Genomic DNA, 251,841 nt, shown 5'->3' on the forward strand with positions numbered 1-251,841 from the left:
ACAAGGACCCTCTATGACTCGTTAGGACTAGTCGTCAACATCCTTATGAGCCGTAAGGTGACTCATAATTCCTCTTCATACTTGAGAAAATTCTTCCTCCTCAGTCCCAACACCACGAGTCCATCCCACGATCCGTATAATCTTTTACGAATCGTAGATTGACTCATAGCAACTGGTGCAGTCTACTTTTCTCAACTTTGCGCCAGGTTCTCAAATTTAGTCAAGAATAAAATAACACTGAGTGTTACACGTAGCCCGCTTAAAACTGGATTGAGCTGCTATTTTATAGACCCTGTAGTTAAAAGGGTCAGTCCGTCCTAACCCATTTAACTCGCTAGCCCTTCAGGATTGGGTTGGATTGGGCTAGCCCATTTTGATTGATCTAACTATAAGGTAGCAGATATGTCACTCTTGAAAGTGTAGTTTTATGACATGAAAACCATTGTCATATGAAGTACCATCAGTGTGGCGTTTGTACATACTTTATGGGTAAAGATTACGCTAATTTAGGTTACAATATCAACAGAGCAGGAGAGTTCATATAAATTTCTCATCAATACAAATTGATAGAAAGTCGTAGGTAATTTGACAAAGAAACTTCAAAAAGTACATTCATCTAGAATTTGGACAAGCCCATTGTAAGAAAAGTAACATATTGGAACTTGACAACTTAACTAGCAAGACAACAAGCTAATTTTCAACACATTATTGATTGTTCTCTTTCCAATTTAGAATCAAACGTGAAATTATTGGTCAGATTTTTCTATAACAATGGGGGTAGCCTGATGCACTAAAGCTCCCGCAATGCGCGGGGTCCGGAGAAGGGTCTGACCACAAGGGTCTATTGTACGCAGCCTTACCTTACATTTCTGCCAGAGACTGTTTTCAAGGCTTGATATTTCTCTATTATAATCATAGAAATTATAACATAGTTTTGTTACAGTAGTCAAAAAATGTCAAGCCAAACAATATTGTTAACAAAGAGGTTTGACTATAAATCAAAAAGGTCTACATCATCTTTGGGTCAAAGACTACCTTAATACTACTTGTCTTTCAAGGTGTAAAGAACACATTGTCATTTAGTACACCTGTTATTTGATAAATTTGTGTTGAGTAAGTCTCTTGAAAGTAAAACGTTTTCTATCAATCAAATATTTATTTTTAGAGCTCGAAATCTACCCTCGCCCCTTCAAATTTCATATCAAGTCAAACACAGTCCGACCACGAAATAGGTAATGTACAAATCCTTGCCTCCATTCCTCATTATCATTTGTAAATTGAATTCCTTTACTTTATAACCATTTTATGGTTCATAATGAGTTTCCCCTCACATTCATAACAAACCAATGTCACTATCCAAAGAATTTTCTTACCTGAATACTTGTCAAAATCCAAAATACACGTGTATCCTTTGAAATTTGAAATTTCTATTTCTCAAAAAAATCCCAACTTCCTCACAACTTCTAGTCATGATATATTTATCAATATAAACTCTAAATAATTTGCCCACAAATAAATTAACAAAAATTACCTAACTCTATCAACATGAAAGAATTAATTTTCATTCCTTTAGCAGGATTAGGCCACCTTGTATCAGCCATTGAATTTGCAAAACAAATTCTAAATAGAGATGAAAAATTTTCAATCTCTGTTCTTATAATGAAACTTCCCTTAGACTATGGTGTTCAAAATTTTATTCAATCACTCACTTCTCAACCTCGTTTGACATTCATCGATATCTCCCTAGACGAAAAAACGTCTTCTGGATTGCTCAATAACCACGAGACGTTTCTCTATGATTTCATCGATGGTCACAAATCAATCGTACGTGAATATGTTCACAACATTTGTAAAACAAGTTCGTGTTATGGTTTTATTCTTGACATGTTTTGTACCTCAATGATTGACATAGCCAACGAATTTCATGTCCCGAGTTACATTTACTTTGCTTCAAACACTGCTTTTCTTGGCTTATGTCTTCATTTCGAGACCTTAAGAAATGATCAACATTTAGACATGTCCAAATACATCAACTCTAACGAGGCATTATCTCTCCCAACTTTTAAAAATCTTTGTCCGGCTAAAGTTTTGCCTAAGCATTTGTTAGATTCAAGACTTGCATCAACGTTGTTTTTTGATGGAATTCGTCGATTTAAAGAGACTAAAGGGATTATTATTAATACTTTTTTCGAGCTTGAATCGTTTTCTCTTCAGGCTCTTTCGGATTCTAATAAGATGGTTCCAAAAATTTATCCGGTTGGTCCAGTGGTTAGTTTTGAAAGAAGTGGTCATTTTCGAAATAACCCATCGGAGATTGAAAGTACTATTAAGTGGTTAGATGATCAGCAGGATTCCTCTGTAGTGTTTTTGTGCTTTGGTAGTATGGGAAGTTTTGAAGCAGAACAGATCAATGAAATAGCAACTGCACTGGAGCATTGTGGTCACAGGTACTATTAGTTGTAATTTTTCTACTCCCCGTTTTTAAGATTTTACTTACCCACAGCGGGGCTCGAACTTGCATCCCTACAGTGGTAAACTGTAAACCTAACATTTAACTATTGGCACCACAAAATTCATTATTTCTAAGAGTGTCACGTTTAATATTTATACTTGTAAATATGTATACAAATATACATGTATATACAATTTTTCAACCGAGACCACGGGTGACATGGCACCCCTTCGAATGAACATAAATCCGCACATGTGTAGAATGTACCAAAATATTTTTTAATCTTATAATCTTCAACATGTCATTTGGAAGGTTGAAATTAAAGAGTTGCCAAAAGGAAAAACGAATTGAAATGGAGGACTAACATAGTGAACATACATATAATGCATGTGTACCACTTAAAAGGTGTGGTAAAATGATAAAGGTTGTTTTATTATTAATTAGAGGTGTCAAGTTCTCGCCTTGTGAATGAGTTCTCATAATTTACAACATTTATGATAATGAGGATTCATATAACACTCCAGCTAACTTTATTGATTGGGATTAAGGGTTGTTTTTCGTGATATAGGTTTTTGTATCTTGAAATGGCTTGTCAATAGATCTCTTTTAAGGAATGTTGCACTTATATTGCTTGAGCTTTTGATCAAACATGTCGTACTCGTGTGGATATTCCAAAATTACACTTTGTTTTGAATAATTCAATATGCACCTGGTGGTGGCATTTTAAAAAAGTCCGAGCAACACAGATTTCCATGCCTCAAAACCCTTTTTCTAATTGTGTGTTATTTTTCTAACAGGTTCTTGTGGTCTCTAAGAAAATATCCACCAAAGGGAAAAATAGATATACCAAAAAGTTACAACAACTATGAAGAAGTGTTGCCAAAAGGATTTTTGGAGAGAACAAAAGGATTTGGAAAAATAATAGGATGGGCACCACAAGTAACAATTTTATCTCATCCATCTATAGGAGGATTTGTGTCTCATTGTGGATGGAATTCAATACTAGAAAGTTTACATTTTGGTGTTCCAATTGCAACTTGGCCACTCTATGCTGAACAACAAATGAATGCATTTTTGTTGGTGAAAGAATTAGGACTTGGTGAGGAGATAAAAATGGACTATGTTGTTGATTTTGAGGGGAAAAATAATCAAGTTGATATAGTGAGTGCTCAAGAAATTGAAAGTGGTTTATTAAGGTTGATGGTGAAAAGTGAAGAGAATGAAGTGAGGAAAAAAGTGAAGGAAATGAAGGAGAAGAGTAGAGTAGCTATGGAGGATGGTGGATCATCTTATAACTCACTTGGACTTCTAATTAAGGATGTAATCACTAATATTTAATTTCTTATAATATGAAGAAGAAGAAAAAAAGAAAAGAAATGGTGTTTTAGGAGATATGTAGTATTATGGTTATTCTTAATATTTGTATACTTTTAATATTTCATCATTTTTTTTTATTTTGTATTTCTTTCAAATTATTTTCTTGAGTTGAAGTCTAGTGGAAATAATTTTCTTACCTCACAAAGAAGGTAGAGGTAAAATTTGCGTACAATCTCACCCTCCTCAGACTTCACTTATGAGACTATACTTAATATGTTATTGTTATAGTCGATTCAAATAGACTAAAAGGCACTAGGTATTTATATTTAACTAAATTATTAACTTTAAGAATCAACAAATTAAAGTGAATATACACATATTAAAATCGCATATAAATAACATGTATTTTAATACTCCTACCAAATTTAAATTTTTTGGTTCGAGGATTATTTTAATTTTTTTTTTTATTTTATAAAATCCCCCTCCCCCCCCTTCCCCCCCCCCCAAAAAAAAAAAAAAAAAACTCTCTCTCAAATGTACTCCTTTTTCAATTTTAATTCCAAATATTCTTTTTTCATCTAACTCTGACCAAATAGTCCAAACACCTACGAGTCAAACTTTGCTCACTGTTCAGTCGGAGATTTGCCGAACTAAATGGCAACGCCGGCGAGTGAGGTTCCGAGGGTCAAGTTAGGCTCACAAGGTCTAGAAGTTTCTAGAATCGGGCTGGGCTGTAGGGGCATGTCTCCCAATCACGGCCCGCCCAAGCCCGAACCCGAAATGATCAAGCTTATTCAACACGCCATTGATCGAGGCGTCACCTTCCTCGACACCTCCGATCAATATGGACCCCATATCAATGAACTTCTCATCGGCAAGGTAAAATAAAATGTAACAATTACTTCTTTAATATGTTGTACCTCCTTCTTTAATGTATTGTACCTTGCTGCTTTTTTAGTTATAGAAGTTTCTCTGTTTCAGTATATGCTAATTTGACCAATTTCTACTTACAAAATAATTACTCCCTCTATCCCAATTTATTGTGAAGGGTCAAGAATTAATTTTAACTGTGAATTGGGGTATAAATTCTTCGAAACAAAAATTTACATATATGAAAACGACTGCAAGTTAATATAGCTAATGATTCAATATTTAAGCAAGAACTATTTGACTCCGCAATATTAAAAGGAATACATTATTTTTCTTTTGCAATGTTGCAAGATTTAGTTCTGTCTTTGATAATGTTCCTTTATCTAAGTTTAATTAAAAATTCAGGTCAAGTGTCACTATGTAAATTGATTAATCTGACTAAAGTGAACTACGGGAGGAGAATTTTAGTAGCTTAGTTGGTTGACTACGTGAACTTTCACTTTGTTGCTAAGGGAGTAAATGGATTTTTTGAATCTTTCTTTTGTATTATTTTCAATAGTTATCAAATTAAATTGGTGAGGAAATGGATCTTTTTTTTTTTCTAGATATTAACAACATTTTCTAGAATTTGAAGTCCAATAACCATTTTATCCAATTTAAATTTCTAATTAGTTTGCATATTATCAAATTACTTAAATGAAGTTTCCAATAGCATATACACTAATAGAGGTAGTTAAATATGTGCATTCTAAATCTTATTCATTTAGGCAATCAAAGGAATGAGAGAAAAAGTACAAATCGCTTCCAAATTTGGCATAAGTTTCAAAGAAGGGAAAATGGACATTTGTGGTGAACCGGAGTATGTAAGAGCTTGTTGTGAAGCTAGCTTTAAGCGACTAGAAATCGGCTGCATCGATCTTTATTATGTTCATCGAATTGATACCCAAGTGCCTATTGAAATCACGGTTTGACATCTTACTTCCAGTTTTTTTTTTCCATTTATTATATTTGAGGATATCTAGCAAATTTTGTTGTAGTACTGTTTTGTGACTATCTGTTGTTTTTGTTACTATCTGTTATTTCTTGTACTTACATTACTTTTTTTTCTGGACTGCTTTGGACTATTTTTCCTTTGAGTCGAGAATCTATCAGAAACAACCTCTCTATCTTTGAGGTACGGGTAAGGTCTGCTTACACTTTACCCTTTCCAGACCCACTTGTGGGATTACACTAGGTATATTGTTGTTGTTGTTGATTTCTGGCAAATAGTTGGATTGTGTGGTTTGTGTAAAGAGACAACAGCAACCAGTTAATCACTTGGATAGGAGCAGATTTCACTTGGATATAACTTGGCTAGAAACTGCAAAAATCTTCTATTCCTTTAAGAAAAGAAGTGATTGAATCAACTGTGGGGGAAATGGTCCCGAGCTATTTTACTTGCATGCACTTTTTATATTGCCGAACTGACATATTCATGAAGATCTTCTGAATGCGCTATATTTCTTGGACTCTTCAAAAGTGTCATCGAAGACGGATGCAAGTTGGATCCTCCAAAAGCAGTATTTTGGGTGCTCTATTTCATCTCTAGGATGTGTTGTTTGCATTGCCAATCCATAAGATAAAGTCAGAGACGGACTTATGTTCTACTGACAGTACAGAAAAAGTGGTGTACAAAAAGGTTGAGTTGAATCTTATGTTATGTGAGAAATGTTATGTGTTCTTCTCAAATTCTCAGAGGATAGGCCAATGCCTTGAAATTTTTGTGATAATAAAGTTTACTTAGTGAAATAAACACTCATCTATGCTTACTATAATTTCGTAGTTACTCCAAATATGTGCCCGTTTGGATGGGCTTAAAAAAAGTAACTTTTATGTATGAAGTGCTTTTAGAACTTTGAAGTGCTGAAAGTTATTTTTATAAATAAGCAGTTGAGTGTTTGGATAAAAGTGCTTATGTTGAAAATAAGTGTTTGAATATTAGGGTTAAAAGAATAAAAAGGGTAGTTTGGGAATTTAGTTAAAATATAAGGGATATAAAAGTAATTTCCATGGTCAAACAAAATAGCTTTAAGCACTTAGAAAAAAAAAGTTAGAAATCCTAATTTTTCATTTTTGACTGACTTTAAGAACTTTATGGTTTAAAAAGTTAGCATTAGGCAAACACGTTCAAAAAGCTAAAAAGGGGTTTTAAGATGGTTTTGACCAACTTAAAGCCCATCCAAACGGGCTCTATGAAATAATTTCTCTTTATGTGACACTAACCCACTCTACACTGTGTCACCGGCAAAATGCTTTATGATGAAATCACAAACAAAGGTTTGCTAAGACCTGTAAATATGGAAATCACTGTGGAGATGAGGATTCTAAAAGTGGTTGAATCTTTTCGTATAGCACATGCAGTGTGAGATATTTGATAATTGATGTTTTAAGGAGAAGAAGCTGCATCATTGTTAGCTACTACTATCCTTTTTGAAAGCATCAGTGAGACAAAATTAGTTATCTTCTATTACAAACAATTGATGTAAAAGAGATAAAAGGACCAGTGGATAAAAGAGTATCAATAAAGATGATACTCCTATCAAATAGAAGAATCAACATTTCGACAATAGAGTATCTCGAGGCTTTTTGTAACAATATAGTCGGGCATTTTGTTTATTGTGCTTATTATTATTATTTTTTTGTCATGATATTGTGTGGCATAGTGTGTAGATGGGAGAACTGAAGAAACTGGTTGAAGAGGGTAAAATCAAATATATAGGTTTATCCGAGGTTTGTGCAGCAACAATCAGAAGGGCACACGCGGTGCATCCAATAACAGCTGTTCAGATGGAGTGGTCTTTGTGGACCAGCGATCTAGAGGAAGAAATAGTTCCTACTTGCAGGTAATGTGTCTCTTAGAGTTCATTCTTTCAGATAATATGAAGGTTCTTCTGAGTAAATGCCTTTTCCAGAGAATTAGGAATTGGAATTGTTCCGTATAGTCCTCTCGGATGAGGATTCTTCTCAGCAGGTCCAGAGTTGATTGAGAGTTTGGCTGAGGGCGACTTCCACAAGGTTGGTCTAGTTAATTGCACTGTCTTTGATCTTGAGTAATTTTCATTTGCATTTAGCCATTTACCTTAGCTGCATATCATATGCATCATTTTCCTTTTAAACCGAAATTCTGTAACATGTGTCATTGGCTTTTTGGGAAACTCTCCAAGCCGCTCCTTGGGAGAGCTCAACGTTAGCATCAATTTTGTGACTTTCCTCGCATTAAAGTTTATGAATGACTTTCCTACTCTTAATCAACTCCTTGCTGATTAACTGAGCTCGACCAATCTACCAGTACTGATCTTGATGAGATTTCTTCAGTAATATTGATGAATTAAGGTTCTGCAACACATGCTCCCTCCATTCAAAATTGAATAAGGCGATCTGAATACAAGGTCAATGAGTCCTGACTAAAAGTTCAAATTTGGACATTGAAAAATAACTCTTTTATATAAATTGACATGCTTAGAGAGTACAAAAAAGTATTCCTATCCCACTGATTGAAGAAATCACCTAGTGTTTGATTTGAACTTGAACCTCATGGTTCTCAATCCAGTATGCCAACTTATCCTTGTCGCTCAAAATCTATTCTGATACAGCATTTTTATAATTAACGAATAAAACAATACATACGATCAATGTGGCTGATGTGTGTTGCTTTTATCATTTGTTTTTTTCAAGAATATACCAAGATTCAGGCCGGAAAATTTTGAGCACAACAAGTAAATATTCGAGCAAGTCAAGGAAATAGCATCAAGAAAAGGATGCACCACATCACAATTTGCATTGGCTCGGGTTCTTCACAAAGGAGATGACATATGCCCCATACCCGGTACCACCAAGATTGACAACCTCAACGTAAATATCGAAGCCATAGCTGTAAAGCTGACAACTGATGAAATGATACACTTAGAGTCCTGTGCTGCTGAAGATATGGTGAAAGGCATGCATTCATGTGGGCGGCTTGGATAAATTCGGAGACTCCACCATTGTCTCCTGGATAGATGAATAACGGATACCATCTTGTCTTGCTTTGAAAGAAGCCCCGTTAAAGGCCAAGTCTAATTTGAAGTAAAGGCTGAACCCGGGCTAATGGCAATTCAACTGTTCTTTCTAGCAGGTGCAATAGCACACTAGGATTTCCAAATCAAAAATGTTCTGGACATATGTATACACAGAGTGTGCACACAATGTAGTTTGCTAGTAGTCTGAAGTTCTTTTGCTAGTGCATACCTTTATATCCAAGTCTACCTTGTATTTGTAATGAAAATTATTTGTTATCTCCGGCGCATATCTTTGATACTTCAAGAGAGATCCCTTCCACACGAGCCTCCTCAATTACTATGGCCAACTTTCATCTTTGTTCGGCTCAGTAGGTCTCATAATTGAACATGGTTATACCTCTACACTCACAAGCATATAATTGAAGAGGGTTCAACATCTATTATTTATATGTCCCATTTCTACCGATCCATGGATAAGCAGTGGCGGAGTCATGATTGTCAATAAGAGGTTTAAAATTTGAAGAAGTAGACATATGAACTAATTGAAGATGGTTCAACATCTACTATTTATATATAAAAAATTATTTCAATCATATATAAATAATATAATTTTTCGTCGAAGAGAATTCGAATTAACTAAGTTCAAGTCGGAAACATAGCGGGGTAGGATAATAGCTGAGCCACCTAACCTCCACATAAAACTTTGATTAATAGCTTTTCTAACTCTCTTTAAAAGAGACCATGTGGCTCCGCCCCTGTGGATAAGCAGTCTTGTGTCATAGAGCCAAGATTATCACCTCATCATAAAATAAACATGATGAGGGCAAAAATGCAAGGATAATTATTATGGCTAAAAATTCTCAAATTAGGCTACAGTGTATGCTTTATTAATTGGAGAAAAAAAAACAGAAAACACATAAACAGAACTTCAGGAACCTAACTGTAACTTCCCTGAAACTTTGTGAACTTGTAATGCAATTTAATTTCCCGTCAAACTTTTCTCTAGTTATATACATCACAGAAGTTGTAAGAGTTCAGTATTTCAGAAAATTCAGACCGCCGGAGAAAATGGAAGAAACGACGCCGTTAAATGTACCGAAGATAAAGCTAGGCTCACAAGGTCTAGAAGTTTCCAGGATCGGGCTGGGCTGTATGAGTATGTCCGGCAATTACGGCCCGCCCAAGCCCGAGCCCGAAATGATCAAGCTTCTTCATCACGCCATTGATACTGGAGTGGCCTTTCTCGATACTTCCGATGTCTATGGACCTCTCATTAATGAAATCCTCATTGGCAAGGTGAAGATTTTTTTGGTTTTTTTGTTAAGAGTAATTGCAATTGCTGCGTGAATTAGTTGTATTTCCTGCTTAATTTGTTGTACCTGTCTGATCTTGTGGTGTTTTATTTGTTCACTGAGCAAAGATGGAAGTTTATGATCAATTCTATGAGTTTTCAGTTTAATTGGGGTAAAAGTAGATATCTTTAGTTTTTTTAAAGTTCGAATGCAATCTGTTTAATGATCCTCTCGAAAAAGTATGGTCTAGTGTTCCATGAAGTGAATTGAGAACTATAGAGTTTCAGGTTCAAATTATAGTGGAGGCAAAAATTAGGTGATTTCTTCCTATTTGTCCAAGTGTTGGTAGACGGAGTTGTGGGTACCTAGGTTGCCGGTACTCCTTGGAATAGTTGAGCTACATGCAAGCTAGTCGGGACACTGCTGTTGTTTAAAGAAAGTATGGAACTTTTGTATCTAAATAATGAGGAGTATTTTTCCTTTCTAGATTTCCGTTTTAGATTTGAGTTCAAGATTAGCAGTTTTAGATATTTTTGGCTTTAGAGTCTGTAAAATATATTATTTTCTGCAATCTTGTATGTGTTAGAAATTAGGCATCATATACAAGCTATTAATAACATATAGGTTGCTCTTCCTGCACTTGCTTGTTGAAAGTAGTCATTTTTTCAATGTTATCATATGGGTTAGAACTGCTTATGCATAATTGAATTCAAGCTGTACTTTTTCACCATCTGATACCATGGAGGCTAAACACTCTATAAAGTAGAGCATCATACCCGGTTCTTCTCTGTACTTGATTTACATAAAACTTGGAGTATCTCAAACTAATAAATCCTCCAGATACTGTATCCTCATAAATCTATGCTTTTCATTTTCTACCTGAGTCTTATAGGTATGCAATATGTTCATGTTAAACTACCTGATTTTATGTAGGCTATTAAAGGAATAAGAGAGGAAGTACAAATAGCTACCAAGTTTGGTATACGTTTTGAAGATGGAAATAGGGGTATTTGTGGTGAACCTGCATATGTAAGGGCTTGTTGTGAGGCCAGCTTGAAGAGACTGGATATCGACTGCATTGATCTGTATTATGTTCATCGCATCGATACTCAGTTGCCAATTGAAGTCACGGTTCGACATCTTTGCTCTGAAATTTTATTTTTGTAGTGTACTTCATTACTTTTAAGTTTTAAGTAGTCGTGTTGTATGATTTGTGTGTCTAATTAGGTAAATCCTATTTCATTGATCGTAGCCTATAGAGTTAATTTTTCCCAAGTTTGTCATCCAAAGTACTACTCATACTTGGTTGGGAAAAAGGATGAATTTACCCCCGAATTATTGAAAATGGTACACAGATGCCCTCCGTCATACTTTTGGAACATTGGTGTCCCTTCTGTCCAAAAACTAGAGCATATATGCCCTACACTCTAACGAAAGACCCATGTGGGACACGTGTCATCATCCTATGGAAGGACCCGTTCCAATTTTAAAAAAACCCATACCCAAACAAAAGAACCCATTACCCACCCAACTAGACCCAAATAAAAACCTAATGGACCGACCCAAAAATCCCCATTAACTCTCACAACTCACTCGTTAATCTCACACAAACATTTTTTTGGTAAATTAAAAGGGAGTAATTGTGAAGCAATGACGGAAGAAACAACATAATTTGAATTGGCTACGGAATCATCAGACACCAGAACAGCTACATTCAACTTAAACTTCGCACCTTCCAAACTCAACTCAATCCCATCCAATTTTTCCACAAACCCTCTCCTCCATTCTAGAAACTTCTTATCAGCTCTCTCCACATCATCCTCAATTTCATCATTCACCTTCGAGAGAAACCCTAAGTCGTGAACAAAAAGGCGATCAGGAACAGTGATGGAAAATGAAGATTTTATGTAATCGATCTGTGATCGCTTGAACTTCCACTCGTCGATCGGATTGACGAACTTGTCAGCACGGTAGACTGTTAAGAGAAGCTTAATTCGTGGAACTAGAGAGAGTTCGCTTTCGAGTTCTAGGGATTCGATTGGCCGGAGAGAGTTTAACGGTCGAATACTCATCGTCTTCGGTCAGCTTAGTTCAGACTTGAATGACAGAAGAAGCAATATAATTTGAATTGGCTACGGAATTCAAGTTTACATGGAACAAGTCTAAAGCCTTGCTGCAATGTTGGTCAATGCTCTTCCAAATAAATAAAGAATTAAACATAGAGTCAATTAGTCTTTTCTAGATTTGTGAATACTTTGTTAGATGAACGAGTGAGTTGTGAGAGGAAATGGGGATTTTTGGGTCGGTCCATTAGGTTTTTATTTGGGTCTAGTTGGGTGAGTAATGGGTTCTTTTGTTTGGGTGTTTTTTTTTTTAAATTGAAACGGGTTCTTCCATAGGATGATGACACGTGTCCCACATGGGTCTTCCGTTAGAGTGAAGGGCATATATGCTCTAGTTTTTGGACGGAAGTGACATCAATGTCCCAAAACTATGATGGAGGACATTTGCGTACCATTTTCAATAGTTCGGGGGTAAATTCGTCCTTTTTCCCTACTTGGTTTGATTGGTGTATCAGTTAATGTTTTATGTGACACACCTTGTTAAGTCTATGCTACTCTTTCATTTTTGCTTCTCTTTGTTTTACGATTTTTTGGATGTGTCATTTTATGAACTCCTTCAGTTTATGATAAACACCTTCATAACAAGTTATTTCTGAAATACTTATATTGGAAATGAATTTCAAGACAACAGGTTGTCCCAACATTTGTGAAGTTCCTTACCTAGTTAATTAAGTTACGCGGTTTCATAAGATAGTTTCTTGCAATTAGGTTAGTGTCTTGTCATTCAGATCCTGTGATTTATTATCTGAAGATAGTTACAATATTATCTGTGTGACACTCAACTGCGGAATCTGCACTATCATTACTATACTATACCAAATTGTACTATTTATGTTCTCATACTGTTGGTGTACTTTTTCTAAGATGGGAGAACTGAAGAAACTCGTTGAAGAGGGTAAAATCAAATATATAGGTCTATCAGAGGCTTGTGCATCAACAATCAGAAGGGCCCATGCTGTTCATCCAATAACAGCTGTTCAGATGGAATGGTCTTTGTGGACTAGAGATCTGGAGGAAGAAGTAGTTCCTACTTGCAGGTGACACATCTCTTAGGTCAACCCCCTTGCATCGAATTACTAGCAAATGAGTGTTCGTTCTGATACTTGTCATTTTCAGAGAACTTGGCATAGGGATTGTCCCCTATAGTCCTCTCGGACGAGGATTCTTCTCAGCAGGGGCAAAGTTGATTGAAAGCTTGCCTGATGGTGACTTTCGCAAGGTCAGACCACATAAATCAAAACCGTTGTCTGCTTTTGTTTTTTCTGTTTTTTAGACATGTAAGCTACACATTTGCAGCGAGCATCAAACTGATGTTTTTAGTTGCATTTGAATTTAGTATCTTGTTATCTTTTTGTGCATTGATGTTTTACAAAGATTCTCAAAATGCTCTGTAAGGTAAAGCCTTTGCCAAATCATGCTCATAAAATGCCTTTTCCTCAGATCCCCTTTCAGCTATGGTGATAGATGATCATGCCCTGCGCTGGATACATAAAATGCAGAATAATAGGAAAATTTTCAAGTGCATTTTCTATTGACAGCTTCTCTAGGAATAGCTTAATGAATTACTATTGGTATATGGACATGCTGATGTCTTTAAATCAAACTTCCCAACACTAACTAAGCATGGAGTGATCTGGTTTTACCAAGCATGCAGTAATTTGACCAACTGCTAAGATGGATATGCGATAATATAATATTAAATAAAATTAAAAATGATCCATATTAGCTAGAAGTGCATTGAGGATGAAATGAGAGGAGTGCGCTTGAGACTGGTTTGTAGGTGTGATACTATGGCAAGTGGAGGTGTTGAAAAGGAGACGAGGTGAAATCTCGAAATGCTTACAAATTTCTTAGGAGAAATGCATACTTAGCAAACAAGTATGGCACATTGGAAGAAAATGAACCATATAGGTGATATCTAGCAGTGGAGAATAGGATTTAGTCTTTTTTCAGAACTTCTAATATTGTTATTATTATTGTTAATATTATTTGTATATATTTAGCATATTTTTTGCTTTTGTTTTTATCTGGTATGATAATGACGTGAGTTGAACTTAAGCGGAGAAGTCAAAGATTTCATAAAGTCGATTCCAACTTATTTGCGATTGAGGCATAGTTATAGCTGCAGTCTTTATTCCAGATTCAGGAATAGTTCTCCTTTAACTTCCAACTCGCCCTTGTGTTGAACATTTCTTGAGATGCATCTGGTGACTGATTTAACGCACAATCTATCAAGATAAACATTTTGGCACAACCACCCATTTTTTCTCCGTGAAATATATAGCCTAGTTTAATGGTTGCATGAATGAATCTTTCTATTTCAACTGCAACAGTAATTTATTATTTTGCTGGTTTGCTTTGTAGAGTTTCCCTAGGTTCAAGCCGGAGAACTTTGAGCATAACAAGCAAGTATTTGAGAAAATCAATCTAATGGCTGCAAGGAAAGGATGCACCCCTTCACAATTAGCATTGGCTTGGGTTCTTCACCAAGGAGATGATGTATGCCCTATACCAGGCACTACGAAGATTGAAAACTTCAACGAAAACGTAGGAGCCTTATCCGTAAAATTGTCATCAGAAGACATGAAAGAACTCGAATCGTATACCTCTGGTGATGTTGTCAAAGGTGAGAGACATGTATACATGTCATCAACTTGGATAAATTCAGAGACTCCGCCATTGTCCTCCCTAGAAAGCTGAATAGGGGTTTGACAAGTGATATCTATTTGGCTTCTTATGATGCTCAAACTCTTCTGAAGATCTTGTTGCATCCGGATTCTCCAAAAATGCACTATGAAAATACAATATACACTTTGCAACATTTTTGAAGAATCCAAACAACATAGATGACTTTTGTATATGTACTCATACTTATTAATGAAGCGAGACGTATGTTATGGATTGCTCCTAAATTATTTGGTACTAAGCTATCAAAACTCTTGAATCTACCTTTAAATCAGCTTTCATAAAGGAATACTCATGTTTGAATTCACCTTAGAATTCTATTGATTGATGATAGGGAGGTATACTTGTATTCAACCAGCTTTCAATTGTATCTTTAATTGAATTTTGCAGGTACTGCATATATAGAAGATATAAGATGAAGGGAAACAATGTTTTGACAGGCTATATCTTTATCTTACTGTGTTCATCAAGTTCGTCTCACGAGTCTGTAACTTAAGAAATTTGGCAAGAATAAATTATATTGAATAACTTTTTTTTAAAAAAAAATTATTTATGAGTAAAAAGTGTCATTACACGTTTATTTCAAAAGCATATGAAGAATTGAGACTAGAAGATATACCAAGTATATAATTGACATAAAACCATGTAATCTAAAAGCATAATTTGCGCATTTATTCCAATATCGGGTGTAAATCACCCCCCAAAATTGAAACGATACCATTGTTGTGGTTGCAGGCACATACTTGATTTACAGCCTTCCCCCCAAATCCTGTATTGAACATATTGTTTGCACATTAGATGCATATAGATACTCAAAAACATAACATATATAGGACATTGTTTCTACTTACTTAGATAGTGATTTGAATACGGTCGCATCCTTCAATCGCTTCGGCTTCTTCCTTAATTCTCACAGCGGAAGCCTTCAGAGATTCATTCTTGCAGTAAATCAACTTAATCTGTTTCAGTGTTGGAATATCTGCAAAGCTAAGGGGGATCTCCTCTAGATCTTCACAATATTTTATAACAAGTGTTTCAAGCAGGGGAAAGGATTCCTCCGAGGCATCCCACGTTGAGATTTCTAACTGCACCAGTTTCAACAACTTAAGTTTATGGAAAGTAATATCTCCAAGGCACCACTCTTTTAATTCAATAGAATGCACATATTCTAATTTGAGATACTCCAGGCTTGGTAGCTCCGCAATGAAGGGAATCACGCTTTCTATATAAGACTCGAATAGTACCAACTTCTTCAAAATTGAAGGCAACTGTAACCCGGATAAAACTATGGGACGCACAAAGGAAAGGCGAAGTGTTTGAAGCTGGGTAAGACTCTCCCATTTGAGACAAACAGGCTCGGCAGAATTGTTCCAAATATCAATGGCAAGTAGTTGAAGATTAGGACACCTCCTTAATAACACATCCACCCTATCAACTGGAACTCTAACCTTCCTTAATATCCTCAAATTTTCCAATTTAGAGGATCCTTCAAACATCCCATGCTTATCCTCTTCAAAATCAAATTCAGCATCCCTAATCTCAACATGCCTTAATTTTTCCATTTCCCAAAAAGACGCTGGTAATAGTACCATACTGTTATTCACCACAGTTAAAGTTTCTAGATGGGGCAGATGTGATTCTCGATGAAAATCGAATTGACCGGCCCAAACTGCCAGGTACTTCAGGAGAATTAGTGGTTTGAATGTAGCTGACGACAAAGTAGGCACCAAAATAGAACTTAAATCCAAGACCTTAAGAAGTCGCAATTTATTAATCAGACAGGGAATCCCATCATCATAGTGTCCTCGATTGGTCGTTATCAGTGACCTCAAGTGCTGGTGGAAAGGCTTCTCTGCTTTGGAGACTAGAGATGCAAACTTGGAATGCTCTTCACTGAAACTGAGGCTCACTCGACTTTCCTTTCGAGTCAAACGTCGAAACTGGCTAGCATGCCCCTTCACTGCCAGCATAAACTTTTCTACTCTACTCTTCTCCAAGCAAAAGTGAAGCACTACATCATGAACCTGACAGCATTTGACTTTACCATTATAACTTCTCCTTGAAACCATTACCACGTTACTGCTAATGAGATCCATCAAGTAATCTTCAGCAGATTCAATGTTCTCCACGAAGTCTTCCGCGATCCATAAACTAATCAATTTAGACACTGGAATACTTTCATCCTCCGGAAACATCCCCATATAAAGAAGACAAGGCTTTAAACAATTGGGTAAGTTATCAAAACTCAACTGCATAGTCACCCGACTATATTCTTCCGACTCACAATCAAGATAGTCAAATAAAGCATCTTTCACCTCATTCCACCAAGATTCTTCCATTTTCCTTTTTTTGATTATTCCAGCTACCAAGACAACCACTAGAGGCAACCCTTTGCATTTTTCTGCAACTGCGTGACTCACATCTTGTAGTTCAGGCGGGCAATCTTCCTTTTGAAACACTTTTTTCTGCAACAATTGGCAACTCTCTTCTGTTGTGAGGAATGGAAGAAAATAAGGATCAGTATGGTACTTGACTTGCTCACCCACTTTCTCAAGTCTAGTGGTTACGACTATTCTGCTTCTATTTCCAACATCTGGAAAATAAAGCCTTAAGTCATCCCATGCCATACAATCCCACATATCATCCAATACAATGAGATATCTCTTTCCCATTAGTCTTTTCCTCAACATGTCCGCAAGTTCTCCATCCTTATCTCCCATGTCTTGGGAACCGGTAACTTGACTAAAAATCTCTTGTAATAGCTTTCTCCGGGTATATGTTTGGGAAACAAGGCACCATGCTCGAACATCAAAACTAGAAACAATGTTGTCACTATTGTACACTTTTCTAGCAATTGTCGTTTTCCCCTGTCCCCCCATGCCTACAATTGGGATGACGTCTAGATCCCTTGTACCTCTAATCAGATACTGAATCATTTTTTCGATGTCATTCCCAAAACCCACTATCTCCTCATCATTCACTGGATTGCTATGTTGAGTTGGTAGATGTTTAGATGGCGCTACCACATAGTGAGGCTTAAGAGCAACATCCACCGACCACATCTCAGCCACCTCTGCATTAATTTGCTTGATCTCTTTTAAGATTGTAGGAAGTGAGCAAAATATATACAAAAAGGCATTATACTGAGCAAGAACAGAGTTAATGGCAACCTCAGCTTCATATGCCAAATTTATGGTACGTCTCTGAAGATCTTTAAGAATTTTATGTTCTTGATGCACCTTTGCAACATCTCTGAAAACGGATGATAAAGATGACAGCTCCTTCTCTAAAATGGATGTAAGAGATGATAGCTCTTTCTCCAAATTACCTAAAAGAGGTTTCATCAGGAAATCCAAACCAGATTTAGATTTCGACATCTTATTCAGTTTCCTTAAAAAAAAATCTAGAAAGCTCAATCCACCAACAGTGAGAAAGAACTGAGATGGAGTGAATTTTAAGGATTTGTAGTAAGTCTCCACTTGTGCCTTCAGATCTTTAGTTTTCTCCAATATTTGTATCGAGCAAAGACTTATTTTGCTAGTGTCATCTTTGTTTATAGAGGTAGGAAGAAGCTTTTGAATTACATATAGAACATCACCCACTATAGCTCCAACCTTCTCCATAACTTCATTCAACCAGTTACCATTAATAACATGATTTGACACATCAGCATCAAGGAAAACCAACAAGAACTGTATTGCCACATCAATATTTTGAGCAGAAATAATATTAGGAAAGTTCTTGAGCTTTTTGTTTTTGAGATACATCAGCAAACTGTGGAGATGATGAGAAAATCCTTTTGGTAATTTCTTGTCCTTGAAAGTTCTTGATTGACTAAACTTTGAAGCCTTTAGTTCACTGAGAAAAATCTTCTTCATTTCCAGCTCCACTAACACAATCAAGAATAATATATAGGGATGTTTATTCATGATATTATACTCATATGTGTCATCCTCATCCTTATCTACAAATAAAGGAACAAAGTAAACTGATAAAGCATAACAAAACTGTCCCACATTGTCAGCCATGAACTGAATTCGAGTCTCCAAACATTCCAGCTTCTCATCATCGACGTAACCTTTTATCTCTGTGGTATATAAGTATCTCAGAAATCTCATTTTCTTTTGAACAATTTTCAGTTGCTTTCTAAATCTGTGTTCTTCAAGGTCTCCTTCAGACCTATCCTCTTCCGGGTACATCACCAGTACATCATTTAGATTCTTTCCGAGGCAATCCATACATTCTGACAGATCAAAATCATTCAACTCATATTTGTAACTTAAACTGGTATTACCTTCAATGAATTCCAACAAATGTGATTCTAGCCTTTCCAGGATAAGGTTAGTTTTACATTCATCTGGGATCCCATAAAGTACCCAGTGAAGCATTTGCACAGTCCCTTTGGCATTCTTTGTGAGTTTGACTAAGTAATCAGGCAAAAGAACATGATGATACTTTATACAGGTTCTAAAATCTCTTAGCACCATTTCAAGTATGTTAATTTTTTCAATATGGCAGCTATCCAGATCACCTCCACTCTTGATCCTTCTCAGGTGATCTAACATTTCCTCAATTTCAGTTTCAGCCATTTTCTGTTGAAAAAATCCTGCAAGTTCACCAATTCTTGGAATTAGGTTCATTAAGAGCAATATTTTTATTCATCTAGTGTTTGAAGCAATGTTAATTCTTGTGAAAGATTATACATCTTATGTACCATTTTATCTTACAAATGACGCATACTTACTCTTTTTTTCAACAACAAAAAAAAAGACTTTATGAAATAATAACTATCATTTGACCGAATGTTTTACTTTTAAAGTTACAATTAGTGACTTCTCAAATACAAAAATGACCTTATTTACCTACATTTTTAATAGTTCAACAACCGTTTAAACAATGAGCATTTTATTCAGTTTAGCTATCTATGTAATGTATAGAGCTCAATCCATTTTGCTAATCTTTTGCAATGAAAGATTTGACTGATAGAACAAGTACAATAAAAAATAAAAAATAAAAAATAAAAAATAAAAAATTTAAAAGAGAAAAAGAAGATATATCATGTGAAGGAGAATTAAAGTTTAAAGATATTTTTTATGTAGTCAACTCATTAAACTAGTCGGTCAAGAATTAGGTCAGGGTTTTAATCGGATTTTGTATATATTTGGTAAAAACACTTGAGCCACTTTTTGAAAATTAAACCCAAAAATCTAGCTAAACTAAAGTAGGTAAATCACAATAAATTATGAAATCAATGAAACTCACCTCAATCTTAACTTATCAAATCTCCTGTTATTCCCCAATAGCCTAGTGATAAATCGATCTATTATTAACTGATTGGTCGTAGATCTGAATCCTATATGGCACAAGGTGTTGTCCAGAGAAATGGGTGAGGAGATCAAACAATAATTCGAGTTGGCAATGGCATAAACAGACTTGGAATGTGTATTGTATGAGTTCTGAATGATTGCATTATTAATCTATTAATTAATGGTAGGTAAGCAACAATCAGTGCTTTATTAATTACTGATAGTACTTCATTCCTATTGGTTGCTTTAATGAAACGACATCAACTTTATCCTAGTCTTTGTGAATAATGTTTTCATATTACATGGATATTATCTTATATTATTTGATCACTTATTAAATTAGAATAAAATTAATTAAATTTTTGTCATTTTAATTAATTTTGAGCTCGACAATGGCATATCCCCAAAGCTTGGCTCTGACAAAATAGTCATTATAATTATTTAGCCACCAACTAAACATATAGAAATGGTAAAATGAAGTATCAACTTAAAATCGCTTATTTATAGATCTCTAACGCATGTAATGTGTGTCTGGTACTCTCACGAAAGTCTGAGAATTTAAAACAATTTTCATTTAAAAGGGAAAATGATTCTCCTCTCTTACAAAAGGGATCGGAATTATTTTTTTTTTGGGATAATGTATAAGTACTCTTTAGACTATGATCGAAATCATAATGACACATTTTAACTTAATTAGGATTCTATTACTCCGAAGTCATTTTTTTTTTGCATTTTCATGCACCTTTTGTGCTGACGTGACACATTCAACCAAGTAAGTTGAATGTGTTTGTACACACTCACCTGTCATGTTAGTAAATATTTTTTAAAAAAAAATTAAATTTATTATTTTTTTTTTTAATCTTCTTATTTTCTTTATCTTGTATTTAAATTAAGTTAATACACATAAAAAAAAAACTTTTCAATTTTTTTTTTTACCTTCATTCATTGTCTTTTCTCTTTTATTTTTCTTTTGATTTAATTTAATCTTATTATTTTCTTTGTCTTTCCTTTTGATTTGATTTTAAATAATTTAATTTCAAATATCTTGTATTTTAAATAGTAATTTGGAATGTATATCAAAATAAGTGAAAAAATCAAATAAAATATAAAAATATTAAAACATTAAAATTAAAGGTAACTTTTAAATTATTTTTTTAAACTATCCACATAATTTTTTTAAAAATAATTAAAAGTGAAAAGATAAAAAGTTAATGAAAGAAAAAAAATAAAAAGTTTAAAGTGAGGAAAAAATTAAATAAATATTTTGCATAAAAAGAAATGAAAATAATTAAATATATATACATTTTAATATCAATAATTATTTAGTTCACAAAACTTGCTTTAACTAACACTTAGATTTTATAAGAAATGGAATAAAACAAATGTCCTATTTTTGCAATGATCACCTGCTCAACGGTGCTTTGACATTTTTTCTTGATTTCTTAGACTGAGCACGCAAATATAAAAGCCTTATCTCAAACAAAGGTTTGGTTATTTTTCGAATACTGAGTTGGACGTTCTTGAGGTGCCATGGTATTTATCACATAAAAATAACAAAACTTCTTAAAAGTAAACATATGGGGAAGAACAAAACAGAAAATATATATTCCCTCTGTTCCACTTTATATGACCAGATTTGGAGTACGAGGGTCAAAATTAACTAATTTTCAATGTACTGGGACATAGAATCTTCATTTTTTGAGACTAGAAGATATATATCAAGTATATGGAATTTCTCTTTCTTTGACATAAAAGCATGTAATCTAAAAGCATAATTTGCGCATTTATTCCAAATGACCCCCAAAAAATTATATTTAGAGGTAATGTAAATAGCCACTTAGCTAATATTTATTATCTCATAAAATCATTTTTCTTCTTGTTTTTTATTTTTTGGGATAATAATTATTAGTTAAGTGGATCATTATAGAAATCAACTCTCTAATTCATGAAGAAGATGACTTACAGGTAGTTAACAAGTGAAACCAACTTGTAATTTTGTCTTCTCTTACGCCTGTTTAGTATCTTCAATTTTCTGATTCAATCATAAAAAGGAGCAAAATAGATTATAAGTAAAATTGAAAGCAGGTTTCATCAAGAGAAAAAGCAAACATTATGGGGTAAAAAAGAGAGTAATACTTAGATTTGGATTCCAACAAAGATATGTTTTCGAGATCACGTAGCAAGTAAAATTAGAAAAAAGTTTATTGAAATGAAATGGAAGAAAATTTGAAGGTCAAGTAGATGGGCAAATAATTCTTATCCTCAACTTTCTTTAGGTGGCAGTGTTTTGAAAGTTGGCACTAGTGGATGATCCACTAGTCAACTTGCCTCTCAAATTGACAACTTTTGTGGCTATAAATATAGCCGAGTCATGAAATGCAATAGACGAACACATCTCTCTATTTTTTTTTTCTTTCTTATTACTCTCTATTTCTTATTTTGTTAAGTTAGTGTATTTTATAATATGTTATCAGCATGAAATTTTAATTTTTTTCCAGAAAATTTAACTTTTATATCATGTATATTTACTGAACAAATTTAATTTTATTTATCTTTATTATTTTTAAATTAATTTTCATCATGTTAAATTTGTCAAAATTAGAATTGGTAGAACTTAATATTTCTGGCAAAAATCTGAAATCCACCTTACCATGGCGGCTAAACACTCTATAAAGTAGAGCATCATAACCGGTTCTTCTCTCTACTTGATTTACATAAAACTTGGAGTATCTCAAACTAATAATTCCTCCAGAGACTGTATCCTCGTAAATCTATGCTTTTCATTTTCTACCTGAGTCTTATAGGTATGCAATATGTTCATGTTAAACTACCTGATTTTATGTAGGCTATTAAAGGAATAAGAGAGGAAGTACAAATAGCTACCAAGTTTGGTATAAGTTTCGAAGATGGAAATACGGGTATTTGTGGTGAACCTGCATATGTAAGGGCTTGTTGTGAGGCCAGCTTGAAGAGACCGGATATCGACTGCATTGATCTGTATTATGTTCATCGCATCGATACTCAGTTGCCAATTGAAGTCACGGTTCGACATCTTTGTTCTGAAATTTTATTTTTGTAGTGTACTTCATTACTTTTATTTAAGTAGTCGTGTTGTATGATTTGTGTGTCTAATCAGGTAAATCCTATTTCATTGATCGTAACCTATAGAGTTAATTTTTTCCAAGTTTGTCATCCAAAGTACTACTCATACTTGGTTGGGAAAAAGGATGAATTTACCCCCGAACTATTGAAAATGATACACAGATGCCCTCCGTCATACTTTTGGAACATTGGATTGACGAACTTGTCAGCACGGTAGACTGTTAAGAGAAGCCTAATTCGTGGAACTAGAGAGAGTCCGCTTTCGAGTTCTAGGGTTTCGATTGGCCGGAGAGAGTTTAACAGTCAATTACTCATCGTCTCCGTTCAGCTTAGTTCAGACTTGAATGACGGAAGAAACAATATAATTTGAATTGGCTACGGAATTCAAGTTTACATGGAACAAGTCTAAAGCCTTGCTGCAATGTTGGTCAATGCTCTTCCAAACAAATAAAGAATTAAACATAAGAGTCAATTAGTCTTTTCTAGATTTGTGAATACTTTGTGAGATGAACGAGTGAGTTGTGAGAGGAAATGGGGATTTTTGGGTCGATCCATTGGGTTTTTGTTTGGGTCCAGTTGGGTGAGTAACGGGTTCTTTTGTTTGGGTATGGTTTTTTTTTTAAAATTGGAATGGGTCCTTCCATAGGATGATGACACGTCTCCCACATGGGTCTTCCGTTAGAGTGAAGGGCATATATGCTCTAGTTTTTTGACGGAAGTGACATCAATGTCCCAAAAGTATGACGGAGGACTTCTGCGTACCATTTTCAATAGTTCAGGATAAATTCATCCTTTTTCCGTACTTGGTTTGATTGGTGTATCAGTTAATGTTTTATGTGACACACCTTGTTAAGTCTATGCTTACCTAGTTAATTAAGTGACGCGTTTTCATAAGATAGTTTCTTGCAATTGGGTTAGTGTCTTGTCATTCAGATCCTGTGATTTATTATCTGAAGATAGTTACAATATTATCTGTGTGACACTCAACTGCGGAATCTGCACTATCATTACTATACTATACCAAATTGTACTATTTATGTTCTCATACTGTTGGTGTACTTTTTCTAAGATGGGAGAACTGAAGAAACTCGTTGAAGAGGGTAAAATCAAATATATAGGTCTATCAGAGGCTTGTGCATCAACAATCAGAAGGGCCCATGCTGTTCATCCAATAACAGCTGTTCAGATGGAATGGTCTTTATGGACTAGAGATCTGGAGGAAGAAGTAGTTCCTACTTGCAGGTGACACATCTCTTAGGTCAACCCCCTTGCATCGAATTACTAGCAAATGAGTGTTCGTTCTGATACTTGTCATTTTCAGAGAACTTGGCATAGGGATTGTCCCCTATAGACCTCTCGGACGAGGATTGTCACGATCAAAAAACTGAGGTCATGATGGCACACATCTCAATATCCAATCTGATGTGTAACCCTAAAAATAAAACTCATACAAGACTCCCAAAGAGAAAAGTGATGCCACGATTTAAATAAAAAGAAAAAAAATAATAAAGAAATTATCCCAAAACCTGGTGTCATAAGTATAAAGAGCATCTAATACAAGGTTCGAATCTGAAGATACAACATAAGTCTCTGAATGATACAAAAGACTGAAAAATAAAGATAGACTAGTAACGATCCGAATTCTGGGACCTCACCACTAATCTGAGAATACACAATCCGCTAGAATATTAACTGCCACGTGGGGTACCCCGACTAGTATCTACATCAAAAAGGGACACAAAAGTAGGGGTGAGTACAATTCACATGTACTCAGTAGGTTTTAGCCGACTGAGTATAAGGAATTAATCAAACCTATGAAATAAACTAAGGAACGCTTCCACCTGCATACAGAAAAGTCCCACTTCGGCATCGGTGCCGCCAATTTATATATATATTGACGCGAGTAAAGTAAACCCATAATAACAACTCATAATCACAATTAACCAGATAATTCAAGCAGCACAAATATCAATGCAATACAATGCAATATGATGATGCAATGATGTGGTGGTACGGTGGAATCAAGACTGTCGCACAGACTGTCGTATACGCCTGCTGAGCTGTGCTACCAAGCAGGACCCATGGGGGTCTCGCAGACCATATACCTCAATCACAATATCTCATTATCCTTACCACCTCCTCGTGGTTAAGGGATCACAATGCATCCACTACCTTGCCGGAAAACCGCCTCGGTTAGGGACTCAAGATACAAAGGTTGAAATCACAATGCATCCACTACCCTGCTGGAAAACTTCCTCGGTCAGGAACTCAAGATACAAAGGTTTAAAGGTGTTTCATTTTCTTTCTCAAAAAGAATTTTCATATTTCTCAACTTCCCATGTTTCATGAGATGATGAATGAGGATGAATGCATCAAAACACATATGGCATGGAAGTAATATTCAACTCACATATGGTATAAGGTTCAAAGTTCTCAAAACTTAACCTACACATGATATTCACCCTCAATAAATAGTAACGGGAAGGAAACAATTTCTTTTAAATATTCACCCCTTTCTCAACAATATTTCAATACTCAAGTATGCTCAAAAAACCCAACTCAATCTCTCAGGCGGCATCACAAGTCAAATAATATACTCAAGCCTCTCTCTTAGGCAAATCACAAATCACATGCTCTCAAAGCAAATAAGACAACAAATAAGGCCCCCACACGGGCTATGTAATACGAATAAACCTCCACACGGCAACACATTAATAAATAAGCCCCCACACGGGCATCACAATATATATAACATTCTCAACTCATACTACAACCCCATCCCAAAGTCTATAACATATGAATGACTAATTACTCCATCTCAATCTCAAAGAAAGATAGCCAAACCTACCTCAATTGTCGAAACCGCACTCGAATACCTCCACCGGACAAGCAACTCTCGAATTCAGCGCCCGGAATGACAACCCACTATTAACAATGAAACATACACATCACAAGGAGTCCAATGACACCCATATTGATAGGTTTTGGAACCGGGGGTAAAATAGTCTAAAAATTAACTATTTTCGAAAAGGGTCAAATCTGGAAATTTATTGAACAATCCCATTCTATTGGTAATAAGAAACTCATGGTTGAAAAACCTATAAAAATAGAGCTCAAAACGAGTTGGAAATCACAATTTTCCTTAAATTCAGATTAGGGAAGAAACAAAGATTTTTGGGGTTTGAAACTAAAATTTAAGAGTTAAAATCGTCAAAAACTTAATGAAAAAGGAAGGTTTTAGCTCAAAAATCACTTACCCAACACTTTGCCTCGAAAATCAATTCTCAAATCACCTCAAGGAGTTCAAGAACTCAAACAAATGATGAAAAATATTGAAATGGGAAAAAAGGGGCATTTTTTTGCCCAAAAAGTTATTGTTCACGCGTGTTACTGTTCACGCATGTTTTGTACAAATTTTTGAAAATCACCCTCAAGGTCATCACAATATCCACCACTAAAAAGGATGTTCGTCCTCGAACATAAGATAAAATAAAGTACCTGGGGTCTCAAAAAGCTGAGGGTACCGAGCCTGCATATCAGACTCTAACTCCCAAGTCGCCTCCTCAGCAGGCCGATGCTGCCACTGCACCTTGACCGAAGCGACCTCCTTGGTCCTGAGTCTACGAAGCCGCCTATCTAGAATAACTATCGGCTCTTCCTCATAAGTCAAATCCGGACTCAACTCTACCGCATCATAAGAAATCACATGAGACTCATCCGGTATGTACTTGCGAAGCATAGAAACATGAAACACCGGATGGACAGCTGACAATTTAGGGGGTAAGGCCAACTTATACGCCACTCCACCTACTCTCCTCAGGATTTCAAACGGGCCAACAAACCTTGGGCTAAGCTTGCCTTTCTTTCCGAACCTCATCACACCCTTCATGGGCGATATTTTAAGCCACACACAATCACCCACCATAAACTCTAAGGGACGAACCTTCCTATCAGTATAACTCTTCTGACGACTCTGAGCTGTCAATAGTCGACCCTGAATCAAACGTACCCGCTCCACAGCATCCCTAAGTAAGTCAGTATCCAATGCATCAACCGCAACAGAATCAAACCATCCAATGGGTGATCAACACCTACGACCATACAATGCCTCAAATGGTGCCATTTGAATGCTGGAGTGATAATTGTTATTATAGGCAAACTCTGCTAAGGACAAGTGTTGGTCCCATCGGGCACCAAAATCAATCACACAGGCCCTAAGCATATCCTCCAACACCTGAATAGTCCGCTTGGACTGACCATCGGTTTGGGGATGAAATGTTGAACTCATCTCTAGCCGCGTACCCAAACCACGCTATAATGCCTTCCAAAAGTGAGAGGTGAACACTGAACCCCGATCCGATACAATAGAGATAAGCACCCATGCATCCTAACAATCTCACGAAGATAGATCCTAGCTAACTGATCCGCATTGTAGCTAGTCTTCACCGGAAGGAAATGGGCTGATTTGGTCAATCGATCCACAATCACCCAAACAGAGTCATACTTACCCAATGCCATAGGTAATCCAGACATGAAGTCCATAGTGATACGCTCCCATTTCCACTCAGGAATGCGCATCCTTTGCATAGGACCATCCGGTTTCTGATGCTCATACTTCACTTGTTGGCAATTTAGACACTTAGCCACAAAATCAATAATGTCTCTCTTTATGCCACACCACCAATAGTGTTGTTTCAAGTCATGAAACATTTTTGCTACTCCCGGGTGAATCGAATACTTGAAACAATGAGCCTCCTCTAATATCATACGTACCCATTCACTAACCTTGGGCACATAAATGCGACCATTAATCCTCAAAACTCCTTCCGGATCAAGAGAGGCTGATTTTGCTTCACCACTCAACACTTTGTCTCGAAGGGCCCTCAACTTTTCATCTTCAAACTGGTGTGTACGAATCTGGTCCATCAAAGTAGACATAGCCTCCACAAAGGCCAAAATACCATGATGTGTAGAAATATCAAGTCGGACCAACTATTTAGCCAATGACTGAACCTCCAACGCCAAAGGCCTCTCCACAGCCTTAAGAAAGGCCAAACTACCCATGCTAGATGCTTTGCGACTCAGGGCATCCGCTACCATATTAGCTTTGCCCGGATGATAAAGTATGGTAATGTCATAGTCTTTCAATAACTCTAACAACCTACGCTGACGCATGTTCAGATTCGGCCGAGAAAAGATATACTTAAGGCTACGGTGGTCAGTATAGACCTTGCAATGCACTCCATAGAGATAATGCCTCCACAACTTCAGAACAAACACCACCGCTGCTAACTCTAAGTCGTGGGTAGGATAGTTCTTCTCATGTACCTTCAACTGTCGAGAAGCATAAGCTATAACTCTACCTTTTTGCATCAATACACCACCCAAGCCGACTCCCGAAGCATCACAAAACACAATAAATGCCACGCCCTCCTCGGGTAAGGCTAGAATAGGTGCTGAAGTCAATAATTCCTTGAGCTTTTGAAAGCTCGCATTTATAGAGGTTTTACTGTACTCTTAATTATTCTAATCAAGAAGAATACAGAAAGATAAAAGCTATTTATCTATCCTTTTGAATTAAAAGAAATACTCCATCCGTTTCTTTTTACTTGTCAAATTTTGACTTGACACATCTATTAAGAAAATAATGATTGGTATAGTGAGTTTACCATTTTACCTCTATTAATTGATAGAGTTTTAAACATATTTACTCACTACATTTTTCAAAGATATTAACTCAATGTTAATAAATTGAGGGTTTAATAGGGAGCAATTTTTTATTCTTTCTTGATTTGTCAAAAGTAAAAAATAAAAATAAAAATCAAATTAGGAAATATTTGACAAGTAAATAGGAATGGAGAGAGTAAGAAACAAAGAATTAGTAGCTATTCAATAAGGTGATGGCTAGACTACCCAACTCATTTGTCCTTGTGTGATTTATTATAATTTAATGGTAATCTTTTATGAAATCTTTTTTACAATTTTGTATAACTTGAATATTGAAGAAATAGTTCATGACTAACCAGTAAAAATGTCCTTCAATTTATAATGGATATTTTGATAATTCAACTTTTCAAACTTAAAAGCATTTCTACTCTTTAAATAGTAATATAATATATGCAAGAGTTAAAAATTTAGAAATTGATATAACATAAATGAAAATTATCTTTTGGTGACTTAAGTATAATGATAAATAAACATTTGAAATTAACATAAATGAAAAAATTAATATCTATATTTATAGACTTTTGAAATGTAAAACAATTGATAAATAAAAAATGAGAAAAATAGACTTTTGAAATGTAAAACAATTGATAAATAAAAAATTAGAAAATTTCAACAATAAACAAATGCAAGAGTTGAATATGGAAGATAAACAAATCTCTCAATTCTGAAAAAAACTTAGGGGGGTTATCTCTTAGGAGGAAATAGTTAGAGTAAAAATCAATGTGGTAATTGAATTCCTAGAAAAGAGACAGCTCTTTATTAAAAGTAATGACTTTTGGCCTTTTTTGTTTTTTAAATAATTTTTTTTTTTTACATAAATTCAAATGAAGAGATTTTTTGAAAAAGGGCAAAATGATAACTTTGGAGGTTAGAGTTCCACTTTTAATAATATGATGATATGATATATATAATATTTTTTAAAAAACTTTATTTATAAATAAAAAGTGTCATTACACATTTATTTTAAAAGCATATGACTCAAAACATGGAAAGTCAAATGTGAAAAAAATAAATATATATATATATATATGATTATATGATATATATAATATTTTTTAAAAAACTTTATTTATAAATAAAAAGTGTCATTACACGTTTATTTTAAAAACAGACGTTGGAGTCTAAATGATTTAAATTGAGTAGGACCAAGACAGAATAGTTGGAGTGCAGTTTCAATGGTCTGCCGCGTGAGGCTGACGGGGAAGTGAGGCTTGGTACCTAAGCCATTCAAAAGAAAAAAAGCTTCAAGTATCTTGGGTCTATTATACAGGAAGATGGGGATATCGACGACGATGTTTCACATCGTATCGATGCAGGGTGGATGAAATAGAGGCTCGCCTCCGGAGTGCTGTGTGACAAGAAAGTGCCACCCAAACTCAAAGGCAAGTTCTACAAAGTGATGGTTAGACCGACTCTATTATACGGGGCAGAGTGTTGTCCAATCAAGAAACTTCATGTTCAGAAGATGAAAGTCGCGAAAATGCGAATGCTGCGGTGGATGTGTGGGCACACTAGGATGGATAGAATTAGGAATGAAGATATCCGAGACAAGGTGGGAGTGACATCGGTGGAGGACGAAATGCGGGAAGTGAGACTAAGATGGTTTGGGCATGTGAAGAGGAGAGACACAGATGCTCCAGTGCGGAGGTGCGAGAGGTTGGCTATGGACGGTTTCAGGAGGGGCAAAGGGAGGCCGAAGAAGTATTGGAAAGAGGTGATTAGACATGATATGACACAATTGCAGCTCACCGAGGACATGACCTTAGATAGGAGGCTGTGGAGGACTCAGACTAAGATAGTGGGCTAGGTGGCCTATCTTTTCTCCATAGTAGTCGTAGTTGCGCTCATTTGTTTATTAACATTTGATTTTTGCATGTGATTACTGCTTATATTTGTTGGCCTAGTTCACTTTGGGTATCCTACTTTATCGCTATCATTATTCATATTTTTATATTATTTTCTATATGCTTGGCTCTACTGATCTATGTTTTGTTTTTCTTGTTTTTCCTTGTTTCTCCTCCCTTGTTTTTGTCTCTTAAGCTGAGGGTCTTTCAGAAACAGCTGTCCTACCTTCCAAGGTGGGGTTAGGTCTGCGTACACTCTACCCTCCCCAAATCCACATGGTGGGACTATACTGGGTTTGTTGTTGTTGTTGTTGTTAGAGTGGTTTAAAATATTCATAAATTACAATAATAAATAAAACCCGGGTCATATGATAAACAATTGCAGATGAAATTTTCTGAAAATATCTTAGAACGGGAGAGAAAGGAGTTTGGTAAACAAAAACATCAATTATTGAAAAACTAGTGAAGCATTCAAAAACATTGAGCTGGTTTTAGATGGCGTCTAAGATATAAATTATTTATAATAATAATAATTGAAATATAATAAAGAGCAAGTGGGAATAATGGGTCAAGTAATACCCATGCACGTGATAACTGACCAGTCTTGGAATTTTAGGAGCTGTTTGTTGAATGCATCTTGACCTCAAAATAAGCAAAACTGGATTCAAATAATCTTACGTACAATCACCATCAATTAAATAAAGGAAAAAACACCTTCCCTTTCCCCTTTATTGATCATTATTTTATTGGCTAGTTGGTACTTTAGAATTTTATATAATGTCAACTTGCTATCTCACGGTTTGAACCCCACAAGCAAAATGCGGCGACAAAATATCAAGATCAATCCTTATAAAGATTATTTGTGAACTTAAACAGACAGAAATGTACTTCAATTATAGAGATAGTCAATTGGTATGTACTTATGGGTGGAAAAAAAGTTATAAGACTATCTTATCTTGCTTCTATTCAGTGGCCAAGGGTAGGGCTGTTCACAGTTTTGGTTAAAACCAAAACCAAATCGAAAATTTAACCAAACCGAAAAAAAAAAACCGACATTCAGTTTGGTTTGGTTTGGTTTGGTTTAATTTTAAATTTGAATAACCGATAATATTTGGTTTGGTTATGGTTATAGAAAAAAATAACCGAATAAATAACCGAACCAAACCGATAATTATATACTTAAAATTTATAATTATTTATATGTATAATATTAGTTTTTCATAAATAATTAAAGATATTTTATACGTTTTAATTATTAATTTAATATTAATATACTTATTTTTAAAGCTCAACAATCCAAACTCAACTCTCAAACCCAATTATAAATTCTAATAAACACTAAACAGCGGTTCGAGTCCAACAATCCAAGCCCATTAGCTCAATTCTCAAGCCCAATTCTAAATCCTAAATTCTAAATCCTAAATTTCTAATAAGCACTGAGCACTTGAGCAACATGCAGCAACATAAAGTAAAAGTTAAAACTTTAAAACCCTAGTATCTGTTTTCCTTTTACATTTTTGTTCCTCTCACGTTGGTTTCTCACAAAGTCACAGACTCACAGTCATAGACTAACAGTGAAGGCTCAAGAGCAAACTCAACTCCTCAACCCCAAGTATAAGATTGTCAAATTTTGAGAAGGTTTGTAAGGGGTTTTTCAAATTTTAAATTGATTTTAAGTTGTTTTCTTTTTTTTCCGAATGTTTAAGTTGTTTCATTTTCTGTTTTGAACCTCTGTGGTCGTGAGGAAAAAAGAGCTTCATAAGAATTTGAAGAATGTAGAGAGAGAATATTTGAATTATCTCGGCTAGTCATAAACCGAATAACCGAATCAAACCGAACCAAACCGACAATAACCAAACCCCGTGGTTATTATTTTACTTGGTTTGGTTATGGTTTTAGACATTTAATAACCGATTAAATTGGTTTGGTTATGGTTTTAATCAATAACCGACCCAAACCGAACCATGAACACCCCTAGCCGAGGGGTATGTTTATTGTGTATGTGCACTTAATTTGTCTTATGTGAAAACATAATAAAATGAATTACTTCATATAAAGCTGTAATTAAGTTAACATTAAGCCAATATGTATACTTTAGTATTAGGGAAGGATTATATATAGACTGCTAATCCTCTCCCCATAATTGTCACCAATCTTCTTATGCGCATTAGAGGCTTGGTCTATGTAAGTATACATAGAATGTATTACCTCTAATTTGTGTTCATTTGCAGTTTTGTTTTTCCATTTGAAGAAAGTGTCGATTTTATATTTTATTTTTTTACCCTTCCTTAGGAGCTCCGAGCTCCCACCTTTTTACTTCTTTGTTGACTCAAACTCACAACCTTCAGGCTGGAAGTAAGGGGTGCTTACCATCCGAGCAACTCCTCTGATACGAAAGTATTGTTAAATAGCAATAATATCCCTTTTGACATATTGTTTTCCTTTCAATTGTCGTAGCTTTTAAGTTTACAATACTTGCTTTAACTAACACTTATATTTTATAAAAATAACTTGTGTACCTGCATCCGTAATTGAATTGCAACTGCTGCATATAACGTATAAGATAAGGGAATATAGAAATCAATGGGGGAAAACAGTCACAAATTACAAAAACAAAAACGAAATGATGATCTGACAGTGATACAAAAGGCAACAGTAAAAGACCATCTGATATATATAAATTGGTCTCCAATCATACATAAAAAGAGTTTATCAATCAAAACAAACTTAGCAATCGGTACGCATGGGCGTTTCAGCAAGCCGCACGATAGACTGTCTGTGCTTTTGCTGCAGTTGTCAAATTCAAACAAATCCTCATGAGTTTGAGAGCTCAATTAACATAAAAACAATACCATTGTTGACAGGCACATACTTGATTCACAGCCGCCTTATATTCTCTCCATGAAAATCCTGCATTTTGAACATATAGTTTGCACATTAGATGAACGTTGATACTCAAAAACAGAACATATAGGAGTTTGTTTCTACTTACTTTGATAGTGATATCAATACGGTCGCATCCTTCAATCGCTTCGGCTTCTTCCTTAATTCTCACAGCTGAAGCCTTCAGAGATTTGTTGTTGGAGCAGTACATCAACTTAATCTGTTTCAGTGTTGGAATATCTGCAAAGCTAAGGGGGATCCCCTCAAGCTTGTCACACCAGTTTATAACAAGTGTTTCAAGCAGGGGAAAGGATTCCTCCGAGGCATCCCACCTTGAGATACTTAAGCCCACCAGTTTCAACATCTTAAGTTTATGGAACATGATATCTCCAAGGCACCACTCTTCTGATTGAGGAAAATCCGGAAACAATAATTGAAGATACTCCAGGCTTGGTAGCCCCGCAATGAAGGGAATCACGCTTTCTATATAAGACTCGAATAGTACCAACTTCTTTAAACTTGAAGGCAACTGTAACCCGGATAAAACTATGGGACAATCAAAGTAAAGGTGAAGTATTTGAAGCTGGGTAAGACTCTCCCATTTGAGACATAAAGGTTCTGCAGAATCTTTCCAAATATCAAGGTGAAGTTGTTGAAGATTAGGACACCTCCTTAATAACACATCCACCCTATCAACTTCCTCAATTGGAAATATAACCTTCCTTAATGTACTCAAATTTTCCAATTTAGAGGATCCTTCAAACATCCCATGCTTATCAAATTCAACTTCACCGATCTCAACATGCCTTAATTTTTCCATTTCCCAAAAAGACGCTGGTAACTGTACTACATAATCAAAATTCTTCACAATTAAAGTTTCTAGATAGGGCAGATGTGATTCTGGATGAAAATAGAATTTATCTGCCCAAACTGCAAGGTACTTCAGGTGATTTAGTGGATTGAATGTAGGTAACGACAAAAACTCCAGAGTGTAAGAACTCAAATCCAAGACCTTAAGAAGTCGCAATTCACTAATCTGACAGAAGGGAGTCACATCAATAGATTCTACTTGATTGGTCGTTATCAGTGACATCAAGTGTTGGTGGAAAGGCTTCTGTGTTTTGGAGACTAGAGATGCAAACTTGGAATGCTCTTCACTGAAACTGAAGCTCACTCGAGAGCTTCCCTTCCAATTCAAAGGTCGAAACTGGCTAGCATTCCCCTTCACTGCCAGAATAAACTTTTCTTCTCTACTCTTCTCCAAGCAAAAGTGAAGCACTACATCATGAACCTGACAGTATTTGACTTTACCATTATAACTTCTCCTTGAAACCATTACCACGTTACTGCTAATGAGATCCATCAAGTAATCTTCAGCAGATTCAATGTTCTCCACGAAGTCTTCCGCGATCCATAAACTAATCAATTTAGACACTGGAATACTTTCATCCTCCGGAAACATCCCCATATAAAGAAGACAAGGCTTTAAACAATTGGGTAAGTTATCAAAACTCAACTGCATAGTCGCCTGACTATATTCTTCCGACTCACGATCAAGATAGTCAAATAAAGCATCTTTCACCTCATTCCACCAAGATTCTTCCATTTTCCTTTTTTTGATTAATCCAGCTACCAAGACAACCACTAGAGGCAATCCCTTGCATTTTTCTGCAACTTCGTGACTCACATCTTGTAGATCAAGCGGGCAATCTTCCTTTTGAAACACTCTTTTCTGCAACAATTTGCAACTCTCTTCTGTTGTGAGGAATGGAAGAGAATAAGGATCAGTATGGTACTTGACTTGCACACCAACTTTCTCAAGTCGAGTTGTTACTACTATTCTGCTTCTATTTCCAACATCTGGAAAAGAAAGCCTTAAGTCATCCCATGCCATACAATCCCACATATCATCCAATACAATGAGATATCTCCTTCCAATTAGTCTTTTCCTCAACACGTCCGCAAGTTCGACATCCTTATCTACCATGTCCTGGGAAGTGGTAACTTGACTAAGAATCTCTTGTAATAGCTTTCTCCGGTTATATGTTTGGGAAATGATGCACCAGGCTCGAACATCAAAATGAGAAACAATGTTGTCGCTATTGTACACCTTTCTAGTAATTGTTGTTTTCCCTTGTCCCCCCATGCCTACAATTGGGACGACGTCTAGCTCATTTGTACCTCTAATCAGATACTGAATCATTTTTCCGGTTTCATTCTCAAAACCCACTATCTCCTCATCATTCACTATATTTCTATGTTGAGTTGGTAGATGTTTAGATGGCGCTACCACATAGTGAGGCTTAAGAGCAACGTCCACCGACCACATCTCAGCCACCTCCGCATTAATTTGCTTGATCTCTTTTAAGATTGTAGGAAGTGAGCAAAAAATATACCAAAAAGCATTATACTGAGCAAGAACAGAGTCAATGGCAACCTCAGCTTCATATGCCAAATTTATGGTACGTCTCTGAAGATCTTTAAGAACTTTATGTTCATGGTGCACCTTTGCAGCATCTCTGAAAACGGATGATAAAGATGACAGATCCTTCTCTAAAATGGATGTTAGAGATGATAGCTCTTTCTCCAAATTACCTAAAAGAGGTTTCATCAGGAAATCCAAACCAGATTTAGATTTCGACATCTTATTCAGTTTCCTTAAAAAAGAATCCAGAAAGCTCAATCCACCAAAGTTGGGGAACTGAGATGGAGTGAATTTTAAGGATTTGTAGTAAGTCTCCACTTGTGCCTTCAGATCTTTAGTTTTCTCCAATATCTGTATCGAGCAAAGATTTGTCTTGCTAGTGTCATCTTTGTTTATAGAGCTAGGAAGAAGCTTTTGAATTACATATAGAACATCACCCGCTATAGCTCCAACCTTTAGCAAGACCTCATTCAACCAGTTACCATTAACAACATGATTTGACACATCAACATCAAGGAAAACCAACAAGAACTCTATTGACACATCAATTTTTTGAGCAGATATATTATTAGGAAAGTTCTTGAGCTTTTTGTTTCTGAGATACATCAGCAAACTATGGAGATGATGAGAAAATCCTTTTGGTAATTTCTTGTCCTTGAAAGTTCTTGTTTGACTAAACTTTGAAGCCTTTAGTTCACTAAGAAAAATCTTCTTCATTTCCAGCTCCACTAACACAGTCAAGCATAATAGATAAGGAGGTTTATTCAAGCATAATAGATAAGGAGGTGTATTCACGATATCATACTCATATTTGTCATCCTCATCCATATCATCTACGAAATCAGAAAGAAGAAACACTGAAATAGCATGACAAAACTGTCCCACATTGTCAGTCATGAACTGAATTCGTGTCTCCAAACATTCCAGCTTCTCATCATCGACGTAACCTTTTATCTCTGTGGTATATAAGTATCTCAAAAATCTCATTTTCTTTTGAACAATTTTCAGTGGCTTTATATATTTGTGTACTGGAAGGTCTTCTTCAGGAGGGTCAGACCTTTCCAGTAATATCATCAGTAGATCATTTAGATTCTTTCCGAGGCAATCCATACATCCTAACAGACCAAAATCATTCAACTCATAATTGTAACTTAAAACGGTATCACATTCCAAGAATTCCAACAAATGTGATTCTATCCTTTCCAGATTATGGTTAGTTTTACATTCACCCCACAATACCTGTTGAAGCGCTTTTACAGTCAATTTGGCCTTCTTTGTGAGTTTGACTGGATCCGGCAAAAGAATATGATGATACTTTATAAAGGTTCTAAAAACTCTTAGCACGATTTCAAGTTTCTTAGTTTGATCAATCTTGGCTATACTCAGATTACCTCCATTCTTGATTCTACTCAGGTGACCTAACATTTCCTCAATTTCATTTTGAGCCATCTTCCGTAAAAAAATTCCTGCAAGTTCACCAACTCTTGGAATTAGTTTCATTAAGAGCAACATTCTTATTCATCTAGTGTTTGAAGCTATGTTTATGCTTGTGAAAGATTATACATCTTATGTACCATTTCATCTAACAAATTTTGCATATTTACCCTTTTCATATGGTAACTAAACTAATAATTATTTGCTCAAATATTCTTTCTTGATTCCAATTTTCTTCAACAAAGAAAGTGGCTTTCTAATATAATAACTATTAGTTGAGTGAACCATTTAAGAAATCAACTCCCTAATTTAGTATCAATAGGAAAATTGAAGATGACTTACAGTTAGTTAAATGGATGAAGGTTTGAATGTTTGAAGGAAGAAGGAAGAGTCTCTATACTAACAAGAGATGAACTGTAGTAGCAAGTTGCTGTAGGTGGTATCTGTAAATTGGCTCAGCTATATTATTTGTCTTTTTCTTTAGGAAAATACACTCATAAAATCCCCCAAAATTATATCCAATTTGGTACTTTCATACTTAATTATATACTTCTTTGACATTTGCTTAGCATATAAAGGGATTTTATGGTTGGGATTAGGGGTGTAAAAAATAAATTCCAAATATAGGTAATTCGTCCAAACTTTTATGGATTGAGTTTAAAATAATTTGTATTGGGTTCAATTACAACTTAACTCATTTCAGAAGAATCTTTAATTTAGTCTAACTTAATCTCTAATTTCAATCCGTTTTAAGACTCTTTATTTATATTGGTATAATATATATTCTCATATTAAATGTATGAATTATTATTTATTTTATTTCTTTAAGGATTAATCTATCTCTTTGTAAATTTTTATTTATATTTTCATGAGTTGAAATTCAAATTGTTGTTATAAAAGATAAATAATAATATGTTAAAACTATTGAAATCAAGCGGGTCATGACCCAATTCGATTTTTATTCCAATTGAGCCCAAAATACATTTGAATGGGTCATGACCCAACCCGATTTTTATTTCAACTCAACCCGCCATTTGACATTCCTAGATGAGGTATTGGGTCGGACAGGATGTTTTTGGTTAAAATGGAATATTTTCTATTTTATTTATTTTTTGTTTAAAAAATTAGATATCACGTCATTAAAAAGTGGACGGATGTATTTACTTTTAAACTGGAATGACCTTTTAAGTGAAATAACAAAAATTAGTGACATCTCAAATGACCTTATTCACCTATTTTTTCAATAGTTCAACAACCGTTTAAACAATGAACTTTTTATTCTAACCTAACTATTCATGTAATGTATAGAGGTCGATCCATTTTGTTAATCTTTCACAGGGATAGATTTGACTAAAAGAACACGTGCAATAAAAAATTTAAAAATTATAAATTTAGAGCTCGTTTGAATATGCGATATGAAATTATATTGTTATCAAAATTAAAGTTTTATATTTAATTTGTTACTTATATAAATTTTAGAAAGAACATAACCACAGTATAGTTCATGCCATACATGGGGAAAAGGGAAAAGATCGATTTTATGGCTCAGTACAAATGTCATTTTAGTTAAATGATTTTCTTTTGGAAAAATTAGAGTAGATGGTGATTCGGTTATTTTAATTATAAAAAAAAAAAAAATTATATGGTGTGTATTTGGTATACATTTTATAAATAGAGTGTATCATAATGTATATTCAGTGTATAATTCATATATAAGTAATTTATATTGTATGATCAGTATATACTTTTTATGACTTTTGATAAGTTATATTGTATAGTCACTGCATATTTTCTATAATTTTGATTATTTTTTATGTAAATAAAACATAGCTATATTTGTTGTAAACTAATTAGTTTATTGTATATATTTAAAATTGTCTCTTTTTTTCCACAAAAAATCAGTTCGATAAATAAAACACATGAAATCCTTATAGAGTAGGGTTATTGTTGCGAGTTGAGACTACAATCAAATAAGAATACTTTACTTTCTCTAACAACTTAAGCTTTTAGATAAAATAACCGGTCACACACTTCAACAATTATGTTTCTTCTTTTCAAATTTTAAATGGTTGTTTTCCAAGAACATAACAGAAAGCAAGAAAATGTCTAATTCACTCATGTTACATAAAAATGAAATAGAGAAAGTGGTTGTACAACATCATCCATTAGCTTTATGATCTTCAAGCAAAATAAACTCAAAACTAAATTAAAAATGTAAATGTTAGAGGGGAAAAAATTAGAAATAATCCAAAACAATCATATACGTGGTCTAACTGGGAAAAAGGGAAAAAAAAAAGAAAAAAAGAAGAGAGAGTTCACTTTTCAGCTTTAAAAAGCTAGTATGAAATTTACTTATGTACAAATTTGAGTTTCTAAGAAGCATAATAATGGTGAAAAGAATCCTTTTAAGTCAATCTTCAGCTAGAGTGCTTCCTCCCATTTTGTTATTGACTTGATTTCTTACATCCACATTTGCAGTTTTCAAGTTCTGTATTCAGATTCTGCATAAGAATAAGAAAATGTGAAAAATATATTTACTACTTCAGTCACAACTATAAAGGTGGGGCTAGAAAATTTATCATTTCCCCTCATCACTAATTTTCTGCAAAATATACTTGACATCCTCAATCCCAAAAAATTATTCACAATTTAATTTAACTTTAAGGTTAAAATGTTCGGTTTGGTGTAAACATCATGTGAGAATATAAGATATGTTGCTCGGACCAAAATTGTTGTACCAGTGTCTAATCCTCCAAAAATGCATAGCTTTTGGAGGATCTAATCTAACACACCTAACAGTATCTTTGAAGAATCCGAGCAACATAGAACATAAGTGTTTTAATTTCATAGCTAGGTGCATGCAACATGATAGATCAAGTAAAGCTGCAAAGTAGAAAAGGTTGATCAATTTATTCACCCACCTGAACCTGATCTTGAAGGGTTCGAATGTGCTGCACTGCTAGATCCAGCATGTCAGCGTAGCTCGTTTGCTGCGAAAACAAACAAGAAAATATTGTTAATATGGGAGTGTAGCTCGTTTGCCACAATAAAACTTGCAATTCAAGCATGTTCCAATAAGTGCCAACTGAGAAGATATTGTGAAGTGGAACATAAGAAAAGCAAGCGTACAATCAAGATTACTGAAAGACTAGTTTTTTCTTTATACAAAAAATCTGTACATATTCAATAAATTGATGGTTTAACAGCATTTTAGCACGCCAAGTAACAATTATCCAATTGAATAGAAATCTTGGAAGTACCATTAGCCACTTCCAATCGCTAGTTTTCTTTGTTTTATGCAAACATGATTACACAGTTATAAAGCATATGAAGCACTACATAAATAGCTATGCTTTATAGCAGAGATATAATGCAAACACTCCCTCCCCTTCCAACACCATAAAGACATTTCTCATGATACTTTTCTATCCGAAAGAAGTTAATGTGACATGAGCAAACTATACCTTGTCCATGTTTGGAACAAGATCTTGTAATTTCTTTAGCTTCCCACTAATTCTGGTTCTTCTCTCCTGCATAGAATAAGAAAAGAAAAGAAAAGAACGTTCATTATCACATATTAGCAAAAACAAAACATAGCTATGATGATCCAAATTTTGAGGGAAAGTCTTTCAAATGCCGCGATTACTACTATTGTTACATAATGGCAAAATTGGCATTTAAAATCAGTGGCTGGAAGAGTTTCATCAGCTTCAGATAGTATCTTGAACTTCATTCTCAATCAAAGCCATATAAAATGAAACGGAGCAAGGGAAAAATTTGATAAAGTTCAATTGGATTTTTATTTTTTTGTTCATTATAAGGGCCAAGTAAAGGAATGACTTGAGAAATTTGAAGATCACCCTTTCTGCAATGCTTCGAGGATGAGTAGCACAACCACGCTTGGCACGAATTTTGCAAGGAACCGAATCCTCAGGGATGTGAAGCAATCTATCCATAGATGCCATTTCTAGTGCTGTCTGAGACAAGCCAAACTGAAACTGAAAATAGTTCAAAAATCAGAAAACATTAGTTCATCCTCCTACAAGTAATGAAATTACAGTTTTCATCAATATTTGTGAGAGTTAGGCACGAAAAACATGATTGAGTATGCCAACATGGAGTATTTTGCCTGTTTTATTTTACACTCTTCTGCAGAAAGAAAACACACGTATATACAAAATGTAGTAGTAAGGTTGTTTAGGGGATAACTGTAAAGGAAGTATGTCTATCGCTGTTGACATGTTGAAATCATAAACAGTGAAGGTTTATGTGTTTTCTGATAGTGACTATCAAATTCATATTAGCAGGAAGAAAGAAGAAAGGTAGGGAATTAGGGATAAAAGAATGCCGAGAGAAAAACCAAATCGTCAACTTTTTGAAAGATTACAAGTAATAGCATGTTGAAGGAAAAAAAATCAGATTTTGAAACAGTTGTAAGGTCACCAAATCAAAGCACATGACATTTTTCCATCTAGAAGGCTAACATCATTAAAATGAGATCTCACTTTTTCACATAAATACTGTTAAATGTTAGGCTTATCACATGCACAACTCTCGAATTCAGGAAAGGAAACACGACCCTTAAACACTCACAACTAAAAATACAATTTCTCCAGAGAAACATACTTTCACAAAGTTTCAGTTATATTACCTGAGTTTCCCCGTCATCGAGCCCATTGACAATGTCATTGCTAATGTGCTTGGCTCGTTTGCTTGGTGTGACAGAGAACATTATAGAATTGTTATCTTCCCAAGAACCCATAGAGAAACTACTTGCACTGGCATAAGAATGTGTTGACTTTCTGTGGCCATTGTCTATACTGGTCCCTTCAATATCCTCATTTTCCTCTGCTATTTGAGAGAGAGCTTCTTGCCTAGTGAAGCTGAGCTGAGAGTTCAGCCTTGTTATTCCCCGGCCACTATCTCCACTGCCTTTCGAGTTATAGCTTCCTCTCCCCATTGAAACTGAAAACCCTAACATCAAGTCAAACTTGAATTATATTACGAATCACAACCATAACGAGTTCTTGTTTACCAAATTAAAATCACTACAAGATATGAATCTGTTCGTGAGTGACACCTCTAATTGCCACAAAAAGTAGCATTTTCGTGGCGACAAAAATGTCGCCACAAAAGCTGATAGTTCTAGTGAGACCCTTGTAGTCTCCATGGAAAGTAACATTTAATGGAGACTATACTTCGGTCACTACAAATATGTATCAAATATCCTGCTGAAAACAAACTTTAGCTGAAAAAGTATTTGGTTCATTTGACTCTGTATTGTAAGGTTTCTTTGACAAAATTGAAGTATATTACAGACAACATAAAGAGATTTTCTTTTCCACATTAAATTGTTCGCCTTTCATTGGGTATCTTAATTGAAGTCTTTGTTTGACTAGGTATGGATATTACTACTCAAACTAAAGTTAACAACAACGACAACAACACACCTAGTATAATCCCACAAGTGGATCTCAAGAGAATAAGATGTACGCAGACATTACTCCTACCTTTGTGGGATAGAGAGGTTATTTCCGGTAGATTCTCGATTCAAAAAAGATGATCTACTAAAGCTACATTAGATAAAATCTAGTTTGGTCAATTGAGTAGTAAACTTCCTCAAGGGTTATGGGAGTAATAATGGAATAAAAACTAACCTATGTTGCTTGGATCCTCATAAATGCCGCCGCTTGTGTGTGGATCCTACTAAAGTTATTGACGTTCTGACGATCCGTCATGGGTCTGGCAGCATTTTTTGAGGATTTGAGCAACATAGCGACTAACAAGAATCAGATTGAGCAAATCACACTAATTTTCCTTCTGTGTGGTGTTATGATGTGAGCTCTAAGGAATTAAAACTGTTTCTAACATTTGGCTACTATAAGAACAGCAAAAGATGATTAATCAGTCTGTCAAAGGATTAAGAAGAAGAATGTAGGTTAGCCAAAATTGAAACAGAAAGTTCTCAAAAATAATCTTAAACTTTGTTAGTTGCATTAGATTATTGTAGGAAGAATAAAACTACAATAAAATTATAAAAATACCTAAGTATTTCCAAAAGGTATCTTTTTAAGAGCTAATGAAATTCTTTGTGATTCCACATATCACAAGAATGACCAATGCACTGAACCTCTTTTAACAAAGGTTATTTTGCCAAACAAAAAGAATGATAATTTGTAGAAAACCATGTTTCAAATTAACATTTAGATTACATATAAGCAACTCTATAATTCCAAGGAATTGCAATGCAGTTGTAGGCTTGTAGCCATTTATATTGAGTATGTTGCTTCTTGGAGCTCAATTATTTCTAACCAAAGAAAAGAAGAAGCTGATTATTGTGTGCTGAGAATTTTAGACAGCCTTGTGTTCATTTTACTTGTGTTCATACTCTACTAATTCACCGATACCTGGTACCGTTTAACTTTACAAAATTTTAGATCACAATTGAGTCATTTCTCATAAAATTTCCAATTTGCTCACAGTGGTCTAAGAGATTAAAGATTCATAAATTGCAAGAGTAAATAAAAACAGGGTCATCTGCTAAACAGTTGCAGGTAAAATTTGCTGAAAGTGTCTTAGAAGGGGAGAAAAAAGGAGTTTGGTTTTAAAAAACATCAATTATTGAAAAACTAGTGAAGCATTCAAAAACATTGGGCTGGTTTTAAGTGGCGTCTAAGATATAAATTATTTATTTATAATAAAATAATGGATTATAATAAAGAGCAAGTGGGAATAACGGGTCAAGTAAATACCCATGCACGTGATAACAGACCAGTCATGGAATTTTAGGAGCTGTTTGGTGAATGCAACTTGACCTCAAAATAAGCAAAAATAGATTCAACGAATCTTAGGCACAATCACCATCAATTAAATAAGTACAGAGACAAAACCTTTTCCAATATTATTTTATTGGCTAGTTGGTACTTTGGAATTTTATATAATGTCAACTTGCTATCTAAAAGTGTTTACCCCACAAAAAACAAAGAAAAAAGCTCACTTCCTCCGATAAGGAGCTTCTTACTAAGATTATGATTAAGGAAACAAGACAATGATATTTTCTATATTGTTCATTGGGGCCCAACTGCCAATAAGAATAAAATAGAAAATTTAAAATTAAAGAGTTTTATTGTATCATTAATCTTACTAATAAATTTTTAAGTTGTGTGGACGTCGCACTTATATCGAATTCTCTAAAAATTTAATATATTTGGAGAATCCAATACACATCCATTGATATTTTAAAAAAATTTGAGCAATATAGATAAACTTTGCAAAAAAAATGGTGCTACATAAATGAAATAAAACGAGTAATATGTTTCCGAGTTACACTTGTTTAAATAATTTTATTCATTATTATTTTGTTGGATTAAAGAAAAGAGAACTACAGCATAACTAAATGGATAAGACTAGTCCTCAGAGAACCACATCAACCTCTTATGTATAGAATAAGGTGGGAAAAATAAAGTAACCCAAACACCACTTGATTGACCCATTCAAGTCTGTATGACATTAATGAACATGTTCAGTTCATACACACATAAACTTAAGAGACTAATACAACGATTAAAGGTCTAATAGTAGACCTAACCTAGAGTATATATGTATAATTTTCTTTAAAAAGTATTAATACAGATTAAGTTGCCTTGTTTCGTGGTCAAACCATACACACATTGTTGGCAAAAGATCATTGAAACCACCTTATTAGTTGAAAACAGACTCTATTATATATATACCAAAAAGATTGTAAAGCTTTTGACATTTGACAATAAAATAAGCATAGACTTATTAAGGATCTAGCAACCATAAACTAATCATACAAAGGTCAAGTGATTTTTTTAAAATCGAAAATCACGAAGATTAGAAGTGCATGATTCGAAATTTGATTGATAATAAATCCATCTTTCTAATCCTCTCCACTTGAATAGTAGATTTGTATATAAGGCATATTTTCGTGATATACTCTTAAAATATATCACACATTATGTTCTTACGACTAGACCAAACCCCTCGGACTGAAAAGATCAAAACTTGACTCTTATTTTAATTCAATATAGCTAGAATAGACACGAACTTGACTTCCAAATGCCACAAGTAGGATCCATATTTTTCCAATCTTCTTCCAAGCATTTGATTTTTTAAGAAGTAATAAATTTAATATGTGTTGTGGGAGGTACATTTCTTTCTTCAATATTTTTATCATAGCTTTTTACTTTTATTTTTTAAAAATCTTTTTCTGAATAATGATTACTTTGAATACAGGATTGTAAATAACATATTTACACCACAAGGGTAAGGATAAGGTCTACTACGTAAATCTCATCTTTTTCAGACTTCACTTGTGAAAATCTATTAGACATGTATGTTGTAGTATGTGTTGACACGAGGTAATAGATACTCTATGCAATTAATTAGATACGTACAAGCTAGTCCAAACAATAATGGTTATTAAAAAATCTAAGTGACAAAGTTTTTTGCTACATAAACTTAGAATGTACCGAGTCAAGGGTTTATCGAAAATAACATCTCTATCTGTACAAATAAAAATAAGTATTGTGTATATTCTATCCTCAAACCTCGCGAGTAGAATTATAGTGAATGTGTTGTTGTTACTTATAAGCTCAAGAGTGTCAAATTGCACGAGTTGCATCTAATTCTTCTCTAACCCCAGTCCACCTCAAACCAACCTCTAAAACTTTGAAAAAAATATTAACGAAAAAGGGCCTAAAATATTCTTGAACTATTGAAAATGGTACTAAACCACCCTCCATCCACCTATTAGCTCCAAAATACCCCCGACGTGTATCTTTAGGTCCTATATTGCCCTTATTTTTAACAGCCTCTAATTTAACCTCAATTAATAAATTCATTAATGATGTGGCACTCATCTATTGATTACCCTATAATTAACCTAAACTAATTAAAAACACACTCATTTCCAAATCAAATCAACCCACCCCAAATCAACTAGACCCGCCCCAAATTAATTTAACCCATCCCCCAAATAAAGCTAACTTACATATTCCCATCTCTTTCCTTGTTCTTCGTCTTTCATCATCGCTTCCTCTTTTTTCGGAGAAAATCAAATTATTAGTTTCCTTCTTTATTTCTCCTGCTCTATCATTTCATCTCTTTCTATTTCCTCTTCTCCAAAACCCGAATTTCATCTCTCTCTTGTTTATAACATCCGTCTAATTCTTCAAGCAGTTGATTTTTATTTTATTCCAAAAACAGCACATGTAGACTTCAATCTCATATGAATGTTTTTGTTTCTTCCATCAATTCTCACCTATTCACATATACTAATACAATCAATTAGTCAAATTATTTTTTACTCAAGATGGTACATTTATTCAGCACGTCTTCATCATTAGTTAGAGAATTCTTGAGTAATTTGTTGAAAAATAAAAATGAATCTGATATGGAGAGAACGCAAATTTGAACAAAATATGGAGAGAACACTGCGGAAGTTAACTATGCAAAGCTTACAGGATGAACAAATACATAAATTTTATTTAACTAACTCCAACTGATTGATAAACAACCAATGTGCCATCAGAAGTAATATGATCCTACATGTTGGGCGGATGGATTAAATAAACTTGGGGCAGGTCTCTTTGAGTTGGTGCGGGTATTTGAGAATGGGTGTGCTTTTAAATTAGTTTAGATTAATTATAAGGTGATCAATAGATGAGCGCCACATCATTAATGAATTTATTAACTGGGCATAAATTGAAAATCGTTAAAAATAAGGATAATATAGGACCTAAAGATAGACGTCGAGGGTATTTTAGAGCTAATAGGTGGATGGAGGGTAATTTTATACCATTTTGAATAGTTCAAATATATTTTAGACCCTTTTTTCAAAATATTAATTAGTGGTAGCTTATGAGATTCTATCTTAAAGAAGGATCCAGCATGATTAATGACTAAATTAATTAGTTAACTAATACCAGTGGTTTCATTAACAAAATGTTGTGGGCGATTGGAAACTTAGCAGACACACATGCATTCACCTTACCTAAATGTGGAACCCACCATTACATGTCACTAAGAGTTGAGATAGGATTAAGACCTACCAATTAGCTCCACGAATCTCCTAATTTGCCCTCAAATAGATATTTTTTCCGTTTCATTTTAGTTGTCATAGATTTTTTTTAGAGTCAAATTATATGAATTTTGACTAATATTTTAAAATATATTTTTTTATCATATTGATATGAAAAAAATTGTAACTTATAGTATTTTTCGTATAGTTTTTGAATATCTAATTTTTTACTTTATAATATTGAATTAAAATAATATAATTTAACTTTAAAAATTAATCAAATTAACTTTCAAAAAACACAACATAACAACTAAAATAGGACGAAGGGTGTAAGTTTTTTTAAAAAAGAGCAACAATAATTTGCGGCTGCTTACGTTATATAAATTCTAAATTAGGAAACTAATTCCGTTTACCTAGCTAACCTTAGATTGTTCCCCTCTACTTTTTATGAGGACTAAGATTTGAAGTGTACGGGATCATAGTAAATTTGACTATCTGAAATTTCACTTTATAGGTTAAAGGGTTCGATTCTCCATCTTGTAATTATTTTCTTTTCCATTTTTGCTTTCCTAAACAAAAAAAAATAAAAAATTCAAAGTATATGACTTCGTAATCTAAACCATTTAAGTTATTGAGTTCTAAAGTAAGAATTTATACACACTAAAAGCATTTCTAAAGATACATACACGATTTTAATCAAAGCTATCGAGTTCTTTATCATATGTTTCAAAAATAATGATGCATTTCAATATTTGAAAACAATTTAGCTTTAAATTTTATTTTACCTTTAATGAGAAACGTTTATGGTAATATTGTTGGGTATTTGTCCTGAGTTTCTTTTCATAATTGGATTTTCTTTTTCTAAAGGAAAACACAAAATTTCTATATTTGGCTAGTCTTTTTTTTTGTAGAAAAAGCTTAATAGCTCAATAAATAGAGGTTTATCTTTCTAACTTGATACCATTCTTGTGTAGGGGGAGAAATAGTGAAACACAAGTATTACATTAACACGTGTGTGAACCTCTTTGTATTTCGAATGAATTGTGTGAGGTTATATTGTGTACTCTCTTTTATATAGTAAATTGTTTATCTCCTCTTGTGAATGTAGGTCGATTGACCGAACCACGTTAAATGTTTGCGTCTCTTTTGATATATTTCTCGTTTCTCTTCTTTTTCATAGTCTATCGAAATTTTCTTTGCTAACTTTTGCATTAAACCTAATTATTTTCGATCCTAACAAGTGGTATCAGAGCGAGGTTAAAAACGGATGTTCATCTTGGCGGGTTTAGTTCTAGTCGCAACCTATTTGACAGTAGTAACGAATATTTTGGTTGAGAAATTTTGTCAAAGAGGTTCTTTGTGCAAGACAAAGATTTAATGGAGGAGATTTTGAAGAAAAGATGCAACCAACCTGTTGAAAATTATATGAAAAAGGTAGAATAAATTTATTTTGTCAGAAATTTAGGATAAGGGGGAGATTTGTTGGACATTTTCCCTGAGTTTCTTTCCGTAATTGGGTTTTCCTTTTCCTAAAAGGAAAACATAAGGTTTCATATTTGGTTAGTCTTTTTCTCTTGTAAGAAAAAGTTAATGACTCTATAAATGGAGGTTCATTCCTTCTAACATATAGCATTCACAAATGTAGTTTTAGGGGCTTTAAGAGTTTTGTGTAGGGGGGAATTTGTGAGACACAAGTGTTACGTAAACACTTATGTGAACCTCTTTGTATTCTAAGTGAATTTTTAAGGTTATATCTCTCGATATTGTATACTCTTTTTTATATAGTGGATTGCTTATCTCACTTTGAGGACGTAGGTCAATTGACCGGACCAAATTAAAGGTTCAAACCACCTGATTATTTCGGTCCTAACACATACATGTGTTATGGCATGTTTAAAATCACAAATTTCAAAAATCATAGAGTAAAACAAATTACAAAATAAAATTATGATACATAATTTGGAACGGGTAGCAAAATCACATCTTTTTTTTTCTAAATAAATAATGTTTTTAAAGAACTTCAACTTGCCAAACGATTGATAATTGGGACTAGAGGGAGTATAATCCTTGAATTGTAATGAGGATTCAATTTACAAACACGAACTACTAAAATCTAAAATCTGGTTTAACATAATTTCTGCATTTTTATTTACTTGTCAAATATTTTCTAATTTGATTTTTTTCATTTTACTTGTCAATTTTGACAAATCAAGAAAGGATAATTTTTTTTCTTCCTAATATACCTTCAATTTATTAATATTGAGTTAATATCTTTAAAAAATGTAGTAAGTAAATATGTTTAAAACTCTAAAGATTAATAGGAATAAAATAGTAAACTCACTACACCAATTATTGTTTTCTTAATAAGTGTGTCAAGTCAAAATTTAATAAGTAAGAAGGAACGGAGGGAGTATTTGTCAAGATTGAAAAGTATAATTGGAAATTGTAGAAGGTAGACAGATAAAAAGATCAAACTGTTTTTGAAATGTTTCATTTAAGCCAACGGTCTATTGATTGGAAATAATTTTTTTATCTTTATGAGATAAATATAATATTTGTGTACACTCTATCATTTTCAGACTTCACTTATAAAATTGTATTAAGTATGTTAATATTATTAAATTTACGTACACTCTATCATTTCTAAACTCCACTTATGAAATTGTATTAAGCATGTTAATGTTGTTGTTGTAAACGGATAAAAAGAATAGGCACAAAGATGGCACTCACCATAGGAAAACGTAATATTTTCGTTGTTCATTTTATGTGAGATTCAATATTTGATGAACATATAATCTTTAAGTTTTATAAAATAAATATTATATATTTAAAAATTACTTAAAATGTAGTATAAATTTAATAATTTATAATTCAAAATATTTAAAAAGTATATAAAAAAATTATGATAAAAAAATTCCTTTTAACTCACCAATATAGTAGCTACATCGTGGGGCAAATGAAGAACCTTTTTAGGTTTAAAAGTTAAAAGTACTAATCATATGGAAGGAAAGGAAAAAATGAATTTGCAAGTTGTAAGGAGGTAATAAAGATTCTTTTAGTACTAAGTATGTCCTTTGAACATATACATAACTCTCTTTATCTTTTGGTAGGTTTTTTTTTAAGCAACTTGTTAGATGTAATTAATAAGACAAACTCAATAACTCTAAGCATCTTTCCCCACTTACTCTTTATGTGTCCTTTTTTTTTGAGTAATTAATTATATGTGTAAGTGCTCAACTAGTTAGTTTATAGCGTCTAATTGTGACATAAGTAAATCTTACTTTTGTACTCTAATCTCATGACAATTCATTAAGAAGTTAATATAGTCCAATGGATGATCAATATAAGATCAAATGGCTTCATTAATTGGCTTTATCTACAAGAAACCTACCTTCTCATTTCATCTATAGCAAATTACAACTTTTTTTTTTCAAAAGGTCGCTAGATACACTAATTAAGCTTTTGCTATACCTGGAGTCTAGGAAAGTACCAAACTATAAGTATCTATTGTACATAGAATTTTATCATGCAAAAAAATTATTTCCACAATTTGAACACATGACCTCAATTCTAATTGACCCATCATCTAATTTTAATCATTTACTACACAACTAGCTTCTTAACTGAATTTGATAAGGTTTTAGTATAAAACTAAGACTCCGTCTTGTGCGACACTCTTTTATATTTAGTCTATTTTTGAATTTTCTGAACTTCAAACTTTTCATTTCACACTTAGTAACGGGACATGCTCGAATAACTATAGAATTGTCATAACATATTTAAGCACAGAAAAAAATTATTTCTTTCCTAAATTTTATGCGGAGACAAACTTGTCCTATGTTTATATGTAAACGAAAGGAATTTTTTTAAGTTTGTTAATTTATGCAAAGTTTGTTGGGATTAGTCAATTAGCAAAGCCAGCTCTGATTGGTTAAATAGTCACCAAAAGCTGAAGACTTTAGCAGCCAAAAAGAAAACAAATGGAAAGGGATCATATACAGGAAGGACAAATTCGTCATTTCAGATTTCAATTAGGAAAAAGGAAAGTTTTCTGAAAACTTACCAGTATCACCTGCAGCAGTAGCAAGTTGATTAAGAAACCTAGCCGGTGAACTACTATGTCGAACCAACGGCGTCGTTGAATTCGTCGGCAAAACTCCACCGCCCCCTCTGCCGGAACCAGCGCCGCCGATTGTTAATTCATTGAAACCAATTGACCTCTGTAAATTTGATTGTTCCTTCGCTTTGCTTGTAGATTCCAAATTTAACGAAGAAGATGCTAAATTGGACGGAAAATACAGTGAAGTACCAAGGTGTGAGTGATGAGATCCGTGAGAGGCGAACTCGTTATTACCATTAACGACGGATTCAACTGCTGTAGTTAAAAATGATCCCGGAGCTGAACCGTAACGGGTGAGACCACCTCCCCCTCCAGCGGTGGTGCTGCTGTGGCTCATTGAACCTTGAGATGAAGAAGATGATGATGATGGATACATTTGAGTAAACTCAATTTGAGAATTGTTTTGAATTGGATATGTTAGAGATTTGGAGCTTGAGAACTTAAAGAGAGAGAGGTGGGTGGGGGAGGGTGTAAGAGGGAAGAGCAAGTTGGGAATAAAAAAATGAACAAGTGCTATACTTGTTTGAGGAAAAGTCTTGAGCCAATGGGGTTTTGTTGTTTTTGTGATTTTGTCTCTACCTTTTTAATAGAAAAATAATATAAAAGGGGTTAATTTTAAAATAATTTTTAAGTGTTTTTTAATTGCTTATTTAGTTGAAATGGGTGGATAATTTATTTTAGGATTAACAATTAGTACTTGGATATTACTGAGCGTGGAATAGTAATCTCAGGATAACTTATTTAGAACAAAATATGTAAAATAACAAAAATATCCATCTTAAACTCTCTTTTGTACACCATTTTTTACATGCGTGTATATTAACATAAATTTTAATAACATTCACAACCTTAATTTATCGTTGTTTTTGTGATAATATATTTTTTAATTAAAAAAATTACATTTTATAAATACAATTTCTATTTATGAATATATTATAAGTTGAATTTATTTGTTTAATTCTTATGTTTATTTATATTTTGATTTCTCTTAAAATGTTCACTCCGCTACTAAATTATATATTTTTAATTAAATAATTTATTACACACTTAAAACTATGTTTCATATATCAATTAAAATGTAGATAACTTTAGAATGTTGATAATTTTAATAATAAAATTTCTTTTACTTTAATAAACTGAAAATGAAAGTTTTATTTTTAAGTTAAATAAGATGGAAATTTTATTTAGAGCTAAATAAGATGGAAGTTTTTTTTAAAAGCTAAATAAGATGAAAGTTTTATTTTTAAAACACACGGCACAATCATGAAAATGCATACACAAAAATATTTAAGTTAAATAAGATGGAAATTTTATTTTTAAGCATGAATAATTAAAGCTTGGAAAGAAAAAAAAAACTAAATAAGGTGAAGGTATTTTTGTAAACAAACAACTTATTTTTAAAAATTATGCAATGAATATAATTTTGAATATGACAAACCAACAAGCAATAAAAATTACTCTTAACATAACTAATCTCAGCATAACTTATCCCAACATAATTAATCACGTCATAACTTGTAACCAAATCAAATGACCCCAAAGTGTACTATATCTTATCCTACTAAATCATTATATCTATAATTCATCCGATTCAATTTTTTTGACACACTTTCATTTTCAAATCATTTTGTGAATTATTATTTTATCTAGAGTATAGTTCAATAACGTAACTCATGAGACGGAGGTAGATGTGAAGAATGATGCAAAAGTTATATCAAAGAGACGAAGTTTAAAGTATTTTGAATCCATAATTCAAGAAAACAAGAAGATTGATGATAATGTGGTACGTTGCATTAGTGTGGGGAACGGTGGGCGAAATTGAGGCTCACAACTGGAGTTTTCTACGATAAGAATGTATCGCCGAGGTAAGTTATAGAATAATAATTAGACCGACATTGTTGTATAGGGAAGAGGGTTGACTAGTTAAGAATGCACAGGTTGAGATCAAGAGTAGTCATGTAGGCATACTATGAGGGATATGATTAAGAATAAAGCTATACCAGTGCAAGATGTGTGTTGCTTCTGCGACGGACAAAATGAAGAAAGTGATATTGAGATGGCTTGAACATGTGAAAAGGAGTTACACAAATGTAAGATGTAAGAGCTTGACTATATCATGAGCTCAGGGGTGGCTCAACGTAATTGGAGGCCTAAAGCGAAATTTTAGTTAGAGGCCTAAAATCTAAATAAACTTTATACGTATTTATTTATTTTTCTAACTTTTTAGATGCATATTATTACTTAATTAATATATTTTTTATAAATGATTTCTTAGAATACCTTTTTATTAATTATTAGTTTTAGGTAAGATTTTATCATTCAACATTGAAAAACATTTTTTTTCTTGAGACAATTATTATATGAATTGTTAACATAATTCTATAAGTAATAAGTTGATAAACTTTAAATAAAGATAAGAGTTAGAACCATAGAATTTGATTCAAGAAGTTGATGACTTGGTATTCCTGCTCTAATATGTTTGTTGTAAATTGTAATACTTGAAAACCCAAGAAGAAATAAAAAGAGAATTTGTAATTCACTTTGTTCAGCACTTTTCGACTATTGAATCATATTTTTGACAGTGTATTACTCTAACTTATCAAAGATTCTCAAGATTTGAATAAAGAGAGTGAAAAATGAGTTAAAATAATAATAATAATAATAATAATGTGAGTGTTAACAAAGAGAATGTAAGAAGACAAAACAATATTTTCTTGTTTTCTTCTATTTGAATGAAGTTAAGGAGGGTAAAATAATATATATTTTTTTTACTTTTTATCATAAATAACAAATTTTTCTATATAAAAAAAATTAACACATAATTTATTATTGGTAAAATTTGAGGCGCTCAGACATATGCATTAAATTTTATAAGCAAGAACCGCCCCTGCATAAACTAGGGGATGTAAAATTAGGCTGAAAAGAACTAAAAGAAATATTATCAGAGTACGGTTAAAAAAGAAAAGGTATGATTATGAGAGTACTAGATTTGACAGAACTTCAACTTATTGAGTACATGAGCCAAGATATAGAAAGATTTGGAGATCGAGGATTAAGATACGTAGAAAGTTAGTAGGTAGCCGAGTGTTGTCTTATTATATGTAGGAGAGGTGGGGCACATTCTTCTCCACTTCTCTTGATTTGGCCTTTAGTAGTAGTATATAATAATTGTGTATTTTCTTATTCTTTTATGTGTATACTATCTCTTACTACATTTGCTTGTACCTTTCTATTTTATTGTCATGTTTTCTTAGCATCGTGCTTTGATAATATTCGTTTTGTGTTGAGGATCTATAAAAAAAAAATATCTCTACTATACAAATATATAAGGATAAGGTATAAGTACATATGTTCTACTTTTCCTGAACATGTATACCCTTGCCCCACCTCCTTCCTCTTCTACATTGATTGTTTCATCCTGTCGGGTCCGGCCGGGCCGATTCGAACAGGTGTAGGCTTGACCCGGCCTCAATCCAATCCTTATTGTTCAACTTGCTACATATCTGGTGTGCCAAAGCATCCTGTATAATGCATGTGAAGCAACACTATACTGGCAATTGCACTTACCATTGACATAGCCAAGGCACTAGAAGTTTGTCCATTCCACAAGGATTTATAGAGGATGATTAATTTATCTATTGAAGTTTTGATCTGATTTTGAATATTATATTTTTAAATACATATATAAAAAATAAATATTGAAAGATTATGTAAAAAGTACTATATACAAATCATAATAGTTGATACAATAATTTAAAATATTTATAAGAGATATAAAAAGACTACTTAAAAAATTGTTCAACATTTAAAATTTGAAAAATACCTTATAAATTGAGATGAAGAATGTATTATGTTGTTGATGTGTTGATATTGGTCGAGAAATCAATTGGTCACATTAATTATGTATATGTAGTTGCATAGAACATACAATTAGGTTAATATGTGTGGATGCATGTTAACTCAATTTTCATTATATTGCACCGTGGTCACTAAATTATACTCCCCTCGGTTGATGTTGCTTGTCATTTTATTAAAAATAAATGCTGTAAAATAATTATCATTTTAAATAATTTAAATATAATTAATTAATTATTTTCACTTTTAGTACTCTTAGTCATAGATATAAAAAAAATATTAATGTAATGCAAAAGAGAGAAGTATTAAATTGAGAGGAGTAATAAATAAAAATAATTTAGTCAAATTACCCTCTAGTTAAGTATTTCTTATGAGGCCGGCGTGTGCAAAACAAAATATGACAAGTAAAATGAATCGGAAAAAGTATATCTTTTGTAATTTTATTCAATTTAATATAAGTATTACAAAAGTCACTAAATTAATTTTTATAATTAAAAAATCACTCAACTTGTAAATTTTAGGATTCTGCTAATAATTATTTATTACTTCTTTGATAAATAATTAGAAAATTATCTTTTTACCTCTTCATATTGAATAATTCTTTCTTTTTTCATGCTTATATGCACTTTTCCTAGAACATAGTATTATGTCGTCTTTTTTATTTTATTTTTTATAAACATAGTATGTCTTGTAGTCCTGTATTATATTGTATTGACCATGTCAAGTATTTTTATTTTAGGTATTGACATTTCCTAGTGTAAACATCTTTTTTCTTTTCTGAAAAATATTTATTGGTTTTATCTCAGAGACTCCTATGCTTACCTTATTTGAACAGTAATATTAAAAAAACTTGCTTATCATAGAAACTTACTAATTCTAGCTTATATTATTGGTAAAAAGAATATCCTTCATTTAAATCTTCTCGTTAATTCAAAAACATAGAATATTCTATCTTACATTTGACACAGTTGATGACCTAATAAGTATGAACAATTCTCTATACATACCCCAATTCAATGAACAAAACGGTTTAAAATTTGAAAAATTAAATACGTTGTATTTTTATATATATATTATTTTTTTTCGAGTGTCAGACTGTTATCATAATTTTCTGACACATACCTCAATTGGATGACTATATTATACAATAAAAGGTTCTAAATTACACAAATTTCAACCCTTTTCCCCACCATTTTTTCTTAATAATAATTTATTTTAAATCTCACATCGATTCAACAACTACATGCATCTACATGACCTAAATTATATAGTGTACTAAAAATTGCACAAGTTGCACCCTTTTCCCTTAAGAATATGACTACTATAATTGGAAGGTTATAATATTTTAGATTTTTTATTCCCACCTCGAATGAATAGATGGATGATAGGCAAACTAGGGTTCAATATTATTAATTCACAAGTTGCATATAACTCTTCCTTCCTTTTTCCCACATAATCAAAAAAGAAAGAAATCTTATATATCAAAAGTTCATATTTTAAGATTATATTAGGTTAAAACAATGGATATTATATCTGCATAATTAATTAAAGCGTGTGGTTTTGATTAATCGCGATGTTATAGCGGCGAGCCATGATATTAATTTTCTTGGTTTTGAAGGAATAGATGCAAACTAAGAAGAATTTAGCATTCCTAAATAAAGGACTTCGATCAAATTATAGTAGTTGTGGTCTAAATCTAATATTTATATATATTTAATGATTTTTTCTTAACATAAATACATTATTTGAGCAAAACTATAGAGTTCAGTCAAACTCTTCTTCAAACTTCTATCTCCACCCCCACCCCGACCCCCTGCATGATGTATATAAGTTTGGGAGTAAAAAAATGAAGAAGTGCTACACGTGTTTGAGGAAAAGTCTTGTGAGAAAGAGAGTAGATCAGCCAATGGGGTTTTGTTGTTTTTGTGATTTTGTCTCTACCTTTTTAATAGAAAATTATATACAAAGTGTACTATATTCTATCCTACTAAATTATTATATCTATAATTCATCCGATTTAATTTTTTTGACACACTTTAATTTCATTTTCAAATCATTTTGTGAATTATTACTTTATCTAAAGTTACGTAACTCATGATTCGATGAAATATTTTGAATTTTATGTTGAATTGCGAGAGGGGTACCACCAAGCGAGATCGAGACCAGCACCTTGTATAGGTATAGGGTTCCAAACAGAGGTAAATGTGAAGAATGATGCAAAAGTTATATCAAAGAGAGGAAGTTTGAAGTATTTTGAATTCATAGTTTAAGATTACGAGGAGATTGATGATGACGTAGTACGTTGTGTTAGTGTGGGGTACGGTGGGCAAAATTGAGGCTCACAATTCGAGTTTTCTGCGATAAGAATGTATCGTCGAGATTTAAAGGTAGGTTATAGAATAATAGTTAGACCGGCATTGTTGTATAGGGAAGAGGGTTGACTCGTTAAGAATGCACAAGTTGAGATCAAGAGTGGTCGTGTGGGCATACTACGAGGAATATGATTAAGAATAGAGCTATACGGGTGCAAGATGTGTGTGGCTTCTGCGACGGACAAAATACCGAAAGCGAGATTGAGATGGTTTGGACATGTGAAAATGAGGTACGCAGATGTGAGATGTAAGAGCTTGACTATATCATGAGCTCAGGGGCGGCTCAACGTAATTGAAGGCCGAAAGTGAAATTTTAGTCAGAGGCCTAAAATCTAAATAAACATCATATGTATTTATTTATTTTTCTAACTTTTTAGATGCATATTATTACTTAATTAATATTTTTTTTATAAATGATTTCTTAGAATACCTTTTTTAAAAAAAATTATTAGTTTTAGGGGAGATTTTATCAATTCAACATTTAAAAACATCTTTTTTTTTCCTGGGGCAATTTATTATATGACTTGTTAACATAATTCTATTAGTAATAAGTTGATAAACTTTAAATAAAGATAAGAGTTAAAACCAGAAAATTTGATTCAAGAAGTTGATGACTTGGTATACCCTGCTCTATTGTTTGTTGTAAATTGTAATGCTTGAAAACCTAAGAAGAAATAAAAAGAGAATTTGTAATTCACTTTGTTTAATATTTTTCGACTAGTGAGTGTATTACTCTAACTTATCAAAGAGAATGTAAGAAGGCAAAACAATATTTTCTTGTTTTCTTCTATTTGAATGAAGTTAAGGAGAATAAAATAATATAATTTTTTTTTATAAAAAAATTAACACATAATTTATTATTGGTAAAATTTGAGGCCCCCGAGCATATGCTTTAAATTTTATAAGCAAGAACTGGCCATGCATGAGCTAGGGAGGTAAAAGTAGGCTAAAAAGAACTAAAAGGGATGTTATCAAAGTACGGTTGAAAAAGAAAAGGTACGGTTATGAGAGTAATAGATTTGGCAGAACTTCAAATTATTCACCCAAGATATAGGAAGGTTTGGAGATCGAGGAATAAGATACGTAGAAAGTTAGTAGAGAGCCGAGTGTTGTCGAATTATCCTCTTCTTTCCTTTATTATTAGTAGTATATAATAATTGTGTAGTTTCTTATTCTTTTGTGTGTATACTATCTCTTACTGCATTTGCTTGTATCTTCCTATTTGATTGTCATATTTTCTTAACATCGTGCTTTGATAGTATTCGTTTTGTATTGATGATCTATAAAAAGAAATCTCACTACTATACAAAAATATAAGAATAAGGTATAAGTACATACATTCTACTTTTTCGAACATGTGTACCCTTGCCCCGCCACCTTCCTCTTCTACATTGATTGTTTCATCCTGCCGGGTCCGGCCAGGCCGATTCGAACAGGTGCAGGCCTGACCCGGCCTCAACCCAATCCTTATTGTTCAACTTGCTACCTATCTGGTGTGCTAAAGCATCCAGTACAATGCATGTGAAGCAACACTGTACTGGCAATTGTACTTAACGTTGACATAGTTGAGGCACGAGAAGTTTGTCCATTCCACAAGGATTTATAGAGGACGATTAATTTATTATATATATATATATATATATATATATAAACAGCCTCTGGCAGAAATGCAAGGTAAGGCTGCGTACAATAGACCCTTGTGGTCGGGCCCTTCCCCGGACCCTGCGCATAGCGGGAGCTTAAGTGCACCGGGCTGCCCTTTTTTTTATATATATATATATATATATATATATATATATATATATATATATATATATATATTGGAAGATTATGTAAAAAGTATTATATACAAATCATAATAATTGATATAATAATTTAAAATATTTATAACACATAAAAATACTATTTAAAAAAATCATTTAACATTTGAAATTTAAAAATCTTATAAATTGAGATGAAGAAAGTATTATGTTGGCGATGTATTGATATTGATCAAGAAATGAATTGGTCGCATTAATTAAGTATATGTGGTTGCATATAATATACAAGCGTAGGTTAATAAGTATGCTTGCATGTTAACTCAATTTTCATCATGGTGCACCGTGGTCACAAAATTATACTCCCCCTGGTTCATGTTATTTGTCTTTTTTATTAAAAATAAATGGTGTAAAATAATTATTATTTTAAATAATAAAAATATAATTAATTATTTATTTTCACTTTTAGTACTCTTAGTAGATCGGAAAAAGTATATCTTTTGTAATTAAAAAAAATATTCAATTTAATATAAGTATTATAAAGTCAATAAACTATTTTTTATAATTAAAAAATCACTCAACTTTGCACTGTTTCATTTGTAAATTTTAGGATTCTGCTAATAATTATTTATTACAATTCTATTACTTCTTTGATTAATAATTAGAAGATTATCTTTTTATCTTTTCATATTGAATAATTCTTTCTTTTTTCATGTTTATATGCACTTTTCCTGGAACATAGTATTATGTCGTCTTCTTCTTCTTCTTCTTTTATTTTATTTTATTTTATTTTTTTTATTTTATAAACATAGTATGTCTTGTAGTCCTGTGTTATATTGTATTGACCATGTCAAGTATTTTTATTTTAGGTATTGACATTTCCCAGTGTAAACATCTTTTTTTTTCTGATTACCTTATTTGAACACAAATATTAAAAAAAAAACTTGCTTATCATAGAAACTTACTAATTCTAGCTTATATTATTGGTAAAAAGAATATCCTTCATTTAAATCTTCTTGTTAATTCAAAAACATAGAATATTCTATATTAGATTTGACACAGTTGATGACCTAATAAGTACAAACAATTCTCTATACATACCCCAATTCAATGAATAACGGTTTAAAAATTGAAAAATCAAGTCACCAAGTACATTGTACCCTTATATATATATATTTATTTATTTTCGAGCGTCAGACTGTTATCATAATTTTCTGACTCATACCTCGATTGAATAGCTATATTGTACAAAAAAATTGTCTAAATTACACAAATTTCAACCCTTTTCCCACCATTTTCTCTTAATAATAATTTATTTTAACTCTCACATCAATTCACCAACTAGATGCATGTACATGACCTAATATAGGCATAGTGTACGAAAAGTTGCACAAGTTGCACGCTTTTCACTTAAGAATATGACTACTATAATTGGAAGGTTATAATATTTTCAAATTTTTTATTCTCACCACAAATGAATAGATGGATGATAGGCAAACTAGGGTTCAACATTATTAATTCACAAGTTGCATATAACTCTTTTCCTCCCTTTTTCCCACATAATTAAAAAAGAAAGAAATCTTATATATCAAAAGTCCATGTTTAAGATTATAGTAGGTTAAAACAATGGATATTATATCTGCATAATAAAAGGTGAAAACTTTTTCAGGGAAAAAATGCAAACAAGGGAATGGAATCAAAGGCCAAACCACTTCTTTTATTCAGTGGGCAATAAACTGGACAGTTTTGACAATTTATGCCACTTGGGAGCGTGGAGGTGACAAATAATTACTTGCACTCGATATTTAAAAAATCAAATAATTTAACTATAAGAATTCATAAATTAATATGAGAATATATACCTATTACCTCACCTATGATTAGGAAATAAGATTTATTAATATTTATTTATTAATTTAATATAAATATTAATTGCGAATAATTTTTTATCGTTGGATGCTCGAGCATGACAAAGAAAAGAAATGCTTATGACTATAAAATGTCAAATTTTCGAACTATCGTACCTAGCTCCTCCAACTTGTACCAATTGATGTTGGGCTGGTACTTAATATAAGCATTTTTCCTTTTCGAAGGAAATACTTAATATGAATTTTATCTTGTTCGTAGATAATTTAAATATATATGAAGTAAAATATTAACAGATTTTGAAATAAGCTAAGAAAGTAACTCTACCTTATATTAAATAGGTTTATTATCTTCCTTCTATTTGCTTAGAAGAGTTATTATCTTCACTCAAATAGATCATACAACTAGAAAATCATATTTAAAAAAATAGAGAGGAATATATTATAAAAATAGTATCTAAGAACAAGATAAAATTCTAGTTGTATCTCTAGTAAGTTGTTTTTTTGTAGTACTGATCCAATTCTTCTTGAAGTTTCTCAATTTCCTTATCTTTCTCAACAACACTATCCATCAATCTTCTATTTTCTTCTTTTAATTCTTCAAATTGGCAAACAATTTCTTCAATTTGTGCTTCAATTGCCTCATCACTTAGTTCAAAAGCACTTTCAACAACTCTAACAACTCTCCATAAGCTTACAACAACAAGTAATCCTCCTCCATTTTTTTCCAAATAAGCTTCCAAGAATAATGCCACCATAACCACTATGCCATCTAACAAGTACCCCGGTCTTCGAAAAAACGCGCAACCTAGACCTACAACAAGGCCTACACTCTTCAAAACTAGCAATCCCAAGATCCCTATACCTGTTCGAAAAATAGAAAGACAGTATTAAAATAAAGCTTTGAAGCGTGAAAGAATAATATCCTTAAAAGAATATTGCATGTATCTATACAATTTAGGGGAGGGGAGTAATAGACAAGTTTCTTCAGGAAACAACAAAGCTACATTAATCACTACAAAAAAAAAACCATGAATTAGCTACAAAATTTGTTGTTAAATATTATATAGCCTCTAATTAACAAGAATTTTAATAATCGATCGTTAAATATATAATTGAACTAGCAACAAATTTTTTTCCTAATTAATGCACCTATATATACTATACAAATAGACTTTTCAACTTCTCAGGAGGCTATTGATAAATTTAAAAAATATTTTATATTTAGATTTAAATTAAAATCGAAATTCAAAGTCTTTAAAAATATAAAGCCTTTCAAACTCATTTTTCTCTTTCGATGTGAGAAAATTTTACTTCATATATATTACGAACTATCTAACAGTACCTGCCCAATGGTACCAAACCTCTTCCGTTTCTTGATTTTTGGTGGTCCGATTTTGTGGGCAGGAAATCAAAGAGGAAGAGAGCTCAAGACTTGTGAAAACAAGATCGATTATGAGTAACACAATAGTGAAAATTCGAAGAGGTGTGGATTCTAAAAACTTTGTCAAATTTGTTCTCCATTGTTGTTTTGTTGGGTGTTGTGAAGGATTCATGATAAAGAAATTCCATCTTTGCCTTTTATCCCAATTTTTTATGAGATTTTGTATGGATATCTCAACACTTTGGATTTGTGTAGAATTTGATTGTTGGATTTCTTGAGAGTTCATTGATGGTTATTTTTTCTTTTTTGAATAAAATATTTTTCTTTTTGTTGTGTGTATTTAATAGTCGAAAAAATTTCAATTTAATAATAAGAGTCGTTTAAGAGAGGCACGTGAAATGCAAGGCTTAGATTTTTCATGCAAGCTTTGCTTTGGAGTCACGTTATTAGTTTTATCTACTTCTTAGGGTATGTTTGGTTAAAGAAAAAATATTTTCTGTTTTTTAGTTTCCTGTGTTTTGTACTAAACAAAAACTATTGTTCTAAAAATATTTGTGTATAATTAATTTTGCCAAACGTACACTATCTGTTGATGGGTGGTAATGTGTGTCGTAGGGGCTATGGGGTGGGGTAGGTTGTGTTGAAAGGTAAGGAGGAGACAATCAATATAAAATGTCACTTATGAAATATATTTTCATTTTTTAATTAATGAAAGTTTTGCTTCAGAACCGTGAAAGCCACCTTAACGCTTGCATTAAAGTAGTTTGTCTAAGTCACATCCAACTCTTCCCCGGATCCTACGTGAATGTTGAATGTTTTGTACATCGAATTATTATTTTTATTTTATTGAAATTTTCCAAAATATTTTTAAAAAAAATCTTCCAAACCAAACACACCCTTGATTTGGTTTCTTTTTTTTCAGTTGGAAATGCGTTAAGGATCGTAAAGCTGCCAAAGTTGTTTCAGATTACATGGCTTAATGTAAGAAAAGTTAGTGCCAAAATAAAATGTGATGTCATTTGTAGGTTTTGGCATCGTACGTAACTGAAAATTCACTTTTAAAAACTATATCACCATTTACAAAATTAAATAACTCTGCATATGAAGAGTTCCCACATCGATGAGGAAGGTGAATATTGGGGTTCTGGCATCTCATAACTATTAAGGTTTGATCTAATAAAAATCTACGATGTACAGAGTTTATTAGGATGATTGCGATGGGGCGATATATTCATGTTCGTAGCAGTAGCAGCAGACTCATCTTATGCAAAACAGTGTCAATTGATAACCGTTCGTCGGGAAAAATAATATTTAGTTTAAAATTTTAATTTTATGTATAAATATTGACTATCCTTATTTATTTATTTTAACATGTATCTACTTTTTTTAATTTTTTTTTAATTTTTTTTATTTAAATCCCACAGTGATTCTTCTCGATTATACTTTATTCCTACTCTTTTAAAAATTATCCGAAATTCCTTTTTTTGGTCGCTTTTGATACATCACGTACATTTCGATATATCACGTAAAGTGATGTATTCGACCGATATATCATGTAAAGTGATGTTTCCGACGTTCTGTGATGTATCTGACCGATACATCGCGTAAAATGATGTATCTTACTTTCTGATACATCACGTAAAGTGATGTATCCGACCAATGATGTATCAGGGAATAGGAGAGAGTAGAGATTTTTATAACTTTTTCAAGTGATAGAAAATTTTAGAGAATATGATAAAATAAATTGTGTATCTGAGTAATTTTTCCTATTTTGTAGTACCTTCAGTAAAATTTGTGGCTGGGCCATGTCACATTAATTAGCTAGCTGGGCTCGTTTAGTCAGAATTGGACATTGGAATGTTGATGGGCTTGGCCCAGAAAGGATTTTGGCAATACCATCTATAGAGTAGAATGAAATTGACATGGCAAGTTGTCGTAAAACAATTCAACCCGAGATATATATAGAGGTGAATTCAAGATTTAAAATCTTATGAATTTTAGATATTTTAAACGGAAAAAGGCCAAAATTATCCCTGAACTTTGAAAAATAGTATATTTATGCCCTTCGTTATACTTTAGGTCCAATTATACCCTTACCGTTTTACTTTGGCCAAATATGCCCTTGAGTATAATGGAGTGCCACGTGTCGATCTCTCAGTGGCCAACTTATTTCCGTTTTTAAATCTTTTTTTAAAAATCTTTTTTTTTTAAATCTGTTTTTTTTAAAAAAAATTTATATGTTTTTTAAATCTATTTTTTTAAATTAAAGATTAAAAAAATAGATTTTAAAAATATATAATATTTTTTTTAAAAAAACAGATTTAAAAAAATATTTTTAAAGATTAAAAAAATAGATTTAAAAAGCATATAATTTTTTTTAAAAGAAAAACAGATTTTAAAAAAAAAAGATTTAAAAAAAGATTTTTAAAGATTAAAAAAAATAGATTTAAAAAACAAATAATTTTTTTTAAAAAAAACAGATTTTAAAAAAAAATTAAAAAAGATTTAAAAAATAGATAAAAAAAAAAAGATTTAAAAACGGAAATAAGTTGGTCACTGAAAGACCAACACGTGGCACTCCATTATACTCAAGGGCATATTTGGCCCAAAGTAAAACGGTAAGGGTATAATTGACCCTAAAGTATAACGAAGGGCATAAATAAACTATTTTTCAAAGTTCAAGAATAATTTTGACCCTTTTCCGTATTTTAAATAGTGATCTAAAGTTTTTTCATTCTCAACAAAAAGAATGAGATTTTTTTTTTTTAACAATTGAACTTTTTTTTGGAGGTATCCCATTTTTTCTGGTATAGATATCAATAACATTTACCTCATCTCATCAAACATATACACTAACTCCCTCAAATTATCTGTATATCTTTTTGAAATGTGAATAAAATACACAATTACTTAATATTAAAAGGAAAATTACAAGAATGATAAACATATCTCAGTCTCAATCGATAAATAACCAACAACATGTGATATTTAACGTGAATCATAGAATTTCATGGATTACTTAATAGTTGAATTTAAGTTACGTCCAAAATCATTAAATTAAAAGCACGTCTTCCCTGAACGTCATGCGTCACATCGAAAATACAGACTTGAAGTAGCTTTTGTCACATGAGTTATATAGTTGTAGACAAGGTAGAGAACAAGTGAGGAGTAGAAAGACGAGTCAGTTTTCGAATTATTCTAAACAGAAGACACCTGTACTGCCACGTTGCCAATTGCATGGCCACGTGTTTGTCTGCATGGTAGTCACATTCCTATCTATAAGCTAGCTGCCCCTTCTTCCAGGCCCCAAATAAATAAACAAAATATAGTTTACAACAGTTTTGAATTTTATTTGAGATTTTTAAGGAAAAGAATGGAAGGAATAAATGTATCGACTCATCCAGAAGTTCCAGGTGAACCTACGCAGACAGGAACGGCAATTGTCGAGACTGCAACAGCTACAATTCAAGGATTTGGACCTATCAACAAAATTCACCAGCATCTTTGCGCGTGAAGTTTCACTTTTATATCTTGTTTTCTGAAATTTATCGCATTTTGTTATTATTATAATTAAATTTATACGCATGTTGCTGGAGATTCAAAATTTTCAGCTAATAAAAATCTAGCTGGAGCTAGATTTGAAACACAAAAAATTAAGAGAATTCAATAAAAGGTATAGGTTTATTAAGGTGTTTTTATTTATTATTAGATTCTTTTTGAAAATTGATTCCTTAGTATAAGGTTAAGAGGGAAATAGTTATTACTATTTTTGTTTTGTTTTGAATTTTTAAGGCGATATTTATTTTAGGATTTTTTTAAAATTAAAGTGATAATTATTTTGAGACGGAGGGAGGGAGTAGCTTAAGAAAGTAGACTCTTGAAATTCGTGATCAGTGTATAGGTGTTAAAAGTTAGTAGTCAAGGTAAAATAAATAGTAAATAGACTATATTGATATGAGAAAAAAAATGTGATGTAGAGTACTTTTTGTATAATTAATTGTTCGAATTTCAAAATTTTATATTAAATTAATTTTATTTAATTTAGCTTTGAAAATTTGTTCCATGACTCTCAAAAAGCAAACAAAAGCTAAACGCAAAAACTACTTTGGAGCAGCGGGGGGTGGTGATCTTAGAATGAATTTGGAGTCGCACAAAATATAATATTGATAATTTAGCTCAAATGGTAGTTCAATGAAAATTTATATAGTCGGATCTCAATTTGTTTGAGATGGAGGCTTAGCAGTAGTTCTTCTCTGAATCGAAGAAATTTAGAATATTCTGAATTAATTGTGTGTTGAATTTCAATTGTGTTAGCTAATCTGTACTATAACGCTTCTAATTTCAGGTTCCATTTCTATGGACACGACATGACACGACAAGTGGAGGCACACCACTTCTGTGGACACCAAAATGAGGAATTTAGGCAGTGTCTCATTTACGACAGGCCAGATGCCGATGGACGTCTAATCGGGCTCGAGTACATTGTATCGGAGGAACTCTTCTTGACATTACCAGACGATGAAAAGAAATTCTGGCATTCCCATTTGTACGAGGTGAAAAGTGGTGTCCTCTTCATGCCCGGCATTCCAGGCCCGATTCAACGACAAGACCACGAAAAAGTTGCCAAAACTTACGGCAAAGTGATACATTTCTGGCAGGTTGATAGAGGTGATACACTTCCTTTGGGAATTCCTCAAGTTATGATGGCTCTTACTAGAGATGGTCAGCTAGATCAGAATCTTGCTCAAGGTACACAAAACTCATTAATTAATCTTATTTTGATCAATATATATATAATTAATTACTTTTTGAAGTGATATATTAATATTAATCTAGTTGTATAGAAATTGAACTTATTTATTATTGAGGTAGCTTGTATAAAACACACACAGCTCAAATTTTAATTTTTTGAATTTGTAGTCTGAAACAAGCCAGTCTTAGACGATGATTTAGTTATAAATCATCTGATGGAGTGTGATAAATCATCCTAGCATGCATTTGGTTGACTATCAATCTATCTTATTGGTGATAGTGTGATTTTTCACGTTGTAATCCCCTCCCATCTCCCTCTTCTGTCCTGATTTTGTTTTTGTTTTTTTCTAAAAAAAGACCTCTTTCGATAGATTTGAAAGGGAAAGCGTGTTACATGAATTTGATGTTTGAGTAGTTTGTGTTTGGGTGTTAGGATTATGTTTGAGTCTTTAGTAGTACCTTTATTTTAACTCTTTACGAGTTCTTTTTTTAATTTTATGTAGATGTGGAGAAACGTTTTGGAGTGTCATTTGATGAAGAAAGAGAGAAGAGGGCATACATGGAAGGTCCTGTCCATGGGATTCATCCACTTGCTAATGCTGGAGGCAAAGGCATTCACACTGTCCTTAGAGAAGTTAACTGCAAGCCTGTTGAATCTGTCCCAAGAGTTTTTGTTTAACCACCTTTCTCATCGGTTTGATGGTTTCATATGTCCATTTCAAGTTGGGATATCCTACGTCTAGTGTTATATATAGGAGCGTATGTGGATATACTATGTATGTAGATGAATGAATAATTAGTTTTTGTTATCAAATACTATAATATAGAGTATTATATATGTATATATATAAATATATTGTTTGGCTTACCTTGGTCTTTTACTCTATTCTGATTTTAGGTCAGTTTTATTCACGAAAGTCGAGTTTCCACTACACTTGAGGTCACCGATAGGGTGGATGTAACAAGGGTGCCCAGATATACTCAGAAATTAGAGACTTTTCCTTTATATTATATTTAATAGCAATAATCAACATGAGTATTTATTATCAATAGATATTAATTTATTTGTTGTTGAAGAAAAGTCTACAGCCATTAAATATCGTTCCAACTCCGTATACTTTAGCTATTGAAATATTCTTTTTTCACTACTGGCCCACGTTATCTTATCTTCTACATGTATTGTCCTTTTCTTCTTTCATTTACTTGACAGGTCAGTCACTACGGCATCCACATATGTTCCTTCGTACTTACTTTTGGGGTACCAGTAATCTTCCGGCATCTTTTTTTTTTCATTGTTCCCAGGGATTTTTTGGGAATCTGCTCCCATGCTGCTGTAATCAGTCAAATTTGAATTGAACAGTCTCAGTTCAATCCAATCAGTGGGAGTGCGAGCGGGAGGCATCTTACTTATATGAAAACACCTAGGCGTTTTAGCTTGTGTATGTGAGAAATTAACAAGAAAAAAATGAAATTTCAAAAAGAATTCAAATCAACAATTTTTCTGCACAAAATAGGGAAAGAGAATGAACGCAATCGAAGTGAGCCGAGGAGCCGAGTGACGTGCCAGCGCTACTAATTGAGTGCCAGCATCTAGCTGTGCTGTCAGTAAGAAGGTAGCCGGCGCCTTTCGAAGCACTTTCTATTTCTAGGATAGAGTATTAGAACGGAAAGATCCATTAGATAATGAGTTATTGGTTCTAAGCTAAATGATGATTCAAACGAGATTCGGCATTTTTGAACCAGGAAACGCTCGGTTTTCATTTCGGACGCTTAACCCCCGCCCCCAAAATTGAGTGCCAGCATCTAGCTGTGCTGTCAGTAAGAAGGTAGCCGGCGCCTTTCGAAGCACTTTCTATTTCTAGGATAGAGTATTAGAACGGAAAGATCCATTAGATAATGAATTATTGGTTCTAAGCCAAATGATGATTCAAACGAGATTCGGCATTTTTGAATCAGGAAACGCTCGGTTTTCATTTCGGACGCTTAACCCCCGCCCCCAACTACGGGGGAAGTCACACTTGAACTTCCTGCCTTGACCTAGGCCTCACATCGATCGTTCTGTCCACTGAACTCATCAATCAACCTTGGTGAGGACCGTTATCCGTTGTTACTGAACCTACTTGATTCGTTGTAGACTGCTTTCAAACCCCACTGAACTAAGAATTCGATCGTCGGTTGAACGTCAGTAGGGTCCGATATTCATTCCTTACTCAAATAGGAAGGTGGCAGTCTCAATCTAGCGGCGTGGTCTTCGGCCGAAGGGGTTTATTGCAAAAAAGGCTGGGGCGCAGGCTCTCGAAGAGAGAAGCCTGTCTGTATTGGAAAGTTGATGGAGTGTACCTTTTTCTTTAGCTGGAGGGGTTTATTGCAAAAAAGGCCGGGGCGCAGGCTCCCAAAGAGAGAAACCTGTCTGTATTGGAAAGTTGATGGAGTGTACCTTTTTCTTTAGCGTAAGAATATATTAAGTGTATTAAGTTTGTCAAAAAAGAAAGTTTTTATTAGTTGAAGGGAGGTATTTTTTTTTTGTGAAGCCTTAAATTCAACTCTTGTTAAGAGTTTGTTAAGTTACATTTTGTGATAAGACTGTTGTATCCTAGAGGGGATAAGTCAAGAGAACTACTGCTGGATCGGCGAAAAGATTTGCTGCAGTGGGCTTGAATCTCTTTAAAGAGAGTGAGATATCCGCGCCTCAGCCAAGGAGAAAATTTATTTTTTCATTTTATTTTTCAATTGTAATTTATAATCTTGTAATTTCATCAATAATTTTAAGGAGATTCAATATGGCTACAATTGAAAAATTCGCGGATATCAAGATGAAAAATCTTAACAAGCCATTTCGGTTCAATGATAATCATTTCAAGAGATGAAAGGGTAAAGTACCTTTCTACTTAAGTCTTCTCAATGTTTCATATGTCCTAACTAGGAAGAATCCTGATAAAATTGACATCCTCTTCATGGATAATGATGAACTCAAATCTCATCAAGAGAAAGTGAAAAAGTATAATGATAATTTCTACAAGTGTCGGTATTATATTCTTAATTGTCTATCTGATAATTTTTATGATTATTATGATAAAACTAATTTTAGTGCAAAGAAAATTTGAAAAGTATTGCAGAGTAAGTATGATACCGAAGAAGCTGAAGAGAAAAAATATGCCGCTGGCCGATTTTTTCTTTTCCAAATGTTGGATGACAAATTGGTGATATACCAAGCTTAAGACTCTATAATGATCATTGGAGAGCTCAAGTTCGAGGAAGTCAAAATTGGAGATAACCTTATTGTTTGTGGCATAATAGATAAACTTTCACATTCATGAAAGAAGTTTCAAAAAACTATGCGCTATAAATAAAAGGAATTTTTTTGAGACTTTGATAATGAAAATCTGCATAAAAAAGGAGGCAGGGGGACAAGGTGCACTTTTATAAAAAGAAGAGAGCAACATCACAACGAAGGTAAATTTAGTTACTTCAAATAATGCTACTCATGAATCTAACAAAATACCACTTTGAAGCCTAAGAAGAAAAAGTTCAAGAAAAATAATGGTAGACCTCCCAAGAAAAATAATGGTGAAAATAGCCAAGCACAAAATCAACAAGTTTATGATAAGGGACCGTGCTTTGTCTGTGGCAAAAGTGGGCATATTGCTTTATTTTGCAAATTTTGAAAATCTGGTCCTACACCTCAGACAAACATTACTGAAGAGCCTTTTGTGGCAATGATAACAGACATAAATATGATTGAAAATATTAATGGATGGTGGACTGATTCTAGTGCAAACCGTCATGTCTGTTATGACAAATATTGATTTAAAAATATATTTCTTTTGGAGAGCCCAAAACCATCATGCTTGGTGATTCACATACTACTCAAGTGCTTGGAACAAGAGATGTCGAATTGTGTTTTACCTCTGGAAGGGTGTTAACTTTGAAAGATGTACTTTATACTCCTTCCATGAGAAAAAAAACTTGATGTCTAGTTTTCTTCTTAATAAAGCAGGCTTTAAACAGATTATTGAATCTGATCAATATGTAATTGTGAAAAAGAGTATTTTTGTGGGAAAAGGATATGCTTGTGATGGAATATTTAAATTAAATATTGAAATTAATAAAGTTTCTACTTCTGTTTACATGTTTTCTTCTACTAATTTTTGGCATGCTCGTTTGTGTCATATTAATGATCGTTATGTTGGAATCATGAGTAGTTTAGGATTAATCTCAGTGATTAAAAAGAATTTTGAAAAGTATGAAGCTTGTAGTAAAGCCAAAATTATTAAAAGACCTCATTTTCAAGTTGAAAGAAAAACTGATTTATTAGAATTAGTTCACACTGATATTTGTGAACTTGGAGAAATTTTAACCCGTGGAGGAAATATATATTTTATCATTTTCATTGATGATTTTTCTAAGTTTACATATGTTTACTTGATGAAAAATAAAAGTGATGCTTTTGAAAATTTTAAATTTTTTCTCCATGAAGTTGAAAATCGGTTTGGAAAGGAAACAAAAAGAATTAGAAGTGATAGAGGTTGTGTATGAGTCAAATGAGTTTAATTATTTTGTTTGATCATTGAGAATAATTTATGATACTCCTCCTCCTTATTCTCCTTTTTCTAATGGTGTAGCGGAAAGGAAAAATAGAACTTTGGTTGAATTGACTAATGTTATTCTTATTGAGTCAAATGCACCTTTAAATTTTTGGGGTGAAGCTATTTTGACTGCGTGTTATGTGTTAAATCGAGTGTCTCATAAAAAGACTAAACAAGTACCTTTTGAGTTGTGGAAAGGTCACAAGCCAAGTTTGGGGTATCTAAGAATTTAGGGTTGTCTAGCCTTTGTGAGGCTAATGGATCCCAATGTTACAAAATTGGGTAAGAAAGTTACTACCTGTAGTTTTTTTGGTTATGCTTCAAATAGTACGGTCTATAGATTTTTTAATATTGAAAATAATATTATAATAAAATCAGGTGATGCTATTTTTTATGAAAATAAATTTTCTTTTCATTCTAAAAATAGTGGGGGTCAAAGGATTGAACAAAATATTTTATTACTACCTAGTTCTTCTTCTTCCACCGTAAAAAATAAAGAAATTGATGATTTTGAGTTAAGAAAAAGTAAAAGAGCTAGAATAGAAAAAGATTTTGGTCCTAATTTTTATGTTTTTAATGTTGGAAATGACTTTTTCACTTTACAAGAAGCTTTATCTTCACATGATTCTATTTTTTGTAAAGAGGTTGTAAGTGATGAAATGGAATCACTAATTTCTAATAAAATTTGAAAGTTAGTTGATTTACCACCAGGTTGTGAAACAATTGGTTACAAATGGGTCTTACGAAAAAAGTTAAAACCGGATGGATCTATCGATAAATATAAGGCTAGACTAGTTGCTAAAGGATTTAAGCAACTAGAAGGCTTAGAGTTTTTTGATACTTTTTTTTCGGTTACTAAAATTACATCCATTAGACTTTTAATTGCTATGACTGCAATTTTTGATTTGCATATTTATCAAATGGATGTAAAAACTGCTTTTTTAAATGGAGACCTTAATGAAGAAATTTATATGGAACAATCTGAGTTTTGTTGAAGCAGGCCAAGAAAGCAAAATACGTAAACTTATTAAATTCCTATATGACTTGAAACAGACACCAAAGTAATGGCATGATAAGTTAAATTCGTGCATGATTGAACATGATTTTAAAACAAATGAGCGTAATAAGTGCATATTGTTTTCTCAAACTGACGAGGATGTGTTTGAATTTGACAATTGCTTAGACAACTGCAACGAAAACACAAAACAGAGTGGGATGACAGTACTGAAGCATGCTCGTGTTGAAGTTTATTGATAAGTTTGTTTTGATTGATCAACTGGGACACATTCCTTCTTTTTCTTTATATATCAGATTGTGTAGTTATGCAACTTCATTATTTTCATACTATACAAGTATTGTTTGCTACTTTAAAATATTTGTACTGATTAGTATGGGACAAGCGTGTTTGATGACTAGTTAATGACACAAGCACAGATGAAAACTATGTTCGTGTGCTACTGAAGTTGAGTGCCTTAAACAACAGGTTTCACTAACAATTTATGACATTTTTTCAATAGAAACACATGTTTCCACTAAACTTAAGACTCATCTAAAATTATAATCCTCTTCTGTAAATAGAGTTACTTTTTAAAAAAATTATAATTGAGGGTAGAGGAAGTGGAAATAAGGGAGGAGAATCGAACTCTCAGATAGTTAACCAATTGAGCTACTAAAATTTCCTTAAACTGAGTTATTGGATAATTTCAAACCCGTCCTCTCCTTCCAAACATTTTGATTAATCATTGGGAAGGACAATTAATTAGTTTTCTCTTAGTACTAATAATCTATGTTGTTCGAACTGTTTAAAAAAGTCAACAAATGCGTGTTGGATTCCAAAAGTAGTGTATTTTGAACAATCTAATACGGGTGGGGTATCGAAAGTGAAGAATCTGTGCAACTTAGCTAATACTCCCTCTATTCCATCAATGCATACATATTAAGAAAAACATTAACGACATAATTTAACCATATTTTTTACTATTGTTTTTTGTAAAATCATAAATATAACTTTGCAAGTAGTGTAATTTATCTTCTAAAAATTATAAAATTTCAATAAATGAAAGGACAAATATGAAAAAAAATTTAAGCATCTATCTTGAACTTTAAATAATTTAATTATTTTAAACAATGAAAAATCCCTCAAAAATTCATGAAGTGGAGGGAGTAGAACCATTGACGTTTTGGTAGAATTTGGATCCAAAGCCTGTCCTTTAATTATACCATAATTATTCATCCACAAACATTTTCTCCTCCACCATTTTTTTGTTAGCTTTCTCCTACTGCAAATCTTTATCAGATATATATTTTTCAATACACGTTTTTCTAATCTCACTTTAGTGGAATTTTCTTTAAATATAGTTAGTTATCAACAAAACTTTTTCTTGGATTGGATCAGAACTTGGAGATACAAAAAGGCAAAAGTAGATCGATCGATCGACTACTCTTCACCATTGCAAATTGTAAGTATATATTAACTTCCTATTTGCTTTCCTTCTTTCCAAAATCTCTAAGTTCTTAAATTGATGCAACAGCTAAATTATTAGTCCATTTTGCTTTTACCTTAATGACAACTACTATTAATTGTTTTATTTTTCTTCTCAAGTTGTCAAACTAATTATTGTTCTATTATTTTTCGTCTGGTCAATACTTACTTTTCTTACTTGGATGATGATTTTATTTCTATGAATAAAAATATTGCTCTTAATGAACTTAACTCCAGCAGTTGATGAACTTGCAGGAATTTTTCAACAGAAAATGGCTGAAACTGAAATTGATGAAATGTTAGATCACCTGAGAAGGATCAAGAGTGGAGTGAATCTGAGTAGCTTCAAGATTGATCAACTTAAGAAACTTGAAATGGTGCTAAGAGTTTTTAAAACCTGTATAAAGTATCATCATGTTCTTTTGCTGGATCCCTTTCTGAAACTCACAAAGAAGACCTTCTTGACTATGGTAGTGCTTCACAGGGTATTTGATGGGATTCTAGATGAATGTAGAACTAACCTTAATCTGGAAAGGCTAGAATCACATTTGTTGGAATTCTTGGAGCGTGATACCATTTTAAGTTACAATTATGAGTTGAATGACTTTGATCTGTTAGAATATATGGATTGCCTAGGAAAGAATATAAATGATGTACTAATGATGTTACTGGAAAGGGTTAGGTCTGATCCTCCTGGAGAAAATCTTACAATACACAAATTTATAATGCAACTGAAAATTGTTCAAAAGAAAATGAGATTTTTGAGATACTTATATGCAACAGAGATAAAAGATTGCGTTGACAATGAGAAGCTGGAATGTTTGGAGACTCGAATTCAGTTCATGGCTGACAATGTGGGACAGCTTTGTCTTGCTATTTCAGTTTACGTTGTTGCTGATTTTGTAGATGATAAGGATGAGGATGACACATATGAATATAATATCGTGAATAAACCTCCCTATATATTATGCTTGATTGTGTTAGTGGAGCAGGAAATGAAGAAGATTTTTCTCAGTGAACTAAAGGCTTCAAAGTTTAGTCAATCAAGAACTTTCAAGGACAAGAAATTACCAAAAGGATTTTCACATCATCTCCACAGTTTGCTGATGTATCTCAACAACAAAAAGCTCAAGAACTTTCCTAATATTATCTTTGTTCAAAATATTGATGTGGCAATAGAGTTCTTGTTGGTTTTCCTTGATGCGGATGGGTCAAATCATGTTATTAACGGTAACTGGTTGAATGAGGTTATGGAAAAGGTTGGAGCTATAGCAGGTGATGTTCTATATGTAATTCAAAAGCTTCTTCCAGCTAGCTCTATAAACAAAGATAACACTAGCAAAATAAGTCTTTGCTCAATACAGATATTGGAGAAAACTAAAGATCTGAAGGCACAAGTGGAGACGTACTACAAATCCTTAAAATTTACTCCATCTCAGTTGCCTACCCTTGGCGGATTGAGCTTTCTGGATTCTCTTTTAAGGAAACTGAATGAGATGTCGAAATATAAATCTGGTTTGGATTTCCTAATGAAACCTCTTTTAGGTAATTTGGAGAAAGAGCTATCATCTCTTACATCCATTTTAGAGAAAGAACTATCATCTCTTACATCCATTTTCAGAGATGTCACAAAGGTTCACCCTGAACATAAAATTCTTAAAGTTCTTCAGAGACGTACCATCAATTTGGCATATGAAGCTGAGATTGCCATTGACTCTATTCTTTCTCAGTATAATGTTTTTTTGTATATTTTTTGCTCACTTCCTACAATCTTAAAAGAGATCAACCAAATTAATGCGGAGGTGACTGAGATGTGGTCGGTGGATGTTGCTCTTAAGCCTCACTATGTGGTAGCGCCATCTAAACATCTGCCAACTCGACATAGCAATCCAGTGACTGATGAGGATATAGTGGGTTTTGGGAATGACACAGAAAAAATGATTCAATATCTGATTAGAGGTACAAATGAGCTAGACGTCCTCCCAATTGTAGGCATGGGGGGACAAGGGAAAACGACAATTGCTAGAAAGGTGTACAATAGTCACGACATTGTTTCTCATTTTGATGTTCGAGCATGGTGCATCGTTTCGCAAACATATAATCGGAGAGAGCTATTACAAGATATTTTTAGTCAAGTTACCGGTTCCAACGACAATGGAGATAAGGATGACATTCTTGCCGACATGTTGAGGAAAGGACTAATGGGAAAGAGATATCTCATTGTATTGGATGATATGTGGGATGGTATGGCATGGGATGACTTAAGGCTTTCTTTTCCAGATGTTGGAAATAGAAGCAGAATAGTAGTAACAACTCGACTTGAGGAAGTGGGTAAGCAAGTCAAGTACCATACTGATCCTTATTCTCTTCCCTTCCTCACAACAGAAGAGAGTTGCAGATTGTTGAAGAAAAAAGTGTTTCAAAAGGAAGATTGCCCACCTGAACTACAAGATGTGAGTCGCGCAGTTGCAGAAAAATGCAAAGGATTGCCTCTAGTGGTTGTCTTGGTAGCTGGAATAATCAAAAAAAGGAAAATGGAAGAATCTTGGTGGAATGAGGTGAAAGATGCTTTATTTGACTATCTTGATCATGAGTCGGAAGAATATAGTCGGGCGACTATGCAGTTGAGTTTTGATAACTTACCCGATTGTTTAAAGCCTTGTCTTCTTTATATGGGGATGTTTCCGGAGGACGCAAGAATTCCAGTGTCTATATTGATAAGTCTATGGACTGCGGAAGACTTCGTGGAGAACATTGAATCTGCTGAAGGTTACTTGATGGATCTCATTAGCAGTAATGTGGTAATGGTTTCAAAGAGAGAATATGACGGAAAAGTCAAATACTGTCAGGTTCATGATGTAGTGCTTCATTTTTGCTTGGAGAAGAGTAGAGAAGAAAAGTTTATGCTGGCAGTGAAGGGGCATGATAGCCAGTTTCAACCTTTGGATTGGAAGGAAAGTCGAGTGAGTTTCAGTTACAGTGAAGAGCCTTCCAAGTTTGCATCTCTGGGCTCCATATCACGGAAGCCTTCCCACCAACACTTGAGGTCACTGATAATGACAAATGGAGGAAAATCTTTTGATGGGATTCACTTACGTCAGATTAGTGAATTGCGACTTCTTAAAGTCTTGGATTTGAGTTCCCATGAAGCTTGTTATTTATCGTCAGCTACATTCAAACCACTAAATCACCTGAAGTACCTCGCAGTTTGGGCAAATAAATTCTATTTTCATCCAGAATCACATCTGCCCCCTATAGAAACTTTAATTGTAAATAATAATCTTAATACAGTACTGTTACCAGCGTCATTTTGGGAAATGGAAAAATTAAGGTGTCTTAGTATCGTTGAAGCTGAATTTGATATGCATGGGATCTTTGAAGGATCCTCTAAGTTGGAAAATTTGAGGATATTAAGGAAAGTTAGAATTCCAATTGATGAAGCGGATAGGCTGGATGTGTTATTACAGAGGTGTCCTAATCTTCAACAACTTCACATCAACTTTGAGGATAGTTATTCTGTAGATTCTTTTTGGGACGATTATGCAGAGTCTTTTTGTCTCACATTGGAGAATTTTACCCAGCTTCAAATACTTCACCTTTCCTTTGAGAGTCCCATAGCTGTATCCGGGTTACAGTTGCCTTCAAATTTAAAGAAGTTGGTACTATTTGGGAGTGTAAGTATGATTTCATTCATTGCGGGACTACCAAGCCTGGAGTATCTCCACTTAAAACAGATACATTTTATAGAAGATGAATCAGAAGAGTGGTGCCTTGGAGATATCACTTTCCATAAACTTAAGTTGTTGAAACTGGTGGGATTAAGAATCTCAAGGTGGGATGCCTCGGAGGAATCCTTTCCCCTGCTTGAAACACTTGTTATAAAATCGTGTATAAAACTCATGGAGACCCCCCTTAGCTTTGCAGATATTCCAACACTGAAACAGATTAAGTTGATGAATTACGACAGCGAATCTCTGGAGGCTTCAGTTGTGAGAATTAAGGAAGAAGCCGAAGCGATTGAAGGATGCGACCGTATTCATATACTATCTAAGTAGAAACAAAGTCCTATGTTCTGTTTTTAAGTGCATCTAGTTTGATAAAAATATGTTTTAATACAGTGAGGGGAGCTATCACTAGCAGCTGTGAGTCAAACATGTGCCTGTAACCACAACAATGGTATTGTTTCAGTTTTTTCTTGTTTCTTTTGTTTAAATTTCTAACTCAATGCTGTTTTTGCTAAACTCCTTTTTATGTTTTCTCAAACTAACGAGGACGTGTTTGAATTTGACAATTGCTTAGACAACTGCAACAAAAACACAAAACAGAGTGGATGACAATACTGAAGCATGCTCGTGTTGAAGTTTATTGTGCGGCTAGCCGATTGATAAGTTTGTTTTGATTGATAAACTGGGACACATTCCTTCTTTTTCTTTATATATCAGATTGTGTAGTTATGCAACTTTAATATTTTAGAACCTGTCAAATCATTGTTTCTTTTTTGCTTTTATAGTTTGACTTATCTGCAGCACCTGCAAAATTTAATTAAGGATATTAAGGTGAATTAGTTTCTGGTTGAATACAAGAACATCTCCCTACCATTAATCAATAAATTTCAAAATTTAGCAGCATAGAATACTAAGGTGAATTGAAAGATGAGTATTCCTGTATGAAAACTGATTTGAAGGTAAAGTTTTGGTAGCTTAATGCCAAATAATTTAGGAGCAATCCATAATATACGTCTCGCTTCATATAAGTATGTATGAGTGCATGTACAAAATCCATAGCTTAATACCAGTAGTATTGCTGGAATACAAGAAGGTTTCCCCACACCCTCAGGACTTACTGCTGCATGAATTACGAGGGGCCAACATTGAGAAACGCAACAATAGGGAACGATGGGCCTTGTTCTGATACAGTGTGAAAATATGGTCCTTGGGACTACCACAACCTAAAAAAGCAAGCTCACCAGGGAGAATCACCCCGAGACCATATAGGGAGACTACAATCCATTCCCTCAAACATGTGAAAATACTTTCCTATACTATTATGTATGTTATGTATCCAGCGCAGGTCATAGTCATCTATCACCTTAATTAACTGAAAGGGGTCCGAGGAAATGGTATTTTATCGGCATAATTTTCCAAGGGCTTTACCTTACAGAGCATTCTGATAATCTCTCTGTAAGACCTTGTGAAAGTCACCATCAAGCAAGTTTTCAGTCAACTTTGCGCCTGCTGAGAAGAATCCTCATTCAAAGGAATATTGGGACAATCTCAATGCAAAGTTCTCTGAAAATGACAAGTATCAGATGGCTGGTTATAGTGTCTTTCTAGATACAAATTGGAAAAGCAGAGAGCGAAACATACAAAGTGAATGCACTTAACATTTCTACTTACAAGCTGTGAAAAAAAAAAACATGATGCGACGCAGACTTGGATCAGGAGTAAGTGAAAATACTTTGCATACACTGTTTAAAAGCTAAGCAACTTGTGGAACCAAATATTAAGGTCTGCAATACAGAACAACACAGCCACAACAATGTACAACCACAGAAAGGGCAAAAATTAAACTAATTATTTCCCACAACAATATGATTTCATAGTTCTGAAATCATCATAATTTCATACTATACAAGTATTATTTGTGCTACTTTAAAATATTTGTACTAACTAGTATGGGACACGCGTGTTTGATGACTAGTTAATGACACAAGCACAGATGAAAAATATGTTCGTATGCTACTGAAGTTGAGTGCCTTAAACAATAGATTTCCCTAACATTTTTCACTAGAAACTTATGCTTCCACTGAACTTACACTCATCTAAAGTTATCATACTCTTCTGTAAATAGAGTTACTTTTTAAACAAAATAATTGAGGGTAAGGGAAGGGGAAACATTTTCTCCTCCATTTTTTTGTTAGCTTTCTCCTACTGCAAATCTTTATCAGGTATATATTTTTCAATACACATTTTTCTAATCTCACTTTAGTGGAATTTTCTTTAAATATAGTTAGTTATCAACAAAACTTTTTCTTGGATTGGATCAGAACTTGGAGATACAAAAAGGCAAAGAAGATTGAAACCACTAATTCACCTGAAGTACCTCGCAGTTTCCACAAATGAATTCAATTTCCATCCAGAACCACATCTGCCCCATCTAGAAACTTTAATTGTGGAGGGTTTATTCAAGTTTATGGTGTTACTAGCGATTTTTTGGAAGATGGAAAAATTAAGGCATGTTGAGGTTGGTGAAGCTGAATTAGATTTGAAATGGGAAAACCATATGCAGGGGATGTTTGAAGAATCCTCTAAATTGAAAAATTTGAGGATATTAAGGCGAGTTATAATTCATGAAGGTGATAGGGCGGATGTGTTATTACGGAGGTGTCCGAATCTAATAACAACTTGACATCATTTTATCGGGTGATGCAGATTCTGCAGAGATTTGTCTAAAAATTGAGAGTCTTACCCAGCTTCAAATGCTTCGCCTTTCCTTACTTATGAGTACTCGTATAGAAAGCGTGATTCCCTTCATTGTAGGACTACCAAGCCTGGAGTATCTCCAATTAAGCATGACCATTCAGTGTCAGAGGCAATTTCGTCAATCAGAAGAGTGATGCCTCGGAGATATCACATTCCATAAACTAAAGTTCTTGAAACTGGTGTTCTTAGATATCTCAAGGTGAGATGCCTCGGAGGAATCCTTTCCCCTGCTCGAAACACTTGTTATATGCTGGTGTGACAAGCTCGAGGGGATCCCCTTAGCTTTGCAGATATTCCAACACTGAAACAGATTAAGTTGATTTGGTGCGACAACAAATCATTGGAGGCTTCAGCTGTGAGAATTAAGGAAGAAGCCAAAGATATTGAAGGATGCGACCGTATTGACCTCATATCAAAGTAAGTAGAAACACTCTTATGTGCTGTTTTTGAGTATCTATGTGCATCTAATTTGATAACAATACAGCGTTGGCGGTGAAATCCAAGGCAGATGTGAATCAAGCATGTTCCTGCAACCATTGGCAATTGCAGACAGAGTGGATGTTGCAGCCATGCTCATACTCAAGTAGCCCCACAGCCCATGCATCCTCTTATATTGACTAACTCTTTTTTTGTATGATACAAAGGTTTTGGTAGAAATCCATAACATGTGTGTGTGCAGTCTTAACCTTCATATGAAGTTGCAAAATCTCAATCAATATGACCTCACTGTCACAGAATTATATTCCTCCAAAAGGGGATCAAAACTTAGCAGCTGCAGGGCGAGCATTGACTGCTTCAGATTTCAATATATGTGCGTTTAAAAGGTTGCCATCTGGTTTCAAGGATATATATTGTTACTACATTAACATCTGCGCTACCTGAACCAATTTCATACTCAAAGCTTCATAGTCTATTGCTGAACCATGAGGTTTATTCATGGCTCATCCATGTCCTTCCTATAACATAAATAAATAAGTAAACCTGAAATATCCAAATTTACTCAGAAATCAGAAATAATACTGAAACAGACAAATTTTATGTCCTTATTCTCCTCTTCATCCATTGTATCACTAAGTGTTCTACCATTTGTTTCTGGAAAAACCACAATAAAACAACCGCATGTTGCTATTCTCACACCGAATACGTCAAAATAAAACCACTTGTTCCTACCAACTGCGATGAGCATCGGACTGAAAGCTCCTCCGAGAACCATAGCTTATCTCACCATTGCCACAGCAGAGTTCCTCACACAAGTTGGGAAAAGTTCCAACATGTAGATCAATAGAATGCTAAACACTGTATACGCACGGAAATATGAAATCAATTCGACCCTTATTTGAAATCCTATGAATTTTCCACCCTAACCTATAACACAACCTATGCTACAAATTCAACTTAGCAAGCAAATCCTAGTAGTGAACCTTTTCTACTAAGTTTCCCAATAAGGAAAAGAATCAAAACAGAAGAGGGCAATTCGGAGAATGCATTCAGTAAGTCATACCAATACCAAATCCGACACACATCAATGTTTCTAGTCGTGGAAAAGACCAATTTCTCTCCACTAATATCTTGATAGCTGAATAGAGATCAACCGTGCTGTTGTTGTTGGGTACTTCTTGATTTTCTAATTCGATGAACGATCTGAAAAAGCTTAAGGTCATACTACTACTCGTTGCTGGAGGTGCAATGTTTGGACAAATCCTTCTTTGTTCCCTTTGATATAAATTATCCGTTAAGGAGATTCACTAACAATGAAATAGACTATAAGAATGAGTATAAAATTGTAGGCAAACAAGACCAAAGGTAAAGAAGATCCTCTGTTTATAAAAGCCAAAGATAACCATCTTTTTATTTTTAAAAAATAATCCTTTTTAGAACATAATTCTCTTGTATGCGTAGTTAGTTTATGGTTCAAATATCATTTCATCACTTCCGAATAGAATGTCCGATAAATTGAAATTAAAACTCTCTATTAAGTTCACTTTTTTGAAGTGCAATTCCTGATACATTTTTTATATCGTTCTAGTGGCTAGTGCAAAGTTCTTTTTATTATTGTTTTTACGATTTTAAGGGACGTTCTTGATGTTTAATATTAAATCTTTTATTTTCATTATTTTTATTAAATTTATAAATATAAATACTTGACGGAGATTAAAATCTTAAACTTTTGGCAATTAATGCATACCTGAGGACTATTTTGAATCTTCCTCAAACATAAAGGACCACTTTTGTTATTTTAAAGCTTAAAATATTGTGTGTTTCGTTTATTCCTTTTTTGCAATGTTGTACTCTAGAAAATTGTTGAGAGAATTCATCAGAAAAGTCGATGTCGATTCTGTGGGAGAAGAGTGGAACATGGCGGTGGTTAGTGAGGAGAACGAAGGAATCGAAGCCTTTCTTCATCGGATTCGCCACTGTTTGCGGCGTCATTCCGGGGATTATTGGTTTCTGCGTTATGTCAGCCACCAATACTCGCAGTCCTGAACTTGAAGCCAAACTTCGTCAGAACGCTCGACCCGAAACGCTAGTATGTTCTCTTCCCTTTCGAATAATGATAATGTTAGTATCAGATCAGTTTGTGATTGAGTGTTTCATGTCTTTTGAAAGTTGTACCTTCTGCTATTTTGATAGTACGGGAAATTGCTTTGGATTATCAATGTGTATTAGACTTTTACGGCCTAGTAGTATTATAATTGCCAGATAAATATCTGATTCATATGTGTTGTAGCTTCTGCTCTGATGATTGTACGTGAAATTGCTTCCCCTAGTAGTATTTTTGTTATTATCGGATGAGTATCTGTAGGTAAATTGATTTTGCATTATCGGCTCTTATTGTGTGTTGTACTCCCTTTGGCATATGGTTTTGCCTAGTCTACTGTCATGTCCAGATGAGTATCTACTTTGTATGTGCTGTATATTGTGCTTTAATGATTGGATGGAAATTGTGGTGTCATTATCATTTCCTAATGTGTATTAGAGCCCCCTCGCCTAGTAATATTGTTATTACCTGATGAGTGTCTGATTCATATGTGTTGTAGTTCTGCAGTTATGGTTGTACGTAAATTGACTTGGTGTTGTCGGTTCTTAATTGTTTATTGTACTCCCTTTGGCCTTTGCCTAGCTAAGTGTTATTACAGGAGCTTCTTCCATCTGGTAGGATGAGTGTATCTGTTTCACATGTGTTGTAAATTCTGCTCTGATGATTGTACCGAGAATTGCCTTGTTATTTTCATTTCCTAATGTGTTTTACAGTCCCGTTCGCCTAGAAGTATTGTTTTTACCAGATGAGTATTGATTCATATGTGTTGTAGCTTCTGCAGTTTTGTGTTATCGGTTCTTGTTGTGTATTGTACTCCCTTTGGCCTTTGCCTAGCTAATTGTTATTACCAGGACATCTTTCATAACAGTTAGCTAGGCAAAGGCCTTTGAAAGATGCTCTGTTACTAGTAATGCTATATCTGGAGCAAACATTCATCTGGCGAGATCAGTATGCGCCTCATGTCTATTGTACATTCTGCTGTGATGATTATGCTTTTTGATCTGTCAAAATGAAAAGTAACCTGGCAATATCATTTGATAATGTTTCTTGTTGTTTGATGTACTTGTTCCTTTAAAAAGAAAATGATGTTTGGAGCTTTATTTTTAGTGTAGATAAAGTAATTGATATTTAACTTATAGAAAATAGCAATCAATAACCAGTCTTGGTAGATAGAGAATGAAGAGTGTAAAGGAATTGAATTACTTCTGAGCATTTGGTTGGAACACTTCCTCTATATTTATTTATTTATTGATAGGTTCCTCTGTATGTTTTATGAGACACCATATGACAGGTCAGGGAGTTTTAAGATATTAGATTGACAGGGTTATTTTCTAAGTAGTAGTCGAAACAAATATTAAAATGTTGAAATCCTGGGATTCCACAAGATTTGTTCAGAGAGACAAAAAAGTGGAGGCCTGGATGGTATGTTGAGGAACTGGGGAATACATTATAAGTGGAATGGAAGAGGACCGGGTTGAAAGAACTTTCATTGAGAAAAGGTATGGCTTGCTATCTAAGCAGTGCAGGAAACGAAGTCTCTGGATCTCAATAGTTTCACCAAGGGCTGTTTGTTGAATATGTTGACCTATCAATTTTTTCTTGATGAAGTAAGTAATATCATTAGAAAGCATAACGAAGATGCAAATAGAACATAGTAACAAAGATGGTGATTCACTAGCTCTATAAAAGGCATCAAGAAGATGTTGACCAATCATTAAGGAAGATTCGAAGACCATCTTCAAGTATTTCCTTAAGGTGGAGAAACTAGATAGAAGCCTAAATGCGATTTTTATTGCTATAATCCCTGAAGAGGAAAGGGGTGGTGATTAGAGTTTTTTGCCCTATAATTCTATTTGGAAATAGTTACAAGATTATTGCCAAAATCCTCAATGGAAGGTTGAGGGCAATAATAGACAAATTGGTATCTAAATCACAAATCCTTTTCTTTGTGGGAGTGCTAGTAGCTAATATGAGCTCGGAGTCCAAGATAAAGTCTATTGAGGCTGGGGTGATGTGCAAATTAGACTTCAAGGCATATGACCATGTTAGCTTGCCTTTCTTGCTAAAGCTGCTTGAGAGCACGGGTTAGATAGGTTGACTTGTGCATATTAAGCTGTAAACGACCAGGATGTTATACCTTTTAATGTACAGATTCTACCAGCATTTTGGACCGTCAGGTAGAAAAATCTCTCACTATCTACCTTGGCTTGCCTTTGGGTGCCATGGGCCATGCCAGGGTCAGTAAACGGAGCATCAGAATGTTGGCAAGAGCAGAGAATTGTTGCGAAGGCAAATAGACAGATATGGATAACGATTCCAGCTTGTTTGTTTGGAACTTGTAAATTGGAAAGGGAGGACAACTCCAAAGAACCTCTATTCAGTGAAGTGGCTCGACTGCTGAGCAATAAAGCTTAATTCCAAACCCTTTTCTTCCTATTACAATAGCCCCTTTTCTTTTCTAGTTTGGTTTTGAATGATATGTAGGTGAAGTCCCCAGACATTGAGATGAACACAGCATTTGAATATACCCATTTATGTCTTGTCTTCGTTGAAAATTAAAACCGAGTTGTGAGCACCTTCTCATAACTTTGGTTTACACCTTTGATGAAATCGGCCACCGCCGTCTATGGGAACTACAAATAGCTATAATGTTTACTTCTCTATCTTGTTCAGTCTTTTGCTGTTAGAAAGTATCGACTTTGGCTTTTTTTATGAAGAGAGTTTGGGAAGGGAGTGACAAGTTTATGTTTTCTTCTTGCACCAAATTGACCAACTGACTTAAACCTTTACAGTAGATAAAAAAATAATTGGCTCACAGTGGTTTCTTCTGGTCTCATTGGCTTGTTTTATATCTTAGTACTTTTGACTTATGGTGTTGAATTCCTAAACATATATTGTTTTGGTTTTCCTAACAGATGATGGGTAAAGTTAATAAAGAGAGGTTGGCTGAGTACCTCGGCGAACTGCAGAGAAAGGAGAACACAAATGACAGATATGTTGCAGCTCTAAAGGGTGAAACGTTGACAAGGAAACCTTACCAGAGAATTCAAACAGTCCCAAATCCAAGTGATATTGAAGCAAAGAAGGAACAAAAGTAAATTGCTGCTTAGCCGGGTTTGTTGCTTTAGTTTGGTACTGCTTTTCCCCGTGGATAAAGCTTTGGAATGGAGTCGTGGACACAACTGGAGTGAAATTTGAAGAATGTCGTTTGTCGAATGAGTGAAATCTGATTGAACTTTAAATAATCATATCTTAGTTCTAGCGGGAGTAACTTGTTTACATGCATTGCGATATTGTGTTAGGCGTGCAAAGATTTGTTGTACTTCAGTTATGAAATTGAGAACAATATCTCAACTTGAATTGAATATGTATTTTCCAAGTTGTGGTATGGAAGTGCTATTCAAGTGAATATTTTCCTATGTGTAAACCAAAATTTTAAAATTCTGTTCCCTAGTTTCACAAGGCAAAGGGTCAATTTTTTGAGGACATCATAAGAAATTCATACATTCAGGTGCGTTAAATTAATAACACATTCAGTATACAAAACAAGTTCTCCAGATTAGACTTTCCAAATTTCCAAAACAATACCCAAAACGCGGTTCTTTAATACCTTATTCTCTGGCCAATTTTTTTTTTTAATAAAAAAGGGAAAAAAAAGAGCCAAATAATACACATTCACATGATGGAGAATGGTTCTATAACACCAGACTTGAAGAGCTACAGCAACATTAGCACAAACAATCACACAAATAAACAAAAGGATGATGTTTTATAACACCTCGTTGACTTCACACTCGTTTTTTGACAGCTACTCGAGAAGGCACAGCAGAATCAACACACAAAAGAAGCATCAACGTGATGATCATCGCAGTAGAGGCCTGGACGTTGTGTGAAGCCTTGTTTCTGCATCTTTTTCCTAGCCTTGCTAACAAGTTCCTCATTGGTAACTGGACCATCTGTTTCAGTCAGGATTTCCTGAATTGCGTTGCTTAGAGCACCATAAGATTCTCCGCCTGCAGGGGTGGCATCCGCAGATGTTTCGTCCGTTTGACACCCACTGACGAGAATGCCACTGTCCGGAAGACCTCTACTACCTGAACCGGCATAAACCTCCTGCTTACCTTCAACGTGTGTATCCATAGCCGGTTTTGCATAGCTCTCATCATTTTCATCAAGTTTCTGTTTCAGAAACTCTTGAGCCAAGCTACCAACCATACCCATGAACCCACCGCCTTCACCATGCTCGTTATTCTTTTGTAGCTTGTTAAAAATGACTTTCATGAATTTCTTCACCTTAGGACTTGCATCTTCACCAAAAACGTCAAAGAGTGTTGGCCTAAGTTTCCCAACATCAATGTCATCCTTACCGGTTTTCTCCTTAAGTATCTCGATTAGAGTGGAAAGAGGCAAGGACTTGCTCTTCACACGGACTTGATTCCCGTCTTCCGTCTCAATCACACTAGTCTCAGCAAAATTCTCCTCTTCTTCCTCATGGCGATGGTGGCGACGTGGAAGGTGGATACCCCGGGATTCAAATGCATCTTCAACATTTCGACGTAAGAAATTCTTGAATCCAAAACCAGATCCATGGCCTTCATCGTCCTCGCCTTGCTTGTGGCTCTCCCCTATCTGCTCTTTAGCTTTGTCAATGAGGCCGCCACTGTGGCATGAGTCAGATACAATTGTGATCCGGCAACCTTCAGGAACTTTGTCCACGAGCTCTCTAAAATCATCATCTGATCAAGGATGAAAAAACACATCCAACAGTTTCAATATTAATCGCTTGGTACTTTTCCAATAATATTAAAACCAAGAGGCAATAAATTCTATAGCCATGTGTGTATCAGAAATCAAGGGTAAGGTTTGAGTACACTCCACCCTTTCTAGACCCCACTTGTGGGAACTGAGGAAGTTACTAGATTTTCCTGCACACTTCATTCACACTTTTTTCATTTTTTCGTCATTCCGAGATCCGAAGTTCTCAATTCTAATACTACTATTAACTTCCCAAGTTTGCTTTTTCACAATATCTATATCCACCTGAGTTGTTAACAAAAACAGATGAATTGCACTATCTGAATATCATACACAAATTTGTGGGGAATTTACATTCCTAGATATTCCTGCATTTTACCAGAACTTTGTAGTAAAGTTACAATTATTAGTTTTTAATCAAATCAATGGTAAAGTTACTAATTCGACATTCAAATAAGTAAAATACCAATCCCTCTACACACCAAGTATTCTCCTCTTTTTATGCCAACTTTTCCTCATCCCCATTCAAACAATTTCAATAACTCTAGACCCAAATTTTCTAATTTCCAAATCCTAGTTCCCCATTTCACAGATCTCCCTAAAACTCGGGAGCCATCTCAATAATCATCAAAACAGACCAACCTAGCGCTTTCAAGATCCTTCTTGTCAAATACCCTATGATGATCTCAATCTCAAATTATTCTACAAATCACACAAAAAAAAAACAAATTTGGGAACAAACACATGATTTTGATCAAAGAAATAGTTAAGTACTTGTAAATGAGATTCATATCACAATGAAGTAAACTTTACTCCATCTTTTTTCACCAACGTTTCCTCATCCCCATCCAACAGTTTCAATTACTCTAGAGATCCAAATTCTCATTCCTAAACTCCCATTTCCTCATTTCACAAATCTCCCTAATCTCCGATCCACCTGAATTATCACCAAAACAGATCAACTGAACCTTTCAAGATCATTTTTTCCAGATCTCAATCTCCTAGATTCCTACCACAGCGACTCCACCAACACCACCCCCACCCCAAACAAACAAAAAGCAAATTTTGGAGCAAACCAATGATTTAGATCAAAACAATACAAGTACCACCAATAAAATTCAATACACAACACAAAAAATCAAGTTTTGGAACAAACCCATGATTTAGATCAAAGCAATACACGTAACCCCCAACAAAATTCACCACACACAAAAAAAAGTAAAACCAATCTTGAAACAAACCCATGATTTAGATAAGTACAATCTCAGTAGCTCAGTTGATTAGCTATCCTAGCTTGTAATCCCCTCCTGCATTTCCCTACCCCAATCTTTAAACATAATGATTTAGATCAAAGCAATACAAGTAACCCCCAACAAAATTCAACACACACAAAAAAAACAATCTTGGAACAAACCCATAATTTAGATCAAGTACAATATTACTACCACCTGAGTGCTCGATTCCCCCACCTCATAATCCCCTACCCCCAATCTTCAAACATAATGATTTAGATCAAAGCAATACAAGTACCATCAATAAAATTCAACACACACACACCACAAAAAAACAAATTTTGGAACAAACCCATGATTTAGATCAAAGCAATACAACTAACCCCAACAAAATTCAACACACAAAAAAAAACCAATCTTGGAACAAACCCATGCTTTAGATTACTAGCTCAGTTGATGAACTACCTGACAGCTCAATTCCCCACCTCACAATCCCCTCCCCCATTTCCCTACCCCCAATCTTCAAACAAAAACAAAATACTTTAAATCAAAGAAATACTCAAGTACCTGTAATAAGATTCATATCACAAGGAACAATACACTCATCATAACCAGTATCATCTTCTTCACCCGTTTCAGCAGGTAACCTAGTTCCATGTCCGCTATAATGCACAAACAAACAATCCCCTGATTCAGCAGATCCAACAAGATCCAATAAAGCCTTACGTATGTTCCGACCAGTTGGTTGTATGTATGAATCATCAGTATCTATAAGAACAGTAATATCTTCCTCAGAAAATCCATAACGGTTCAATAAACAATTGTACATTCGATTGACATCGTTAATACAGCCTCTAAGTTCTGCTTTTGTTCCTGGATAGTTGATTCCGATTAACACTGCCTTTTTCGCCATTGAAATTTTGAAGATAAAAAAAAAATTGAATCTTTAGTTTACAAAATTTTGAGATTTTTGGGGATTGTTGATTGAATTATTTGAGGTTTTTGTGTTTTTTTTAAAGTCAAAGGTTGGCGGGACCCAAGTAATTAAAAGTTTTTAAAGTTGGGACCCACCATATGGACACGTGGATATTTTTATTTATATTTTAGTTTCTTTTTGGTATTGTAACTGTTTTGGGACATGACTGTTTTAGAGTTTGATCTATAAATGAGAATAATGACTTTTAAGATCGTTATTGTTAATAACGTTTTATATATAATTTTTACTTGTAAAAGAATGAAATACTTTCTATATATTACTAAAAAATATGTTTATATTAGGTTTGAAATTCTGGAGAAAAGAAATGTATTTTCTTTGGTTCAATTTAAATGATATTGTTTGATCGGATATAAAATTTAAGAAATAAAAGAGATTTTATTATGTTCATCAAAGCATTTTTATTAGGATCACTATCGTGTTTACTGTTAGTTGATTTTTATTTCATAATAAAATATTAAGTGAAATCTAATAAGGATAAACATGGATGATGTCATTAAATAGTTACTTCCTCCGCCCCTATTTACTTGTCAAATATTTCTTAATTTGATTTTTTTTTACTTGTCAATTTTGACAAATTAAGAAAGGATAATTTTTTCTTCTTATTATATCCTCAATTTATTAGCATTGAGTTAATGTCTTTGAAAATATAATGAGTAAATATGTTTAAAATTCTATCAATTAATAGGGGTAAAATGGTAAACTCACTATATTAATTATTATTTTCTTAATAGAGGTGTCAAGGCAAAATTTGATAAGTAAAAAGAAACGGAGAGAATATAAAATAAGAAAATGTGATATTCTATTTGGCACGAACTAAAAAAGAATAGGTGACACATGAATTGCGACAAAAAAATACTATTTTTTCGTAAATTAATTTAAATAGTGGATTATTTCAATCAAAAATTCTCTTTAAACACTAATATTTATTGCATCTTTATGTATGGGTAAAAATATTTTTTCTTTTTTACTACTAGTATTGTCTATTGATTAGGAGTTTAAAGCAATTTAGTAAACGTTAAGTTTTGTCTATAACACAAGAGTTATAGATCATGTTATAAATTAAAACTGTGACATGGTGTTCAATATATCTCATGGTGTATAAGTTGTTCTCAAATTTCTTATAAATTTTATCTATAAGATAAAAATTATAGAATATCTCATAAATCAGACACAATAAAGTAGAATAATGTGTTTTCCATAAAGCATATATTATGATTCTAAAAGTCTCTAAACTACTCCTTCTATTTTATATTAATTGAATTTCTAAGATAATGTACACATATTAAAAAAAGCATTAAAGGACAAAATTTGAATCATATTTTTTTTATTACCCTTTTGTTTAATCAACCTCATAAACAAGATTAAATCTGAAATTATAAATACAATGAGTCTTTTATTGGAGTATAACTTTGTAAGTATTGTAGTTTAACTTCTAGAAAAATTACAAAACTTCATTAATACAATGGGTAAATATGGAAAAAGTTTCAAACATTTCTCTTGAATTTTGAATAATTTAACTATTTTGAACAATAAAAAAAATTCTAAAAATTCAGTTAATCTGGAATAGAGAGAGTATGATTTTGCTTATAAGATTGAAATTGTGTTACCATAGGGAAAAAATTGTAATTATGAAGTCTATGAATTATGTTTTGTCTTTTACATAAGAGTTGTACAGTATCACACGAGTAAAGTCTCTGGGCTAAATTTTGTTGATGAATAGCAAAAACATACCACAATTACACACTTTCATATTATTAATTTTTTTTAAAAAAATAAAATAAATAAAGGCACTGCATATTTCCCAAAGGAGAAAAGTACTATTACTAGTTTTCCTCCAAGTGAATTTGTTTAAGAGAATTGTTGATTTTTTTTTTAATTTTTGCTTTTTATTTATATTTTTTAATTGATAATTTTAAGTGAGTTAATTGATTATATTTATGAATTTATTTTAAGTTATTTGTATTTTCAAAAATAGTTTGAGAATAACTAAAAGGGCAAAAAGTGAAAAGTGGTGTTCATCAATGTGGTGTTTTGAGATATTCTGATATCTTGTATTATAAACGATGAATTGCTCATTCGGTAAGTCATAAGAATTGGAGAAATTTTGATATAGTATTCACAATTTGTGAGTTTTCATGTTTATGAGAAAAAATATACCTAAAGAAATTTAAATTGCATGTCCGACCCAATACCCCAACAATAAAATCCCTTAATTATATGCTAAGCAAATATCAAAGAGGTACATAATTTAAGTATGAGACTAGCAAATCAGATATAATTTTGAGGGATTTTCCTAAAGAGTCATTTAGTATAAGGTATAAGGTATAATAATAATTTTGAAATAAACTATAGGATTATTTTATTTTGCGTTTGATTTGAAATATTAAATAGCCTTTGAATTATTTATTCTATTATTACAATAAAATATATTATTCCATATATTTTATGAAATAAGTTATCTCAAAATAATTATTTTTGAAATAATTTATTCTAAACCAAACGATTTAAAGGATAAGACAAGTTATATAGCTGTATTTATTGAGCCACTATACAGCTGCCACCTAAAGCAACTTGGTACTACAATTCATATTTTGTTAGGTATAAGAATTATTAGAGAGAGAAACTCTTCCTTCTTTCCTTCAAACTTTCAAATCTCATCCATTTCATTTCAATATAACTTTTTCAACAATATTAATTATCATCTGTTTTGCTCCGTTTTATGATTGGATCAGAAATTGTTAACTAACCGTAAGTTATCTTCTTCATGAATTACTTTTTTCCCATAGACACACAGTTAGAGAGTTGATTTCTTAAATAATCCATTCAACTAATAGTTAGTATGTAAGAAAATTGAAAACAAGAAGAAAAGCGATATTTTGAGATAATTACTATTAGTTAAGCCACAATATGAAAAGAGTAAATATAACTTTTCAGAAGCCTTAACATAGCTTCAAACACTAGATATTGAAAGACATGAACCTAATTCCAAGAGTTGGTGAACTTGCAGGAATTTTTCTACATAAGATGGCTGAAAATGAAATTGAGGAAACATTAGATCAGCTAAGAAGGATAAAGAGTGGAGGTAATATGGGTAGCTTCTACATTTGTGAAATTACGAAAATTGAAATGATGCTGAGAGTTTTTACAACCTGCATAAAGTATCATGTTCTTTTGCCTGATTCCTTAGTCAAACTCACAAAGAATGCCGAAGGGACTGTGCAAATGCTTCTCGAGGTATTTGATGGGATTCCAGATGAATGTAAAACTAACCTTAACCTGGAAAGGCTACAATCACATTTGTTGGAATTCTTTGAAGGTAATACTAGTTTAAGTTACAATTATGAGTTGAGTGATTTTGATCTGTCAGAATATATGGATTGCCTCGGAAAGAATCTAAATGATGTACTGATGATTTGCCTGGAAGAGCATAGGTTTGTAAGAGGCCTTGAAAGACACGGATTTGTAAAGAAACTGAAAATTATTCAAAAGAAAATGAGATTTTTGAGATACTTATATGCCACAGAGATAAATGGTTACGTCGACCATGAGAAGCTGGAATGTTTGGAGACTCGAATTAAGTTCATGGCTGACAATGTGGTACAGCTTTGCCTTGCTTATTTTGAACGGCATGAATATATGAATAAACCTCCATATCTATTATGCTTGATTAAGCTAGTGGAGCGGGAAATGGAGAAGATTTTTCTCACTGAACTAAAGGCTTCAAAATTTACTCAATCAAGAACTTTCAAGGACAAGAAATTACCAAAAGGATTTTCACATCATCTCCACAGTCTGCTGGTGTATCTCAGAAACAAAAAGCTCGAGAACTTTCCTAATAATGTCTCTGCTCAAAATATTGATGTGGCAATAGAGTTCTGGTTGGTTTTTCTTGATGCTGATGTGTCAAATCATGTTATTAATGGTAACTGGTTGAATGAAGTTATGGAAAAGGTTGGAGCTATAGCGGGTGATGTTCTATATGTAATTCAAAAGCTTCTTCCTAGCTCTATAAACAAAGATGACACTAGCAAAATAAGTCTTTGCTCGATACAGATATTGGAGAAAACTAAAGATCTGAAGGCACAAGTTGAGACTTACTACAAATCCTTAAAATTTACTCCATCTCAGTTCCCCACCTTTGGTGGATTGAGCTTTCTGGATTCTCTTTTAAGGAAATTGAATGAGATGTCAAAATCTAATTCTGGTTTAGATTTCCTGATGAAACCCCTTTTAGGGAATTTGAAGAAAGAGCTATCATCTCTTACATCCATTTTAGAGAAGGAGCTGTCATCTTTATCATCCATTTTCAGAGATGTCGCAAAGGTGCCCCATGAACATAAAATTCTTAAAAATCTTCAGAAACGTACCATCAATTTGGCATATGAAGCTGAGGTTGCCATTGACTCTATTCTTGCTCAGTATAATGCTTTTTTGCATATTTTTTGCTCACTTCCTACAATCTTAAAAGAGATCAACCAAATTAATGTGGAGGTGACTGAGATGTGGTCGGTGGATGTTGCTCTTAAGCCTCACTATGTGGTAGCGCCATTTAAACATCTGCCAACTCAACATAGCAATCCAGTGACTGATGAGGAGATAGTGGGTTTTGGGAATGACACAGAAAAAATGATTCAGTATCTGACTAGAGGTACAAATGAGCTAGACGTCGTCCCAATTGTAGGCATGGGGGGACAGGGGAAAACGACAATTGCTAGAAAGGTGTACAATAGTCACAACATTGTTTCTCATTTTGATGTTCGAGCATGGTGCACCGTTTCGCAATCATATAATCGGAGAGAGCTATTACAAAATATTTTTAGTCAAGTTACCGGTTCCAACTACAATGGAGATAAGGATGACATTCTTGCCGACATGTTGAGGAAAAGACTAATGGGAAAGAGATATCTCATTGTATTGGATGATATGTGGGATTGTATGGCATGGGATGACTTAAGGCTTTGTTTTCCGGATGTTGGAAATAGAAGCAGAATAGTAGTAACAACTCGACTTGAGGAAGTGGGTAAGCAAGTCAAGTACCATACTGATCTTTATTCTCTTCCATTCCTCACAACAGAAGAGAGTTGCAGATTGTTGCAGAAAAAAGTGTTTCAAAAGGAAGATTGCCCGCTGGAACTACAAGATGTGAGTCACGAAGTTGCAGAAAAATGCAAAGGATTGCCTCTAGTGGTCGTCTTGGTAGCTGGAATAATCAAAAAAAGGAAAATGGAAGAATCTTGGTGGAATGAGGTGAAAGATGCTTTATTTGACCATCTTGATCGTGAGTCGGAAGAATATAGTCGGGCGACTATGCAGTTGAGTTTTGATAACTTACCCGATTGTTTAAAGCCTTGTCTTCTTTATATGGGGATGTTTCCGGAGGATGCAAGAATTCCAGTGTCTAAATTGATAAGTCTATGGACTGCTGAAGGATTCGTGCAAAACATTGAATCTGCTGAAGATTACTTGATGGATCTCATCAGCAGTAACATGGTAATGGTTTCAAGGAGACGTTATAATGGTGAAGTCAAAGACTGTCAGGTTCATGATGTAGTGCTTCACTTTTGCTTGGAGAAGAGTAGAGAAGAAAAATTTATGGTAGCAGTGAAGGGGCATGCTAGCCAGTTTCAACCTTTGGATTGGAAGGAAAGTCGAGTGAGCTTCAGTTTCATTAAAGAGCTTTCCAAGTTTTCATATCTGGGCTCCAAAACACCAAAACCTTTCCACCAATCCTTAAGGTCACTGATAACGACCATACAAGGAGAATATTTTTATGGAGGATCTTTTTATGGGTTTCTCCTCTGTCAGATTAGTGAGTTGCGACTTCTTAAGGTCTTGGATTTGAGTTCTCATTTGGTGGATACTTTGTCGTCAGCTACATTCAAACCACTAATTCTCCTGAAGTACCTCGCAGTTTTTGTAAAGAAATTGTATTTTCATCCAGAATCACATCTGCCCCATCTAGAAACTTTAATTGTGGAGAATGAGGTTAAGGTACTATTACCAGCGTCTTTTTGGGAAATGGAAAAATTAAGGCATGTTGAGATTTATCATGCTGCTTTTGAGGATAAGCATGGGATGGTTGAAGGATCCACTAAATTGGAAAATTTGAGGATATTAAGGAAGGTTAGAGTTCCAGTTGATAGGGTGGATGTGTTATTAAGGAGGTGTCCTAATCTTCAAAAGCTTCGAATCAGGTTTGAGAACAATAAAGATTCTGCCGAGGCTTTTTGTCTTACATTGGAGAATCTTACCCAGCTTCAAATACTTCACCTTTCCTTTGAGCGTCCCATACTTCAAATACAGTTGCCGTCAAATTTAAAGAAGTTGGTACTATCAGGGCCTCATATAGAAAGTGCTATTTCCTTCATTGCGGGACTACCAAGCCTGGATTATCTCCAATTAAAATATATGGATTCAGAAGAGTGGTGCCTTGGAGATATTACTTTCCATAAACTTAAGTTGTTGAAACTGGTGCAGTTAGAAATCTCAAGGTGGGATGCCTCGGAGGAATCCTTTCCCCTGCTCGAAACACTTGTTATAAGCAGGTGTAACAAGCTCAAGGGGATCCCCCTTAGCTTTGCAGATATTCTAACACTGAAACAGATTAAGTTGATGTACTACCGCAACAACAAATCTCTGGAGGCTTCAGCTGTGAGAATTAAGGAAGAAGCCGAAGCGACTGAAGGAAATGACCGTATTGATATCACTATCGAAGTAAGTAGAAATGTACAAACTCGTATGTTCTGTTTTTGAGTATCAACGTTCATCTATTATGTTCAATGCAGGATTTCCGAGGACGGATAAGGCGGCTGTGAATCAATTTCAAACTCAAACTCATGAGGATTTGTTTGAATTTGACAACTGCAGCAAAAGCAGAGACAGTCTATCGTGCGGCTTGTTTGTAACATTAGTACCGATTGCTAAGTTTGTACTAGGAAATCTTTCGCTGACTTGAGGACTATTTTGTATCTTCCTCAAACATAAAGGACCATTTTTCATAAATGCTGTGTTACTAGCAATGGTATATCTGGAGGTGAGATGAGTATGCGCCTCATGTCTATTGTACATTCTGCTTTTTGATCTGTCAAAATGAACTGTCTATTGTATAACCTGTTTTCCATACAGCATATATTATGATTCTAAAAGTCTATAAACTACGATTGGGCAAAAATTCATATAACATTTTCCTACTTCTTTTTTTAAATCTTCTTATATTTATTCATGTTCATCAATTGCTAGATGTTTTTTGTTAAAATAAATAAACTTAGATTCAATTTCAAAAGTTAAATCAGGAGATCAGAGGAATTAGATATTAATAAGAGATTCAAAGTTGAACTTGAAAAGTTATATAAATTTTGAATTTTCTTGATATTAAAAGATACTCTCTGTCCCGTTTTATATTACATTTTTTCTTTTTTAATCGGTCCCAAAAAGAATGTCATCTTATCGTCATTAGAAATAATTTAACTTTAAAATTATCCTTTTATCGTTAATAAATTATTTACAACCACACAAATATTTAAAAATTATTTTAGACCACAAACTTCAAAAATCTTTTTTTTTCCTTAAACACCGTGTCAAGTCAAACCGTGTCAATACGACTATAGCAACAAAATGAGTGAAAAGATTATTTTACGTCAATATTTCAAATCATAAGTATGCCATTTTTAGTATTATTTTGAATTCCTTAATTATTCAAAGATCTCATTTATTCTTTTTACTTATTTTCCTTTTTTGTTAATCAATTCTACAATTCATGCAAGAGTAGATTTATCAGTTTTTAACCCAAAAAAATTATAATGAGAAGCCATCGTCATAATAACGTCAGCATGAAATCATCATAAATTAAAAAAATTAAGTAGGGCCTACTTGAAAATTCTATTTTACCCACGAAATAAAATGTAATATATTTGGTCATCAATATTCAATGCATATTCAATCCTTTAGGAAGAAATTGCCTATAAATAGGACATGAATCAAATCAAAAGAAAACACAACAAACAATAAATTCAATTGAAAGAAACATTAGAAAATCTTTAAATATTTATCATGTCTATGGCCTCTATTTTTAATAGACCAAGATTGGTTGTTAAGAAAGTTTTGGCTAGAGCTCAAAATGAAGGTGATGGTGCTGTTGTTAGGAGAAGCATTGGAAGGTAATAATTTATCGATACTCGTTTTTTTTTTTGATAATCGAGAAATTCTCGAAGACCATACACACGTAGTATGAAAGTACTGGTGAATAATAATCTCGTCCTTTTACTCTTCTCCAATTAAATATCATACTTTTGTCAGTTGCAAGAATTTGAGTACTGATTTTCTTTTTTATATATTTTTTTATTTTGGAATTTGATCAGGCCTGAATTGCAGAATCTTGATCCATTTCTCATGTTAGATGAATTTAATGGTAATGTCTATACCATAAATGATATTTTATGATTTTATTTATTTGATTTTTAAGTACTGATTGGTAACCTATATAATTCTTGAATTCTTGTAGTTTCACCACCTGCTGGATTTCCTGACCATCCACACAGAGGTTTTGAGACTGTCACTTACATGTTGCAGGTAAAAATTTCATTTACTTTTTTTTTTGGGTAGAAAGTTTAACTTTTGTACATCAAAAAAATAAATAAATTGTATATTATCAGGCATAGCGGATATATATAAGTTAAACTCTATGTTGATCTGGATTATGGTACCTCTAAGCCTTTTCATATTCTAGAATATATCGTGATGGAAACTTTAAGAGGTTTTAGAACTATATATATTTTGATCCAAACAATAGAGAAATTCTTGATTTTCAAAGATTAATGAAAATTCTAATGTGATTTTATGGTTTTTAATTTTAGGGAGCTTTTAATCATCAAGATTTTGCTGGTCACAAGGGTACAATCAAGACTGGAGATGTGCAGGTAATCAACACCATATATACCTCTTTTAAGTATTTAAGTTATGCACACTGACAGTGTGTAAAGATTTTTAATAGTATTAGTGTATAATGTAACATGTGATAGAAGGTTAGCTACTAATTTTACTAAGGTAAACAATTCATATTTCCCATCAAAAGTCATCATGGTGGAGCAGTAAGTATTCTTCCAGCCTTAATTAAAGGTGAATGTAATCGCATTTGAAAAAGAGTGTGTTACCTCCTAAAGTGGGACTTCATGATACGACCAGACATAGAATGGAAAAACAAAAAATATCAATTAATGTTTATTAAATTTAATTGCGTTTAAAATTTTCCATTCGGTTCAATGCAGTGGATGACAGCAGGAAGAGGTATAGTTCACTCAGAAATGCCTGCAGGACCAGGTACTCATAAGGGCTTGCAACTTTGGATAAATTTGTCTTCCAAGGACAAGATGTAAGTTACATTGATTTAATCTTGACTTTGGCTTAAATAAAATTTGGTGTTGAACAATCTATTTCATTTTAACATATTCCTGTTACATGTACTTTGATCAAAATTAATAAGATTGATGTAGAGTTTTAGGCGTTTAAGATTTAATATATATGGATAAAAAGTATGTTTTGACCTATATGCTTAATACAATAATTTCCGTACAAATGGTGTACAACTAACCACCCTTCACCGCCTGTGGCTATGCCATGCATTAGACTCAACAACTCATGATTCTTATTTTCCTGCTTGTTGTCTACTTCGAAAGCCTTCACTGCCTCGTTTTTGTAACTTCCCTCCTTTCGTTCCTTCACAATGCTGTAACAATGCAGAGTGAAATGTGCATTTACTTGATGATGATCTCTTCATTTTCTTGAAAATAAAAGAATGACCTTCTTGTCAATGTGCAGGATTGAGCCAAGGTATCAAGAATTGCAATACGAAAACATACCAAAGGCTGAAAAAGATGGTGTTTTGGTCACTATTTTAGCAGGGGAATCCATGGGCATAAAATCCCAAGTTTTCACGCGAACGCCTACAATGTACCTTGATTTCACCCTAAAATCAGGTTCTGAGCATCACCAACCGATCCCTGAGCCCTGGAATGCCTTCATCTACATAGTCGAAGGAGTAGGAGCTTTTGGTTCTTCGGATTCAACGACCACACCAGCTCACCATTGCTTGGTTTTAGGCCCTGGTGAAGGCCTAAGTGTGTGGAACAAATCTTCAAAGCCATTGAGATTTGTTCTGATAGGAGGTCAACCGATTAACGAGCCTGTCGTGCAGTATGGTCCATTTGTTATGAACACTAAGACTGAGATTATGCAGGCCTATCAAGATTATCAACTTGGAAAGAATGGATTTGAAAGGTCAAGGCAATGGTGTTCTAAATGAGTAAACAGAGTTACATCTTATAGTACAATATTTCATTAGTTTTCTTATAAATGTTATGATTTCAAGTTGTTATAGTCCTTTTGTTCATTTGAAATGTGAAGTTTGTTAACTGAAGTTTATTAGTGTTCATTTCCTTCATTTGTTCAAGATTGTATTGATAGTAATTTATGTTTGATTTCTTGAATTATATCTTGTCTCTTTCATTTGGATCAAGAATACTCAATGTTGCATGGCAGGACTCTCCAAAAATACTGTCGCATCCCGTATCACCTATTTAATAAATGTACGACTTTTGAAAGATTTGACACATATTTGTCGATATTTTTTAATATTTATAGCAACATAAGTTCTCTTATAGTCCTTTTTTTCCTTTCAAAATGTGTTGTGTGTTGAATGAGGATATTTGGCTAAAAACATTTCTTAACTATGGAACAAACTTAAGGTACATTCCTGTATTACAAAAGTGAACAAAAAAACATCCCTTATTTATGTCAAAAATTGCAATATTCATCCTTCCGTTAGTTTTTGTCAAGAAACTAACGGCTATGGTCAACATATGTGCCAAACATCCTTCTTCGAGGCAAGTGATTTCAGCCATTTCACTTTTGATACTAGACTGATGTAATTTCCTCTATTCAGAGTCGTGTTCTCCATGGCTTTGTTGAGGCAAACCAGTATTAGCTTCTGATTATTTACATGCATTTAATGTTGCTCTTTCATCCAGATCATCGCAGCAGGGATTTTCTAATAAAAGATTGAAAATCCCCTGTGATTTGTGAAGCCAATTGGGATCTATGTTGATTATTATAGAAGAAGGATGTTTGGCACATAGGTTGACCATAGCCGTCAGTTTCTTGACAAAAACTAACGGAAGAATGAATATTGCAATTTTTGGCATAGATAAGGAATGTTTTTTGTTTACTTTTATAACACAGGAATGTACCTTAAGTTTGTCTCATAATTAAAGAATGTTTTTAGCCAAAAACTTGTTGAATTGTAATTCTTGTAGCCATAGTGGAAAATATGTTCACTTTTTGAATAATATCTTTTTTTGTTTGTTTAGATCATTCATAGCAACTGTAATGACAATATTATCATAAAATAGTGAGTGAATTTCCAATGAAAACATGGTCCATATGATTTTTACAACCATTTCTCAATTATTGAGTAGATGTGGTTTTGTAATTGCAATGAAATTTCTTTGGCAATGGAAATTGGTATTACATATAGGTAGATGAAAGGTTCAAATCAAAGCCACCCCACGCCCCACACACAGATATATATAAACTACAACAAATATAAAGCTAGTCATTCATGAATTTTGAGTGTAAAAATTTAAAGACCGGCTCAAGAATGAATTTCGCACTCTTCATATCAACCCAAAATTTCTACAAAGAGAAATTGATGTTAAAATTCATATAAGAATTAAACAATTTACTGTTTAAATATCCAAGAAAAACAAATATCTAGTTTAGGATTATGTAATTAAAGTAATTTTCCCATTAGCCTTGCAAAAATATCCGATTTAAGACAAATACAATAGAACAAACTCCATTTATAAAATCATCCCAGAAAAGGAAGATTAATAAAATCCAGCAACACCACTTCTTAACAAATTATCTGTACCTATCTTTGCCAACTTTGTAATCACTTCTTGTACATCCCCCCCCCCCACCCCACACACAAAAAAAGTAGTCACTACTAACAATTTTGGTCTCCAAATTATTGGAATATTCGAATTTTAATTCTTGAGAGTTGTATATATGATTAAGCAAATTTAACTTTCAACTACTTGAAACATGTGATTTTTTATCTCCTTTCTTCATTCAAAATTTTAGAATCATTAATTGTCCTATCGTTTAATTTCCAGATTATTATATTTAGCTTGTGGTGTGATTTTGTTAACGTATGGTCATATATATATATATATATATATTGCTGAAACTTGATTATTAATTTTTTGAAATTATGTTGAAAAATAGATTTTGAAAGGCAAAGTTATATTTATACATGCATTTTGTAAGTGAAAGTAAAAATTCTAAAAAAAAATCATTTTTTCTTAAAAAATACACCCCCAAAATCTATAGCTAAACAAAAAATCTCATATTTGCTACTATGTGACCAGGAGGTCACGGGTTCAAGCCTAGGAAACAGCATCTAGCAGAAATTCAAGGTAAGACCGCGTACAATAGACCCTTGTGGTCGGGCCCTTCCCCGGACCCTACGCATAGCGGGAGCTTTCGTGCATCGAGCTGCCCTTTTATTCTTCTAAGAATAGCTCAAATATAACGTATTTTCTACATAAAAGATATTACAAATACATAATTTAAATATATTAAATCATATATCACAAGAATTAAAATTAAATTTTATCGATACTAAAAGAAAAGAACATTATTATAAAATAAAATAATAAAAAATAACACTATTGACTCCAACCGCCTGTTTTTTTATTCAAACAAAGGCTATTATTATATTCCTCTTATTTACCCAAAAAGGACACCCACTTATGAAAACAATTCAAAAAATAAAAATAAAATACCAATAAAAACAAAAAAAAATGGAATTGCCGAACCTAAAAATAGGCATCTCATCGAAACTGCTCGTACTTAACTTATACACCATCACGTTCCTCTTTGTTTTTTTTTCTTTTTCGGGGTGGGGTGGGTGGGGGGGGTGGGGTGCCGTTCTCACTACTTGTTATTTGATAAATAGGATGTCGTCCACCGTGTTAAAACATCAAAGTTCTCACTCAATTCTCTTTCCAGGTCGAAATCCATAACATCTCCCTGTGAGAGTGTTTGGATGTACTTGCTTTATCCATGAGAACTAGAAATGACAAACACCAACCAAAATCAATTAAATTTGTATTTCTAGAATATTTCTGTCACCAAAAAGGTTACAAGTGCTATGATCCAAAAACAAATAAATATTTTATCACTACAGATATAACCTTTTTTTGAAACATTTCCCTACTTTACACCAACCACTACAAGTAGAAATTTAATTCCTCAAATTCTGCCAGTACCTATACTTTTTTTACTGCAGGCCAGTCTTCCAGACAACCTTCAAACCACTCATCCTACTCTTCAAGTATACAACTGTCGTGCTCGTCTTTTTAACAATAACAATGATACTACTACTTTTAGTCCGGATACATTGGTAGCTCCCGATGACTCTTCTCTTACTCCTTCGTCACCTGCTCCAGTCATGCCTTCATCAGATGCTAGTTCCCCATTTCATAGATCCCCCTAAAACTCGGGATCCATCTCAATAATCTTCAAAACAGACCAACCTAGCGCTTTCAAGATCCTTCTTGTCATATACCCTATGATGATCTCAATCTCAAATTATTCTACAAATCACACACATAAAAAACAAATTTGGGAACAAACCCATGATTTTGATCAAAGAAATAGTTTACTTGTAAATGAGATTCATATCATAATGAAGTAAACTTTACTCCATCTTTTTTCCCCAACGTTTCCTCATCCCCATCCAACAATTTCAATTATTCTAGAGATCCAAATTCTCATTCCTAAACTCCCATTTACTTATTTCACAAATCTCCCTAATCTCCGATCCACCTGAATTATCACCAAAACAGATCAATTGAACCTTTCAAGATCATTTTTTCCAGATCTCAATCTCCTAGATTCCTACCACAGCAACTCCACCAACACCACCCCCACCCCAAACAAAAAAAAGCAAATTTTGGAGCAAACCAATGATTTAGATCAAAACAATACAAACACCATCAATAAAGTTCAACACACAACACACAAAAATAATTGAAACAAATCCATGATTTAGATCAAAGCAATACAAACACCATCAATAAAGTTCAACACACAACACAAAATTAAAAAAATAAAAATTGGAACAAACCCATGATTTAGATCAAAGCAATACAAGTAACCCCCAACAAAATTCACTACAAAAAAAAACCAATCATGAAACAAACCCATGATTTAGATCAAGTACAATCTATGTAGCTTAGTTGATTAGCTATCCTAACTTGTAATCCCCTCCTGCATTTCCCTACCTCAATCTTTAAACATAATGATTTAGATCAAAGCCAATACAAGTAACTCCCAACAAAATTCAACAAACACAAAAAAAACAATCTTGGAACAAACCCATAATTTAGATCAAGTACAATCTTACTACCACCTGAGTGCTCGATTCCCCACCTCATAATTCCCTACCCCCAATCTTCAAACATAATGGTTTAGATCAAAGCAATACAAGTACCATCAATAAAATTCAACACACACAGACCACAAAAAAACTAAATTTTGGAACAAACCCATAATTTAGATCAAGTACAATCTTACTACCACCTGAGTGCATTTCCCACCTCATAATTCCCTACCCCCAATCTTCAAACATAATGGTTTAGATCAAAGCAATACAAGTACCATCAATAAAATTCAACACACACACACCACAAAAAAACCAAATTTTGGAACAAACCCATGATTTAGATCAAAGCAATACAACTAACCCCCAACAAAATTCAACACACACAAAAAAACCAATCTTGGAACAAACCCATGCTTTAGATTACTAGCTCAGTTGATGAACTACCTGACAGCTCAATTCCCCACCTCATAGTCCCCTCCCCTATTTCCCTACCCCAATCTTCAAACAAAAAAAAATACTTTAAATCAAAGAAATGCTCAAGTACCTGTACTAAGATTCATATCACAAGGAACAATACACTTATCATAACGAGTATCATCTTCTTCACCCGTTTCAGCAGGTAACCTAGTTCCATGTCCACTATAATGCACAAACAAACAATCCTCTGATTCAGTAGATCCAATAAAGGAGATTTTATTATGTTCATCAAATCACCCTTATTATGATCACCATCGTGTTTACTATTAGTTGATTTTTATTTCGTAATAAAATATTAAGTGAAATCTAATAAGGTGTAACACCCCTCAAAATTTTCCCTAAGATTTGGGCCTTTGTTGTACACGTGTGGGGCCCATCGTATTTATTTCGAAGTATGTGCTTGAGTTAAGATGAGTCCCTGAGAAATTCAAGAGCGTTGGAAGTGATGAGGGGTCATTGAGGACCCCTAGGACTGAGCTAAGTCCAAAAGATCCATCGTGGCTAAGTTTAGGACGAGTTCATGTAAAGGTCGACTTTTAATGACCCTATCGTTTGAAAGACGTCAATTTGGGTGGACCACAACCTTTCAAATTAAAGTTTGTCGAGTCTTCTTTCCAACGCCACTAAGAACGTGAATTTTGGAGTTCGGAGTCAAAAGATATGACGATCCTAAGATGAGCTAGCACGACAAGAATTTCATTTTTGGCCTGGGTTGCAACTGCTGGGGAAATGGCCTTGGCGCTGTAAGGGCGCGACACGCCACTATCGCGCCAGAAACATGCCTCAGTAGTTTGGTCCTTAGCGCGACGCGCCACTAAAAGTTGTGTAGGGTTTTTCAGGCCAAATTCCCAGAATTCAGAACAATGGGCTTGGCGGTGTAAGGGCGCGACGCGCCACTATCGCGCCAGAAACATGCCTCAGTAGTTTGGTCCCTGGAGCGACGCGCCACTAAAAGTTATGCAGGTTATAGGCGTAATTGGCCTTGGCGCTGTAAGGGCGCGATGCGCCACTATCGCGCCAAGGGCATTTTGGCCTAATTTTTAGAATTTTGGAGGAAGGGCAATTTGGGAATTTTCCCAAATTATATATACACAAGCCTTGTGTATTTTGGGATCATTTTCTTCAGGCCCACTCTCTCTCTCTAAAAGCCCTAGCTCCTCTCTCTTCTCTTCTTCTCCATTTCCAACCAAAAAGGAGTCCAAGAACTTCAAGATTTGAGTCCTCCATTGAAGACCCAACATCAAGGTTTTCTCCAAGTCTTCACTAAGGTATGTAAGGCTATCCAAAACATGGGTTGAGTCCACCCATGTGCCCTATTCTTGTTTTGAGGTTAGATATTCATGGGAATGGAGTTTCTTGGTATGGTACATGTTTGAATGAGTTTTGTTCCCATCTTATTTGATTATTTATGTGTCAATGTTGTTGAGCTAAGAGGTTACTAAAATGAGCCCTTATGTGAGTATGAGATGATGAAGAAATGAGTTGCTAAATATGTTTTATTGATCTTCTAAATTATGTAGATTTGATAAAGGATATTATTTTCTTAAAAATGTTGTCTATTATAAAAATGTCGATTTGAAGTCTTGAAGATGTGATGAGTCACAAGGATTTTCTCAAATGGATGGAGGTAATGATTGATTATATCTAGATGATGTTATATATGTGCATTTAAAACCTCTTTTGAAGATATGATTGAGATTTGATTGTGATAGAGTTGATGAGTTAACGAGGTTGTAATGAGACTTGTTGATATGAGTTGATTAAGTTGATTGGATGGAGTTTTATGAGCATTGAGTCTTGGGAGGAGTATCGAGCATCGAATTGGGCCAGAGTATAGTCCATACTCGAACCCAATACCTATGTTGCCAAACGTAAGGGGGATTGAACTGTTAAAGTTGGATGCTTCCCCGAGAGATTTGTCCTGACATTATAGGACTTGGTTGGATTGGATCCATGAGTGTTCGATTCGTTCATACCCTGGCAAGGTATGAACGGGCGTGGCAACAACGTCGTTTTGTTGTACCTTCACTGGCTCATAAGTGTTGGTTGTCGGTTAAGAGAAACTCCCAAATAGGTTTTGATAGTACTCTGAGTCAGATTGAGTTGAATTGTATATGATTGGTCCAGTCTAAATCATATCCTTGTTTAGACTTAGGACATTTGATTGAGTTGTCATTCCTTTGAGTTGAGCTCCTGAGTTGATTGATTCTTCCTTGATGTTCGTTGTATTCGGCCATTTTACATACTCGTACATTCCATGTACTGACGCCATTTGGCCTGCATCATTTTATGATGCAGAGACAGGTACTAGAGATTATCAACCGACGCTCCGTTGAAGATCCACATACACTTCCAGCCAGTCGGTGAGTCCTCCTAGTTCCCAGTGGATATTGAGCCTTCTTGTATAGTTTTGCTGTCCTTTCTTTTATTTAGATTGTTGGTAGCCATGGGCTTGTCATTGGCACCTTTTAGACATGAATAGAGGCTTCATAGACTGGAGTGTGGGGAGGTCGAGCGGTCATCTTGAGGAGTCCTATTTTTATTGTCTTCTTTTGATTGTAAATATTTGGCCTTCGGCCCTTATATTATGAAAAGTATTTCATTAATTGAGTTTTCCGCTAAGAGAATGTTCTTGAATGAATGAGTGACTGTACCAGGTGGTTCGCTCGGAGGTCAGAAATGGCCTTCGGGTGCCGGTTACGTCTAGATGATGTCATTAAATAGTTACTCTGTAACACTCCAATTTTCTTTTTATGCTTTCTTCTAAAAGATTGTTATGTGATTCATTATATCTATGAAGTTCCATGTGAGTAGCGATGGTTGAAAATAGGTCTAGAGAGATTTGGAAGGAGTTGGAGGTCAAATAATGGGTCGTGGTAATCAACTTACTTGCGTAAGCTACCGATTTGGATGTCTTACATAACAAAGCTACTTGAGTACATGTCGAGCTTAAGTAGCAAGGATTTCATAGGTTCTTAAAGTGAGACGAGATTTCGAACTCACGAAATAGGAATAAGGAGATGACGCACCTACTTGGGTGGACCTCACCCCGCCACATGGAAGCCATGGGGTGGATGCATGGAATGAGGTGGCGGCCTAAGAGCTGGACACGTGTCATCCTTAGGGGCTGACACGTGTCACTCTTAAGGGAGAAGTATATAAGGAAACTAATGACTAAGGGTTCTTATTGTTCATCTTTTACACTTAGAAACTTAGAGGAAATTTGAGAGAAAGCAAGAACAAGAGGAGATTAATGTGCACACCACATATTTTAGCCAACTTGAGAGGCCCACTTGCTAAGGTAAGATTGAGGTTTTTTTTTGTTAGCAAACCCGTTTTTGAATGGAACTATCGTTAGTAATATTAGTATAACTCCTTGTGTAAAGCTTCGTTTTGAGTGATTCAAGATGTTTTGGAAATATATTTCATAGGTCTATAACTTTCATTTAGGATCTAAAACCCATTTTTCCTTTTATCTACTCTAAAAATGATGATGAAGTATAGGGAAGGTGTTGCCCAGATGTTATTTTGGAAATCCTACATGGACTGCTGTTGGTATTTTGGGCATATCGTTTTGTACAGAATTGTTGTAGGGGTGCTTCGAAATTGTATGCGACCATAAGACACATATATATAACTTTCATTGAGGCCAAAAAGCCTACATTCCCCATTTACCCATTCGGAACTGAGCAACAATATAAGACAGTAGGCTGTCCAAAACTCTTGTTTTGATAGTTTGGGCTGATTTTCATTAATTTCATGTTTAGTTTTGATATAATGAGACTGTTAAACTTAAGTAGGTATTTGATTGTCTATTTAAGGTGTATATGCTCTTATACAAGCTAAGGGGAATTGTTTGACGAAGTGGACTTTGGTTGGTCTATGGCGTAGATGAATTAAACTCTCCGAGTTATGGTAGAACTTGTTATGTGCTAAAACGTCAAGGTTTGTGTATAAATTTGAACTTGGAATATTTTATTTTTCTGAAATTTGAAATATTTTGATGGGTTATTTCCTTACTCCTTGTCTTGTATTATGGTATGACCATTATCTCAAGTATTGCAAAACTTTCGCTAAACCGCCCACTTGTACAAATTGCTGGATCATTTTGCATTCTTGTTGGGACTTTGTCCTTCTTGTTACGGTGACTTGTCCTCGATATTAGCATGCCTCTCGATTCTGATCTTGCCCATCTTGACTCTGGATTTACATTTTGTCTTGACGATAGATTTTCGTCCATTTTTAAGTACGAGGGGAAAGCCACTTTCAACATGGTTCTTGATTCTCTTAATATTAGGTGACAACCCTTCTTGATATAGGTTTCGGTCCTTCTTGATTTTGGGGATTCGGTCCGTCTTGGTACTGATTGTGCTTAGTGTGAAGAAATGACGTATATATTGGGCGAAATGGATCATTTGACAACTCTTTTGAATTGAATTGTAAGCTTTCTTGATACTTGAATCTTCGAATATTAATATTGATATTTTGAAACTCTTCAAGGTTTGTATTCAATATTTTTATATACTTGTTCACTTGGGCTTACTTTTACCTTATTGAGCCACCTGCGACGAATAAGGAAATTAAAGAGTTTAATGGCTCCAAGCCCAAAGTTTATACACCACTAAGCTTTATGCTTAGCGATAGTTGTTTTCTATCATAGGTAATGTGCGAGACGAGATGTGAAGATGACCATTTGGAGTAGACTTTTAGAGCCCTTGTGAAGGTCACATCTGCATATGCATCTAGTTTTGTAAATATTTTGGGGACTTGTACATAATACATGTGACACTTATGTATGAAATTTTTAAGGCTTGTGAAAACAAAACCAGATGCTTGTAACTTGAATAGGGTGACTAGTTTTGCTATTTTTGGAGTGTGCTTTTAACTCAAGTCATGCCATGTGGTGGGTTTATACTTTGACTTGTCATTATGCACAAAGGAAGATAACAGTTTTGTGATAATTACTAGTTTGAGTTTTGTGTATTTTATGGACTCACAATTGTGTTGAATTGGAAAAACAAGTTTTCTAAAGACTATTTGAGATTATAAAAAAAAACTATCTTTTGTTTCGTAAATGGCATCCTCTCAAAGGGGATGCTACATACTCCCTTCGCCCCTATTTATTTGTCAAATATTTTTTAATTTGATTTTTCTTCTTACTTGTCAATTTTGACAAATCAAGAAAAGATAATTTTTTCTTCCTATTATATCTTCAATTTATTAACATTGAGTTAATGTCTTTGAAAAATATAGTGAGTAAATAATGTTTAAAACTCTATCAATTAATAAGGGTAAAATGGTAAACTCACTATATTAATTATTGTTTTCTTAATAGGTGTGTCAAGACAAGGTAAGAAAGCGTACAATAGACCCTTGTGGTTGAGCCCTTCCCCGGACCCTGCGCATAGCGGGAGCTTTAGTGCACCGGACTGTCCTTTTTAATAGGTTTGTCAAGACAATATTTGATAAGTAAAAAGAAACGGAGGGAATATCAAATAAGAAAATGTGACATTCTATTTGGCACGAACTAAAAAAAATAGATGACACATGAATTGCGACAAAAAAGTACTATTTTTTCGTAAATTAATTTAAATAGTGGATTATTTCAATCAAAAATTCTCTTTAAACACTAATATTTATTGCATCTTTATGTATGGGTAAAGATATTTTTTCTTTTTTACTACTAGTATTGTCTATTGATTAGGAGTTTAAAGCAATTTAGTAAACGTTAAGTTTTGTCTATAACACAAGAGTTATAGATCATGTTATAAAGTAAAACTGTGACATGGTGTTTAATATATCTCATGGTGTATAAGTTGTTCTTAAATTTCTTATAAATTTTATCTATAAGATAAAAATTATAGAATATCTCATAAATCATACACAATAAAGTAGAATAATGTGTTTTCCATAAAGCATATACTATGATTCTAAAAGTTTCTAAACTACTCCTTCTATTCCATATTAATTGAATTTCTAAGATAATGTACACATATTAAGAAAAGCATTCAAGGACAAAATTTGAACCATATTTTCTTTTATTATCCTTTTGTTTAATCAATCTCATAAACAAGATTAAATGTGAAATTATAAATACAATGGGTCTTTTATTGGAGTATAACTTTGTAAGTATTGTAGTTTAACTCCTAGAAAATTATAAAACTTTATTAATGCAAAGGATAAACATGAAAAAAAAATTAAACCTTTCTCTTGAATTTTGAATAATTCAACTATATTGAATAATAATTTTTTTTTAAAAAAATCAGTTAATATGAAACAGTGGGGATATGATTTTGCCTATAAGATAGAAATTGTGTTACTCATAGTCATAGGGAAAAAATTATAATTATGAAGTCTATGAATTATGTTTTGTCTTTTCCATAAGAGTTGTAGTATCACATGAGTAAAGTCTCTGGGCCAAATTTATGCCACATTGCACGCTTTCATATTATTAGTTTTTTAAAAAAGTAAAAAAAATAAAGGCACTACATATTTCCCAACGGAGAAAAGTAGTACTACTAGTTTTTCTCCAAGTGAATTGTTTAAAAAAATTGTTGATTCTTTTTTTATTTTTTTATTTTTATTTATATTTTTAGGTGATAATTTTAAGTGGATTAATTGATTATATTTATAATTTTATTTTAAATTATTTATATTTTCAAGAATAGTTTGATAATAACTAAAATGATAAAAAGTAAAAAAGTGGTGTTTATTAATGTGGTGTTTTGAGATATTCTGATATCTTGTATTATAAACGATGAATTGCTCATTCGGTAAGTCTGAATTGGAGAAATTTTGATATAATATTTACAACTTATGAGTTTTCATGTTTATGAGAAAAAATATACTTAAAAAAATTTAAATTGCATGTCCGACACAATATCCCAACAATAAAATCTCTTAATTATATGCTAAGCAAATATCAAAGAAGTACATAATTTAAGTATAAGATTAGCAAATCAGATATAATTTTGGAGAATTTTCCCAAGAAGTCATTTAGTATAAGGTATAAAGTATAATAATAATTTTAAAATAAAATATAAAATTAGTTTATTTTAATTTTAAATATTAAATAATCTTTAAATTATTTATTTTATCATTATAATAAAATAAATTATTCCATATATTTTATAAAATAATTTATCCCAAAATAATTATTTTTAAAATAATTTATTCTCAACCAAATGCAAAGGATAAGCCATATTTATTGAACTACTATACAGCTGCCACCTAAAGTTACAATTCATATTTTGTTGGGTATAAGAATTATTAGAGAGAGAAACTGCTCCTTCTTTCTACAATATTAATTATCATCTGTTTTGCTCCTTTTTATGATTGGATCAGAAATTGTTAACTAACCGTAAGTTATCTTCTTCATGAATTACTTTTTTCCCATAGACACAGAGTTAGAGAGTTGATTTCTCAAATAATCCATTCAACTAATAGTTAGTATGTAAGAAAATTGAAAAGAGTAAATATAACTTTTCAGAAGCATTAACATAGCTTCAAACACTAGATATTGAAAAACATGAATCTAATTCCAAGAGTGGTGAACTTGCAGGAATTTTTCCACAGAAGATGGCTGAAAATGGAATTGAGGAAACATTAGATCAGCTAAGAAGGATAAAGAGTGGAGGTAATATGGATAGCTTCTACATTTGTTTAATTACGGAACTTGAAAAGGTGCTAAGAGTTTTTAGAACCTGTGTAAAGTATCATGTTCTTTTGCCTGATTCCTTAGTCAAACTCACAAAGAATGCCGAAGGGACTGCGCAAATGCTTCACGGTGTATTTGATAGGATTCCAGATAAATGTAAAACTAACCTTAACCTGGAAAGGCTAGAATCACATTTGTTGGAATTCTTTGAAGGTAATACTAGTTTAAGTTACAATTATGATTTTGATCTGTCAGAATATATGGATTGCCTCGGAAAGAATCTAAATGATGTACTGATGATGTGCCTGGAAGCAGTGGCGGATCCAGAAATTTTATGAAAGGGGTTCAAAAAAAATTAAACACGCTAATTATATCCATAAAAAAATAGGTCGGGTCAAATATACCTGTTTTACAAGAAGTATGGGGTCTTTCTACAAGTTGTTCAGTTTCTTTTGAATTCTCTTTAGCTCCTGAAAGTGCAAATGGAGAGCAAACATAAACTTTTACATTTAAAAAGACTTAAAATAAACACCAACTCAAAGTAAAAGCACTCTTCCTCCGGAAAAATAATTTGACATAAAATGGCTTCAAAACAATACAAAAACATCCTGAACAATAGAGTTATAGGCATTTTCTATCGAATTAGAAAGCATGTAATAATAAGCCTATCAAAACATTGTTTTACAATTGAAATTCAACTACATACACTACTACAAATCTACAATTGTACTCTACGAGGTTTCATATCTTGAAATGCCTTAATAATAGCATCATTAGAAATACTATCAAATACATCTTTTTCTAAATAAGGCACCAAACAACTACTAAAAAAACCATCACTCATTTTGCTCCGCAAGTCATTCTTGATATACTTCATTGCCGAAAAAGCTCTTTCAACGGAGGCAGTGACAACTAGTAGAAGTAGAGCAAGTTTCACTAAGCGGAATACCAAAGGATAAGTAGAATGTTTCTTTGTCTGAATTAATACTTTGGAAAGATCACAAAGCCCATTTAGATCGGAGAACCTTTCATCAACATCACGAACATCTACAACATAACTTGCAAGTTGATTCTCAAGAGCACTCATATTAGATTCATCAAAGTCATCCGGATATAATTTCGCCATTCTCATTACTTTTTTAATGTCAAAACTTGAAAATGAGTTAATTGGATTTAAGCAAGCAATTTCATGGAGCAAATCGGTAGTCACCTCATCAAAACGACCATTAAGTTCTTGAAGTTGCCAATCAATAATATTGCAAAAAACTTCAACACGATAATGATGTAAGATTGTATAGTTAGCAAGATTTCGTCGTGATCTTAAAGAGCTAACATATGGCTCCTCAAAGTTAGGTATCAAAACATCATGTTTGATACAAAATGTAGATACCTTAGCAATAAGAGAGTCCCATTCATCATCCCTTAAAACTTGCAACCTTCTCTTTGCTACTTCAACAAGTAGCATGGTATTTGCAATATCTTGCTCCTTTTTTTGTAAGCATTTATTAAGCTCATTTGTAATTGCTAAGACATCACTCATCAAATGCAACATGAATGCAACCTCATATGTTCGGCAAGCTTCGAGATGTCCCATTGCCTTAGCTCTTTCATCCATATTTCGTGCATCAAGAGCAAGTGATTCAAGAACATCAAGAATAGAGCCAAACATAATAATAAAATTATTAAAGAATTTATAATGAGATCCGCAACGAGTGTCACAAGCTCTTGAAAGACCAAGTTGTTGATTCAAGCCCCTACCGGTTGTAAGTTCACCCATATCTAATGCCTCTTTAATCGTTTTTTTTTTAGAATCACGTAATTCATCCATACGTTTGAAAGAAGATCCCAATACATTTAAAATATTTGAGACCAATACTACAAGTTTTCCCACTTCAACACACTTTTTAGAGACCCCAACAAGAGTTAGTTGAAGTTGATGAGCAAAACAATGGATGGAATGAGCCGATCTACTTTCTTGCCTAATCAACATTTTAAGGCAATTGATCTCACCTTGCATATTGCTTGCTCCATCATAACATTGTCCACACACACTTGATGGACTCAAAGAATGTTTAGCAAGTAAATTAACAATTGCCTCCTTTAGAGATGAAGCACTAGTATCTTGAACATGAACAATGTCAATAAGTCGCTCCATCACAAATCCCTTTCGATCAATATATCGAAATACAATAGCCATTTGCTCTTTGCGTGACACATCAAAGGATTCATCAACTAGCAAGGCAAAGTAATCACCATTTAATTCCCCAAGAATAGCTTTAACGGTCTCTATTTTGCATGCACTTACAATATCTTTTTGAATTATTGGAGAAATCATTTGATCATTTTTAGGAGCATGTTCTAGTACATAATCACATATTTTATCACATTTTTTTGCATACCATGAGAGAATTTCAAGAAAGTTACCCCTACTAAGTGATGATTTAGATTCATCATGACCTCGAAATGCAAATTCCTGAGTTATGAGAAGTCTTACTACATCAACCGAAGCACTTAAGCAAATCCAATATCCATACTTAAGTTGATTAGATTGCCTCTCAAATGCAAATTGAATAGACTGCCGTTGTCGTAATAAATCTTGACATTTCTTTTTTGATTGATTATGAATGCTATTTGGTAGACCAATATGTTTGTCAAGACTACTCTTTTTATTCCAACTCTTAAACCCAACATTTGAAAATACTTCACCTCCTTCTTGATGAATGTTATGGTCTTTAAATAGATAACAATACAAACAATAGACTGCATCTTTACTAACACTATACTCCAACCAATCATGATATACATCATCAAACCATTCATGATTAAAACGACGCATTGATCCAAAAATATTTGTTTGAGGATACTCATGCACCGCTAGACGAGGTTGACAAGGACCATTCAAAAGGTATGTTCTTCTAATAACATCACGATGATTTGGATGATAGTTCAATATTGAGATTCTTTCACCAGGATCAAACTTTAAAGAATCCAAATCAAATTCTTGAGAAGAGTGTAATGATACTTCCGAATGATTAGCATTTTCTTCTTGGTTAGATTGACTATGACTATGAGAGGCTAAACTTGATTTCGAAACTTTGGTGAAATACTTCTTCATAGAAGCTTGATAGTTGAGAGTAAACAGTAAAGAGCACATAAATAAGACAATAAATACCATTATACCAAAGCCAAAGGCATATATAATTCTAAAATTTTTTAGAACACACAAAAAAAGGAAGAAGAGCTAAGAACTTACAGTAGGTCAGCAACGAGCAATGAGCAGGGGCAGCGGGCAGCAGCAACGGGCAGCAACTGGCAGTGGCGAATGGACAGCAGCAACAAAGACCAAAGAGCAGCTAGGAGAAGAGAAGAGTTGAGGAGAAAAAGAGGGCTTTTTTATCCCTAGAAATTAGAAGAAGAGGGCTTTTTTATTTGTTAAGTTTTCAATTAAAGATTTAAAATTAAAAAAAATTAAAATGTTAAGAAGTCATTTTTTAATTTAAAAAATGCCAAAAAAAATAAATCTAAAAACGCACCTAAAAACAGAAGAAAAAAAAAGTGTGGCTATTTTTGGATTCAAACCCGCGACGCAAGGGGCATGCAAGCGAAATATTGAACCCTCTTTGCCACTGAGCTAGTCCTTTGGCTTATGCTCAGGGTGTTCAACATTAAATATATACACATAAATTAAAAAAAATATTTTATATATACAGTATAATTTTTTAACGAAGGGGGAACGTAGATCCGCCCATGCCTGGAAGAGGATAGGCCTGAAGGAGTCCTTCAAAGTCATGGATTTATAAAGAAACTGAAAATTGTTCAAAAGAAAATGAGATTTTTGAGATACTTATATGCCACAGAGATAAATGGTTACGTCGACCATGAGAAGCTGAAATGTTTGGAGACTCGAATTCAATTCATGGCTGACAATGTGGGACAACTTTGTCTTACTATATCAGTTTACGTTGTTGATGTTAAGGCCAAGCATGACTTAAGTTAGTGTGATAACTTGAATAAACCTCCATATCTATTATGCTTGATTAAACTAGTGGAGCTGGAAATGAAGAAGATTTTTCTCACTGAACTAAAGGCTTCAAAATTTACTCAATCAAGAACTTTCAAGCACAAGAAATTACCAAAAAAATTTTCACATCATCTCCACAGTCTGCTGGTGTATCTCAGAAACAAAAAGCTCGAGAACTTTCCTAATAATATCTCTACTCAAAATATTGATGTGGCAATAGAGTTCTTGTTGGTTTTCCTTGATGCTGATGTGTCAAATCATGTTATTAATGGTAACTGGTTGAATGAAGTTATGGAAAAGGTTGGAGCTATAGCGGGTGATGTTCTATATGTAATTCAAAAGCTTCTTCCTAGCTCTATAAACAAAGATGACACTAGCAAAATAAGTCTTTGCTCGATACAGATATTGAAGAAAACTAAAGATCTGAAGGCACAAGTTGAGACTTACTACAAATCCTTCAAATTTACTCCATCTCAGTTCCCCACCTTTGGTGGATTGAGCTTTCTGGATTCTCTTTTAAGGAAACTGAATGAGATGTCAAAATCTAAATCTGGTTTGGATTTCCCGATGAAACCTCTTTTAGGTGATTTGGAGAAAGAGCTATCATCTCTTACATCCATTTTAGAGAAAGAGCTATCATCTCTTACATCTATTTTCAGAGATGTCGCAAAGGTGCACCATGAACATAAAATTCATAACGATCTTCAGAGACGTACCATCAATTTGGCATATGAAGCTGAGGTTGCCATTGACTCTATTCTTGCTCAGTATAATGTTTTTTTGCATACTTTTTGCTCACTTCCTACAATCTTAAAAGAGATCAACCAAATTAATGTGGAGGTGACTGAGATGTGGTCGGTGGATGATGCTCTTAAGCCTCACTATGTGGTAGCGCCATCTAAACATCTGCCAACTCGACATAGCAATCCAGTGACTGATGAGGATATAGTGGGTTTTGGGAATGATACAGAAAAAATGATTCAGTATCTGATTAGAGGTACAAATGAGCTAGACGTCGTCCCAATTGTAGGCATGGCGGGACAAGGGAAAACGACAATTGCTAGAAAGGTGTACAATAGTGACAACATTGTTTCTCATTTTGATGTTCGAGCATGGTGCATCGTTTCCCAAACATATAATCGGAGAGAGATATTACAAGATATTTTTAGTCAAGTTACAGGTTCCAAGGACAAGGGAGACAAGGATGACGTTCTTGCTGACATGTTGAGGAAAAGACTAATTGGAAGGAGATATCTCATTGTATTGGACGATATGTGGGATTTTATGGCATGGGATGACTTAAGGCTTTCTTTTCCAGATGTTGGGAATAGAAGCAGAATAGTCGTAACAACTCGACTTGAAGAAGTGGGTAAGCAAGTCAAGTACCATACTGATCCTTATTCTCTTCCCTTCCTCACAACAGAAGAGAGTTGCAGATTGTTGAAGAAAAAAGTGTTTCAAAAGGAAGATTGCCCACCTGAACTACAAGATGTGAGTCACGCAGTTGCAGAAAAATGCAAAGGATTGCCTCTAGTGGTTGTCTTGGTAGCTGGAATAATCAAAAAAAGGAAAATGGAAGAATCTTGGTGGAATGAGGTGAAAGATGCTTTATTTGACTATCTTGATCGTGAGTCGGAAGAATATAGTCTGGCGACTATGCAGTTGAGTTTTGATAACTTATCACATTGTTTAAAGCCTTGTCTTCTTTATATGGGGATGTTTTCAGAGGACGCAAGAATTCCAGCATCTAAATTGATAAGTTTATGGATTTCAGAAGGATTCGTGGAGAACACTGAATCTGCTGAAGATTACTTGATGGATCTCATAAGCAGTAACGTGGTAATGGTTTCAAGGAGAAGTTATAACGGAAAAGTCAAAATCTGTCAGGTTCATGATGTAGTGCTTCACTTTTGCTTGGAGAAGAGTAGAGAAGACAAGTTTATGGTAGCAGTGAAGGGGCATGCTAGCCAGTTTCAACCTTTGGATTGGAAGGAAAGTCGAGTGAGCTTCAGTTTCAGTAAAGAGCTTTCCAAGTTTGCATCTCTGGGCTCCAAAACACCAAAACCTTTCCACCAACCCTTAAGGTCACTGATAACGACCAATCAAGGAGAATTTATAGATGGGTTTGTCCTCTGTCAGATTAGTGAATTGCGACTTCTTAAGGTCTTGGATTTGAGTTCTCGTTCGGTGGGTACTTTGTCGTCAGCTACATTCAAACCACTAAATCACCTGAAGTACCTCGCAGTTTGGGCAAATAAATTCTATTTTCATCCAGAATCACATCTGCCCCATCTAGAAACTTTAATTGTGGTGAGTGGCTTTGAGGTACTATTACCAGCGTCTTTTTGGGAAATGGAAAAATTAAGGCATGTTGACATTTATGATGCTGCTTTTGAGGATAATCATGGGATGTTTGAAGGATCCTCTAAATTGGAAAATTTGAGGATATTAAGGGATGTTAGAGTTCCAGTTGATAGGGTGGATGTGTTATTAAGGAGGTGTCCTAATCTTCAAAAGTTTGAAATCACTTTTGAGAACAATAAAGATTCTGCAGAGGTTTTTTGTCTCACATTGGAGAATCTTACCCAGCTTCAAACACTTCACCTTTACTTTATGCGTTCCATAGTTTTATCAGTGTTACAGTTGCCTTCAAATTTAAAGAAGTTGGTACTATTAGAGTGTCATATAGAAATTGCTACTCCCTTCATTGCGGGACTACCAAGCCTGGAGTATCTCAAATTTCAATATATTCATTCAAAAGAGTGGTGCCTTGGAGGTATCACGTTCCATAAACTTAAGTTGTTGAAACTGGTGGGATTAAGAATCTCAAGGTGGGATGCCTCGGAGGAATCCTTTCCGCTGCTTGAAACACTTGTTATAAGCTGTTGTGACAAGCTTGAGGGGATCCCCCTTAGCTTTGCAGAAATTTCAACACTGAAACAGATTAAGTTGATTGGCAATAATAAATCTCTGGAGGCTTCAGCTGTGAGAATTAAGGAATTAGTCGAAGAGAATGAAGGAAATGACCGTATTGATATCACTATCAAAGTAAGTAGAAACGTACAAACTCGTTTGTTCTGTTTTTGAGTATCAACGCTCGTCTAATGTGCAAACAATATGTTCAATGCAGGATTGGCGAGGACCGATAAGAAGGAACGTTTTTGATAATCGTTAGCTAGGCAAAGGCCTCATGTCTATTGTACATTCTGCTTTTTGATCTGTCAAAATGAACTGTCTATTATATAACCTGTTTTCCATACAGCATATATTATGATTCTAAAAGTCTCTAAACTATGATTGGGCAAAAATTCGTCATGGTGGAGCAGTAAGTATTCTTCCATCCTTAATTAAAGGTGAATGTAATCGCATTGGGTTCAATGCAGTGGATGACAGTAGGAAGAGGTATAGTTCACTCAGAAATGCCTGCAGGACCAGGTACTCATAAGGGCTTGCAACTTTGGATAAATTTGTCTTCCAAGGACAAGATGTAAGTTACATTGATTTAATCTTGACTTTGGCTTAAATAAAATTTGGTGTTTGAACAATCTATTTCATTTTAACATATTCCTTTTACATGTACTTTGATCAAAATTAATAAGACTGCTGCAGAGCTTTAATGCGTTTAAGATTTAATATATATGTATAAAAAGTATGTTTTGACCTATATGTTTAGTACAATAATTTCCGTACAAAAAGTGTACAACTAACCACCCTTCACCGCCTTTGGCTATGCCATGCATTAGACTCAACAACTCATGATTCTTATTTTCCTGCTTGTTGTCTACTTCGAAAGCATTCACTGCCCCGTTTTTGTAACTTCCCTCCTTTCGTTCCTTCACAATGCTGTAACAATGCAGAGTGAAATGTGCATTTACTTGATGATGATCTCTTCATTTTCTTGAAAATAAAAGAATGACCTTCTTGTCAATGTGCAGGATTGAGCCAAGGTATCAAGAATTGCAATACGAAAACATACCAAAGGCTGAAAAAGGACGAAAACATACTCAATGTGCAGGGATTTTCTAATAAAAGATTGAAACCTGAGTTTTCTCGGGGTGTGCAGCAACGGTTACCATCTTCTGATGGATTCCCGAAGTACACTTCTGCTTGCACATCAACCACATAGAAATTGTAACATGCATGGGAACATCTGCCCCTGTGATTTGTGAAGCAAATTGGGATCTATGTTGATTATTATAGAAGAAGGATGTTTGGCACATAGGTTGACCATAGCCGTCAGTTTCTTGACAAAAACTAACGGAAGGATGAACATTGTAATTTTTGACATAAATAAAAGATGTTTTTTGTTCACTTTTATAACACAAGAATGTACCTTAAGTTTGTCTCATAGTTAAAGAATGTTTTTAGCCAAAAACTCGTTAAATAGTAATTCTTGTAGCCATAGTGGAAAATATGTTCACTTTTTGAATAATATCTTTTTTTGTTTGTTTATATCATTCATAGCAACTGTAATGACAATATTATCATATAATAATGAGTGAATTTCCAATGAAAACATGGTCCATATGATTTTTACAACCATTTCTCAATTATTGAGTAGATGTGGTTTTGTAATTGCAATGAAATTTCTTTGGCAATGGAAATTGGTATTACATATAGGTAGATGAAAGGTTCAAATCAAAGCCCCCCCCCCCCCCCAACCCTATCTCTGTGCTCAAGAATGAATTTCGCACTCTTCATATCAACCCAAAATTTCTACAAAGAGAAATTGATGTTAAAATTCATATAAGAATTAAACAATTTATTGTTTAAATATCCAAGAAAAGCAATTATCTAGTTTAGGATTATGTCATTAAGGTAATTTTACCATTAGCCTTGCAAAAACATCTGGTTTAAGACAAATACTATAGAACAAACTCCATGTTTAGAAATTTTATGAAATTATGTTGAAAAATAGATTTTGGAAGGCAAAGTTATGTTTAGACATGCATTTTGTAAGTGAAAGTAAAAATTCTACAAAAAAATCATTTTTTCTTAAAAAATACACTCCCAAAATCTATAGCTAAACGAAAAATTTCATATTTAGAAGTAATATTCTTCTAAGAATAGCTCAAATATAACGTATTTTCTACATAAAAGATATTATAAATACATAATTTAAATACATTAAATCATATATCACAAAGATTAAAATTAAATTTTATTGATACTAAAAGAAAAAAACATTATTATAAAAAATAAAAAAAATAAAGAACACTATTCACTCCAACCGCCTGTTTTTTATTCAAACAAAAGGCTATTATTATATTCCTCTTTATTTACCCGAAAAGGACACCCACTTTTGAAAACAATTCAAAAAATAAAAATAAAAAAACCAATAAAAACAAAAAAATATGGAATTGCCGAACGTAAAAATAGGCATCTCATTGAAACTGTTCGTACTTAACTTATACACCATCACGTTCCTCTTCATTTTGGGGGGATGCCGTTCTCACTACTTGTTATTTGATAAATAGAATGTCATCCATCATGTTAAAACATCAAAGTCCTCACTTGATTCTTTTTCCAGGTCTAAATCCCTATCATCTCCTTTTGAGAGTGTTTGGATGTACTTGCTTTATCCATGAGTACTAGAAATGACAAACTCCAACCAAAATCAATTAAATTTGTATTTCTAGGATATTTCTGTCACCAAAAAGGTTACAAGTGCTATGATCCAAAAACAAATAAATATTTTATCACTACAGATATAACCTTTTTTGAAACATTTTCCTACTTTACACCAAGCACTACAAGCAGAACTTTAATTCCTCAAATTCTGCTAGTACCTATACTTTTTTTTACTGCAGGCCAATCTTCCAGACAACCTTCAAACCACTCATCCTACTCTTCAAGTATACAATTGTCGTGCTCGTCTTTTTAATAATAACAATGATACTATTACTTTTAGTCCAGATACATTGGTAGCTCCCGATTACTCATCTCTTGCTCCTTCGTCACCTGGATGCAGCAACCCCACCAATTGCCTTACACAAAGGTATACGTACTATTCAAAATAAAAAACTAGAGAGATATAATTGTTTAAGTTATTATTTAAGCAACCCCACCAATTGCGTTTATCATATTGCTTTGTACTTCTTGCCGTATCTGACCTCTTTTTACGTTTTTATTGAGTCGAGCGTCTCTCAAAAACAGTCGTCCTATATTGATATGAGTCAGGTCTGCATACACTCTACTGCTAAAACTCCATTAATGGAGGTTCTCAAAGCTCCATTAATGGAGAAAGAGGAGACGAACCAGAGGTGAAGGAGAGAGTTCAGAGTTTAGAGAGAAGTAGAAAGAGAAAGAAATATCTTCTTCTATTATTGTATCATTCTAACTACATGTATATATGCATATATAGTGTATTGTGTATATTTGTACACATACACATTCTAACAGTATTTGTAACTAATTCTGTTAACTAGTTAGTTAACTTCTAACAACAAACTAACTAATCTTGTTAGCTTAACTACCATTAGCTTGACTAACCATACCTTCTAGTCAACACTCTCCCTCAAGCTCATGGCTTAAACAAGTCCAGTACTCCTAGACCATTCAGCAGTAGTTGATGTTGGGCTTTGCCGAGACTCTTTGTGAATAGATCAGCTAGTTGATTTCCAGTGGGTGTGAATTCAGTCTTCAAGACTCCTTGACATATTTTTTCCCTTACAAAGTGACAATCTATGTCTATGTGTTTGGTTCTTTCATGGAATATTGGATTTGCAACAATTTGTATGGCTGATTTGCTGTCACAAATCATTCTGACTGGAAGTTCAATTTGAATGCCAAGTTCTTTGAATAGACCAATTAACCAAGTTACCTCAGCTGCACAATTTTCCATACTCCTGAATTCTGCTTCTGCTGAACTTCTGGATACTGTTTCTTGTTTCTTAGACTTCCAGGATATGAGACTTTTACCATATTTGATTACATATCCAGTAACTGATCTCCTGGTCTCTAAGCATGCACCCCAGTCTGAGTCACAATAGGCAAGGAGTTGTTCTGATGCTTCCGATGGCATGAATAGCCCAAGCCATGGAGCTTCTTTGATGTATCTGACTATTCTGAGTGCTGCATCCATATGTGATTCCTTGGGGCAATGCATATATTGACTCAGCTTCTGGACTGAAAATGCAAGATCAGGTCTGGTCATAGTAAGATATAGGAGTCTTCCTACTAGCCTTTGGTACCTGTTAGGATCCTTCAGAGCAGGGTCTTCATGTTCTCCTTTTGGAGCAACAGCTTCATCATATTTGACTGAGGTCAGTTTTAAATTTTGTTCAAGTGGTGTAGCTGCAGGCTTGGCTTCCCCTAGACCAGTTTCAGCTATCAGTTCCATTGCATATTTCCTTTGAGATAGATGTATGCCTTTGCTGGATCTGGCAACTTCAATCCCAAGGAAAAATTTAAGTTCTCCAAGGTCCTTCATCTTGAACTTCTTCTGCAGATCACTCCTTGTACAGTCTATCAGATGTTGTTCACTGCCAGTGAACAAAAGATCATCTACATACACTAGGACAATCACAATACCATCTTCAGTTTTTCTAGTAAACAGTGAGTAATCATAATGGCTCTGGATGAAGCCCAATTGTACCAAGGCTTCTGTCAATTTTAGGTTCCACTGTCTGGGAGCCTGCTTGAGGCCATAGAGTGACTTGTGGAGTTTGCATACCTTGCCTTGCTCCCCCTGTCTAGCAAAACCAGCAGGAACAGTCATATAGACATCCTCCAAGAGATCACCATTGAGAAAAGCATTGTGAACATCCATTTGATGAAGACACCAGCCTTTGGAAGCAGCCAAAGCAATGACAGACCTGACTGTAACCATTTTTGCAACAGGACTGAAGGTTTCACCATAGTCAAGCCCCTCTTGCTGGCTATACCCTTTGGCCACCAGCCTAGCCTTATATCTCTCAACTTCACCTGAAGCCTGATATTTGACTTTGTAGACCCACTTGCAGCCAATGGGTTTCTTACTAGGGGGCAGATCAACCACACTCCAAGTGTGATTATCTTGCAGGGCAGCAATCTCCAGTTCCATAGCCTGGATCCATTTAGGATCAAGTGAGGCTTCAGAGTAGGAGGTAGGTTCTCTTGTAGCTGAGTAGGCAGCCAGAGCATGAGCATAGTGGGGAGACAGATGGGTATAAGACACATGGTCAGATATTGGGTAAGAGGAGGAAGAGACACCATGATTGGCAGTGACAAAGTCTTGAAGCCATAAGGGAGGATGGGTTTGTCTAGATAACCTCCTAGGAGGTGGAGGTGAGGAAGGAGGAGCAGGAGCAGGAACAGGGCATGAGGAAGAAGGTGGCAAGGAGGGTAGTGGCATAGGTGGAGAGGCAATATGGGGAGAAGGGATAGTGACAATTGGGAACAAGGGATTAGAGGACACTTGTAAGTCTTTGAAGGGAAAGATATCCTCCTTGAACACTACATTTCTATTAACAAACATAGATTTGGAGTGCAGATCATAGAGGAGATAGCCCTTTTGGGATAGGGAGTAGCCCATCATGACTGAAGGAATAGCCCTGGGGGAAAATTTGTCTAAAATCTTGGGACAGGCTGCATAGCACAGGCACCCAAATGTTCTGATATAGGAGAGAGAAGGAGGTGAAGAGTGAAGCATTTCAAAAGGAGACTTATAGTGAAGGAGTTTTGAGGGAAGTCTGTTCAGAAGATACACAGCAGTAGTGATACACTCACCCCAAAACTTCAGAGGCACACTAGCTTGAAACCTGATTGCTCTAGCCATGTCTAGAATTGTTCTATGCTTTCTTTCAGCAACCCCATTTTGTTGAGGGGTGTAGACACATGAAATTTGATGAAGGACACCAAGAGTGGATAGTAGAGATTGAAAGTCATGGCTAAGGAACTCACTCTCATTGTCAGTTCTGAAGGTTTTAATAGTAGTAGAGAAAAAATTATGAACTTGTGCAAAGAACTTTCTCAGCACCACTATAGTATCAGCTTTGGAGAAAATAAGAAACAGCCAAGTAAATCTGGAAAAATCATCCACTAATGTCACAAAGTATTTCATACCAGAATGAGTAGGAACTCTGTAAGGGCCCCAAATATCACAATGAACTAACTCAAATATAGATGTAGAGACAGAGGAGCTAGTTGGGAAAGGCAGTTTAGTTTATTTAGCTAAGGGGCACACTGTGCAAGGTAAATTTACAGTAGTAAGAACTATATCGAGGCTAGATGACTTCTTTATTAAGTCTATAGGGGCATGGCCTAATCTTCTATGCCACAAAGATTCAGATTCAGCTTGACTTATTGAAGTGGAGGCAGTATGTGTTGAGTGTGCAGAGGAGAGAAAGGTTGAGCTGATGAGATTTTCTTTGAGGATGTAGAGACCTTGATCTTCTCTACCAATCCCCTTGACCAGTCCACTTGAGAGGTCCGGAAAAATACAGAAGTCAGGAAAGAAGGCTGCCATACATTGAAGTTCCTTGGTTAGTTTTGACACAGACAACAAGTTACACTTGAAGTCTGGAACAAACAACACATTACTAATACTTTGGGTACCAAGTACTTTTGTGCTCCCAGTGTGTGAGACTGATACTACATTACCAGTAGGGAGGTGAACTTCTTTTCTCTCAGGGTTAGGCACAGGTTGAACTGCATCAAGCACATCAAGACTAGCTGTCATATGATCTGTAGCTCCAGTATCTATTATCCAGTCCAAAGGCACATATTTGGATACTAAGGCAGATAAGGTACTACCTGCTGAGGCTGCTTTAGATACATTTTCCCCTGCATTCTCACTTCCTTTTGCCAGCATCTGAATGATTTGTTGATATTGATCTTGTGTGAAAAAAGTGGCAGTTGATAAAGTTGAAGGACTCAGAGAGAGCAGGCCATTGTTAGTCGATTGAGATACTTCAACTTGATTAGCATAAGAGCTCTGGCCTCCACCTTTCTTCTTTGATCTCCACCCCACAGGATAGCCTTTAACCTTGAAGCACTACTCTTTAGTGTGTCCCCTATATCCACACACTTCACATACAACTTTCTGAGTTCTCTGAACCTGTGGCTTGTATTGAGAGTCATAGTGACCTCTATTTGGATTACCATCACCACTTCCAAAGTTTCCATTCCCATGAGTATGTGCTTTCTGGCTGAACAGGGATGCACTTTCAATACTCCTGTGAAGAGTAGCCTCTGAATTGGTTAGGCTTCTCTGGCTCTAATGATCTAGAATGAGTGAGAAAGCTTTGTTTAGATTTGGGATAGGAGTTTGAAGTAGAATATGACCTCGAGCAGCTGAGTATGATTCATTCAACCCCATTAAGAACTGGAGTAACCTTTGATACTCACAGTGCTCCTTAAACTTTCTGGACTCATCACATGAACATCCTGGACAAGGCATGATGGAATCGAACTCGTTCCATAGACTTTTAAGTGTGGTGTAGTAATCTGTCACTGACATTGTTCCTTGATTTAGGCTGTGAATCTCTTTGTGAAGATGAAATATGTGTACTCCATTGATTTTATCAAATCTCTCTTTTAACTCAAACCATACTTTGTGAGCGTCTTCACTGTATACTACACTACTAAGTAGGTCTGACCTTACAGAGTTCATAATCCAGGACAATACTACTGCGTTGCATTTTTCCCAAATATCAAAGTATTCAGATGGAAATTTCGACTTAGGATATCTACCATCCACAAACCCTAACTTACTCTTACCTAGCAGTCCAATACGCATGTACCTACTCCATATTGCGTAGTTTTCTGAACCGATGAGCTGCACGGAGATCAGTGAGCTACTTGGAGTATCACTAGGTTGAAGATAGAGCGGATGGTTATGATCTATCACTGGAATGTTGAATCGAGCTGCCTCATTTGCATTTTGGTTGCTGGTTTCTATAGATCCAGCTTCAAATCCGGTTGTAATCACCATTTCCTTTATTTGTTTCGCCGCTGCCTTGCGATTCTAGTGCTCCTCGGCTTTGAATCTCAGCAGGAGTTTGTCGCACTTCGTAGATCGTCGTGCAAGCTCTGATACCATGCTAAAACTCCATTAATGGAGGTTCTCAGAGCTCCATTAATGGAGAAAGAGGAGACAAACCAGAGGTGAAGGAGAGAGTTCGGAGTTTAGAGAGAAGTAGAAAGAGAAAGAAATATCTTCTTCTATTATTGTATCATTCCAACTACATGTATATATGTATATATAGTGTATTGTGTATATTTGTACACATACACATTCTAACAGTATTTGTAACTAATTCTGTTAACTAGTTAGTTAACTTCTAACAACAAACTAACTAATCTTGTTAGCTTAACTACCATTAGCTTGACTAACCATACCTTCTAGTCAACATCTACCCTCTCCAGACCCCATATTGTAGAATTTCACTGGGTTGTTGTTGTTGTTGTAAATTATTATCGGTTGTTTATATTATATCTTTGTATTTACTTTATCTAATGTACCTATACCAAAGACATTTAGTGAAGCATTGGAACATCCATGGTGGAGAGATGCCATGATAGAATAGATGAATGCCTTACAAACCAACAACACTTCGAAATTGGTCCAGTTATGTAAGGGGAAATTTACTGTTGGAAATTGATGGATATATACAGTAAAGGTGGGTTCAGATGGAACAATTGATCGACTGAAAGCTTGCCTTGTTTCCAAAAGGTACACCCAAATTTATGGTCTTGATTATGGTGACATATTCTCTCCAATTGTCAAAATTGCATCTATCCGATTGCTTATCTCCTTGGCAGCAATGCATCAATAGCCGCTTCATCAACTAGATATTAAGAATATCTTTTTGTATGGCAAATTTACTGAGGAAGTTTATATGGAGCAACCTCCTATATTTGTTGCTCAGGGGGAGTCAGACTTAGTATGTCGTCTCAAACATTCTCTATATAGACTCAAACAATCTCCGAGAGCATGGTTTGGTAGATTTAGCTCTGTTGTCCAACAATTTGGGATGCCTAGAAGTAAAGCAGATCACTCTGTTTTCTGTCGGCATAATGGTCTAGAAAAGAATATTAAAGGTCACGCTGACATCGTTGGATATTCTGATGTGGATTGGGCAGGTTCTCTTTCGGATACTGTGTCATGATTAGAGGCAATTTAATCTCTTGGAAAACTAAAAAGCAAGATGTCATTGCCAGATCTAGTGCAAAAGCAAAATATCGAGTTATGAATTTTGCTACATGCGAGCTTATTTGGTTGAAACAGCTTCTTCATGAGTTGAAAAGTGTTAATTTCAACCAGATCAGGCTGCCCTCCATATTGCCTCAAATCTAATTTTTCATGAAAGAACGAAACACATAGAGGTGGATTGTCATTTCATTAGGCAGAAGATTGAGTTCGGATGCATTACCACCAGCTTTGTCGATTCAAATGACCAATTGACAGATATTCTTACTAAGTCCCTTAGAGGAACTCAGATTGAATATATTTGCAGCAAGCTTGCAGCATATGACATGCACGCTCCTGCTTGGCTGCTTGAAGGAGAGTGTTAAATATTATCAAAGAGTATTTCAGATATTAGATTGTGTGTACGATAGTAGTTAATATATTGTAGGTAAGTGTGTAAGATATAGTCAAATATGGTAGGTATTGTAAGTAAAAGGCAAATATGCTCTTAACCTTTTGTGTCTAATTTTGTGTATATATTCTATGTGTAATTTGTAATTTTGCAGTATGAAGTGAAATACACTTACAACATTAACAGTATGAAAATATAGTTTTTGTTTATGATAATTTGGGTCATCTTCTTTTACTTGTATATCATTGAAGTTGAGATAAATAAAACTCCAATTATCTTATCAATTAGTGAAAGATGGGAGCACTATTTTCATCCTTCCTTGCTTGATCATTTAATATATTTCTAAGTCAGATTTTATTTTTAAAGTGACAACCAATTTAATTTATGATTTGTTCTTATTAGTGATTTTTTTATAAAAAAAGGAGAGAAAACTGTGAAAGAATTGAAACTGAAATTCGTTAATATTAGCTAGATTTAACTTGCACACAGTAAAAATTGTTAGTGGACTTAGTAAGAAGGCTGAATTTTAATTTCATAAAATTTTACATTCAACTTCAGAAGATAAACCACAATGAAAATAAGAAATATGTATCACCATTGACTTAAACTGTAATTAACAATACAAAGCAAAGAATAAAGCGCTAGTAATAGAAGAGAAATAAGAGGGAACATTCAGAACGTGATTCCATCACATGATATTTATATATTGAAATTCCACATAATTCATAACTTATTGCTACTAAAATAAAACAGAAGAAGAAGTAAGGTTTATAATCAGATTGGTAATTAGCCTAATATTGAAATTAAACTTTTTTAGTTACAACAATATAGAAATAACAAAGGTAACATTATTTTCAACTGAAAATCAGTGAGTACTACATCATAGATAAAATTCATATAATCAAATCCAGTTTTATGATAATAATTAGGAAAAATATATGTAGAAAATGAATAACTATAAACAGAGAGGACACCCAACAAAAGTAATAGTAAAAGGAAAAAAAATTACTGTGACAACCTTGTCCGAGTCTTCTTCCTTTCATTTAATATGCTTGACAATTTTCTTCATGCAGCGTGATACATCTATCTTTGCCACTCATCAATCAACAAAGTCTACAAATTGGTTGTGTGTGTTGTAGATAGTAAGCAGGTATACCAAATGAAATGAATAACTTTTTTAACGAAGGAGAAGGATTTTTCCAATTGAAAATGATTTTTGGCAAAGTGTAATGTCCTAATTCTTGAGAAAAATTACTTTTCAATGAAAAATGATCATTTTTCCTTTTCCCATAGTTTTTTCATACTTTGTTTGTGATATGGGTATGGTTAACATGATTCCCGATGCGATCAAGTGGATTTTGGCATTTTGGGACCTTGAGTGGGAAATTTCATTGATAGGGTTGACTTTGGTCAACATATTGAGATTTGAGCATCCGATGAGAATTTTGTCAGTTCCATTATGTTCGAAACATCGAGGTTGGTCTAGTTGAGTATTGACTTAGAGCCATGTGTCCTTAGTTTTCGTTTTGGAAAAAAGGCTAAAAGTTGAATTTTAGGCCAAAATAAAGTTCGAGAGGATAATTTCGTCATAACGACATTTTTTTGAAAATCTAACGATTTCATTGAGTCCGAAATATCAAATTTAGTATGATTGCATATCCGGTTTATTATTATTGGACTCTAAATGAATTTTGAGGGTCCAATCGCAGACTTAAACGTTTCCCTCTTTTAAGTTTTTAGTTTTCTAGTGCAGAATTGTCTTTAGCGAACAATGTCCGCGAAAGCAAACCTCCACATTAGCAAACATTGTCCGCGAAAGCAAACCTCTGCTTTAGTGAACAAGGTCCGCGAAAGCGAACGTCCGCGAAAGCGACACCTTAGATGTATTTGTCCGAGTTTTAGGTCATTTCTTCATTTTCACTCGTTTGAAACTTTGGAAAAGACATTTAGAGTCAATCTTTTGAGTAATTTCGCTTGGGTAAGTTCATCTATCATCCTTAACTCATTTTTTATCAATATTATCTTCTTAAATCATTGAAAAACCAAGATTTCAAATGGAATTTTGGGGATTTTTCTTCTAAACTTTAAATTCGAATTTCATGGATTTCTAACTCGTTTCTTGCTAATTTTTCAATTTCAATTACTCTAGAGATCCAAATTCTCATTCCTAAACTCCCATTTCCTCATTTCACAAATCTCCCTAATCTCCGATCCACCTGAATTATCACCAAAACAGATCAACTGAACCTTTCAAGATCATTTTTTCCAGATCTCAATCTCCTAGATTCCTACCACAACAACTCCACCAACACCACCCCACCCCAAACAAACAAAAAGCAAATTTTGGAGCAAACCAATGATTTAGATCAAAACAATACAAGTACCACCACTAAAATTCAATACACAACACAAAAAATCAATTTTTGGAACAAACCCATGATTTAGATCAAACAATACAAACACCATCAATAAAGTTCAACACACACCACAAAAAAAAATTAGAACAAATTCATGATTTAGATCAAAGCAATACAAACACCATCAATAAAGTTCAACACACAACACAAAATCAAAAAACAAATATGGAACAAACCCATGATTTAGATCAAAGCAATACAAGTAACCCCCAACAAAATTCACCACTGAAAAAAAAAAGAAAAACCAATCTTGAAACAAACCCATGATTTAGATCAAGTACAATCTCTGTAGCTCAGTTGATTAGCTATCCTAACTTGTAATCCCCTCCTGCATTTCCCTACCCCAATCTTTAAACATAATGATTTAGATCAAAGCAATACAAGTAAGTCCAACAAAATTCAGCAAACACAAAAAAAAACAATCTTGGAACAAACCCATAATTTAGATCAAGTACAATCTTACTACCACCTGAGTGCTCGATTCCCCACCTCATAATTCCCTACCCCCAATCTTCAAACATAATGGGTTAGATCAAAGCAATACAAGTACCATCAATAAAATTCAACACACACAGACCACAAAAAAACCAAATTTTGGAACAAACCCATGATTTAGATCAAAGCAATACAACTAACCCCCAACAAAATTCAACACACACAAAAAAACCAATCTTGGAACAAACCCATGCTTTAGATTACTAGCTCACTTGATGAACTACCTGACAGCTCAATTCCCCACCTCACAATCCCCTCCCCCATTTCCCTATCCCCAATCTTCAAACAAAAAAAATACTTTAAATCAAAGAAATGCTCAAGTACCTGTAATAAGATTCATATCACAAGGAATAATACACTCATCATAACCAGTATCATCTTCTTCACTTGTTTCAGTAGGAAACCTAGTTCCATGTCCACTATAATGCACAAACAAACAATCCTCTGATTCAGCAGATCCAATAAAGCCTTACGTATGTTCCGACCAGTTGGTTGTATGTATGAATCATCAGTATTTATAAGAACAGTAATGTCTTCCTCAGAAATGAGTTTGATCTATAAATGAGAGGAATGACTTTTAAGATCGTTATTGTTAATACTTTCTATATACAACAACAACAACAACAACAACCCAGTGAAATCCCACAACATGGGGTCTGGGGAGGGTAGAATGTACGCAGACCTTACTCCTACCAAGGTAGGACGGCTGTTTCCTGGAGACCCTCGGCTCAGTAAAAGCATAAATGCATAAAAAATGTTAGATAAAAATAGAAAATTAAAAGCTTTATGAGAAAAACAACAAACAAATAACAAATAGATAACAAATAAATACAAATAAATAAAGACTAATAACAAATAACGATTAAATAAATAATGAAAGCGTCACAGGTAAAATTGAGTAATCAAAGCATAGAAAGTAATAAATAATAACAGAAATAACAGAAATCAGAAGTCAAAGCGCAAGAGATCGTAATGCACTACTACACCTATGAATAGAGAAGAATAACGAGACTATGAACTAGACTTCTACCCTAATGTGGGTCCTCCACACCCTCCTATCTAAGGTCATGTCCTCCGTAAGCTGTAACTGCGCCATGTCCTGTCTAATCACCTCTCCCCAATACTTCTTCGGCCTACCCCTACCTCTTCTGTAACCATCCATGGCCAGCCTCTCACACCTCCGCACTGGCGCATCTGTGTCTCTCCTCTTCACATGTCCATACCATCTCAGTCGTATTTCCCGCATCTTGTCTTCCACCGAGGCCACTCCTACCTTGTCCCTAATAGCCTCATTTCTAATCCTGTCGCTCCTGGTGTGCCCACACATCCATCTCAGCATTCTCATCTCAGCAACTTTCATCTTTTGAATGTGAGAAGTCTTAACTGGCCAACACTCCGCCCCATACAGCATAGCCGGTCTAACCACCACTTTGTAGAACTTTCCCTTAAGTTTTGGGTGCACATTCTTGTCACATAGCACTCCGGAAGCGAGCCTCCATTTCATCCACCCTACCCCAATACGATGTGTGACATCATCGTCAATCTCCCCGCTGCCTTGCATGATAGACCCAAGATACTTGCAACTACTTCTCTTTTGGATGGCCTGAGCACCAAGCCTAACTTCAACGTCAACCTCCTGAGGTGTCTCACTGAACTTGCACTCTAAGTACTCTGTCTTTGTCCTACTCAACTTAAACCCTTTAGACTCCAAGGTATGTCTCCAATCCTCCAGCTTAGCGTTAACTCCGCGGCGAGTCTCATCGATCAGGACTATGTCATCCGCAAAAAGCATACACTATGGCACCGCACCTTGAATTTGTCGCGTCAATCCATCTATCACCAAGGCAAATAAAAAAGGACTAAGAGCTGATCCTTGATGCAACCCCATCACCACTGGGAAGTGCTCTGAGTCCCCTCCTACTGTCCTTACCCTGGTTTTGGCTCCCTCGTACATGTCCTTGATCACCCTAATGTATGCCATAGGTACACCTTTAGCCTTCAAACATGTCCATAGTATTTCTCTTGGGACTTTATCATAAGCCTTTTCTAGGTCGATGAATACCATATGCAAGTCCCTCTTCCTCTCCCTATGCTGCTCCACCAGTCTCCTCATAAGATGGATGGCTTCTGTAGTTGAGCGTCCCGGCATAAATCCAAACTGGTTCTCTGAAATAGACACGTCTCTCCTCACCCTCATCTCTACCACTCTTTCCCACAGTTTCATAGTATGGCTTAGTAGCTTAATACCTCTATAGTTGTTGCAACTCTGGATATCCCCTTTGTTTTTGTATAGAGGGATCATTATGCTCGACCTCCATTCTTCGGGCATCGTTGCCGTTTTAAAGATGACATTGTTAATACTTTCTATATATTACTAATAAATATGTTTATATTAGGTTTGAAATTCTGGAGAAGAGAAATGTATTTCCCTTGGATCAATTTAAATGATATTGTTTAATCGGATATAAAGTTTAAGAAGTAAAGGAGATTTTATTATGTTCATCAAAGCATCCTTATTAGGATTACCATCGTGTTTACTATTAGTTGATTTTTATTTCGTAATAAAATATTAGGTGAAATCTAATAAGGATAAACATGGATGATGTCATTAAATAGTTACTCCCTCCGCCCCTATTTACTTGTCAAATATTTCTTAATTTGATTTTTTTTTACTTGTCAATTTTGACAAATCAAGAAAGGATAATTTTTCCTTCTTATTATATCCTCAATTTATTAACATTGAGTTAATGTCTTTGATAATATAATAGTAAATATGTTTAAAACTCTATCAATTAATAGAGGTAAAATGGTAAACTCACTATATTAATTATTATTTTCTTAATAGGTGTGTCAAGGCAAAATTTGATAAGTAAAAAAATGGAGGAAATATAAAATAAGAAAATGTGACATTCTATTTGGCACGAACTAAAAAAGAAAGGGTGACACATGAATTGAGACAAAAAAGTACTATTTTTTGTAAATTCATTTAAATAGTGGATTATTTCAATCAAAAAAATTCTTTAAACACTAATCTTTATTGCATCTTTATGTATGGGTAAAGATATTTTTTTCTTTTTACTACTAGTATTGTCTATTGATTAGGAGTTTAAAGCAATTTAGTAAAAGTTAAGTTTTGTCTAAGCAAGAGTTATAGATCATGTTATAAATTAAAACTGTGACAGGTGTTTAATATATCTCATAGTGTATAAGTTGTTCTCAAATTTCTTATAAATTTTATCTATAAGATTAAAATTATAAAATATCTCATAAATCAGACACAATAAAGTAGAATAATGTGTTTTCCATAAAGCATATATTATGATTCTAAAAGTCTCTAAACTACTTCCTCTATTCCATATTAATTGAATTTTAAAGATAATACACACATATTAAGAAAAACATTCAAGGATACAATTAGAACCATATTAACCTGCAACGAATCTTTTATTGGAGTATAACTGTTGACTAAGGAGTTAGTTAGGCAAGCTTCCATGGTTAGTTTGTGGTTAGTTAAACTAACTAAGTTTGTTAGGAAGTTGTTAGAAGATAGTTAGAAGTAGTTAGTGGAGCACTTATACTTAATACTCCATAAGTACACATATTATACATGTATCAAATAATAAGAAAATGAAATGAAGTACTGGTTTTTCTTCTCCCTTCTTTCTTCCTTCTCTCTCTTCCTTTCCTCTCTTCTTTCTCTTCTCTTCTCTTCAATGCCTGCTCACTTTCAACCTCCATCAATGGAGTTTTAACATGGTATCAGAGCCAGCACTGTGTCCTGCAGTGTAGTGCACTTGATTGCTGAGATTCGAAGCCAAGAAGTAGTAAAATCGATAGTCAGCAGCTAAGAAGAAAAGCAAGTCTCGAAGCTGTGAAACAATGTCTATTACAGCTGAGTTTGAAGATGGATCTATGGAAACCAGCAACCTAAACACAAATACTGTTATATCGGAAAAAGACAGTTTTAAAATTAATTTTAACTTTTTAGAGAAAAAATCAATTTTAGAAAAAAGAAGTCGCCACTTAATTTTTTAAAGTAATTAAGAAAACTTAATTTAAAAGACCCTAACAGATTTAAGTCTTAAAAATTCAGAGAAAAAGGTATGAGGTTCTTATTTCCACTTTGAGAAAGGTGTTAAGCATTCAAAGTGGCCGCTAACGCGCGGTTATCCGATGATTTGAAAAATTATTTGACTAACTTTTGAAAATATTAATTTAAAATGAAATGAAGACTTTAAAATTATTTTTTTTAGAAAAAATGATTAAACTTAAACATTGAAAATAATATAGATGTATATAAAAAAAAGTAAAAGTTTATCAAATAATTAAGTAAGGTAGAAAATCATTTAAAGAGTAAAATTAGCATGAATTGGTTTATCTTTAGGAGAATCTAATTAAGTTAAGACAAATTAAAATTAATATATAAGAAAGTACAACTAACATAAGTAAATAAATTATTACAACTCGAATCAATATAAATACAATAAATAGCACATGAAAATACGACCCAACACTTAGTTTCTGTACGCCTAGACTAAGCTATTGGGTTGTCTGCATTTTGTCTTAAGCACAATTCCCCTATATACTATATATCAGACTGTATATAGTATATATACAGTGTATACAATATTATTTCTATATATCAAACTGCATGCACACTGTATATCAGTATATACGACACTGCTTCCCACCTGTATTCTGTGTATACAACCTAATATCAATATTCAAATCATGCATGTTACCTTTCTTTCCATGTATCAATTTTTTCCAGCAATTCGAACAAGATGATGGGAGACTCAAAACTCAATGATATGCAACGATGGGGTCCAAAGATAGACTCAAATTCTTATCACATGCACCAAAATAAAATTACAGAACATTTACTTATTTTAAGCTAAACCAAGGAACATATCACGATATTTTCAATTATCAAATTGGTGAGTATCCTAGAAGTGACTAACAACATGCATATATGTGGACAAAGGAAAGGAAAGAAGAAATATATTCAAGTAACTAAAGAACACGAATTTAATATATACGTTATACTAGCTCAAATTTTAAAGAAAGAATTAAATCAATTAGGCCATGAAAATTTTAATTAAATAATAACTTTAAGCATATTTTTTGTTATCTAAATCATGTTAAAAGAAGAAATTAAAAAAACATAAAAATCTATATTGTCAAAGGAAACTATTTAGAAAAATAATGAACAAAACTAAGATCTTTCATGAAATAATCCTAACACATGATAGTTAACTAATTCTAATACATGTTAACTATAAAAAATTTCTATCATTAATCTAATTATTCTTAATACATGCTAACTAAAAAAAACAAGACTACGAATTAACTAAATATAAAACATCAAAATAATTAAATAAAATAAAGCCGAGAAAGATCTTACCTCTTTTTGGGTTGATGGAACTCCAATCCACAAAAAAAAAGATTAAAAATTTAGATTCGAACCTTCGTGAGTTCGACGTTATAAGAACACTGTTCTTAGCCTAAATTTTGACTTCAATCTCCTATTTTCCTTGAAAAAAAATATAGATTGAAAGGTAGAAATTTTCACAACTTTTAGGTTGGGGACAAGAGTTCAAAAATCCTAGCCAAGTTAAGAAAATTTCTAACTTTGGGGTGGCTAAAGAACCTCTCACTTCTTCCCTCTTCTTAATAAGAATATGAGCCTTTATATAGGCTCCAAAAACTTCAAATTTTTTTGCAATTTTCGATGTGGGGTATTGTTTTTTTTTTTAGAAAAAACAAAAATTTTCACAAACGCAAACTATAATTAAACTAACCTAACTAACATTATATTTAGTTAAAAATAAAATTTTTTTGAGATAATTTTTGAATAACTACATAAATAATAATCAAAGATATAGTTTATAGAAATATTTATATTATACTAAAATTTATATATAAAAAAATAGTAATCAAAGATAATTTTTGAATAACTACATAAAATTTTTATAAAAGCTAATTATTTCAAAAAAATGTTTAAAATTCAAAGAAACTCGATAGCTAATTTGCGTTATGGAGGGTCAAAATTGAGTGTCAACAAACACCACCGCTGAAGCAGTACGTTTCAGTGCTCCGGTGATAGATCACAATCATCCCATTTACCTTCAACCTAATGACACTCTAGGAAGCTCTCTAATCTCTTTGCAACTCACCGGATCAGAGAACTATGCAATCTGGAGTAGATCCATGCACATTGGACTACTAGGTAAGAGTAAACTAGGGTTTGTTGATGGTAGATTTCCTAAATCAAAATTTAGCCCCGAGTATTTTGATATTTGGGAAAAATGCAACGCTGTTGTTTTATCCTAGATTATGAATGTTGTGAGGCCAGGCCTGCTTAGTAGTATAGTGTATAGTGATGATACTCACAAAGTGTGGTGTTATTTAAAGGAGAGGTTTGACAAGATTAGTGGTGCACATGTGTTTCATCTTCATAAGGAGATTCATAGCCTAAGCCAGGAAACTCTGTTAGTGACTGATTACTACACTACACTTAAGAGTCTATGGAATGAGTTCGACTCCATCATGCCTTGTCCAGGATGCTCCTGTGATGAATCTAGGAAATTCAAAGAACACTGTGAGTATCAAAGACTACTTCAGTTTCTAATGGGATTGAATGAGTCCTACTCAGCTGCTAGAAGTCAAATTCTGCTTCAGACTACTACTCCTAATCTAAACAAAGCCTTCTCACTCATCTTAGATCATGAAAGTCAGAGATATCTATTCATACAAGTTCTGATACTTCTCTTCATAGGGCTATTGAAAGTACAACTCTATTCAGTCAGAAAACTTATACTTATAGGAGTGGTAATTCTCGACATCAACAAGGATATGGTGATGGTCATCCAAATAGAGGACATTATGACTCTCAATACAAGTCACAGTCATAGAAGCCTCAGAAAGTTGTGTGTGGATACAAGGGACATACTAAAGAGCAATGCTTCAAAGTTAAAGGTTATCCTATTGGGTGGAGATCAACGAAGAAAGGTGGAGGCACCATCTCCTATGCCAATCAAGTTGAAGTCTCTCAACCTGCTGATAATGCTACTTTGACTCTGAATCCTCCAACTCTAGCAACTTTCTTCACACAAGATCAGTATCAGTTGATCATTCAAATGCTGGCAAAAGGAAGTGAAAATTAAGGAGAGCACTCAGCCAAAGCAGCCACTGCAGGTAGTACCTTGTCTGCTTTAGTCTCCAAATATGTGCCTATGAACTGGATAGTTGACACTGGAGCCACAAACTATATGACATCTAGACTTGATGTGCTTAAAACTATTCAAACAGTGCCCAACTCTGAGATGAGAAAAGTTCACCTGCCTACTGGTAATGTGGTATCAGTCTCACATACTGGAAGAACAAAAGTATTTGATGGCCAAAGTATTAATAATGTGTTGTTTGTTCCAGATTTGAAGTGTAACTTGTTGTCTGTGTCACAACTTACCAAAGAGCTTCATTGCATGGCAGCCTTCTTTCCTGATTTTTGTATTTTTCAGGATCTCTCCACTGGACTGGTCAGGGGGATTGGTAGAGAAGATCAAGGTCTCTACATCCTTAAGGAAGGTTTCACTACCTCAGCTCCAGTTTCTCCTCATTCAGCACATTCAACCAATAGCTCTTCCTCTTCATCAAGTCCATTTGAGATAATCTCCTTGTGGCATAGAAGACTAGGACATGCCTCCATAGATATAATAAATAGGTCTATGGCCTTCATAATGTACATACTACTGAGCATTTACCTTGTACTGTCTGTCCCTTAGCTAAACAAACCAAGATGTCTTTTCCTATTAGCTGTCATGCCTCTAAGTCTGTGTTTGAACTGGTTCACTATGATAGATGGGGTCCTTACAGAGTACCAACTCATTCTGGAATGAAGTACTTTGTTACTATAGTAGATGACTTCTCTAGATTCACTTGGTTGTTTCTTATCACATCTAAAGTTGATACTATAGTTGTACTGAAAAAGTTCTTTTCACAAGTTCATAATTTCTTTTCTACCACTGTATAAACCTTCAGGACTGACAATGTAAGTGAGTTTCTTAATCATGATGTTCAATCTCTTTTGTTTACTCTTGGCATTCTTCATTAGAGTATATGTATTTATACACCTCAGCAAAATGGTGTTGCTGAAAGGAAACATAGAACCATCCTAAACATGGCTAGAGCTCTCAGATTTCAAGCCAGTGTTCCTTTGAAATTCTGGGGTGAATCTGTCGCCACAACTGTTTATCTTATTAATAGACTCCCTTCCAAAGTGCTTCATTACAAGTCTCTCTTTGAAAGGCTATACTCTTCACCTCCTACACTCTCACATATAAGAACCTTTGGGTGTCTATGCTATGTTGCATGTTCAAAGTTCTTGGGCAAGTTCTCCCCTAGAGCTATCTATGCAGTCCTACTTGGGTACTCTCTATCACAAAAGGGCTACCTCTTATATGATTTACATTTCAAGGCTCTGTTTGTCAACAAAAATGTGGTGTTGTTTTTCCATTCAAAGACATGCAAACCTCCCCTGATCCTATTTTCCCTGTTCTCACTCTCTCTACACAAGCTGTTCATTCTTTTCATGTGTCAGATTCCCCTCCTCCTATGGTACCACAGTCCTCCTCTCTCACTACATCTACTCTACATATCCTCGGTCCAGACTTATCTCCCCTCTCAGATCTTCCTCTTGCATCTCAGCCTGATATGCCTCATCCTCCTCCTAGAAATTCCTCTAGACATTAAACCTCCCTTATGGCTTCAGGATTTTATCACTGCCTATCACAACACTTCCCTCTCCTTTCTCATATCTGATCATCTGTCCTATGCTCATTTGTCCCCTTCACATGTTCATGCCTTAGCTGCCTACTGATTCATTACTGAGACCACTTCCTACTCTATAGCCTCTCTTGATCCTCAATGGGTTTAGGCAATGGAACTTGAGATTACATCCCTACAGGATAATCATACTTGGAGTGTGGTGGACTTAACTCCTGACAAACACCTCATTGGCTGCAAGTGGGGCTATAAGGTAAAGTACAAGGCCTCAGGAGAAGTAGAAAGATTTAAGGCAAGGCTTGTGGCCAAAGGATACAACCAACAAGAAGGTTTAGACTACAGTGAGAACTTTAGTCCTGTTGCCAAAATGGTCACTGTTAGATTCATTGTTGCCCTGGTTGCTTCTAAAGGCTGGTGCATTCATCAAATAGATGTTCACAATGCATTCCTCAATGGTAATCTCTTGGAAGAGGTGTACATGACTATTCCTACTGGTTTTTGCAAGACAGTGAGAGCATGGTAAAGTATGCAAACTCCACAAGTCCCTCTATGGCCTCAAACAAGCTCCTAGGCAATGAAACTTGAAATTAACAGAAGCCCTGGTACAACTAGGCTTTATTCAGAGCCACTATGACTACTCATTATTCACTAGACAAGTTGAATGTGACATAGTTATTGTATTGGTCTATGTAGATGATCTCTTATTCATTGGCAAAAGGCAACCACTTATAGATTGCACCAGAAAAGACCTGCAGAAACAATTCAAGATGAAGGATCTAGGAGAACTTAAATTCTTTCTAGGAATTGAAGTTGCTAGATCTAGTCAAGGTATACATTTGTCTGAGTTAATAGCTGAAGCTGGTCTAGGGGGAGCTAAACCTGCAGGTACACCACTTGAACAAAATTTGAAGCTAATATCTGTAAAGTTTGATGAATATGTTTCTCCAAAAATAAAATATACAGATCATGTGCTGAAGGACCCTGACAGATATCAGAGGCTAGTTGGAAGACTTCTCTATCTTACAATGACCAGACCTGACCTTACATTCTCAGTTCAGAAGTTGAGTCAATATATGCATTGTCCCAAGGAGTCACACATGGATGCAACACTCAGGGTGGTAAGATACATTAAAGAAGCTCTAGGCCTTGGACTCTTCATGCCAGCAGTGACTTCAAATCAACTCCTTGATTACTGTGACTCAGACTGGGGAGCATGTCTAGAGACAACGAGATCTGTCACTGGATATTTAATCAAATTTGGTAGAGTTCCCATCTCTTGAAAGTCTAAGAAACAAGAGACAGTCTCCAGAAGTTCGGCAGAGACTGAATTCAGGAGCATTGGCAAACTGTGCAGCTGAGGTAACTTGGCTGATTGGCTTATTTAGAGAGCTTGGTATTTAAGTTGATCTTCCAGTTAGAATAGTGTGTGACAGCAAGTTGGCAATACAAATTGCAGCAAATCCAATCATCCATGAAAGGACCAAACACATAAACATAAATTGTCATTTTGTAAGGGAAAAGATCTGTCAAGGAATTCTGAAAACTGAATTTACCCACACTGAAGATCAGATTGTTGATCTACTCATAAAGAGCCTTGACAAGGCACAATATCAATTACTCCTAAGTGTCTTAGGAGTCATGGATTTGTTTAAACCATGAGCTTGAGGGGGAGTGTTGACTAAGGAGTTAGTTAGGCAAGCTACCATGATTAGTTAAACTAACTAAGTTTGTTAGGAAGTTGTTAGAAGATAGTTAGAAGTAATTAGTGGAGAACTTATACTTAATACTCCATAAGTACACATATTATATATGTATCAAATAATAAGAAAATGAAATGAAGTAGTGATTTTTCTTCTCTCTTCTTTCTCTTTTCTCTCTCTTCCTTTCCTCTCTTCTCTTCTCTTCAATGCCTGCTCACTTTCAACCTCCATCAATGGAGTTTTAACAATAACTTTGTAAATATTGTAGTTTAACTCCTAGCAAATTATAAAACTTCATTAATGCAAAGGGTAAATATAGAAAAGTTTCAAATATTTCTTTGAACTTTGAATAATTCAACTATTTTGAATAATAAAAACAACAACAACCACCCAGTGAAATCCCACAACGTGGGATCTAGGGAGGGTAGAGTGTACGCAGACCTTACTCCTACCAAGGTAGGACAACTATTTTCGAGAGACCCTCGACTCAAAAAAGCATAAAAAGGGGTTACATAAGGTTAAGAAATTCAAAGCGATATAAGAAAATAAATAGCGAAAGCGTTACAGATAAAATAGAGTAATTAAAGTACAGAAAATAATAAATAATAACAGAAATACCATAAATGAGAGCACAAGAAATTGTACTGTGCTAATGCGCCTACGAATATGGAAGAATTACGAGACTATGTACTAGCCTTCTACCCTAATATGAGTCTTCCACACCCTCCTATCTAAGGTCATGTCCTCGGTAAGCTGTAATTGCGTCATGTCATGTCTAATCACCTCTCCCCAATACTTCTTCGGCCTACCCCTACCTATTTTAAATAATAAAATAAAATAAAAAAATCAGTTAATATGAAATAGATGTAGTATGATCTTGCCTATTAAGATAGAAATTGTGTTACTCATAGGGGAAAAATTGTAATTATGAAGTCTATGAGTTTTGTTTTGTCTTTTACATAAGAGTTGTACAGTATCACACGAGTAAAGTCTTTGGGCTAAAATTTGTTGATGAATAGCAAAAACATACCACATTACACGCTTTCATATTATTTTTTTTAAAAATAAATAAAGGCACTGCATATTCCCCAAAGGAGAAAAGTACTACTACTAGTTTTCCTCCAAGTGAATTTGTTTAAGAGAATTATTGATTTTTTTTTTAATTTTTGATTTATATATATATTTTCTAGGTGATAATTTTAAGTGAGTTAATTGATCATATTTATAATTTTATTTTAAATTATTTATATTTTCAAGAATAGTTTAAAAATAATTAAAAGGACAAAAAGTGAAAAATGGTGTTCATCAATGTGGTGTTTTGAGATATTCTGATATTTTGTATTATAAACGATGAATTGCTCATTTGGTAAGTCATAAAAATTGGAGAAATTTTGATATAGTATTCACAACCTGTGGATTTTCATATTTATGAAAAAAATATACCTAAAGAAATTTAAATTACATGTCCTACCCAATACCCCAACAATAAAATCCCTTAATTATATGCTAAGCAAATATCAAAGAAGTACATAGTTTAAGTATGAGACTAGCAAATTAGATATAATTTTGGAAGATTTTTCTAAGAAATCATTTAGTATAAAATATAAGGTATAATAATAATTTTCAAAATAATTTATTCTCAACCAAAGGCTAAAGGATAAGCCACCTAAATCTACAATTCATATTTTGTTAGGTGTAAGAATTATTAGAAAGAGAAACTCTTCTTCTTTCAAACTTCATTTCATTTCAATAAACTTTTTCTACAATATTAATTATATCTGTTTTGCTCCTTTTTATGATTGGATCAGAAATTGAAGATACAGAGTTAACTAACCGTAAGTTATCTTCTTCATGAATTACTTTTTTCCCGCTAGATACAGAGTTAGAGAGTTGATTTCTCAAATAATCCATTCAACTAATAGTTAGTTTGTCAGAAAATTGAAAACGAGAAGAAAAGTGATATTTTTAAGATAATTACTATTAGTTAAGGGATAATATAACTTTTCCGAAGCCTTAACATAGCTTCAAACACTAGATATTGAAAGACATGAACCTAATTCCAAGAGTTGGTGAACTTGCAGGATTTTTTCTACAGAAGATGGCTGAAAATGAAATTGAGGAAACATTAGATCAGCTAAGAAGGATAAAGAGTGGATGTAATATGGATAGCTTCGACATTTGGCTAATTACGGAACTTGAAATGGTGCTAAGGGTTTTTAGAACCTGTATAAAGTATCATGTTCTTTTGCCTGATTCCTTAGTCAAACTCACAAAGAATGCCGAAGGGACTGTGCAAATGCTTCTCGAGGTATTTGATGGGATTCCAGATGAATGTAAAACTAACCTTAACCTGGAAAGGCTAGAATCACATTTGTTGGAATTCTTTGAAGGTAATACTAGTTTAAGTTACAATTATGAGTTGAGTGATTTTGATCTGTCAGAATATATGGATTGCCTCGGAAAGAATCTAAATGATGTACTGATGATGTGCCTGGAAAAGAATAGGTCTGAAGGAGACCTTGAAAGACACGGATTTATTAAGAAACTGAAAATTGTTCAAAAGAAAATGAGATTTTTGAGATACTTATATGCCACAGAGATAAATGGTTACGTCGACCATGAGAAGCTGAAATGTTTGGAGACTCGAATTCAATTCATGGCTGACAAAGTGGGACAACTTTGTCTTACTATATCAGTTTACGTTGTTGCTGATAAGGCTGAGTATGACATAAGTGAGTGTGATAGATTGAATAAACCTCCATATCTATTATGCTTGATTAAGCTAGTGGAGCTGGAAATGAAGAAGATTTTTCTCACTGAACTAAAGGCTTCAAAATTTACTCAATCAAGAACTTTCAAGGACAAGAAGTTACCAAAAGGATTTTCACATCATCTCCACAGTCTGCTGGTGTATCTCAGAAACAAAAAGCTCGAGAACTTTCCTAATAATGTCTCTGCTCAAAATATTGATGTGGCAATAGAGTTCTGGTTGTTTTTCCTTGATGCTGATGTGTCAAATCATGTTATTAATGGTAACTGGTTGAATGAACTTATGGAAAAGGTTGGAGCTATAGTGGGTGATGTTCTATATGTAATTCAAAAGCTTCTTCCTAGCTCTATAAACAAAGATGCTACTAGCAAAATAAGTCTCTGCTCGATACAGATATTGGAGAAAACTAAAGATCTGAAGGCACAAGTTGAGACTTACTACAAATCCTTAAAATTTATTCCATCTCAGTTCCCCACCTTTGGTGGATTGAGCTTTCTGGATTCTCTTTTAAGGAAACTGAATGAGATGTCGAAATCTAAATCTGGTTTAGATTTCCTGATGAAACCTCTTTTAGGGAATTTCAAGAAAGAGCTATCATCTCTTACATCCATTTTAGAGAAGGAGCTGTCATCTTTATCATCCATTTTCAGAGATGTCACAAAGGTGCACCATGAACATAAAATTCTTAAAGATCTTCAGAAACGTACCATCAATTTGGCATATGAAGCTGAGGTTGCCATTGACTCTATTCTTGCTCAGTATAATGCTTTTTTGCATATTTTTTGCTCACTTCCTACAATCTTAAAAGAAATCAAGCAAATTAATGTGGAGGTGACTGAGATGTGGTCGGTGGATGTTGCTCTTAAGCCTCACTATGTGGTAGCGCCATCTAAACATCTGCCAACTCAACATAGCAATCCAGTGACTGATGAGGAGATAGTGGGTTTTGGGAATGACACAGAAAAAATGATTCAGTATCTGATTAGAGGTACAAATGAGCTAGACGTCGTCCCAATTGTAGGCATGGGGGGACAAGGGAAAACGACAATTGCTAGAAAGGTGTACAATAGTCACAACATAGTTTCTCATTTTGATGTTCGAGCATGGTGCATCGTTTCGCAAACATATAATCGGAGAGAGCTATTACAAAATATTTTTAATCAAGTTACCGGTTCCAACGACAATGGAGATAAGGATGACATTCTTGCCGACATGTTGAGGAAAAGACTAATGGGAAAGAGATATCTCATTGTATTGGATGATATGTGGGATTGTATGGCATGGGATGACTTAAGGCTTTCTTTTCCAGATGTTGGAAATAGAAGCAGAATAGTAGTAACAACTCGACTTGAGGAAGTGGGTAAGCAAGTCAAGTACCATACTGATCCTTATTCTCTTCCCTTCCTCACAACAGAAGAGAGTTGCCAATTGTTGCAGAAAAAAGTGTTTCAAAAGGAAGATTGCCCGCCGGAACTACAAGATGTGAGTCACAAAGTTGCAGAAAAATGCAAAGGATTGCCTCTAGTGGTTGTCTTGGTAGCTGGAATAATCAAAAAAAGGAAAATGGAAGAATCTTGGTGGAATGAGGTGAAAGATGCTTTATTTGACTATCTTGATCGTGAGTCGGAAGAATATAGTCGGGCGACTATGCAGTTGAGTTTTGATAACTTACCCGATTGTTTAAAGCCTTGTCTTCTTTATATGGGGATGTTTCCGGAGGATGAAAGAATTCCAGTGTCTATATTGATAAGTCTATGGACTGCGGAAGACTTCGTGGAGAACATTGAATCTGCTGAAGATTACTTGATGGATCTCATCAGCAGTAACGTGGTAATGGTTTCAAAGAGAGAATATGACGGAAAAGTCAAATACTGTCAGGTTCATGATGTAGTGCTTCACTTTTGCTTGGCGAAGAGTAGAGAAGAAAAGTTTATGGTGGCAGTGAAGGGGCATGCTAGCCAGTTTCAACCTTTGGAGTGGAAGGGAAGTCGAGTGAGCTTCAGTTTCAGTAAAGAGCTTTCCAAGCTTGCATCTCTGGGCTCCAAAACGCCAAAACCTTTCCACCAACCCTTAAGGTCACTGATAACGGCCAATCGTGGAGAATCTATTGATAGGTTTGTCCTCTGTCAGACAAGTGAATTGCGACTTCTTAAGGTCTTGGATTTGAGTTCTCATTCTGTGAAGACTTTGTCGTCAGCTACATTCAAACCACTAATTCTCCTGAAGTACCTCGCAGTTCTTACAGATGTATTCTATTTTCATCCAGAATCACATCTGCCCCATCTAGAAACTTTAATTGCGGAGAATTCCTTTAAGGTACTATTACCAGCGTCTTTTTGGGAAATGGAAAAATTAACGCATGTTGAGATTTATGATGCTGGTTTTGAGGATAAGCATGGGATGGTTGAAGGATCCTCTAAATTGGAAAATTTGAGGATATTAAGGGAGCTTAGAGTTCCAGTTGATAGGGTGGATGTGTTATTAAGGAGGTGTCCTAATCTTCAACAACTTGCCATTGATATTTGGAACAATTCTGCCGAGCCTGTTTGTCTCAAATGGGATCGTCTTACCCAGCTTCAAACACTTCGCCTTTCCTTTGAGAGTCCCATAGTTTTATCAGTGTTACAGTTGCCTTCAAATTTAAAGAAGTTGGTACTATTAGGGCGTCAACTAGAAAGTGCCATTCCCTTCATTGCGGGACTACCAAGACTGGAGTATCTCAAATTAGGATATATGGATTCAGAAGAGTGGTGCCTTGGAGGTATTACGTTCCATAAACTTAAGATGTTGAAACTGGTGCGGTTAGGTATCTCAAGGTGGGATGCCTCGGAGGAATCCTTTCCCCTGCTTGAAACACTTGTTATAAAATCGTGTATAAAACTCAAGGAGATCCCCCTTAGCTTTGCAGATATTCCAACACTGAAACAGATTAAGTTGATTTGGTGCGACAACAAATCTCTGGAGGCTTCAGTTGTGAGAATTAAGGAAGAAGCCGAAGCGACTGAAGGAAATGACCGTATTGATATCACTATCAATTAGTAAGTAGAAACAAACTCGTATGTTCTGTTTTTGAGTATCAACGTTCATCTAATATGTTCAATGCAGGATAGGCAAGGACGGATAAGGCGGCTGTGAATCAATTTCAAACTCAAACTCATGAGGATTTGTTTGAATTTTACAACTGCAGCAAAAGCAGAGACAGTCTATCGTGCGGCTTGTTTGTAACATTAGTACCGATTGCTAAGGAAATCTTTCGCTGACTTTGAGGACCATTTTTCATAACAGTGAGCTAGTAATGGTATATTCATGTGGCGAGATGAGTATGCGCCTCATGTCTATTGTACATTCTGCTTTTTGATCTGTCAAAATGAACTGTCTATTGTATAACCTGTTTTCCATACAGCATATATTATGATTCTAAAAGTCTATAAACTATGATTGGGCAAAAATTCATATAACATTTTTGTAACACCCCAACTTTTTTTTCACTAAGATTCGGACCATACTTCATGTACGTATAAGATCAAACTCGAAGACTTCAAATTGTATATATGATCTATGATTGATTCATAAGTATTTAAAATATATTAGATGTGATTTAGGGTCATAAGGGATCCCAAAAATCAAGTCAAGTCCAAAGAATTTCTTTCGGCTAAGTTTCTGAATGAGTTAGTATAAGGATCAACTTAAAATGACCATATCTCCTAAAATATAACGAACTGGGTGTCCCATAACCTATCAAATTAAAGTTCTTTGAGTCTTCTTTCCAACACCACCAAGATTGTATTTTTACGAGTTTGGAGTCAAAAAGTTATGCTTGGTCGAACAGAGAGGACCTGCAGCGAATTTTAGCCGATTTTCCAGATTTTGTAGGGATATTTTGGTAAAATTACTTAATATCTATATACACAACTGAACGCGTTTTGGATCATAATTTCAGTCTTTTGCCTCTCCAAACAACCCAAATCTTCATCCTCTTCTCTCTCAAATTATCTCCAATAAAATCCTCTCAAACTCAAGGATTCAAGGATTCAAGTTTTCCTTTGAAGACCTAACATCAAGGTTTCTTCAAAATCTACACTAAAGTATGTAAGACTACTAAAAATCTGGATTAAATTCACCATGTGCCCTATATCTTCTTTGAGATTGAATTTTCATAAGAATTGGTTTTCTTGATAGATTTATGTCCTAATGAGTTCATACATGTATTAACTTGATTTTGTTATGTTGATATTGATAAGTTGAGAAATTGATAAATGCTTCATGTTTGATATGAGTTGATTGATATAAGTTGTTATACATATTTTGTTATGTCTAAGAGTTGATTGATATGAGTTGTTAAACATATTTTTGTTATATTAGCAATAGATAATTAGATTGCAGTAACTTGGAATCCGTTGGTACGTTACAGTTTAATTCAATTACCAAATGATGGAACATAGAAAGAATACTGAAATGTTGGTTAGGATGTTTTCATTAGTTTAACACCTTCATAGATCCAAATTGCTAGAAACAAGATGGGGACAATATTTGATTAACCTTTTAGTTATATAACATGAATCCAATTTCTGTGAGTTGATGCCTCAATGGAATTCCATTAGCATGATGAAATTAAATTATATTTAAGAAAAAGTTATATTCCTATTAGTATATTCATATAATACTTCCACTTTGATATATTCTAATAATATAGAAAAAGCTAAACTTTATCATTTATTTTCTAACTTCACGTGAAGTATTTGGTTTGGTTTGGGACAAACTTGAATAGTTATTAAATAATAATGTTTGGCAAAAGAACACCATGGAAAAACATTCTTTCTAGTCAAAGATGATGACAGAAAGTAAAGTAAGCAATATTCTTGAGATTTCCTAAAAATAAAAAAAGAGAGATATAGACTAGGCCATTGTCTTTTACATGCCTTTAAAAAAAAATATAAGATTGGTGTTGATTGGATAATATGATTGGTCAAGAGGCTTGATTTGGAATAGAATTGATGAATTGACAGAGGTCCAAACGAGACTGGTCGATATGATTAGATTGAATTGATTGAATAGAGTTTTATGAGCATTGAGTCTTGGGAGGAGTATCGAGCACCGAATTGGGTAAGAGTAAGTAATAACTCGAATCCAATAACTACGTCGCCAAACGTAGGAAGGAATTGGACCGTTAAAGTCGGATGTTTTCCAAATTACTGTCCTAACATAAGAGGACTTGATTGGTTATGAATTTATGATTTGTTGATTCGTTCGTACCCTGGCAAGGTATGAACGGACGTGGCAACAACGTCGGCTTGTTGTACTATCACTGGCTCATAAGTGATGGTTGTCGGATAAGAGAAACTCTCATATAGATCTTGATAGTACTCTGAGTCGGATTGGGATGGATTGGGCTGGATTGTATGTTATTGGTCCTGTCTAAATTATATTTTGTTTAGAATCAGAACATCTTGATTGAGTTGTACCTTCTTCTGAGTTGAGATTCTGAGTTGATTTGATCCCACCTTAATGTATGTTTCATTCGGCCATTTTACATACTCGTACATTCCACGTACTGACGTCATTTGGCCTGCATCGCTTCATGATGCAGAGACAGGTACTAGAGATCATCAACAGGCGCATCGTTGAAGATCTATTCACTTCCAGCTAGTTGGTGAGTCTTCCTTGTTTTCGGAGGATACCGCAATTATCTTTTCAACTTTGATTTAGTTTTCCTTTATTTTGATTTGTGGTAGCCATGAACCTGTCATTGACACCTCTTATATTGTTGATAGAGGCTTCATAGACTAGAGTGTGGATGATGCTGAATTGTTTCGTTGTGACTAGTTTTATTTTTTCTAGTTGTTGAATGGAGATGTGGTTGGCCTTTGGCCTTATTATGAATAGTATTCTTATGATTTGAGTCTTCCGCTAATAGAGTGTAATTGAATGAAAGTATGATTGGACCAAGTGGTTCGCTTGAAGGCCAGAAATGGTTTTCGAGTGTCTGCCACGTCTAGGGTACCCTTCTAGGGCGTGACAATTTTCCTACTTCTTCTTTTAAAATCTTTCTTTTTTTCCTTAAACACCGTGTCAAGTCAAACCGTATCAATAAGACTATAACAACAAAATGAGTTAAAAGATTATTTTACGTCAATATTTTAAATCATAAGTATGACATTTTTAGTATTATTTTGAATTCCTTAATTGTTCAAAGATCTAATTTATTCTTTTTACTTATTTTCCTTTTTTGTTAATTAATTCTACAATTCATGCAAGAGTAGACTCATCAGTTTTTAACCCAAAAAAAATAAGTAGGGCCCACTTGAAAAATCTATTTTACCCACAAAATAAAATGTAATATATTTGGTCATCAATATTCAATGCATATTCAATCCTTAGGAAGAAATTGCCTATAAATAGGACATGAATCAAATCAAAAGAAAACACAACAAACAATAAATTCAATTGAAAGAAACATTAGAAAATCTTCAAATATTCATCATGTCTATAATTTAGAAAATCTTAACAACCAAGATTGGTTGTTAAGAAAGTTTTGGCTAGAGCTCAAAATGAAGGTGATGGTGCTGTTGTTAGGAGAAGCATTGGAAGGTAATAATTTATCGATACTCGTTTCTTTTTTCTTTCTTTTTTTTATAATCGAGAAATTCTCGAAGATCATAAACACGTAGTATGAAAGTACTGGTGAATAATAATCTCGTCCTTTTACTCTTCTCTAATTAAATATCATACTTTTGTCAGTTGCAAGAATTTGAGTACTGATTTTCTTTTTATATATTTTTTTATTTTGGAATTTGATCAGGCCTGAATTGCAGAATTCATTTCTCATGTTAGATGAATTTAATGGTAATGTCTATACCATAAATGATATTTTATGATTTTATTTATTTGATTTTTAAGTACTAATTGAAAACCTATTTAACTCTTGAATTCTTGTAGTTTTACCACCTGGATTTCCTGACCATCCACACAGAAGTTTTGAGACTGTCACTTACATGTTGCAGGTAAAAAATTCATTTACTTTTTTTTTGGATAGAAAGTTTAACTTTTGTACATCGAAAAAATAAATAAATTGTATATTACCAGGTATAGCGAATTTATATTAGTTAAACTCTACGTTGGTCTGGATTATGGTACCTCTAAGCCTTTTCATATTCTAGAATATATCGTGATGGAAACTTTAAGAGGTTTTAGAACTATATATATTTTGATCCAAACAATAGAGAAATTCTTGATTTTCAAAGATTAATGAAAATTCTAATGTGATTTTATGGTGTCTAATTTTAGGGAGCTTTTACTCATTAAGATTTTGCTGGTCACAAGGGTACAACCAAGACTGGAGAGGTGCAGGTAATGATTGTGTAGGTAATCAACACCATATATATCTCTTTTAAGTATTTAAGTTATGCATTGTCAGTGTGCAAAGATTTTTAATAGTATTATTTTTCGTAAATTAATTTAAATAGTGAGTTATTTCAATCAAAAATTCTCTTTAAACACTAATCTGTATTACATCTTTATGTATGGGTAAAGATATTTTTTCTTTTTACTACAAGTATTGTCTATTGATTAGGAGTTTAAAGCAATTTAGTAAAAATTAAGTTTTGTCTATAAAGCAAGAGTTATAGATCATGTTATAAATTAAAATCGTGAGATGGTGTTTAATATAACTCATGGTGCATAAGTTGTTCTCAAATTTCTTATATATTTTATCTATAAGATAAAAATTATAGAATATTTCATAAATCAGACATAATAAAGTAGCATTATGTGTTTTCCATAAAGCGTGTATTATGATTCTAAAAGTCTCTAAACTACTCCCTTTATTCCATATTAATTGAATTTCTAAGATAATGCACACATATTAAGAAAAACATTTAAGGGCAAAATTTGAACCATATTTTCTTCTATTACCCTTTTGTTTAATCAACCTCATAAAAAAGATTAAATGTGAAATCATAAATACAACGAGTCTTTTATTGGAGTATAACTTTATAAGTATCGTAGTTTAACTTTAGAAAAATTATAAAACTTCATTAATGCAAAAGGTAAATATGAAAAAAATTCAAACATTTTTCTTGAATTTTGAATAATTTAACTAATAAAAAAAGCTCTACAAATTGAGTTAATATGAAATTGTGTTACTCATAGGGAAAATATTGTAGTTATGAAGTCTATGAGTTATGTTTTGTCTTTTACATAAGAGTTGTACAGTATCACTAGAGTAGGGCTAAATTTTGTTGATGGATAGCAAAAAAACATACCACATTACACGCATTCATATTATTATTTTTTTAAAAAAATAAAATAAATAAAGGCACTGCATATTTCCCAAAGGAGAAAAGTACTACTACTAGCTTTCCTCCAAGTGAATTTGTTTAAGAGAATTGTTGATTTTTTTTTTTAATTTTTGCTTTTTATTTATATTGTTTAACTGATAATTTTAAGTGAGTTAATTGATCATATTTATAATTTTATTTTAAATTATCGGACCCTGCGCATAGCGGGAGCTTTAGTACACCGGACTGCCCTTTATATTTTCAAGAATAATTTGAGAATAACTAAAAGGGCAAAAAGTGAAAAGTGGTGTTCATCAATGTAGTGTTTTGAAATATTCTGATATCTTGTATTATAAACGATGAATTGTTCATTCGGTAAGTCATAAGAATTAGAGAAATTTTGATATAATATTCACAACTTATGGATTTTCATGTTTATGAGAAAAAATATACCTAAAGAAATTTAAATTGCATGTCCGACCCAATACCCCAACAATAAAATCCCTTAATTATAGGCTAAGCAAATATCAAAGAAGTACATAGTTTAAGTATGGGACTAGCAAATCAGATATAATTTTGGGGGATTTTCCTAAGAGCCATTTAGTATGAGGTATAAGGTATAATAATAATTTTAAAATAAAATATAGAATTACGATAAAGTCCCACGAGAGATACTATGGAGATGTTTGGAGGCTAAAGGTGTACCTGTAGCGTACATAAGGGTAATCAAGGACATGTACGAGGGTGCCAAAACCAGGGTAAGGACAGTAGAAGGGGACTCAGAACACTTCTCAGTTATGATGGGGTTGCATCAAGGATCAGCTCTTAGCCCGTTCCTATTTGCCTTGGTGATGGATGGACTGACGCGACAAATTCAAGGTGAGGTGCCATGGTGTATGCTTTTTGCGGACGACATAGTCCTCATCGATGAGACTCGTAGCGGAGTTAACGCTAAGTTGGAAGATTGGAGACGCACCTTGGAGTCTAAGGGGTTTAAGCTGAGTAGGACCAAGACATAGTACCTAGAGTGCAAGTTCAGTGAGACACCTCAAGAGATTGGCGCGGAAGTTAGGCTCGGGGACCAAGCCATCCAAAAGAGAAGTAGTTTTAAGTACCTTGGTTCTATCATGCAAGACAGCGGAGAGATCGACGAGGATGTCACACACCGTATTAGGGCAGGATGGATGAAATGGAGGCTCGCCTCTGGTGTGTTATGTGACAAGAAGGTGCCACCACAACTTAAGGGCAAGTTCTACAAAGTGGTCGTTAGACCAGCTATGTTATATGGGGCGGAGTGTTGGCCAGTTAAGGTCTCCCACGTGCAAAAGATGAAGGTTGCCGAGATGAGAATGTTGAGATGGATGTGTGGGCATACTAGGAGTGACAGGATTAGAAATGAGGCTATTCGAGAAAAGGTAGGAGTGGCCTCAGTGGAAGACAAGATGCGGGAAACGCGACTGAGATGGTTTGGACATGTGAAGAGGAGAGTCCCAGATGCACCAGTGCGGAGATGTGAGAGGTTGGCCATGGATGGTTTCAGAAGAGGTAGGGGTAGGCCGAAGAAATATTGGGGAGAGGTGATCAGACAGGACATGGCGCATTTACGACTTACCGAGGACATGACCCTAGATAGGAGGGTGTGGAGGACACACATTAGGGTAGAAGACTAGTACATAGTGGTTTTATTCTCCCTTATTCGTAGGCGTATTAACGTACTATGACTTCTTGTACTCGGATGTATGTTATTTATGGTATTTATGTTATTATCCAATAATAATATCTACTATTTTTTTGTGCTTTGATTATACTATTGTTTGGACCGTTTTCGTCATCTACTTATTTACTTTAATATTCTTGTCTGACTTTTTTCTATGCTTTTATTGAGCCGAGGGTCTTTCGGAAACAGCCGTCCTACATTTGTAGGAGTCAGGTCTGCGTACACTCTACCCTCCCCAGACCCCACGATGTGGGATTTCACTGGGTGGTTGTTGTTGTTGTTGTATTTTATTTTGTGTTTGATTTGAAATATTAAATAGCCTTTGAATTATTTATTCTATTATTACAATAAAATATATTATTCCATATATTTTATGAAATAAATTATCTCAAAATAATTATTTTTGAAATAATTTATTCTAAACCAAACGATTTAAAGGATAAGACAAGTTATATAGCTGTATTTATCGAGCCACTATACAGCTGCCACCTAAAGCAACTTGGTACTACAATTCATATTTTGTTAGGTATAAGAATTATTAGAGAGAGAAACTCTTCCTTCTTTCCTTCAAACTTTCATTTCAATAAACTTTTTCTACAATATTAATTATTATCTGTTTTGCTCCTTTTTATGATTGGATCAGAAATTGTTAACTAACCGTAAGTTATCTTCTTCATGAATTACTTTTTTCCCAGAGACACAGAGTTAGAGAGTTGATTTCTCAAATAATCCATTCAACTTTTCAGAAGCATTAACATAGCTTCAAACACTAGATATTGAAAAACATGAATCTAATTCCAAGAGTTGGTGAACTTGCAGGATTTTTTCTACAGAAGATGGCTGAAAATGAAATTGAGGAAACATTAGATCAGCTAAGAAGGATAAAGAGTGGAGGTAATATGGATAGCTTCGACATTTATCGAATTACGGAACTTGAAATGGTGCTAAGAGTTTTTAGAACCTGTATAAAGTATCATCATGTTCTTTTGCCTGATTCCTTAGTCAAACTCACAAAGAATGTCGAAAGGACTGTGCAAATGCTTCACCGGGTATTTGATGGGATTCCAGATGAATGTAAAACTAACCTTAACCTGGAAAGGCTAGAATCACATTTGTTGGAATTCTTTGAAGGTAAAACTAGTTTAAGTTACAATTATGAGTTGAATGTTTTTGATCTGTCAAAATATATGGATTGCCTCGGAAAGAATCTAAATGATGTACTGATGATGTGCCTGGAAGGGGATAGGTGTAAAGGACACGGATTTATAAAGCAACTGAAAATTGTTCAAAAGAAAATGAGATTTTTGAGATACTTATATGCCACAGAGATAAATGGTTATGTCGACCATGAGAAGCTGGAATGTTTGGAGACTCGAATTAAGTTCATGGCTGACAATGTGGGACAGCTTTGTCTTGCTTATTTTGTAGAGCATGAATATAAGAATAAACTTCCATATCTATTATGCTTGATTAAACTAGTGGAGCTGGAAATGAAGAAGATTTTTCTCACTGAACTAAAGGCTTCAAAATTTACTCAATCAAGAACTTTCAAGGACAAGAAGTTACCAAAAGGATTTTCACATCATCTCCACAGTCTGCTGGTGTATCTCAGAAACAAAAAGCTCGAGAACTTTCCTAATAATGTCTCTGCTCAAAATATTGATGTGGCAATAGAGTTCTGGTTGTTTTTCCTTGATGCTGATGTGTCAAATCATGTTATTAATGGTAACTGGTTGAATGAACTTATGGAAAAGGTTGGAGCTATAGTGGGTGATGTTCTATATGTAATTCAAAAGCTTCTTCCTAGCTCTATAAACAAAGATGCTACTAGCAAAATAAGTCTCTGCTCGATACAGATATTGGAGAAAACTAAAGATCTGAAGGCACAAGTTGAGACTTACTACAAATCCTTAAAATTTATTCCATCTCAGTTCCCCACCTTTGGTGGATTGAGCTTTCTGGATTCTCTTTTAAGGAAACTGAATGAGATGTCGAAATCTAAATCTGGTTTAGATTTCCTGATGAAACCTCTTTTAGGGAATTTCAAGAAAGAGCTATCATCTCTTACATCCATTTTAGAGAAGGAGCTGTCATCTTTATCATCCATTTTCAGAGATGTCACAAAGGTGCACCATGAACATAAAATTCTTAAAGATCTTCAGAAACGTACCATCAATTTGGCATATGAAGCTGAGGTTGCCATTGACTCTATTCTTGCTCAGTATAATGCTTTTTTGCATATTTTTTGCTCACTTCCTACAATCTTAAAAGAAATCAAGCAAATTAATGTGGAGGTGACTGAGATGTGGTCGGTGGATGTTGCTCTTAAGCCTCACTATGTGGTAGCGCCAGCTAAACATCTGCCAACTCAACATAGCAATCCAGTGACTGATGAGGAGATAGTGGGTTTTGGGAATGACACAGAAAAAATGATTCAGTATCTGATTAGAGGTACAAATGAGCTAGACGTCGTCCCAATTGTAGGCATGGGGGGACAAGGGAAAACAACAATTGCTAGAAAGGTGTACAATAGTCACAACATTGTTTCTCATTTTGATGTTCGAGCATGGTGCATCGTTTCGCAAACATATAATCGGAGAGAGCTATTACAAAATATTTTTAATCAAGTTACCGGTTCCAACGACAATGGAGATAAGGATGACATTCTTGCCGACATGTTGAGGAAAGGACTAATGGGAAAGAGATATCTCATTGTATTGGATGATATGTGGGATTGTATGGCATGGGATGACTTAAGGCTTTCTTTTCCAGATGTTGGAAATAGAAGCAGAATAGTAGTAACAACTCGACTTGAGGAAGTGGGTAAGCAAGTCAAGTACCATACTGATCCTTATTCTCTTCCATTCCTCACAACAGAAGAGAGTTGCCAATTGTTGCAGAAAAAAGTGTTTCAAAAGGAAGATTGCCCGCCGGAACTACAAGATGTGAGTCACAAAGTTGCAGAAAAATGCAAAGGATTGCCTCTAGTGGTTGTCTTGGTAGCTGGAATAATCAAAAAAAGGAAAATGGAAGAATCTTGGTGGAATGAGGTGAAAGATACTTTATTTGACTATCTTGATCGTGAGTCGGAAGAATATAGTCTGGCGACTATGCAGTTGAGTTTTGATAACTTACCCGATTGTTTAAAGCCTTGTCTTCTTTATATGGGGATGTTTTCAGAGGACGCAAGAATTCCAGTGTCTAAATTGACAAGTCTATGGACTGCTGAAGGATTCGTGCAAAACATTGAATCTGCTGAAGATTACTTGATGGATCTCATCAGCAGTAACATGGTAATGGTTTCAAGAAGACGTTATAATGGTGAAGTCAAAGACTGTCAGGTTCATGATGTAGTGCTTCACTTTTGCTTGGAGAAGAGTAGAGAAGAAAAGTTTATGGTAGTAGTGAAGGGGCATGCTAGCCAGGTTCAACCTTTGGATTGGAAGGGAAGTCGAGTGAGTTTCAGTTTCAGTAAAGAGCTTTCCAAGTTTGCATCTCTGGGCGCCAAAACACCAAAACCTTTCCACCAACCCTTAAGGTCACTGATAACGACCAATCAAGGAGATATTTTTGATAGGTTTGTCCTCTGTCAGACAAGTGAATTGCGACTTCTTAAGGTCTTGGATTTGAGTTCTCATTCGGTGAAGACTTTGTCGTCAGCTACATTCAAACCACTAATTCTCCTGAAGTACCTCGCAGTTTTTGTAAAGAAATTGTATTTTCATCCAGAATCACATCTGCCCCATCTAGAAACTTTAATTGTGGAGAATGAGGTTAAGGTACTATTACCAGCGTCTTTTTGGGAAATGGAAAAATTAAGGCATGTTGAGATTTATGATGCTGCTTTTGAGGATAAGCATGGGATGTTTGAAGGATCCTCTAAATTGGAAAATTTGAGGATATTAAGGAAGGTTAGATTTCCGATTGATAGGGTGGATGTGTTATTAAGGAGGTGTCCTAATCTTCAAAATCTTCAAATCAGTTTTCAGAACAATAAAGATTCTGCAGAGGCTTTTTGTCTCACATTGGAGAATCTTACCCAGCTTCAAACACTTCGCCTTTCACATCGGAGAATCTCAGTGTTACAGTTGCCTTCAAATTTAAAGAAGTTGGTACTATTAGGGCCTCATATAGAAAGTGCTATTCCCTTCATTGCGGGACTACCAAGCCTGGATTATCTCCAATTAAAATATATGTATTCAGAAGAGTGGTGCCTTGGAGATATTACTTTCCATAAACTTAAGTTGTTGAAACTGGTGCAGTTAGAAATCTCAAGGTGGGATGCCTCGGAGGAATCCTTTCCCCTGCTCGAAACACTTGTTATAAGCAGGTGTAACAAGCTCAAGGGGATCCCCCTTAGCTTTGCAGATATTCTAACACTGAAACAGATTAAGTTGATGTACTACCGCAACAACAAATCTCTGGAGGCTTCAGCTGTGAGAATTAAGGAAGAAGCCGAAGCGACTGAAGGAAATGACCGTATTGATATCACTATCGAAGTAAGTAGAAATGTACAAACTCGTATGTTCTGTTTTTGAGTATCAACGTTCATCTATTATGTTCAATGCAGGATTTCCGAGGACGGATAAGGCGGCTGTGAATCAATTTCAAACTCAAACTCATGAGGATTTGTTTGAATTTGACAACTGCAGCAAAAGCAGAGACAGTCTATCGTGCGGCTTGTTTGTAACATTAGTACCGATTGCTAAGTTTGTACTAGGAAATCTTTCGCTGACTTGAGGACTATTTTGTATCTTCCTCAAACATAAAGGACCAATTTTCATAACAGTTAGCTTGGCAAAGGCCTTTGAAAGATGCTCTGTTACTTAAAAAAAGGACGGCCCGGTGCACTAAGGCTCCCGCTATGCGCAGGGTCCGGGGAAGGGCCTGACCACAAGAGTCTATTGTACGCAGCCTTACCTTGCATTTCTGCCAGAGGCTGTTTCCAAGGCTTGAACCCGTGACCTCCTGGTCACATGGCAGCAACTTTACCAGTTACTAGTAATGGTATATTCATGTCTATTGTACATTCTACTTTTTGATCTGTCAAAATGAACATGTTTTCCATACAGCATATATTATGATTATTTTACGTCAATATTTCAAATCATAAGTATGACATTTTTAGTATTATTTTGAATTCCTTAATTATTCTAAGATCTCATTTATTCTTTTTACTTATTTTCCTTTTTTGTTAATCAATTCTACAATTCATGCAAGAGTAGATTTATCAGTTTTTAACCCAAAAAAATTATAATGAGAAGCCATCGTCATAATAACGTCAGCATGAAATCATCATAAATTAAAAAAATTAAGTAGGGCCTACTTGAAAATTCTATTTTACCCACGAAATAAAATGTAATATATTTGGTCATCAATATTCAATGCATATTCAATCCTTTAGGAAGAAATTGCCTATAAATAGGACATGAATCAAATCAAAAGAAAACACAACAAACAATAAATTCAATTGAAAGAAACATTAGAAAATCTTTAAATATTTATCATGTCTATGGCCTCTATTTTTAATAGACCAAGATTGGTTGTTAAGAAAGTTTTGGCTAGAGCTCAAAATGAAGGTGATGGTGCTGTTGTTAGGAGAAGCATTGGAAGGTAATAATTTATCGATACTCGTTTTTTTTTTGATAATCGAGAAATTCTCGAAGACCATACACACGTAGTATGAAAGTACTGGTGAATAATAATCTCGTCCTTTTACTCTTCTCCAATTAAATATCATATTTTTGTCAGTTGCAAGAATTTGAATACTGATTTTCTTTTTTATATATTTTTTTTATTTTGTAATTTGACCAGGCCTGAATTGCAGAATCTTGATCCATTTCTCATGTTAGATGAATTTAATGGTAATGTTTATACCATAAATGATATTTTATGATTTTATTTATTTGATTTTTAAGTACTAATTGGAAACCTATATAATTCTTGAATTCTTGTAGTTTCACCACCTGTTGGATTTCCTGACCATCCACACAGAGGGTTTGAGACTGTCACTTACATGTTGCAGGTAAAAATTTCATTTACTTTTTTTTTTGTAGAAAGTTTAACTTTTGTACATCGAATAAATAAATAAATTGTATATTACCAGGCATAGCGGATGTATATAAGTTAAACTCTATGTTGGTCTGGATTATGGTACCTCTAAGCCTTTTCATATTCTTGAATATATCCTGATGGAAACTTTAAGAGGTTTTAGAACTATATATATTTTGATCCAAACAATAGAGAAATATATATTTTGATCCAAACAATAGAGAAATTCTTGATTTTCAAAGATTAATGAAAATTCTAATGTGATTTTATGGTGTTTAATTTTAGGGAGCTTTTACTCATCAAGATTTTTCTGGTCACAAGGGTACAATCAAGACTGGTGATGTGCAGGTAATGATTGTGCTTACAACAACACCATATATACCTCTTTTAAGTATTTAAGTTATGCACACTGATAGTGTGTAATTTTTTTTAATAGTATTAGCGTATAATGTAACATGTGATAGAAGGTTAGTAACTAATTTTACTAAGGTAAACAATTCATATTTCCCGTCAAAAGTCGTCATGGTGGAGCAGTAAGTATTCTTCCATCCTTAATTAAAGGTGAATGTAATCGCATTTGAAAAAGAGTGTGTTACTTCCTAAAGTGGGGCTTCATGATGCGACCAGACATAGAATGGAAAAACAAAAAATATCAATTAATGTTTATTAAATTTAAGTGCGTTTATAATTTTCCATTTGGTTCAATGCAGTGGCTGACAGCAGGAAGAGGTATAGTTCACTCAAAAATGCCTGCAGGACCAAGTACTCATAAGGGCTTGCAACTTTGGATAAATTTGTCTTCCAAGGACAAGATGTAAGTTACATTGATTTAATCTTGACTTTGGCTTAAATAAAATTTGGTGTTTGAAGAATCTATTTCATTTTAACATATTCCTGTTACATATACTTTGATCAAAATTCATAAGACTGCTGCAGAGCTTTAGGCGTTTAAGATTTACTATATATGTATAAAAAGTATGTTTTGACCTATATGCTTAGTACAATAATTTCCGTACAAATGGTGTACAACTAACCACCCTCACCGCCTATGGCTATGCCATGCTTTAGACGCAACAACTCATGATTCTTATTTTCCTGCTTGTTGTCTACTTCGAGAGCCTTCACTGCCCCGTTTTTGTAACTTCCCTCCTTTCGTTCCTTCACAATGCTGTAACAATGCAGAGTGAAATGTGCATTTACTTGATGATGATCTCTTCATTTTCTTGAAAATAAAAGAATGACCTTCTTGTCAATGTGCAGGATTAAGCAAAGGTATCAAGAATTGCAATACGAAAACATACCAAAGGCTGAAAAAGATGGTGTTTTGGTCACTATTTTAGCAGGGGAATCCATGGGCATAAAATCCCAAGTTTTCACGCGAACGCCTACAATGTACCTTGATTTCACCCTAAAATCAGGTTCTGAGCATCACCAACCGATCCCCGATCCCTGGAATGCCTTCATCTACATAGTTGAAGGAGAAGGAGCTTTTGGTTCGTCAGATTCAACGACCATACCAGCTCACCATTGCTTGGTTTTAGGCCCTGGTGAAGGCCCAAGTGTGTGGAACAAATCTTCAAAGCCATTGAGATTTGTTCTGATAGGAGGTCAACCGATTAACGAGCCTGTGGTGCAGTATGGTCCATTTGTTATGAACACTAAGACTGAGATTATGCAGGCTTATCAAGATTATCAACTTGGAAAGAATGGATTTGAAAGGTCAAGGCAATGGTGTTCTAAATGAGTAAACAGAGTTACATCTTATAGTACAATATTTCATTAGTTTTCTTATAAATGTTATGATTTCAAGTTGTTATAGTCCTTTTGTTCATTTGAAATGTGATGTTTGTTGACTGAAGTTTATTAGTGTTCATTTCCTTCATTTGTTCAAGATTGTATTGATAGTAATTTATGTTGAGTTCTTGAATTATATCTTGTCTCTTTCATTTAGATCAAGAATACTCAAATGTTTCATGGCAGGACTCTCCAAAAATACTGTCGCATCCCGTATCATCTATTTAATAAATGTATGACTTTTGAAAGATTTGACACATATTTGTCGATATTCTTTAATATTTATAGCAACATAAGTTCTCTTATAGTCCTTTCTTTCCTTTCAAAATGTGTTGTGTGTTGAATGAAGTTTATTAGTATTCATTTCCTTCATTTGTTCAAGATTGATAGTAATTCTTGTAATGTCTTCTTTTTTTTTTGCATCATTCATAGGAAATGTAACAACAATATTCACATTATAGTGAGTAAATTTCCATTGAAAACATGGTCCATATGATTTTTACAATCATTTCTCAATTATTGAGTAGATGTGGTATTGTAATTGCAATTAAATTTCTTTTGCAATGGAAATTGGTATTACATACGGGTAGATAGAATGTTCAAATCCAACCCCCCCACCCCCAACACAAATATAGAGTTAATTCCCTAAATGGTCATCCAAGTTTTGGGAATTGCCTTCAAATATTATTTTTGTTTCATTTAGGACTAAAATATCATTCAACTACCACTATTTTTCTCCAAATATCACTCAACTATTACCATTTTCCTCCAAAAATACTTAACACTTCAAAAACCTCCTTCTCTCCTAGGTGTCATGCTATGTCATTAAAGCCTCATTTTGTTTTAGTAATAGACTTATTTAATTTATTTAACCAAAATTTTAATTTTATTCTTCATTTTTTTAAAAATAGATTAGTTTATTAACAAGAAATTTGCATGCTTAGGAATTTTTTTGATACTTAAAATTTATATTAAACCATCATTTATTTTAAAAAAGATCTATTTAACTCATCAAATTTATGTCTCTACAAAAAAATTTTGTAAATTATGTAGGATATTATGGAGATTATAGGGAAAAAAAGTCACAAATAATCTAATTTTTTGCAGATTTTTCTACCATTCAAAATTCAATGAAAAAATCTTTGTAGGTAATTATTACCTAAGGATTTTGAAATCCCTAAGTAAATTATCTGAAAATTTTAAACAAGTAATTTTTCATAAAAATATTCAACTATATCTGTAAGGTTGACATAAAGAAAAGTTGGTAAAAAAGAGAAATTTATTATTTAATATAATATATTATATTTCATCGAATCATACAATTAAACACCAATATATATCTTTAACTCATCCCAAATTCATGAAACACAAATAATTAGTTAGGTTGCGCCTAGTTTAATTTACGCATTATATGAGATAAATATGCTCATTAATAAAGGTTAAGAATTTATTTTCTACTTCAAATATTGTTTCACTTTTTATTTTTTTCCTTAAAAAATGATTGTAAGTATGAATTTCAAAGTACATAATTATTTTTTCCAGTGGTTAATTGATCTTTAATATTATTGATCTATTATACAATAATGATCAAATAATGTAAGTTAACGCTCATGAAATGATTTGTACATCATGATTTAGTTTTAACTTCAATTAAATTTTTTAAACCTACAATATTTTTTGAATATATATTTATAATTATACAAAATTGATAGCATTATAATAAGTGTTAAAAAGCTATTCTTCATAATAGAAAAAAATATAAAGTTTAAGTATGAGAAATGATTCTTAAGTATGAAAAATTACTTCTTAATAAATTAATGTATTTTGGAAAAAATAAAATTATAATTTTAGTTAAATGAGTTTGATGAATTAAATAAGTCTATTATTAAAACAAATAGGCTTTAGGAGAGAAGAAGGCTTTTGAAGTGTTAAGTATATTTTGAAAAAAATAGTGATAGTTGAATGATATTTTGGTCTTAATTAAAACGAAAATGATGTTTGTAGACAGTTTTCAATACTTGAGTGACCATTTAGGAATTTAACTCCACAAAAATATAAACTACAACTAAGATAAAAATGATCGTTCATGAGTTTTGAGCATAAAAATCTAAAAATCGGCTCAAGAACTAATTTCACACGATTCATATTAATCCAAATTTTTTTACAAAAAGAAATTGATGTTGATTCACATAAGAATTAAACAATTTCCTGTTTAAATATCCAAGAAAAGGAAATATCTAGTTTAGGATTATGTAATTAAAGTAATTTTACCATTAGCCTTGCAAAAATATTTGGTTTAAGACAATAGAACAAATTACTATTATTCTTCCATTTATAAAATCATCCCAGAAAAGGAAAATTAATAAAATCCAGCAACACCACTTCTTAACAAATTATCTGTACCTATCTTTGCCAGCTTTGCCATCACTTCTTGTACACCCCCCCCCCCCACCCTACCCTACCCCCACACAAAAAAGTAGTCACTACTAACAATTTTGGTCTCCAAATTATTGGAATTTTCGAATTTTAATTCTAGAGAATTATATATATGATTAAGCAAATTTAGCTTTTAACTACTTGAAACATATAATTATTTTTATCTCTTTTCTTCGTTCAAAATTTTAGAATCATTAATTGTTCTATCATTTAATTACCCAATTATCATATTAAGCTTGTGGTGTGATTTTGTTAACGTATGGTTCATATATATAGTTGAAATTTATTTTTTTTGGAAATTATGTTGAAAATTTGTTTTTTTTAAAAAAAATGTGAAGTTATGTTTAGACATGCATTTTGTGAGTGAAAGTAAAAATTTCACCAAGAAAATCAATTTTTTTAAAAAAAATACTCCCAAAATTTATAGCTAAACGAAATTTTTCATATTTAGAAATAATATACTTTGAAAAATAGCTCAAATATAACATATTTTCTACATAAATAATATTATAAATATATAATTTAAATATATTAAATCATATATCATGAGGATTAAAATTAAAATTTATTGATACTAAAAAAAAATATTAATAAAAAAAATATAAAACACTATTGACTCCAACCGCCTGTTTTTTATTCAAACAAAAGGTTATTATTATATTCCTCTTTATTTACCCAAAAAGGATACCCACTTATGGATTTCTTCAAAAAAAACAACTAAAAAAACAATAAAAACAAAAAAAATAATCCAGCAAGACCACTTCTTGCACATTCTCTGTATCTTTGCCAGCTCTGCCACCATTACTTCTTTGCACAAAAAACCAACACCCCTTTCCTCCTCTCTCTCTCTCTCTAGATCACCATTTCCCAATTCTCTCTCTCTCTCTCTCTAAACCTCAAAAAAGTTTCAATCTTTACCAAATGGACTCTTCAGATGATGAGGGTGAGGAGTACCTTTTCAAGATTGTAATCATAGGTGATTCTGCAGTAGGCAAATCTAATTTGCTAACACGTTATGCAAGAAATGAGTTTAATTTACATTCAAAAGCAACTATTGGAGTTGAGTTTCAGACCCAAACTCTTGAAATTGATGGAAAAGAAGTTAAAGCTCAGATTTGGGATACTGCTGGACAAGAAAGGTTTAGAGCTGTTACCTCTGCCTATTATCGTGGTGCTTTTGGTGCTCTTGTTGTTTATGATATTTCAAGAAGGACAACTTTTGATAGCATCCCTCGTTGGCTTGATGAGCTCAAAAGTATGTATCTTTTGCTAAAGTTTTCCATTTTTTATAAGTTGGTTTTGGTTTATGTTGAATTCCCATAAAAGTTTTGTGCATAGAAAGTTCTCACTTTTTTGGTGGATTGGCTTGAGTTTAGTCTTTTAAGATTTGATGGTGTTATGATAGAATGGTAATTCTTAGATTTGACTTGTACATTCTTGTTTATGTTGCCAAAATTGTTTTCTTTTCTTAGCTTGGTTTGGTTAATGTTGAATTCCCATCAAAGTTTTATGCGTATCTTTTGCTTTGAGCAAGTTCTCACCTTTTTGGTGGATTGGCTAGAATTTAGTCTTTTGAGATTTGATGGTGTTATGATGGAATGGTAATTCTTAGATTTGACTTCTACATTCTTGCTTATGTTGCTAAAATTCTTTTCTTTGTTTAGCTTGGTTTTGGTTTATGTTGAATTTCCATCAAAGTTTTATGCATATCTTTTGCTTTGTGCAAGAAAAAGTTCTCACCTCTTTGAAATATAGTGAGGATTTGGTGGATGGGCTATGAAGTTTAGTTCTTGAGATTTTGATTGTGCTATGATATAATGGAAATTCTTAGATTTGTCATCTGTTGCTAAAATTCTTCTCTTTTTTAGGACTTGATTTTGATTTATGTTGAAGTCCCATCTAAGTTTTATGCATTATCTTTTCTTTGTGCACAGAAAGTTCTTCCTTTTTGGTGATAAAGTTTAGTTTTTTGAGAATTGATGGTGTTATGATATTATGGTATTTCTTAGATTTGACTTCTACATGTTTCATTTTTCTTTATAATTAGTTATTGCAGAAATTGCCAATGAGTCGAGATCTGACTGTTGTATTTGTATGTCTCTGTTGCTACAAAAAAAATTAAACTTGGTTTTGGTTCATGATGAATTCCCATCAAAGTTTTATGCATTTTTTGTTTGTGCATAAAAAGTACTTGTCTTTTTGAGATATATTGAGGTTTTCTTGCTTCTTGTCTTTGTTGCTAAACTTCTTTCCTCTTTTCAACTTGGTTTTGGCATATGTTGAGTTTCCGTCAAAGTTTTATACATATCTTTTCTTTGTGCATCAAAGGTTCTCACCTTTTTGAGATATATTGAGGTTTGGTGGTATGAAGTTAAGCTTTTGAGATTTGGTGGTGTTATGAGATAATGGCGATTCTTGGATTTGACTTCCACATTCTTGGTTCTTGATAACAAGTATGTAAGATATCTTGTAGATCTGAAATTTTTTGGCTACTTTGACTATTTAGGATGATGGGATAAGGGTAATTTTAATTGGTTGTTTCGGGAATTGATTAATGGATGTGTTGAGTTTATATGTTTTGACTGTAAATTTTCCTTCGCTTTTCTTCTTCTGTGGATTTTGTTCCTATCTCTTTTCTCTTTGACTGGATAAAGCAAGATTTTACAGTTTCTCTTTCAGTCTAATTCAATCTTTTTAGTGAAAAATTACTTACCAGGCATAGAAATAAATGGTGATGTTAGCTAGCAAAACCTTCTTGATTATGGACCATGGTTACTTGAAGCAATGGCAATGAAAGTGGTATATATGCCAATTTAGCTGTTATGCTCAATTTTGTCTAGATGCAGTTGGGAACCTTGGATAAGAACAAAATAGACAAACTGTCAGTTGGATGTATATTAGGAATTGGAACTCAAGTCATGCTTTGCTTTCTCCAAAAAACTTATCTAAGTGAACTTGTAAAAAGATCATACTATGGAATCTATTTTATTTGCTTGATTGTGAAAATAATAGGACCAACAGTCCGGCTTACATACGTATGGCATTATGGTAGACTAAGGAGTCTCGGGGATTGATGAGAAATCTAAGAGATTCTTTTGACGGTAAATGGTGCCATAGCTATAACTTAGGTAGTCTCTCCATTAAGCCCTTAGTTAATAAACTTTTGGCTGGACGGGACTCACGGGAGTGTATTACATCGCTATGGATATGTGATACTTGCATGACCTTATTTTGTTACTCAAATCTGTTCTTGTCTTGCAAATATAGTTTGAGTCTAGAAAAATGAATAAATTTGTGCTCCCAGTTTCTTAAGTTGAAAACTTTTAGAACTTAATGTCCATAAAGCAGAGGAGTATTGACTCGGGGTAAAACTAAGTATATTGCTTAGCTTGGCATGACAATGCACAAGGTGTAGGATTTCTAATTTGTGCAGAATGTATTTTCATCTTTTCTTTTGCGTGAATGTAGTTAAAATATTATAGATCAGGTAATATCAAAGCATAACCAGAAGTCCATCTAGATTTGTATGATCCTAATTTCATCTACTCCTCAAATTTTAATCCTCGATTCCTTTTTCAAACACGATCTTCTCTCTCACCCTCTCAGTGGTATCATCACAAGTATTCTCTTCTCTCTTCTTTGAGCATTCCACTTCCATTCTATTTTTATAATCAGGGTGTCCAAACTAGCTTCACGCACCTCGACTAATTCCACAGGGTACTGCTACCTCCCATTAGTCAGGTACCGAGTAACTCTGTCAGCCAGAGTTGGAGAGATGGAAAAAAAATCACTTAGTGGTTTGACTCCGTGGAAATTTGAACCTAAAACCTCATGATTCATGATCCACTTCATTGACCAGTGGCCACACCCTCAGATGCCATTCTGATTAATTATGTGAATGGGTCATACAGTAGTGATGCCACTCCAAAAAATTAGACTCGCCAGATACAAGTCCGTTTGCCCAAGTACAAGATTTTAGCTTGATCCCTAACATGGTCCGAGATCGCTATCTTTAAGGCCATTAAAGAACCCAGGGCGAGGGCAATGCGATAGATAGAATGTTAACATTTGCCGCATAGGTAGCAACAAATGAGGTTTGCACTCCACAAGCTTCATTTAATCACGGCATGAAATGAGCAGAGGAATATGTCATGAAAATTGAAGTCAGTAGTCATAATAGCCATCACAATAGTGTCAATTAAACTGATTCATTCTCCAAGTTGTTAGTCATATCTTGTGCCTAAAAATGCCTATGAAGAAAAAAGGGATTCTGTGGTAATGAGGTGTAACACTTTTCTTCCTCATGTGAAAGCGACAATGATGTAGCTAATAACAACTTAAGAAAATTCAGATGCATAGTTTTGATGGAAATATAGGAAGTAGTAATATTAAGTTTTAGTACCGACTCTTTATATGTGCAGGTGCTGTACTTAAACATTGCATTCATGAGCTTATTTATTCCCATTTTGTCTTGAAATGATACTTTCTGCTGTAGGGATTCCCAAGTTTTATTTATACGTTTATTTATAGAGTGTGCAAATTACATGTTACTGTGGTCTTCTATATGTTCTTCATATTTCCAATTGTTCTATAACTGAAACGACCATTTACATGCAGCTCATTCTGATACAACGGTTGCAAGGATGCTCGTGGGAAACAAATGTGACTTGGAGAACATAAGGGCTGTGAGCATAGAAGAAGGCAAAAGCCTGGCAGAATCAGAAGGGATGTTCTTCATGGAGACATCTGCCCTCGATTCAACAAACGTAAACAAGGCTTTCGAGATTGTGATTCGAGAGATCTATAATAGTGTTAGCAGAAAGGTTTTGAATTCTGATTCTTATAAAGCGGAATTATCTGTCAACAGAGTTAACCTGGTCTACGATGGTACCGATGGATCGAAACAAAATCAGGGCTACTCTTGTTGTTCTAGGTGATTAATGTTATGTTTCTTATTTCCCCTTAAGTTTACAAGAATGGTTCATTAATTTTTTTTGGTTGGTCTTACTGTTTATTGATTGTCAATGGATGAGTACTTTTGTAATAGTCAGGAACTTGATGTTTATATTCTAAATGGCAGCTGAAATGAAAATGTTTCTTTTCCCCCAATGCCATTCTGTATTCTGTGTTTGCTTTATGTATTTATCATTCCTGATTGTTCAATTGTTGCCAACTACTTTTACCAATAAAGGTTGTGGTGGAGTGAGTGGTAAGTACTATTTCATATTTAATCGGAGCACCTTTGTTAGACTCTCAATATAAGAATTTCGTTGCGAATAATTTAATCGGACTTTAATATAGTTATCAGACACCGGATGAGAAATCACAACTGCTTTTGGGGGAGAGCTGATTATAAGATGTATTAGTGATGCAACTCAACAACTCCAAAACTAAAACATTCCAGAAGAACAAGACAATATATAGTCTGTCAAGGTCAGCTTATCAACAAACTGTGCATATCAACATCTTCTAGAAACTGAGCAAACATCCTTTTCTCACCAAATTATGTAAAATGATCCCATTATGTGATATTCCCATATTCCAAATTTGTCAAATAAAAAAGTTATTCCAAACAAGAAACTCCCCACCAACATTCTTGCTCTGGAACATTATGTGATATATTTCTAGTATTTCAAAGTTGAAAAGAAAAGAACTAATTACTTCAAACATAATATCAAAAGTTGTGGTAATCAAGCAGTAAGTACTCCATCAATTTAACTAAAGGTCTCAGGTTCGAGATCAGGATATGAAGTCGTCAACTAAATTGAGACATTCTAGCACGACTCTAAATTAATTGAGCTCCAAAATAATTATCGAACACTAGAAAAAACAAAAAAAAAGAGAGAGAAACCAACTTACAACAAAGGATCTTACCCCACCACTACATCCATATCCAAGAAGATATTATCATAGATTCAGAATCAATATTCACTACAAGAAAAAGAAACAATAATCAACTTTTTGATCATGACCTATCAACATTGAAGGGACAATGGCATTTTTAATCCCTCAATGATTGATAAATAATAATTTTGGTTCTTGTGATATAGTATGACTCAACATATTTAATCTTCAAGTATGTTTTTAATATAAATTTACATAACACATCGGTAATTAAACGATATACTAGTTAATGAGTGTTGAAATTTTGCGAGTATTTATAAGCAAAGTGATCAAACGTACATGTTTCAACCAATTGAATGTTAAATGTTAGTCAGATATCAGAAGAAAGAAACCGGAATTTTTCAATAACCGAGAGACCAAAATGCTATTAACCCCAACATTGAAATAAGAATAGATAATATTAACTTAAAACAATTTTCAAAGTACAAATCAAGATAAACTGAGCCATTATTTCTTTAGTAAGGATATCTATGAAAAGAAAAAAAGAAACATAAAAATGGTGCATTTTGTGGCTTATAGTCTATGTTGCTCGTACTCTAGCATCTGCGTTGGATCCTCAAAAAATACACAACTTTCGATGGATCCGACACACACCTATCTGCATTTTAAAGATTCCGACCAACATAGCTTATAGTTATTATTTCAGCTCCATTTCTTCAGTGCCCTGATCTCCAGTATCTAGCATTCTCAAAACCATTCTTGCAATATTGATAATCCTCAAAAGTTTGATCAATTTCATCTTGTGAGTTCATCACAAAAGGACCATGTTGAACCACAGGTTCATTAAGAGGTTGTCCACCTAACAGAACAAATCTCAATGGCTTTGAAGATTTGTTCCACACACTAAGGCCTTCTCCAGGGCCTAAAACCAAGCAATGATGAGCAGATAAAGGACCTGAATTCGGAATTCCGAAGACGCCTTCTCCTTCAATTATATACATGAACGCATTCCAAGACTCAGGGATGACTTGATGATAGTAAGCTGTTGGCTGTAGGGTGAAATCGAGGTACATTGTAGGTGTTCGTGTGTAAACCGGGGATTGGACTCCCATCGCTTCACCTGCTATAATTTTTACTTCAACACCGTCGTTCTCTGCTCTTGGTATGTCTTCATTCAGCAGTTCTTGATACCTTGGCTCAATCCTGCAGTTGTATTTTCAACTTAATAATAGAGACAGCACATTTTCCTTTACATTGAACCAATATCGGAACTAGAATATTTTATAATCTATGTTACTCGGATCCTCCAAGAAGGCCTTCGCACACGTTTTGGGTAGTCCAAAATTATGCATTTTTTGAACGATCCTAAACAGGCATGACGGCATTTCTGGAGGATATGAGCAACATAGTTTACAACTACCATAGTAATTAAAAATGCAAAAGTGATCCAACATCAAACGTGTGAACGCCACCAAGTCTGTTTTTCGTGCTATAAATTTGAACATGGGACAATATTGGTTCAGGTTAAATCAAAGTGAGTTTTAAGGCAAGCTGCAAAAATGCCTTTTTTAAGACTAGAGATGTTTAGAGATGATATACATAAAATTTTAAAACAAGTCTAGATGTCACATTTGGGATATATAGTTCTTGATTTCAAGAGCCAAATCTTTGAGAATTGAGTCAAAGTGAATATTAAGCTTAGCAAAAAGAAAGGTGCTTTTTATACTGCATATTAGTATATTACTAACAACAACAACACCCCTACCCCTACACAAAAAAAGTAGATAAGAGCTAACATTATTTTTTATTACTATATGCTAAAGTCAAGTACAATAAAGTGGTGGTGTATAAAGTATTCATATGGGGTTATGTCAAAAGCTGTGTTACTTGAACTTTTTAAAAATGTCAACGGATGAGTGTTGGATTCTCCAATAGTGGTGCATTTTAGGAAGATCCGACCAACATAGGTCAAAAGGAATGATAAGACTGAAAGCCTCCTATAGTGTAATTTTACTATGGACTATAGAAAAGAGAAGACAGCTGGTGTAAATCACTTACATTTTGTCCTTAGAAGAGAGATTTATCCAAAGTTGCAACCCCTTTTGACTGCCCTCTCCTGCAGGCATTTCTGAGTGAATTATACCTCTTCCTGCTGTCATCCACTGTGATATCACCCAAAAAAGGAAACAGGTATCAGCAACCAGAATTTCAATATTGTCGGGTGTATGTTGAATCCTCGAAAAGTTATGCATTTTTTGAGGGTATGAGCAAAATAGCTTGTAAGTAAAAATGTTAAAGAGTTGAATATTCTATACCTGCACATCACCAGTATTGATTGTGCCCTTGTGACCAGCAAAATCTTGATGAGTGAAAGCTCCCTAAGGAGATGAAAACACAACATTAGCATTATCAACATCTTCTGTGCTCGTTTTACTTTTGAAATTATGAGTTCAGTATTTGACGTTCGTTGAAACTTTAGTAATTTAACACATATATTTATGTTTTGTTTCAAAATATTCGGTTTAAGTAAACACTACATCCGCCTCTGTTAACAATTCGACGGATTCAACAGCGCATGCCATTTGGCACTTTGCTCTCTGCTTATTCTTCGTTGGATGGTTTGGATCCCAAGACAACAGAGCCATCATTATTGGGAGGTTAAAGAGCATCCAACATAAAGCGAACTTTCATTCTCTTGTTTGTCGTGACTCGTGACACAGACACACACGGCCTCAAGGGACTAGAAAACGCCTTTCATTTTCCACCCTTCATTGGCCCTTTCAAGTACTATTATATTGGATATTGAATTATGCAACATAATTATTATTTTTTACCTCTAGCATGTAAGTTACTGTCTCAAAACCTCTGTGTGGATGATCAGGAAAACCAGCAGGAGCAGAAACTGAAACAATAAAACAGTACTATTTCAACTTCATTTGCATCAAAAAAAAAAAAACTAAGTAAAAATAAACAACATATTCCAGTTAGATGTTCAGGACTTATGTAGCTCGGACTCTTCAAAAATATTGTCACGTGTGTCATATACTCCAAAAGCTATGCATTTTTGGAAAATCTGACACAGCTGATACAACATTTTTGGAGAGTCCGAGCAACATAACTCAAAACAATACCTGAAAATTCATCCAACATGAGGAAAGGATCGAGGTTCCTCAATTCATGCCTGCAAGATCAAATTTTTAAAACAAAAACACTAAGAATACATCATAAAGACAGAGACTTTACAATATGGAAAATCAAGAAAACACATCTAGGTCAAAGTTTCAAAACACAAATTCCTCTTAAAGTTACTTGTTTTATTGTCCAAATTGAAAAAAATGAAAAATACCAAGATGACAAAAATTATAAAATTTAGAAACAACAATAAAAAATGTGAAAAATATGAGAATCCCAAATTTTTTAATACCTTCCAATGCTTCTTCTAACAACAGCTCCATTCCCTTCACTTTGAGGTTTAGCCAACACTTTCTTAATCACCAATCTTGGTCTATCAAAACAAGAATCATATTGATTTGATTCAGACATAATAATATTTCTGATAGAAAAAGAAATGGGCTTTCTTGATATGTTTTTATTTCTAACAAATTGGAAAAAATTCACTAAAAATAGCTCAGAAATAGCTCTCATATAACCAATTCTTGATTATTATTATTTTTTTTGTGTGTGTGTCTCTTGTGAACAATCTCCCCCTATTATTTATATGAAAGTTTTTAGAATGTTGAAAATGGGGTTCAAATTGAGGGAACTCTGTAAGTTGAATGTTGAAAAAGACAGCTAATTTTTTTAATTATTATTTTAATTTATTTTGGATTTTAGTAAATGGATATTCAAATATGATGATTTCAGGCTTGTGTCATCATGATGGATGCTTTTCTCCTTTGTGTGAAAAGGCCTTTTGATAGTCAAATGTATTTGGGAGAAATTACTAAATTGAGAAAAAAATATCTTTAAAAGAAAACTTTAGTGAGAATCTTTTTTAAAGAAAAAAATTTACTATACACTATTTAACATTTCTTCCAAATATGGGGTTTGCTTCAAATTTTGAAGAAGGATTTGGACCCCCAAAAAAACATTTTTCAATTAAACATAATTTATGAAAAGTTATTGCGAAATAGTGAACGTGCACAAAAATCTATAAATTCAAAATATAATTTTAAATAGTGATACTAAAATCGAGTATTTGTGCACTCCCCCCTCTACGCAAAATATACATGCATGTCTTTTGAGCTTATAAAAAAGTCCAAAGTGGCACTTACCAAAATATATGTCTAGATACATTCATGTAAATTTCTACCATTCAATTGTTATAATTATTATTTGATTAACGTAATGTTCTGAATATTTCACCTATATAGAGAGAGATATTCGAATCCTACAAGAAAATACTTATAACATACAAAATATTCTCCTTGTTTATTATTATGTGATTCTCAATGTTTAAAGTGTTTCAAAAGTTAAAACAATTGCATTAATTTGGGTAAAGTTTCTAGAAGCAAATCCTCAGTTTTGCACTTTTCATTTATAATACTCTATAGTGCATATTGCATTAATTTGGATAAACTTTATGTGCATGGGTACAGTGTAAAACTTTGTGGATTATATTTGGGATATAGTGCTTTTTCTCCTTTCTATTCTTTATTGATTGTATATTGGCATTGTACCAAGCTTTATTAGTTTATTTGGCAAGTTCTATGTTCATTTTCCAAAATTAATTCACAATTTTTAGTTAATAAATTTTGAATTATAATTTTTTTCTTAAATAATCTAAAGAATTTGAGTCAAAATTATTGAATTCTGCCGCAACATAATTATAATAATAGCTTTGCTCCTATCTTTTTAATAGAAAAAGAAAACATTTGTTCAAATTAACAATGTTTGTAACTTATGAATTTAAGAATTGTCATTAATTTATAATAAATATGATTAATCCGTCAATTAAGAAAGAATCAATAGGTTTTATATATATGACACTTTATTGGATCACCATCAAAAGTATAAATCAGAAAAATTAAAAATTGAAATTTTTGGATTTTATTTACTTGTGCTTTAGTCTATTTGATAAATTCTTTAAAACTTTTCAATTACAAACAGGAAAAAAAGAGAAACATTTTTAGAAACTTATTTTGAAGGGGGGAAACACAATACTAAGAAGATTTCAAAAAAAAAATGAAAAGAAGAAGATAAATATTATTTTAGGCCATAAAAAAGTATTACATCACTTTGTTTATGCCTAATTTTATATTATATATAGATTTTTTAAATATAATTAAACAAAATGGGTAAAAACTACTTTTAGAAACACACAACAAAGAAAGCATGGTCTAATTAAGACGAAGACGTGACCTTTCAACTTCTTAGAAACAATGATGCATGAATAAGAAAGAGAAAATTATTTAAAACAAGTTAATAGAAAAAGGTCCAAAAAAAGAGAAAAAATATAACACCTTCCTTAATCTATGAGGCATGTTGTATCAACTCTCCTAATCTAGCTTTAATATATATAGCGAGATTTGATGTAAATACTTTACACAGATAACTTTTTACCTCATTATAAATCAAAACAGAAAGTTTTTCTTATAGGTTCCAAAACAGATGAAACAATTAAAAAAATCACGTTATTTGAATATTATAATCACCTTTCAAAAATAGCACATCCATAAATCACCAAAAATAATTAATACAATTACATCTATCGAATTAGAAAAATTTTAAGAAAAAAACAATAGTAAAAAATAATTATCCTCAGGCAAATTACACATTAATGAATTACATAAAAAAATGTGATAAATAAATTGTATCAAAGTACCAATTTTCTAACTAAGCAAAATAAAAAAACAGCAACAAAACTAAGTTGTACAAGAAAAGAAATGCAAAAAAAACTTACCTGCATCAAAATGAATGACAAAGATCATTTGGTAAAATAGGAACTTGTTAGATATTGTACTACTTGGTGGAGTATATATAACTTCCACACTAAGAGGTTTTAAAGATGAAAGGTTTGATAATCATTAATATTATTAATTACTAATTAAAAGTAGTCATAAAGATGAAGATATGTGAGTTATGAAGATGATTTTTGAAAATAGATTATTTAAGAAAAATAAGAAAAAATATCAAAAAAAAGGAAAAAAAAGATAAATAGAATCTCTAGCCAAAAAAAGGTGTCACATCACTTGTTTAATATCTAGCTTTATTAGATTTTTTAAAGCACAAATATTGCTTCTCGCTTAGAATCTCTTACAAATGAGCTGCACTAACAGACTTAGATAAAGTAAAGATAATGTGAGTAACTACATATGAAAGCAACAAAGTTTGAACCAAAATAATAAATTATGCCGATTCATAATTATAACGGTATCAAGAATAGATAAACTAATTAAAACTACAATTGTAAGGCTCTTGGAATGGAATATTCATATCATGTATTCATTATTTTTGTTATTGTCGATGGTCTCCCGAAAACAGTCGTCCTATCTTGATATCTGCATATACTCTATCTTTCCCAGACCCACGATGTGAGATATTTCACTGGGTTGTTGTTGTTGTATTCATTATTTTGTCATATACTTTTATATGTCTGCAACCACGAAATAAATATTAAAAAAAATTATTTTATTAAAACTGCAAATATAAATAAGAAAAACCAGGAAAGTATAGTCAGCAAAACTATAAAATTTGTTATTTAGACATGACTCTATAGTGACAACAACAATGACAGTATCAGCTGACATTATGCTTACAATATGCACAATCACTTTTATTATTATAATAATAAAATAAATTGCCCTATAAAGTGTTCATTTGTTACATTATATTAATTGAGATTTAAAGAGGAAAAAAAGATTTATGATATGCATACCCATAACTGAGGGGTCAAAAAGACGAATTAATCCTTCTTTAAAATAAATTATTTATTTCTAAAAATGAATCAAAACTTTAAATCTTACAGAAGTATCCTTAAGAAATTATAAAGTAAATATTTTAGAAACTATCTTTAAATATTTAATGTTTCTTTTCTTTCTTTTACCATTATTTATATTCGAGTTCAATTATGGAATTGGAAGACATCTAGAAGATTTAGGTAAGATATTTCCATATTACATAATTTTAAAATAATTTGTGAAGTAGTTAATTTGTGTATTACAACTCAATTTTTAGTAATTTAATACTGTATCAACTTAAATAGATAGTGAAATCCTATCTACTCCATCCTGTTCATATTTTTTTCACAATATATTTTTTTCAGAACAATCAATTTCTCAGCAGTCGACATTGTCTCATTCAATGAATTTTTCATATTCATTTATTGTGTATTATTACATTTTGATATTTTATGAATCAAAATCTCGATGCATATATATATTATTAATGGTATAATAGGAGCAAGAATTTTCAGTAAAATTGTTTTGGATTAAAAAAGTCTAATAATGCTTCCCCAATTCGTTGACCATGAAAAATGAGTTCTAATTATTATATATTGCTGTAAGACTAAAACATAAAGCATAGCTCACGAATGAGCTTATCTGTTGCAATATACGACAGTTTGGTGCACTAAGCTCATGTTATACGTGAGATTTGGAGAAGGGTCAAATCTCAATAAATTTATTATGAGGTCTATTGTACGCAATCTTATTCTATATTTCTGTAAAAAAATATTTTTATGGCTCGAGCTCGTAACTTTATTTATCAATTACACCCAAACTTTCCTTCATCATATAGCAGTATAACATTTTTATTAAAAGATAGTGAAAGAAAGTAAAATAATTTTAAGTCTTAACATAAACTTAATTTTCAATAGTGAATATTTAACATCAAAGAGGATAGAAAATTGTTAGGAAATCTTATTGTGGGTAGGTTTCAGAGGTTAAAATCTACATTACTCATACTTTCAAAGATTTAAATGTTTATAAGTGTGTCGAATAATACCTTTTTAAAGATTCGAAAGGAGTATAACAATATCCTTGAAAAGTCCGAGAAATATTGATATAAATAGATATTTATGGTATTTTTAGATATCTGTTATTATGATCAATTAATTAGTTATTCTAACAAACATAATCTTTTCTGAACGTGCACTTAATTTTTCAGCTTTCAATAAAGATTGATAAATTTTAGTGCTTAAATAAATAAATAATATAATGGAAAGCTGAAAAAATTAAATTGATTTCAGGTTTCATTTTGGGCAAGCCTTTTGACTTTATATTATCTAGTCAAAATTTGAATTTTCCCCTGATCATTTTATTTTGAGTTTTACAAGGAATGTTTTAAAGTCTTCATTGTTTTTGTATTCTACCACAATAATGCAAATTCACAATTTTTTCTTTCCACAGTTACTAATAATCACTAGCATGTAACACTTAATTGAAATTAAACAATATGTAAGTTTTAGATATACAAAACAATTATGTTAGACAACATTTTCGTATATATCAACCTTATATAGCATGAATAAAAATTAATCAAAGTTTTAATATAAATATCATATATTGAACGTGAAATCAAAGAAAACAAGGTCAACTAAAAAAAATCAGTAATGACATATATTAATAAATTATCATGAGTTGACTTGTATCCTCACTTTGTTGATACCATGTGGGGAGGATTCCACATAAAGTTTAGTGCAATTTTAAAAGTATATCTTCCATTTTAAAAGTATATTCCATTTGGATCGTAGTGGTTTGAGTATGGTATCCCACTGGGAGTCTAATAAATAAGTTTTTTGAGAATATTTAGGATTAAGTGTATTGCTGAATGTCTGATTATTTATTTTTATTAGTAGTAAAATTATTCGCGTTTCGCGCGATTATAAAACTGCTCCTAACTACACAAATGAAAAATTCGAAGTAATCAATATATGCAACACATCATATGATTTTATATTTTTTTAGAAATTATAAAGTTCTTGAGGAATAGTCCTCTCTATTGCGGAAAAGAGGATTCAATTAACACCAACACTTTCTATATTACTAACTCCATAAGCAACTTAGATAAGATGAAGTTGTCACGTTATGTGTTAACAGAATTCTATAAAATCTTGTACAAAATCTTATAAAATGAAAAAAGAAAACAATCCCGGTGAAAATTGATGATCGATTGAATAATTGAGATTCAAACAATATATCAATAATAATCATATAAGTCTAAAAAAGTTCGTACACACAAGCAAAGTTTCCAACTCAAACATGATCAAAATATTATCATTCATTAATTGGTGTAGAACTGCAAAATTTATACAACCAAATCAACTTCCTGCTAACTTTTTATTGCGGGGTAAGAGGGAAGACCAATATATAAATAGAACCTATATTGCTCGAACTCTTTGCTAGATTCTCCAAAAGTGATGCATTTTTAGAGGATCCAACACATGTGTAGAAGCATCTTTAGAGATGCCCAAACAACATAGAATAGAACATTATACAATATAGTTGTTCAATATATAATACTTCTTCATAATTACAATAACTAAGTGATGAAAAATAATGGATAACTATGACATGAAATAAGGAAAGAAGAAGCAATGGAGGAATAAATAGAATCATGACTATTTACTGGGGTTATGGTGAGAACAATTGTTTATTTCTTCACAGCAATATGTCTTAGGAATTTTGGGTAGTAATGGTGAGAACAATTGTTTATTTCTTTTGCTTCCAGACTTTGTAACAGTTGGATTCTCAAATGTTGCTTCTTCAAGAGGTAGTTTCTTTTCAAATATCAGCTTAAAGAAATAAAAATATTATAGGAAAGGAGAAAAAAGATAAGTGCACTTCTTGCATACAGAAAATCCACATCACATTCGTTATTATAATAATACCAATATAGCACAAAGTTATATAATCAAAGCAATATAGAAAGATCCTATTTAATTTTTCGTGATAATTTTTTGATAACTATACTTCTAATAATATCAAATGACAAAAATTGTCAGAGAAAAATAATATGTTAGAATTGAAAGATAATTCAAAAAGACAAATAAATGTCCCCGTTTGGAGAGTTACATATCTAGTGGATTATCAACTAACTCTATATAGTAACTTTTTTTCCCTCTATATCGCATTGAACTACGTTGTTGTGCCAAATTTCCTGAATTAACAGAAAAAGCTTGTTCTTTTTTAAATTTTTTTTAAAAAGACACCTTCAAGAGCAAAACATATAAAACTTACAAAATCACTGTTTCAATCAATAGTTTTTTACATTGCAAAAATCTACTCCAACAAATGCTGCTAAGTGTGGAGGGAAAAAACATAAGGCCCAATATTAGAAGAAAAAGGCAAGAAAATCAGAGGAAAAGTGCCAAAAGATTAACCTTAGGAAAGAAACGGAAGGAAATCTCTGTTGCAATTGATAGTTCCCAAAGCTGCAACCAGTGAATATCACCAAGTGGGGAGAAAGCCTATGAGATGAGAGTAAATGTGTCTTTTGGGGTTTTCTAACTGAAAGCCGTGATTATTAATTGATTAGTCGTGACTTTTGGGAGCAATAACTTAAATTTGATTGGAAAAATTAGGTTGTAAAAAATGGGGGGAAAAAATGAAAGATAAATAGCTTGTAGGCCTTAGAAGCTGTCAATCAGCAGGATATGATCCTCTTTTATGTATATATATATAAGATACTATATTAAATAATAGTAAATTGTTAGGACAACAAACTGCTAGCTCCTTATTGTGAGCTCAGTACATTGACAATGAGAAAGTACTTGCCGATAAAGTAAATGATAATTATGGATACTGAGATTGTGAACCATATATACATGATCAGCATGAGGTTTTGAGTCTACGTATCCAACTATAGTTTAAGACCATCACTGAATTTCTCTATGCCTATACAGAATATGATGCAAGGCATGTAGATGTTAGTTTTATTAGCAAAATATTTATAACACATACAAGAAATATGATTTGTATATCTCCAAAGTTAATTAATATCTGGCATACATTGTTAGTTGAAATTCAAAGGGAAGAAAAATACCTGTGTCACTTGAGTCGTATGAAGGGGAGACATGCACATGCGATTCTTAGAGGTGGTGCTGGAGCCTTTGAGTTGGAATTACCATCTATAAATAAGTATGACTAAATCACCTTCATTTTCAATTTCTATTGCAATAAATGCCTAAATCAAAACACAACTTTCAATTGAAAGGTGAAAGTGGTTCCCTCTCACCTCAGTTTCACTTGACTTATATCCACAACTCTACGTTCTTGACTACATTTGTTAAAATAATCAATCAAATCTTTCATCTTTTGAGACCTTAGATATTAATTTGCATCAAGTCTATTGGAAGAGAAGATATTTGTGTTCAAGATTCTCCGAGGCGTTCGCCATTGAGGACAAACAGGAAGCCATCCTACAGAGAATTCACAATAGTTGTGTCCTTGAACGGCATTAGGGATAAATCTATATGTTGAAAAAGCTTGATCTTGATTTTTGAGGGCTTGTTTTGCCTTGGATGATGAAGAAATGAACACTGTTGTTAATTGTCCTAGATTTATACGCGTAATTGGACCATAAGTTTTTGCAAGATTGGCTAGTGATTTATGAGGTTGTGCACCTAAAAAGTGAAGGTTACCAATAATTGGCCATGGTAATGGCCCTGGTGGATGTTTTTTGCTGCCCCTGCTGGATAATTTAACTAGACTATAGAGAAAAATCAAAGAAAATATGTGTTAAAATATTGGTCAAAGTTTATTTGGTGTGATTTTTGAAAACAAAATGTGCAAGTATATTAAGACGTAGGGGTATAAATGATTTTTAAACATTTGACCCCGAATCCAAGATTAAAGATGAGTTATTTGAGAGTAGTGGATATTAAATCTGCCAATGAATTGGGTACCCCACGACCGATTATAAATAGCTCAGAAACGATAAGAAATTGGCCCAAAATGGCATAGTGTGACTCGAGGAGGCTGGTGGCACGCCTCGGGAGGGTAACCTAGACGTGACTGACATTCGAAGACCATTGCTAGTCCCCAAACGAACCACTTGGTCCAATCACACATCTAACTCTCAGTGGAAGGTTTAATATAACTCAAAAGGCAAACAACTCAAGTGGGCACTCAAAGCATCATAAATAATGAAATAGTATGCTGAAAAATTCTCAAGCATGAAGTAACTCAATGTCGTATACTCAATAATGAAATTAAGTTTTAAAAACAAACTCCGAAAGAAATCCATCTAACTCAACTCTGACTCTGTCCATGAAGCATCTAACCCAATACTAGAAAGGTGCCAAGACAAGTCCATGGCTACCTCAACTGACTATCAAAAGAAGAATGAATGAAAGAAATATAAATGAAGTCCTCCAGACGCAAGGAGGCCTCACCAAAAGCTGGACTGGGTTTAGTCTTCAACGATGCACCTATTGAGGACCTCTGTCACCTGTATCTGCATCATAAAATGATGTAGGTCAAATGGTGTCAGTACATGGAATGTACGAGTATGTAAAATAGCTGAAAGGAGACTTACTCAAGATACTCAACTTCTAGGGCTCAACTCTGAACATAACTCAACTCAATAAAACATGAAATATGTGTAAAAGAATGCTTTATATAACATAGTTAAGAGAATCCAACTCAACATATAAAAATATAACATTTTACTCTTGGAGAGTTTCTCTAACTGACAACCATCACTTATGAGCTAGTGATGATACAACGCTTAAAACTGTCGTTGCCACAACCGTCTAATACCTTGACAGGGCAAAGGACGTTCAACCTCATGGATCTAATATAAAAATCCTCTTTGGGACAAGAGAGGCTTGGCCTCTATCCTACGCTAGCTACGTAGTTTATGAGCTCAGCCCATATCGGCGCTCAATACTACTCCCAAAATACTCTTATTATGCTCATGTACATCAAGTCAGTAGAATATTCAAAATACTCATTTAGTCTCATTGGACTCTCATCAAAGTCAACTCGCCTCAATCATCAAGTTCTTTTTTTTAAACATTGTTTTCAAACTCATTCATACCTCCCCAAAACTCCATCTCAAACAATCATTTATACTCAAAATACTTATGTTCAAAATAACAAAATTTAAGAATTTCACAAACTCAACTCATTCTCAAATATATGTTTTAAAGGAACATATATACTTATATATATATTCAACTCTTTCAAAAATCAAAATGGTAGTTAAGGGACTCCTCAAAAATCGACTCTTTCTCATTCAAAAACCTTCACAAATCATATTTTAAAAACTCTATCACTGCATAATACAACAAAAATAAAATCTCAATTTAGGTTTATGTGAATGAAGACATGAATGTATACCACAAATACTCAACTCAAGGGCATCATCAATACCTATGAATTTATATACAAAAATTCAATAGAAATTATAGGTAACTCAAGAACTCAACTCATGGAACCTCAAAACTTAATCAACTCAACCCAATAAAGATGTAGGGCACGAGGATGAACTTAATCCAACATTATGAGTAGCCTTATGTACCTGGAATGAAGATTATCTCACAGAAAATCAAGGATCTAGCTTGTAGATCTTGAATCTAAGCTTTTCTTCTACTTTATAGTCTCTTCTCTAAAAGCTCCTAAGGTGAATGAGAGGAAAACCTCTTTGGGAGAAGATAAGGGGCGGATTTTTATCCCAAAATGTAGTGGGTTAGGTTGGGAAAGGTGGAGAAAAAACCAAAAAGCCCCTCACAAAAATTGAAAATAGGCAGATATTTGAACTAGGGTGGAACAAGTCTGCGTCGCGGAGTTGTTCCCCCATAGTTTATTTTTTTCTGAAATTTTAAGTTGAACCAAAATTGGCCAAGTCCGCAACGCAGACTAATCATGTACCCTTCTGGTTAACTGGACATAACCTTTTAGTCCAAACTCCAAAAAGTATAATCTTAGTGGCGTTGGAAAGAAGACTCAAAGACCTTTAATTTGATAGGTCATGGGCCACCCAATTCATTATATTTTAGGAGATATGGTCGTTTGAAGTTGATCCTTATATGGATTCATATGAAAACTTAGCCGATAGAAATTCTTTGTACTTGACTTAGTGTTAGAGATCCTTTATGACCCTAAACCAATCTAATGAACTTTAAATACTTAGGAATTGAGTCTAACTCATATATGCAATTAGAATTCATCGAGTTCGAGCCAATACGCATATGAAGAATGATTTGAATTTTAATGAAAATTTTTGGAGTGTTACAGTTGGGTTGGGGGATGGAGAGAGGGAGCTAGGTCGGATGAGGTCATGAGCCTGGTGGACAGGCTCATTTGAACTCCGATCTCGGCTCATTGGTGCACCAGCCTATCCAACCTGATTATATCAATTTTGTAAAATAAAACTAGTTGTAAATGGGCCAAAAAATTTAATTCAATATTTTAAAATCATAAGTCAAATAGGCCAAAAAAGTAAATTAGCAATAGTATAAAACTAGTTGTAAATGGTAGCAACTTTAAACGGAAATGACTGTGCTAGTTTGTCCTATTTATGCAACAATAAAAAAAAATCTTGGTTGTTGAATGCTATTTCACATTTTACTACCTTTATTTTTAATTCATTAGTATGATTCTTTTTTAATGAAAATAATGTCATTTAATTTCATATTTTATCTTTTGATATTTATAATTGCAACAAACCATAAATTTCATATTATATTGATATGAGTTGGAATTGTTATCAATTCATAATTAATATTTTTTATCATTTTAAGTTAAAATTAATTTAAATTAAATAACCATTAAAAGTTTGTTTACTTCTTCATCGGAAAGAAAATTCTTTTCTTCCTTCATTCCCCTACTCTTCTAAAAGAAAAGAAAAGAAAAGAAAAACATCAATGCTGAAATAGACGAAGAAAATATAGCGCAAAAATTGGGGAAAATATAGAGGAAGAAAAAGGGGGGAATCAACATTGAATAAATAATTATGGCATTTTTATGGCGTTTCATTGGACTATCTATTTTTGTTTTTCTTCTATATGTATCATCAATAGCACATTCTGCTCCTACAAATGCACATAGCTCTTGCAGCAATGAAATCAATATGGTAAATATTTTCAACCCTTTTCGTATATAGAGAAAATAAAATGTGGGGTTTGCTTTTTGGGTGGAAATTGCGTGGAAAAATGTTGTCTTTCATGGGTTTTATAGATTTTTTTTGTTTTGATGTTGTCATTTCTTGATTATGTGGAAAATTATGATGGGGTTATGGACTTTTTGTTGTTGTTTTCTTTTGAGGGGTTTCAATAGTTAAGAATCTTTTTTAGCGGTGCGAGGTGGTAGATATGTGTGGAATTAGTGGAGCTTACCCAGACACCACTGTTATCATAAAAAGGTGATCTTTTTTGGGTAAATGTTAATAAGATGATTTGAAATGGGTGAGGAGACTTTGTTTTTGGGTTCATGAATGTGGTGGAATTTGATTATGAAATGGAGTTATTTGATATATAATGTTTTGATTCTGTGCTGTGGTGGCAGAGTTACTTGGTGGAATAGTTGAGGTGCGGGCAAGTTAGCTCGGACACCACCTCCATAAAAAAAGTTTAATTTGAGGTTCTGGTGTGTTTATGTGTTATAAGATACCATACAAGGTTTCATTCAACATTTATTATACTCTCTTCGTTCACTTTTACTTATCCACTCCGGACTTTACACGGCCCTTTTAAGAAATAATGATTGATATGCGTATTTTACCACAACACCATGGTGGCAGAGTTACTCGGTGGAATAGTCGAGGTGTGGACAACTTAACTTGGACACCACCTCCATAAAAAAAGTTAAATTTGAGTTTCTGGTGTGTGTTTTATAAGTTTTCCATACAAGGATTCACTCAACATTTATTATACTCCCTCCATTCACTTTTACTTGTCCACTCTGGACTTTGCATGCCCCTTTAAGAAATGATGATTGATATGAGTATTTTACTACATTATCCATGTTTATTGATGTTTAATCTTAGGTTTTTGGAAATGATGGAGTATAAGTAATTAATGTTTAAGGGTAAAACATGAAAAAGAATATTCAGAAATAGGATGTATCAAAACTGCAACTTGATCATATCTGTAAGAGATGGCATTTAACAACATGGAGAAGATTGGTTCGGTCCATTTCTTAATTGGACTTGGAGTATTCTCTATTTTAGTTCTGTCCTGCACAAATAGAAACTTATCGGTGCTAATCATTCTTTTCCTTCCATTTGTTAAAGATGCTGGTGAAGTTGTGGGTTAATGGTGGTGAGGAAGATTCAATAGTTGGCTTGAGTGCGGCATTTGGGTCTGTATTACCCACTGATACTAAACGTGCCTCCAGGTTGCCTGCTGTTTATACACAACCTTTGAATGGCTGTTCCGCTTCCTCCACTAAGGTATTTACTCCACATTCCTTACACACCCTTACTTTTAGGTGGATATCCGAAACGAAACATTGTCCAAGTTCCTGCGTGATTAAATAATAGTCATAGTTCTATCGCGACCCAATTTTGGTTCTTTTGATCTTTCTTGATGATCTTGCATCACTCATTTGTTAACTTGCGAATATTTGAAAACAATAGAATTCATACTTCTTTATGAGCCAAGTCCTACTCTAAGAGTAAAGAATTGATGCAAATCTCAACAAGATTGAAAAGATTCAAGGAGCTGAATTGTGAATCAACCTCATTTATATCAAGGAGAAGTGAAGAAACATTTTTGAAAATTTTAATATAGAATGTTAGGTGACAACATCTACATGTTAAGCTATTGACCATCTCTTTGTTCCCTATCAGGAAGTAAAATTAATTCAAACTTCTATAAACTCTGCATAGAACAACTTATTTTCAGCATATAAGAAACTTAAGAGTAAGTTTCACTCATGAAAATGGAAAGATACTTCTTCCTGGTGGGTCGCAGTGGAGGGCAGGAGAAAAGAGTAGAAATGACGATAGGTCGAGGATGATGTAGCACTATGTACAGGGCGGGGCAGGAATGATTTCTTGATAGCTCAAAAGTAGCCACAATCTTTCCTTCTTCTTTTTGATTACTTTGATGAACTAAACACATACTAGATAAATACCTTACTGAACAACCTTTTGTTCTTTCGTGGGTCTTGTCAACACCCTCACCCCTCTCTGTCCAGCAACTCATCTTCCTATAAGTTCTTACTATAATTGTTTATAATTTTTTCAAGTGATAATCATTGTTTTTGTCATCTTCCAAAATTTAGATCTTTTTCTTCTTTTTTATTTCGTTTACAAAAGACTACATGGCTTCATTTTCAACTTTCAAGATTTATTTAAACTATTTGTGTGATCAGCTATACTTTTAAGTTCTTGCAAAAAATAAACATATATTAGCCCAAATGCATAAAATATCAATTATATTAGCAATTTGTGAGTCTAAGTAATTCTGTTAGTTTTTTCTTTCTTCGAGCTTGTGTTATTTTAGAGATACAAATACAATTGGTATTTTAGAGGAAAGATATCCTTTTCATGGTACTATTCAGAAGTGGAACAAGATAGTAGTGTGGAGGAATTCCGAATTGTAAAATGATCCGAAAGGGTTACCACTAGGATCTACCAGAAGTTAACTATTACTAACTGATTTTACTTTGAATACCAAAGAAGTCTAAATTTGCTATATCTGTTTGGCTGTTGTAAAAATAGGCTCGAGAATGTCCTACAAAGAGAAAATAATAGTGTTGTTGTTTGTTATACATTAATAATGCAGAAATATCATTTGTTCTAGTTATCAGGCTCTATTGCACTAGCTCGTCGCGGTGAATGTGACTTTATAATCAAGGCCACGGTTGCCCAAGAAGGAGGTGCAAGAGGTGTTGTGCTAATAAATGATGAAGGAGGTTGTAACCCTGACTCACATTGTCATCGTAGGTCTCAAGGTCTGTTTTATATGTTTCCCTTCATCTCTTTCTGATATGCTGCTGCTTTTTCTTGCATTTATTTAGGTCCTCTGGAGATTGCTTGTCCTAATAATTCTACCATATCAAATGTAACCATTCCTGTTGTTTCAATTTCAAAAGAGGGGGCAGATATTATTGATAAATACATCACTTCAGGAAAGAAAGGTAAAGCCCTGACCTCATATTTATTGCTTAAATGTTTTGTCAAAGGTTGGCTTTCTTTTGGATTCTAATTTTGGTTGTCAAGATGTTGATTAGCTTGTGTTGTAATCTGCTTTTCTTATATTACATGCATTATAATTCATATTAATGAGTGCTTTTGAAGTATGAAATATATTTATTATATATCATTGATATGTAATCCCACTTCTTGCTGGTTAACTTTTGGTGCAAACAAGAGGTCCCTGTTGCATATATTATTGGGTGTTTTCTGTAGGAACTGTATGACATTTGTGTGTTTGTAGAAAGCTTTTAGATAATTCTTCATCGATTTATGGTTGTATCTCGATGATGTGCCTTCACTGCAAAAGGCATGTCACAGGTTAATACTTTGAAAAAACAGTTAAGCAATGAGTTTGGGATGAAGGTTTTGTGTGACACAAAGAAGATAGAAGATCGGAGATTGATTTTCCAGCCATCCCGTCTCAAATCAGGGACCTTGCTCTTGGCTACGATTCTGATCATTCTTCTCAGCTATGCAGTGACCTTCTTTCTTTGCCTTGGTACGGCAAGGGTTCTTCAAATCAAAATATTATCCGTATTCCTTCTGTCATCTCCACTTTCAAATGGACAAAGTTGGTAATGGTCAAGGCCTGCAAGCCATTTGGGGTCTTGCAAATGAATTTGAACACGAATTGTTAGATATGATACTAAGAATGGAACAAAGGAGACAACTTCTTCTACAACAAAAGGAAGCTGTAGGAGGGCAGTCCAAAACTAAAAAACAAAAAAAAGTTGTCAGAATTAAAGAAATTGGTGTCCGACTTAAATCATGACAAGGGTGGTGGCAGGTATCATAAATCCCATTCCAGATGAAAGTAAAATCCTAAGATGGAATGACATGGGGTTGAATCAAGGGAAGAAGAGGGAAACCATCAAGTCTTTCTTAAAAAATTGGAGGGCAGACATAGTTTGTTTACAGAAACAAAAACTGAAGACTGGTCTCAGCAATTAGTAGGTCTCTTGGGGGGAATAGATGGGTAGTTAGGCAGATTTGCTAGCAAATGGTACCAGTAGGGGCATTATTATTTTATGGGACTGAAGATTTTGGAAGAATGTAAATATTCAACAGGGAATCTACTCTGTTTCTGTTAATTCTTGAAAGCCTTTGAAAACAATTTAGATGGTGTTTCTTTGGGATCTATGGGCAGCCCAAAGGATGGGTTTGGCTGTGATGCCATATCTAAAAAATAGACCTTAGACCAACTCAACGTCAAAAACTATCTCATGATGTGAGGATTTTCCAAAATCATGCAAGGAGGCTACAACACATACACTTAAATAGTGTAGGATTCTAACACTTTTCTGAGCATGTCCATGACTGGATCTAGAGAATGTAGTTGCATAACATGGGTGGCCTAACATTTGTCTAACATTAGGAATAAGTCTGGCTCTGGCACCATGTAAGAAGATGGACCTTGGGTGTAAATTGACCCAAAAACTAGCTCGAGAGGTGAGAACTATCCAAGGTTGTAAAAAAAGATCATAACTCATATATTTAAGTGATGCGAGATTCTAATACCCATCCCTCCGGTGCAATCGAGGTTGAGCATCTGGAATGTAGAGTAACATAACATGGATGGCCTAACATCAGGGTCGAGTCTTACTCTAGCACTATGTTACAAAGGACCATGGGCCTAATTCCAGAATTCAAAAGCTAGTTTAAGATATATGAATTATCCAAATCTGTACAAAGACACTACAACTTAAAAGCTAGTTTAACTTTTATCCTTGATGATTTTTGTTAGAGGATCCACATTGTTTGAAGGATGGGTTATTTGTGTCCTTACATAGTCTTGTACAATTCTCATCTTATGAGCTAGTTTGGGGTTGAGTTAGGCTCACTGTTCATTTCTTTAACATGGTGTTGTTGGAGCCAAATCCATTTGAATTCTTGGTTTACCCAATATTGTGTGTCATGTTTTGTTGTCTACTCTTCAGTTGGCAGACCTATGTTTGTGGGGGAGTGTCAGAGTCCCACATTGGTTGATCCTCAATCGTTCGTCTAATACCTACCTCATGAGCTAATTTGGGAGTTGAATTAGGTTCAAGGTTCATTTATTTAACAATTGTCATAGTAGTGGAGTCCAAGCTGCTTTATTCACCTACAGGTTGCTATATCTAGTATTTTCTCTGACAACTGCTGTTTTCTTTAGTGGTGTGTGGAGCTCAGCTCAGTTGTAAGCCATGGAGCTACTGAGATATATTTTTATCTCATTAGCGTAGAGTTTCTCTCTACAAAATGTCAGTGGTAGCTGATGAGAATGTGAACTTAAACGTTGTGTTGGCTAACATCAAATGGCTTTTTATTTGCAAACTTTGTCATAGTGACTCTGTAATTGGTGCATATCTTTTGTTCTGATCTTCTTATTTCTTGTTGGTTTTTCTTATTGCACTTGGAATACTTTTGATATATGGGTATCTTTTTCTTAATCCAGTGGAGCTGCTGTTATATTCGCCAGATCGCCCTATTGTGGACTACTCGGTGTCTTTCATATGGTTGATGGCTGTTGGAACAATTATTTGTGCAGCTCTTTGGAAAAAGTTTACTCAATCTAAGGAAAGTGACGACTATGAACTATCACAAGAGTCCCCCACCCACCCACCCCCCCACAAAAAAAAAAGTTGTCTGATATATTCTCAAATTAAACATGCTCAGCTTCTTATATTCTTTTAAATTCAGTTAGTAGCATTCTCAACTTTGATTTTGTTTGTGGCTATTTGTATTAGCTTTTCAGCACTGCATCTTGATTATGCTGTAGTAAATTTATTTTACTCTGGCTGTTGGATTTTGGATAACACAATTGGTAATAGTTATTGGTCTTTCAAAACTTAGCTGCCTGCGTCAAAAGAGCTGCCCCAGAAGTTGACATACATCTGAATTGACCAAGGTTGCTATGTTCTGTTGTAATTCTTTTGCTACGCTGCGCTTTGCTTTTCCAAATAATTCATCCTCGATACATACTTCCTTGAGTACTTTAGTTCTTGACCAGTGCACTGCTTACACTTTTCCCTTCACTACCACTAATAGGGTCTCACCTACAAAACATCTCCCGTGTAAAAAAGAGGTATGGTGAAGCTAAACTGGATCCATTAAGTCAAGAATTTAAAAGGAATGGAATAGAATGGGCTCTCTTAGGATACTTGGCCAGATTGATGGAAAAACCTTCCACATTGAGGAGATGGCTTGTTCTAGAGGTTCTTTTTCTCCTTAACGGCAAAGATAATGGTGTGTGAGAGACATATTTATCCAGAGAAGGAATCGGAGAGGTCTTTCCCTGTTTCGAGGATCTCAAAAATTGTCGACAACCATTGTGGTAACAAGACTCAAATAATGGAGGCCTGTTTGGTTGGTGGAGCTACAATATATTGATTGAGTGGAAATGGTGGTGTTACAAAAACTAATATCCTCAAGCGTGTCGCAAGGTGTGTGATTGTGCTAACCGCTATATTGAATATAGGGAGAGGACGAGAAGGAATGGAAAAGCTTGATCAATCCCTCAAGCTTAGTTGGAAATTATAGTAATTACAAGTACTTACAATTTGGTAAGTGTATAATTCAAAATCAAATTAAATCAGATATAATCTAATTAAATGTAATCAAATCCCTAATCAAGCTAATAAAATTAAATAAACCCTAATCAATATAAATCTTGTCATATCTTAACACACTAATTTTGCGGAACTCCTCGATTGTGTTTAAATACAATTACATTGTATTGAAATGAAATATCCCTTAATAGAGCGGGGAGTGGAACTGAAGATTCATATATGACCTTAGTTGATCTGATTTATATATAGTTGAACGAGTGATTTATTTATATCTCTGATTTATATTTGTATGTTATGAGCGTACTGTGAACATGTCTTTCTTGGTTTTCCTACTTCTAGTTCTTGTGTCAAAGCTGGATAACACCTAATGATGCCTTGCTTGATGATTAATAGCTGGAATGTCTTAAATAGTGATATGGTTTCCTTACAGGATGATGATATGACCGTCAAGGAGGATGACAGTGAAATTCTGCACATTACTGCATGGGCTGCTATTGGATTTGTCATCTCAGCATCCACATTTCTGGTGCTACTTTACTTTTTCATGTCCACGTGGTTTGTCTGGCTGCTGATATTGCTTTTCTGTATTGGTGGAATTGAGGTATTCAAGTTCGTTCTTTCTCCTTCTTGACTTTCATCTAAGCCAATACAATTTGGTCTGATAAAACCATCTCATTTCATGGCACTGCTTATTTTTGCATCATTTTTGAATTAGTTTATAGTTTGGGGCCATGCATCTAGTATCTAACATATGAGCAAGATAATGATATCATGCATCTGCTCATATCGTACGCAAAGAAAATGGAATATAATGTCTAAAGATTTTTAGAAAAAATGTGTTTGTCAGTGCCTAATAATATATATTGTGATGTATTTTTGAAATATTATGTTATTGAACTATAATTTTCCTCCTTGCAATATTTTCCGTGCCATGCTTATAGTAGTTTTTCCTGCTAACCTAGAACTACTCAGGAAAATGATACAACTTTGTGCTTCGGTAGTACCTGTTTCATAGCTGGTCTAATCTAGCATTCAAGTTTACAAATATTTTTCCATGCTCTCTCTCCCTACCTTAGACCCCTGATAAAAATATTAAAAGAAACATCTGGGACAGGGAGTGCTAGCTCATGTATGATGGATACAATCACATACCTTAATGATTAACTAAGTAGATGATCGAAACAACTTTTTGTTCATAACTAAGGAACTCCTAAGTCTTCACTAGTAATCATTGCTTCCCGGACTTCAAACATAGAGCTTGGAGATAGAAATAGACTTGAAATATTTAAAGGTTTTCCTCTCCTTAGAAAGGTTTTATAATGTTTTCCAACCAAAAAGTCCAAATTGATCATTAAAGGGTTATCGTCCAGTGTTCAGCTCTCTCACATTTTGGCATAACACACTGGGACAACATCCTTTGTGAGCCCACCCACTTGCCATGGAGATGTACTTGGTTCTCATATTACTGAAAAAAGAGGCATTCACATAAGTGGATTACCTTTTTAATTCACTTGTGCCAGATTACAAGGTTAAAATAGTTAAAATTAAATGGCCATCAGTTTAATGGTTCAAATCAATCATTTGACTCTTGAATTGTGCTACAAATGTTAAATGTTCCTTGATATGCGAAATTCATGCATTTCTGTGAAACTGTGAATTATCCTATATAAGACTCCTAATCACCTGGCCAATTTTCCTTTTGGGCATGTGAAGTGAATTAGTAGCTTTGGAGTCGTAGTTAATTGGAAACACGTCAGCTGTGCCTAGTATATTGTTACTTTCATATTATCTTTTTGGTGACCCTCTAATAATATTGTACTTGCACTCATCAAGTTCATGAATGGTAGGGCATCATTATGGGTGATTGTCATGGAGCTATGCTTTCTTAACCGCAAAGTCAAGGGAATGCACCAGCTGATGAGGCGTATTTAGGCTTAATATACTGGCTGCATCAAAGACCTTATGTTATCTATGATTCTCACTTGAGATTGTAGGAACAGTATATTTAGCCAACTTTTTGAGTGATAAATGCATTTTCCATGATAATTGTGCCTTCCATAATCGTCTGAAAGGTTAACCTTTCCATCTGCTTATAGATGTAATTGTAATTAATATTTGGACTTACAAATCCATATGCTTTAGTTAGCTTCCATTTTCTGTTAGTTGACATGCGCAAGTATTTATGGTGCTTGGGAGGTTGCGTTACCTAAATTCTGACTACTCATTCAGCTTTCACATTATTTGCATACTTTCTATTTTTATGCTTGATTTGTACAACATATGCACTTTCTACAATTTGGAGCAAAACTAATTGTGGTTTGCATTTGGTCGACATTTTTTCTGCTAGTTGAATTTTTATTGTTTAATTTTTTGTTTCTTTCTCAGGGACTGCATAACTGTATAGTGTCGCTCATACTAAGGTATGATGTATTGACCCATGATGTCTATGTCATATTATGTACCGAATTTCTGATCAGATCTTTAACTATGCTTAGTACAATCTTTTAAGCAGCAAATGTAGATGTTGTGGAAAGAAATCATTGAATTTGCCGCTTCTTGGGGAGGTCACTATCCTGTCTCTAATTGTCCTAACACTTTGTGTGGGATTCGCCATCTTCTGGGCGGTAAACAGGAAAGAATCATACTCTTGGGTTGGCCAAGACATTCTTGTAAGCTAATTTATAATTTCCTCCTTAACTGAAAAACTGTTTGTGTGATAGACCTTTATTTGCAGTTGTATATTTAGTTGTGTTATTTGTTGAATTATCTTCTTAAATCTGCTATGTGATTTCTAGGATAATAGAGTTTTATGCATACTTATCACCAAGTCGCACTCTTCTAGATACTTGCACCAGCTGAAAACTGTTTAAAGTAAATGAAAACTTTATTTTCGCCAGGGGATTGCTTTGATGATCACTGTTCTGCAGTTGGCTCAATTGCCTAATATAAAGGTGTGTTGATAGCTTTTAAAATTCACCAGTGAACATAATTGATTTCTTGTTTTGCTTTACATATGTCTACTAATATACCTTTCATTTACGTCATTTTCTTTCTCTTTTAGGTTGCTACAGTGCTTCTCTGCTGCGCGTTTGTCTATGACATCTTCTGGGTTTTCCTATCTCCTACTATATTCCATGACAGTGTTATGATTTCAGTTAAGTGTTCTCTTTAGTTACAATTTCAGTCTGTACTGCTGATGCAGCTTTTTGTCTGGATTGAAAGCCTCTTTGCGGGGTTGTCTTCATTGGTATATTAGTTAGTGGTCAAATCATATCATGACTTAGATGTCTAAATAAAGATTTGTATAAGAAAATGAAGAAAGTTAAACTAATTTAAAATTTTATTATTTTTAGTTTTGAGGAATAGTACTTTTTAGAAGCCAGAGGTTGGCAATGGAAGGTATCAGCATAACGAATATGTTTGGCTTTGCATTAATTAGCCATGTTTTATTTATTATGCTCACACTTAATTATGTGGATTTCACACCTATATACAGGTGTATCTTGTATTTTATTTGTATCAACTTGGTAAGAATGCTATTATCTCTTCCAAGTTTTTCTTCCTCTTAATATTTTCAATATGGAGCCTTTTTGGTCTTCGATCTCTAGAAAACTTAAAATTGCTTCCGCTTACAGGCAGGTGGTGTTATACAGCCTGTCGGGATAAAGTTTCAGTCTTTTTCTAGTTTCATTTTTCAGGCAGATAGGAAGGAGAACTTCCCTCTACTTGGTTTTTATTCTTTCGAAATATGCCACTAATGTTGGGCATTAAATTTTTCTTTTACACTGATGTCATTGCTTTCTTGCAACATGGTCAGTGAAGATCCATATAGCAGACCCAAGAACTTGCTTTAGGACTAAGGCATAGAGTCTATTGTTGTTGATGGCCATGGCGTTCTGCAACTTGTGTTATTCTATCATCTTCTCTGGTTGGTCCAAGAGATTATGCAAAATCCATCTCTGTTCCTGCCAGAATACAATAAGCTACTCCCATTACTTATGCCTGCATATTAAAAGTACAAGAGTTTAAAATGTTAATTACAAGCTAAACATCAGCAAGTAGTCTTTCATATAATGTTATATTGTTTGCTTATTCATTCATCATTGCTTAACATTTATTATATGCACACATTCAAAGTAGTAGTAGCTAAATAACCTTATTGAACTCTTTTGGATATTTAACTTGTCGATGTGGATTGTGGAAAATTCACAGAATGAAGCAAAATTACTTAATTGTTTTGCACAGGAACTAGGTAATGATTTTAATGAAGCTGCTCCGGATTGTTTAAAACATAAAGATGTACCTGTGTGATTTAAATGTGCTCACATGCATCGTTTATTTTTTGATAGTTTCAATGTTTTTTTCCTTTTGAGATATGTTAATATGTGGTTAATCCAAGATGCTTTCCTTAGTAAGCTGGGTTAAACTCGCTTCTAGCCACGCACTTCATACCAGAAGATAATTTAGTTCTTCAGTATCTGTCATTAATTTTTCATGTGGTTGGATCTGGTCTCTCTTGTAGGTTGCGAAAGGTAAGAAAGCTGGCGGAGAATCAATCCCGATGCTTCTGAGAGTTCCTAAATTAACAGATCCTTATAAAGGATTTGATATGCTTGGCTTTGGGGATATTCTCTTCCCTGGTTTGCTAATTTGCTTTACATACAGGTATTTTTGCTCTTCCATCATCCTGCAAAGATGATTGTTGCTCTCTTTCAGAAATGTAAAGATTAGCACATCACCTCGATTAAATGATAAGAAACTTCCTTTTTGCATACTACTTCTCTACCTTTGTTGTTAAAGATATGCTTATTTTAGGCATCTATAAGGAGAGTGAGTATATATGAATTTAGTCATGAATGTTTTGATATATGAAGCTCTGGGTTTTGATGGAAATTCTTATTCGTTATGCAAACATCTCTAAATATTACAGTTTACAAGTGTTACAAATCATTCCGATGACAATGTTTAAAAAATGGGAAAACAAAAATTGGATAAATGTTTATGGGATTCAGCAGAGGATGTTTTCAAATCTACTTAGCTGCTCAGTTTGTTTAAATTCACTCGTTCTTTCTACAAAATGATGGCGATTTAGTTTTGACTTCTGAATTATACCATTTGGACCTCTTGTTGATCTCCTTCTCAATCTTTTTTGCAGATTTGATGAAGCTAAAAAGAAGGGGGTACTAAATGGATACTTCCTTTGGCTGATGATTGGTTACGGGACTGGTGGGTACCTCACTTTTGTTTCTTCCTTCTTATTTTTTATTTTATATATTGTTCCTTTTGTTTTTTCTCGCTCTTTCTGCTTTTATATGCTCCTACCATGAATTGTTACTTTCTCAAAAAAAAGATGCTCCTACCATGTTATGTCATATCTAGACTCCACTTGTGGGACTATACTAGGTATGTTGTTGTTGTACAGTGTTATTTCATATCCGTTTTGTCTTAATACGTTGCTGCTGCTCTTAGTTGCTTGAGACCATAAAAAGGGGTAAAATTCAGCAATAGCTTCATTTCATAATTGAAAAATAGCTTGTAACAAGTTGAACTCTTCTAGGATATTCGTCATGAAGTTTCACTTGTGGAATTTGAAACTCCAAGACAATGTTTATTTTTCAAATACAAAACGGAAAATGGCTCGTTGTCTCTATTTCTACCATAAAACCTTACTAAAAGATTAGACCCTCACGTCCATCCACAATTTGGCTGCAAAACATTAAACAAAATGACTTTTCATTTGTATACAAATGACAATTTTTTTGACTTAAAAGCACATACTTCGATAAAAATGAATCCTCATATAACCGAAACTCAGAAACAGAAGTCTCTCTTTATTGAGTTCAGCCACCATGATGCAGATCATTTTGAGATTCTCGCTCCAATGTACAATTCCTCTAACTAGTTTAATACAACTTCTGCTTATGATTCTGCACATATCTATGGAAATTGTTTTCTGCTTTGCGTGTGTTAGTTCTAATTTTTACGCGTGAATCATACATGATGAGCTATCATTCTTTCTCTGTTTCCTTCTTTCTGCTTTACTTTTTGATTCTTGTACTTTATCCCTCCCTTTTTCTTTTTCTTTTTTCTAATACTGCATTTCGTTCATTCCTTGCCTTAATCAACCTAAAATCCATGCAGGTCTTTGCATTACTTACTTGGGCTTGTATTTAATGAATGGACATGGTCAACCTGCTCTCTTGTATCTCGTGCCATGCACACTAGGTATGCCAAAATTAACGACCACTTAGTTGAAATTGCTGTTTAGTTTTTCATCGTTTCTAAAACCTTTATCGTCTAGGAACTTGTGTGGTACTGGGGGCAGTGAGACGCGAATTAAAAGACCTTTGGAACAATAGTGATGAATCAAAACAAATGGCTGAAGCTCGTCTAGGAAGCGCTTGATAAAGCTTTCGAAGAATATAAAGTTGACAAAGCAAAAGCCATTGGTATGTTGCATGCTGCAAAAGTTGTTAATAGAGTTTGAGATTTTCCAAAGGAATACTTCACTATCCTTCTCTTTATGTATATTCAATCATTCAATTGATTATTATGTAACATCACAATAATCACGGAACAAGGAGAATGTTGTAACTCATTGAATTACTTTCAATGGTAAATAATTCCCATTTTGTTTTACCATTACAAATAGTAGAGAAGTTCCAATTTCTTTTGGTATTAATAGATGTTTACCTTTGGTTACTCCGTTTTTAGACAGCTCTTTTTTCCCCTTTACGTCGATGGTCAATCGGAAAGAACCTCTCTACCTATTAGATAGGGGTAGGGCCTACGTACATTCTATCATTTTAGACTCCACTTTGTAGGTCTACATTGGCTATGTTGTTTTTCTATTAGTAGATGTTTACTTTTCATCTCTGCAAATAGTTGTTTTGGTTATACAAACTTTTTGCATTTATGTCAAATAGAAGGCTTGAATTGTGTGAATTCCAAAACATGATTCAAATCATGGAATGACAAAAACATTAGGTGGTTTTTCTCATCCATTCTAGTATTGGTGAACAGATTTACCGATATTGATGAGCCGTCAATCTAAGAATTTTCAACGGGAGTAAAAGAATAAACTTAAAATTAAACTCCCTCACTTTCAATTTTTTTTATTTCCTTTTAGTTCGTGTAAAAAAAATATTTTTTTTTCGCAGATCTTTAATTTTAATTTATCATATGTAATGATTTGAGATTACAAAAGTTAAAAAATTGATACATTCTCTCTCTATGTATGTAGTTTAAAATCTCAAAAATACTTTTTACTCCCTGTATCCATTCTCTGTTTAGCTAGTATATAAAAAATAGTTATTCAACTTTACTCGTTTAATTTAAAAAATCAAAAATAATTTATAATTTGTGTGTATTTTACCTTTGTTATTAAAATACTATTCATTTTAATATTTAGATAACTTATAATTAATAAGAATAATATAACAAAATTATTCTTTTATTAATTATTTCTATATCAAATCAACCATAAATAAATAAAAATAAATTGTGAGAGTATATTATACCCGCCGCCTTCATTCAACTTGCTAATAAAATATTTTTGTCCATTCATTCAACTTGCTTGTTGCTGCTCTTTCCTTGTGACCTCTCACCAAACAAAGATTCTTTATTCTTCTTCTTCTTCAATTTGAGCTTCAGATATGAAATTGCCTTTGTTATCTTTTTAAACATAAATTCAAAATTCAAGTAAAGGAATTAGCATTGCAGTACTACGTACCTCTGGTATTCTTCTCATTTGAATGTAAGTTTCAATTTTCTTCCTGCTCTAGTTGAGAATATTTAAGGTTTATATGCGATTTACAAATCTCATTTACTAAATAAGATTTAATCTTTCTGCAATTATTTACTCCCTCCTCTCATTTTATATGAAAGAAAAAATTACCAAACATGTTATACATATTTGTGTGATTAAAAATGTGTATTTTAAAGTTAAATTATTACTAAATATAAAAGTTGTAACAAGATCTCCCAAAATGATTTCAAGAGGCATGTACCCAACTGTGGATTCGTCCAGGGCTTCTTCTGGAATAATTGCAATGCCACTATACTGCCTGCTGATAAAGGGAAGACAGAAAATGTGTCATTCTTTCTTGGCATAATAAATAAATATGATTCTTTGATTCAGTTGACAACTATGACCATTGACTTTACTAGTACACAAGTAGCACTTTAACTATCCAAAACTTGAATAAATAGAAACATTCGTCTTATATGGCATCCTACGTGACAATTTTGTGTCATACGTAGCATCTTAAGTGTATTGTGTCACGTAGGACACATGTATCTACTTGTTCAATTTTATACAAGTATAAGTGTCTACTTGTGCATGCCCAGCCCAAAGCTGGAAGGCATAAATGTGAAATGAGGCCAAATTAAAGTGCATATTTATGTATTATGCCTTCTTTTTTAGACCGACTAAAATGAAAAGTGAGTCATATAAATTAAGACAAAGTAAGTAGGTAAGTAGTATGAGAAAAGAGGTTTCAAGAATAGGAAAGCTTAAAAATCGGGTGTGTTAATACATAGAGAGTAATAATTGAGATATGAAAAACTTGCGAAAAGGCGATAGTTTAAGTTGGTAGAGAGAACAATGGATATTTGAGGTCGCAAAATAATGATAATTTAGGTGTGTTTTTGACCATTAACTCTAACTATTTTTTAGAAGAGAAATTGACTTTCAGTATTCCCTCTGTATTATGAAATGATCTTTTCTAGGAAACAATGAATATAATCTTTAAATCCTAAATCTAGTAGATTGTTGTACTTTGACTTGTTTGAAAATCAGTTGTAACATAGTTATATTTACTCCTAACAGCAGTAGTGTGACCAAGCTAGTTGCATGAAGAACGTTGAAAGGACCCCTTCTCGTAGTTTTCCATCAACTGATGACGAAATAGTTGGTTTGGAGGAAGATGCAGCAAGTATAATTCAGAAATTGACTGGAAGAACTGAGGATCTAGACGTTGTCTCGATTGTTGGAATGCCTGGACTAGGCAAAACAACTTTGGCTAAAAAGGTGTTCACTCATCAAAGTATTGATAAACACTTTGACGTTCAAGCATGGTGTTCTATTTCAAAAGAATATGATTTGAGGAAGGTGTGCTCTGAGATTCTTAAACTAGTTTTAGGCAGTGTGGATGGTATCCGAAATGAAGACATGCCTGACAAGTTGCGCAAGAGTCTAAAACGCAAGAGATACCTCATCATATTAGATGATATATGGGAAGTTAAGGCATGGGAAGAATTGCGGTTATATTTCCCATGTGATAAAAATGGAAGCAGAATAGTGGTAACAACTCGAGATGAACAAGTAGCCAGGGAGCTTAAGCACCATAGTGATCCATATTTTCTTCGATTTCTCACGGTGGATGAGAGCTGGGAATTACTTCAGAAGAAAGTATTTCAAGGAGAGATTTGTCCCCCAAAGCTACGCAAAGCAGGATTACGAGTTGCTGAAAGCTGCAAGGGATTACCTCTTGTGATCGTTTTGATTGCTGGAATTATTGCAAAGAAAAGGAAAGCCTCTTCATGGCTTGAGATCGCGGAAGATTTAAGGTCCCATGTTTTAGAAGAGCAAAACATGAAGATAATAGAATCAAGTTTTGATTATTTGGAAGACCATTTAAAGTCTTGCCTTCTTTACATGGGATTGTTTCCAGAAGACTACAAATTTCCAGTGTCCGATCTGCTAAACTTGTGGATAGCTGAAAATTTTGTACACAACATGGGCTTAGAGAACATGAAGGAAGCATCTAAAATTTGCTTGAATGATCTAGTGAACAGAAGCCTAGTAATTGTTTCGGGAAGGAGAGAAGATAATGGTGAGATAGAGTACTGCACTGTTCATGATGTAGTGCATGAGTTTTGCATGAGGAAACTTACAAAGGAAAAGTTTATGCAGTACCAACTTGCCAGGGAACCAAGGAAAAAAAAGTTTATGCTGTTACACAAGTATATCCATGACGATCTTGTTAAACATTTGCTGCGGTATGAAAAGTTATTGGATAAGTTTCCAATGTTGGCAGGATTGAAGGAAGGGGAGTTTGTTGATCAATGTAATGCTATGTCTAGTCTTAAGTTCATTGATAATCCACATTTCTCTCCGGGTGACGGGATATTTCTTTTCCGTCTACTTGATAACTTAAGATTTATTCGGGTGTTGCATTTGTTGGATGTCGACTTGGAAAGACGTTCATGGGTTACAGCAGTGCAAGTAGTAACTCACTTGAGGTATCTTGCAATTCGTACCCAAGAATTTGATTTCCAGTGGGTATCGCACCTACACAATCTACAAACATTGCAGGTGGTGGGAAATGATAATCAACTTTCAGGGTACTTTGAGACATCACCTTCTATTTGGAAAATGCAGAAGCTAAGACATGTGGATATACAGGACTTTTCCTTCAAATGGGAAGACAATGATCGAGCACTTTTCGAAGAATCTTCAGAAACTGTGTTACCAAACTTGAAGACTTTTGGGAAGTGTCGTATATACTTGGTTGATAAGACTCCGGAGTTCTGGTGGAGATTTCCAAATATTGAACAACTCAAGCTCCACTTTATTGAACCAAGTTATGAAGTTGATATGCCGAATCTTGAAGAACTCCCACTTCTATCTCTCGAACTGTGTTTCTCACGCGCTATTTCAGGCTACAAATCCATAGGACAGGCCAGCTGTGTTGTCTTCCCTTCAAACCTAAAGGATTTGTCCCTTGATAGACTTTGCCTAACTGAAAAAGCCGTTTCACAACTTGCAAGATTGCGAAACCTTGAGAGTCTCAAACTACGTGAAGTATACTTCAAGTCTGAAGATAGATATGGGCAGCCTGGATATAGCATATGTTGGGATGTCAGTGATTATGAGTTTCAAGCACTCAAATACTTGAACATACAGAATGTTCTCATGACAGAATGGCGCTCCTCAGAAGAATCTTTCCCCGTGCTTGAGCAACTAATTTTAAACAATTGCATAATTCACTGCGGTCAGATCCCTTGTAGCTTTGTGGATATCCCAACACTGAAGTTGATTAAATTGACTCGCTGCAATAAGTCACTTGAGCTTTCAGCTCACAATATCAAAAAAGAAGTGGAAGAGATGACAGGATGTGATAGTATCCAAGTCCTTAACTCTTATCAAAGATTCTATCATTGTAAGTGCAAAATCGTTCGTTCATTCATTCATGTAACATTATGCGCACTGTGTTTTATGTATAGAATTACGGAAAACTTCATGAAAGCAAAATCATTCATTTATGTAACATTTTTAAAAAATATATATTTTGCTTTCATTCTTCATAGTTTTTCTCTCCCTTGTTTCAGTTGATGTAGATTTTGCAACAGACTGCTTCGGTGCTTGGGTTCGAGGAGACATCCATAGAGTGCCTGGATAAGTATTCTCAAGGGTCAGTTCATTATGTTTCTTTTGGTTCCCATAAGAACAAGCTCTGCTTCTCAAATGATGGCATTACCTTTAGGCTTGTAAGGTAGTGAAAAACTACTCATTTTGGTTTTAACCATAAACGTGGCGATGAGCTCATTTCTGATCAATGGCTGCCCAGAAGGGTATCAAGAAAGAATTGAAAAGAAAATGGAGATTTGTTAGTCCATAGATGGGCACCTCAGTTGGAAATTTTATGGCATAGTTCAATAAGGGAATTTTTACTCTTGTATTATTGTAACGATTTTCTTGAGCCGAGAGTCTATGGGGAATTATAAAGGTCTGCGTACACCCGATCCTCCCTAGACCCTATCTGTGGGATCACATTGGGTATGTTGTTGTATCTGAACTTTTTATCTAAGAGAATTGCAGCAACAGTTATAAGTTGATTTTGTAATTACTGCTGGTAAGATTATGCAGATTATTTCTTGTTTAGTCAATGATTATGTTACTCTCCTTTATGTTTTATTTTGTTAGATATCACTGAATGAGTAGTGATCTACTTACGCTTCATATGTATAGTTCAAAGGAATTTACATCATTGTTATAAAATAAATTAACTTAGCAAATTAATAAGGAGAAAATAAAGTAAGAGAAAAAGGAGAGAATTTATTGCATCTCTTTTCATTTTGCACTGTCTTATTTATAGGCAGAAGATAATAATTGGGGGAAGGGACAATGCGTGGAAGGGAGGAAAAGGAAAGAAAAAGAAGCAGATGAAAAAATGAAAAAGGAAAAGGAAAAGAAGAAACGGACATCCATTTTCTTTTACAACAATCATATATATATATATATATAGATAGATGGTGAATTTCTTGATGAAAATTCTGCCTCCGCCACTTGTTATTAATGAATCAATGCCTCAAAATACTTAAACTCCACATATTTAAGTAAGCTCTTGATCATAAATTTCAAATATTTTTCATGTTATTTAAAATTTATGAAATTGGAGCTAAAATTACGTATGATTAATTTTTTGCACTTCAATTTGAAAATTTTATAACAAAAAAAAGGTCAAATTTTTCGTAGTCGGAAAATTCCAATTTTACCCCTTCTTAACTTTAGATTATGATTAGTATAATAAGGCAAAGTAGAACCTGAAAAACAAATGAACCATTTTCATTCGTCTCACTGCTCTGCTGCGCTCTTGTAAGTTTCTCCTTTTCTCTTCGATTTCTTTCTAATTTGACCAAAACCCTTGTTATTTACTTGCAATTTGAGTATATTTAGTAAACCATGAATTCTAGTGGACTTGTTTTTATTTTTAATGATGTATTTGCTCCCATTTATCGAAGAGCTTCAACTCCATTGTATTACTTCATTTTTTGATTTTTCACAAATTTAAAGCATGATGTTGTAATAGCGTAGCAATAATATGCGTTTAAGTAATAGCAATCGAGAAAAAATTGTCATATATGGCTCAAGCTCAATGACTCTGTCTAAGTCAATTTCCTGATTGTAGATTCAGGGGTGGATTTAGGGTGTTGGAGGGTTCCTGGGACCTAATAAATTTTACGCGTATACTGTATTTGTATTGAAAAAGCCAGTAAATATATAAGAGAAACGGCTTGGGATGTTGGGTTGTGACAAAAAAGTAATCTTTTAAGCTTTGTTTCCCTCTTGATCAAGGGTTCGAATCCTTTGGTCACCACCATGTAGGCCTTTATTTTGTCTCTTTTTGTTTTGTAATTTGAGATGGGTGGGAAACCACAAACTTCAGATCCTGGATCCTCCCGCCTCTGTAGTTTTCGTTTAAGGGAAACAGCTCTTTTCTCCAAAATCTTATTAAGCTGAATTGCACGCGTCTTTGTTCTTTTCCAGATGCAAAAACATGTGATGGTCTTCTCGCTAAGTGAGTCTCGAAAATGGTTTATAGTCAATGGAAGGCAAAGATTGTGCCATCCATTGTCATCTGTGAAAGTAGGACATATGTGGATACAAATTATGTTCAAATCCAGTGGAGGGAGGAGACCTAAGAAGAAAACATACTATAGAGTAAATGATCTAGACAGAGTCATGGAGCTTCAGAAGAAACCATCATTGATTTTACGCTTAAAATCCATAATTCAATCACAGAAAAAACAAGGCGTCCTTCTTAGAGACCTTGAGAAAGAAGTTGGATTTGTGCAAAAGTGGAATTTCATGGGTATAATTGAGAAATATCCTTCGATATTCCATGTCACCGGTGGTGATAGAACTCCACCGATGGTTATGCTGACTGAGAAGGCTGAGAAAATTGCACTAGAAGAAGATGAAGCAAGAGTGCAAATGGAACCTATTTTGGTCAAGAATATAAGGAAGTTGTTAATGTTGTCGGTTGATTGCACACTGCCACTGGAAACCATTCAACTGATTGAGAATGATTTGGGCTTGCCTAGTGACTTCAGGCAGTCGCTGATTCCAAAATACCCACAATTTTTCTCAGTGAAAGACGTGAATGGAAGAATTTCCCTGCAGTTGGAAAATTGGGATTCTTTTCTTGCAGTCACTGCCCGGGAGGAAAGGTTGGCGTGTGAAGGGGTCCTAACTTCAAAAGAGAAGGCCAGAGTATTGAAAGATGGAAACTATTTTGGTCCCTTTGCGTTTCAAATGTGTTATCCTGCAGGATTTAGGCCGAACACGAACTACCTTAAGGAAGTTCAGAAGTGGCAGAAGATGGAGTTCCCTTCTCCATACTTGAATGCTAAAAGATTTGAACTTGCTGATCCCAAAGCTCAAAAGAGAGTGGTAGCAGTGCTTCACGAGCTCCTCAGTTTGACTGTGGAAAAGAAATTGACATCTGCTCAAATAGATGCATTTCATTCCGAGTTACGGTTACCGGCTAGACTTTTGCTTTGCTTAATCAAACATCATGGTATATTCTACATCACTAATAAAGGTGTCAGGAGTACCGTGATACTTAAAGAGGCTTATAATGGGTCTAATTTGATCTGTAAATGCCCGCTGTTATTGTTTAGGGATAAGTTTATAGCACTTACAGGAAGAAGAGAAATTGATTCATGTATCAGTGCTTCGACATAGTTTATTTAATGAGAACATTGGTTGATACTGTATTCTGTTCGTTTTACCCTGTATCTCATGGGTCTTGATCAGTATTGTATTAATCAGTAATACTGATGATCAAGATATTGGCAGTGATGGAATTTGGGTACAGCTTTGGTATTCTATTCTATGTTGAAAACATTTAAATACTGAATCAATCATATTAATTCGAACTTAGAGCCTAGAGGCATGCCGAAAGAAAGAGAGATGCTGTGAACTTGAATGTCTTGAAAACTATCCTGGAGATGAACCAATTTTTGTTTTGAATTTTCCATAAAAGTTGTTTTTGGATTTCCTTGTCTGTTTTCTGTCAAAACATTTTTTATTTATTTGCCTTAATCCTTATTTTAGTTGGCATTCTGTTTAACTTCTTTTTTAAAGATCATAAAGAAGTTTATGCATTCCCCGGAAGCTATACTGCTGGTAGCAATAAAATTCACATTGCAATATAATAAAAGAAGCTTCTTTCTAAAGGCCTTAAATATTCACGAGTGTTCATATTAATGATATCTTAGTTATTATCTGGTTCTTTGTTCCGAACTTTGACAATGCCAATGGGTCGTTATTTGTTTAACTTGGTTGTTATATATATTGTTGTGATGAATATGTAAATATTTTTTAAGAATCTTTTAACAAATTATCATTCTTATTTGTTAGTTCTAGTTAGTTAAGGAATTTTATTGATTGAGAGTAGCAACTCATAATCTAACGTAGTTCTTATAAAATTGTACTTCACGTCAAAACTTAAGAACTGAAATGGTCTCATTGGAACCTTTCCAAATAATCCTTCCGAATATCTATAACTAGTAAAATGAGGTAGGCCTGTTTGAGGTGAAACTCATTTACTATGTGTTATAGGCTGAAGAAGAAATCATTGGGTGACTGCTTCACATGTTTGAGCAGAATACAGAGTTGCAGAAACCATAGGAGTTGAAGAAAGAGTGATGGATCGCAATCGAAGTCCACAAGGTTGGTGTGTTCTTATCCATGTTCTGATTTATTCAAAGCTTTCTTTCCTCGGTATGTTTAGCAAGGAGAGGTGTCATATTCATTGTGAAATTGCAGGTGAAACTGCCCAGATTCTTGTAGAATTCTTAGAAGTTGCCATTACGTCAGTTGTGTTCCTCAAAGGCGTTTACCCAAGTGGTAAAGTAAAATTAGCAGAAATTCAGAGCTCTATTTTACAGCTTAAGCTAGAAAACCTCTGAATTATAGATCTTTTTGTATTAAGGGGCATTTGAAAGAAGGCGTTACATGAATGTTGTGGTTCAAAGAGCTAGACACCCGGAGCTTCAACAATATATCCATTCTTCTGTCAATGGACTTCTTCCTTTCATACAAAAGGTGTATTCCATTCCTTTTCAACTGGCCCATAATAGTTAAGTACTCGTCTTGGGACTGGAGCTAATGTGTGAATAGATATTTCTAACTTCCCCCTTCCTCTCGCCACATCGTCCTGCGTTTCCCCTCAGGGGAAAAAACAGAGGAACGGAACTTTTTGTTGTGTCTTTGAACTTATAACAATTCGTTGATCGTGTTTATCAGGCAAATGCTATTGCTTTCACAAGGGAAATGAGATTGGCCTATAGGCTGTTATTCTCGTTCTTCAAAAGTAATCATGCTTCTTTTCCCACAGGGATTAGTTGAGAGAGTGGCGGTGATTTTTTCTGATAGCAACAACATACCTATCGAGCGATTTGTTTTCAAAATAAATGTGAACCAATCCTATGGTTCGAAGTTGGAGGAAGCTGATCTGGAGTTCTCTCTTAAATCATTTTTGATCAAGCTTCCTTTGTCGCAATCGTTAATGAAGGTTCTTCCACCTGGTAAGCTAATTAGGAACTTCATATTAAACGCCACTATAAATCTTCTTTTAATGACATTATATGTAGTTGAGACTAACTATCCAAGGGAGAGGGAAATGAATGCTATAGACCCTTTATGCTGAATAGTGAATTCTATCATTTTAGGTGGAACCTTATCCCTGTGGCATCCCGCTCTAGCCACTTTATTAATTATTTTAGTCAAATAGAGTAGACAAGGGAAGCATAAGGTAAATGGAATATTTTAATGGAGAAGAACCTTTTGTACCTATGACATCCCACTAAAGCAACCTTAGTTGAATTTGTTTAGTCAAACGGATTATATTAGTATCATACACTATGCTAGAATGTACATCAATGTGAATTTGACATGGGTGAATCTTATTCTGTATTATGTATTATGTACAAATTGATTCATATTGAATCTGCGACTTCGAATTGACAAAAAACAGTTCAAAGCCTACAAGTTTATGATGGACTTCAATGACAAACAAATATTTTCGTGAACAGAAGTGGTTTGCTTGGCTAATGGTTATGTATTGTAGCAAATTTTTTGTTGTTAATCACATTCTCAGACAATAGTTGTCAGTTTACATGATTCAAAGGATGAAATATTCTTTTTGTTCATCCGCAACTTGATACATGAGCCTTTGGCTTTTTCAATTAGCCTTTGTGAGAATTAGAAGTGGATTCCTCAACTTGTTAGCTTTGATAGATTGCAGGTGGGAGATAACAGCTTACTTCCACTCTCTCCCGCAGAGTGGTACCAGCAAAGATGCCGAAATTTGGGTCCCAACAGATACCCAGCAGTGGCAGCAAGCACCTCTTATAACTCCTATTAAGTCCATGAGTAGTGAACCTCTAGGTGTTCAGCTATATCTTGAACATCCAAGTCTCTCTGAACCAAAGGCTTAGAGAGAGGCCATATCAAGAGGCATTTGTCATGGAGCTCTTCCAACAGTGTAGTAAAGGTGTGCCAATATCTTATACTGGTGTGGTTCCTGACATCCTTTCCACTTTTTCTACCGTTTCTTTTTAACTATTAAGTATTCAAAACTCACTTGCCTGATTAATCTGGATACGCCCAAGCTTTCCTACTCTACCGTGGATACATATATTAAGGTAGATTTGGGAGCAATTAATTACGCACAGGGCCTCAAAGGAAACATTGTTATGTAACCAGATTATCTTGTAAAGCTCGTCATATTCATGTTGATGAGTTTTATCAGTTGGAGAGTTCATAGTGACCATTATCGTTTGTGTAATGTGGCGTTTGTTTGTCAAAGATATGGAAGCCATGAATGTTGAAATTTGGCAATCATATTTGTCAAATATTTGGTATACTTGATAAGGTTCACATTTGGCAACCATATTTGTCAAAGTTTTGGTATACTTGATAAGGTTCACATTTGGCAACCATAAATGTCAAAGATTTGATAGACACAATATTTGATATATTCACGCTAAAATGTTGAATTTTTTGTATCTTCAAATGATATCATCCATGACATCAAGAAATCCATTTTTTCCCTATAAATAGAGAAGTTGGCCATTAGTTGAAACACACCTTGAAGCATATGAAAATATTTCATTGCTTTCTTTCTTTGTATTTTCATTAAGAGTTATTTTGTAAGAAAGTTAGTGTTGGGAAACATTTGTGTGAACTCTTTCTTTGAAGTGATCTTGTGAGGTTATTCTCCTGGGGTATTTGGGATTAATTGGAGTATTTACTCTAATTTTGTACTCTTGTTGATATAGTAAAATGCTCCTCTCCGCTTGTGGACTAGGTCATACCGATCGAACCACGTAAAATTTGTGTATTCTTTATTTGTTTTTACTTTCGTTATTATCGACTTACTATTGTCTTTGCTATTGTCATTATAACATTATTTGGCTAAATTCTGCATTACCCGAGTTCTCGATTCTAACAATTTGGAACTTCATTTCCTTACAATTACATCGTGTAAATTTAAGCTGGTTGGTCAGTCTATTCAAAAACGACTCTCGAGTGTCATATTACCAAAAAGGAAATATAAGGTTTCACATTAGAATTAGTACTTATTTGAGTATATAAATTGCTTCTAAATATTTGTCATGTGGGTTTTAATTATTTTTTAAAATTCTGTTTTATTAAAATATTTTTAAAAAAATCACAAACTTATATAGGATAAGATTTTACAAGTAGTGAATACAGTTTCGTGTAACTAATGGTCAAACGTGCCCATTGCCCAACACTAAGTTTGCTCGCGTAGTCCCACCATTTATTAGATTGTATAATTATCTCATTGGAACTGTTAAAAGAGGAAAACAATCTCTCTATCTCACAAAGATTGTCATTTATTAAATCATATAATTATCTCGTATAATGATTGAAACGATTAAAACATGGAAACATTCTTTTTACCCCCACAAAGATATGAGTCCTCAAACCCCACTTGTGGATTGCACTGGATATGTTGCTATCTCCCTTTGACGTAAGTTAATCATGGATATTAACTTTTTCTCTTCATGTAAGCATAATAATTTGGGCATAAGAGAATTATAAGCCAAGCTCAAAGTTTTAGGTCATAAGATCAATGATTTTGATGAGATTGATATTATATTTCCTCTCAAAATTTATTGATTTGGAACCATTTCATCAAGATACTTGATCTTAGTTGCACCAAGCATGTTGCCACCAGAAGCAAAAATACGTAAAGTCTACTCAACCCCACTCGTACACCATTGACATCTTTGATCAAGGCACTACAATTTTTCATATACATGAAGCAAAAGGTAACAAGACCTTTTAATTTCCATAATAATGCCAAGACATAAAGGTCTCAAATAGAAAGAAAAACTACCTACTCAACAGGCTGCAATAAAAATAACCATGCTGCACAAACTTATGGCAGACAGCCAAAGATCTGAAATAGTCACAATTCACTTCCCCATGTGAGTTAAGATCCTACTAATCAGGGCTTCTTTCTTTCCAGTGACTGGAAGGTTGTGTGCACCTAGGTAATACTTCAATTCTACAACTGTCAAGTCCTTCAACTGCAATATCGCAACAATAAGAAGTGAAATACAAATATAATAGTGAAATCAAATGGAATTTTATGATGTGCATTCTAAAAAAAGCATCAGCCTTTGATAACAGCTTTAGCCGGAGTATTTTTTTGCGCATATCTCTCTAAAGTTCTTCATTCACCTAAAGCATTAATTCTTCTTTGTTACACTACTTTATCTAACCCAAATCCTCCCCTCGTAAATTATAGATTGATAACGTTTTGGATCTGTTGTAAAACCCAGAACTAGGGCAAAAAATTTATACCATAACATCAAAAGCTTGGAAATGTTACCTTCCCATTATCTGCAAGGTCAGCCCACTCATAGTTAGCATATTCTTTCATAGCATTTGCTTTTCGTTTCTTAGAGGGTTCAGCTTTTCCATCAATATTTGAGTCCTCTTCCTCATAGTTCTCTCCATATACCGAGAGCTTAAATTCTTCCAATGCTTTGACAATACCAGGCCTTGCACCCAAACAAGATACAAACAAAGCAAATTTCAGAATAACAAATTTTCTAAACATAGAGGCAAGTTGAAAACTAAAGAGACCAAAACCACAAACTAAATGGACCTAAGATGGTGGAAATTCGTCACTACCTGGCCATCCCTTCTTCATCTGGAAGAGTCTCGTCTTTAATTTCAGGCATCTCGTCTTCATCAAGTGCAAGAGCCTGTAATACTGCATAATGCCTCTGCAATGCTGCAAGAAATGATCTTGTAATAATACAAAAGGAAGGGGCACTCCACTTCATACAGTTCTGTAGAAATTACGAGTGCTGGTTAATTGGAGGGTCTCCAATGCAATAACTTTGCAAGTCATTGTTTTGAAGCACAGATTCTTTTAAAGCACATCACTTCACGTATGAAGCGATGACCCTTTGTTATGCATCCGTTTAATCGCTTTGAGCGACGAAGTGATAGCTTTTGATAACACTGGAAAAGAAATTAAACACCTTTGCAAGCCTTGTGTTGATAGTCCTTTTTTTGAAGTTTACCACCTCGAAATGTTTAACAAATTAAATCAGGAAATTCGTTTCTTTTGGATGTCCGCCCTATAATTGAACTTATTACTTTTCATTTAATCAACAAATAGATGGATCAGTTAGTCCGACCAAACTGTAGCATCAAGCTCCATAAAGGCTTCCACCTCATAAAATTATCAGCCCACTCTTCTAATTCTAATAACAGCGGAGAGCCTTGTAAAAGCTTCAATTTGGAATAGAAACTGCACATAAAGTGGCAGCATAAAACATTGATCTCCTTACCCAAACTATGATTCCTTACCAGGATTAGCAAATTGGCACACAGAAAAATCTTTGAGGTCAATACGTCTCACTAAAGCGGAGGCCTTCTTTATCTGGTCGTCAGTGGCATGAGGCACGGAATTAGGATCAGTATGAAGCTGCAAGTACAACCACATTCGTTAGATATAGACATCATTCTTTTTCAAAATAGAAAACGAAATCAATTGTGACTTATGACATAATCTGCCTGCCTCTTCAACATGTCTGATATCATCAGAATATGGAAGATAAATGAGATGCATCCCTGGTGGCTCAACTTGACCACTAGGAGTCATTATTTCATCCTGCATTTATCAAAAACCATGAAAATGTAAGACCAAACAGGTATAAGTTTTTGCCATTATTCACAATTTCAGACAAATGAATACACCAAAAAAGGCTACTCCCTCCACCCAATGTCCACTGAGAAGTTTGAATGCACTCAAAAGTTTTACAAGGTATGCTGGATTTGCATCTTATATTAGTTCATAAGTTGGTGGGAGGGGAAAAACATCATGATAAAGTAGGTATATTTAAAAAAAATTATCAAAAAGAGTGGTGACACCAAAACAGTCCCCTCAAAAAAGGAATGGTCTTGCAAAAAATGACCATGAAAGAGGTTAGAATATTTAACTCTGAAAAGAAAAAGGAAAAACTTTCGCCTAGCATGAAGCGCCAGTTGTTAAGTCCCTACCAAAATCGTAGAGGCTCCAATATAATTTGAAAAGAGAATTTTATTTTAAAAAAGAGAGAGAGAGAGAGAGAGAGAAGAAACTCTTATGAAGTTCTTTTTATTCTTGGTATTTGAAATTATTATCACACAAGGATTAAGAATGTCTGAGAGAGAGAGAGAGAGAGAGAGGAAACTCTTATGAAGTTCTTTTTATTCTTGGTATTTGAAATTATTATCACACAAGGATTAAGAATGTCAAAGAGAGAGAGAGAGAGAGAGGAAACTCTTATGAAGTTCTTTTTATTCTTGGTATTTGAAATTATTATCACACAAGGATTAAGAATGTCCGACTTAATACTTCTTAACAGGTCTCTTGAATTTCACAAACAACTAAGTCATTAAGAATATTCTTAGTGATTGTATTAAATTTTATACTTGGATTGTTGTGTCACTATCACACTCCACATCCTTCAGTGCATGTCAGAGACGATGGCAATCACTGATCCCGGCAATCACGGGTACATAAATAGGCAGATTTATACAACATATAATCCTAAAGGATTTGCAGGGGAAAAAAATATCTTACTTGTGCAACAAGAGCAACCAATTGAGGATGACTTGAATTTCCATAGAAAGCAACTGCAAAGCTGCGATTATAATTAAGAGTTAAACACAAAATAGCAACACACTCAGCAAGCACAGCAACTGAAAGATCATGAATCTATTTCTACAGCTGGCAAAATAAAACAATTGCAAACTAATCTTAACGCGAAAAGGCAAGCAAAAAAATGTCCAAAAGTCAGCAATATATGCCACTTCTGTAATGGTTGAGATCAAAGCAAACTAGTACTATTGCAGCCTGTTTATACACAACTTCAAACAAGGTTTAGCACAGTCAGATGCTGATAGAGTTGTTCAAACTACCTAAAATAGGGTGAAATGAGAAGGAGAGGAAGCCAACAAAACAGTTGCATGAATTTACTTTAGACAAAAAGCTGGCTAGAGACACATTTTCATATTTAAATAGACAAAACAGTTTAAACAGTGACCAAAATAAAAATGAAAACCCAGTTGAATGTAGAACGGATGGACTTTAACCTAAGAAAGAGAACATCCAGCTACTTCTAAATTTAGATAACAGGTCAAAATATGCAAAACTGGACGTATCACTCCCTACTATTAACTTAACCCTATTTGCTAATTAAATTAACAAAATTTTCAGGCATACTAACCGCTTAAGCCGCAACATTGATCTGTGGAGAGAAACGAAAAGACAAGTGCTTCCAATCACTTCCTGCAGGGACCAAGGAGAAACAATAGAATTGATCATCATGGAAATTACATATTTTAAGAGATGGTGAAAAGTATTCCTGATTGATGGATTCACAGCGGTAAAATTGTATGGTAAAAACCCATTGGTACTGCACAGTGCAAGCTGTTAAACCTATATTTGATTAACTACGCCATATGGACATGAAGATAGATATAGAAAAGTAGAAATAAAGCACAAATGAAGTTGACTCATCAGACTCATTTCCAGATGTAGTTTTAAAAGGTGAAACGATCCAATCCAATATCCCATCTGTCAGCAAGATAAATTGACAAAACTGCCATACTTTTTAAAGAATGCTTTATATAAAAAATCTCATTAATAGCAGTTGGACCAATATTAACCAGCATACACTGGGTGAGAATGAAGACACCTGATGTCTGAGAATAACCTTTAACTATGACCATATACTGAATCAAAAGAAGAAAATGCAGGTGGATTATTGAAAAAAACACCTCATCACTGGGAAAGACAAAAGTTGCTGGCTTCAGGTTATGATAATTCTTTAAGCAGCTCAATGGCTTGAAGCCCAGAAGACGAAGATGTCCGGTTGAAACTCTTTTGACTTCTGAAAGCTCATTCACAGAAAACATGACGTTCTCACTGATGCAAAAAGCCACAAGACATCGGTGAATGACTGAAGAAGTCGACCAGAGTCGAGTTGGGCTGGTCATTTGGTAATTAAGTGAAGCAAAATGTAGCAAATCAAGGAAACTCAAATTTAAATTTTTTCTAGGATACCCAAGTACAATACATAATCTTTTCAATACTTAAAATGGTGACGATTTAATGCCCTGTTTCCAAGTCCCAGTGTATCCATAATCTCTAAATTAATCAGAAAAAATTGGAAAAAAAGCAACAAAAGAGCACTGTTAGGCGGTGAAAACTAATATAGTTTGTGGAGAGCTTGGTAATGTTTGGCTTCTCTTTGGATAATCTGCAAAGAGATTGTGCTACTTCGATTTTTTGTCTTTTTTACTATGTTCTGGTAGGAGGAGCTAACTTTAGTGGTTAAATTTTGAAGTGTTGTCAAAGAAATAAATAACAATTCACTTTACCCGTTGGAAGTGAAAAGGTTTTACTGAAATTGATTTATGACAAGATACGAGAACACTCTCCATATAGGAGGTTGAGCAACATGAAACAGGGAAGATCTCCTAAACTTTTTGGATTCTGAAATATTATGACACATTCTTTTTATGATGGTGGTATTGGGGCTAGATTGTGTGTACCTTGACTAATTTCATATGATATCTATTACGTCCTACCAATACAGGTGTCAAGTAAATTTTTCCCCAAGGCTTGGGCAGATGGGAAGATATCCCCTAGGTTTTTTGTTTATCTCTAATGGAATTCGAAACTGAAACCTCATGGTTCTCCCCCACTTCATTAAGAATAACATAATATTCTTCGGTCTTTTATAGGAGAAAGAAAAAAAAGTCAACAAAACTTATAGAGCATTAAGAAAAAAAGAGAGGACTTACACTTCTTCAAAGTGAAGTGCACAATTTTCAAAAATAAAAGGTTCAACTAACATGTATGAATTCAGTACTTGTAACATCAAATTGTAGCTTAAATGACTAATTTCAAACATCCAATAGCCAATAATGACAATTTTAATTGAAGCACTCAAAATGATCATCATTAAAATCTAACTGAACAGGCCATACAATGGTAACTCCAATGTAAATTGATTTTCAATTCCCAATTTGTCAACCATTAGAAAACTAATTTGCAGTATTCAATTTCATATTAGATTGTTTAATATTTATAATATGATGATTTGGAAGAAACATGAAAAATGCCCCCCACCCCGACACACATTTATCTATAAAAAAAGGAGAATAGAAGAGAGAAGCAAAAGAGAAGCCTAGACTCAAAGTAGAAGAAGACAACTCCCATACAAGAGGAAGGAGTCATTCTTTTAAGAAGCAAATACCGACTTTTTGTAAGACTGAAAGCGTTTTGGAGGCTCCTGAATTATAGCAGCAGTATCAGCACATATGAAGGATCTCTCAGTCTGTAAACAAGGAAGAACACAGAAGAGGTTAAAGACTTGCTTTATACCAAATTCCATCACAAGAGCAGAACTGAGTGCCTCAAAAAGCTGGAGATTAGTAATACTTTCTGTTGTATCTCAAAATACAACTGAAAAGTAGGATTAAGTTCAGATAAATAAGGCTGCAATGCTGTGCAGAATCTGATAATCTGTTGCTATTTTTTAGGCTTTAGTTATGGAGATAATCTTAGCTTATTTTACTCCTTTTCTTTAGCTTTTGCAGTTATGAATTCATGTATTTATATGGCAGTCAGTATTTCAATAAAGAAGCAATATGTCTGAGCAATTTGTTCTTTTTCTTTCTCTGTCGAAATCTGTTTTATCTCCTACAAATTTCCACTCTAAAATCACATAAGTAACACCTAAATAATATATGCGAGATTCTATGTAGTATTTTCCAAGATAGAAGGTGAACTAAGAGCCTGTTTGGATTGGCTTTTGGCTTATTTTTATCATTTTAGCTTAAAATCAAGTGCTTATAAGTACTTTCTTGATTTACCCAAACACTAAAAAAAGTGCTTAAAAGTTATTTGGACTTAAAAGCACTTAAAATAAGTCAATCCAAACAGACTCTAAGAAAACTTATATTAGAAATTCCTAGATAAGAGCGCCTAAAATGCTTTAGAGTTTAGAAGGACTTGTTTAGTAAATAACAGAAATGTATTATAAAAATCATGATTATTTTATCTGACAAGGTTCCCTGTTTGTTTTGCTACGGATTCATTGGCAAGATCTCCATAGGATATTCATTGACCTAGAGTACCAAATTATATGCATTAGCAGGGTCTTCACATGATTGGTCGGCAAGGAAATCAAAAAAAGTGTTGTATAATTGGGATTTTCAGAGAAGTGAAATAAAAAACTTAAATGTTTAGCTGCAAACTGCAATCACCCATCTAAAGGCTGACAAAATATATTGACAGATAGAAGGTCGAATGAGATTTTTCTTTGGACGAAATGTCCGAAAGAAAAAAAAAACAGTAACGAATCCTCAACAAATAGACAAAAGATTGCTGCAAATCCACTACAATCAGAACTAATAAAAATCAAAACCCCAAGAAGTGCTAAGGTTAGTTATGAACAATCATTTCTCTGAAGCCCCCTCCCACAAAAAAGACACATATAAACTCAACAAAACTGATAGGAAACTGCAAAAGAAATATAGAAACAAGGTTAAATACAACGCATGATGAAGATAAAATGTACCTTCAAAGGAAGATTAGTCATCGAGTCAAGCCAAGTAATTGTCCCTGCAGAAAAACAAAGAGGGTATGACATTTACTTATAGTCACTTCACAGTAATCATTACATAATAATAAAAGATAGGACAACAAAGGCAGACCGGGATTAGTTGGACGGATCAAAGCATAGGTGTTAAGTTCGATAGATAATCCATTAAAAATCACAAATCTAAGTCTTCGAACTCTCCGCTTCTTAAACATGCGTTTTCTTAGGTGATCTTTCAGATCTTCAAACCTGATAAAGCAAACATAGGAAAGGAACACATGAAAACGGGGACCAAAACATTATCAGTAAATTTAGGCTCTTAAAGAATAACAAATCTAACAAGTTCAAAGTGCATTCAACACCTTAACACTTTGCAAACTGGCATTTACAGTCATCTTGATCATAAGGAATAAAACCACAAATTTTGGAAATGCAGGAAATTATAAAAACGCATAATTTAGTAACATAGGCACGAAACACACCACCAATCAGATCCCCAAATAAACAAAGGATATGTACAAATTTGAGCTGTTTAACAATGTACAACGCACATACACCAGATCTTGAGTGTCTACACAAATTGCATTCAACCCCATTACCGGATCTGGTCATCCCACCTTCATTTTATTTGGTTGTCTACATTCAAGTATTCAAGTCATCAATCAAGAATAAAAACTAACAAGTAAATTTGTAAACATCCATATCACCTTTTGAACCCTCACTCTCTCTGAATGCGCAAAATGGATGTTATCTCCCTTCCGCTTTCATCCACTAAAAAAAACTTCTCCTTGTTCAAGATTATTATTCAAATAACTAAGTAAATTTTCCAGTAAACAAAACCTATTGAAAAATGGAATCTATCCTTCTTCGATGAAGCCTGAAATGGGAACGTAAAGGAGCATTGCTGATAGTCTAGACATTCTTTATTCTATCTTTAGTATTATGCTACTTTATCTTTTTTAAAAAGAATGTATTATGCTTTTCTTCTTTACATTATACACAAATTGATGCAATTTTATGTCCTTTGCATGTTCAGTCCCTCTAATTGTCAAAATTCTATCTCTATTTGACTGTATTCATGTCTGCTCAATGCTACTCCAATGGAACAACCACATGGTATTGGTAAATATATTTTCCTAGTTTCATTTACCAGATTTATAATGTCCGTGCATAATTATATTGGACGATAATCTTGGCTGTCTTGTATATCTTTGCCAGTCCCTCATAAATTATTTTTCTTAAACAATAGCTTTCCATCAGGATTAAAATCTGTCACTATATGTGGTCTGGTGATACAAAAAATTCAAAGATTTTCTACTTTTTAGAAACTTCAATAGTATTATTATATGACTATTGTGTTGCCTACCCAAAAATATCATGCATGCTCCTACACACTGTATAAATGCCTACACATAAGGACAAATGAATCTTAAGAAAAAGATAAGAGAACTCTCAAATGTTAACAATGTAATAAACAAGAATCTGAATTTCAATCAATACTTCATGTAACTTTCAAGAAATGGAGACCGTAGGTGCAACCGTTCATGCTTCCAGCATGAAACTTCCTAAGACTACTATAAGAAGCTAGGAAAGAAAACTTAGGTGATTTGTTCTTCTTGAACATTAGATCAACAACTACGTATTAGATAAACAACAACTATACCGTAGTCCCAAATAGGTTGGGTTCAACTATATGAATCCAATAAAGCTCATTTCATATTATCATCATACTAAATCTTCATGAACATTAGATCACTCAAAGAAATATATTCACAACAAATGACTACATCATCTCGATCAGTGAAAGAAAGCATGACTATATGAAACAAGTTCTTCTATTTTTGGACTCATTAATAAATAATTATTAAACACACTACAGTAAGTAGTGACAATAAATATCAAGGTCTTTATAAAGTAACTTTACTTTTTAGATGGAGATTCGTCATTTGACTAGTGCGAACATATGAGACAGCCATACATATACTGAGCATATTAATAAACTTGAATAGCTCACTAAAATCCATGGAGAATCCTCAACAGAGAAATATTTTATAAAGTATACCTCTCTCCTACCAGAGCCTTGAACTGAGCAAGGTCATCACCCTCCAAACCAAGTAAATCCTGAAGCCGAAGATCTTGAATTAGATAAGAACATGCAACAAAGGATCTCAAAAATAAATAATGGTCATACAGCATAGAAAAGGGAAACATTGAACTCATCATCTGGCCGGCTTAGTGGAAGAAGCTCAATTGCAATACCAAGATCTTGAGCATCCTGCAACCATTAGCAATATGAGTAGAATAATAGTGTAATAATCATTCAAGAAGTCACAAAACAATCTCAATTTCTAGTCACTTGGAGTTATCTTTACATTAATTTACTTTTTCGTTTGGGACTTGTTTTCAACTGACTAGAATATTGATATATCAATATGTGGCATAGATACTATACTTTGGCACGCTGCAGCGTTGTCCTCATCATATCCACTTTTATGACACCTTTGAGATTGCCAAAAGGATCATCTTCATTTGTAAGCAAGAGAATGCGTTTATCAGCAGTTTTTGCAGATCTGGAAATGGTTTGAACACTATTAAGAAAAAGGGTGCACATGATTTCAGGGGAAAACAAAAAGGAAATGAGCAAATTTTACCCTTTACGGAGAAGGGCTTGTGCAACCCAAAGAGCATTGTAAAGAGAATTTTCACGAGAGCCAGGCACAATTCCATACTTACTTCCTATTTCTTTATCAAATCTTTCTGCAAAAATATTAAACAGGTAATTGCAGCATAAGTCTAGAAAACCAAAAAATACAAGTCACACTGTGTTTCCTTAAGTCTATTCATTGACGAGACAAGACATTTAACTGATTGTATAGAGGCTGAAGCTTTCTCAGCCCACTGGCATAGCAGAAAGTTCTCAGCATTATTATTAATTAAGTATGAAATAGCATCATTTTAGGGTATTCCAGTTTGCTGGTCAAATATGGACTAGTAAAGCACTTCATACGACGATTGTGAAGAGTCAGTGAAAGCGACTGCTTCTACATATATTCAAGAGCCTATGTTCCTTTAGTCAGATCTGACAAGAAGCTAGAGTTCTCAAAACTGCAAAGTATAGAAAAGCACTAAGGTCTCCAAGGGATTTAAGTGCAAAAGGGCAATTTAAGTGTGGACTTTAACGAAGAAAGATGCTAATGAAGCAAAAATTAAGAGTAATATACAAATATAAAGAGGGAGGTCCATGGGTGATGACTGATGAGGTGCACAACTTTGTACCTTCGTGGATGGGTTGTCCTCTAAGTCTGAGAAACGGCTCATATAGAAGAAAAAAGAAAAGAAGACAAAAAATGATGATAGAACAACTTGGCACGAGTCCCTTTGATTATGCGAGTTTTGACTGTAATGATGTGACGTAAGATGAAGCAATTTGAGGACCAACGTAGAATCTAGTCAAAACAGAGAAAGGTGCATAACTACACACCCACCAAAAACTAAATTAGAAACCAATATGATGATTTACCTTCTATTCGATCAAATTCTTTAATTACCCTAGCTGTTGGTCTGTCCAGATCCTCTCTTTCTGGAACATTAAATACATAAACACCACTTAGGTCCTGCAAGTTCTTTTTTTCCCGCTGAAATCACACAAAAAGGAGAACATAAGAAAAACAAATCACTAAAAATAAATTCTCAAATTTGGTTTTTCCTTATCAAAATTTGGAAATACTAATAAGAAACAAAAACTGGAAACAGGTATTAAATAGGGGGAAAATAGCAAAAACTATTTTTCCTTGATAGAAGTGGTTTTTCACCCACCTTGTCTGCTGCACAACATTAGAAGTTTCGAACTAGAGCACATACATCTCACCTACCTAAATAATATTTGATCAAACTTGTATAGTACAATGAAGACTTGGATCCCACACGCAAATGAAAATATAAGTACACATTTTTTTAGGATAAAGTTATTATAAATCCACACAGAATTCTCAAGTTACAACCAAGGTGGAAAAGAAGGTCCAGCAAAGGTTAGCTCAGGATTCAGCTTTTTTTTGCTTCCTTTTTTCATTTTTTGGTGGGTGGATTGGGGGGATGGGTGATAGGTAGGATCCTGCAATGTTAGGTAGCAAAAGATACTAGCATAACTAAGATAAATTCTGAAATCATTGTAGATAGAAAAAAACAGCGATTAAGGATATTATATCAAAGGAGTTGTCACATGCACAGCTTCAGATGTACAGTTTATATAGACAAGGGCTTACAGTGTTAAAGAAGCATATAGAAACTTCATCATAAGACCTATTAATAATCTGAGTTCTGAGAGATTGTGCAATGGAATTGATGGCCACTTGAAAATGAGTTGCAGTCTTTTCATCATCCTACAAAAATGAAAAATGAGTGGGATTCCACATTTACAATCAAAGGGTGAAAATACTAAAGAAAATTGAGAAGATGTTTTTAAGAAAAATATGCCTCCTGGGATCCCCTTAAATTTTTAATGAAAATAACACAAACAAGGTGCCAAATATTGGTTTGGAACCTGCTGTTAGCCCAATTAAGCCTTTCATTCCTACAGGATCCAGCCATAAGTTCAAATCACACCAAGAAGACACCAGGAATTTCGTGTGAACCATATTAACAATTGTACTTGCCTTTCTATATGATTATAAATTAGTTTATATAAGACTTCTACAGTAAAAGTTCCATCTTTATCAGCTTACCCTATCATCAAGTCTCTCCAATCATCTCTACCAAATGACTAGTTTCTTAACCATATGGTTTAAAATGCACAATTCCAATTAACAAAAAGCAATAGAAATCCAACCTCAAGGAGATGTCCCTTTCCTGAAAAAACGAGTCCTAAAAACTGAGCAAAATATTCCTCCTAGGATTCCCTTATAACTATTTTTCTAAAATTAAAAAAGGGATTGGGATTTCCCAAATATTGTCTTGAACCCACCATTCCTCTGAATATTTACTTTGAACCATATTGACAATTGTGCTTTGCAAGTGTAACGATATGGCTCCTGGGTGTAACTTAACCCAAAAAGCTAGCTCAAGAGGAGTATTGCTCAAATCCATATAAGCAGACTGCTAGTCGATTCCTGAACAAATGTGGGAATCTAACCCAATCTAACCAACCACCCCCTTCACATCCAGGTCTTACTAGAGAGTGGACCAAGAGCCAAAACAGGGATGGACCTAGCTCTGATTTACAATGTAAAGATATGGCACATTGAAACTCTACTCAATCAGATTATAAATTACTGTCTAAAAGAGTCTTACAGTGAAAAAGTCAACTTTATCAGTTTAAAGTGAAGTGTAGCAACGGGAAATGTCCAAAATCAATCAAAAACACTAACCAAAATGAGAAAAGGTGCTGGTATAAAGGACTAACCGTTGGGCAAGTAGTGGAAAACATTTTAGGTGAAGCATCCACAAGATACACCAATAATTCCTTAGTAGCATCTCTTTCCTGCATGTTTAGTTTTGATATATAAAAATATCAATTAGCTTAATACTCAATCTTAACCCAAACGAGCAAGTGAAAAATCATAATAATTCCTTATAGGATTCTCTTTCCTGCATGTTTAGTTTACCCATTTCCCGTTCCCCTACCCTTTATTTAAAAAAAAATTAAAAAAAGGGTAAAGGGACTTACCTTGAAGAATTCACTTTCAGGGTCATCTTCATCGTCACGAAAGACTTCATCAGGGTCGAGGTCCATTGACATATCGAAGATTATTTTTTTTTAACAATAAAGTGAAGCAGTTGAAGAAATGAAGAAGCTTTAGGTTTTAAAATGTGTCTTTTTCTGAATTACAAGCTTGTTGGAGAAGGAGACGAAGTTTAGGCCCTCCCGCCTTATTTTCAATAGGGTATTTTCGTAATTTCATTTACCCTTCTGCCACGTGGCTACTGCAACTTTATAATGAGGTACTATATGCTTGCACGTTTGTACTTTTAGGAGTTGGGATTGTGGAAATTTACAGTGCTTAGTCCTCTAGGTAAAAAGGGATAAATCCTCATATTATAATCTTTTTATTGTCCGATTAATGTATTGCAGTTGATTTTAGGGAGAGAAAGAAATGTGTTGTTTTATTTCCTTTTTATCATGTAAAAAGAGAAACCAAAAACCAATGTTCACTTGATTGTCCATGCTAGGACCCAAATCGCAAGAAAAAAATAGACTTCATTTCTTTACATTTTGCAGTCACCTCTGTATAGGATAGGTTGCCGGATACAGATCCTCGTAGTTGGCAGGCTTTAGAAACAATGTGTTGGGCAAGCAAGATAACGCTTTGTGTTATAGGCAGTTAGTTAACTAACTTATTGTTGTCTGAAAGAATACGTCCAACTTTGTCCATGACATATTCAAATTTGCTCAACTACATCTTCCCTATGAATTCACTGTTACTCGAATGACAGCATGGTACATTCAAAGAACCATTAAGAAAAGAGAACAGATACAATTATGATATTCCACAAGAAAAAGGAATATGAAATGTTTTACAATCAGCATCGAAGCTAACTGTATGACCACTTGCAATGTGAAACAGCTTTCGACCCAAAAATAAACCAATGGTGTATAAATACTGAACATAAACTACAACCGAGACTTACAAAACTTTTAGGGCATTAATTCACCCAAATTCAGACAAGTATATGCATCTTCTGGTACCCAAATAAATATAATACACGATAAATGCTGTGTGCATTTACGACCATCCCTCAACCCTCACACCCTCCTAAACCAAATAGAAAGGCCACCAATGAATAATCCTAACGTTTTCATCCGTATAAAAATGTACTACACGACACTCGGAAATAAAACAATGATATCCAGCAAAGAGGCATCTTCTGACATAGAATAGCCTACTTCACGGAGACTCATCAAGACCACACAGCAAAAGAAAGAGCAGGCCTAGTTGCAACTTCATCTTCTGCCCCTCGGTAACCAAGGTACATATTTGGGATGTCATTACTCATCAAGACTCCCAGATTTCCAGAACCAGCGGACCCCTCAAAACCTTTAAACTTAGCAACTTAACTCTTTCTCAAACCATATTATTGAATGAAAGGGATACCCGAAGAACTCAGAGCAAATTGAGTTTTGACCGCCAAAAGTAAACCGGTTGACCAAAATCATGAAGCAACTGTTGCTGACGCCTTTTCCATTTTTTCTTTCTCTATTTCCACTCTTCTCTGCTCAGCATGCTGAGCAACACCATTTGCCAATGCTTGATAACGGAAGTCCAAAGTCTGGGTAAGGCTCTGGAACCTCGATGGATCAGATGCTTGCATAGCTGGATCCAACAGTCCAATGATAGAAGGGAAGAAACAAGTGAGCCAACAGCCCAACACCAACCAAAAATAAAACTAAAAACAAAATAAGCAGCAGCAGCATACCTTTGATTGTTTCCACAAAGAAAATGAATGGGTCCACCTCATCAAGGGGTGATTGCATCTCTTCATCATCATCACTAAAATCATCATCGGAGTCGTCGTCATCATCATCATCGTCATGTGAACGGAAAGCCTTTGCCTACAAAAGCAGAACAAGATGTCAAAGCTTTTAGAGATGCTAAATCCAACGGCAGCGTTCTTTATCTTGAAATAGAGGTATCCAGGCCTCAATCTGTAATAAATTCTCCTACAAGAAGCCATCACAAAGGTTATCTACAGAAGGTACTTCAAATTCCTTCATGTTCTGAGGCACGAAAAAATATCACTACCAAACTCATGTCATTAAGTACATAACCAACATAGTTCTTGATATATCATAATCATTCTAAAAGAAACCCTGTCTGTTCTCTTGTTCAACCTCATTCATATATGTTGCTCAACTGTTGTCATATAAAGGATAGAAACCAGATCCATGTCAAGCTGTTAATCCATCTCAAACATACCCAGTGTAATCCCACAAGGGGGTCTAGGAAGGGTGGTATGTACACAAACCTTACCCCTACCTTGTGCAGGTAGAGAGAAGCTGTCTTTTGACTCCTCATTCAGGTTTAAAACAAAGCAGAAAGTAATAGATGACTCTACTCAACCAAAAAATATACACACGAAATGGAGCATCAGCAGTACAGATTCCAATAGTACAAGCACAATTTTAAGTAATCACCTGTGCAGCCAATTTTTGAAGCCTAGTACTGTCAGCCTCATCCCCTTCCTCAGCATCATCCCCCATTTCTTTGTCAGACCCATCATCTTCGTCATCATCCTCATCAGTTTGCAATCCATTCATATCATCATCATCTTCTGCCTCATCCTCCTTAGCCGCTTCTAAACACAATGATAAAAATATTAGATGATTATATAATATATATGGTGTAGTAATGCACCAGAAATTGAGGAAAATGCAAAAATAAGTTTAACCTGCTACTTGATCTTTGTAGGCAACAAGCAGATCTAGAGTTGCTTTGAAAACACGTTCTAAGGCTTCCCCTGGCAATTGATCCACGGGAAGTGGGAGCAAAGATGTCAAGCCCAAGCAGCAAACCTTTTTGTCATGTTCCCTGCAAAACAATACAAGGAACATAACATTAGTGGACCTGTTTTTACCTGCTAATTCATTCAAAATTGTATTAACTTCCCCTTTTCATTGGAAACAGAGAGAGTAACAGGCCTTTACCTTTTAAAGTTAACCCGTGCTCCGCTCTTTTTTGTTTGTCCCAACATCTGAAACCAGAGATTGAACACTTCTGTAGCAATGCCAAGCTTTTGAAGGATGTTCAATGTCAGGGGCGCATTGTAGTAAAGAGTATCAGCTATCTGCCAAAAGGAAAATTATCAAACAATAGAAACATCAGCAACCTGTGAAACATAATCTAGAAAAGAACAATAAGCTATCAGCAATCTGAAGACCAATACTTAAAGCGCGTAGAAAGATCAGCAATTTATCATATGTAAGGGCTCTTGAAGTTTCTTCACTCAACAGATACACCCCATATCAAATTTAAATTCATGGTTTTCATATTGCATTCGGACAATAAACAAGAAAAAAGAAGAATTAAATTCTTCCCTATACTGATACACACCACCTCCAATAATAAAAACAAAAGCTTCATGCACTAAGCTTTCACACACTCCTATCTACGATAAAGAGAACAAAATCCTTTACTTCACATCTTTACTCAGTTAGCTTAATGTAATTTTTTTTTTATGACAAGGGAAACCCACAGCCGCTATCCTTTGGATGCGCACAACGTAAAAAAACCCGTAGGAGAGGTAACCCGCACTAGGCAAGTCCAGTGTGACGAGCTCGACCCGGAAGGCAAACCCCTTGCTTACGCTGGCAAGGGGTTTCAAACTTGAGACCTCCAACATGAAAGTCCCAGGCCTAAACCACTGGGTCACACCGAAGCTTAATGTAATATGTGCAACCTGATATGTAAAGTTCAAACAAGTTAGTGCAGCCTAATCTGGAAGCTTTTCCTGTGCTTCTCTAAATCGGTTTTGTATTCCATCCAAGCCCAAATCACAATGGAGCAACATAAATTAAAATGGGAAAACCAAGATTGCAAGTAGATTGCCTACCAATGAAAAGTAAAACTACCTTAATAAAAAATTGGAAAAAACAAATGATTGTCTACAGAAGTAAATACAAATGTTAATCCACTGAATATTTTCAATCATAATCTGGTATGACCAAAAACATCTTTCCTGGAAAATATTTTCCGGTAAAATAAATGATTTTCTGGTGTTTGCTTGCTAGAAAATATTTTTCAAGGAAAACATTTTCCACCAAACAGAGAGACATCATGTCTGGGCAGAGGTGATTTTATACTTCACAATTATTGAACTCTTAACTTCATATCACTGCTCCAACTAACATTTGGATGTTATTATAAATTTTTCCAACTCAAAATTTCATAAAAATAATGATTTAATAAGATTTATATCATTTCTAATAAATGTTTTTTCTTCGAACCCCGGTGCCGGTGGAACATCCACGTTAGCTTCCGTTGTAGAGGATCACGTTTTTGTTGGAACTCTCTCCTTGTCGAAAAGTATTTAGAACGCTTCTCAGCTATCACAAAGAGGGAAATGTTGATCAATCTATCTGGAAAGACAATCCTGGTGAGAGCTTTTTATCATACCCTGCCAAGATTGCTTTGCTCGGATATTCTTCCCTTTGCCACCCACACTTGCTTTCTCTCTCATCCCTTCCACCTTCGCCTAGTAGTTTCCACACTCCAACTAAACATCAAAAAAATAAACCCCCAAAAAAATATTTTTCATAGATAAGTCAATTCTCTCAAGTACATTTTTCTCATCACATGAGAATTATTGATGCTTCCCTACACTAGGCTAAACTATCCTGTCTCTGTATTCTATAATAAATTTATATAAGTAAATTAACTTTGATATTAATCTCAAGTATTTAAGTTTCTAGGATAATCATTTGATACACGAAAATGCAACCCATAATTAAAATACTTCAGGCTTGCTTGAAGTGATTTGTCTATATCCTATGTAAATCTCCAAACGCATTGTTCACTATGCGCAACACCGTAGTGATTGAAGGAGTTAAAAAGGGACTAAATACACCTAAAAGCACATGGAGCTCAAGAAAGCCACTATCTCTCTGAAGCCATTTGGAAATAACCAAAGAACAAAAAATAGGAACTAGCTGGCTTAAAAAGCTTAGCCCAATCGTTGGACACACAACCGGTCTGACTCTACGAGTATTATCTTAATTGTTTAGGAAATATGTAAGCAAGTAGAGTGATAAGTCTGAGATGTAGAGCACTCTAGATTTAGAGAACCACAATATTTGTTGCGGAAAAGAAATTTTGAGTATTGCAATGAAATGGTTCCAACATGCACTAGAATTGGTATATAGGATTCATGTGATCAACCGCAATGCAATTGAGGATCAATTTCATCTAAATATTGTTTTCATAACAAATGAAGAATGTGCATGTTGGGGCAAAGAGAACATCCATCTGCCATATGTCAAATGAAATTGACAGACTATACATTTTACAGATCAATGGTCCGCCAAACAGAAATAAAGGAAACATATGGGAGTGGCTGAAGCAAGATAATTAGCACTCTTCCTATGTTACTGTTCCAGGAAGCTTCCATTTACCGCATACCAACCAGAGTACACAGTTAATAGAGAAACATACACAAAAGTAAGTTTGAACACAAAGTAAATTACCACTTGGACCAAGAGACACTTCAGATATGATTTTTCAGCTCGACGGAGACGTTCAATTGTCACTCTAATATACGGCTCAACCCAGTGATCCACCTGTCCCTTGCAATGCTCGAATACAACTTGAATAAGCTTTGGTGCGGACTCAATGTCACCATCCTCCAAATTTTTATCTCCCATAACCTGACAAGAAATGTTAAGTATTCCACATTTGAATCTAAAGCAAAATGATCAGAAGCTAAAATTCGGTGGCAATATTTGACTTACAGATGATATCATATTCCAAAGGCTTTGTTGGTAGTCCGGATCCTTGCAAGTGAGGAAGTGAGCAGTACTCTTGGATATATAGTTGTCTAAAGGAACCAGTATATCTGCAAAAACATAAATCCAAACCAACAAAAAGGGGAACCAGATCAGGCAATATGCAGAACTGTAATTTTAGTTCCATATAAATGATGAAAACATCTACTATCCACTGGCAAAACAAAGAACATGTGTTTCATTCTGCAGCACCTAGCATCTCTTCACAGAAGAATGCATCATATATCTCACTACAGCCACAAGCGTATTACTATAAGTAATATAACAGCATCGTAAAATCGATTCATCGAACATGGCCAATCTTTAGAAGGATGAAATGAAATTCAACCATCTAGATTGATTTGCAACTAATTCTTTACTACCAGCAACCCTCCCAATAAGATGAACAAGAGGAAAAACATAGCTAGGAAGAAGAGTAGTTCAAATACAACAAGAAAAAACTGTTCTGTTCATGAAACTCTTATCCACCAATCTCTCCCCGGACACAATGAGAATCTTTTACTCCTTAAATCTAAATGATCTAGTTAAACACATGAAACTTAGTTGAGCAAATCATGATCTCTTAGATTCCTGAACCTCCATAACCTAGTCACACAACAAATGTGTGTATTAAATACGAAGGCATTAGAAGCAACAGATAAAACCACCAACCAACCCCATTCGAAAGAAGAGCATTTTCCCAACAGTAAAATTAAAATGTCTACACATACTTGGAAAGAAGTCAATAGCCCAGTCTGCTAGCGCCTCCATCATCAATGGCCATAAACTCCACATTTCCATGGATATTGTTGGCGAGAAAAATGTCATATATGAAACTATCTCCAAAACCTCTTCAAAGACCTCTGCAGGAAGATCAATTGGTTAGAAGAGAAACACGTTGTTTTCAAAGAAATACGCAACACATCCAGCTTCGTTTAATCAGGATCATCGTTCAACCAATACAAGTTGTGGACATATAAACCATGCAGACTTTGGGCGAGGCACGGTCTCCACAAGATTGCATTAATCGCATTTTTCTAATACATCAATGAACACATGTGGAAAGAAGAAATGATAAATTGCTCCTGTCCATATAGATATACTACAAAAGAAGCTAGCTAATATTTTATGATAACCACAGGAAGTTCACCTATCATATTTCACTTAAAAATGATCCATCAAGTCTTTCTGCAGCTTAACACTTCAAAGATGTTTCAAGGCAAAATACATGGAAGGAAACCCCTTTGTTTTTTCTTCTTTTTGTGCAGAAGAGGAAAGAACTTGAAAAATCAAACGGAGCAAAATCTCTCTCATATTGGCATACTATCTAATTAAAAACAATAGAAACGCATACGGCACGCAATCATGCTTCGAACACATTTCTTTTGAGCAGAGGGTCTATCGGAAACAACCTCTCTACCCCACAAAGGTTGGGTAAAGTATGCTTACATCCTACCCTCACTAAACCCCACTTGTGGGACTGCACTGTGGATGTTGTGGTTGTAGAAACACATATGACATCTTCATCAGACTCTGTCTTCATCAAACAAAGGAAAAAATGAATTCAAACTTTCTCCTATGTTTCACTTACCTATATAACATTACATTCCTATTGTTTCCACGAGAAAGCGTGAAATTTGGATGATAAGAATTGGATAAAGCGTGAAATTTGGATGATAAGAATTGGATAATGCAACAATGTATTTCATGGCAGATGAACAACGTTAAAAGTGTAGCTCAATCTGACACCACACAGATTGAGAAACTTCTAACTTCAACTAAATGATTGTCCTACCAACAAAAAGGTAACAAGCTAACAGAAGAATAAAGCAACTTTTTTGGATAGGTGAAGAATAAAGCACCTAGTCTAAATAAATATCTTTTTACGATCAAAAAAACACACCTTGTCCATCTGTAGTCAACATCCTACGCATTATTGGCAGGAGTGTTGGCTCAATATGAATGAAAAGTTGTGGAAGTCGGCTCACTGACTCGAGTATTGTGCTTATGGCTCGTAAACAGCCAACTGCAGCAAGAGCTCCAGGATCATCCGCTTCTTCCTCTGCCTCCGCGGAGTTCATGCATTTCCAAAATGCAGCAGCCTAAATAGCAACTCATTAGATTTTGGTGGCGCAAATATTCTTTGCATTGGAAAGCGCTCTAATAACAAAAATTCTCACCAAATTCTGGCATAATCCAAGAGCATAAGGAGCCATCTCCTCACCAAACTTGTCCACGATAGTCTCGAGTGTAAACACAAGATCTTCATTCTCGACTTCATTCATAAGCTTGAAAAATTCTGAACGCAATTGATATGCAAAATGATAGTTATACAAAATAACATCATCAGTTGATGCTGATTAGCAATACAAAACACAAATGATCTTGCAAGTACCATCAAGTAGTTGGGGAAGAATTGGTCGGACTTCATTCAAATCTGCACAAACAAACAGATAAGTGTAAGCAGGATTAACATATACGAAGATATCAAAATGTCAAGTATACGTTTACCTCTGCAAGCTTCAATAAACGAGCGTAATGCGAAAACAGAATCAACACGAACTGGTAGGTCAGGATCGCGCATTCCAGTCACGACACTGTGTAATGCCTTGCGGAAATTGTTTGGATCTGCAAAGTTAATATGGGCATACTGTCCTGCAACCCATGCTGCCTGTTATGATAAAAAGATAAAACATTGACAATGATGAGGATGTATCACATTAATTTTGAAAATCAGAAACTATGATAAACAGACAAAAGCAAAGAGGCACTGACAAATTGCTCTATATGCTCCTCCATTATAGAAAATGGAAAACATTGTTCATTGCAGCAATAGCTATCGATAAAAAAACAACAGGAGTAAAGAAGGGAAGGGATGCAGTGTCTAAAGATTGTGTGAAGACTTGGTAAGGATTTAAGAAAAAGAGGAAAACTTCCAGTTGCACAGGAAAGACAACTTGTTTTCAGAAACAAGGAATGAGTAAGCAGCAATCTTACTCCATTTATTGGTAAAAGATTAGTGAGAACACAAACAGCATTTGTGGTATATAGACTGGACTGACAAATCTATAAGAGTTCAACGAGCCAGAAAGCTTCCTGAAAGCTATTTCAAATTAAAGGTACAAAGTGTAACATTTGCAGCTACTGCACACATATATTGTAAAATATCACATAATAGAATTAAAATTCTTCCGATTGAAGCACTGTGACCTTACTCGAAAAAACATCTTACAATAAATGCGATGAAAGGCGAAGAAATAAAGTAAATTACATATTTCAGCATTTGCCTCGTTACTAATCCTCTAAAAGAAAACCCAAAGGAAATCATTAGACAGAATAAACCAATTGCCTTTAAGAGACCATATTAACAAAGATCAACAACAGTTCAACACGATCCAACACACCTTGGCTCGAAGATGACCCACAGGACTGCTAAATTCAGGGAAAACATGTTGTACAAGCATACGTTCAAGCTCTGATTTGTATGGCTCAGTTTGTTTCAATTTATCGCAAAGAGCTCCAATTGCAAGAAGAGCACCATCCTTCTGCCTATAGGGCTTGTATTCTGGAGCTGCCTCCTCATATCTAAGAAAATAAAATACAAAATGCGAACACAACAATTTTGTTATCATGAAACGTAGTTTAACATGTGTGTTACCATGAAGTAACATTGAAAGATACCTCTTAAAAATCTCGACAATGAAGAGTATAAATTTTTGAAGGTTCTCTTTACCACGCTTTCTTACTAACTCGCTCACAAAATCCATTGCAGCAGTTCTGGGACTATATAAGTCCTCAATTATATCTGCAGAATTATAAAGAGGAATGTCAATCATAAATTGCTGAACTCAGCTGAGTGGAGGGACAGCAATATATATACTAGTGAATGACATATCAGAAGTTACCATAACCCTTCCTCACATATTCATGAGGATCCTCCTCCCAAAGCTTTTGATCATTATCACTGAAGCACATAAGCGGGAAGATGATCTCGAAAAGAACAATATCAAGTCTGGGTTGCAACAAGCTGTACATGTTGCTCTTTGAGATACTGCATAGTACAAGAATAACTAAGTATCCAGAAAAATGTAGAAATAAAGTGCATTTCAGTTACCAAACTGTCGATCTAGAAACTTGGAGAAGGAAAAAATATCCAGCCCATAGTCACTGATATAGACAAAATAGAGAGGCAGAAAAAGCTTAGTAACATGTATTGCAGTCAATTAATCAGTAGTTGAAATCAAAGCCAGGGCCTAGTATCACTCATTACATGCTTATTAAAAACCTATCGATAGAAAAAACTAGGGAAACAAAGCAAAGTAGCAGAGGAAGTATAGCAACTAGAGGACCTGCACTTTAATCCACTAAATGAAATTGTAGTATTCTAAAGTTACCAATACAACTCGCAGCTTAAAATATCCATGAAGTCTTTCAACTTACTAAAACCCAAGGTCATGCTTTGCTACCTACGTACAAGCAGATTTAGAAAGGAGATAACTCAGGAAGTAGTTAAAGATAGTATATGTGACTAATTTTCCGAGTTACTAAACAAAGTTGTTGCACAAACCTATTGCTTAGGTATTGCAAAATGAGGTTGATCACCCTATCTGGCAAGTAACCACCAGCACGGATAACATTCAACAGATTAAGGTGGCATTCCAAGATTTTCCCAGCATAACCCTTCTGAAACATTTGAGCAAAAGCCTTGTTGTCTGGATTTTGAAGTTTTAAATCTCCAAACCTGGAAAAAAAAATACAAGTACTAAGAGAGGAATGAAAGATAAAAATAAAAGTGAGATCAATACTAGAAGAAACCCACAATTGGTCAGAACCAAATAAACATAAGGGGTATCAATATACCTGGTGTAAAGTCGATTTAATATATGGACTGTCCACTTTTTCACCTTCCACCATCCCCATGATTTCCTTAGCTCTGGATCAGCTGGTTGGCCTTCCACAGGGACAGACCTCTCCAACATGTTCAAGAAAAGAACCATCCAGGCATTGAACACGCTTGGATCAAACAACTGCTTCGGAATCTCCAACTGGAAAATAGTTTGACATTGAAAAGGTAGAGAGTTGCATACAATTCAGCTACTGGATCAACCTTTTTTTATAAGGAGCTATATTGTAAGAACTGAAACTGAAGCGCAGAGAGGAACAGCTTTTATATCCAGTTCAATTCTATGAATTATTTGCCAGATCAAGAATATTTGAAAATACTAATAGAAGATGAAAAGGTAGACAGGCAGAAACTCACCACACACACCACACGCTTCTTTAAAGGGTTTAGCTAAATGAGTAGAAACAACAACTCTCATCCGGAAAAACAGCCTTATAAGACAAACAAAATAAAAACATTCAAAGAAAACTTACATAAATGGATGACCAGAATATTTTGCAAATGAGCTTGATCAAGTCTGCTACTTCAATTGACGGATTTGTTATCTGAACAAGTCTGTTGAATATGTTGAGCAGATGCGGAAAAGTTTCCTCGACGACGTGATAAACAGGTGTTCTCTCCTCATCTGATTTGAATCTGATAAATAGAAAAAAAGATGTGCACACATAGAAGAAGTTATAATGGAGTTTTACCATCCAGTTGATCTAGGTCAAAGAAGATTCATAGATAACAAAACCACTCAAAAGCGTTTTTCATCTCTAAACAGATGGAAGGATATCCCTGCACTTCACTACTATTTATCCAATCGCTGAGAACTCAGAGAAACTATATACAACATATTTTAGTAACCCAGAAATCCTTGAGGGCCAGTTGCCCACAGTTTGGAACTCGGTGGGTAATGAGCCCACCACTCTAATTTTTTCCACTTAAATACAAGGCTTTTGTATGCAGCAGTGTCAGATCCATAATGTGTGGCTTAGCCACACATGAAAGCTACGATCTTACCATTAAACCAAAGCCGGGGGGCGGGAAACACTGTATAATACATACATATGTAGAACTTAGGGTTTTTATAAAGTGCCTGCAAAAATAAGATTATTACACTGTAATAAAATCATTTTTGAAATCAAACCAATAATGCTAAGGAAAAAATACCACCCTTCCCCTGGCATATGTGCAAAGGGGAAAAAAAGATGTTGGATAAGCTATCAATCTCTCACACCGTGCTTTCATATCGTAAAGAGTTTTAAGGGATTGAGCAATGTGAACCATTGACACACTCATTATACTCAAAACTTAAGAGGCATATTTTATCAAGACTTTCTGCGGCCTCAACTAATAACGTTTTAACGAGAGTGCAGGTTAATTAGTGTGGTGTATTATAAGAGGAAAAAGTATTTATTTTGATGCATGTTATGTTCTATTTTTTTGGGACCAGATGCATTAACATGCATAAAAATACATATATACATTATATCCTTTTAGTGTTGATGGCAGACATTATTCCGTTGAACTACAAAAGCTCAAGAGTTCAAGTACATGAAAGCGTTTACTGTAGCACAAATTCACTGGTCATGGATCGGTAGAGGAACATAAAGCGCAGCACATGGAAACAATCTCTAGAGTAGCCAAAACAAAGAAATTAGAGATTGTCAAGCAGAGCACCATTGTAAATAAACAACTTACTCATATTTCCTAGAGAGAATTCTCAGAATAAACAAAGCACCATAAACTTGCTGATCCTGCAGATTATGCTTTACCCAGGGCAGAAGAGTTGGCCACTGCTCCGGGTAGTCTGCATGTATCATTGTCTTGATGCATTCCCCCAACTGCACCCTGTTCACAATAATAAACCTGTCTACTTAGAAGAGTCCAATGTCAAAAAGAAGTAAAAGGAAAAGACTATCAACATTTTGTTTTATCAAAAAGGATTTCCATAAGAAACACATTACAACGTGTACAGATGATAAATCATACCTCAACAATGAAGGAACCTGTGCAATAAATATGAGAATATTTTGCCTCACCAATTCCTTGTCACTTGGCATAATTTTTGATTGCTCAGCTACATCAACACAAATTTCTCCATAAATACCAAATTTAGACAACAACTAATGAAAATATCATGAAATGTATTTTTCCATTTTATTCCATATAAAAAGAAATCTTCTTCTTTTCTCTTTTTCTTGTTTGTGGGGGTATATATTAAGGTCATTACCAGGATCATGAGGGCACCAGTTCTTTGCAACGAAGTTCTTAAAATGAATACTAGCCACCTGTCGGACTGCCATGTCGCAAGACCCATCTACTATGATTTGCAGCAGTCTCACAAGATGTTGTGGGGTATGCTGAAACTGCAAACATAGGTGCACTCAGGAATATACAAAATTAAAAAGAATCCAATGTCACAAATTTATTCCCCATAATTCAAGTGCTGAACATCCTATAATGTCAACCTGTGAGTTTGTAATCCATGAGGACAAATTTGATTCAAATTCAACATTCATAAATAGCTAAAAATAAGCACCACAATCTTATAATAAACACGCATAATTAAAAGTCAGGTAATATGATTAGCTATCATTAAATAGTCTAATACACTTGCACCTCCAACATCACAAACCCAATCCAATTAAAAATCAATACTACAATTTCCAAACACCTTAAAACCATAATTCAGGACTGAAACTAACAGAAATATTAATTATAGCAGACCTCTCTTATCAGTATTTTGATGCAAATCAAGTAACCACGTAGATAATCATAATTCAATCATAACAACAAATCCGATCAAATTGAGTTTCTTTTCTCATGCAACTTGAAAAAAGAATTCAATACTGATGCTTTTTATAAGCAAATTCAACCTGATTGAGACAGTTTTCAGTAGCTTTACATTCATCGGATATTCAGGTCTAAAACTAACAAATTATTACTTATACCATAACTCTCTGATCAGCATAGTTGATGCAAATCAACAAACCACGTAGATTTAATAATAATTCAATCAATACAACAAATCCGATCAAATTCAATTTATTCTAAAGAAACTTGAATCAAAAAAATCAATACTTTTGTTGCATATAAGCAAATTATACCTGATTGAGACTGTTTTCAGCAGCTTTACATTCATACGGATATTCAGGTCTAATACTAACAAAATATTACTTATGCCATAACTCTCTGATCAGTATATTAGATGCAAATCAACTAACCACATAGATTTAATCATAATTCAATCATAACAACAAATCAGATCAAATTCTGTTTATCCTCGAGCAACTTGAAAGAAAAAATTCAATACTTTTGCTGCTTATAAGCAAATTAAACCTGATCGACACTGTTTTCAGCAACTTTACGTTCATCTGGATATTCAGGACTAACACTAACAAAAATATTAATTATACCATAACTCTCTGATATGTAGATTGATGCAACTTAAATGAGCACATAGATTTAATCATAATTCAATCATAACAACAAATCCGATCAAGTTCAGTTTATTCTCAAGTAACTTGAATCAAAAATAAAAAATCAATACTTTTGCTGCTTATAAGCAAATTAAACCTGATTGAGACTGTTTTCAGCAGCTTTACGTTCATCCGGATTGGGACTGAGAGCACCAGCAAGGATGATAGCAAGGTTCTGAAAATCCATTACTTCAGCTTTCAGTAAAAGGATAACGAAAACAAATGATTGTATAAACCCTAGAAAGATAAGGATATGGAAATTCTCCTCCTTCTTCTAGGGTTTATATAGAGAGAGATGAAGAAATAGAGAAGAAAGGAAGAGAGGTTGCGGACAGAGACAGCGAAAAATTGGAGTGTGTGCTGAGAATGTGTTGTGGGCGTTTAAATCATTAGGGTTTAGGGAGGGTAAAAGACAGATAGAAAAGAAAGGGGAAAGGGGGGGAGTGGTTTAACTAATTTACTATTTTTTATTTTTTTATGTTTGAAAAGGTTGGAATGGAAAGGAAAGGAAAAAGGAACTTTGTATGGGGAAAAAGAATATGAAAGAAATTGAAATAATTAGGTGTAATGTTCCTTTCTTTATTTTATTCTTTTTATTATATTATAATTATGGTATTTTCATTAGATATTTTCCAATCAAAAATCTTTTATGAAAAACAAAAATAATTTTCACTTAATGTGAGAAAATGTATCACTAATAAATGGAGAAAAAAAAAGATTTTCCCACTAAATATGAGAAAATGACTTTTACCATTAGAAAACAAAATTGATCTTTGTTTACAAATACCGTACATTCCTGTTTCTTAGGAAGAACATGTAAAACGATGGAATCAGGCATGCGAAATTTGTCTGACCACCTTATTGTTGTTGGAACATAAGTTAGAGATATACATTCTAGTCAATGTGATCCCTATTTAGAAAGTAAGCTTCTGCTGATCAATATGTATAATAGTAACGTCAACGTGTCCATGTTACAAGACAAGTGTGTGATACTTGAAAAGTGGAATTGAATTTCACACTTATGTTTTTTTGTGTTTTGGTTATTTCAATATTTCATTGTCGTTATTGTTCTTTCTTTTATACGTGTATTTTGCTCATCATTATGCATTGTTTCATTGTTGTAATTGCGCATTTTTATGTAATCTCTTTTTTTCAAACTGATTGAAAATGTATTGTTTAGGCTAAAGTCTACCAAAAAACATCTATATCTCTACAAGACAAGAGTAAAGTTTGTGTATAACTTACCCTCATCTAATTTCACTTATTAAAACACAATGTAAATGTTGTCGTTGTTGTATCAGCCTAGTCTCAAAAATATTGATAGGACAATATGATTGTATCACATAAATTCAAAACAATACCCAAATACGTGATTAAAGATAAATAACAACAACATTCTCAAGTGGAGTATGAGAAGGATAGAGTGTATACAAATCTTACGATTATCTTGTAGAGGTAGAGGGGTTATTTTCGAAAAAACATTGGCTCAAGAGCAGCAAATCCAAGTACGAGAAGAAAAAAACAATGTAGAAAACATATCAACTAACAAATAAGCAGTGCAAAGCCTACGAGGAAGGTACAAGAATAATAAAATAGTGTGATTCGAAACACATTAAACAACAAACGACGATAGATATCATAAGCAAAAATAATATGGCTAGTACAATGACACACACCAACAAACCTAAAAATTGAAAAGCATCAATACATCGCCCCCTTCCCCCGCCCCACTACCTGCTAACCTAGTACACAGCCTTTATACCCTTCAATCTAAGGTCACGTCCTTAATAAGTTGAAGATGGTCATGCCTGCTTAATTACCTCTCTAGTACTTTTTCGGCCAACCTCTATCTCTCATGAGACCCACTATAGCCAATCTTTCGCACATCCTTAATGGGACATCTGCACATCTCCTTTTCACATGTTAAAAACCATCTCAGACTTTTTTCCTTATCTTGTCCACCCCGAAAGTCACACCCACTTTGTCTCGGATATCTTTATTCCTAATCTTATCGCTCTTAGTATGCACCTAGATCCATCTTAATATTCTTATTTCTGCCATTCGCATCTATGAACATGGGAGTAACCGACCAACATATACAACAAAGTCAGTCCGATCACCACTCTATAAAACTTACATTTAAGTTTTGATAGTATCTTCTTGTCACATAAGACGACACATGCAAGCCTTCACTTTATCAATGTCGCACCAATGCAACGTGTGACATCACCGTCGATCTCTCTATTTCCGTGGATCTCCCCACATACTTAATACTTAACTCTTAGGGATAACTTGAGTATTAAGTCTCACTTCCACGTGTGTCTCATCATTGAAGTTACACTTTAAATATTGTGTTTTGGTCCTGCTAAACCTGAACTCTATAAACTTCAGAGTCTGTCTCCATGTCTCTAATCTATTATTGACTCTATCGGGAATCTCTTCGATCAAAATAATGTCAGTTGCAAATAACATAAACCAAGTCACCTCAGCCTGAATATGTCGTGTCGATTTATTCATCACTGTGTTGTTCCCTGGTGCAACCCCATCTCGACTAAAAAGTGCTTTGAGTCTCCTCCCACAGTTCTTACCCAAGTATTGGCTCTATCATACACATCTTTCATTGTTCTAATGTAAGTTATTTGTACATTTTTAGACTCTAAACATCACCAGATTTCTCATAGGACATTATCGTAGGCCTTTTCAAGGTCAATGAATACTATATGAAAGTCCTTTTTCATCTTCTTATGTTTCTCCATTAGTCTTCTCACAGGATAAATGACTTCAATAGTTTAATGCCCTAACATGAATCTAAACTGATTGAGATAAATAAATTTGATTTAAATTTATGAAAGTCATAATTCATATGTTAAAAAAGACGAAAAGATTGTAAAGAGATTTCTTTCTATTATTCAGGCATTGATCAATATAATTTCGATTTTTATGCTGATGTGTGGTGAAATTCTTTATTATATGAAGTGTTTATCTTTTAAAGTATGGATGTAAGTTCAAATTAATTGAATACAAAAACATATACACATATCTAAAGGTGCTAAATAGGTGACTTAGGTTGAAGTTTAACTAGTTAAAATGAGACGTGGTCAATAAATAAATGTGTTATTGATTTGTAGAAAAGTTATTTGGGAAGTGTAGTAATAATAATAATAATAATAATAATAATAATAATAATAATAATAATAATAATAATAATAATAATATTATAAAATTTCACATACCAATAAAGCATTGTTCACTTATTCCTCGTAATGTTCAATTACATCCGACTAAAATGACAAAAAAAAAGGGATAATAATTTATATCGTGCAATTATTATCAAATTTTAATTTTTTTATATTTGGTCAGTAAATTATTTTTTAGTACTTAAAAATAATTATTTTATTATTTTATTTTTAAAAATATTATAATAAAATTTGTCATGATTCACATATTAATTTATTTTTTAATGAATTGAACTAAGAAATGATTGAGGTCACATTTTCAGATGTGCATATCAAATAGGAGTGTCAAATAAAAAAACTAAGAAATGATTTATTTTTGGTTAGTTGGACGCGCGTGAAGTCACGCATATGGGAAGTTGGGAATTAATTTATTAGTATTAGGTGGTGCATGGGTCCTACAACGTGGGAATTGAAATTTGGATTTTGCGGCTCTCTCTTGTTGTAATGTTTGTCTGCACACACAGTAATACCAACCCATATAAGACTTGCATGCTTTGATTCTCTTAATATATTGTACAGTCCATCGAAGTTTTTGAAGTTCATGAATATTCAGTTAATATAAAATAATAATTATTTTTTAGTTAAATATTTTTTAATTTTTTAATATAAATACATGATATAAATTCTTCAGTGTGGATCAGTGATTTGGATTTATGACTTCCACGTTGGAAGTCTTCAATTCAAATCAATTGCCAGCAAAAGTAAGAAATTTGTCTTTTGGATTGAGCTCGTCGTATCGAACTTGTCTGTTGAGGATTACCTCTCCCGTGTGGTTTGTGAGTTATTGCATAGGAGGAAGATTTTATCCTGTGCACACCCAAAGGACAGTAATTGCAAATTTCTCTCATAAAAAAAAATAATAAAAATACATAATATAAATAAATAAGGATAGAAGTTAATAGTTATGAGCACATCCATATTAATAAGTAGTAGTATTTTGTCTTGTTGCCCTTATTACTAGTTGTAGATTACTCTTATAGTTTTTTATTTTTTGATTTTTATTACTATTTACTATTTTGTGTTGTATGTTTATAGTGTATTATTTTGTTACTATATGTTGTCTCTTATACTTTCATTATGTCTATTCTATATTGTTTTTATCTTGAACTGGAACTCAATTATAAACAACCTACCTCGTCTTTGAGTTAGAGATAAGATTTATGAACCGTCCATCCTTCTAAATCTCACTATATATGTAAGATTATATATATTAGAAATATGATTAAACATGATATAAACAAAAGTAATTGAATTCTCATACATTAAGGACTATCCGCTCATAAACACACACATGTACTCACGGCACAATTTTTCCCAAAAATCTCATCAGTATAAAATTTTGTAAAGAGTGTGGACAATATGTAAAACGCATACATGAAATGCATTTTATGTGTGTTTTAAATTAATTGATACAATTGTCCCTCCGGAGATGATGTTAGCTCAATGTTACAAATTTAAATTTAGTACATCAACAACTACAAAAAAAATTAACAAAAAGTGTATCCTAAAATTATACAAAAACGAAATAAATCTTCTACTTTTCCTCTCAACAAAATAATAATTTTTTAAAATATCTTTAAGCGAATTTTCAAAACATCATATTCAAAATTTAGCACATTTATTTATTTTTTCTTAAACTATGCTGCACGAGATGATTTCCTAGTTTTTTTAGCATGCACAATGATACAATTAATAAGTAAAGTGTTGTTGCATACTATTAAATTTTATTTAATACCTTTGTAAAATCAGTCTTAATTTGAATATGCAAAAAATTGATATTCAATAGCTAATTGAGATTTTTAATCACGATCTTGAACTTCGTAATTAGATAATTATGTACAATAATTCTTTTCCAGAATTCTATAGTATAATCACCATTAAAGTCTTTAATATTATCATCAGTTCTTCCATTATTGGCTTTGCTATTATAAAATTGCCCATAATAGAGCAATGCATATAATTTATTCTAAATTAAAAATTATTTAAATCTTAAATATGAAATTATAACTGTTAAAAATACTTCATTCTCTGAAATTATGTCGCTTAACTGATCACCAAACTCTTCGACATACACTTGTAATTATTAATAAAAATAAATAAATAAAGTGTGAATGTTGCATTAATCTGCAATAGATTTGTAAAGTCAATTTCGTTCGATAGATAAAAATTGTTGGATAGTAATTAATGCATCACGATTTGAGACTACTCTGATACCTTACACCTCCTCCGGCGACAGCGAAGTTTTTTTTCTCATACTTGATTTCTATGTAAAGAATCTGTTTTGGGTTTGTGGATCGGTATAATTATTATTTTTTTCAGGTGGGTTTCGCTTGGTTCCTTTATTTTCTTGTAGAAGATTTGGATTCAAAAGTTAGGGCTTACAACATTCTGCACACCAAGATTTGGAAGCTTCTTCAACAGCTTAGCTCCAACTTTGTTCAGATATGCTCTACCGCCGGTGAAAAATCTCCGGCACCGTTACTTCCGCTACAGAAGGGAAGCTTCATATTTTTAAGCTTTGCATTTCTCTTTACGTTTGCTCTCTTCCTACACCACCTACCACCGTCGATGCTATCATCCCAGATTTGCGACCTCTATATTAACAAGGTCCGACCAGTATCAAATCAGAGCAGTACTTCTAGCAACGAGCAATTTTCAGCTACTTTGTGAAGCCATAAAAGCAGGTCTTTGAAGTTTCCGGCGGCAACCAAATTCACTTCAACTGGAGTTGGTACCTCTGATTTTCATATCTTTCCATATCTATTTTTTGCTCATACAGTTGTAGTTATATTTTGTTGACTTTAGACCTTTGAATAATTTATTAGTTCATATGCGTTTTTGTGGCTTTGGATAGTGATGGTAGACTAGAGTCATGTTCTCGCTCTAGGACGGGGACGGGAACGAGGGTAGGGAGGGGTAAGTGGGTTAAAGGAGCGTCTAGACTGAGAGTAGGTTCTTGGAACATTGTGACATTAACGGGAAAATTCATAGAGCTAGTTAAGATTCTAAAGAAGAGGAAGATTAACATAACTTGTGTCCAAGAGACCAAATGGGTAGATTTTAAAGCTAAGGAGGTAGACGGGTATAAGCTTTGGTTCTCTAGTAGATTGAAGTATAGGAATGGGGTAGGCATTTTAGTAGACAGTAATTTAAGGGATCAGGTGGTGAAGGTTAGGAGAGTCACTGATAGGATGAGGTTGATTAAGGTAGTCATTTAAGGGATCGCGTTGAATATTATTAGTGCTTATGCGCCGCAAACGGGCCTAGGCGAGGAGGATAAGAGGCACTTTTGGGAGGATTTAGACGAGTTAGTGGGAGACATACCGCCTACTGAGAAGCTTTTCATGGGAGGGGATTTCAATGGGCACATCGGGTCTATTTTGGAAGAGTATAAGAATGTGCATGGAGACTTTGGCTTCGAGGAAAGAAATGGAGGAGGAGTTTCACTTTTGGATTTCGTAAGAGCTTTTGGGTTGGTGATAGCCAATTCGAGTTTCCCAAAGAAGGAGAACCACTTGGTAACCTTTCGTAATTCGATGGCTAAGACTCAAATAGAGTTTTTACTCCTTAGGAAGGATGATAAAAGTGTGTGCAAAGACTGTAAGGTCATTTCGATCGTCAACCTTATGACTCGACATAAGCTCTTGGTGATGGATTTAGGGATCAAGATGATGAGGAAGAAAAGGGTCGGGGATGACCGACCTAGGATCAGATAAGGGAGTTTGACCATAGCTAGTGCCCTAGAGATGAGAGAGAAATTGAAAGATATGGGGGCCTGGGATAGTAGTAGGGATGCGAACACTATGTGGGATAGGACGACTAGTTATATTAGGGTTGTAGCAAGGGAAGTGTTGGAAGTCTCGACAGGTAGTTATAGTCGGCATCGAGGGGACTGATGGTGGCATGGAGAAGTGCAAGGAAAGGTGGAAGCAAAGAAGATAGCGTATGAAAAGTTGATAGAAAGCAATGATGAGGTGGAGAAGTGTGACGAATAGGGAACTTTATAAGATAGCGAGGAAGGAGGCGAAGTCGGTGGTTTCGACGACAAAAATGGTAGCTTCTAAATGCCTTTATGCTAAACTAGAAGAGAAAGGTGGGGATAGGAAATTATTCAGGTTATACAAGGCGCGGGAGAGAAGGGAACGCTATGTGGATCAAGTGAAGTGCATTAAGGACGACCATGAAAAAGTATTGGTAGAAGAAACCCTATTAAACAGAGATGACAGTCATACTTCCATAAACTCTTGAATGAAGAAGGAGACAAAGAAGTTGTGTTAGGAAATTTGGAACATATAGGGAGGTGTCACGATTTTGGGTATTGCAGGAGTATTACGATCGAAGAGGTTAAGGGTGTTGTGCATAGGATGCGTTGGAAAAGAGCGACCGAATCTGACGAGATTCCTGGAGAATTTTGGAAAAGTGCGAGCTCGGTAGGTTTGGAGTGGGTGACTAGGTTATTTCATGTCATCTTTAAGACGAAAATGATGCCCGAAGAATGGAGGTAGAGCATAATGATCCCTCTATACAAAAACAAGGGGGATATCATGAGCTGCAACAACTATAAAGGTATCAAACTTCTAAGTCATACTATGAAAGTGTGGGAAAGAGTGGTGGAGATGAGGGTGAGGAGAAGCGTATCTATTTCAGAGAACCAGTTCGGATTATACCGAGACGCTCAACTACAGAAGCCATCCATCTAATGAGGAGACTAGTGGAGCAGTATAGGGAGAGAAAGAGGGACTTGCATATGATATTCATCGACCTAGAAAAGGCTTACGATAAAGTTCCACGAGATATACTATGGAGATGTTTGGAGGATTGGAGACATACCTTGGATTCTAAAGGGTTTAAGCTGAGTAGGACCAAGATAGAGTACTTAGAGTGCAAGTTCAGTAAAATACCTCAGGAGGTTGGCGCGGAAATTAGGCTTGGTGACCAAGCCATCCAAAAGAAAAGTAGTTTCAAGTACCTTAGGTCTATCATGCAAGACAGCGGGGAGATTGACGATGATGTCACACATCATATTAGGGCATGATGGATGAATTTGAGGCTCGCTTCTGGTGTGTTATGTGACAAGAAGGTGTCACCGCAACATAAGAGCAAGTTCTACAAAGTGGTGGTTATACCGGCTATGTAATATGGGGCGGAATATTGGCCAGTCAAGGTCTCTCACGTTCAAAAGATAAAAGTTCCCAAGATGAGAATGTTGAGATGGATGTGTAGGCATACCAGGAGTGACAGGATTAGAAATAAGGCTAATCGAGATAAGGTAGGAATGGCTTCGGTGGAAGACAGGATGCAAGAAGTATGACTGAGATGGTTTGGGCATGTGAATAGGAGAGACACATATGCCTTAGTGCGGAGGTGTGAGAGGTTGGCCATAGATGGTTTCATGAGAGGTAGGAATTGGCCGAAAAAATATTGGGGAGAGGTGATTAGACATGACATGACGCAGTTACCGCTTATCGAGGATATGATCTTAGCTAGGAGGGTGTGGAGGACCTTTATTAGGGTAGAAGGCTAGTTTATAGTCTCGTTATTCTTTCGTTATTAGTATGCGCATTAACGCACTATATTTTCTTATGCTCTGAATTTTGTTATTATCTATTACTTTCTGTACTTTGATTACTTTATTTTATCTGTGTCGCTTTCGTTATTTGTTTTCTCATATTGCTTTGAACTTCTTAGCCTTATCTGACCTTTTTTTATGCTTCTATCGAGCCGAGGGTCTCTCGAAAACAGTCGTTCTACCTTGGTGGGAGTAAGGTCTGCGTACACTTTACCCCCACCAGACTCTACGTTGTGGTATTTCACTATGTTGTTGTTGTTGTTGTTGATTTGAGACTACCCCGTAGCCGTAATATAGCGTTTAGAGTCACAATTGACCCCAAGCTAACCCTTGGTACTGGCATAAGTCATGTGCAGCTAAATATGAACATGTATTAGAGCTAATTTGACTAAGCGGAAGCATAATTATGAAATAACTGGTTCACTGCATTACTGGACAAAGTTTTTGTCTATAATAATTAAAATATAAAGAGAAATTGGAGCTGGGTAGACTAAATACAATAACTCAAATTGGCTGTCTATGAAGCCTCTACTAATATTGATCAACGTAGTCGGGACATGACCCTACTCCCCTCAAAATAATAATAATAATAATATACTGAAACTACAAACTAACTTGAGTCCTCGAAATAAGAGAACTCATCACTTGTTGGTTGGAAACTGCGATTCGAGTGACTGGGATCCTAACAGCAAGTACTTAAATCTACATCGCATAAAAAATACAGGCAAAAGAAGTATGTGATGTGTACTTTGATTGTAATGAGTATGTGAGATATACATGATAACTTGTAAACGCAAACACGATGAATCTAAAATTCTAATTGTACATGAAATTGAAATACAAAAATTGAAGTATTGACTAAGTAATAAAACATGCAACTGATAAATATTGAAACTAAAATAACCGGATGCAAGAATAATGCAATAATCTCAAATTGAACTGTGGGAGATACTATTAAGCGACATATAACCATGTGAATAAAACATAGGGGCAGCCCGGTGCACTTACGCTCCCGCTATGCGCAGGGTCCGGGAAAGGGCCCGACCACAAGGGTCTGTTGTACGCAGTCTTACCTTGCATTTCTGCCAGAGGCTGTTTCCAAGGCTTGAACCCGTGACCTCCTGGTCACATGGCAACAACTTTACTAGTTACTCTAAGGCTCCCCTTCATGTGAATAAAACATAGAGTTTGATATATAATCTCCATCAAAAAGGACCCAATATACTTTATCGGGGTATAAAGGCTGATATGAGCTAATGTGGTACCACTAACCTAATGTTCATAAAGGACTAAGGAGTGAGTCCTGGTTTGACGAGTGATCCTTACAATCACATGGTGGCACATATGAATTGTTACTAAAGGTCTCAATTCTCAACTAACGTGTGAACCTTCATCTCTAGGTCCGCTCGGTCCTAATTAAGTAAAACTCTCAATGAAAATATGATGATAAAATTAGTAATTCAATTGAAAATACTTAATTATATTGATAAACCGATAATAACTAAGTATTTCATGAATTATAGTAAAAAATGGTAATAGATGAGAGACACCTTATTTGAAATCATCTTAAATTCTGAAAATTGATAATTTGAGTCGTGCAACTTAAAATAACATAGTTCTAAAATATTAAAATATATATATCTTGAGGGTTCATGAAAAAATAGTTAGAGATAGTAATTTTATAGATGAACTTACATAGTCAAACTATCCATGAAGAAGAATAGGAAATAGACTGAAAATCATGCTTTTTATATACTTCTAACTTTTGTAGAAAATCATGGACTAAAAAATTAGTTTTTTTGGGGGATTCAATAGGTGAAAGAAAATCCATTGATGAAATTCCACACAATTAAAAGGGAAAATCTTGATGGAATCGCCAAACTTGAAGCTTGAAGGGGAAGAATCCTAAATTTTATTTTACTGACTGAAGTTTTAGATGTAAAGTGTGATGAAGAACTTAATTTCGCACTATAATAGTCTTACATATCTTAAACGCTCCACAAATCTTGAAAAAGAATCCTAACTTGATGAAGAACGATCAAGAAATATTATATCGAATTTTTTGGATTCGTTTTTTGAAAATCCTATGTTTTGATGGTAAATTCTAGTATACAAAAATATATGTTAGAATCACTAGAAAATTATGAGAGTATGCTTACCTTGATTTGGAAGGAAGAAATCTCGGTAGACTTGCTAAAAAATAAGTCTTAAACTCTAGAATTGAGTTGTGGATTTCACTAGAGATGGAAAGAGGATTTGTTGTTAAAATCTTGTAGAAGTCGTAGGATTTGTGTTGTAAAATCACGGAAAATATTTACCAAGATGTAGTGGGGTTGAAGAAAGTTTTTAAGGCCCGTTGGGCTTGACCAAGAGTCGAAAAGTGAGAAAAAAAACTTAAAATAACGTTTTTACGAAATCTTACTTTTTTTTATACAACTGTTATACATTATATATATGATATACGTGTGATGTACATAATTTGCAGCCCCTTTTACGAGCCGTAAAATGACCCATGGCTCGTGGATTGGTTCCGTAGAACTCAAGTGAAAATTTTAAGTCTCTTACTCTATTTCACGAGAGTCCAATCCACAACCCGTAGATACTTTCACGATTAGTAGTTTTTGTTCGTGGTTTTTGAAACAAAATTTCAGACTAGAACATCTATAATAAAACAATCATACTTTTTCCTTCGAACTCAGATTGACGCAAACTTGGTGGAATTAGAAAGAAGACTCATTTATCTTTAATTTGGTGGGTCATGATCACCTAAATGTTCATATTCTAAGAGATATGATTGTTTGAAGTTGACTCTTGTATGATTATATGAGAAAACTTAGCAAGTACGAAATACTTTGAATTCGGATTAGGGGGAATGAACCTTAGCACGCATGAACAATCAGAAATCATCCTGTATGATACTATACTCATACAAAGTGCGATTTGAATTTTATCAAAGAAATTTCTTTTGGGATGTTACGTAATGATTGACTTTGAGCTCCCTAATTAGTTGATTACATATAATATTTTGTTTTTCTAAAATCTCATAGTTCGATCACCATTGGAGTTTCTAACACCACCATCGAGCCCTTTTTATTGTTGTCTTTGTTGTTAAAAAAATTATTCATAATAAAGTGATACGTGTCTTTATACTTTCAATTAGAAATTCATGTTTGAATCATAAGAATAAAGCCAATTTGCTTTTTTAAAAAAATTCCGCTTTTAATATTACAAAAAATTAAATTTAGTCGAACAACAAGTGAAAATAAATTTTAAAAAAGCAATAAAAAGAGAAGTATCATAAAAATCTACAAAAATGTAACAAACTTTTTGTTTTCTCTCCCATATAGATACACAATGCAAAGTAACGAACTTCTAAAATATCTTTCAATGAACTTTTAAAAATTCATATAAAAAACGCGAGCACATTTGTTTCTTTAATTATTCTAAAAATTATTCCGCATCAGATGAATTTTAAACATTTTCAACTTGCACCTGGA

The 251,841-nt window shown here is 34.1% G+C and overlaps 24 protein-coding genes, 1 long non-coding RNA gene and 3 pseudogenes across 36 annotated transcripts; 18 read left to right on the top strand and 10 right to left on the bottom strand.

Annotated features, from left to right (window-relative positions):
* The first annotated feature begins 1,527 nt into the window (after positions 1–1,527).
* Positions 1,528–3,909, top strand: LOC129883358 (anthocyanidin 3-O-glucosyltransferase 2-like). The gene is made up of 2 exons (XM_055958010.1): positions 1,528–2,447; positions 3,250–3,909. The coding sequence occupies exons 1-2, from the start codon at positions 1,546–1,548 to the stop codon at positions 3,788–3,790; spliced, it is 1,443 nt and encodes a 480-aa protein (XP_055813985.1). The 5' UTR covers positions 1,528–1,545; the 3' UTR covers positions 3,791–3,909.
* A 397-nt stretch (positions 3,910–4,306) lies between these two features.
* LOC129883359 (auxin-induced protein PCNT115-like) lies at positions 4,307–8,952 on the top strand (annotated as a pseudogene).
* Positions 8,953–9,660: 708 nt separating this feature from the next.
* On the top strand, positions 9,661–14,988 carry LOC129883364 (probable aldo-keto reductase 2). The gene is made up of 5 exons (XM_055958015.1): positions 9,661–9,972; positions 10,902–11,099; positions 12,956–13,128; positions 13,208–13,310; positions 14,456–14,988. The coding sequence occupies exons 1-5, from the start codon at positions 9,745–9,747 to the stop codon at positions 14,789–14,791; spliced, it is 1,038 nt and encodes a 345-aa protein (XP_055813990.1). The 5' UTR covers positions 9,661–9,744; the 3' UTR covers positions 14,792–14,988.
* A 223-nt stretch (positions 14,989–15,211) lies between these two features.
* Positions 15,212–22,395, bottom strand: LOC129883363 (putative late blight resistance protein homolog R1A-3). 2 transcript variants are annotated; one of them, XM_055958013.1, is made up of 4 exons: positions 22,219–22,395; positions 22,046–22,114; positions 15,628–19,382; positions 15,212–15,545 (listed from the first exon to the last, which is right to left on the bottom strand). In XM_055958013.1, the coding sequence occupies exon 3, from the start codon at positions 19,363–19,365 to the stop codon at positions 15,628–15,630; it is 3,738 nt and encodes a 1,245-aa protein (XP_055813988.1). In that variant the 5' UTR covers positions 19,366–19,382; positions 22,046–22,114; positions 22,219–22,395; the 3' UTR covers positions 15,212–15,545. The 2 variants fall into 2 exon arrangements, with proteins under 2 accessions (XP_055813988.1, XP_055813989.1); XM_055958014.1 differs by lacking the exons at positions 22,046–22,114; positions 22,219–22,395 and adding an exon at positions 20,039–20,285.
* LOC129883748 (probable aldo-keto reductase 3) lies at positions 22,297–24,640 on the top strand. The gene is made up of 5 exons (XM_055958347.1): positions 22,297–22,314; positions 22,761–22,847; positions 22,928–23,125; positions 24,254–24,426; positions 24,506–24,640. The coding sequence occupies exons 1-5, from the start codon at positions 22,297–22,299 to the stop codon at positions 24,570–24,572; spliced, it is 543 nt and encodes a 180-aa protein (XP_055814322.1). The 3' UTR covers positions 24,573–24,640.
* Positions 24,641–33,396: 8,756 nt separating this feature from the next.
* On the bottom strand, positions 33,397–37,521 carry LOC129883365 (putative late blight resistance protein homolog R1A-3). Its single transcript, XM_055958016.1, has 2 exons — positions 33,748–37,521; positions 33,397–33,665 (listed from the first exon to the last, which is right to left on the bottom strand). The coding sequence occupies exons 1-2, from the start codon at positions 37,510–37,512 to the stop codon at positions 33,633–33,635; spliced, it is 3,798 nt and encodes a 1,265-aa protein (XP_055813991.1). The 5' UTR covers positions 37,513–37,521; the 3' UTR covers positions 33,397–33,632.
* A 2,124-nt stretch (positions 37,522–39,645) lies between these two features.
* LOC129883366 (transcription factor bHLH128-like) lies at positions 39,646–52,184 on the bottom strand. 2 transcript variants are annotated; one of them, XM_055958019.1, is made up of 6 exons: positions 51,606–52,184; positions 42,149–42,462; positions 41,358–41,495; positions 40,962–41,027; positions 40,419–40,487; positions 39,646–39,998 (listed from the first exon to the last, which is right to left on the bottom strand). In XM_055958019.1, the coding sequence occupies exons 1-6, from the start codon at positions 52,036–52,038 to the stop codon at positions 39,942–39,944; spliced, it is 1,077 nt and encodes a 358-aa protein (XP_055813994.1). In that variant the 5' UTR covers positions 52,039–52,184; the 3' UTR covers positions 39,646–39,941. The 2 variants fall into 2 exon arrangements, with proteins under 2 accessions (XP_055813994.1, XP_055813993.1); XM_055958018.1 differs by having other exon boundaries at positions 42,149–42,471; positions 51,606–52,183.
* Positions 52,185–61,920: 9,736 nt separating this feature from the next.
* LOC129881947 (uncharacterized) lies at positions 61,921–63,217 on the bottom strand. Its single transcript, XM_055956059.1, has 2 exons — positions 62,857–63,217; positions 61,921–62,376 (listed from the first exon to the last, which is right to left on the bottom strand). Exons 1-2 carry the CDS (start codon positions 63,179–63,181, stop codon positions 62,000–62,002), a joined length of 702 nt encoding a protein of 233 aa, XP_055812034.1. The 5' UTR covers positions 63,182–63,217; the 3' UTR covers positions 61,921–61,999.
* Positions 63,218–66,209: 2,992 nt separating this feature from the next.
* Positions 66,210–68,515, top strand: LOC129881948 (oil body-associated protein 1A-like). The gene is made up of 3 exons (XM_055956060.1): positions 66,210–66,405; positions 67,241–67,644; positions 68,151–68,515. The coding sequence occupies exons 1-3, from the start codon at positions 66,269–66,271 to the stop codon at positions 68,324–68,326; spliced, it is 717 nt and encodes a 238-aa protein (XP_055812035.1). The 5' UTR covers positions 66,210–66,268; the 3' UTR covers positions 68,327–68,515.
* A 5,988-nt stretch (positions 68,516–74,503) lies between these two features.
* Positions 74,504–79,300, top strand: LOC129883367 (putative late blight resistance protein homolog R1A-3). Of its 3 annotated transcripts, none has more exons than XM_055958022.1 (3): positions 74,504–74,692; positions 74,956–78,891; positions 79,015–79,300. In XM_055958022.1, the coding sequence occupies exon 2, from the start codon at positions 74,988–74,990 to the stop codon at positions 78,768–78,770; it is 3,783 nt and encodes a 1,260-aa protein (XP_055813997.1). In that variant the 5' UTR covers positions 74,504–74,692; positions 74,956–74,987; the 3' UTR covers positions 78,771–78,891; positions 79,015–79,300. The 3 variants fall into 3 exon arrangements, with proteins under 3 accessions (XP_055813997.1, XP_055813996.1, XP_055813995.1); XM_055958021.1 differs by having other exon boundaries at positions 74,971–78,891; XM_055958020.1 differs by lacking the exon at positions 74,504–74,692 and having other exon boundaries at positions 74,851–78,891.
* An 8-nt stretch (positions 79,301–79,308) lies between these two features.
* On the bottom strand, positions 79,309–81,451 carry LOC129883370 (uncharacterized). Its single transcript, XR_008765908.1, has 2 exons — positions 80,809–81,451; positions 79,309–80,003 (listed from the first exon to the last, which is right to left on the bottom strand). It is a non-coding gene; the product is annotated as an uncharacterized LOC129883370 (long non-coding RNA).
* Positions 81,452–81,478: 27 nt separating this feature from the next.
* On the bottom strand, positions 81,479–83,206 carry LOC129883749 (organic cation/carnitine transporter 3-like; annotated as a pseudogene).
* A 256-nt stretch (positions 83,207–83,462) lies between these two features.
* On the top strand, positions 83,463–87,145 carry LOC129883369 (uncharacterized). The gene is made up of 2 exons (XM_055958025.1): positions 83,463–83,724; positions 86,652–87,145. The coding sequence occupies exons 1-2, from the start codon at positions 83,524–83,526 to the stop codon at positions 86,832–86,834; spliced, it is 384 nt and encodes a 127-aa protein (XP_055814000.1). The 5' UTR covers positions 83,463–83,523; the 3' UTR covers positions 86,835–87,145.
* An 82-nt stretch (positions 87,146–87,227) lies between these two features.
* LOC129883368 (metacaspase-4-like) lies at positions 87,228–90,747 on the bottom strand. Its single transcript, XM_055958024.1, has 2 exons — positions 90,291–90,747; positions 87,228–88,472 (listed from the first exon to the last, which is right to left on the bottom strand). Exons 1-2 carry the CDS (start codon positions 90,634–90,636, stop codon positions 87,568–87,570), a joined length of 1,251 nt encoding a protein of 416 aa, XP_055813999.1. The 5' UTR covers positions 90,637–90,747; the 3' UTR covers positions 87,228–87,567.
* A 2,743-nt stretch (positions 90,748–93,490) lies between these two features.
* LOC129883371 (putative late blight resistance protein homolog R1A-3) lies at positions 93,491–97,635 on the top strand. Its single transcript, XM_055958026.1, has 2 exons — positions 93,491–97,434; positions 97,506–97,635. Exons 1-2 carry the CDS (start codon positions 93,694–93,696, stop codon positions 97,533–97,535), a joined length of 3,771 nt encoding a protein of 1,256 aa, XP_055814001.1. The 5' UTR covers positions 93,491–93,693; the 3' UTR covers positions 97,536–97,635.
* A 753-nt stretch (positions 97,636–98,388) lies between these two features.
* On the top strand, positions 98,389–101,204 carry LOC129881950 (pirin-like protein). The gene is made up of 6 exons (XM_055956061.1): positions 98,389–98,876; positions 99,078–99,127; positions 99,221–99,288; positions 99,573–99,635; positions 99,984–100,087; positions 100,534–101,204. Exons 1-6 carry the CDS (start codon positions 98,770–98,772, stop codon positions 101,015–101,017), a joined length of 876 nt encoding a protein of 291 aa, XP_055812036.1. The 5' UTR covers positions 98,389–98,769; the 3' UTR covers positions 101,018–101,204.
* Positions 101,205–112,907: 11,703 nt separating this feature from the next.
* Positions 112,908–121,720, top strand: LOC129883373 (putative late blight resistance protein homolog R1A-3; annotated as a pseudogene).
* Positions 121,721–144,981: 23,261 nt separating this feature from the next.
* On the top strand, positions 144,982–149,472 carry LOC129883374 (putative late blight resistance protein homolog R1A-3). 2 transcript variants are annotated; one of them, XM_055958027.1, is made up of 3 exons: positions 144,982–145,073; positions 145,320–149,046; positions 149,114–149,472. In XM_055958027.1, coding segments are annotated over exons 1-3 (3,768 nt in total). In that variant the 5' UTR covers positions 144,982–145,033; the 3' UTR covers positions 149,115–149,472. The 2 variants fall into 2 exon arrangements, with proteins under 2 accessions (XP_055814002.1, XP_055814003.1); XM_055958028.1 differs by having other exon boundaries at positions 149,119–149,472.
* Positions 149,473–156,564: 7,092 nt separating this feature from the next.
* Positions 156,565–161,117, top strand: LOC129883375 (putative late blight resistance protein homolog R1A-3). 2 transcript variants are annotated; one of them, XM_055958031.1, is made up of 2 exons: positions 156,565–156,660; positions 156,821–161,117. In XM_055958031.1, exon 2 carries the CDS (start codon positions 156,838–156,840, stop codon positions 160,537–160,539), a length of 3,702 nt encoding a protein of 1,233 aa, XP_055814006.1. In that variant the 5' UTR covers positions 156,565–156,660; positions 156,821–156,837; the 3' UTR covers positions 160,540–161,117. The 2 variants fall into 2 exon arrangements, with proteins under 2 accessions (XP_055814006.1, XP_055814005.1); XM_055958030.1 differs by lacking the exon at positions 156,565–156,660 and having other exon boundaries at positions 156,669–160,500; positions 160,572–161,117.
* Positions 160,922–163,926, top strand: LOC129883376 (pirin-like protein). 2 transcript variants are annotated; one of them, XM_055958033.1, is made up of 6 exons: positions 160,922–161,008; positions 161,816–161,865; positions 161,959–162,026; positions 162,338–162,400; positions 162,763–162,866; positions 163,313–163,926. In XM_055958033.1, exons 2-6 carry the CDS (start codon positions 161,847–161,849, stop codon positions 163,794–163,796), a joined length of 738 nt encoding a protein of 245 aa, XP_055814008.1. In that variant the 5' UTR covers positions 160,922–161,008; positions 161,816–161,846; the 3' UTR covers positions 163,797–163,926. The 2 variants fall into 2 exon arrangements, with proteins under 2 accessions (XP_055814008.1, XP_055814007.1); XM_055958032.1 differs by lacking the exon at positions 160,922–161,008 and adding an exon at positions 161,501–161,614.
* Positions 163,927–167,038: 3,112 nt separating this feature from the next.
* On the top strand, positions 167,039–171,391 carry LOC129883377 (ras-related protein RABA5e-like). The gene is made up of 2 exons (XM_055958034.1): positions 167,039–167,537; positions 170,900–171,391. Exons 1-2 carry the CDS (start codon positions 167,204–167,206, stop codon positions 171,217–171,219), a joined length of 654 nt encoding a protein of 217 aa, XP_055814009.1. The 5' UTR covers positions 167,039–167,203; the 3' UTR covers positions 171,220–171,391.
* Positions 171,392–172,565: 1,174 nt separating this feature from the next.
* On the bottom strand, positions 172,566–175,860 carry LOC129883378 (pirin-like protein). Its single transcript, XM_055958035.1, has 6 exons — positions 175,551–175,860; positions 175,258–175,307; positions 174,961–175,028; positions 174,442–174,504; positions 174,185–174,288; positions 172,566–173,329 (listed from the first exon to the last, which is right to left on the bottom strand). Exons 1-6 carry the CDS (start codon positions 175,769–175,771, stop codon positions 172,843–172,845), a joined length of 993 nt encoding a protein of 330 aa, XP_055814010.1. The 5' UTR covers positions 175,772–175,860; the 3' UTR covers positions 172,566–172,842.
* Positions 175,861–186,875: 11,015 nt separating this feature from the next.
* LOC129883379 (signal peptide peptidase-like 5) lies at positions 186,876–200,403 on the top strand. The gene is made up of 14 exons (XM_055958036.1): positions 186,876–187,144; positions 188,303–188,461; positions 189,819–189,930; positions 190,036–190,155; positions 192,648–192,767; positions 194,190–194,362; positions 196,147–196,181; positions 196,274–196,430; positions 196,659–196,712; positions 196,823–196,915; positions 198,284–198,426; positions 198,917–198,987; positions 199,903–199,986; positions 200,063–200,403. Exons 1-14 carry the CDS (start codon positions 187,025–187,027, stop codon positions 200,164–200,166), a joined length of 1,545 nt encoding a protein of 514 aa, XP_055814011.1. The 5' UTR covers positions 186,876–187,024; the 3' UTR covers positions 200,167–200,403.
* Positions 200,404–201,299: 896 nt separating this feature from the next.
* Positions 201,300–205,664, top strand: LOC129883380 (putative late blight resistance protein homolog R1C-3). Of its 3 annotated transcripts, none has more exons than XM_055958038.1 (3): positions 201,300–201,517; positions 202,595–204,926; positions 205,096–205,664. In XM_055958038.1, the coding sequence occupies exons 2-3, from the start codon at positions 202,616–202,618 to the stop codon at positions 205,164–205,166; spliced, it is 2,382 nt and encodes a 793-aa protein (XP_055814013.1). In that variant the 5' UTR covers positions 201,300–201,517; positions 202,595–202,615; the 3' UTR covers positions 205,167–205,664. The 3 variants fall into 3 exon arrangements, with proteins under 3 accessions (XP_055814013.1, XP_055814014.1, XP_055814012.1); XM_055958039.1 differs by having other exon boundaries at positions 201,300–201,498; positions 202,592–204,926; XM_055958037.1 differs by having other exon boundaries at positions 201,301–201,517; positions 202,592–204,926.
* A 659-nt stretch (positions 205,665–206,323) lies between these two features.
* On the top strand, positions 206,324–211,947 carry LOC129883383 (DNA polymerase zeta processivity subunit). 2 transcript variants are annotated; one of them, XM_055958042.1, is made up of 6 exons: positions 206,324–206,362; positions 209,114–209,224; positions 209,321–209,401; positions 209,487–209,599; positions 209,892–210,081; positions 210,794–211,946. In XM_055958042.1, the coding sequence occupies exons 2-6, from the start codon at positions 209,200–209,202 to the stop codon at positions 210,991–210,993; spliced, it is 609 nt and encodes a 202-aa protein (XP_055814017.1). In that variant the 5' UTR covers positions 206,324–206,362; positions 209,114–209,199; the 3' UTR covers positions 210,994–211,946. The 2 variants fall into 2 exon arrangements, with proteins under 2 accessions (XP_055814017.1, XP_055814018.1); XM_055958043.1 differs by having other exon boundaries at positions 206,330–206,362; positions 209,159–209,224; positions 210,794–211,947.
* Positions 206,325–208,428, top strand: LOC129883382 (protein WHAT'S THIS FACTOR 1 homolog, chloroplastic). The gene is made up of 2 exons (XM_055958040.1): positions 206,325–206,362; positions 207,035–208,428. Exon 2 carries the CDS (start codon positions 207,035–207,037, stop codon positions 208,232–208,234), a length of 1,200 nt encoding a protein of 399 aa, XP_055814015.1. The 5' UTR covers positions 206,325–206,362; the 3' UTR covers positions 208,235–208,428.
* An 895-nt stretch (positions 211,948–212,842) lies between the features above and the next one.
* LOC129883384 (ATP-dependent DNA helicase 2 subunit KU70) lies at positions 212,843–225,518 on the bottom strand. 2 transcript variants are annotated; one of them, XM_055958044.1, is made up of 19 exons: positions 225,362–225,517; positions 225,098–225,175; positions 223,962–224,078; positions 223,220–223,334; positions 222,351–222,456; positions 222,152–222,269; positions 221,891–221,974; positions 221,762–221,820; positions 219,815–219,948; positions 219,679–219,722; positions 218,357–218,433; positions 216,869–217,016; positions 216,316–216,377; positions 215,670–215,730; positions 214,623–214,715; positions 214,412–214,529; positions 213,725–213,827; positions 213,420–213,591; positions 212,843–213,114 (listed from the first exon to the last, which is right to left on the bottom strand). In XM_055958044.1, the coding sequence occupies exons 1-19, from the start codon at positions 225,431–225,433 to the stop codon at positions 213,001–213,003; spliced, it is 1,875 nt and encodes a 624-aa protein (XP_055814019.1). In that variant the 5' UTR covers positions 225,434–225,517; the 3' UTR covers positions 212,843–213,000. The 2 variants fall into 2 exon arrangements, with proteins under 2 accessions (XP_055814019.1, XP_055814020.1); XM_055958045.1 differs by lacking the exon at positions 223,962–224,078 and having other exon boundaries at positions 225,362–225,518.
* A 631-nt stretch (positions 225,519–226,149) lies between these two features.
* Positions 226,150–239,920, bottom strand: LOC129883385 (importin beta-like SAD2). The gene is made up of 22 exons (XM_055958046.1): positions 239,637–239,920; positions 238,291–238,426; positions 238,050–238,137; positions 237,759–237,908; positions 236,546–236,708; positions 236,030–236,214; positions 235,737–235,910; positions 235,075–235,220; positions 234,851–234,974; positions 234,574–234,754; positions 233,681–233,840; positions 233,565–233,606; positions 233,350–233,468; positions 233,073–233,271; positions 231,901–232,032; positions 231,137–231,240; positions 230,873–231,052; positions 228,338–228,477; positions 228,082–228,221; positions 227,828–227,988; positions 227,110–227,245; positions 226,150–227,006 (listed from the first exon to the last, which is right to left on the bottom strand). Exons 1-22 carry the CDS (start codon positions 239,724–239,726, stop codon positions 226,846–226,848), a joined length of 3,111 nt encoding a protein of 1,036 aa, XP_055814021.1. The 5' UTR covers positions 239,727–239,920; the 3' UTR covers positions 226,150–226,845.
* Between the last annotated feature and the right edge of the window lie 11,921 nt (positions 239,921–251,841).

This window comes from Solanum dulcamara, chromosome 3 (assembly GCF_947179165.1).
Source record: "Solanum dulcamara chromosome 3, daSolDulc1.2, whole genome shotgun sequence".
NCBI classification, from domain to species: Eukaryota; Viridiplantae; Streptophyta; class Magnoliopsida; order Solanales; family Solanaceae; genus Solanum; species Solanum dulcamara.

Excerpts from the sequence above, each read along its gene's own strand:
- LOC129883358 (XM_055958010.1), top strand. The coding sequence starts at position 1,546 with ATGAAAGAATTAATTTTCATTCCTTTAGCAGGATTAGGCCACCTTGTA. Across the intron at positions 2,448-3,249 it reads CTGGAGCATTGTGGTCACAG|GTTCTTGTGGTCTCTAAGAA; the intron begins GTACTATTAGTT and ends TTTTTCTAACAG.
- LOC129883364 (XM_055958015.1), top strand. The coding sequence starts at position 9,745 with ATGGAAGAAACGACGCCGTTAAATGTACCGAAGATAAAGCTAGGCTCA. Across the intron at positions 11,100-12,955 it reads AGTTGCCAATTGAAGTCACG|ATGGGAGAACTGAAGAAACT; the intron begins GTTCGACATCTT and ends ACTTTTTCTAAG. Across the intron at positions 13,129-13,207 it reads GAAGTAGTTCCTACTTGCAG|AGAACTTGGCATAGGGATTG; the intron begins GTGACACATCTC and ends TGTCATTTTCAG.
- LOC129883363 (XM_055958013.1), bottom strand. The coding sequence starts at position 19,365 with ATGGCTGAAACTGAAATTGAGGAAATGTTAGATCACCTGAGAAGGATC.
- LOC129883748 (XM_055958347.1), top strand. Across the intron at positions 22,848-22,927 it reads CCTCCAGAGACTGTATCCTC|GCTATTAAAGGAATAAGAGA; the intron begins GTAAATCTATGC and ends GATTTTATGTAG. Across the intron at positions 24,427-24,505 it reads GAAGTAGTTCCTACTTGCAG|AGAACTTGGCATAGGGATTG; the intron begins GTGACACATCTC and ends TGTCATTTTCAG.
- LOC129883365 (XM_055958016.1), bottom strand. The coding sequence starts at position 37,512 with ATGGCTCAAAATGAAATTGAGGAAATGTTAGGTCACCTGAGTAGAATC. Across the intron at positions 33,666-33,747 it reads GTATTGATATCACTATCAAA|GATTTTCATGGAGAGAATAT; the intron begins GTAAGTAGAAAC and ends TTCAAAATGCAG.
- LOC129883366 (XM_055958018.1), bottom strand. The coding sequence starts at position 52,038 with ATGTATCCATCATCATCATCTTCTTCATCTCAAGGTTCAATGAGCCAC. Across the intron at positions 41,496-42,148 it reads TCGATGACGGGGAAACTCAG|TTTCAGTTTGGCTTGTCTCA; the intron begins GTAATATAACTG and ends AACTATTTTCAG. Across the intron at positions 39,999-40,418 it reads CCCTTCAAGATCAGGTTCAG|AATCTGAATACAGAACTTGA; the intron begins GTGGGTGAATAA and ends ATTCTTATGCAG.
- LOC129881947 (XM_055956059.1), bottom strand. The coding sequence starts at position 63,181 with ATGAACTCTCAAGAAATCCAACAATCAAATTCTACACAAATCCAAAGT. Across the intron at positions 62,377-62,856 it reads GGTTTGGTACCATTGGGCAG|GTATAGGGATCTTGGGATTG; the intron begins GTACTGTTAGAT and ends TTTTTCGAACAG.
- LOC129881948 (XM_055956060.1), top strand. The coding sequence starts at position 66,269 with ATGGAAGGAATAAATGTATCGACTCATCCAGAAGTTCCAGGTGAACCT. Across the intron at positions 66,406-67,240 it reads ATTCACCAGCATCTTTGCGC|GTTCCATTTCTATGGACACG; the intron begins GTGAAGTTTCAC and ends TTCTAATTTCAG. Across the intron at positions 67,645-68,150 it reads AGATCAGAATCTTGCTCAAG|ATGTGGAGAAACGTTTTGGA; the intron begins GTACACAAAACT and ends AATTTTATGTAG.
- LOC129883367 (XM_055958020.1), top strand. The coding sequence starts at position 74,937 with ATGAACTTAACTCCAGCAGTTGATGAACTTGCAGGAATTTTTCAACAG.
- LOC129883369 (XM_055958025.1), top strand. The coding sequence starts at position 83,524 with ATGTCGATTCTGTGGGAGAAGAGTGGAACATGGCGGTGGTTAGTGAGG. Across the intron at positions 83,725-86,651 it reads ACGCTCGACCCGAAACGCTA|ATGATGGGTAAAGTTAATAA; the intron begins GTATGTTCTCTT and ends TTTTCCTAACAG.
- LOC129883368 (XM_055958024.1), bottom strand. The coding sequence starts at position 90,636 with ATGGCGAAAAAGGCAGTGTTAATCGGAATCAACTATCCAGGAACAAAA. Across the intron at positions 88,473-90,290 it reads TGATATGAATCTTATTACAG|ATGATGATTTTAGAGAGCTC; the intron begins GTACTTGAGTAT and ends ATCCTTGATCAG.
- LOC129883371 (XM_055958026.1), top strand. The coding sequence starts at position 93,694 with ATGAACCTAATTCCAAGAGTTGGTGAACTTGCAGGAATTTTTCTACAT. Across the intron at positions 97,435-97,505 it reads GTATTGATATCACTATCGAA|GATTTCCGAGGACGGATAAG; the intron begins GTAAGTAGAAAT and ends TGTTCAATGCAG.
- LOC129881950 (XM_055956061.1), top strand. The coding sequence starts at position 98,770 with ATGTCTATGGCCTCTATTTTTAATAGACCAAGATTGGTTGTTAAGAAA. Across the intron at positions 99,289-99,572 it reads CTGTCACTTACATGTTGCAG|GGAGCTTTTAATCATCAAGA; the intron begins GTAAAAATTTCA and ends TTTTAATTTTAG. Across the intron at positions 99,636-99,983 it reads TCAAGACTGGAGATGTGCAG|TGGATGACAGCAGGAAGAGG; the intron begins GTAATCAACACC and ends GGTTCAATGCAG.
- LOC129883374 (XM_055958027.1), top strand. The coding sequence starts at position 145,034 with ATGATTGGATCAGAAATTGAAGATACAGAGTTAACTAACC. Across the intron at positions 145,074-145,319 it reads AGATACAGAGTTAACTAACC|GATTTTTTCTACAGAAGATG; the intron begins GTAAGTTATCTT and ends GTGAACTTGCAG.
- LOC129883375 (XM_055958030.1), top strand. The coding sequence starts at position 156,787 with ATGAATCTAATTCCAAGAGTTGGTGAACTTGCAGGATTTTTTCTACAG. Across the intron at positions 160,501-160,571 it reads GTATTGATATCACTATCGAA|GATTTCCGAGGACGGATAAG; the intron begins GTAAGTAGAAAT and ends TGTTCAATGCAG.
- LOC129883376 (XM_055958032.1), top strand. The coding sequence starts at position 161,508 with ATGTCTATGGCCTCTATTTTTAATAGACCAAGATTGGTTGTTAAGAAA. Across the intron at positions 161,615-161,815 it reads GTTAGGAGAAGCATTGGAAG|GCCTGAATTGCAGAATCTTG; the intron begins GTAATAATTTAT and ends TAATTTGACCAG. Across the intron at positions 162,867-163,312 it reads TTGTCTTCCAAGGACAAGAT|GATTAAGCAAAGGTATCAAG; the intron begins GTAAGTTACATT and ends GTCAATGTGCAG.
- LOC129883377 (XM_055958034.1), top strand. The coding sequence starts at position 167,204 with ATGGACTCTTCAGATGATGAGGGTGAGGAGTACCTTTTCAAGATTGTA. Across the intron at positions 167,538-170,899 it reads TTGGCTTGATGAGCTCAAAA|CTCATTCTGATACAACGGTT; the intron begins GTATGTATCTTT and ends ATTTACATGCAG.
- LOC129883378 (XM_055958035.1), bottom strand. The coding sequence starts at position 175,771 with ATGAGAGCTATTTCTGAGCTATTTTTAGTGAATTTTTTCCAATTTGTT. Across the intron at positions 175,029-175,257 it reads CATGTTGGATGAATTTTCAG|TTTCTGCTCCTGCTGGTTTT; the intron begins GTATTGTTTTGA and ends TTATTGTTTCAG. Across the intron at positions 173,330-174,184 it reads CTCTCTTCTAAGGACAAAAT|GATTGAGCCAAGGTATCAAG; the intron begins GTAAGTGATTTA and ends ATACAACTGCAG.
- LOC129883379 (XM_055958036.1), top strand. The coding sequence starts at position 187,025 with ATGGCATTTTTATGGCGTTTCATTGGACTATCTATTTTTGTTTTTCTT. Across the intron at positions 194,363-196,146 it reads TCTGTATTGGTGGAATTGAG|GGACTGCATAACTGTATAGT; the intron begins GTATTCAAGTTC and ends TTTCTTTCTCAG. Across the intron at positions 199,987-200,062 it reads TCTCGTGCCATGCACACTAG|GAACTTGTGTGGTACTGGGG; the intron begins GTATGCCAAAAT and ends TTTATCGTCTAG.
- LOC129883380 (XM_055958038.1), top strand. The coding sequence starts at position 202,616 with ATGAAGAACGTTGAAAGGACCCCTTCTCGTAGTTTTCCATCAACTGAT. Across the intron at positions 204,927-205,095 it reads TTATCAAAGATTCTATCATT|TTGATGTAGATTTTGCAACA; the intron begins GTAAGTGCAAAA and ends CCCTTGTTTCAG.
- LOC129883382 (XM_055958040.1), top strand. The coding sequence starts at position 207,035 with ATGCAAAAACATGTGATGGTCTTCTCGCTAAGTGAGTCTCGAAAATGG.
- LOC129883383 (XM_055958042.1), top strand. The coding sequence starts at position 209,200 with ATGGATCGCAATCGAAGTCCACAAG. Across the intron at positions 209,225-209,320 it reads TCGCAATCGAAGTCCACAAG|GTGAAACTGCCCAGATTCTT; the intron begins GTTGGTGTGTTC and ends GTGAAATTGCAG. Across the intron at positions 209,600-209,891 it reads TTCTTCCTTTCATACAAAAG|GGATTAGTTGAGAGAGTGGC; the intron begins GTGTATTCCATT and ends CTTTTCCCACAG.
- LOC129883384 (XM_055958044.1), bottom strand. The coding sequence starts at position 225,433 with ATGTCAATGGACCTCGACCCTGATGAAGTCTTTCGTGACGATGAAGAT. Across the intron at positions 219,949-221,761 it reads AAGGCTCTGGTAGGAGAGAG|GTTTGAAGATCTGAAAGATC; the intron begins GTATACTTTATA and ends TTGCTTTATCAG. Across the intron at positions 219,723-219,814 it reads GATCCGTCCAACTAATCCCG|GGACAATTACTTGGCTTGAC; the intron begins GTCTGCCTTTGT and ends GTTTTTCTGCAG.
- LOC129883385 (XM_055958046.1), bottom strand. The coding sequence starts at position 239,726 with ATGGATTTTCAGAACCTTGCTATCATCCTTGCTGGTGCTCTCAGTCCC. Across the intron at positions 238,138-238,290 it reads CTGGTGCCCTCATGATCCTG|CTGAGCAATCAAAAATTATG; the intron begins GTAATGACCTTA and ends GTGTTGATGTAG. Across the intron at positions 228,478-230,872 it reads AGTGTCTCTTGGTCCAAGTG|ATAGCTGATACTCTTTACTA; the intron begins GTAATTTACTTT and ends TCCTTTTGGCAG.